The sequence below is a fragment of the Motacilla alba genome, chromosome 1, assembly GCF_015832195.1.
Source record: "Motacilla alba alba isolate MOTALB_02 chromosome 1, Motacilla_alba_V1.0_pri, whole genome shotgun sequence".
NCBI classification, from domain to species: domain Eukaryota; kingdom Metazoa; phylum Chordata; class Aves; order Passeriformes; family Motacillidae; genus Motacilla; species Motacilla alba.
In genome coordinates, this window is record NC_052016.1 from 98,288,871 (window position 1) to 98,577,228 (window position 288,358).

Consider the following 288,358-nt stretch of genomic DNA (forward strand, 5'->3'; position numbering starts at 1 on the left):
TGGGGACACAAAGTCTGTATTATATATACCTAAATAACAAAATAAAATGAGACAAGTTATTTTCCTGAAACAAATTATGCCCCTGAAGTTTTCTCGAAGAATGTATTGACATGGTGTTGCTGGAGCTATCTGTCACACTTACCCTTTGACAGAGCAGTACAGATAAAAGCATGGCTTCAAAGCAGTGGCACTAGATAGTCTAAGAGCACCTCCGAGCTCTGACCCCACAGCTCCAGGTTACAGCTAACAGGGTTTCCCTCGGTGAAAGTGTCCTGTGGAACTTCGGAGGGACAAAGGACTGTAAAGCATGGCTTGCAACATATTGATAACAAAAGACATTAATCTCTTTCCTGGGGAATTCATCCTAAAGTACTGGAACAAACTGAAAATGCATTTCTGACGAAAACCTGTGTTGGTGTGCAGGGAGAGCCCAAGTTTCTAATTTATGGCAGGACTGGGTTGGGTTTGGTGCCAGCTTCTCCCTTCCTAGCGATGAGCCCCGGAGCTATTAAAGAGATGTGCCTGGAGGTGAGGGCGCAGTCTCCCCGCCCGCTCCCGCGTCCTACCGGCCGCCCATCGGCCCGACTCCCCGTGACCGCCCCCGCCGCTCGCCACGGCCGCTCCGGGGCGGCCGGGCAGGTACACGGGGCCGGGCCGGGCGGCCGCTCCGCCGCGAGGTGTGTCCCTGAGCAGCGGCTCGGCGCTGCCTTGTGAGGATTGGGCAGGGCGGGCGAGCGGCTCCGCGGCTCCCCCGCCGGGCTCCGCCGCCGCGCTCCCGCAGTAGCAGCGTGCTCGCCGCCCGCGCCGCTCCCGCTCCGCGCCGCTCCCGCCGCGCCGCCAGCGCCCGCCCCGGCCCCGGCCGCCGCATCGTGATGCCGCATCCCGCGGCGCCCTTCGGGGCCGCCCTGCTGCTCGTCCTGCTGGCGGCGGACTCCTCGCAGAGTGAGTACCGCGGGGGGCTCGTCCCTCCCGCACACGCCGCCGAGCATCCCCCGCCGCCCCGCGTGTGTGCGAGCGCGGGCTGTGCTGCCGGGCCGGGGTGCGCTGCGGGGGATGCGCGGCTTCGCGGCTGCGGTGAGGGCGGCGGCGGGGTCAGGGGGTGCGGGTGAGGGGCCGCGCTGAGGCCGCGGCGACCCACGGGCGGCGCCCCGAGCGCGGAGAGCGCTCGGTGCCCCCCGCAGGGGCGGTCTGGTGCGCGGGGTGGGGGTCGGGGGATCCGGGGCGATCGGGCGGGCTCAGCTGTTCACCGCTGCCTGTCCTTGCTCCTGCTCCTCTCCTCCTCCTCGTCCTCGCCCTGCTGCTGGCCTCCCCCCGCCGGCCCGGCGCTCGGCTGCCCAGCCGTGCTGCTGCGCGCCCCGGAAGCTGCCCAGTTCCTGCGGCAGAGGCAGCGGCGAGCCAACCAGATCTTCGAGGAGACCAAGCAAGGACACCTGGAGAGGGAGTGCGTGGAGGAGCACTGCAGCAAGGAGGAGGCCCGGGAGGTGTTTGAGAATGACCCAGAGACGGTAAGGACACAGATCCGCTGCGGAGATTCGCGGGGTTGTCCGGCTGCGCTCCCGCCCACCCTCTATCCGCGGCTGGATGCCAGCTACCGGCACAGCTGGGAAAGGCATCTGGAGGAGGTGGACCCAGGGCCATTGGGTGAATACTGCAAGACACGCTGTGCTCAGTCTGCACAAAGGCAGTGCCAGGGATGTCCGGTCAGGAGCATCTTGCTGAGCTGGTCTGAGTGAGCAGCCCAGCCTGGCACTGGCTGTGGGGGCTGCCACTGGGGGATAGAAGGGTCCTGTACACCCATGGTCCAAATCCATGAAGCAAGACCAGTGCAACATAACGATGCAGACAGCTTCTCTGTCTGGATACCCTGCTCTTCCCTCCAGCTTCCCATCCCAGCTGTATTTAAGATCCCCTTAGTGTTGCAGCATATGTCACAACTGGGCCTTCTCAGACGAATGTCCTAACCACTCTTAAATCTGTGGGAGCCAATTCACCTTGGTCAGCATCTTGGAATCAGTAGGTTCAGGACCTGTCACTACAACAGCAGGAGGGCACATATATGGGAACATGGTTCTGCTGCACTTCCAGCACTGTGGATTCACACAGTTACAGGCTGCACACCATACGTGGAGCTGTCTTTTCCAGTCTCATGAAGGATGACTTTCACTTCAGTCTTCTCACTTTGAGCAGCATGCGGATGCTTTACTAAGCTTGGCCTACTCCTCCAGCCACTTTACACTTCCTCTCAACAATGTTTTGGATAGGCTGTTCTCATTGCAAGGACTATCTGGCATTGATTTAGCAGTGGGAAGTGGATTTTCTTGGTGTTCAAACTGAAGCTCAGTTCTGCACAGCATGTTCCTGTTAATGGTATGATACTCTAGGGAGAAGATAGGACAGAGGCGGGGAGAGGGAGAGAGAGAGAGTGAGCACGTGTGTGTGTGTGTGTGTGTGTGTGTGTGTGTGTGTGTGTTCACAGAGGCACAAACCACAGGCAAGGGAGGGATTTAGCAGAGGAGATGTTTTATGCTTCAGTAAGTTCAGTAAGGCAAGTCTTGACACGTGTGCTTCATTAGCAGCCTCACCACTTGGATAGACAGTTCAGTAGCTTGCTGTCACAAGACAGTAGTAAGTACAGCAAAAGCAAAGTGATGTGGTTTTGACCGTCTTTATTTTTGAGATTAATATGGAACACTTGCCCGGGTGGTGTTTAATGTTACACCTTTTATGTGTATGTGTAGTCACATCTGCATGTAGCAGTGTTTGCTTCTGTTCTGCAGAAACTGAGCTCCTTCAGAATGTGGATAACTGTAATGGGGTGAGAGTGGCTGGCACAACTACAGTATTTGTGTTGAGTAATATAACTTTAAACTCAATATAAATATTCATCACACAGCAGTGAGTACAGGGCAAACTATGATGAGTGTGATTTTGTATCCTTTTGGAACAAAGGTGATCTAAGGTCACTACTTTTACTAACTGGCTGCTGGCCAAGAAGGTAGCCAAAGGCGCTTCACTGACTGGTCAGTTTAAGGGTAGGATAGTGTATAAATATGTCAGGAGTTTTTAACAGTATTTGGAAATGATTTTGTAAGTTGTAAAGAATACATAGTTCTTATACTGAAATGACAATAGTGAAATCATTTTGGTTTAAAATCTTTTCACATATAATATAAATTCTTTAAGATACCATCATACTTTCGGTGTGTGTTTTGTAGGACCATGCTGGCTTTCTGTTACTGCAAGTGCTTTTGATTTTTTGGTGCATTTCCTTTGCTATTGCTGCTAGGTTTCACTCTGTTCTGAAAACCTGAAGAAAGGCTTCTACTGTCTGTGCCCCCTAACATGTCCTTCTACACCAGGACACTTAGATTTGCAGTGACATATCATCCTATCTTTTCTGAGACACAAACCTCCCAAGAGCTGTGAAGTTGCTCATTAAGTGCAGTATGTCCTACTCCTTGCATTACTTTGCTTCAATTTGAATGAGAAGCAAGCGTGCTGTAATATATCAGGGGGATTTATGGCCCTTCCTGTCCCTTTTGCACTCAGTATGTGACGTGAAAGCAGCAGCTGCTGTTCAGTAGCAGCTTTCTAATGCATGGTGGCAGAGGTTATATATGTGGGCTGTTGCTGCTCTGCACTGGAAGGCTTCACTGTTTTGTAGTGCATAGGTGACTACTCTTTCAGCAGTAACTGTGGATTTCATGGACAGAGTATTAACTCACAATGGAAGTGTATTTTAAACAGTAGGGAGTTGTGCTGTCATTTCACTGATGCTGTGTTGTACATCCAGTCCTAGGGACTGACAGAAGAAGGAAGCTAGTTGAGGCAGACCTGACTTAAGAAACCCAAAACCTGTTGTAAACAACACCAAGCTTTTTGAAGAATTACAGTAACTGCAGTCGTGCTTCAGCGAATTGCCAGGCTGCAGCTGATCCATGCCAGTAAAGTGAGCTTTTATTGACCAGGGAAATGAACAGATTGCTGCTGACAGAAGAAGATTCCTTGTAGTTTAGGAAGGAGGAAATTTCTGCATGTGCCTGCTGAACCTGGTCACATGGATTAACTATTTAGGTTGTAGCAGAAAGAAGCAGCTACAGTACTTTTTGCCCTGTGCTGAGCTATGCAGGCAAGCCATGACAAACAGAGCAGTGCAATCTTTCCTGTTGCATCTCCCAGGTTTTATGCTTTAAAGCACCAGATGAGCATCTATGTAGGCATTTGGCTGTTTACTGTCCCACAGGGGCGATGGTCTTGCAGCCTTGACAACTGGCAGTTAGTTTCAGATTAGTTGGTCAATCTTGATGCTTCTCAGTTCAGCCTCAAGAAAGGCTTGTGATGTCACACCAAAAGTGTTATCCCGCTTCCTTTTTCCCCTCTGTTAGATGCTAATGAAATGTATGAGTCTTCCTTACCAACCTTGCCATTCTTGACTATCCTGTGGTTGTGTGAGGAGAATTTCAAGGCCTAATTTTAAGACCTACGACCTAAAGATGTGATAGGAAATTGCATTAACTAATTCAATAAAACACTTCCAGAAGTTGAGGTAAGACGAAGCAAGGCTGTAACATAGCTCACATGGTACTTCCTAGGTAAAACCATATCTTTATGCAGCCAGTTGTAACATCTAGCCAAGAATTTTACAGAAAGATACCGATTTCATGGACAGACCAGTAAATGAAATGACATGTCACATATCTATACCAGAGTAGTCTTCTTCTGGGCCTTCCATTGTTTCAGTGATCAGCTTTCCATAACAACCTCTGCAGGCAGTCAGCAGAAGATGCACATTCTCTGAAACCTGAATGTGGATTTTGCCACATGTGTGATTACTTACATCAGTGCTAAGAATAGTGTATCAGGCGGGGCCCAAGAGCCATTCATGTGCAGGGCAGTGCAGCTTTTGTCTTTTATGTTACGGAAAATATAAATATCAACTCGCTCAGACTAGAGGAAGGAAGATCAATTGAAACATTTTTAGATTGCTTTTTTTTTTTTAAGAGGCAGAACAAAACTCAGTCTGTGCCACTTGTATGACTATACATGGTAAAAGCAAGTATCCTGGATTAATGAGTCTTGCAGCTTACCTTTTTCATGAAGCTGATTGTAACACCCTTAACATTACTGCAGAATTCTGGGATGGTTCCTGTTTTATAATTTCATTTATGCTAGAGGTGAGGTGCCAAACAGAAAAATTAAAAGATAATATAGGGGTAAAAAAAGAAGGATGGAAAACATCTTAATGGGAGGTATGCAAACTGTTTCTAAATGTGATCTATTCAAAATACATGCTAGGTGTGATACATGGGATGAAGTTGCAAAATATCTTGGATACAGAGATAAGAATGTTATCTTATTTAAGATGTTGGCAAGACCTTATAAAACCAGCACTGCAGAAATATTTGACCTTGGTATGCAGTCAAGGTATTACAGCTTTATTAAGTGACTGATAAACTGCTCTGGAATTTGGTTGACCTCTCTAAAAATCTGGTCATCCAAGCATGTAAAACAAAGGGCAGAAGGGAGTGTAGATCCTGATCTTCTTAGAAACGTATTTCACTGAGGAAAAAAGTGTCCTTGTGCAAGGAGTTTCTCTGTTTTGAAAGGCTCAGCATAGGGAAGATGTTTGAATGCAGCCTCTTATCCTTGGGTACCACAGTACAACATCTGTCCCTGCGCATCTTGCTTGCTGTTGTTACTGCTGAAGAATTACTGCTCTTCCTGCAGCTCACCATAGAAATTGCTGTGCTGAATGCACTGAAAAATGCTAGGCACACAGAAACGCTGATGTAGGTCAGCCTGGCCACCTGTGTTTACTGTTTATGGATTTGGCCCTCGGTGGAGCACTGTGGAAAGCCAGCTGGTTTCCATGTGCGTGCAGAATGGACATCTGATTCACAGGCAGACACTTGAAAATTCTGGATTATGAGGGACTTGCATCCAAAATATTTTTTAAATCTACGGCTTGTCAGATACACAAAACACTGGCAGAGAATCACAGCATAACTTGGAACTGAAGAGGATCTACTCCACTGTGCCACTCATGGCAAGGGCAGCAGTGACACTAGACCAAGTTTTTAGAGGTTTTTAGCAATCTTGTCTTGAAAGTTACTGATCCTAACAAAACATCCAGCAATGTCAGCATTCTTTCCGCTAGGCTGGGTTTCTTGAGAAGCTGAAAAGCAGATGAAGCAATGTATAGGGTGTGGTAACGGTCAGTTTGGTTGGTTTTCAGAATGTTGATGGCTCACAGGTTTTATTTTTTATGTGTTCCATAACATGACATGGTCTTGATAACATAGATGAGCTTCATTCATGGACTAGGGTCATCCAAGCTTCATTCTGATCTTTTAGGAGGCATGCTTGTCAGGCGATGTTTAGATGTTATTTCTAAGAATAACAAGGTAGACACAAGCTTGTAAATATTAATCAGTAAAGTATGAAGGCATGTAGAGGGAGGAGAGGAGTTACTGGGAGAGTAAAGCAGTGTAAAATTTCTTTAAGTAATTTAGTGAATGTTGTGTAGTCTAGACATGGAAAATATCATGATATCATCTTTAGATACAAACGTCATCATCCCTGTATAGAGTATTCCTTTAATAACTAGGCAAAAATCTGGTTTTATTTGCTGTGACAGTTCTTCTTGATATACTGATTTGTTTTGACATTTTTGCAGAGCATGGAGAAAGGGCTAGATTTTTTAGCTGTATAAACTTCTTTATCTCTTCTTGTTGGTGCAGAGAGAGAGAGAAAGAGTTAATTGGAAAACTCTGTGCTGATGTTTTAACCTGCTTGGATTCAGTACATGTAAGAATGGATTCCCAGGCACAGTGATACCTGCTTCATAGCTTTTGAGAAAGAAAACACAGGGACACTTAGACTTCTGTCTAGGAATGGGTTGAAGGAGAGAAAAAGGAAGTAAAAATATGAGTGCCCAGGTATATGCCACAGTGGCATCCCAGCCTGCTGGGATGTGTGTGTTCACCAGGTGCACTCCCTTCCCTTTCTTTCCTTCTCCCTTTAGTTTGATATAAAAGACAAGGGAACTTTGTACCAAAATCAGGTGGGTCTAACTGATCTGCAAGGCAAAAGGATTGGGACCGTGGACCAGGATGCACCCATCTACTTTGCAGTACAGACACAGTATTTGTTGGCAGTGGTGATGTTCAGTAGCAGGAGGGGGACAAAAATACTCCTGCCTGCCTTAGGAGGCAGGTCAGGCATTTACTGGCTAAATGCTGCTTTATCAAAAGTTTTTGAGAAGGGTGAGTGAAGTTTGCCATTGGTGGAAGCAGGCACAACTCCATCAACTCTACTGAACTCGTACCTACCTGATCTGTATCAGTTTCCACTCATGGGAGAGCAGCCCAAAAATTCAGAATAGACCTGGAAATACTGACACACCACATCACAGACACAGTGCACGCTAAATGTCCTGTGCAGCAAGAGAGAAGGAGCAAGAGAAGACAAAAGGGACTATTATGCTGAGGGGCTGTTTGAAGATAGGGTAGAAAAGGGTGCCAAGAATGACAAATTGAAGGGGGAGGTTTATACTGGTTTCAAGATGGATGATAATGGAATAAGTAGGTGAAGTTAGGGTAAGTCAGTTTTCTAGAGCAGTACAATAAGTACAATAAATACAGAGCAGTACAAACAGTACAAATTTTAATAAGTACGTGAGAAGGGAAAAAAGACAATTAAACATTAAGAAAACAGTTTTGTGGCTATGAACTCATTTCCTTTTCTTTTTTAAATTGAAAAGGAGCAGCCTACTGGGAATTAATATAATTTTTTAGTGCAGCTGCTTAAGAATCAGGTAAGACAAACATTGAATGTGTATAGACTGGCAGCTGTGATTCATGTGTGTTCCATACTCTGAGTGAGCTTAATGAATTACAAACAGTAATTTTCTACCAAGTATGATAAACAAGGATGGAAGCATGACCACTGATTTAGAAGAAACTGAGAAGGAGCAGAGCAGCAAGGTTTACTTCTCCCCTCACATTGCTTTTCAAGCTTTGGTTTCACGCTAGGGATTCAGCTGCTCTAGTAGATATAAGCAACTCCTTTGCCTGTTCTTTTCACCCTTCTTGCACAGCAATTTGGGTGACTGCATGGACCAATTAAAGTAACTTAACCTAAAGAAAAGTAGTCTGCAGAGAAAAATGGTAATTTTGATTCCCCAGTCCAGTGGGGACTGACACAGTGCAAAGGACAGCCTGAGGTTAGGATGGGAAGGCCAGGTGCTGGAAGAGAAACAGAAATGGTTGCCACAGCTCAGCCTGTCAAAGCAATGAAAGAACAGCCAACCCTTGGAGAATCTGACTGAAGTTTTTCAGCAGGTCTCCCTTCTGTATCTTGGCTTTAATCACAGTTTTGTTATGACTGCTGTTCTGTAGGCTTCCCACGCGTGGATATCTGTGGGGAAATTTACTTATTGATGGGTTTGTGTTTTCTCCCTGTTCCTTTGAGCATCAGCAGTGGGAACTAGAAGAAGAGCAAAGTCAAGAAGTAAGGAGGATATCCAGAGAGGGGAACAGGTGTTGGTGTTATCTTCACTCTACACACCTGCCAGGACAGAAGGGTCCATAAATGAAGAGATAAAAGGAGAACGGGTCATGCTTGCACTGCACAGAATCACATGTTCCTGGAAAGTAACCATATTTGGCTGATTCCTGGAACAGGGAGTTGTAGTTCAATTCAAGAAAATATTTAGGACATGAACAGAAAAGCCAAAGTTACTTAATTATGAAAATAATGGACAGGGAAGTATGAGATCAGATTCTGTCACAAGGGCCTGGTATCATCTAAGATGTCACTTCCCTATTCCTTACTTGCCTGTGCCCTCTGTCCGAATCCTTAAATGCCTTAATATGATTGAGTGCTGTCAGTGCGAGTCGCAACCTCTGCAGATTAAGCAAGATCCAAAGAAACAGTGTGATTACATTATAAGGAGGGGAAAAACTAAAGTAGATAAAATGTCACAGAGCCTATGAGAGATCATAGATATTTTAATCATGTTTGATAGGATATATTACATCCTCTGTTTTAAATATGGCTAAAATAATTACAGAGTAAATATAGATGGTGTTGGAGAGACAGCCTTTACTTATGTTACATGTTTTGTCAGATACTGTTTTCCTTAATTTGACTAAACTGTCTGAGCAAGTGCTAGTTTACCACATACAAATACTGTAACTCTTGCAAAAGTAAAGATGCAAACAAGCAACATTGAGTGAGTTGACATTTGTCATCAAATTGAGATCTTGCACATTATTGCAGCTGGAGGGAAAGTAGCCTTTCACTTCTGAAGCAGCGGAGGAAACCTCAAGGCATTTGTGATCAGATTTCTGTCAGAATAACTTAAAAGCACATGCAACCAATTGGAATCACACTACAAATTATTTTTGCTGAAGTATTTGGCACCAGTTATATCCATTTCACACTGTTTACTGTCTGGTCAAACCCTCCCTCAGGCCACCTATAGAAATCATGTCTCCGTGCCCCTGCATCTTCACAAAATGTAAAGTATCTGTGATATGCGTGAACTGTTTTTCATCTTTTCTTTCCTTTCAGTAATTTTTTTCTCCATTTTAATTATGCATTCCAATCATTGTTGGATTTTTCCTCATTGCAGAGAAACAGTTTTTGCTGAAGTGGCACCTCAGTAAGCTATTGGGAAACAGTCTTGCTGTTCAGAAGCAAGTTATGGAAAGTTATGACAATAGATGGGTTTTATTTCAGACTTGAGGATTCTGCAGAGGTACCTAGGGTCTATGGAAGATGTCATGCTGGAGGGTATAGTCTTAAATGCTTCTATTTTGGAAAGTTCAACAACTTGGTAGAAGTGGCAGTCCCAGTCTTTGTGCACCTGAATAGCTGGACAGTGACAAGTGGATACTTGACAAACGGATAAAAAAATCTAAAAGCTACCCTAAGCAGCTGTAACTTGGGTGGTAGGAGATGTGACTTGGAGGCTACTTTTGGATTGTAATGTGGCCTTCTTGCTTCTCTAATGCCCCACTTGCCAAATTGTGGAGAGAAGTTCTCTTTGCTCTTCATATGGAGAATACAGATTGCCACAAAGCACAATAGAAAGCACATTACCCTGGCTGAGTGGTGGGTCCCTCATGATGAGAAGGAAAGCTTGTGCAGGCAGCACGGCATTCATTTGAGCACAAATTCTGCACCTACTGATTCTACATATTCAAAGTTCTGAATTGCAGAACTGCTTCATGCCCTGATGTGGGAGGAAGGCCCATATCGTGCAGTGTGAGATTTGCTGTGCACCTAAAGTGTAGGGCTGAGTTTTAAAAAAAGGAGGAGAGTTCTTGAGCATTACTGAGATTTGCATTCTCAGGCTGTAACAATTGAAAACTAGCAAACACTGAGTTACAGCCAGTTAGGTTGGAAGCAGTGATTTCTTCAAGGATAATGCAAGCCCATAGTGTAGAAACAAGAACATTTATAAGTGAGGTCTGGCCATGCCATGCCCAAGACAAACATTCAGTCCTGAAGGAAAGAGGAAAAGGGAGAGTCATTATATGGAAATGAGGAAAGGGCATAATGTGGGAGTTGTTGCTACTCTCTTAGATGTAACTAGGTAACTAAGAAAGTGCTTTTTAGAAATCACTGTTGCTAACACGAATCGGTGAAATGCTCCAGTGTTAGTGGCACTGCAGTCACAGAATCACAGACTGATTGAGATTGGCAGACACCTCTGGAGACCTTTTGGTCCATCCTCTTTGTCCAAGCAGGGCCACCAAGAGCCAGATGTCCAGAAACATGAGCAGCCTTCCTATAAACTGCACCTTTTATTTGTGGCCTCTAGAGCTCAAACATGATTTTCATAAGTTTTCGTGCCTTACAGTCTTACCTGACCTGGTACTCAAGCAAAATAAACAGAAGCAGTAAGCAGGCCCTTTTTTCTGAGGTCTCCAGTGTTACCAATTGCTTTAAAGTAAAGCAACAGTGAGAACATTTTCCTGGTGTTGACAGGGTCATTGTTATGTTTTCAGAAGGGCTATTTTTATACAGTGACTCATGTTAACGCCTGTTCTGATTTGGTGATTTTCCATCTTCTCTGAAAATGCAGCAGGACTAATGCATACCCTGTGTAATTACAATAACTTCTGGATTTTACCACTGTGGGCTTTGGCTATAGAGTTGAAAACAGATGGTGACCCCAGTCCCAATGTAGGTTTCCTTTGGCAGGGAGGCTGGCATAGGTGTTTCTGCCCCTTCCACTCCACATCTGTGAATTCTTACCTTCATGTTGCTGTTCTCCTCAGTTGTTTCAATGAGAGGCATTGTGAGGGTGGCCCCAGTGAAACTGTTCTTATCATTTGGAAGGAAAAAAGCCAAATATAAAAACGAGCAACCTGGAGTTTTGGGGGGTCTTTTGATTGGGTTAGTTTTTTTGAGGACACTTTTAAAATTATGCTCTCTTAGGTATCCAGACTAAGTGTTGTAGTAGCTGTTTTATCAGGGTAATAGTAAGCTCCAGCTGCAGCTGAGAGAAGAACACCTTAGCCCCATGAACAGAATTCTTATGCCCATGCTTGGTGTCACTCTGCCTTGAAATAAAAGCATGCACGATCAGATCTTGCAACACTGTTGTGGAAGCAAATAATAGCATTTAATGCATCAGAAGACTCGCTTCTAGCATGTACATATATTTGTGTGAAATGGGTGGGAGCTGTAGAGCTTAAATCTTTCCTATTAAAGCACAGCTCTGACTCCTGGGCAGCAAGAGAAAGATCTCTGGGACTGAGATGAAATAAGCAAGCCAGGACCTGCCTGGAGAGGCTGGCCTGATGCCATGCTTTCCACCTTACTGAAAGGGTGGAGATGTGTAGATCTTAGGCACATCCCAGTCTCTCCTGTTTCTTCCTCTTTACCTGAGATCTCTGCTGAGCTGTACTTTGGGTGGCGCACGATGTGTAACTCATGGGTGAGTTACAGCTCATACTACAAGTTTGACCTGCAGTGGCAGCAGATAAAAGATGTAATTTACAAAAGGACCATTCATGTTACTAGGGCACCACAGGCTGCCAGTGTCCTGCTGCCAGGGCCTTGACTGTTGCAGCTTCTGCCATCCCAGCCATACTAGTTGATAGGTAAAAACCAGACAGAAAGTTTGGTGGGTCACAAAGAGGAGAGGTGGAAATACATGTAAGTTTTCTTGGGAACAGTCACAGAGGTTGGAATTTTTGAAGCTACATTCATGATGTTTGGTCTCTTGTGGAGGTCGGAGCTTCTGCAGCCTTTGTCTTCCTTTTGCCTGCACTGGGACATTACTACTGCACAGATGGATTAGAGAGCTTGGTGAGGTCATTGTCTGTGCAGCAGCCTGTCCAGAGGATGTTTATGTCCAACATGTATGTGTTTATAGCTTTTTATTTAAAAAGCCAATTGCTCCTGCTTTTATTTTCAGCAGTAATTAGGAAGCAGATCTAAAGGGGAAGGTCTCACCACACTTAAATGTTGACCTTTTTTGTCAAAATTTAACACTTACATAATTCTGTGGTGATTTTTTGCGACCCTAGTGGTAACAGTTAAATAACTTGCTGTGTTTTGATCCTGTGAACAGTGTGTGACTTTCTGGATGGTGAGAAGTTTATTGAGCCTGAAATGGAAAGTGGCTTGTTGAAAAATCAGCAAAATAGTAACAGAGAATCTTTGCCAACTCCTTCTTAGCAAGTCTCAAAGCATTTCTCTTGACATTTTTGTAGAATCCTGAAAATACAATTGAACACTTCTAGTAGAAAGAAGATGAGTTGCACACTTTTAACAGGGACCTAACCCTGTGTAGGATTTCCATTTTCTCTGACATCTGGGGGTCATTAAGCCTTAGTACATCACAGAAGACTGAAAAGACATTGAAGAGTTGAGTGCTCACATGAAAAATAACACGTATCTGTATCAGGTTAGGCACTGCTTGAATTTTTAACCAAGAAAACTTCTCATCAGTGTTTTTTGAAAAGTGACTGCAGTTTAAGCAGGTTCCTTTTCTCAAGGTGTAAGATCATTCATCCTTCATTCTTGATTAATATTTTCTCTGAATGTAGATACATTGTCATTGTATTTACAGAAGCCAGCTGTAAGAAAAATTGAATATGGAAAAAAAGAAAAGCTAATCATACAAGAACGAGTAATGTTAGAACCGGTGAGCATGTGTCTTTATTTTAGAATGGTAGTATCAGCAGGTTTTGTAAACCTGGAGAAGTGCTACTGATCAGCAAGTGTCCTTGTGTAACATAAGCAAATAAGAAAGACAGGGAAAGAAGAGCTAAATTTCTAGTAATAGCCTCCTGTTTAAATCACTTGGCTACAAACTTTGTGGAATGAAGCTTGTGGTGGTACAATGCCTTGAAGTTTCACTTCTCTGCTGTTCAACTAGCATTGGATCAATACACAGTCAGTTTGAGTTTGGAAGTTTACGAAAGTAAATTCTGTACCACTTTTCTAGCACTCAACTCATTCATCAGAGGTCGAGGAGAAAATGCCTGTGCCACCACTGACATGGAGCAATTAGGCTGATAGCCATGAATATGAAAGCTCCTGTTTATTGTCCTGTGAGTGCCGAAAGAGTTGATCTTGTCAGAGTCTGGATTATCCTGTTGGTGGTTAAATACATCTGCACATTCTTGTGAAGTACATGGAACAAAGGGGAAATAATGAAAGAAATGTTTGGAATATTTTACTCCCCTATCTTTTTCTCCTCAAGTGCTAATTGAAATTCAGATTGTGGTTATAGCACTTATGGACACCCATCTGAATACTTAGACTGCTTAGATTTATTTTTATTTTGACTGCATTTTTTTGACTTGTCTTTTCCAAACTAAACCTTAAAAAGAAAAAGAGTGAACAAGGACCATCATGGGTTCTGAGCTCATCACTCTGATGACACATTTGAAGAATCATTTCAAAGCTCAGCCCCAAAAGATGCCAGGCAAATCACTCTCACATCAGAATTGAAAATTAGCATTATTATAAGCTGCTATTTCTACTTCTTTGATGATGCTCTCATAATTTAAGTTGAGTATTTACATGGTGCATTTCAGTAACTGGAGCATATTTGCCAGAAGCAATTGATTCTCCTGGTAAATGACAGCAGTGCAATTGATTGCACTGGATAGTCCAGATCAAACTGAATCATGGTGTGTGCCTGTCTCTGTTGCTTGTGCATGCCTGTGTAGATCCAATCCAAACATCTGTAATAAGAGGAGAAGATGAAATAGTTTCTTCTCTTGCACATTGTATAGACCAATTTAATTTTGTAGAATGCAAGGTATTTACCATCCCAATCTCACTGAAGATAACGTTATATGGAAATTGCTCCTCTTGCATAAAAGAGAATTATACTGCACATATGCTTTCATAATTAGCTAAGTGCTTTATTTATCAAACAAACAAAAAAATTAAACACTGAGACAATGCATAAGTTTTTCCTCATTCAATGCCAAATTACCATTTTAACAGCACTTGAATTAGTGACTTATATATTATGAAAAACAGCATGAAGGTGGAAAAAATTGCTTTTTACCTGGCTATGAATTTTCATATTTTTTAAGAATGTGATATAATTGTCAGCTTCAGCCAATCTCCCATTCTTCCACGCAGCACAACTGCATTTTTCTGCTGTTTCCCTGTGTTGGTGCAAGAAGTCATGTGGCTTGCAAGGCCTCACCAGGCTGACTATTCTAACATGCAAGGTTAGATTCACATCACATCAGCACAATGATGCTGCTCTCACTGTATGGCTGCACTTTGTTGATGCAAGGTAGGCAGCAGTAATGCATGATCATGTAGCATGAGAGGAATTGCAATGCCCTTTGCAGTCTGGTTTTGGAGAAATGGATGTCAATTTTCCCCCCCTCTTACAAAGCATCATTACTCCCTTCTTTGAGCATCCAGGATGTGATGTGTGGTACAGCAATAGGTGCTGTTTGAGTTGTAGGGTGCTCCTTGCAAGAGCAAAAAGTACTTTTTCTAGTGCCTGTGGTGTTCATGCCCATGTCCTGCATCAGCGGAATGCCTTCGAGGAGGCACAGGGTGACTGAATGATCCTGTACTCTTCCCTCTAGGGTTTTTTCCCAGGTTCCAATTGCTTCCCCTACCTCATGCCATCAGCAGCAGCTTTATCTCTTGGAGGGTGTCTTCATGCTCAGTCACTGACCAGATCAGCTGTCATCAAAAAATACCTTGAGACAAACTAATGTTTCTTTGATTTTCAAATGACAAAATGCATGTTTAATACTGTGCTGCTTCTGGTTCTGAATAAAACAAAATTAGGTGTTTAGAATTGTTAAACAACTGCCATACAAGACCACTAAAGTAACAGCAGCTCTTAAATAGCATGAAAATAGAAGCAAATACAATTCAATAAATCTTCGCTTTTTTTTTCTTCCTTCTACAGGAATATTTTTACCCGAAATACTTGGGTGAGTTGCAGCTTTTATTTCCACTTTGTGGGAGTGCTGGTATGTGCCTAACAATGGAGCCTGTCACAGCTGAAGCCTCTGCTAAGGAAAGGGATGGAAATCTGATTGCAGTAAACATGCATTGCTATCTTTTAGGATAGACTTTATGTTCCTTATTGTACTTTGAGGTGTGTGTTTTTACTTATGTGTGCATTTGCAGAATTCTTTATGTGTTTTCTGCATGCTAAAATCTTGATGTTGTTTATATATCTGTGGCTTGCAGTGTTATGAAATAATTCATAGTTTTCTACCTTTTTCCCTTTTTAATGAAGCTAGCTATTAACTAATCTCCTTTTAAAAAGAAACAGGCACCTGATTGAACTACTGGCTTATTCTTTTGACTGTATCATAGTTATGACATAATACTGTTTTCTATTCATGTTAAAAATTGTGTATTTAAGATCAAAAAATGCCACAGTGGGAGAAAAAAGCATGTGCTTTTTAGATATTTTAAGAAGTTTAGATGGTCAGATTGGAGTAGCTACTACCATAGTTTTAGAATCATAGTAGCATCTGGTGAAGTGATCATCTTCTTCAAATGGCTTTTTACTGTTGTACATCAAAGCTAAAAGATTTTAATGAACTTCATAATTTCAAGGCATCTGGGAGATGATAATATTGCATAGGTTTTGCATCCACCTTCCAAATCCTTGCAGGCCAGGTATCATTTTATGTGCTTTGAATAGCTGTCCTTCACCACTGTAACAATAACAATTTCATTTTCTGTTTTTCAGCTTGTATTCAGAAATATGGGTCACCGTATACGAGAAATCCAGATTTCCTTACATGTGTTCATAGTAAGCATTTTTGGTTCTTATATTGTAATTAAATGTTTTTTCATTCTACCTGAAGGTGTGGGTCTAGCTCAGCCATCTCTATTTTTGGTAGTATTTCAATACTGGTCTTCTTATTCTCCAGGCTTAAGATTCCTCACCACTAAACAAAATCTTTCCCATTTTATAACCTAATGCCATCTTGCTGTCATGCTTTAGTGCTTTGATATTTTATGATGCAAGTTTCTTTCCCACCAGTTTCCCAAAGTTTGATTAATATGAGAGACAAGAGGGACAAGAACTAGGAGGTGCCATAAGGCTGTACACAGAGTTTGGCCCCTCATTTTCTATTCCCTTCAATGCTAGCTTTGGCTCACCACATTAAGGAACCTCAAGAAAAATTTGAAGTCAAACCAGGCTTGTGCCTGCCTTCTTTACATTAAGAGATCAGTTTCATGAATCATGTGACTATGCTTTGAATATTGCTACCTTTAAAACCTCAAATCAGTTTGGAAGCCAAACTGATAACTTCATAGAGGGTGAAGGTTTTTTTTTTTTTTTGTCCTTCTCTAACACTAGAGAAGAAAATTTAATTAATTCTTCCAATACCTTTCTAGTTGCCTTTAGTCGATTTTTTACATTTATAAACTGTATTAAAACAACCTTTTTAAAGACTGAATTCCAAGGTTAATAAGTGGTATGTGAAGAATTTCCCTCACATATTGCAGCAGTATCACTTATGGATGTTCTCATGGATGTTTACTTACGGATGGGAATTCTTAGACCTGTGGTACCTGTGTTGGCTGCAGTATGCCAGCTAGTCCAAAGTGGGATGTGAAGCTGAATGCTTACATTTACTTGTGCATGTGGCACAGCAAAGAGGCAGGAGTTTCTGCTGAAAGTGGTGATATCAACTGGGAACACTTGTTCCAAACAACTAATCAGGGTCTCAGAAATGAGAGTCTAAAGGGTAGTGATGAAAAGATCTGAAAAAATAAAAGCTGAATAATTGTTTTTAGGGATTTCTGCCCATTGCAGATGCAGTGGTTTGGAAAGAAAATGATAATATTTTCCCCCATTAAAATATTAATAGGGTTTTAAATGGCTGAGTTTTGGCTAGCCATCATTAATTCACAGGAGAAGTAACCGAGAAGGAGCCTGAAACGCGCTTGGAAGAATGACAGGCTTCGTGCTTGGCCAATTCTAGTGTGTCTCTTAATTTTTCACAGATGCTGCCAAAAGACTATGTAGCTCCATGGGTTTGTGCCTGCAAGACGCTTCTAAACTTTGTTTCTTAACAGCCTTTCCCCTCTCAAAACAAGGTAGTGGAATGTTCTTTTAACCTGGTGTACAAAGATACTGAACAACATAAGGGCTGGAGGCTGACTGACTACACAAGTTTGTATTGGAAATAAGGTAGAAATTTGAAGTATGACAGTGATTAGACAGGTTAGACAGAATATATGAGGATTCCTAATTTCATAAACTCTTGAGATTAGGTTACAACTAGGATTCCCCTCCAGATTCGGAGGATTTGATACAGTGTGTAAATAGAGATTTCCAGCATGGTTGCTTACATGAGCAATATTCCCATCAGAGTTAGCAGAGAGTTAATCTCTGGTTCTAGAGGGATTCCCCCAGCCAAACTGTGTCTGCACTGGGGAGACTTGAGTCCCTCCTCAGACTCTGTTTATTGTACTATCTCCACTGACTGCAATGAGCATTTATAATTGCTTTGCAGATAAATGCTTACTTTACACATGGATGCCTATATTTTCTCTGCGTATCTGCATCTTTTTCTAAAAGGGATCCTGCAGGTCATCTAGAAATTAAGGATTTGGTTCTGCAAGGCTTTGGAAAGTTCTGCAGGACTTTTGGGAAATGAAGCTACACATGGCCTCAATGATATTTTTGTTAGGTCATATGCGCCTGCTTTTTACTATTAAATTACTGAGTGTAATTTTATTTGCAGTCTAGCATTTTATGAAGTTTCAATATGATCCATTTTGTGGGTATTAAAAAATAAATTCACAGAACAAAGTAATGAACTGAGAGTGACAGTCAGTGGGCATAAGCAAAGTCTTGTTTCCATACAGATTTCAAAGATGGAATTGGTAGTTGTATTCTGTGTCTGCATTTACAAGCTTCACAGGTGCTATCAGACACAGCTCAAAGCACATGAAAAGGTCATGCTCATCCCTACTTTTAACAGCTTTACTAAAATCTGTCATGTTAATGAATGGAAACAAAAGCTCAGGTTTTTTTCTTTTGCAATGGTTTCAATCAGGAGCACCTTCTATGAAGCCAGGAGAATAACACAACTGTGAAGCCACCAGAAAAGTATACGAGTGTGACTTGTGTACTCAAACTCTTGTGATAAGAGGGAGCAAACAATCAGCACAGTGCTGATGTGTTAGAAATCTCTGTGTTGATATCTATGGATTATACCATGGGTTATTACCCTGGGCATTGTTAGTACCATGTGGCTCTGCAAGGCATATCAGAATCCAGTTTGAGGGGAAGAATCAGAAACTTATGGATACACCAGAGAAGTTGTGTATAACCCCATTATCTTGATTTGCTTATCAAATGACTGAAAACACTGATATATTTAGGAGGTTTGGTGGGTGCTGCTAAAAAAAAATACTTGGCTTACTATACCTAAACCATTCTGTTTAATGTAAACATTCTGATCTGTCTAGGAAAAGGAACATCCTGGACAGGCTTGCTCTATTGTGGCTCATTGCCACCTTAACCTGGCCTCTCCTTCCCCAGCTCCTCCACCTCCAGCAGTGTGTCAGCTGGGCAGTGATTTACTGGCAGGTGTTCTGGCAGGTGGATGTTAAGACAGCCCGTGTTGCTGTGTTTTGTTTTGTGTGGCCTGGCCTCTTTGGCTGTGCCTTTGCCCCAGCTCTGCACATCTGGAAGGTTTCATCTGAACATCAGGAAATGCTTTTTCATTGTGAGAGCGAACCAGAACTGGCACAGGTTGCCCAGGGAGCTTGTGGAGTCACCATCCCTGGGGTCATCAAAAGCCTTCTGGCCATGGTCCTGAGCAGCTGGCTGTATGTGGCCCTGCCTGAGCAGGGAGGTCACACAAGTGACCTTGGAGATGCCTGCCAACCTCAACCACCTGAGATTTAAGTCCGAGACTGTCAGTGCAACCAAGAGTGCTGTTCAGTGCTTTATGAGACATCAAATGGAGCTGCTACTGCCTGCACTCACAGAAGTGTTAAAATTCTTTCAAAGCAGCTCGTCATGACAGTCACTTTCAGGATCACACAGAGGAAGCTGAGAAGAGACATGTAGAAGTATAATAATCCTGACAAAAGTAGGAGTCTTAACTTTTCTCAGTTTGAGAAGTCTGATGGGGCTGCTAATCTACAAACAGTTACTCTCCTAAAAGCCTCCCTGTCATGCTACAAAGTCATGCTTAGAATATCAAGAGTCCATACTGGACCCAGCAGAACCAGTGCATGGAAACCAGTGCAGGTCTTTTCTGCTGCTGCTCACTTAGTGTGTACACCCTGGGTACTTTCAAATGCTGGGAGGAGATATGTGAAAAGAAATGCCCTTGAGCTGGTGAGCTTTGCAATCTGCAGAATGAGCTCCTGCACTGTTCCTTCTGGTTAAAGTTGTAGAAACAGTTAACACATTCGTGTTTTTGAAGACCACTGATCTAGAGCACTGGTTTTAACAGGTTACTACTACATGATCATTACTAACTCATTTTTTGTGGAAACAAGGGTGCTCTCTCATCTTTCCTTTAGCTACCTCTGTGGAGCACTGTCCCTAGGTGTTGTGCAGGTAAGTGGGTAGGTGAATTTGGACAGGTGACTACGGTTGGTTATTGGCTACATGATACTTTGAGATTTATTCCTTCAGTCATTCCCAAAGTGTGGTGACTACTCCCCTGCTTTTTTCCAATGAGGTAACTCATTGCCAAATCCTGGAACTTGGCTTAAAAATCCCCATATGAACATTGTGCCCTTTGTAAACTGGATTAATGGTTTGCTATTCCTTGGCTGTTTATATGTGGGTATTCCTTCTTTATTTTCATTCTATGTAATAGAAAAGATCTATCAAAAATTTTATTTAAAAACTTTTGCTAGCTAGAAACCTATCAGCTCTGGTAAGATCCTCAGTTTAACTACCAAAGGTGATTGAAAAGAGTACCCATCCTTTCTTGAGTACTTTAGTCGATACTGCTCTTTTTATTTTTCTCAAAAATTAGTGAAAATAGAAAAATAAGCTACTTTGAGTTGCTTCTTTCAGGATGTGTCCTTCAGATATGGGGGTGGTAGCTCACTCCCTTTCACAATTAAGCGAATTCCACTGCATGTGCTCTGTAAAATTCCTGGCACAGCTTGTTTGGCATGTAAGCACTAAGAATCAGCTTATAGTTTTGCCAGGTGCAAGTATTTTTGAGTGATTTGAGTGATTCCCCAATACTGTTTAAGCTTCCCATCTTTTAATGAGAGTGAAACACCTGGTTGCCAGTGACTTCAATGTATTGTTCTGTTTTGTTTTGTTTTTTTTTATTTCTTGTGTAAATCAGATTTGCCAAACCAGTGTTCTCCCAATCCTTGTCACAAAGAAGGGACCGTCAAATGTGAGGATCTCAAGGGGGATTTCTATTGTGAATGCAAGCGTGGCTGGCAGGGAAAGAAATGTGAAAAAGGTAATTTGATTTCATTGTTTTTTATTCTTGTACAAAGATATTTTGGGTTTTGCTGTATTCTCAAATGGTCACTGATACTGTGCTGCACAATTCAAAAGTCACAGAACTGAACCTGAATTACACATTGTTCGTGTTTTTACCCTTCTGGGAAACAGGCAGTTTTTCATATCTATATTTTTATATGACTCTAGTGGAGCTCAGGTTAGTCTTGGCAAGGTAATCCAAGAAGTTATGCTCCAACATTCTGCTCCACGCATCCGAAAGCAGCAGCAACAGAAATAAAGTAGTAGTGGCTTTTCAAGCAGAGCTGCATCAGCTGCTGCTGTGAACCCTGGTGTAACAAATCACAGACCACAGAGCCAGAGAAGCTGGCCCATCTTCCCATCTAGCATCCCTGCAGTGGGATCAATGACTTCCAGTCGGCAAGTTGAGGTTTGAGTCTGATGACACACAAATTGATAAAATTAGTCTGTTGAAGCCTCCTTGCTAGTCTGACTTTATTCCGTGTCCACTTATTTCCACATATTCCATTGGTGTATTTCCATCACCTCAAAAGAGAATTTCAGACAGAAACTGTTCACGCAAGAAGTTCCAGATGCCCACAAAGTTTTCTCTACAAGTTATCTTCCCTCCTTTTGTTTCCTGGTTTCTTTGTTTCTTTTTCTTCTGCCTGCAAGGCTTCCTGTCAGGGCCACTGCTTTGTTGTTTGCCAATAGTAAGTAATGACTAGAAATTGTATTCAGCTAGTCCAGAATTGTGGCAACCAAGACAGCAGGAGATTGAAGCCTTTCCTTCTCATGTAAATATTGTGAGGAGTTTATAGGATCACTCAAGCATCTTATTTAATAAATTCAGAAAGCAGACCAGTCAGTATCCAGTTGGCTTTGAGAGCGCAGACACTGATCAGTCTGAAGCATATTTCCTTATTTTCTTATAAAATGCCATGACATGCTGTTCTACCCATCAGCTAACTCTGGAGTCCCATAGACAAGCAGGACATAATGAGCAGGTAGGGTAGACTGAGGATGAAACTCAGGCTCTGCTGGATTTTACAGAATTTTGCTGCCAATTTCAGTGGGGCACATTTAAGATCACAAATGTTCAGCAGGTGTGAACTTGGAACTGCCTCTGTTCTCATGAGTTCTGTAATAGTAACAATATGGTGTTCCTGTTTTATTTAAAGCTTTTGTCTGAACTTACTGGCCATAGCATAATTTTAGTACTTAGTTATGATATAAAATTCATAACTAATTTGCTTCTGCAAGCAAGCTTCTTTGCCTCCACAGTGACTAAAGGTACTTCTATATATTCTCAGAGCTGTGAAGGAGATACTATTCAGTTACAGGTCAATCTCTCTCCCCACCCCTTTTTTTTTTTTTTTTTTGTAAGTTAAACAAACTTGAGCTTACACACATGAAATCTTTGAAAGAAATCTTTGTGCTTTTTGTTATCGCTGTGTTGCATCTGTAATACTGTTTCTTGTTTGGTCTTTCTCCTTCCCAATGCCTATTGCACTGTGACCCTGTAGATTATTTACAGATGTGAGCAGCTGACTGTGACACTTTCTTTTGATGTAGATATTGATGAATGCAGAACACAGAACGGCGGCTGTAACCAACTCTGCCTCAACAAGCTAGGCAGCTACCGGTGCTCATGCTACAGTGGTTATGCTCTTAAAGACAGCAAAATATGTGAAGGTAAGCTTTGCTGGACTCTCAGTTTGCTTCAGGGGGCTGCTTCATGACTTGTGTCTGTATTATGGAGAGCTGGGTCGTCCTGAGCAGTTCCGGTCTGCTCCTAGCCCAGCAGAAACTTGCTGGTAGCTCCTTTTAGATTTTCTCCACTGGGGTTCTGCTGGGTGCTCCAGCCAGCCTACATGCCTGGGCTTGTCAGTAGTTGGACCATGATGCTCTCAAGAGCATAACAGAGGCGTGATTCACAGAGGATTTGTGGCTTGGATTGTGCTAAATTGGTTTAGTTTATCAGTTCTCATATCCTGACATTGAGAGGAGAAAGCGATGGCCAGATGTGTTGTTATGATTCTTTCCAGTCCCACAGTGTTGTAGTATGTGAGCCATTTGTTTTTGCTTTGTGTGTTTCTTATTTTGTTTTTTTAGATTTGGATGTGTGCAGCAGCTAATGAATTCAGATAGATACAGATGGCTAAATTCACTGCAACTCAATATTAATAGGTGTAGAAAGGCCCTAGCAAAGTTTGGCAGCTGTTTTACATACCAGCTGAGAACAGAAAATGAGGACCTGAAGTTTCTGATTGAAACTGCCGAATGAATTTACATAACCAAAACTTAAGCAACTGAGATTTTAAAAGTGTTAAGAGACTGCATGCTGAGACAAACTCAGTAACTCAACAGGTGACTGTTAAAGTTACATTCACCTTATGAAAAAGCAGGTATATATCTCTTGGGGACAGATGTGATGACATATTTCTAAACAATTTGCATACATGATCTGAATAACTTATTAATGCTACCAGCAAAAAAAAAAAAAAAAAAAAAAAAAAAAAAAAAAAAAAAAGGCAAGATTTTGTTTCTATGTCACTTCCACTCTAAATTAAAATGATGACTGTATAGGTTACATGGTATCCTTTCTTAACCGGCGGAGCAACTTAGAAGAGCCAACTTCACTTTTGAATTGTCCTCTGGTGCCAGTCAGCGTGGACAGGTGGCTGGCGAGGGGCTCTCATATGTGTTTGTTTTCCTGTGTATGTACATTTGTTCCATACCCCAGTACCATCTCCCAGAGCACTGTGAGCACTGCTTTAGAAGCATTCTGTAGCTTCAACATGTGACCTTCCAGCTGCTGAGATTACTGTCAGGTGTGGTTATTGATAGCTCAGATTTATCATTGCATTTTGACATTTTAAATGTTTGTTCCTGTCATTGTGGGCATTCACACAAAAGTTCCCTCTTGGCTTGGTTTGTAGGCTAAGCTACATGGGGTACTCAGCCAGTTCACTCATACGTGGGAAAATCAACAAGAGTAATGAGTAATTGTAGTTTTAACACATACTAGAAAGCAAAAGTAAATATTAAACTCGTGGTGTACTGCAAATGTTTTGTCAACACTGGGATTCTGCAGGGTATTAGTTAACATGTGAGGAAAACAACCAGGTTTTTTTATGGACTTCCAGTTCCAGTTCATTGCCTGCCCTTATAGCAAAACTCCACATCTCTCTGGCAGGGCTTGTTTTCTGTGACAGATTTGGCTGCTTCAATTCTCCCTTGCCACTACAGACCAGCAGATTTAGATCTTAGCTTTGTAAATATATGAAAATATATTGTTTGCCTGTCTGAGGACACAGAGCAGAAATGTCTGAAGTGCCACTGGCTGAGTGTTCCTTCAGTGTTTTAGATAATATTCATGCTGCCACTCCTAAGTTTCTGCCTGTTGCTTTTTTAGACCTGCAGTTTCAGTCCCCCTGATTGGAGAGAGTGGGGCTTTTTGGTTTTGTGGTAGTTGTTTTGTTTTACAGTTTTTCTCCTGGTTCACTTTGCATTGCTTTTTCCAACAGTGGTTAATGGCTTAAGGTAAAAAAGACCAACTGATTTTTGAAGCCTGAAATCACTTCTTATAGCTAACTAACCCTAAAAGTAGATTCTTAAAGATACTGTTTTTTTCAGTTTTCAAAGTTATGCAGGGATCTCCTTGTCATAAGCTCACTCTATGTGAACAGTGAAGTGATTATACTCCTCTGAAGTTGTGTTGTTTAATTGCTTGTTTTGCAGACATAGATGAATGCACAGCATCAGCAGACATCTGTGGGGAAGCTCGCTGTAAAAATTTAATAAGCTCATATGAATGTCTTTGTGATGCAGGCTACAAGTACGATGACGTGAGAAAAACTTGTCAGGGTAAGCTCAAGAAATGTGTTAGCATTTATTACATACTTTAAGTCTGTAGAACCCCAGAAATTTAGTTTCAGGCTTCAGTAAAAGCTTTTTTTATTTCTTTTTTAATCTTGCTTACACACTGGAGTTCTGTTCTCTTTCCCTAGTTAGGAGTGAGTTTGCAGTTTGCGCTCACCTTTGAGTTCATCGAGCTTGCTGTCATCTTTGAGTTCAGTGAGTTTGCAGTCACCTTTGATGACTTAAATCAAGCTGTACGAGCCAAAGTACTGAGATTTCTTGAAATTTCAGTACAACAAGTGCAAGATCTGGTGAAAGCTCAGAAGCATCTGTGCATGTTGCTGTGTCTCTTCACAGGACAAGAAAATTTACAAAGCAGTAGCTCTTTCTTTTTTCAAAACCTGTCTTGTGGTATTACTCTGAACTAGGAACTTAATATGTACTGGAACCATGCATAGTTCTGTTGGCTACAGTGCTGCAAGCTTTCTCAACAGAGTAAGTTTTGGAAATACTCCAAAACCAGCATTGTTCCCTGCCTTTTGTCTAAGTTAACTCAAATCACACTCCAACCAGTCCTGTTGGGCGTTAAGTGTTAAACTCTGCCTGAAGAGATCCCTGTGGGCTCTCACAGTTTGCTTTCTTGCATTTGTTTGTGAAGAAAAAAAAAATAGCTGAAGGAAAAAAAGAAAAGAAAAGTGTGAATGAGAAACTCAGGTTTTATATGCAGTCCCTGACTGCAAGGAGCAGAAGCCAGTCACTACAGACATAGCAGAAGGGCCCTGAAGGGAGGAAGTCTTGTCTAGAAGTTAAAGCCCAGGGCTCTGCTCCAGCAGACAAGTAGTTGAGTTCTGTTTCCAGCCTTCCCACTGACTTGCTGTGTATCTTTGGGCAGCTGGAATCTGTCTGTGAAAATAGATTTCACAGAATAAGCTGAGCTGGAAGGGACCCACAAGGATCCAAGGATAGAGTCTAACTCCCAGCCCTGTATAGTACTATCACCAACAGTCATACCATGTGCCCAAGACCATTATCCAAATATTTTTTGAGCTCTGTCACGCTTGGTGCTGTGACCACTTCCCTGGGGAACCTATTCCAGTGTCCAACCCTCCCTCTGGGCAGAAAACCTTTTTCTAATTTCCAGCTTAAACCTCCTCTGACACAACTTCAGGCCTTTCCCTCAGTTCTGTCACGTTTAGACAAACTCAGTGTTTTTATCTCTCTTCTTCACTGGTCTTGTGTAGATATCGATGAATGCGAAGAAAAGCTCTGTGAACAGACCTGTGTCAACTCACCAGGGAGTTACACCTGCCATTGTGATGGCAGAGGGGGAGTGAAACTTTCCCAGGACATGAATACATGTGAGGTATGTCAGCGTTCATTGCTGTAACTGCAAACAGACCTTTACTTTACAGCACTCTCTGATTCTCTTTCTGCTGTGTGAGGAGAATAAGCACTCAGGAATGTATTTTGATTATAGAATATCATACCATGTGTGCCTTTTGCTGTTGGAAGGAGTATTAAATCCTTGCACCTGGGGAGGATGTTCAGCGGCACTCCTGTTATCAGGCTGCGCTTCAAAAGGAAACAACTGACGAGGTGAGGACAATTTAGAATGACAGTGAAATGCTCTAACTGGCTTTGATGCATGCAAGGGAGTTGTTACGATAATAATTGACCCTACATTCATCATTATTTGCTTGGATTAAGAAGTCCTGTTAGGCTAAACATTACCTAAACCAGTAATTAAGAAAGGCAGCCTTGACCACAGAGCTGTTAGGATAATTACTGAAATATAGTATTGAATTCTTTACTCTTGATGATGTTTTAAAAGCTGTACTCACATCTTAAGGCTTTCAGGAATGCATTAAAAGCTAGTATGTTTTAACAGAGCTTTAGAGCTTCTAGAATTGATGCTATCTGTATGGAAAGTACTCTGTGGTTTTTGAACTCTGCATAACTAATTTATTTCTTGGCACCTGTGCGGTCAGACTTGTGGCTGAGTTCGACTTTAGAACCTTTGATCCTGAAGGTATCCTTTTCTTTGCTGGAGGCCATCAAGACAGCACATGGATAGTGTTGGCTTTGCGCAAAGGACGGCTCGAGCTGCAGCTGAAATACAACGGGATCGGCCGCGTGACCAGCACCGGGCCACTCATCAACCACGGCATGTGGCAAACGGTGAGTCCAGACCCCTGCTGATCTCACTCCTTCTTGGCCTGTTTGGGATGTACTCATCAAGTGCAGATAGACTTTGTGTATTCCTGGGAAAATGCTTTTCCAACCTATCTCTCCATTAAATGCATGCCAGTGTGTTATACATTCCAAGGTGAGACTATTTTTCCTAATAAATTGAATTATACTTTATATCCATTGTAATATACACTGCATCTCTAATCTGCACAACCAGTGCAACCACTTGCACAAACAGTGCCTTTGGGATGCAGTAGGGCTAAGATGATTTCACATCAGTTCAAGAAGATGCCCTCTGGCTGAGAGCTGGAAGTGAGTAAGAGGGAAAGAACTCTGCATCTGTTCTTTTAAGACAGTTTCCAAGTGTGTTTGGTGTGGGGGGGGGATTGTGGTTGCTTTTGTTTATTGGTTCATTTGTTTAGTCACAGGCTCAGATTTTCTGAGGCCTTGACTAATCTTTTATGCTACAGTATAGTTTTTATAAAGTCTTCAGGCCTGTTTATATACAAAATAGACTGCTTCCCTTGTAAAGATATTGGGGTCTACTGTAGCATCAGGGAATTCCAAAAAAGGTTGGAAGAGACCTCTAAAACCATGAAGTCCAACTGTCAATTCAGCACTACTACTGTAACCCCTAAAGCATCTTTTTATTGATACCATAATCTGAGCAATCTCATGAGATTTTAAGGGTTGTAAGGGTTCATGTTCTTCTTGGCACTCTCACAGAACATCAACTGGTAATTTTGGGAGCGTTATGGTTGTTGCCATTTGTGCCAGGATCATGAAAAACATGCTGCAGTATGATCTACGCTAGATTAGCAGTTTATACATGCTTTCTCACTTCTGCTTTTTCCTCTCCTTTCATTTTTTCTTACTTAACTAGTTCTTTTAACTTTTAAATTGATGTGCCTCTTGGGGAGTGGGTGGGAAGTTCTCAGCTAACTCACATATGAGACAAATGCAGATACTGGTAACTGTGAATCATTTTCTGGTTTACATTTTTTAGTATATAAAAGCTCAAAATTATACATTAAAGAAATAAGCAAAGTGGGAAAAAATTTGTTTCTAATTAATAAATGAAGAAGTCCTTGAATAGATTCACTATCAACCACTGACATTTGGTAATGTTTCCAGCAGATGAAGTGATGTTTGGTTCAGTTCCTTTAATGACAGTGAAACAATTTTCTATTCCAAATGGAGAACTGTAGAGGTTCAGTGAAGCTGTAGATAAAATGTGTGACATGCTGTATCTTTACATATAGGAATAGCTTCAAGCCAGTTCTTGCTGAATTTTATGGTAAGAGCTGTTCTGCTAATTTGAAATATGACAATTGTAATTGCCTGCAAAGAGAGGATGGTGACAAAAGATGTGAAAAGCAGAGTGGATGCCACTGGGGTGACTTGGGAGTCACAAAAATCAGCAGTTGCCAAGCTAATTCATTTAATAGAGGAGCTAACACACTTGCTAAGTGCCTGACCTCATTATGAGATAATTACAAACTACCCCATATTAGTTTGAGGGGGAGACAGCTGAAATGTGTTTTCTTTCTTCAGGGAGAGAGGGCAGTGTGATGAAAGTGTCATGTTTAGGCAAGAATTAAATGTCTCCTGTCAGCTATCAGTGTCAGGGCTCTTATCCCCAGGTACCATCCTAACCAAGAAATTGCCTGGCTGAGTGGCTGCAGCAACGCACCCTGCACATTTTCTGAGGGCTTGTGTAAATCCCCCAGAAATCCTTCCCCAAGGCTGTTTGGGGCAGTAAAGACCAAGTTGTGGGTGCTGTGTGGGGCAGGTGTGCAGGACCTACACTGATGGGGTGGCGGCAGAGGTGCCCCTGCAGCCAGGGGTGCTGCCCTGCGTGTGGGCTGAGCAGGGCTGGGCAGCTGCCAGAGGCAGGGATAGCATGGCACGAGTGGAGGAGAGAGCATCACGCAGTGCTGCCACAGAAATGGACCTGGAGCAGGTCAATGGCATAATTCTGGTGACTGTCTCCCAAAGTGAAACAGTGCAGCGCTGATACTGCTCCAAAGCAGAAGGATTTAACCACGGATGAACAGCAGCACGAGGAAGGAGCCTTTAGTCTCTTGACTTTCTATTTTACACCGTTGAGACCTGGGATCTTGCCTGGTTTGCTGGGGGGCTGTTGATTTCTCCTTTCTCTGCTGTATTTTCTCATCTCTTGCTTTCACCCTAGAGATATTTGGCTCTCTTCTGCTTGACATCTAGTGTCACACACCTCTAAATGCCATTTCATCTATATGGCTGAGTGATACAACTGTAAATATGTTCCTACATTTTATCCCCTCCCACATTTCTCCATTTTTCTCTCTCTGGCATGGTTTTTGATTTAGGAAATCCTGTTTAAGGATTTCTTTTACTCTCTCCTATTATGAAACATGTAGCCACACATTTCATTTTGAGCATGGACATGTGTGTGTAGTTTGCAGCCTCACTTTCTGTGAAACACAACCCCAACAATCTTCAGATGTCACAGTCCAGGCTTAAATGCAGTTGTGAGCTTTAGTCTGCACTTCAGTATGCACAGAATCAAGCCCTTAGTTTTGGCTATATCTTAACCAGAGGACTTTGGGTACTGGAGAGAGCTTCATATGGGTTGTGAGAAAATAGCAATTTTACTATTTAACTTTCCATACTATTTAACTTTAATTTTCCATTTAGCAGATGGAAAAACAATGAGTATTTAAAAGCAAAAGATATGAAAAAGCACCAGCAGTGTTCTCATCTCTTGAGCAAAAGTTGCATACTTTCACTGAAATACAATGGCCTTTTCAAAACTTCAGGCCAAGATTTCTACCTAGGTATTTTCTCTGGTGTTAATCCTTCCTTAAATATTTTGAAATGAGCATTGAACCAGCATTGAAAACACAAACAAGCAAACCTCAGGAAAGACTTTTAATGTGGTTTTTTGTGTGTAATCCAGCTGGATGAAGTGGCACGTATGAAATTATGATAGTAGAGAATGCACTCGCCTTCTGTTTGTTTTGCATTTCCAAAAACAGTCATCATTTTGTCTTATTTTCAGTGTTCAGTTTAGTCCTGCTCTGAGGACAGTCTGGTTAGCAAAAATAATAACTTACCTGCACTCTTAAATGTCAGGGCTGAAAGTTAAGCAATCACAAGATTGGTATTTGGTTTTAACCCTGCTGCTGGCTGTAGGTCTGTCCCTTTTCAGTGCTGTCCACTTGCTTTTCAGCAAACAGTGGACAGGCTGGCTAAGTGCTAACAGCTATCTGGGGCATGAATCCAAAACACAAAGCTGACTGCCCTTGCTATGGCTAATCATATGGGAACACTTAGCTATGAGAACTGTCCTCCTGAATGTCCCTAAGCCATGGTGGCAGGCAGCAAGTAGCTTCTCCTTGCCACAAGAGTAGGGAATTGGAGCAAGATGCTAACTACTGAAATGATTCCTCTTTTGGTTTATATGTGATGGTGGTGCACCAGCAATTAAGCTTTGACTATAAAAACCAGGAGCTTAAACAGCCAGAGGGCATTGTAAAGTAGGCAGAATGTAATTTCCTAAACTGGAATCTGTTGGGAATTCCTACAGGGATTAACCCCTTCTCTTATGGAAGTTTTCACTGACTTTTGTTTGCTTGTATTAAAGATCAGATGCAGCTAAGAACTCAGATTTTTTTTTCATTTATATGTTATTACTTGCTATACAATCTAATTACATTTTAGAAGGCCCTGAATTCTGGTGGCCCTGTAAGTAGCAGTGTTTCTTCACAATATGGGCACTGCTGCAGCCAGCTTTTCCCAGTTCCCATTTGCTCTGTGTCTGCCCAGTGTCTGTGCCAGGAGCAGGGAGCTCTGTGCCAGCTCCCTGTGGCACTGCACAGCCCGGAGCATTGGGGCAGTGGTGACCACGACACTGGGCAGAGGTGTCTGTGTGAGTTTTTGGCTCCACAGCCTGTGTAGCTCAGCCAGCTGGGCTGAGGCTGCCACAGCCTGTGGGCTTATGTTCCCACGCACTGGATGGGCTTCACAGCCATCCAATACTCAAAAAAAGCCTGTTTGAGACTGGCTGGTGTGTCTCCATGAAATGCAGTCTGGAGATGTAGGTGCTGCTTTAAACAAGCAAGCTGCAGACAAGTTCATGCCCTGTAGGATGTGGCACAGAGCAACACACCAGGTGGAAACAGTGTTGTATCAATATAAACTACATTGTACTGGAATTCACAAGAGAAGAAAAAAGGTTCATGAGAGGAGGAAAGTCTGTGCATAATCTTTTCTACCATCAAATTCACTTAATCTTGATTACTGAAGACTGCAACCCAAAGGGAGTGCCCAGGTACAAACCTGCTCTACCCTGTCCTCCTTTGTGTTACAGCCACAGAGCAAGAGCTCAGAATGGCTGATAAGAGCAATTTTGGGACTGCTAGTCAAAATACAGAGAGAAAGATGCTTAGGACCTGGCCTGCTAGCAGGGAGAGGGAAGGACATGTCTAAACATCCTCTGATGGAAGCAGCTTTTGGGTGTCCCAGGGAACAGAGCTGTACAGATGAAGAGTGAGTAGGTGGAGTATCTGTCATAGAGTGGGAAGAAGATTATGAAATAGTGGAGGTGTGTTCCTTCTTCTTTACAGAAGGATTGGCATTGCCTTCTGCTACAGCCACAGAACACCCCACTGATAGCAGGACCCATGTCCCACGGCAGCAGCATCTTGGCTGCTGATCAGTCTGGTGCATCAGCTTTGGGCTTCATCTTCTCTCCCTCCACAGAAGCTTTTTAGTGCTTGTCTGTGCAGCCTGGTCATAATCAAAATGATGAAATTTTTTTGAAATTTCAATGGTAATAGAATCTTCCTAGAAGTAGCTTTTCAGAGACATGGAGGGAAAACTTGCAGATTTTTTTTTGAGAGAAGTGTCGTGGTATTGCCTATTACACATTTTTATTACCCTCTCAAAAATTTCATTCTATGTTGTGCTTTTTGAAGAGGTTGAGATTAAAAGACTGGGTCTGGGAGGCTTCTGCGTTATCTTACACTGATCCAACAAAAGACATCTTGTTCGTCCTTCTAGCTTTTCCTTTCACATGCAGTTGCAATAGGAAGTTTCTCATTAATAACTCATTATTGCATTTACATTTTGCATAAAGCAACCTACAAAAGTCATGTATTTAATCCCCTCACATTTTTCTGTAGCTGTTTTGAAGTAGGTGGACTGTCTTCACCATTAAGGTTAATCACAGACTGCTTTTCTTTTCCACCATGTCAAGGTGGAATGTAACTTAAAAGGTGAACAAAGAGGTTTGGGGACTGAAAATGTTTATTTATCTTGGGGATTTCACTGGGGTCTGTCCTGTACCTGCAACTGCAGATACTAAGTTCTAGTCATACTTAATAACTCAATTTGGAATTTTACTTTTTCAGATCTCTGTTGAGGAACTTGAAAGAAATTTGATTATAAAGGTCAACAGGGATGCAGTAATGAAAATAGCTGTTTCAGGAAACCTGTTTACACTAGACAAGGGAGTGTACCAGCTGAATTTGACAGTAGGAGGCATTCCTTTCAAAACAAAGGACCTTATTCTACCGGTAAATATAGCATGATAACTTCTGTTCCTTTGCATGCCTGAAGGGTTTGATTTCGTCTTCTCTTGGGGTAATGTAGGTCCTTCTTGAGAGCTGTTCAACCTTCCCTGAAACAGGTGGAATTATCACCTTCTGGATACAGCTTTCTGTCCATTGACTATAGCAGGAGCCTAAGCCAGTAGCAAAGTTGAGTCTCCAGATTTTTTGATTGGTAAGTTTGGGTGAGATGTATCCCACCTGCAGAGTTAAGGCACAGCAAAACTGGAGCACTTGACAAAATTCACAGTGGTCATGCTGGCTTGGAGAGCAGGAGTGGCCCAGGGTCAGTGGGAGGGGGTCAGTGGGCACACTGCTGTGTGAGGGTGCCACTGTGCCTACTAAGTCTGGAACCAACGTCGGGGCACTCTTTGTGTTGTGACCAAAGTTTGTTCTTCACGTGTAACAAATCACAATTTGCTACATGCGTTTGCTGTGTCAGTATAGTGAGACCCAAGGAAAAACAAAAGCTTATTTTTCTTTATTTCCTCCTAATTGAAGTGGATACAGCATATGAACAAAAGTTAATGCAGTCCTTGGGTAAGATTGGATGATTGCTGGGTTTCTGGAATAGTTGCTGCTCAGGCTGGTTTGAATGTCCACCACAAGCAGAGTTGGCACATTAAAATCCAAATTTGCCTTTCTTTATTGCTAAATGAGGTGACAAGCTTGTGGCTCTGTGACTGGGAGTGCAGCAGCTGAGCCTCACAGCTCCTGTGCCTCACAGGAAGTCATTCAGGACCACTGCTTGTCAGAAACAGTAAGCCCAGGGTGTAGTCAGAATCTAGGATTGAGCCAGAAATTCTTCAGGTTTTTATCCTGGCTCAGACACTTAATTCTCTCTCTCCTTCGCTTAATTGGGGGTAGTGGTGCTGATTTAAAGACTTTGCAAGGAGCCTTCTCTTTACACACTGACTCACATTTTAATGCTGACATTAGGTAGAGGATAGCCTAACTAGAAGCTGGAAGGAATAAAATGTGTCCAGAGTGGCGTGCCAGTCTTCTGGCGCAGGCACCCCTTGAGCCAGAACCCAAAAACTCATACCATGATCAGCACCAAGGTCTGTCTTGTGTGTCATGCAGGCTGTTTGCAATGACAAAAACGATTGGGATTTTCAGCCTTAAGTTAGCTTCCAGCATTTGCAATGCTGAATTATGGAGCTTTGGCTGCAGAGCTTTAGAAATAAGTTGTATTAATGACAGGCAACACATAGAGGAGCTTACAGAACCAATACAACCAAATCAGCACCTGCCCTAGCTAGTGCCCTTCTGGCCTATGGAGACAAGCTGAGCTCAGGGGAATTTTCTGGGGAAATACTGACCACCCACTTGCTTGGGGTTGCTGGATTGGGCTTGCTGCCTCTTTGTTTGCATGTGTGTAACACACCAAAATTATTTCTACCGCTTAGTATGATAATATAACTCAGTATGCCTTTGCACACAATTCCTCTTCACTGAACAATCATTTGAGGCATAAGATATTGCTTTATCTTCCCAGATAAACCCTCGGCTGGATGGCTGCATGCGGGCATGGAACTGGCTGAATGGGGAGGACACCTCTATCCAAGAGACCATAAAGATGAATGAAAAGATGCAGTGCTTTGCTGTAGCAGGACGAGGCTCTTTCTATCCTGGCCGAGGTTTTGCTGTATTTAATCTTACTTACAGTAAGTAGGCTGGGTTTTTTTATTTCTGACCTGTTGTCCTGCCATTAACGATACCTGGTTAATAAACAGTGTTAAAACTTAGGTGTATGCCAGACGCACCGTTGATTGATGCAAAAAAGATGAAACTTGTGGTTCTTAGTAAAGGAAGGCCTATAAACCACAGTTTGAGCCAGTGCAAATATGCCCAGCAGGGATTAGGTTCTTTCTGTGTAGCTCCAGTAATACATTTCACAGCCAGATTGGCTCCAGCTCATCCTCAGCCTTAGACGCTTTACATCTCTCTGTCAGCAGCCTAGGTGCTTCCAGCCCTTACCATTGTTTTCTGCTCAATAGGTAGACCTGCAAGCCATACTGCTGCATCTTGAGGTTATGATAGACAGAAAAATTAATATTATCTGTTGTCTTGGATTCACTTTTAATCATGGGGTGTCGTTACTTACACTTGAGACAAATGCACTAAGCATATCTCTGATAGAAGCCAATGAAATTGGCATACAGTAATAATAGGTTTCAAATCAAACTTGTCCATACTAATGTAGCACTCAGAAAGGCACTTTTTATTGCTCTAGATTATTGTGTTTACTTATCTGTGTAATCAACTGTCAGTATTTCTGAAATACACAAATGCTGACCATCTATTTTGGTATGGTGGTCAAGTTCTGCTCTGCAGGAGCCATCTGCTCAATGTTATGCAGATTTTTCTGCTGAGCTGGGGTAAATTAGGGAGTACCAGGTGTCTATTACTTAGCACATGGAATCAAAAGTTGCAAAGTAAAGACAAGGCAGCATCTAAAATGCAGGTGAAGTGAAGATTACAGCCAAGATAAGGCCTCAGCACCTGCATTTTTTTTTCAAACAATCATTCCCTTTTTTTTTGTCTTTGCAGTGGTAAGTTTATAAAGAATGGATTATTGTATTTCAAGCTAATAGTCCTGTGAAGGAAGGTTACAGGAGCAGGTTAAGATCTTTCTTTGCAGCTTGCTTTGCCTTTTAAATTATTAGGGCACTGAGGCAGTAAGACGATACCAGAAAGTTTAATTCAGGTTCAACAGGTGAAATAAAACATGCCACACTTCTGAGACATCAGTGATCAGGAAGAGTTTGAGTAGGTGATGAGTGTAGCATGCTTATACAATTTTTGAGTTTAATACATGCTTTCATAGAAATGTTTCCTGCATGTCAAATTTCAACTCAGATTTCCCAATGATCTTTGGACAGACTGGTTCAAAAACTGGTTTTTGATTTACCTGTCTTGTGGCAGTTCTTTGAATGTGTCAGATTGGCAGCCATGGGAATTTGACTAACTCTTCTTGATAAAAAGCTTTATGTTATCCTTTGGCATTCTGAAAAGCAGCAGAATGCCTAAGGTAACAAGAGGAAACTGATATAATTTTCTTGTCCAATTTTATGTTCAGGTGGTTTGGAACGATTTTTTTTTAAAATTTGAAAAATGTGACAGTCCCTCCAGATGCTCATCTGCCTATGCTCTTCTCCAGGGAGAAATTGAACAGCTTACCCATTTGATGCATTGTCCAATGACTTTCTTTTTCTGCAGTGCAACCTTCTTCTGGAAATGAAACCAAGACAAATTGGGAAATTGAATTAAATGCTGTAATTCAACCAGCAACAGATACTGGCGTGCTGTTTGCCCTAGTTACAGAAGAAGCATCTGTCCCCTTATCACTATCTCTGATTGACTATCACTCCACAAAGAGACTGAAGCAACAGGTACAAACAAATATTTTTGTAGAGAAGTTTCCTTGTTGTTTCCTGGTAACTGGAAGTCAATTTCAGAAACAGCTGTCAGGTTTGCTGCCTGTCTCATTATTTGTCCCACCTGTTTAGTCTGAAACAACAGTGCTTGCCTGAAGTTCTGCCTCTTACAGGTGTGTGTCAGATGCTAATAGGGAGCTCTTCGCAAATATGGCCTAGGTAAAAGATAGACCTGCTCTCTTGAATGCAGGTTTGTTTTTTTTTCCTGGCATAAACCAGGGATTTCCATTCTTGCTTATCAGTACCCATCCCAAAGTAGCCAAGAGACAGGCTTTAGGTGTACAAAAGATGATAGGAAAATCATGGCGGAATGTTGAAGCTACTATTTAATGGCATTCATCAAAGGGCTAAATTCTGGCATTCCACAAGGGTAAATCAGGAAGGACTTCACTAAATCCCATGAGCCAGATTTCATTTATAGTACAGCAGCTCCAGCTGGTTTGTCCCCAGTGCAATATAATGACTTCTGCAAGACTCACTAAGAACTCTCTCTGAGAAAACACGGTTTCAAGAATTAGTCCCACTGGCTCATTGGTTCTTCATCGTTGCAAATGAGCTCAGAACACAATCAGCAATAGTAATAAGCCTAATTCTGTGGAGGCTCTGCAAAATATTTATAATAAAGGGCACACTGGGCTCATCTTGGTAGCGGGTAAGTGTAGCTAGGTATTTTTCTGCTCATTGCCTGTTTTTCTTTCTTTCCCCTGCTGTTCAGTTTATCATCATGGCCTTGGAGAACACAGTTGTGAGCAGACTGGCAATAAATCTCTGTGATAAAAAGGAACACTCTGTAGATATCCTCCTCAAGAAAGATCACTTATCCCTGAGGGTAGATGGGGTAGCAGGAGAGAGTGAACTAAGCATCTCTGAGTTGGAGGACAGTCTGTCCATCCTGGAGAGCTCTTTGCAGTCAACGAAGACATACGTGGGAGGATTGCCAGGTGAGCCTCCAGTTTCCTACCATGGTCCACAGACTTCCAACTCGATTTGCCGAGCTGGGAGTCAGGAAAACTGTTTCTGTTCAAACTGTGTGAGTCCTTCTCTGTTTCTGCTTGAGCAGGCTTTGTCTGCAATGCAGAAACATAATGGATCTGGGGTTGCATTTTCCTTGAATGATTGTGTCCTTCTGAGGACAGCTGGAGGCAAAAATAGAAAGAGGAGGTTTTGCTTGTTCAACAATAAGAATGATTTAATCTGAAGGATTGCTGCAAGCTGGGTTATTACCCTAAACCTGGTAAAGTACATAGGAGCTGGGCTACAGATTCCTGCAGTGCTTCATTAATGTAATGAATCCGTGGGGGCAGTACTAGGGCCTCAAGGTGTTTTGCCTGAAACTTGGGAAGCCCAATGTGGTGATCGTCCCTGGCTGATGCTCTCTCTGAAGTGATCACAGTGTGACACAGTTAACTGACTGCCTCCCAGCAAGGGGCATGTAGGGCACACCCAAGGGGTTAACACCATTTATAGTGTCTGGCTTTTCAGCAGCAACAGGGTTTCTTCTGGGAGGTCAGTTTGCTCCTCTGTTCTGAACCTGTAAGATCACACTTTCATCTGAATCATGAATTTTGGCCAAGTTTGGGAGTTTGTTTCTTGTTCTGCCTGAACAGGTTTATCAGTCCCTTCTGCTGAGGAATGCTATTAAAGGAACACTTATGTCTCTGATGCACACGATGCCAGCAGCTAAGCAAAATCTTGCCCTTGCTTGCCCAAGCAAAGGAGAGGTACGAATGTTGGCCTCTTGTTAGGTGCTGAAGCAGCCAGGCTGGAACAGGGTGGCTGAGGTGCCACATGTACTAGGACACATAATGTGTCTGTCCCACCATGAGCAGGAGTTTACAGAGGATTTATGCTGGTGATGCAAATGGCTCCCAGACACACCTGAAAGGGGGAGGCCACATACTCTGGGACATCACTGGCAGGAATGAGGCTGTAATCCCAAACGTGGCGTTTTCTACTCTCAGATTGAATTGTCTAAGCTGGCCATTGCACAGGCAAGAGAGGTTGCCTGCTTTCTTGTAAGCTGCTCTCAGATGCACAATAGAGCTCAGAAAATCATCTCCTTCTGTCACTGTCCCAGATTCTCTGTGGTTTTCTTAGGCTACCTGTGCTGGGTGCAGCCCTGGTTTTAATTTGCCAGAGCTAAGGGTGTGATGCCATGGCTGTGGCAGCTCAGACTCAGCTGGCTGCTGTAGGTTCAGCTGCTATCCCCTCTTCGATCTGTTGTGCTTAGCAACGGGAATTTCTGCCAGCACTCTGCTTTTGCCATTGAGAGGAACTCAGCACTTGCATGAGAAACACTGTCATTTGCCAAATAAATAAACATTTCAGCGCTTCAGCTGGATTAATCACTCTGGGTTAAGTAACAATACCAAATGGTCAGATCTAAGTGAGTTTGGCTCATTCAGATTTTGAAAACATTACGTAGTTTTTAGTTTTTCCATGCTTCCATACCCTGTGGAAAAAACAGTATAGTGGTCAAACTTCACGTCTTTATTCAATTTGCCACAAAGAAAGAAAGAAAGAAAGAATTCTGGATCCAAATATGTATTAAGTCTGATCCTAAGCACAGCTAATGTTGCAGATGTGGAAGAAATACTACTTAGAGTTTCAACAGGTAAGAGGGAACATGTAGACATTAATTACATTTTCTATAGGCTTTTCAGTTCTGGTAAATGCTAAATTATGTAATTTATGTGACGCATAGGTGATTTTTCAGAAGATATGCTTTCCATCAGGTGAAGGAACATTTAAACTAGGCTTCCAAATCTTTACATGACCACATTTTGGACAGATCCATTTCTAGTCATAACAGAAAATGAAACATTTCACATAGTTTATAATACAATGAAAAAAAATTAATTTCTTTTTAATCTCATACAAATCAATATGAAAGCCCACACTGTCTTTCAGTCAGCCCCGTGGCACATGTAATAGCAATCTGCTTGACTGCTTAGATGAGTCTTCAAGTTGTTAAGTCACAACTTCAACCCCTTCTGACTCAAAATTTAGTTTACATTCATGTAAGGTATTACAACAGAGATGCTGCATTCCTTCAGCAGACTTTGCAGATAAACTTTGGTAAATGGGGAGGAATGGGAACTAGATAACATCACTAAATAAAGCAACTACCGAGCAATGGTAGCTCTCCCTCAGAAACTGAAGAGGTTTATAGTATTTCTTTGTGGTTTACAGATCTCCCACAAATGTTTCTCTCCCACTCAGTCCTAGATTCTGTCTGAGCTGTGTCTGATCACATCAGCCCTGCATATCTCCAGGCAGAACACTTTAAATTTCATATAATCTTGGGTCAACAGGACAACCTATTGTTCAAGTTGTCCTTGCTTCGATGTAAAGATAAGTGATTTATTTAGCTACCTGAATCACTGTGAAGTTAAATATTCTTTGAGAGGTTCATTATTTTCCATTGCACAACCAGTTTGATTGGGTCAGCTTTGGGTTGTAAATAAACTAAAGACCTTTGGGGAAAGGTAAAGGACAGAGCTCATGTAGATTTTCTTGTCATTATATTACTGTGTTGGGTTTTTGTTTGTTTACAGACAGTGTGTACATGATATTACAGAAGTTAGTAGTAAGACTGACTAATTTCCTCTAGTCTATTGGATTGTACTGAGTGTCTTCTTCCTTGCCATCTGTTTTCCGTCTCTGGTAAACTGATTAAAAGAACAGTGGATCTCCACAGTAAAAATTAGTGTCATTAGTCTGACCAATTCAACTGATGCATTCCAGCACCTTGCTGATGAAGGCCAGCAACCTTCCTGTGCTCATACACAGCAAAATCATTGTAAAGATGAGTCAAGCAAGTGGTAGAGGCAGCATATGGGAAGTGCTTTCCTGACATAAAGCTCTTCCCATAATCTTTTGGAAGCTATTTTGAAGAGAAAGAGCATTAGAGGGAGGTCTAACATCTCCACCAATAACAAAGCAGAGGGTTCGGAGGCGGAGGGGAAAACGTGGGGCTGTGTGAACACATTGTGCCACTGCAGTGAAGCCTTGCTGCTGTGCAGCACAAGGTTTCATCCAGTCTGGGGGCCTTGCAGAGACACAGAGCAGCTGAGGAAGGGTTCAGCCTGGGAGAAGGGCTTTTGTACACCAGAACAGATGGTGTTTTCCTCACGTCTGGGATTGTGCTCTTGCCTTCTGGTGAGGGGGCAGGGGGAGGTAGAAGCATGAAAAGAGGTGAGCTTGAATTCACTGAAGTGATAGCCATCTGAGCCTAGGCAGGGCAGGTATTTATTTAAAGGCAGCTGTCAGAGATATTTATCTCCCCTTTCCAACAGACGTTCCTGTCACCTCCACTCCAGTCACCGCATCCTACCACGGCTGCATGACCCTCAAGCTGAGCAACACGGCTCTGGACTTAGATGAGGCTCTCTACAAGCACAGTGACATCACCTCACATTCCTGTCCTCCAGTCCAGGAGGGTCAGTAGGTACCACTGCAATGCGAAAGTTTTATACTCAGAAACTTTCAGTGCTTTTCTTTTTTTAAAAGACATAAATTATTCAGATCTACCGCACTGCGTGTATAGTTTCTCTTAAACACTGAAGTTACGTAGAAGCTACTGATCCTTATGTCAGATTGATTATTGAAATACTCTTTGCTTTGAGGTTTAAAGGTTGTAATATATTTGTAAATAGTTCAGAAGACTAATATTAAGTAAGTCAGAAGTACAGAATGTACTGAAAGTCAATACTATCTTTAGACTGTAAGAGACAGTTTCATCTGTAATGTGGGAAACCTGGTAATATATGAGTGTGGACTGGAAGAAAAATAATAATTCTGTATTATTTTTTATTACCAAACACTGCTTTCTGATTTGCAAAATATGAGAGAATAAAATATTTACATACAAGTTTTTAACTTACCTGTACTGAGATTATTCTGTATTCTGATATTTGGAGACAGTGACTCAGACTGTGCATGATCTGGAGGTTATACTGGGAGAGGGTGGGGGAGAGGGGAAGGGCTGCCCTTTTTTTTTTTTTTTTTTTGAGGTATTTCATATCTTCTCAGCTGCAGAGCAAATGGTGGCTGCTATTCTTATTGCTACGGCTTCTCTTTCTGGTACCACAGAAAAAAGACTCAGTTGTGACCTTTAGAAAAGCTCTTGGTCAACAGAAAATGGAAAATTAAGTTGGGTCAGCAGGAAACATTTAGAAGAAAAGACTCAAGAAGTTAAAAGCCATACAGCTTTTGTGTCAATAGCTGTTGGAGTAAATGATGAGGTGTTGAGAACTGGGGAATATTATCTGGTGATGACATATTTTTGCTGCTGCATTTTTAGGCTGGCTCATTCACTGCAAGCCTAGTGGGAGCAGAGAGGCTTGAGCTGTGAGAGTTAGCCAGGCTGAACTGCATGAGGTGAGAATATCCGTTTATTCATGAGGGGGTTTATGCAGGAAAGGTTTTAGAGCCATAAAGTGTATTCAAATTTTCAGCTATCCTTTTGAAGTTGGAATGGGCTTTGCCTAGCCTGTTTTGAGTCACCTAAATCTTGTTTTATTTGGTCCTTGTCTTGCATCAAATTAATAAACTGGGCGATATTGGTATATGCTGCGGCGCAAAACCCAAGTATTGGGTGGCTAAGGTTACACCATCCTTCAGAGGATTAGCATGAAAAAGGTCTAATTCTACAAGGTCTTTTATAAATTTTTCTTGGTCAGTCATGTTAGGTTTTTCCTAAGCAGATAAGGAGATAACACATTAGTCTAATAATCTTCATATGCGGCAACATCTGTGACCAAACTGTGAAGATACAACTGTCCCAGAGGAAAAGAGGCAAGAAGGGGAAGACTATTCTAAGCATATTTTCTAGCAAGGATCTCTGTTTTGTTTACCAGAGAAGGGGAAGGTACTCTATTAGCCATTAGATATGGCATCATAGCTTGTTATCAAAAGTAAACTATTCTGCAGTAATGCAGCACGGCAGAAAAGAACAGAACTTCATCCAACTTTGAACCTACCTACTCATTTATACTTGGAGAAGGAGCTGCTGTCAGCTCTGACCAGACACAAGTTTGAAAGGAAATTTCCCACTAGACAGTAACCACTTACTGGCAGACTGTGCATGAATAGGAAAACCCAGGAGCAGGTCTATGCTTTTGCTTTTTTTTAAGTTGAGCAAGGGAAACCACCTTGTTCCTGAAAGTGCTTTATGTTACCGCTGACGACTCTGGGTCAATTTGTGATCCAGTATGGGGCTGTAGTTTGGGTTTGTGCTGGAAACAATGTTGATAACTCTGGGATATTTTAGCTGTTGCTGAGCTGGGCTTGCACAGTGTCAAGACCTTTTCTGTTCCTCACCCCACCAGTGAGGGGGCTGGGGGTGCACAAGGAGCTGAGAGGGGACACAGCTGAGACAGCTGATCCCAAGTGACCAGAGGCATATCCCACACCATATGGCCTCCTGGTCAGCACATAAAGCTGGGGGACAAAAGGGGAAGGGGAGGGACACTTGGAATGATGGTCTTTGTCTTCCCAAGTCACTGTTCTCCATGACGTTTCCCAGCTCTCCTGAAGATGTCTGACCACCTGCCTGCTCACGGGAAGTGGTGGATTAATTCCTTGTTCTGCTTTGCTGGTGTGTGTGGCTTTTGCTTTACCTATTAAACTCCTTCTATCTCAGCCCATGAGTTTTCTCACTTTTACCCCTCAGATTCTCTCCCCAGACCCAGCAAGGGAGAATGAGTGAGTGGCTGCCTGGGACTGGGCTGCCAGCTGGGGTTTGACCACAAAAATCTCCCATCTTTTAGACTTGGAGTAACTCCACTGAAAAAAAATTACAGATTTGGAAGACGCCTATTTTTAAACCAAGAAGGTGAAACAAGCCCTGCTTTACTTTGTTCTTTTCAATAGAAACAATCTAGCAAAATAATTTCATGTCTGCTATTTTGGTAAAATCTCTGTGGTAGTTCCAAAAAAACTACCATGTGGCATAAATGAATCACAAACGTGTCTGACTTTTGTGTTAATGTAAGTGACACTGTTTATGAGGCCAGAATTATTTTGGGTCCTGGAAATGTGAATCCTGTGGTATGTTATGGTACTCTGCAGTTCCATACTGAATGTCACATGTACAAGAGCATTCAATTCTCTAATTCAGAGCAGAAATTGCTCCTGAACTTTGCATATGTGTGCATGTATGTGTAGATATTTTGCATATACCACAATGCACCCTGACTCAAAATGTGGTTTAGAAGAGAAACTCCGAATTTCTCCGTCTGGAGAATGACAGAAGAGGTGGGAGGATATTGGGAGGCAGAGTGTAAATATGATTTTTTTTTTTAATACCTTACTGCAGTACCATACTGGAGAAAGGTTTGGAAGAAGAGGTAGCTGCAATAAGCATTCTTTCATTCCTTCTCAGTCACTTGCTTCAACCCAAGAGAAACATTGATTTCATCCTTGTTCAGTTAGTCTAGGTGTTCAACCCAAAGGGATCAAGTCTGTTCTGCACTTTGAATCCTCAAAATGGACCCAGGTGGTTCCCCTGGTAATATTCATAGCAAGCAAAAATAGTAAATGTGTAGCTTCACTTCATAATCAGAGTGACTGTGCTTTTCACAGCATGTATTTGCACAAAAACTAAGCATCTGGGATGCATTAAATTAATGTTTAAAACAAAACAAATGGTCTTTTTTCTGACTTCTGTTTTTCTCAGCCACATTCATATAACTCACCTTATCAACAATACACATAAAGCTCCTCATCACGGGCCTAAAACTTTGCATCTCAGAAAAACCTTAGTTGAACAAAAGGTGGCTTTTTTGGTCCATATAAATTAATCTCTCTTAGTGTATCAGTATTGAATCTGCTTTTTATACATAGAGGTAAAACACATGAATTAACAGATATTTTTTGCAAGTTGCAAAGTATTATGCAAAAGGATGATCACTCTTTCTTCCATTTTAAGCAGGTCTTATGGTGTCTCTTCCTTTCAAAGGAAACTGTCAAGTAAGCTGGTTTTGTTTATTTAGTTCTTTCCAATATCTTCATAATACAGAGCAGCTGCTTAAAATGTTAATGAGAAATACCTTCCATTCCCTGTTTTACTCTTTGGCATTTCAGGAAATTTCTAGAGCTTCATTGTTGTCTAGACTGTAAGATCTTTGGAGCAAGCAGCACCAACACCCTTTCTGCAGGAGCAAAATGCAGTGGAGGGATGCAGCATTTAGATGGGTTTTCATGCTGTTTGGAAGTACCTCTGTCCCAAAATATGGCAGGTGTGTGCCAAAAGGAATACCAGCTTATGTGGTAAGCATGGTGAGGAGGCAGGGTGCAGACAACAGGGACATGGATTTTTTCCTGTCAGTGGCACTGCCAAAGGTGTTGTTGCTTAGCCTTTGGAGAAAATAAATACATTAAAAAAGGAATTGGGGCCCTTCATTCCTTTCATCCTTTCATTCACTCTGTTTCAGTCATTGTGAAATACCTGCATTAGGTCTTGGATTAACTTAAAAATAAATAAGAGGCATTTAACCTAAAATGGTTTTGCTTGTGGTGCTCTTTTGACTAGAAAGGAATTAATTTGAACACTAAAGTGTAGCCTAAAATACACGTCTGGAAATGGTATTTTTAGTGCATTAACATGACGTTTTACTATGAAGACTAGACTGGCACAAAGTTCAGCTAAAACAGTCCAAATAGAATTAGCCTTTCTATCTGAAACTTGAAAAGGGAAGCTATTTGGTAGGGTACATCTTCCTCCGTTCTTTTGTTTTCCTTTCCTTCCAAATGTACACAGCCTTAGGATAGTATAAATATACACAGTGAACTTTATTGTAAAATAATTGCCACACTTTATTGGTACAACACTTTCACCAGAAGAGTTATTAAACACTACAAGCAAACAAACTCTTGCTACCCAAAATTATTGACTCTAGGAGCTCTGGGCTACCCACTCAGACAACACAGGCTAAAACCCCTCAATATTGGTTCATGAGAGCAGAACACATATCTGGAGTGTTTTCTTCATTTTTCCTCTTGAAGAAGATCTATTCTGCAGTGGACTGGGAGGGAAACATCTCATGCTTACAGTAGCCAGAAAGTTCTACTACATCTGACTGCAGGCACACTGAGTGGTGACATGCCTGCCCTCACAGCTCCAGGGCTCTGCCCTGCTCACAGGGAGATGTGGGTGAAGGCGGAGTGGCAGTAACACACTCTGTGCTGGGCTCCTTTGGCAAGTCTAGTGCCTGCACAGCACAGTTTCCAGAGGTTTCTTTAAAACAAAAGAAAAGCCTACCAGCTACTAAAATAAATTCTTTGTTCTAAGGTGCATATGGTGGAGGCTTTTCCCCAGGCAAGCAGTAAGTTGGTGTGTAGAGGGCTGGAGCATTTGGGGGAAGGCCATAGCTGGAGCTGGACTGAGATGGAGGCTGAGTTTCTTCTGATAAAGAAATGTCAGTAGATGATGTTCCTGGAAAATTGCTGGCAGGCTGTATCAGACAAGGAAAAATAACTTCTTCAGTAAAGGATTACAACCCCATTGCAGCTTTGTGTTGTTTGCCATGTGTTACATAATAAACCCCATGATTAAATTTCTCATGCATTGCAGCACAACATTAACTTTAGTTCTAAAGCACCTGCTTAAGTGTAGCAATGATGGTGTCTAGTGAAACAAGAGATTCCATCTGTGACCCAAGTCATTTTTAATAGACATTGTGCAGACAGCTAGGCAATACAGCAGAACAGGAATTTCTGCAGCAAAAGATGCTTGGCTTCCTGGGCGAGGCACAGCACCTGACTGACTGATAAGGTTATGTGTATCTGCTCCTTTCCAGGCCCCACTGTGAAATTTAAATTACCTCAGATGTAATTAATCTCAGTTATAATACTTGCATAATTATTTGCCAAATGCAGATCCCTCTTAAGAGAAAATTTTATGGGTGGGCACGTGTCTCCCTCTTTGGCAGTCAGCTATGATGGGGCTTTGCCTGAAAAAGGCATGTTAAATAAATAGAGCTTGGGAAGTAGCCCATCTTCAGGAACAAGCAGGGTTCATTAAAACAAAAGAATGCATGTAGGGAATAATATTCTGGATAAAATCCTACTACTGGTTTAAACCAAGTTTTGTCACTGATTTCAAGAGGGTGAGGATCTTACTCCTCCTTTCATATGCCAGCATGTGCCAGTCTGTGGGCTTCAACTGAAGACTTGGGCTCAGCTCCCCTCAGGTTCAGACTTTTAAGTGAACTTAAAGTACCTGGAATTTAAAAACAAGATAAAGTAATCATGGATCTTTTTTCAAGGGAAATGAAAAGTCTGGGGAAGTGATGTTCCCTGCTGCTAAAAAAAATTAATAGCCACAATCTAGAAGGCCAGGGCCAGGGATGGCCCTTGGACAATGGCATCTCAGAGCTGTCCAGGGCTGGCAGACCCCATGCCAAGGTATTTGCTTCCTCCATGGGGCTCCATGTGAGCAGGGGCTGCTGCCCTGGGTCAAACCCTCCTGGCATGGAGAATGTTGTCCTGCATTTCTACCACATGGTGACTTAGTGAGTGAGAATGGGGACATCCCAACAGGAAGGCTCATTTATGCCCTTTAACTCTCTTAGGCAGTGCAGGTACACTGATAGACCTGCTAGATACATCACCTCCAAACTTAGGTGTTGTAGTTTTGGGTTGGCTTGGGGTTTTATTTATTTTGGAGTTGTTGCTTCCCTCCCCTCTCAATCTACAGCCCCTGCTTCAATCTGTTTGCCTGGAATTGTTTCTGCAGTGAGTTCTTCTCTAGCAGGAATAACTGGCACAACCCATAAGTGTCATCACCAGCAGTCCCTGCCCAGCTAATGAGGACCATTACCTGCCCAGCTGGCTGGGCTACCAAGACTAGTTGTGGCTGAACTGTACCAGTAAGGGATATATTATTTTGTTAGCACATGTCACAGTAAACAAAAGAAATGCTGTATGTATCCTTTCAAAATGCATTCCTGCTATCACCATTCCTTTTTGCCATATGGCTGATTTCCTTTATAGACTTTGCCTCTCTGGCAAGCATTTATTCAGTGAGATACTGGATTCAGCAAAGGATCAGGAATGAATGTCATATATCTTTCACCTGAGATAATCCACTGGTGACTCTAAAGGGCAGACCAGCTCAGTCAGGGTCTTCTACTCTGTGGACAGCTAAAACTTAGTTCAGTTTCCCACATCTAAGTGTGCAGCCCTTTTGGGATGGCATGGGATATCCCAGATGTCCCTACAGATGTGACCCGGGGACAGTGGGACCTGAACCTGGACCCTCTCAGAGTAGCAGCAGGGGACAGGTGGCTCCTTGATCTCATTATCAGGCAGTCCTAGATCCCTACAGGTCAAAAGCTGAATGTGAAAGAGGGTTTGTGTTAAACCCTAAAACCCTGTGCTATATAACAATTTGTGAAGGGCAGCAGAGCAGCAGAGCTTTGTGAAATATTTTCACGAGATAAATCCAGTGGTTTCTTTTGTGCTCAGTCAGATGAATCCCAGACCCAGACTGGGATTAAGGACTACAACCATCTGAGCAGGGCTTGTGAAGGTCTGAATCCAGCAGCTTGAAGCTCTTAGATGGAACATGAAGACCTCGGGCCTCCAGCCTGATGGATTCAGCCCACAGCTCTCAAGCAATGGAAGCAGATGACAGTTAAGCTTCTGTCTGTTCCTAATCATTCCTGCTTCCATCATTCACAATTTGTACCTTTGAATAAGTTTATTTTGATTTCTTAAAATTCATATACTGATGCAGAAATTACTTCTCCAAACTGCAACATATGAGTTCATACATACAGGGAGGTGGCTTGCTTTTACTTTTTTTTTCCCAGGAACAGAGTTAAGTTTTCCTATTGTTTCTTAGTAACCATCTCAGTGGATCCCAGTGTTTCTTACTAACCTCTCCTGACTTGGGGACAGCTCGTGCTGTCTGCCTCTGAATGTTATAAAAAGGAAGGAAGATAAATGGACACACTTGTTTGAACGAGTAGAAATCTAGGGAAATAACAGTGGTTATCTTGGAGTGCAGATAAGAATTTGGGGTATTTCTATTTCTCAGTGGACACAGGACTGAACAGTCACAATGGATCCTCATGACTACTTACATGAATATTTTCAGCTCAATGTCATATGTTTCTACCCCCTTCTCTCTCTACTCTTGGCAGCACTTACCTCATCAGCAGGTGAGAGTCCAAAGGACAGCCAGAAAAATCCTGAGGTCTGACAACAGACCAGGAAACTAAGCACAGCCTAAGATATCCCACAGACAAACCTGGGAGCTGGGATCCAGCTAAGACCTACCTCTGCAGAGTTTGTAGTGAGTAGCAGCTAATGCTATTCTGATGGTGTGAGAAGGGTTTGTGTGTGTGTACTGTACCTGAAGAGGCAATGGGTAGGAGGGATAGGTAGAAATTGTTGCTGCAGAAGGGCAGAACCCAGCATAGGTCAGGATCTGCTGGGCAGGATTGTACAGGATCTGAGGAGGAGGTGCAGCATTGAAGGCAATTTGGGACAGAGGTACCTGTTGAGCACACAAGACAACAATATATCAGTACAATGTAGAGAGAGCTGGAGCAGGAGCTGCTCCTAACACAAGCAACAAGGCAATTTAACAACTTTCTATTTTCCAACACAATACCAGTAGTACAAAAAACCAGCAGACAGAATGAGAGGAGGGTGTATCCGGAATGAATTTTCTGAGTAAAAATACACAGCTATTTTAATCTTCTTCCCTTGGAAAAAGGCTGCTGGTGCTTCCCTAGCAACAGTTACAGAAGCACTGGCAGGACTCCAGATCTGAGACACCCTGAAGTGCACAGCATACAGCTTTGGCTGCCTATTCTTATTCATCCAGCACCAAACACCAAGTCCTTCACCATTTGCTGCAGACTCCTTCCAACAGCAGCTATCTGATGCCCTCCAGTCTTTTTTCTCTGCTTTCCTACACAGATTTACCTAGATCTCCCTTTCCAGACCAGTTGCTCCTCTTTCACAGCTCAATGTCACTTGGGAGTTTCACAGCTCAACGTCACTTGGGTGTTTCACAGCCACTCTCACTTTGCTGCTGGCTCTCCAGCGTCATTCTCAGTGTGCTTACCTCATTCCTACTGCAGAAAATCCCTCTCTCGTAGCTTTATTGGCATGTCTTTTAATTACAGTGCAAAATGAAGTTTGAATGAAGAAGTAGTAGCTCACATTAAACCAGCTAAAAAATCTTGGTCAGGGAGAAAGATCAAAAGCTGAATGTGAAAGAGGGTTTGTGTTAAACCCTAAAACCCTGTGCTATATAACAATTTGTGAAGGGCAGCAGAGCAGCAGAGCTTTGTGAAATATTTTCACGAGATAAATCCAGTGGTTTCTTTTATTTCCTTTGTTTTTGTTAGCAGATTCCTCCACATGAGAACATGGAATTTTCTTTTCACTGAAATAATAAAATATGGTAGTTGCCAGAGAAATGCTGAAAGCAGCCGCCAGGATTTTTTTTTTTTCCCCCCACTTCTTTCAAATTTATCAGTGGGAGATATAAACCACTGCACCCTCTGGAGACAGTGTGAGATCTCTCTTTGGGTGCTGCTGTGCAACCCCCTTTGGCTTCTTCTCTCAAGAGCCCCTCTCAGTCCTCTCACATTCCACCCTCCCGCAGAGAAATGCTCTGTAATTGCAAAGGATGAACATCTCAACAGTCCTAGAAGACAAATTTGGGGAGTCATCCACACCACACCTACTAATTCAAAGCACCTCACTATCATGCTAGCTGGTCTCAGCCCAGGGCCAGCAACAATTTGTGGTTACTGAAGCTGGTTGGATACTTTTATCAAGTATTCCAGTAATTACTCTGTGTTAAATTACCTAAAATACACGGGTGGGTTGAGACATTCTGAACTGCACCAACACCCAAGTCAAAGAGATAAGGAGGGATGAACTAGCCAGGGAGTGCTAACAGCGCCAGCTCACTCAGCTCCCTGGCCTCACACAGACCTGCCAGAGCATTTATGTCTGACCTCCAGCTTCTTTTCACATCAGACTGCACCTGTCTGATGCATGAGTTGCATGAGTGCTAAGACATTAACCCATAGCAAGTAGCTCAGTAATTAAGGGTTCATTTTGTTATCCTTTTTAGAGCAGGGTGAAAGAAGAGGAGAGAGGATAAAGCAATGCTATTTAAACTGTTCAGATTCCTGTAAGGACTGCAAGAAGGAGACTAATTAAAACAAATTTTAAAAGGCATCCCCTTCCCACCTCCCCATCCTCCCCTCAGGACTATCAGTAGTTCAGATTAATGCAGCCCGAAACTCAGGGCAGGCAGATTCCTTGGCAAGGTGTGTCAGAAAAACACCCAGAAGTCACCAAAAGAACACCGGGACAGGGAAGGGAGTTTCTAGATTAACTCCTCATCAGCAAGTGAAATTTACCATGTAATTCTTTACCTGCAACTTTTGTAAGAGATAATCGCAGTGTGTTATCATTTTGGGTACCTCGACTACATCTATTGATGTAAAACCTTGATCTGCTTTTTGGTAGAGGTTACTTTAAGGTAACTGCCTCTGTGTCCTATATCCAAGCATGCTGTAGATCTTGCAAGGAGATCAGGGGAGCATGCCAGGGTCTGCAGGGAATTTGTCACAAGAAAGAAAAGCCGAAATAACCAAAACAACACTTTTTTTCTGTCCAGGAAATATGATGGGTTTAAAGGAAAGGACACTGTTTTGCAAACTCTCCCCTTTGTAACATGATTTGGCTGTCAGCATACCCCAGAGATAAACATGATGTTTTTTGTTTGACTAATCAGCCTGGCCTTGTGTTTTCTGGAAGTCAATCCCAAAGCAATGCTGTGAGGCATTTCAGGGGGCTTTGCAGTTCTTCCTGCAAAATGCCAGTGAGCATTTATGTGAGAAGGTGACATCTTAAAGCAAAGTAAATAGCTCTCTCACATAATTTAAAGGTTTGTTTGTTTTTTTTTTTTTCTGTTTTATTTCAGTCCCATGCCCCTTTCTTTTCCTCTTCTACTTGATGTTTTCTTGGCCCCTGTCTTCCTCCAAGAGTTATTCCTTTTGTAAGGAAAGGGAACAGCCGATTAGCAAATTATTTCTGGTACTAATTCAAAAGAACTCTGAGAAAGCACAGGCAGGAGTAAGGAGCGGTCATTGCATTTTGGATTGCTGCTTTATTAAGACTTTCAACAAGCATAGCTGAGGTGACTGACACAAACTCATCTTTCCTTTGAACTATGACATCCTTGTCCTGCTCACACTCAGTGAGACATTGAACAGCTTATTCAGATGAAGTCTTTTGCTGGAGCCCTGACAGACTCACTCCAGCTAAAGCTGGGGTCAAGCTGACCATCCACTGCTGCTCTCAATTCCCTCCATGGTTTTATGCCACCCAGTCAGAGGACCTAGACCACGACCCAGGCTTTGTCTCCCAGCAAGGGAATGTGCCAGATCAGGGAGACTGCAGTTCTCCCAGGAACATTTCCTTGGCTTGATGTTCCTCACGAGCAGTGCAGTGATGGCCCTGAAAGCACAGAGCTGTATCAAAGCATCAGCCCAAATCTCATGTAAGCCTAGGTTTGAGCAAGACAGGTTAGGTGGACTCAGGCTGGCTCTCTGCATGCTTCCCACAGCTACACTCACACCCATCTGCTAGGCAGGAGAAAACATTGAGGGGCTGCAGTGCTCTCCCAAAAACTTGCTGTAGATGACAGCTGCCTTCACTCCACATGCAAGCTGCTCTTCCCCTCATTTCCCACTGTGGTTGTTTCTGTTCCCTTTCTGCTCCTCTCACAGGGAGGGAATGAATTAAGATGGGAAAACTGCTTCTACTCCTTTTGGGCAGCTGCAACTCTTCAGCGGCTGGCTGCAATGTGTTATCAATTCCTTGCAGGAGTCCCCTGCACAAAGGAGAGCTCAGCTGCACATTTCTTACACATGATAGCTCAGGGCGCTTGTTTGGCTTAAGCTGGACAAAGGAATATTTCCAGGAAATGATGCAACTCTTAACAAAGGTGAATTTCAAACAATTCGTATGGCCCTGCTCTACTTTAAATACGGTTTTAAGAACCCAACACATGATGTAGCTAGCCGGGCATGCTTCCTAAGGAACGCTGGGTGGTCAGAGCTGTCAGGCCTGATGGCCTGGCTGGGTCTTTGGCTCTGACTGGGTGCCAGTTCTGAGCAGCCCCTTCCTGCCAGTCTGCTCCCCCTCCTGTCCTGATATACAGCTCATCTCTCTTGCCTGCTCTATCTCTCAGCTATCTCTCTTGCCTGCTCTAGCTCTCTCTTTTTTTCATTTTGCCCATCTTTCTATTCAGTTTTCTCCTCTGCAAGAGTGACCATGGATCTAAGATGACCCGTGCTGCTATCACACCTCCCTTTGGTTCCTGTGCCATCTCCATGCCTCTGCCCATTTGGTTCTACTACTCTCCTGAGAGCCTGGTAAATCATGAGCCCCTGGCTTGGTCTTTAGGCATTGCTTCAGCAAACAGGGCCACTGAGTGATAATCCCAGGAACAGCAACTTCACCCTTTGACGTGTCAGTAAATCCAGTCAAATGAGGGACATTACTGGGGAATCCCTCTCACTGCACAGTCTCTTCTCAAGGCTGTGGTGCACATCAGCACAACACGGTGGTGTGGCACAGGGAGTAGTTAGAAGGGGCCATTCCTTAGTGAAACAAAAGAGGATGTTGAACTGTCCCAAGCACACAACTATTTAAATAAAAATTTAACTGGTACTTCAGAATTCATCCCCATTCTTAGGGAAAAGAACTACACAAGGCTGAGCAGTCACAGTAGGACTTGACTTTTACATGTTAGCTGCAAACTAGCATCCTCAGACTCTGTGCTAGCCCACACATTCAGTGATGAATTAGAAGGGGAAAAAATATGCCACTAAGTGAACTGTCAGCATTTGTTCACACTGTTGTGGTATTTTTCTTCCATTCATGTATTTGACCGGGCTTGACCCACTTAGCTGTGAACAGCTGGCAACAGCTTTGCCGAAAGCTATAAATCCATGAGGGAGGCTGAATTGTTGAGGAACAACGACGAAAAACATTCCCCCATTTGTTGAGACCCCAAGGCGCTCAGCTGAGCTGGAGGAGGTGAACTTTGGGTGTGTAATGGCTGAAACTCTGATCTGATAAAGCACAGGGTGAATGATGGGCTGTGAGATAGGAGGTGGATCCTGTGGAGATGGATTGTTCCAATTGTCATGCTAATTTGTGCTCTCTAGCACAAACCACTGGGTTGTGGGGGTCCCCCTCCTCCCCCGGGGAACTACCAGGGAATTCAGGACATTTGCCTGTGGCCTCAGCATCTTTATCTCTACTGATGGGACACAACTGACTCAACTGCTGCCAGGATGGGCAGCTATGCTGTCTTAGAAGGTGCCAAGGATTCCCAAAGCATCCCATAATTCACATTATTACGTCAAGCTCCCCGCCTAGTGGGAGGTACCTGAGCATTCCCACCTGAACCAGAGTGAATACAGACCCACTAGATGCTGTTCTCTGGGGATTTCTCTCCACCACATCTTCAGGATTTCCTCCACCACCAGACAGATGTGGTCAGAGACCACCACTTTGACCAAGACTGTGCAGCAACCAAGTCTTGTCTCTTGTGGGTGATGAGATCCTCACACTCCTGTCCTCTCTCTCTCTTCCTTTCTCCTTGTGTGTGCCCTTGCGTGATGTTGTTGCACTTTCATATTGCAATGCTTTAATCTTGTATTACTATAGATAATGACCACCAAAACGGCTCCATAGCTGTTTTCCTTTGCAACCAAATTGTTTTATAATAAACCTTACATTGTTTATTTAAAAGCAATGATATTTGGTGTTGTTTCACTCTAATCTGCTCCAAGGGAGCTATTAACAAGAACCTGGGTTACACTCTTGGTACCTTCTGCAGTGGCTCACATTCCAGACTGCCACAACACGCAGGAAACACATTTAAAACATCTCCTTTGTACATTTATACTTCCTTGGTCTTAATTAATTTGATAATGCCAACATGCAGAAAGCCCTCACATCACCAACATATTTTATGAAAAATCCTTTTGCCAGGACTTTTTCTCCTGAGAAGCTGAGAGGCCTCAGGAAAGAAAGAAAAACAATTATTATCTGCTGCTGTGGAATGCAACAGGTGCATCTTTGATTGGTCCATGTTAAGTGTTTCTACTTAATAACCAACCAAAGATGCAGCTGGTCTTGGACTCTCTGGGAGTCACAAGATTTTGTTATTCATTCCATTCTATTCTTGTCTAGTCTTCTGATGATTCCTTTCTCTCTATTCTTCTAGTATAGTTTTAGTTTAGCATTTTTAATATAATATATAAAATAATATAATAAATCAGCCTTCTAAAAAATGGAATCAAGATTCTTGTCTCTTCCCTTGTCCTGGCTGTCCTGCAAAGACCACACCCTCACATAAGGCAAAAGACTGTGAGCCTTACCATGTCTTTAAATGCCCCGAGAATGGCTGCGGTGATAATCCCCAGGAACAAGCCAATGATGTTGAGGACTGTGGAGGACCACAAGAGTCTGTACAGGTGGAGCACATCCTGACAGCTGCTCACACCAAGAAATTCATAGTAGCTGGAGGACTGGTCTGAACTGAAAGAGAATGCAGAGACAATGTCACTGCAGTGGGAATGGTTTCGCACACTACACAGGATCTGACTCCTTCCTGCTTGCTTTCCTCTCTGGCAAAGTACTACACCCATGCTCCCACCAAAAACTGCTCAGAAGAACTGGAGAAAGCCCTGCTGAAAAACTGGCTCTACTAAGGCCAGCATCAAATGCAATCCAACCCTAATTTGGCTGATTGGTGGTGGTTATCAGCATGGACCCTCCTTTATTTTTTGTTCAGTGTCTCTAAACAGAGACATAATCTTGGGTATATGGAGGCTGCCCGTTCCATTTAGCTACCAGATAAAGCTTGCTTAGCTTTGCTTTTTTTTTTCCCAGCTCACCTAGAAATCTGCTGGCATCTCAAAAACTGGGGAAGGCCAGCTGTTTAAGCATTAATTCAGCTACAGGAAGGGAGATATTGCCAGCTAGCTACATTTGTTTATGGTGTCTGTGGTTCCAAATTAATGCAATGCAGTATAGTATAAAGATGTCTTTACACTCGGGTTGGTACTATCCAGAAATCTTTGTTCATATTTCTACACTACATTGATTATCGTAAATCAGGCGTGTGGTGAAGTTACACCTCATTGTCTTGCCAAAAGCCAGAAATATCCTACTGCAAAATTTGAAACCACAGGTTCCTGCAGTTCTTTCCAGTACCTACCTTAATTTGAGCCCACTAATGAGCTTCTAGGGCAGCTATTTGAGTAGGAATGATTTTTTTAAATGCCAAGCCTGTTTTTCCACTGTTAGGAAATTGCCAAATTGCCATCAGATTATGGTAGAAGCCAGAAGTGGGCAGTTTGTGTTCACGCCTCTGTTCCCCCATCCCCAGTGCATGAGCCAGCATGAGCGTGTGTGGTTAGGGAAAGCTCTGCAGAGCAGTCCACAACATCTCTGGGAAGAACCAAGCCAGGCACCGTAACTCCTGGAAATATCCAATCAATGGCTTCAGGTCATGGTTCTGGCGCTGAAGAACCACTACTGTTGAGTTCATCCTGCCAAGAGCCCATCTTAACTAAATAAACCTACAGCTTCAGCTGCCATGAGGCTGAGAAAATTTGATTTACAATCCTGCCTTCATATCAGTCCATTCTAGGCTGACAACAAATCATTTTGTGGGCCTGTGCCTCCTTCTACTTCTCTAACCATCCTGTGAACTGGAATTGCCAAGTCTCCAGAGCAGGATGACTACTTATTTACCCTGGATTTGTCCATGCCAGTGCCACAAGATCTTGCTGTCCACTGTAGAATGCTGACAATAGCAGAACACACACATTTAATATATCATTGGATAATGCCACAGCAGTGAGCAGTCCCAAGTGTTTCAAACTCAATGTCTTAGAAAAATGGCACTGAGGATCTTCATCTGAAAGGGAAATATGCCTGATCTCTCCTTGTGGTTGCTTTAAGCAACAGTTTCAGTCACTTTTTTGACAGCTCTGAATACTTTCACCCCTTTGACAGCCCTGTTCTTTTCTGTGTTGAGCTGGGCTGTTTGGTTCAGTGTTAACATGCAGGCATTAGCTGCGTACCATGGAAGGAAGCATCCTCACATACTGCATTGCAAGTACAAGTATGACACTCCATCATCTGTCTGTTATAGAAAAGGTACCAAAGTTGAGCATTCTCTACCTTTCCCACTTGTTTTGTACACCTCCATCATGCCCAGATTTAACATTTCTTACATAAGCAAAAGACTCTACAAAGGATTTTATTCCATTTCATAGGCCTTCATTCACTTTGTGTCTCCCATCTGCATAAATCACTTCCCTCTAGTCCCAAATGTTCTTTTACTTCTCTAGCTGTGATATAATCTGGCTAACAGCCACTTTTGCATGCAGAAGCCTTGTGTAGAAGCTTGATTGTTCCCACCTTGTTTCCCTACACCTAAAATGTTTATGCCTGGCATTACACTAGTCAAGTCTTACAGAGGACTGGGGTTATTCAGGGCTGATAGCTTGTGAAGAGGAGGCAAAACCAAAATAAAATAGATGTAGGAAGGAAGAAGGGAAAGAAATAGACAGGGAGAAAGAAGGAAAAGTGACTGTGGCTGAACTGTAGAGGGTTGCAGAGGTTGCATGAGAGTGCATGGTAAGATGATGTACAAGAGAAGGTAGAGATAAGACAAGGTAGAATGGTTTCAAACAAAAACAGGGAAGATTTAGATACTAGGAAGAAATTCCTCACTGTAAGGGTGGTGAGACACTGGAACAGATGGCCTAGAGAAGTTGTGGATGTCCCATTAGTGGAAGTGTTCAAGGCCAGATTGGATAAGGCTCTGAGCAGCCTGGTCCAGTGGAAGGTGTCCCAGCCCATGGCAGGGGAGTTGGAACCAGATGGTTTTGAAGGTCCCTTCCAAAACAAACCATTCTGTGATTCTATGACAGTGAGATGTGCAAAGGGTGAGCCAAGCAGAAGATTCAGTAAATCCAATGGGGAAAATGCACTGCCAGACCAACAGTATATCTGAGCAGGGATGTAACTGAGTGATCAGCAAAAAGGTTATGGACATATTCAAAAAAAAGCTTAAGGACATATTCAAAGAAAAAGAAACTGTAATAATACCAACACTAATTAACAGCTCCTGACTTACTTTGTGCTGGCATCAGGACTTCAGTTGCAGAGAAACTGGATTTCTCAGTGTACAAGCTCCCTGTGTTACTTCTTCAGGACCTACCAGTTACAAGTAAGGACAACCAACCAAGAATTTCTCAGAGGCCACAGAATGCACACAGGTACTTACTTCTCACAGTTGTACAGATCACAGCAATAGCATGTGTTACTCTTCACTTTCAGCTGGCACTTGCTGTTTAAGGTATGACATGTAACCTGACAAAAAAGCAGAAACTTACTTTTATGCTCAATGTTTCAGTGTTATGTGAATCATCCTACTGTACTGACCACAAAAAAAAAAAAACCAAACCCAAAACATCTACTACAACATTGTCAAGTTCTGCAGAAAGATGCAGAGATTCCAAAATTCATGACTGGAAGCCAGAAGGCCACCCCTGAGCTCACAGGAGTCCTGAGTCTGAGGGCATTTGCACTATGGAGCCCAGAGCTCCCACGAGCAGCCTGCAGCCAGGGCTGCCAGAGTTTTCAAGCGTTCTGCTGCACGGCCTGATGCTATTCTGCTGAGACCCAGAGTGTGCAGCCAGGAGACTCAGATCTCTACAGCTGTGACAAGCTGACTGTGGGTCTGGAGAGATACACTACAGCAAACACTGACGTGGATAAGAGAACCAGTTGTTATAGTGGGGAAATGGCAAGGGAGCCAGTTTATCTGAACAGCTTCCAATAAATGGGAGCTCTCCCCTTTCAGTGAAACCCTCCTGAAGAAGGAAGTAATTATGAATAACAACAAGAATAATCTTCAAACCCACAAACATAATGATTCAGAAAAGCTCCAAGCACTCCAGCAAATAAGTACCATTCATTGCAGGCTCTTGAATTCAAAACTGAAAAGGTTTATTTATGTGAGGAGGAATTGCAGGGATGGACAGATGTTAGAACAATAAAGGCAGGCACACGTAAGCCATTATCCATCCAGACACAAAATCATTTTAATGACTCCTTAAGTATGGTAAGCATTCATCACTTCTATTTGGCACTACAGACCAATTGAAATACTTTATATATAAGGTTTTGGGTTTTTTTCTCCCTGAGAGTTTTAGCTTATTGACTTTGAAATCCTGGAGAGCTGTCAGGTTTTAAAAGCTAGCAGTCAGAAAATACATTCTTTCTATAGCTTTTATTTGATAGGAAAAAAATCTCAGTAACCACTGAGAACTATTTTGTTCACAAAATGCAACTAAAATGTATTATTGAATGGAAAACTCCTCATAATGAAAAAGTAGAAGGAGCATGCTTACGAATACATGCCTGCTTTTGACAAGTTTATCAGACAGCTCTGGCTTAGCCACAAATGTGTTACTCTATGGAATAGTGTCCACAAGAGATGTTAAACTAGATGTTTCTCACTTCCTAAGTCCTGGATCTGTGTATCCTTTTAGTATGAAAACTGTCACTGTTGATAAGTCTGTACTCCTCACACGCTTGTTCCCAGCAAAAAGGAAAGCCTTAAACACACACACTCAGCAACAGAGCAAGTTCATCTCACAACTGGTCTCCAACTTGCCACACTTGTTCTTAGCAGGATTTGATCGAGCAGTGGAAGATGAGTGACAAAACTAATGTTAGTAGGTGATTAAAATGATTCCTTGGGATTGCTTTGCTGCCCAGGACAAGGCTATACCTGTGGTTAGTCTCATAAAAATCAGCTCTTCTATCCTAAAATGGTAGGTAATAAAAGGACAGTCTCAGTCTAGGTTGCAATCTGGAAATGGAACTCACAGTTTGATACAGGCACATCCAACTTGTCACAAGGACATCTCACCCTGAGACAGGACCTTGTTTCACCACCATTGCTGTATTGTGTCTGAACTCACTGGAGTGTAACCTAAGGGCATTGTTGGCCTGGAGTCACATTCAGCTGCAGCTGGCAGCCTGAGCTGCAGTTTACTGCAGAAGAGGAGCATTTACTGTCACTGAGCGCATCAGCTTAATCAAGGCAGTGAACCATCCCACATGGCTACTTCTCAAAGCACGTGTAAAACCAATCCTGGAGCACAGTGTGCTACCTCAGCCATTTTGTGGGATGCCCTGTACTTTTGCATTCAGTGGATCTTCAGACTTTGGTTTTGACCTCCTCCAAGCAGTGACAATGGCCTGGGACCCACAGAGTTAAAATACCCTTTTCGGGTTACACACGCATGATTGGGATAGGTGAGCTTTATAAGATGGAATGGGCTGCTAAAAAGTGGTTTGTTCTGATGCATGGTTTGGGGACCACTTCTGATAGGAAATAAAAGTAGTTTTTCTCTCTCCAAGCAATAGTAAAGCCAGTCTGCCTGTTTTAATGGAGAAGACTAGAAGTATAAAACAGGGAGATCACCATGACCTTAAACATGTTTTTGGCTGCTTCTACACTACGAGACACATATTATTGGCCAAGGAAGTTACTGTAGTTGTCTATTTTTATCATTGCATTTTTAAAACATGCATAGAACCAGACAGTCCTTTTTGGGAGAACAGTGAATAAACCAAAATAAACAAATTAGTGTGGGGTGTGAGCAAGGGTGGTGGAAACAGGCCATTTGTGGGTGTTCTGCATGTCAAGATCTATTATTTCATTTCAGTGACCAGACACACAGCTTTTTCATGCCCCAGACATTTGTGATTTATTATCTCCCCAGCACCAATTGAAGATATGTTCTCCTGTCATGGTAATTGCCAGTAAATCAAATTCTTTCTGCTTTGAGCAAAGAGAACTGAAATAGGCAGACCAAATGAGCCAGAGATCACTTACAGGTGAGAGATGTCAACCAAAAGGAGACTTGCAGTCAGTAAACAATTTGCTTCCCTAGTTAAGTGTTTACCTGGCATGCAAAGCATACCGTCTGCTCACTACCTGGCACCCTTTGGAAAAGCAAAAGCTTCATAAATGCTATGAATTCTTAACTCTGAATTTGTATACACTGACTCCAAATCAGTGAACAACCAGACAAGAATATTATTAGAAACTACCTACACCTCTAAAAGATAAGGGGTTTGGTTTTTTTCCAGAATAGAGGAAGGAGCTCTGGGTGGCCCAAGTTTAGACATTCCCAGAACCACCAGAGCTGTGGAAAACTGTCTGGCCAGAAGCCTGAGGCTGGGGTCACCTGCAAGGCATTGTGGTCAGTGGGATGCCAACCACATTCTCATTACAGGAATCAGAAGCATTTCTCAGGCCATGTCTGAGCCTGAGTGTGCATGCACGCTTTAGAAGAGGAGGGAGTAAATCTTACAGGAAAGGGTGTTGTCACACTTAAGATGTTTGTCTGGGTCGACAGGAATGATGATGAAGAACTGGCTTCTTGAAAGTTATACCACTGTTTAGCTGTTCTCCATTTCACTTTTCTATTCACTCCCATCAATTTACCACAGTAATAAAATAGGAAAAGAAACTAAATCTGGACTTCTCAGGAAGATAGCCATTTGGATATGGGCACTTTCCTGACCATGTTAATGTCACTGAGATAATAAAAATGCTGCATTCAAACTACTGAGGTTCTTAACCTGTGCTGGATAAATACAGAGATTTGAATTCTTCTGGATGATACAAATGGATTAATTTAGATATTTCCTATTCCACTTGGAGTCTACAAAAGCCTTCTCAGAGGAAGATGCCAATGTCACAAACACATTCCAGACAGTTATTCTACAGCATGGATGGACTAGGAATCATTCCAATCCCAGAGTAATGTACTGGATACAAACACTGATGACTCAAAACCTTACTGACTGTAGTGATTTTAAATAATCAGAAGCTTGGACAAGCAGGGAGTCACTTGTGGGAGAAAAACAGTGGCATTTCTATCTGTCCATGACCTACACGCACAAACATGCTCTCAAACATCTCCCTTGTTCCTCCCCAGCAGAGCAGAAATGAACAGATAACAAGGTGAATTTGTTTACCTCAGTCTGGTAGGCATCATATAGGAATCCTATTCCACTTGAATAAAACTGGCATCTTTTGTTATACAGAGGTCTGGGTTCCTGTAAAGAGAAAAACAGCCAAAAAAGTGATTGGTTTGGAGGAAGTGGAAGGCACCATGTCCCCATGTGGATGCTTACAGCTTTATGGAGCTGAAGCACTGCAGTCACTTGGGTAAAAGGCTCACACCCCCTGTGTTGGCTTTCTTTCTGGAAAGGCTCTCCTCAGGGTTACATTTTCTGTCCTCCCTCCAGCACTAAGCTCTGTGAGTATCACCTATTTTTCTCTAAAAGACATCACCTCTGGCATTTAACCACTTGACGTCATTTAACCACACTCAACATCAAACAGTACTGCTCTGATAATGGTCCAGTCATTCTTTTTTCTGGTGCAGTTTCTTACCTAAGAACCAAGATTTATTTTGCAGGTTGTTTTTAAGATATGAGACTTTCTTCCTAAAGAATTTCAACAATGTCCATGGTGAGAACAAAGTAAAATAGATAATAGTTTGAGTACTCCGCTTATAACACACACTTCAAACCCCAGAAGTAAAACAAAGACTAATTAAGAAATTAGGGCATAAAGAGAAAGCAATTTACATTGTTTGGTTTTGCCTTATTTTCCATTTATGCTATTGCAAAAGATGCATTCACTACTCATATTTCATATTTTTCTTGTAACAGTTCCCACAAACTGATATAAAGGAAGAACACAATGAAATACCCTTGGCCAGATGGAAAATGCGTGCTTCTGACCTTGGCAAACAGCCAGTTTGAAGCCTGGAGGGTGCATACCCCAGTCAGTTTCAGGACTAGACCATATTTGTTTTGGGAGGATTTGACAACTTGAGTCCTCTGTGATCCAATGTCTATCCCAAAGCAGTGTTGGAATTACTTATGTTTGCAAAAAAAAAAAAAAAAAAAAAAAAAAAAAAAACCAAAGAAAAAAACCCCCACTTTTTCAACTTTCTATCACTTATCTAGTCCTGATCTGTGCCTTCAAAAGCATGAAGAGCTGGGAGGATTTGTCGATCTATTGGAAGGCTGGAGGGCTCTCCAGAGAGACCAGGATTGTTTGGATGGATGGGCAGAGTCCATAAGATGAAGTTTAATAAGTCTAAGCACCAAGTCCTGCATTTTGGCCAAAATAAACCCCTGCAATCTTATAGGTTGGGGACAGTATGGCTGGACAGTGCCCAGGCAGAAAGGGACCTGGGGGTGTTGGTGACAGCCGGCTGAACAGGAGCCAGCAGTGTGCCCTGGTGGCCAAGAAGGCCAACGGCATCCTGGCCTGGATCAGGAGTAGTGTGGCCAGCAGGATCAGGGAGGTCATCCTTCCCCTGTACTGGGCACTGGTGAGGCCACACCTTGAGTGCTGTGTCCAGTTCTGGGCCCCTCAGTTTGGGAAGGACCTTGAGACGCTTGAGCACGTCCAGAGGAGGCAATGAGGCTGGTGAGGGGCTTGGAACACAAGCACTGTGAGGAATGGCTGAGAGAGCTGGGGTTATTTAGCTTGGAGAAAAGGAGACTCAGAGGTGACCTTTTCACTCCCTACAACTTCCTGAAAGGTGGCTGTAGTCAGGTGGGGGTTGGTCTCTTTCTCCAGGCAGCACTGACAGAACCAGAGGACACATCCTTAAGCTGCACCAAGGGAAATATATTCAATATTAGGAAAAAGTTTTTTACAGAAAGAGTGATAAACTACTGGAATTGTCTGCCCAGAGGTGGTGGAGTCACGATCCCCGGATGTATTTAAAAAAAGACTGGATGTGGCATTCAGTGCTATGATTTAGTTGAGGTGTTTGGGCATGGGTTGGACTCGATGATCTTGAAGGTCCAACGTAGCGATTCTGTGATTCTGTGGAAGCATTCAAGTGTTCATTGCTCCTCAGTAAGTCAGTCAGATCAGATCCGAGACAGAAGATGCAAATCCACTGTCTGTCATCCCCTCTTTCCATGCCAACTTACAAGCAAAGGACTATTTAAGTTGTTTAGCAGAAATCTTCGCTGATTAACTTACACTGCATTTTAAAGCTTTAAAATCCATCCAGGAATAACCCAGATTTTGCATAAAGATCTGCACTACTTCAGCTGACAAGCAGAGTATTCTCTGCTTGTTGGATAATGAAGTGTGAACTGTATAAATCTGCTGATCCAAAATACATAATTAGTTAAAATGCAGAGCTAGGCAGGAATGCAGAGAGATCAATGAATAAAGCTTCTCCATCAGCTTGGTTGCCTTTCTGATTACTCCAGTGAACTTAAGCAAGTTTGGACACCAACTCTCAAGGGTCAGAGAAAGGTTAGCTTCCTGCATCCAAAAATATTTATTTATACTACACAAGTGTAAGGAAAAAAAGCTTCAGTAACTCTTCTTCTCTAGAGCAAAAGTAAATACCACACAAACAGCATGCCTAGTTCATGTCTTGAACTAGGTCAACATTCTTCCACAGTCCTGGGAAAGCATTAGCATTTAGCCATGACTTCCAGGGACAGATCTGGTTGGGAGGTCTAAGAGGATTGCAGTTCCTCTGCCAGAACAAGGAGCTGACAAGGAGAGGAGCTCTGCTGGACTTCATAGTTACAAACAAGGAAAAATTGCTCAGGGATGTGAAGGTCAAGGGCAGCCTTGCCCCTAATGTTATGGTGGGGTTCAGAATCTGGAGAGGACAGAGCAGGATTCCAACTCTGGACTAGAAGAAAGGAGACTTTGGCTTATTCAGTGATATATATGGAAGATTCCAATGGGATACAGTCCTGGAAAGCAGTGAGGCGCACAAAAGTGGGTTGATATTCAAGGTTCATCTCCTCCAAATTGAGAAACAGCTCATCCCATCTAGCAGGAAATCAAGTAAAGGCAGCATGAGGCCTGTGTGGATAAACAAGGAGTTCCAGATGTAACTCAGGCATGAAAAGGAAGTCTACAAGAAGAGCAATAAAGGGAAAATCACCAGGGAGGAAAACAGAAAAATTATATGAGCATGCACAGATGGGGTTAGGCAAGCCAAAGCTCTCCTGGAATTCAGTCCAGCAAGGGTTGCAAAGGGCAGGAAGAAGGGCTTCTATTGGGTGTATTAGTAGCAAAAGAGAAATCAGGAAAATATGTGCACATTACTGAATAAGGCAGGCAACAAAGTACAAAGACATGGTAAAGATCAAAGTATTCAGTGCCTTCTTTGCCTTGGTCTGCAGTGGAGATCAGTGTGAAAATCTGGAACAAGAAAGAATTACTCTTGCTAAAGGGGGATCAGTTTAGAGAACATTTAAGCAGACTGGAGATACATCCTGTCTTCAAGGATGACAAGAAAGACAATCAAGGCAACTACACACTGATGGAAAAGGATGGAGCAAATAATATTGGAAACTATTTCCAAACATCTCAAGGATATGAAGGCAATTTGGAGTAGTCAGCATGGATTTACAAAGGGAGAGTCATGTCTGAACCACCTATTGACCTTCTACAAGGATGTGACTGGCTTGGTGGATCAGTGGAACTTCTTGCTCACCTGCTTCTGGATCTTTATCTTCACTAATCCCTCTGGCAGTCTCTCATTCTCACAGACAAGCTGATGACATAAGGGCTAATTAACTGGAGAGTGAGGTGGACTGAAAGCTGGCAGAACTGTTGAGGTCGTAGTGCTGGGAGCAGTGATATGAAGTCCAGCTGGAGGTGACTTGATAGTTGTCTCCCCCAGGAGTCAACGCTAGGATATACAATATTGTGTAGCATCTCAATTACTGAACTGGGTGATGGGTAGAGTGCAGCCTCTGCTAGCTGGCAGATGATACAAAACTGGGATGAGTGGCTGAAACACCACAGGACAGTGTCATTATTCAGAGAGACCTAGGTTGGAGAAATGGCACACAGGAACCTCAACAACTTCAGAATAGGAAAATGTCAAATCCTGCATCTGGGGAGGAATAATCCCATGCACCAGAAAAGAGTGGGGCCTGACTGTCTGGAGAGCAGCTTTACAGAGGGTCCTGGTGGGTAGCAAATTAAACATGAGCCAGCAATGTGTCCTTGTGGCAAGAAAAGCCAGCAGTATTCATGACTGCATTACAAAGAGCACCACCAGCAGGCCCAGGAAGGTGATCCTTCCTCTTAACATGGGTGAGACACATCTGGAATACTGAGTAAAGTGCTGGGCTCCCCAGTATGATAGAGACCACAGACATGGTCTGTGAATTAACAGACTGGAATATCTGTCCTGAAAGAAGCAGAGCTGGGACTGCTCAGCCCAGACAAGAGAAGGTTCCCATGTACCTTATCAGTATGGATTAATACTTGATGGGGAAGAGAAGAAGATGGAGCTACATTTCTCTCAGCAATGCCTAGAAAAATGACAAGATGCAGTGGGCACAAACTGAAATATGGGACATCCCATTTAAACATAAGAAGAAACCTTTTTTATTCTATGGGTGATTAAACACTGTCACAGGTTTCCCAGAGTGGTTGTGGAGTCTCCATCCTTGGAGATACTCAAACTGGGCACACTTCTGAGCCACCTGTGCTAGCTAGCACTGCTCTAAGCACAGGTGGCTGGTTTAGAACTCTCCACAAGTTCTGCTCAGTCTCAGCAACTCTGATCCTGTGAAGAGGGTCCGAGTCTATGTCAGGCTATGAGCAGACTAACAAGTTCTCTCAAAGTATCATAGGTTATGAGTTTAAAAGTTATCTAACAGTATGTCACACCACATAAGCACCCCCTGGACTTTACAGGAGTGTCTCTTACCAAAGGCAAATGAGACATACTTTAAAGCTATAAAGCTATTCCTGACAGACTGGTCTTAAAATACTTCACATTGCTCACAACAGATTGTGTATGAATATAGCATATACCTACCAGTCCTTGATTCTTCTTGATTCTACTGCTCATAGCAATAGTGGCTGAGACTAGCTACTTTTAAATACTATATATGTTTGTGCATGTATATATATACATTTCATCCATTAAGAGTAACTCTAAAGTATATAGCAACAATATTCTTTTAAACTCATTTAATATCATTTGATACCAAGAACTTCCTCAACCACTATTGCTGAGACAGAACTATGCAATACCTCCCACTAATGTACAATATTAATATATAGTAAATAATGCATTCCCTTTCTCTGCTTCTTTGAGTAAGTCCCTTTAAGTGGAAATGGGCAGATAGGAAAGTTCTGTTGGCTTAAGCTCTGCTGATACACACAGAGGACAAAATACGTAGACTGCTAAGAGAGGAAGAATTCTCTACAAAAATGCAGTTGTATTCTTGGGTTTATTTGTTGATGCAAAAGGAAAAATGAACAGGTTTTATTCAATCCTTCTGAGCAGTGGAAAAGATGATTTCTACGTTTGAGTGTGTTTGTGTATACCAAGCAGGTACAGTCAGAATGCCATCAAGCTAAGTTTAGAAAATTTTCAGATGCGTCAGAAAACCCCCAAAAGCCCAGTGCACCCAGTACCTCCCTTTAATTTCAGACAAATCAGAACTTCTCAGCCTTGAACTCTGCAAGGCAAACTGTAACTTTCCCTCTTCTTGAATTTTTTATTTCAATAGTTTTCTAGTATGTGAATTGAAACCTGAGAGTGACAGATGGACAAGAGGGAAGGCTTTATGCCAAGGAAGAGAAGATTTGGTCCAAATACAGAGGGTTTTGATTTGGCCGATTGCTTTATTTGAAGAACATACAATAGAAACTCTACATTCTCTTTGATGGTGAGAGCATTGCAGTACATTTTTTGTGTAAGAAAAGTATTCTTTTAGCAGTATCTTTGGTGGATTTGATAAAATGCCTGTGGGGAGGTTGAAGGGCTCTAGGCTGAGGTATGGAAAGAAGCTTTTTCTATGCCAGTTTTTGTTTCCTTGGAGAACAGATATATTTTGGATAACATAGGGAAAATTCCATCTCCCTTATGTGTAAGCTCACTTTCAGAAAACGGAGATATACCTTAAATTGTATTGACTGAAGTGTATGTCATACTTTATAAAACGTGGGTAATAATTTATTGAAATAATTATACAGTGAGGGCTAATTTTTTCCAATTACAGTATTTATTATTTCTTAGCTTCCATAGCTGCATCAAGAGAGGTGTAGATTGATCAGTGCCAGGGAATGTTCCCAGGGCTGAAACTCAAGCATCAAGCCCATTAAATTGTTAGAACTGTGCTGGTGATGGCTTTGGCCTGGGCAAACTATCACTCTTCCAAAATATTTTCTGGGCATGGTTTGTAAATTAGTATGGGCCAAGAGCCATTCCCAGTAAGTAATTTGGACATTGCCATTTACATTCCAAGAGACTTTGAGAGTGAGGACGTGGGCTTCACCATGCCAGTTGGCCTGGGGAACAAGGAACCATCCTGGTCACATGAAAGAGATGAATATAGATAAAACTGAGGAGTCCAAAACCAGAATAATGTTTTCAATGTCTCATTAGCGTCAAGTTTTAATTCTCTGTTTTCAGTTGTTTTCATCTACAGCAAAGCTAGCAATGAATAGGAGAGGGACAGCTGCCAAGATTTTTCAAGTTTAATCCTAAAAACAAACTGAAACATCACCCTTCAGTGCCAGCTCAGCCTTGTGCCAACAGCTGGGTGTTCTGGAGATTATCATTCCCTTCAAGATCACACTCTCTGCTAACTTTCTCAAAACAGGCATGCAAATATGAGCAAATAGAAGTTATTAGTAATTAGCTTTGATGCTTCTCTGGAGGGCTAGATGGAGCACAGGTATCTGTGTCTGCCCCACACTGGCTGACAGCACATGGCACATGGGAGCATACAAATCTGAGAGCTTTCAGACCAAAGATAAAGAAGCTCCTAAAAGAAAGGGCCAACATATTAGGAGCCTAGGAAAGCAGGCAGACTGGATCACTGTCTGGGGGCCCAAGCTAAAGTTGGTTGGATCCTACCCTGTACAAATAATGAGAGGAAATGCTACAGGTCTTTTGTAATTCCTGTCTCTCTCTGACCAAGGGCTATTTCTCCATCTTTTTCAACAGCATTCCCAATGAGAAGGGTGTCTCCTGAGGAAGACTGCTAGAAAATCCTAGGGATTCACAGCGGTGATTAATGCAAAAATTGCTTTCAATCACAGACAAAAGAAAAATGTCAATTAAAAAAATTTTATGAACAGTTTCCATACTGGTTCTGGCCAGTTTGGTATTAGGAACTTCTGAGTCCAAGGCCAGTATCAGCAATAATGCAGTGAGGGGGCATGAGCTTTGAAGAACAAAACTTTTTATAGCTCAGTTTTCTCCCCAGCCTTGTGACTCCCACATAGAGCACATGACCATACCCCTCCAGAATCAGAAACAAGGGAGGGTTTTTTTGAAAAGTGTTTTGGGCTTTTATTCACTGGCAGATAAACCTTCAATTCAGTTTTCAGTTTGTAATTTCTGAATCAGAAATGGCTTTCAGAAAACTATTTATCTTGCAGTATTTCACTGTTACATGGAAAAAGAAGAAACAATACCCCCTGAAATCTCCAAGTCCATATTTCCAATTATTGAACCTACATGAACTGCCAGAAAACTAACTAAATAAAATAACAATTTTAAAACTGCTAGTTTCCTAAAGACCTGTATCTTTTCTTGTGTTGTTAAAGAATCTTTAACTACCTGGTAGTCCAACAGAATGCCTTACTCATAAGTCAGGAGATATAAAATTTTTGTATTCATATAGTTACATACAGTTTGTTTTGTAAACTCTTTACATATAGTTATTAACATAGTATTCCTCACATGCCTCATTAAAATTTATTTCTGTAACTAATACCATTATTTCCAAACCTCTCTATTTCAGACAGCAGATGGACAGAGAGGAAGAGAGGGGTCACTGCCCAGTGTGTGCCAAGAGCCTCTGGGCAGGACAGATCACGTGCTCCCACAGGAAATGTTGCCTCCTTGGACAGGCCAGTGTCCTGGGCTGCCCAACACCACCATGGGGCTCAGTGGGCTTCTCTTCCCTCCCTTCAATATTTGGGACAGCTCTCATGGGAGTGCGAGGCATCAGCTTCTGCCCTCTGCCAGGATGTGCTCCTTTCAGTCAGTGCCAGGGATTCTAAAGAGGCTGCCATTGCATCTCCACCTCTCTTATTCACAAAGAAATTCAACCCACATAATAAATTGGCTGTAAGCATTTGGCTGGCAGCTATCTGGAATGCTGCGGTTGCTGTAAAACCTCAGGTTTAAAAACCACTGTGACCCTGAAAGGAAGTCCAGGTGCTAGAAAACAAAGTTATGGACATAATGGAGAGATGATTGAAAGATAGAAATTGAAAAAAAAAACAAACAACCTTTTTTTTTTTTAAATTAAGGAAGTTGGGAAAGTACAGTTGCAGTCAGAAAATTAAATGTACTACTGGATTTGGCAGTGTTAAGTTTACATTGAACTTGATAATCTTAAAGGTCTTTTCCAACCTAAGTAATTCTACCATTCTACGATAATCCCTTCCTATTTCACCTTTTGACCATGCACTAAGACAGTTTTTTCTGGAATTATTAACATAGCCACCAAGGTCATAATCAGCTTTTGAATCCAAATGTGTTAGTTCAGTTTCACTTCATCAAGTGGGCCTGCAGGCCTTTCCATTTCTTCATTTCAGCTGTTTTCCTCCTCTGTGATAGCAGCGATTCTTGCTCTCTCGATACCATCACGTTGACTTTTGCCATGGGAAGTCCTGGGCTGTCAGGGTGTGCATAGTGCATGCTGGGTGGGATTTGGAAGGGAGAGGGCTAAAAAAAAGTGAGCCATTTCTGGATTCCCCCAGTCCTGCGCGAGTGCAGCAGCCCAGCCCCAAGGTCATGCTTCTGCCAAGGGCTGCAATGGACCTGACTGGCAAGAGTAGAATGTTTTCAATTTTTTTGCTAATTTTTTTCAAAATTTATCCAATAGTTAGGAAAGCATATTAAGAAACTTTAAGCCCTAGAACTAGGTTTTCAAGCGCTCTTTTTACCTAAGCTTGCAGACGTGGCTAGCGTGTGTTAATTCAGTTTCTACACACATTGCCCGTGCCTTAGGAGTCAAGGGCTCCCAAATGTACAGTTGATCAAATGCTTCAAAGCGAGGCAGAGTGAGGCAGAGACATGCTTCTGTCCATGCCACACTGCTACTGTAACTACAGCACTTTAGTGATCCCCTGGTGCAAATAAGACACCCCCAGTGTTGTTTAAGCACTTCAGAGGCAGACGCCAGGGTATCTAGTTACATTCATTGGGTGAGGTCACGCCATGAGAGCAATTCCACTGCAGACAGCACTTGCCTTGCATGAATTTAAGAGCTAATCTTCCAGAAATGCTGCACTCCAGCCTAGAGACCCTGCCTATTTTGTCTGCTATGCTGAAACAACCCAACTTCAGTGCTGAAAATAGGAAAAGCAGCTGGTGGGGCTTAAAACTTTACTCTCACAAACCAGATTTACTTCACATTTCCAGGGGTTCTTTTTAGAATTTCTATTTAATCTGAAAGACTGGATCCTACTGAATCCTCTTCTCTTAATATTTATAGTAGCACATATTAATTTCAGGTTTTTCAAACCAGTAAATATTCAGAATACCTGTAAACTGTTATGGCTGAAAAACACACATATATGCTTCTGTCTCACTTTATATTTCCTCACTGATTTTTTTTATTTATGCTTTGTAGCCTTTGTAGTGGTAGCCTCTTCTTTATTTTGGTGAGGTTTGTGCTCTTGTAGTACTGCTACAGTCAAATGAAAAGCCTCCAGAGGCTGGAGCTGCCCCATTGTAGGACAATGGGCACAGACAGAATACTTCCTGATTGGACTGACAGGTCTGTTCTCAGATGGACACAGATCTATAAGAAGAGGTTAAGACCTCTTCAAACAGGTGATTTTCTCTCAATGACTTTTGGCCACAGTCTCCGTGGCATGAAGGTGGGAGGAAAGGCCCGTCAGCCTTCACAGGCAGATGGAGTGCAGTGGAACAGGCAAAAGAAATGGGAGCTGACTCCCCTGCACATTCCCAAGGAGGTTCAGTGCCTGCAGCACCTTTAGCTGAGCAGGCTTAGGTGGTGGAGGAAGGAAAGATGAGTGTGCAGAGCTGCTGAGTGACACGGTGTCAGTCTGCCTGGGGGCTGCTGCTCTGGCTGCTCTGGGGATAAGGCCACCCAAGGCTCCAGTGAAGAAGCCCATTCCTGCCTTAATACAGCCAATCCAAGCCTGGCTCAGGAATAGGTCTGCTTTTCTTTAGTCAAGTCTTGCTAGCCAATGTCTCTCAGGATGAAGCTCAGATCTTCCCATAACACCTGCAATAGCTATGTTGTGTAGTTAAAAACTTAGACTTACGACTGGCTTTTACACAAGTTTCTAATGATGCAATTAGCTGGTACTATTCAAGGCTGTAATTTTAGTTATTGCTTGATGCAGTTAGGTATTTAATTGCTTATTATAGTTGATTACTTACATTGATTACATTACTTTGATTATAGGGTTTGTTATATGAACTGATTGCTCTGTGTTGATTGTAATGATGTTGTGCCATGTGAGTAATTAACGTTTCCATAAGAATGCAAGAACTGTTTATTCTGTTTCTGGTAATGTGACTCAAATACATGAAAATCTGCCCCATCTCCTTCCTATAGCCTTAACGCTACCAGAATATATAAGAAATCACTGAACCACAGAATATTCTGAGTTGGAAGGGACCCACAAGGATCATCAAGTCCCACTCTTAAGTGAATGGAATGATCCTACACAGGGATCAAACCTGCAACCTTGGCACTATGAGCGCCATGCTTTAACCAGCTGCACTAATCTCATACAAATCTCTCAGTATATTACTGCAAGAAGTATCATTTTGGAAGATATTAGCCTTTAGACATCTGAAATACTGAATATCCTGCTGACTGAAATGTACAGGGGTTTAATTTATAATGCTCTTTTGGATTTGTTTTATAGCAAAGGGAAGGAAGAGAGGCTGCACTAAATACATCTAATTGAGCAATATATAAATATATTGAATATCTACATCTACAAATAAAATGCTGGAGGCTTAATAAACATTGCAGTGTTGGTTTTAATTTTCAGGCCATGGCACAACATATCCCTGTTGTAATTTAATTAATGTAATAACAGATGCATGACATTTTTATGTTAAGTATTGAGTAGAAAACAGCCAGAAAGCAGGTGTTTATGCCCAGCACTTTGCCATGAAAGCTCCCTATCATTCCTGTAACAGGGAGACCCCCATTGCCACATGTCAGCCAGGCTGACAGGCCTCATCCAAATGGGAGGAACTGCAGGACTGGGACCCAAAATGTAAGAGGAAAAAGCCCATGAGAGAAACTTCAAGAGGAATGAAAAGACATGAGTTTTAAAAGTAAAATAGTCTAAACAATTAGTGAAATGGTTCATGAATGCCTGGACTGCTCAGGTACAAGTAGCTTTTCCCCATGTCCATTGGCTTGTCATTTTGAAGCTCACATGCATGTCAGAATATCTTAGAAATGTTGAAATACATGGCACTCAGTGCTCCAGAGGCGAAGAAGTCACTGGATATACTGATAGCTGGGAATGTGAAGAGAACTGCACTGAGCCATAAAAGAAAACTCCAGGCAGATTAGGTAAAAAAAATCTCTTCAGTATGTTACCTTCTTGGAATTCATCATAAAAGACTAAATAAATATATTACAAGTGTGAAGTTCCATAATCTAGCAGCAGTGATGCAATACATTTTAATAAGCTCTTAACAGAGCCATAAATAATCATCAATCAAAACGTTGTTGAATACCTGGGAACATACTTTCCATGGACATTATATGCAATTGAATAATCATCCACCCACAGAGAGAGAAATTCCTGCTCTATGATATGATTATTCATACTAATCGTGGTTTCTTCTTAAAGGTGAAGCAAATAAAACTTTTTGCTAGGGCATATTGCAGCATACTGAAACACCCTTAATTACACCCCTTAATTTTTACTCTAGTAGAATTTAAGGACTTCAGATCCATGTGAATAAACAGTGCTTTTTTTTTTTTTTTTTTTTTTTTTTTTTTTTTTTTTTTTTTTACCTCCACTAGTTTCTTCACTGGGCAACTAAAAACAATGTTTTTCCTTTAAAAATTATGAAAAAACCATGAAGTATTTTTGCTGCAATCTGAAGTCTGCAGGTGGTTATTTTTGCTCCCTCTATATGTCTGGGTAGAAGCTTTGATTTTTTTTAATAGAAAAGAAACATCTGTTGTTAGTCTAGAAACATTTCTGAGAATAGGAAACAATAAAGGAAATTATCTTCTGCTGGCAGCCCATCAGAGTGAGGTAGATTATGCTTTTCAGAACAGACTGCAAGCCCTTTGCCCCCAGTCATCCACCTTTCTGAGGATTAAAGTGTAATTAACTTGCTTTGTATACTTTGCATAAATTCCATCACGGCTCGTGCTTTGCAAAGTAATGAAGCAAAGATGGAAGCAGACAATAAATCTCCCCTGACCCAAGCTGCTGTTCTGCATTGCTGAACAAGCTCCGCCATCTCTGCCGCTCACCTGATTTTTGGATGTATAGAAGTCACACAGATGCAGAAGCCAATATCTATGTACAAATGCAGAAGACTATAATCTGTGGGAACTAAAATACCAATGTAATTTTAAATTTGGATCAAATCCTTCTCGCTTTCTCACATCTCATATTATTTCTTGCATTAATAATATGATTAATAATATCAGTAAAATGTGTAGAATTTGCCTATCATATTTCCTTATTTCTGGAGCTGATTTACAATATACTCAACGGAATTCATGCCTATCTAAGTACACTAGAAGCAAAGCTAAGAGAAAATAATTTAATTTTCGGAGCCAAAGAAATTGGAAATGCCAAATTTGCTACAACCCCAATGCACTAAAAATTCTGCCCAGTTGTACACTGACATTGTGGTCTCTGTGCAACAGGATCATGCAATTAAATGGTAGTGGCATTTAACCACTAGCTTTCAAATATTCAAATGCGTGGGTCATTCCCTTGACATTTTCCCACAGTACAAACTCCCAATTTAAAATAAAAGAGTAGTCTTCCTCTCTATCTATTGCATGTAACTGTAGTAAGATGGTCTTACTGCATCTTCACAGAACTCTTCCCCCAAAGCTGCCTTGCTGCAGTTTGAATGACCAAAGCAATGACATTAATGAGAAATCTCAGTTTGGGCTGTTACATCTCAAAGAGGGAAGCCAATGGACCAGTATTTATGTCAGGGGGCTAGGGAATCCTGGACCAATCCTTGGTTTTGTCAGCAGTGAAGGCATTTGTTGTACAGTGGGACAGATGGGAAAAGAACTCGAAAGCCTCTTTTCCCCTCTCATCAACAAGTGAATTCCTCTTTGGTATCCAAACACAGTATGTGTGTGCTGCTTAATGGCTTAGACATTTGACATTTCTGTTTGGTTGGCACAATACCAGCCCTTTTCCCTCAGGAGAACAAGTCACAGCAGGAAAGGAAAAAAAAAGGATTTTAAAGAATTTGCAATTTGGCTAAACCTGAAAGGAATTTCAGGGATTAAAAAAAAAAAGCAAAAAAAAAAAAAAAAAAAAAAAAAAAAAAAAAAAAAGCAAAAAAAAAAGCGCTGTATAAACTGAGAGCTTTGTCCCTGCCAGTGTGAGAGGCTCTGCAAACTCAAAGGGGAATCATAAGAGGTTCTCCAAAACAAAATGGTTGCCATTATTTTTCTTACTGCAAAATATCTGGCAACCATAATGCATACTACCAGCTCCTCTGTAATGTCAGTATATTCAGGCTGCATGCATAATACGTACCTGTCTGGAAACAGAGGAATATCAGATTGCATATTTGTGGGTAAAAAAAACCTTGCATCTGTGTTCTAGACCAGAAAACATCAGCAAGATGGCAGTTTTGCTGACAAATCCCTGGATAAATGCAATATATTCAATATATATGTACTCATATATATATATATATATATATATGAAATGTGTTCATCATATCCAGTACATGAGGAATAGCAGTTTTAGTAGAGATAGTTATTAAGTTATGTTCGTGTTAAAGATTGCATTTCCTCTGTTGGTTTGAAGACCAGCAAACCTAGATCAGAAATCTTCATAAATGGTTTTCAAGTCTTTTTAATCTATCAAATCCTAAACATTTTCCAGCAGAGAACAGGTCCTGGTGACACACAGACAGGTTTTACAAGAGGTAGAGTTTCTACCTGACTGTAAAAATAGTTCAAAGGAGCCTTCCTTGAAGACCCTTCTCTAGAATGACATCCTGAATAACAAAGCCTAAATAATTTCATCCCAAGACATATGCTTCAAGTTCATAACCTCTGGATATGCTTCATAAGATTACACAAAAAGAAGCTTGGGATTTAGATATTTCAGTGATGGAGAATTATCCATAACCTTGACAAAGCTGCTTCCATAATTCGTTATTGTCAAAACTACGTCTGCTCCATGGTTTGAATCTCTTTAGCATTGACTTCAACTCACTGCATTTTTTTGTTTTTGTGTGAGAGACTAAAAGCCCTCTGCTATCAGATAACCTTTGACTACACAGATACCTTAGAAAGGCCATAATCAATTTACCTGTCAACCTTTTCTATGTTAAATAAAACAAATCAATTTTCTGAGTACTTTTTCTAAAAGCTACCACTTCAGATTTCAGATTTTTCTTCTCCAAACTCTTTCCAAGTCAATCAGGTCTTTGGCAAAGCACCAAGAAATACCAGAGCTGGAATCAGTAATCTAGCAGTGGTCCCACAGGCTATTCCTATATTGCCGAATAAAAGCCAGAGACCAAACTCCACACAGTCCCACCATTTTGCTCACACCAACACAGCTTAGCATTACATGTCTAGTTCAGATCTGGCTTCAAAATAGCTTGTGGGGGTGGTCTGAAACTCTTCTATGATGTCAGTACCTTCTCTTCTGACTTCTGACTGTTGTGAGGCTTTTGGCTTATGTACCTCTGAACTAATTTACCTTTCACAGGACTGGGCACTCCCAAGCTGTAATGTGCTTCACAGGGAAAATATATCTGAGTAACAGGAACAAAAATGACAGTACAACAGGCTCCAAGCTTTTCAGGCCTCCAGGAAAAGTATTTTTCAAAGTATTTGCCCTTTGATTTAAAGTCAAGTCATCTGCATTTGGATGTGTGAATGGGGTTGTCTTGCAGCACAAAAGAGAACTCTTGACAGATGGGCTTAAGCTGGTGGCAAGAATCCTCCTTTGCTCCAACCCTTGAACTAAGTTCATAAAAAATAATTAATCCCATCCTGTAAACGGCTGGTGCTCTAAGAATGCAATCTGTGCTTCAGTGTCAGATGCAAGGTCTGACAATACTGTGGGATAGTTGACCATTGGCATCAAAATGTACTGGTTGCAAACTTAAGGACTCTGTATTTAGGAAGTTCACCAATGAAACGATTCTACCTTGGTGGACCATCAACATAAAAATCACTACTGAACTAATGCTAGTTTTCAGTTAAAAATGTTTAGTACTCATTCTGCTAAAAGAAATAAAAATACAATTGCAAAGCCTTTCAGAGAATCACAGAATAGTTTGGGTTGGAAGAGACCTTTAAAGCCCATCTAATAGCAATTAACATCTTCAGCCAGACCAGGCTGCTCAGAGTCCTGTCCAACCTGACCTTGAATGTTTCCAGGGAAGGGGCACCTACCACCTCTCTGTGCAATCTGTTTCAGTGTTTTACCACCCTCCTTGTAAAAAACTTCTTCCTTATATCTAACCTAAGTCGACTCTCTTTTAGTTTAAAACCTTGTCCTATCACAACAGGTCCTGCTAAAAATTTTGCCCCTATCTTTCTTATAGGCCCCTTTAGGTACTGGATGGCCCCAGTCTGGTTTCCATGGAGCCTCCTCCTCTCCAGGCTAAACAACCCCAGCTATCTCAACCTGTCTTCATAGAAATGGTGCTCCATCTCTGATCATCTTTGTGGCCTTTCTCTGGACTTGCTCCAAGGGATCCATGTCCTTTCTCTGCTGATGAGGACTCCAGAGCTGAATGCACCACTCCAGGTGGGGTTTCACCCCAGCAGAGCAGAGGGGCAGATCACCTCCCCTGACCGGCTGGACGTGCTGCTTTTGATGCTTTTTATGGTATGTACTATGCCATGCTATTCCATTAATGAGTCATACAGGATGGAAATGGAATTAAAAGTAATTAGGTGTAATTTTGTCTCATGTGGCAACATGGAGAATGCAAAATGCATTTAGTGCTGTTCTCCAGAGAATCTACCTAATTCAATTCCAGAGAAATTATTCTTTGAGTCGTGTTAGACATGGAATAGAACTATTTGCTTTTTTCTTCAACAGGAAAGCCAACAGGCTTGCTCAGAACATTTTCAAATGGCTTTTTAGAGGATCTGGCCTGCGGTGTGCAAGACTGTGGCCTGTGTTACGTGCCATGGGCACATGAAGCCATCCTGTACTAAAATGCAGCAGTGGCCAGCAAAGCTGCCGATCACTCCTGCTGCCATCCTTGCCCGAGTGTCTGTAACCTGCACGAGAGGCTCCAGAGATGGGAAGGGGATTGACATCCTCGGCCACTGCACGCGCAACCACCGCATGTGGCTGCCAGCTCCTGAGGGCACACAGGCAGCAGCACCGGCATCCTCTGGCCCAGGGAGCGGCTGGGAGCACACACAGCACTGCTGGGAGCACACAGGGCACTGCTGGGAGCACACAGGGCACTGCTGGGAGCCCAAAGGTCACCTCTGGGAGCACACAGGGCACTGCTGGGAGCACACAGGTCACTGCTGGGAGCACACAGGGCACTGCTGGGAGCACACAGGGGCACTGCTGGGAGCACACAGGGCACTGCTGGGAGCCCAAAGGTCACCTCTGGGAGCACACAGGGCACTGCTGGGAGCACACAGGTCACTGCTGGGAGCACACAGGGCACTGCTGGGAGCACACAGGGGCACTGCTGGGAGCACACAGGGCACTGCTGGGAGCACACAGGGCACTGCTGGGAGCCCAGAGGCCACTGCTGGACAGGGTTCTCTGCCGGGGAACCACTCTTAACACAGAAATCAGCAGATCTTCATCACATAGAACGTGTTTATAATGTAGCTATTTGTTCAATGGGTCGGGGCTGCTGACTTTACATTGCTCAATACAGCAGCTTTGGAGTTCTACCAAGCTCAATCTGCATGAGCATCCCCCAGATCAAAGACTCTATGTTCCCATTGCCTTGTCTCTGTGCTTCACAGAAAGTGAGTTTACATAATGCCCATCTTATCAAACAGTATTTTGAGTTAACATATGTAAAGAGAAAGCAAATATTTCAAGTTTAATTTCTTAACTCCCAAATCAGTAGGTAATTACCCAGCTGATATACTTCAGCAGTCCACAAGCTGCACTTACACCTCATGGGTAAAGATCTGAATCTAGAAGTGTTTCAGTATCCCCTAGTTCAGCTAAGTTCGTTCTCAGGTTCATTTCAGGGCTCAGCACCTGATGACATATCCTATTTTAATTAATTCCTAAAGCCATCACTACCAAGAGGAAGAAACTAGGTCAGCTGAAAATTAAATTAACTCACTGTTACACAGAAGTGGCTTTGCAGAAGAGGAGAAGAACAACTTTACACTGCTTGGTTTGGTGTGCATTTTAGATGCCACAATGGACAAGTAACTCTGCCTTCCACAGCACCCAGCTTTTCCTTCACAGAATCACAGAATAAACTCAGTTGCAAAAGGCAATTTCCTCACTTCATACCTGGATTTCTTGCTGTCGGCTCTTTTAGGTTCCACCTGGAGCACAACTGCAAAGCTAAAGATCATGTAGCAATGGTCAAGGCCTGCAGTCATGAATGGGAGGTCATAGCTACTGCAGAGAATGTGTACCTGTGTGGGACAGGGCATCTCCCTGTGTGGTGGGAGGATGTTGAATGATCTCCAACAGAAAAACTGGACTATTCTCATCTACTAAATAACAAAATGTTTCAAGCAAACACAATTGCACATGAATTCCTTTAATCACCATATTTTTCTGAAATAACATCACTGAACTTTAATTTCAACTTTGATTTATTTCACTTGATTCTGGTTTGGTTGTTTTTTTTCTTTTTAAGGTGAATTATATCTGCATTATTTCTTAAATAAGCTACTGCTATTTTAAATCAGGCTACATTTCCTTCAGTGTTTTTAATTTTATAAATGGTGTGATCCAGAGCTTTCTATAAAGCCAAGTAAGTCTTAAATAATTTAGCATCTCTTTTCTGAAATACATCCATTTCCTGGAAGAATTTTTGTCAATTTCATGCCTTCTTGGGAAGGAAATAAAACAGAGGAAACTATTTTATTATTCTAGTCACAGTTTTGTAAGAGCAGGAGAAAATGTACAACAATAATAATCTCCATTCCACTGCAGGCACCAACTAAGAAAAATAAGAAAAATACTAAGAAAAATCTGCAATTATGTGATTTGTCCTCTTCATATCCTTCCCAGCTCAAATGAAGCTAAAAACAAAATGAAAAGGGGGACACATTTCTTATTCCAAATTGATACGAAAGATGTTGCATTTGTAGTCAGTCTGAAGACTGCTTGGCTTCAGCTACCATTTCTCACAAAAAGTTCACGGCTTTAGTATAGGCGCCTGCTCTGACATTGAATTTGTCCTTTCCCTGGCTGGAGGACAGTTTATTCCAACTCTTCAGCACTTATGCCCCAAAGGCAGTGGACAAAATGGCAACAGCGCAAGCCAAGTCTGAAAAAGGCTGCTACTGCCTGTAGGGAGCAAACTGAATGTGGTGTTGCTGCTCTTTCTGAAAGAAATGAGCTGTGATGCAAAGAGGATGTGACTCTGTGGCAGTGACGCCATAGTCTGCATGGCACATGTTCTTTTGATAAGGCCCCACCATTCCTGTTAACGAAATTGGGAGCACACTTACACTATCATCCCTACAGACCTTCCCAGGTGTGTTAGTCAGAGAAACCTGATGATGATGAACACCTTTACTTCACCTGATCCTATCAGGTTCCTTATTAGACAGAGCAGAATGGATTGAAGTGAGTGTGATCATGCTGAGATGCAAATTAGTCTTCCAGCAAATGGTGCTACTTAGTATTTATTTGCCCTGTCATAGGTGAAGGAGACAGCAAGATACAGATGTGACAAACAGAACTAAGCCCAAATGTAAACAACTGGTGATGGATTTCCATGAAGCCTGTCATGATGTGACCAAAGCACGAGCACGTTACTGGGTTGTACATCTCCAGCATTCCTGGGAATGGATGACCAGCCCCTTCCAGCCTCCATCTCTCCACAGGGGATGCAGTCATACGCAGTCACTGACCTAACCAGACACAGAACTGCACCCCACAGATTGTAAGATGCCTTTTTCTTGGGTGGGTGCAATGACATTGTGCCTTGGTGTTCTCCTACTGAAAACACCTAGAAAGGCGTGAGGAGCAATGCCTGTGTCTGTGCTTGAGACTGAGGACACACTGTCCCCTGACACAGGACCTCACCTCAGAGAAGCTGTGTCTACCCTCAGCAGTGGGGGGCTGTGGCTGCACAGCTGCACTGCAGTTTCAACGTGTAAGACTGCACAAGTGCCATCTGAACACTTCCTAATGGCCACATTAAAGCAGGACAGAAATAAGTCAGGTTCCTAGGAAATTACAGAATCACAGAATCATCAGGGTTGGAAGAGACCTTCAGGATCATACAGTCCAAGCATTAACCCTAAACCACCTTTACACCATATCTCTAAGTGAACATATCCAGATGCCTCTTGAACACTTCCAGAAATGGAGACTCTGCCATCCTCCTTGGCAACTTTCTCCAGTGCTTAACTACTCTCTCAGTATCCAATCTGAACCTTCCCTGGCACAACCTAAGGCCAGTTCTTCTCAAACTTTCAAGTGAGACATAGCAGAAGAGACTGACCTTCACCTCACTGTAACCTCCTTTCAGATAAATAACCTCTGTTTCTCCAGACTAAACAACCCCAGTTGCCCCAGCCTCCCCAGGACAGGTCCAAAATTTCAGTAAGTGTCAGTGGTTTTCCAGCGCACAACCACTGAGTGTTCTGGAGCAGGGAATCTAAATAGGAATTTGCTCCGCTCCTCTTGTAAGCAGCTCCCAGGGAAAGGCTCCCTTGGCCTTTGCTAATCAGAGACAGTTAAACCAGGTGTCATCCAGACCAGCTACAGGGTAAATCCAAGAAAAAGCAGGCCTCTTTGGCATCATGCAGGGTCTGTATACCACAAAACATGACTACAATCCAGAGCATTTATCCGTTCTCACATTGCACACCTCAGCTGTTTACGACAATAGATGTCTTTCATCTTGTGCAACGCATATGAAGCTCTGAAACCCACATTTGGTTTAAAGCCCTCTTCAGTAACAGTAAAATATAAATCAGTTTATAACTTTATGCTCCAGGTGCTCTAAAGCCGAATTATTCTGAGGTATTTGCTAACAGAAATTCAATAGGGTCTCACAGATGCCAGTGGAGTTATGCTGCCCCTCAATGAACAAAAGCAGAAAGATGAGCAGGCTCATGGTATTTCATAGCAGAGAGAGGCTCACATACTATCATGCTGTATTATTTAGCATACTACATCTGACCTCTAATGTCTGTTAACATATATGACTACTTATTTCCTGATGATTTTGGAAATCAAAGCTCAATTAAAAGCTAGGGTTTAGACTGGTTTTTTTAGGTATTCTATCACAAAAGATAGAATAGCAAACAGCACATTTCTAACATATAAACTAACATATTCAAATTCCATCAGGTGATGGTGCTCATCACTGGGTGCATTCCAAATCCTTACTGTGCTCACAAAACCTTTGTACAATAGGAAACAAATGCTGGTAGTGGTTGAAACTTTTCTAAGCCGATACACCTTTCAGCATGCCTTTCATGACATCATTTTATATCACCTTTTTATTTGGAATCTACATGAAGAACTATCAAAAACCCTAGTATATTGCTAAACATAAACCAAAAGAAAATTCTTTCCTGCTAGAAATGACATAAATAATCAAAATTGAAAGATAACAAAATCACTGCACTTACTATGTGTCGTGCTGCGAAAACTCCATCAACTATTGCACAACAGAAGGCTGCTACAACACCAAAGCTGATAAACACGATGGAGGCCACCAGCTGAGAAGAGAAAAACAGATTGAGCAATCTTTTCAGTATAATTCTTTACGTAAAACAATTACACTAGTTTTTCTACTATTCTGAAATGATGTTTCCCGCTGCTGTAATTCACTTTAGATCAGTGTGTCAGGATGACAGGCATACACTAATAAAAAGGCAGAAATTCCTGATGCTGAGTTAACAGACCAGCTATTAGATGAAGCCCTGAAAGACCAACTGTACACTTGGCAAGGTGCTCCCTGGGTTTGCCAGCCAGCCCCAATACCATCAGATGAGAGAAAGATGCCAACAGTTCTTCCTCTCCCTGCTTAGAGGATTTTGTGATGTTGAGGACTCTGCACCCTGAGTTTGAAGGAGTGGTTCCTGCAGGGTATAAGGTGAACCTAACGTGCACTATCTGGCTATGCTTTTTAATGTAATATAATGTATACTAGTCATGTATCTAGCATTTCTCAGGCAAAGTCACAAGAGGAACCCTTTGAAACATTCTATATGATAGGCTGATTTTAATTTACAGCAGTATTAAGTTATAGTTAATAACAACAACAGATTAAAAAAATTCTTGAAAACTGACAGAACAGCATTCTTTTTTTTTTTTTTTTTGATAGGACACAGGGAAAGGGGTTTCAGTCAAGAATGTGGAACCTTTTTGTTATTTACTAGTTATTAAATGCTCCTTCACAGCATGTATTTCTGAAATGGCCAGGTACAGATTACCAAAATTTTATGAACTGTATACAGTTCATATATCCTTTTGCCTATATAAAATCTGCATTACCTAGATGCCATTTTCACAAATTTTTAAGGCATCACTAACTCATTTGAAAAATAGACTTTTTAGCTTGTGTTATGTTAAGAACAGTAAAATGTCAATAGTGCTTCCAGGGGATGCAGCATTGTTGATTTTCCCAAAAATATTTGTGTTGGGCAGGTAAGAAACTACAACCATATAAGCCCACAGCTTGGAGGCACAGGTCAAAGCAATATCACCCACTTGGAGGTAAGAGCTCTTGGAGAATTGGCAAAAAGTACAGCTTAAAAGCAGAAGAATCACAATGCTTTGTGATACACTCCTTTAATCTCCCCTTAGCTCATGCCTCATGCAATCAGAGATGAGCCAGCACTGCCACAGGGGTTGCTGTGGAATTGGAATCATCAGCATGGGGAGAAAAGGAGCACACAAATGTGGCTGAGGTTGATGGTACTGGCTGATCTTGGGAGCCTGTTGCATTCCCCCTGCAGCCAGCTCCCTCTTGCTGAAACTCTAGGAAAACACTGTTGGCTGCATCACCCTTCAACCTCTGCTGTCCCATGGCTCTCCAGGGTGGAAGGTCATGTCCCATGAAACTGGTTGTCTAAAGATCTTGGCATGCAATTAATCAGATTGAGAAGGCTGTGGACTCGTATCACTGCAGAGCAGTGGGCTGTGCTGCCCTGTGGCAGCTGTATTTGGTGTAGATCCTGATCTCTTTATTTGTCTTTTATTTGTTTATTTGAAAAAACAGCAGTGTTTAAAAGTTCTGATTAAGCCATTATTTTCTGATACCTCTATCTTGTTTTTCAAGTCATAGCAGTCAATCAAATAATTAGTGGGCTAAGCCAGGTGTTTCCAAACTGCCTGAGCTCATGATGAATTTACTGGAAGCTGACCTCAAGGTGGCTTTCATTTCACACATGAACAATTTATTGATGATCTACAATCCCCAAACTAACATTTTCTACTCACTGAGATAGCTTAAATCACCTAATGAGTGTGCTGGCCTTTCAGTTTCACCATATAGCCTTAGGAGACCACATAAAATGGTGCAGTAAATCACAGTATAGAAAGGAGCTACAGAATAAAGATGAGGAGCTTTGCACTCCTCAGTCATGTTGGAGATCATCTATGCTTCCAAGGAATTGTGTGCAAGTCAGAGGTTTACAGCCAGAGCCTGCTGTTCTCATCCATAACTACTAGCAACTACTTCAATGAGCAGTCCCTTTAGAATCAATATAATTTCTTGACTGAAGTAATATTTATCATGATGCCAAAGTGACATGGCAGAACAAGACACTGAGAGCTTTTTCTGACTGAAATTGCCTTATATATATTTGAATGACGAAAGAAGTGATAGTACAAGAGCACCACTAAAAAAAGCCTTTAAAATAAAATTACAGATTTATATTCTTTCTCAAATCTCTCACTGCTTATTAAGAATGTGAGAAACATAAAACCCAAGTACAAAATGAATTACTTCTGGAAATCGCCAGGACAACCAAATGAAGAGCTGTTGTAAATTGAAAAGCTAATTTTCCTGAGTAGTAGATGATTGCTGGAGCAGTGAGTTCACAAGCCTAGGACTGTCTAGAATGAGAAGAAATGCAGTTCATTTAAAGATAGAGAATGTTTGCTGAGAGGTATAAGAAATAACACTTTAAAGAAAATAAATACTGATCCATCACATCATCTTATCTCCATTTTCAACAGCATTATGCTTTGTCAGGACAACTATTCATTATTTATAGCAATATATTTGAACAAACAGTTTTTCAAGAAACAGTTTTGCTCTTGCTATTCCATTGGTATGCAGCCAGGCTTCTCTACAACTGTTGCCATCAGAACATGGTTTACTTCTGGTTCTTGTATAGAATACAATAATTTGATTATTTACAAGGGAGCCATAAAACCAGTTATTAAACACTGAAAACTGTACTGTGTGGGCCTAACAATCAAACTCAAAAGGCAGTTGTTTAACAGAGGGGTTTTAGCAAAAGGGAGAACATGGAATGAGGGACTTTTGTAGACAATATTAACTGAAGAGCTGTATCTATCTTCAGCTGCGTCACAGAACTATGAAAATGCTCTAAAAAGGAAAACTAGTGAAAGGCTGGACTGCCTTCTTTCAGAAAAGACTTGCATTTTTTCTCAGAATTCTTGGTCAACCTCCTGTCCTTCAGCAGGCATACAACACCACTGCCTGCACTGTCACCCTTCTGCACAAGTGAGACTAGTGAAGGCAACAGGGGACACACAGTGGCCAGAGATGCTGGTCACAGAGTCTTATTCAGCTGCTAGAAATGCACCTGGCACAGGGAGTTGGCAGCTGTCTCCCACAAGGATTCCCATAAGAGTTGGCCAGAGACCAGACCCAGGAGGCAGTTTGATGAGGCCAGCCCAGCTGCAGGCACACTCTCATGTGCACACTGCAATAAACACTGCACCTCAGGTCCCCAGGCACGCTCTGTGCTGAATGACACACTGATGGTGCCACATCCCTGCTGTGACACACAGAGACCTGCCAGCAGACCCGCAGAAAACCACCTTGCTCCTCAGCATAAGCACATGCTGGCTACAGGCTGGCACCTCTGGCTGTTTCCAACATCTCTGTGGAATACTTCTGGGAGCTAGCATGACTCTCAATGCTGGCACATCCCTGGTTTCCTCATGATTCTAATTTAGCCTCTACCTATCCTCAACCAAAGATAATGACAGTCATTTCTAGCACCAGATGCTGTGTGAGATGCTTCATTCTCTTGATTTAGACCAAGTAGATCTGAGATTGAAAAATGCATGGATTTTTTTGTTTTCAAAATCACCTCGGTACTGGATGCAAGTTGCATTGCATCTAACAGACTCACTTTGTTCATGCTAAATGGCTGCTTCTGCATTGCACAGCCTCCAATGTCTCCAAGCATTGTGCTGTTCATCAAGCCCCTCTGGGATTCTTTTCCAGGCAGAGAAGGAATCAGAATTACCCTGACTGATGCAAATTGATAACGACTGTCACTCAATATTTTTTGCTCTAGAAAGTTAAGTCTTTGCAAAAGGGTGTGTAAGTGTTATGTCACAGGTTTGTAAAGTCCTTTTTTATTCCCCCACAGGTTCAAGTATTTGGAAAAGAAACGCATGGGGAAGTTTGTTGCAGGCTGCCCCTAACATTACATTCCCCAAATTACAGTTTAATTCTGTGGGCCTTTTTACTGGTTTGATTTCCCCATGTCCCCAAGATCAGAATTGTAGTCTTAAATAAATCTGCTACACTTTTTCAATGGGGATGATGATGTAAGAGTAGAAGTTTACAAAAACTCATTTCACAAATCCAAAACAGAGAATGATTTTTCACCCTGGCGCAACCAGGGAGCTGGAGCAACCAATCTCAGGCAGGAGCTGCATCTGTTACCATGGTACCTCAGCGGGTCTATAGATTATTAGCCTGGAAAATTAAGATAATTAAACTCATTGCATCGCATTGTATTTTAGATGCTGCTGTCAACTAAGCACTGCGTGTCTTGTGAAATGGGCCTGTATATAAGTACTTTAATTGTGAATTAATTTTCTCTAATTTGGAATGCCCTCTCCTGTGTGGCTGCTTCTCACACAACAGACAATTCTTTTTCCTGCCCTTGGGACAAACGTTTTGCTGCTGTGATGAAAATGAAGCATAGGCAAGGCTCCTACAGTTTTCACAACTGAGCTAATTAGGAGGTTTCTCACTACACCAGGTAAAATGCTCCACAATTTATGGCCTGACAACATATTCTTTCCATAGGCTGGTTCTTAAATAATGGCATGGCTGTAATTGAGGCTCTGCTGGAGGGTTGTCACACTGCAGGAGATGGGATTACATTGTGTTCGTTATTCGTTAATGCCAACTCCAGTCATAGCTGTGCACTGGTTACAATGACAAGAATCCACAATGGTCAATGACTTTCATGACTGCCCAAACTATGTATTCTAGTTCCTAAAGGAACCCTACAAAAAAAACTGGAGAGGGACTTTTCACAAGGGCATGTAGTGAGAGGACAAGGGGGAATGGCTTCAAACTAAAAGAGGAGAAATTTAGATTAGGTATTAGGAAGAAATTCCTTACTGCGAAGGTGGTGAGGCACTGGAATAGGTTGCCTGGAAAACCTGCGGATGTCACATCCCTGGAACTGTCCAAGGCCAGGCTGGATGGGGTTTGAGCAACTTGGCTTAGCAGAAGGAATGCCTGTCCATGGCAGGGGGGTTGGAACTAGGTGATCTTCTCTTTAAGGTCCTTCCCAACCTAACCCATCCTGTGATTCTATGATTGCGTTGTTATATGTTTAGATTAAGTCTCATCCTTAGATCAAGTGACCAAGTTAGAAATCTGTGGCCTTTTCACAGTATAATCACTGTTGTATTCAGCAAGTCCAGTCACATGCTGTTCAATATTACCCGCAAAACCAAAGATCTTCAATTCAGATTTCCTTCCCTCTCTCTGCTGTTAATAGCACCTCAGGGCATAGACTTGAGCCTGTGTGATTGCTTGCTCACTGTCAATTCAAAGGGCATCTTCTTCTCCAATCCTTAGTTTGGTTCCCTGCTGTCCAGCCCTTTCTCCTACTCTCTGTCCCAAAGGGCTGAATACCTTCATCCCAGCTCCTGTGCCTACCCAAACACCCAGGAAGCCAGTGAAACTCACTCCACAGGCAGAAACTACTTACTCCCTCAAATGAGTCAAATCAGAAGACTGCAGAGAGAGATGAGCACTAGATTCAGTGCAAATGAGAAGGTGACACCATGTAGCCATGACAGAAGGGAAGGAGGCAGCAGTGCTGACAGCAACTAATAGATTGTTTCACCTGTTCTGTGTAATTTACAGTCCTAGGGATTATCAAAGTAAGAGCTAGGTTTTAGCTGTAATGAATAAATCATAAGGACTAGGGTTATTTTGTTGTTTGTGGTCAAGGAGACTTTTGTTTTACTGCCTGTGAAGAAGTCTGCTGTTTACCAGTATCATGTCAGGGATAATTAGGAAAAATAGCAACATGAAAAGGCCAGTTGGTGTAACACAGGCAGGAGAAAAGTCTCATGAGAAATTTAAGCAATCTCACATGCATAAAAAGGTCAAATTAATTAGATAAACAAAGGGGAAAGAATACAGAAACCATATGAGAGGTATAAATTATTATGCCAAAGAAGAAGAACAAGATCAAAATCCACTTTCAAAATCAAAGTGGCATTTTCGTTTGGAAAATTTATCCTTTTTTTTCCTTGCCCCACATCCTGAAGGGCAAATTGTGAAAGGCAGGATTTGCAACATCTTTTGTTACACCTTAGGTACTCACAGTTAATTTTTATCATACGTAGGCATCTGTAAAAAGTAGGCACATTGCTTTCTCTTTTTCTCTTCCAGTGGTACTGCTGCTCAACTTTTGTAGATAATTCATCATTTAGGTGACACACAATAGCAAGAGACTGCAGAAGTATCCAAGGATGGGAAATGTGCAACAGGGTGACTGAGCAGTCCTGGCTCTCCCCCAGCCCAAGCAGGTTTATGCAGCACACTCGAGTAAGAAAAGAAAGGGAGCACAGGTCCTGAGCCTGTTACTCCAGCTCCTAAAGGCACACACAGACATCTTTAGGACAGGGACTACTTCTTTACTGATCAGATGAACACACTGCTCGAGTTGCTGGGAACTTTCCTTGTGCCATTTGCTGTGGCAGTTTGTCACGGAGATGGGAAAATTGAGCATCTGAGCACACTGACACTGGCCCGGGGTTGTGCGATGGCTGTGCTGGGTTCCATGGCAGGAGGGCTCACCCAGCCAGCTTTGCTTGCTATTTCCCTTTAGGGCATGAAAGCCCATAGCTCAAAACTGTCCCTAGAAAAGAAGCATGGAAACATTTTGCCTTAACATTGTACTGTCCAAATAAAACCTTGTATGCTGGATCTGACAGTTCCCTGATCTAGGTCTCTCTGTTGTTTCCACCCTCTAGAAATTTTGTCTTGAGCATTAATCCTTAAGTTATGCCAAGGCATTTGCTTTACACTTTCTGTAATTCATCTTGTCTTTTTTTTCTTACTTGAAGAACACATGAAGATACAGCTTCTGTGAAAAACATTACATGAAAGAAAGACAAATTTTCCTATATTTTTATCTTCAAGCAATGAAAGATTGGTGGGAATTAAATCAATAGCCATTACGAAACATGAAACAAAATTACTGGGAAATGTTACCTGATTAATACATTCTTTCTTCTCTCATAATCTAATATCAGCTACAAAACCAGACTTAGAATAGCTAGGAAATTATTTCAAATTGTTTTAGCAAAGCAAATCTTTACTAGAATGACCAATCTACAGAATAAAAAACCTACATCAAGCAGTTTCTGTGCACTTAAGAATTTGAAACTGGAGTCACCATTACATTGCAATCAGAGAATGAATATGATTTACGTGTAAATGAACACATATTAAATTCAAGATAATTCATTCACTGATGAGTAAAATGCTTGTCTTGATTCAGTTAAAAATGCCACCACTGATGATGCACTATCAAGTCTCCTGGGATTTTGGTAGAATCTGAGACTTCAGTGTACTCCAACAAATATTATTAAAACAATTTTTTAAAAAATGAGACAGAACTGTACTTGCTTTACATTTTCTAAGACAAGAAACAGAAGGAAACCAAAAAAACGAATTTTTTTTTTTCCTGGTGCAGGGTTAGCTTTATTATCTTTTTATTATCTATTTATTATCTATTATCTATCTAATGCTCTTTTCAATCTTCACAACATCTAAGAACCCCAGATCACCCCGGTAACCATAACTGCAGTTCCTGATTTCCTTCTAGCAGCAGCACATCTCAGCTTTACTCAGCTCATTCAAACAGCGCTGCTGTATTTTGTCCCAAGTCTGAATTGATCCAACCCCCCTACTGGCTGACATTCTCTACTTCAAGGAGGTGCAGTGCACATGCCCTGCTCCTGTGTTTTCACTCCTTTTAGAGAGATTTTTTTAAAATAGCTGCTCTACTTTTCTTCCATCCCATTAAATTAGGTGCTGAGTGTGTGATCAGCCCCCTTTCCTCTGTTTCAGACTCCTATTGTTATGTAGGGCAGCACTGGGCAGTTCAGTCTAGTGTGCTTTTCCAGATAGTGCCACTCTCTGGCCACCCTTACACAGAAAAGAGAAAAAAAATCATCTGGATAAACAGCTGGAGAAATGCTAATGGTTTTGGAATCAGCTTTATCAAGTGGTAGTCCAGTAGGCACTTCAAACTGGTAAGAATTCCCCTTTGCAAACATCAACAAAAGCACTTAGACAAGAACAGTTAAAAATTATTACACATTTAAGGACATAAAATTCACTCTAAAAGAAAAAGCTAAACACAGCATTAAAGGAAAAGGAACAAAAGTGAAACAAATTTAGATTCACTGATCAACAGTGCTGACATTATCAGAATTCATCCCATATTTCTTTTTATGGATGCTCTTTTATTACTTAAGCTGGAACAAGGTAATTTCATCACCTAAACAGTTGTTCTGAGCGGTGTGAGAACAATAAACCAAGAATACATAGCACACCATGTATCATGAAAGTTTATGCTTCCTGGTAAAAAATGATGGAATTTACATAGATCGAGACTGTCAGAGCTGACTGTTTGAGCAGCAAGAACTGTTTTTACACCAAAGTCTCTGTTTTCACAAATTCTCCTTCCCTATGCAGTGACTGCATTGGCTTCTCAAGACACAGACACACTCTCTCCATAGAAATGCATAAATTACAAGGTTTTTTGTAGTGAAATTCTACCTGCGGGGTCTGGAAGATTGTATCTGTCCATCAGGGATGTTCAGCTATTTAATTTGAGCTAATTCTTCAACAAGAGGTTCAGAAACCACCTGTCCTTTTCACAGGGTACATCCCACCTCACCTTCTTCACCATGCACACACCAGAAATTAGATTCCTTACCTGAGACTTTCTATCCTGCGCTCCTGCTTGCTAGGAAGAGTAATTGACATCTTTATTGTTCCACAAACACATTTCATGGGTCATAAGGTTTACTTTTGTTTTCAACTGTGTGACAGAAACACTTTCATTACATAAACAACACAAGAAAACAAACTGGCAGTTAAAAAGTGCCCTATTATGCACTTAATCCCATGTGCTGTTCCCAAGCAAGATCTGAAAGGAACCACATCCCAAAAGACTGCCATTTAATAAAACAGAGAACTTAAACTGACTTTGTGGCTTGAGTTTCTGACTAAAAAGAATGGTGACAGCCTTTAAAGACTTCAGTATTGGAAATAAGCTCTGGTGGTGGAAAGACATATTTTCATTCATACAGGTATGCATCTTCTTTCTGTTTCTATTGAATTTAAGCTTTCAGAAGCAAACTTAAGTAATTCTGGTTGCCAAGGAAGCTCTCCAAATAGAAACCAAAGAATCTATTTCAAGATTTCTCCCTTTGTAACCAACATTCCATTTCTTTCTTCCAATGAGGTGAGAAACCTGGGGTGGGTAAGACCCGGGACTGGTACAACCAGGGGACCAGCACAAGGCTGTGTGGGAGGGAAGAACTACAGTGCTGGGCTGCAGGTGGAGGTACTTGGTGGCCTTTCTGCCACCTGATGGTGGAGCACAAAGATTGCTACAGACCTGACTGTGCTACCCATTACAGCTTTTCCTGCTGAAACAACCTGGCACACACATCTATGAAGAGTGCAAAAAGCATTTTGCACAATAAAGACATAATGTCAGTGGCACAGTGGCATAGACTTCATTGTCATTATTACAGGTATTTACCAGGACATGTCAGCTGTAAATACATACATGTACATGTGTGAGCATATTTTACAGATTGTGTATTACATGGTTATAATTTCATAGTACACTTCTATATTAAAATATTTACATATAAATAAATATTTGCATGTCTAGCCAATGAATCTGTGCTGGTAAAATCTGAAAGCACATACCTGTAGACATGTAATATGAAGTGCCAATCCATAAGGAACTAGATCAGGGAAGAGCTGAAACACCTCCCACACTTCCTTTGGTAATTCACACAGTGAAAGCATCTATTTTTGTCTTTGAGTCCTTGAACTTCAAAATTCTCCAACACTGTTGGGAAATTTATGCTATCTATCTTCAGGCATTTAACTCACTGACAACACTTAGATGATGGTTTCACACCACAGTGAGTTGATGTAACAGATTATTCCTGGCAAAAGGGACAAGTCTTGTTCCCTCCTTCCACAGATTCCTCTCTACCCTTACCCATGCAGCCCCAGCAGTTAACTTGTGCTATGTCTGATGCTCACTTGGCTGTGAACCTCTTTACTCACTTAACCAGTGGAGAGTATTTTTAGCCAGGGCAGGGAAGAGGAGCAGAAGGAGTCAGCAAGATAGAGGAAGGAGCAAAGGAGGGAAGAGAAAAGAGCTCTTTGTGTCAGTGAGTATTTACATTTATTAGAAATTGGAAATCCTCACGTTAAATGCACACGGTCAAAGAACTGCATAAAGAAATCCAAAGTATTTTACTTAGCCTTTATTCATGGACTATATGACACTAATATAGAAAAATGTCTCTCATAATATTATACTATTAGAAACAACTTTTCCACTTCTTTACATTTTACTTGGCCACGGAACTTTCTTCTTTTAACTTCATTTGTCTTCTTCATTTTGGAAGGTGCTTTCATACCCACCCATATATCACCTATCCTCTTCCTCTGCAGCTGAAATTACTTAGCCTTCAAAACATCTCCAGTTATTAATCTCACTTCTACTCCTGTTTTTCTGGAATATTTTCCTGCATTACAGGGAATAACACAGACTTCCTGGACCTGCCATGGATAGACCACATTCCAAATCCCTTCCAAAACGGGTTAAAAGGGGTCTCAAAGCTGATTCCTGCAAAATAAGGCAGCTAATACCCAAGACTTCACCATGCTTATGGGTCATCTATATATAGGCTGCTCTGCCCTCAGCTTGAAATTAGACAGAATTATAGTATGATATCTTCTGTAATATCCTCAATATTATAGAAGAGAAATATAACACAGAGAAATATAACACTTAACACATGATTTTTTTTCCACACTTTAGCTAACTAAAACTACAGAATCTAATGTAAACCAGCCTTCAAGGTCTCTTCCAGAACCTAAGGAGAGAACAAGATGCCTCTGAAGAGCACCTCATTACAGCCTTGAAGAGCTAGTCATGAGAGCAGGAAGATATTCTCAAAGAATAAGCTGCTTGAACTTAACAGCTAATAAGATGCTGTTATATTTTGAAAAAATGCAGATTCATAAAGAGGAGCCACTTGAGCTCATTCAAGTGTCAGTGTCAACCTACTCTGATTATCTTTATATAAATCTTGTCTCTTCCTGAAATGTTAGGTCACAAAACCACACCACAAAACCACCACAAAACTTAGCACACATTTATTCCTGAAAAGGTATTAGTAGGTCTTTTCCATTTCAGTCGTTTTAAAGGTGCTAAACAAGAGAAGGATGATTACTAATTTCTTCCATTCTTAACATTTTTACCTCGGCATTAATTGTTTTTTCTCTGAACTGTGTGAAATATGAGCATACAGAAAATCAACACTGAAAGAAAGAAGTGCTGTTAACTTAGTCAGAAACTTGAGTACAGGAGAGAAATAATACCTTGGGAATTACAGACTGCCTTTACATTTTCTACATTTCCCCTGCAACAGTAAAGGCTTCTTCCATTTATTTGCACAGAAACATCAAAGATAGTCTCAGGGAATCTGCAGAATCTCAGTGGTCTTTCTTCATTAAAACAAGCTGCTTTAATTAGCCTAATATGTGATATGAAATCAATCAGTAATTAGTATCTTTGATCAGAATCTGCACTAAAGCTAATTTCTTCAGAATGTTTGATTTGCAAACAGCAAATGAAACAGAACAAGTTTGAACAGAGCTAATTAGGTGTATATATAGCAGTATTTTTGGGGGGTGTATATATTAATAACCATCACCTTTACATAAAATGCCCAGTGGGCATTTTCTGACGGGCATAATTTACAAGATATATTGGTTTTGAAAAAAGTGAAAGAGGTTTGCCCCTTCTGAAAGCTGGCTCACATGTGTACCTGCTTCAAAAAATCCTCTATTCTGAAACAGATGTAAAGTCCAGTGTTAAGAAAATAATCAGAGATGCTATTAAAATCCTACCTCACACAATGTCAATGCAGGACAGGGATGCTTGCACTGTAAGGGAAGTCTATCAACTGAAAACAGAAGAGAAAATTATTGCTTTGTTTCTCCAACTTCAGCTATAATGTCTTTTCAACACTTCATTTGAAATCTAACTCTTGTTGACAGAGGTTGGGAAGCAAGCATATTAAGATGCCTAAACTTAGTATCCCTTGAGAAGCCTGAATAAATAGCTTTGCCTTTTCTGTCTGTGTGCAGAGCTCCATGTTTGTACCTTCCTCATATTTTCAAATTCTGCTTTGTTGGAAGCTTTGCCTCCATCTCTCTGAACAAGTCAAGGACCAGGCTGAGCACCAGATTTATATCTGGGTATATCCTAGACGTGTCAGTGAGAAAATGAAATGCTTTAGCATGAAGAATACATGAGGAAGACTCAGTCAGCAGTGGGTGACTTTGGGTGTCAGACCTGCTGCACACAACTGCTCCATCCAAATTACCAAGGTTTGTGCTTACTCACCATCTCAGGAGGGGTCACTCCTGCTCCAGTGACCCCTCCCCATCCTCCCTGTTTCCTTTTTTCTCCTGTACCTCTTCCCATGCCCTTCCTGCCTGCTCTCTGCCACAGCTTTGCTGCTGATTGCTGCAGCTGCCACAGCCCTACTGAGGGCTCTTGCAGGCAGCACTGTGATACTGCAAACATTCAAACCCTGGCAGCTATGATGCTGCCCTTGAACCTCCCCATGGCTCTCGTAGGCACCACCGCTTCAGGGTGCTCATTTTCAGCCTTGCAAACAGTATGGCAGGGTGAGGCTGGCCCTGGAGAGATGTGTGAGTGGAAGCTGTGAGCCATTGCTCAGTTTATGCATTGGCTTAGCTAAAACTGCATGCATGGTGTCACATCGACACTGCACATTTAGGGAGCGACTCATTTCTGAGTGCAAGTTCGTGCCACCTCCTCAGAAAACATGTATTTCCTGAGGAGAAACCTCTTACAGCACTCCTGCAGCATTACTCACTGCTCTCAGTGAGTAATTCTGAGCTCAATTCTGCTGCCGGGAGCCCCCTGCACACCCAGCCTTCCCCACTCCTGTATGTAATTTCAGCATCTCACTTCCTAACTGGAAATACTTTCTACTGTAACGTAAGGAGATGGCAAGCAAGCAAACAAGCAAGAACACTTTATGTCTTACAATCAAACCCATTTGATTTGGGCAGTATTGTGTTTTTCACCCATCTGGCTGGGCAAAGTGTGCCTTTAGAATGAAACAACATCCAGCTATGCACTGCCCTTCAGCACATAACCTGCTGTGCACAGTGCAAGAGAGGCAAAAAGGAACAGTGACACATTATGCTTGAAATGCCTTCCGTTTGCCAGTTAGAAATATCCCAAATCAGTGCAAATCTTTAGTCAAAGGGAAATTTTGTTCTGCTGGTGCCAAGCTTTGCGTATCAGAGCCAAGCACAAATGGTAAGAGCTGAAGTGAAATCATGCTAGTCAATGAGGCAGAGCCTGCTTCTTCAAGCAGCAGTCCCTTTGAATTAAGGGTTATACCTTTGTCAGCACATTGAACTCCCACTGCAGGCTCTGGGATGCCAAGAAGGAGGTCAAAGAAGTGCAGCATTATTAATGTCATGTTTCAAGAACAAGCCATTGTCCACTCTACCTAACTGTGCTTTTCTTCTTTTTCAAACTCCATACTCATCAGTTACTGAGTGCTGGGATTTTGCTGTATTGGTTCTGCTAATCATTATATATTTTATGTTGCATTTAGCATTTCATCAACCATGAAAGAACCTGGACTTAAAATGCACGGGTCTCACCAAAATAGAACTTCAAGACAAAAAGAGAAATAGATTTAAGTAGAATGGTCAACTTGAAATAGACTTTTTTCCCTAGTGCAACTGAATTTCTGTTCATTTTCTATTTAAATAACAAATAAAAAATGAAATACTGAGTCATTACAGGGGCCAGATAACTGTCAGAGCTACACTGGGTTAAATTCAAATTACACCACAGTAACTGCTCAAAGGTAGTCTATCGGGTTTCTGTGCCTGTGATGACTCCCAAGATGTTAGAAAGTCCTTTTTCTCCCAGCCCCAATCCCAAGAAGAAGCCTAGATTCGTTGGTTCTGCTCCTCAAGGTTGTTTATTTTTTCTTATCTATTACATTCTTCGACTGACCTGCTGAGATCCATCCAGCAGGTTGAGCTGAGGCACAGGGACCGCCCTTGGGATGGTGTTAGTTTTTTATACAAAAAACTACGTGTACTTTATTTACAATAATTTTCCAGTACCTATCACCTATGTTAGACAGTCTGTCTCTACTCTAAATCAACCCAAAACTGTCACCATCACAGCAGAAGATGGAGGACAAGAAGAAGGAGAAGGAGGACAGGACACAGGACCCAGATTCCTCCATCTTGCCTCTTGAACCTCCATTCTAGAACCCCAAAATTCTACTTTTTCATCCTATGACAAATTAACTATCACTCTACTCAAACTCTTGTGGCATGTAAATCTTCACACAAAGATAGTAATTTTTTCCATGGGCTAAAATCAAAGGCACTGGGGTCTTTGACTCCGTGCCAAGGTCTCTGAGCCCCTCCCCAGGGTCTTGAGTCATCCAGGACAGCCAGAGGAATGTCCTGGGTTCTCACAGTAGTCTAGTTAAAATAGAATGAACTGAGTAAGCAATTTCTTTTCCTTTCCACTCCCTTTTGTTCTGCTGCAATGCATATAGTTTTTAAGTACAGGAATATAACATTTATTCTACATTTCTGTGCTTACTTTCAATCTTTACAATCTTACCGATGGTCGCAAATTTGTTAAAGCTGCCCTAAATCCTTCCAGTCAAATATACTCAGTTATGTCCCAGGGAATAACTATTGTATTTCACTGTAAACCCTTTCAATCTCATTTCCACAACTTCTAAAACCATCAGCTCAGCCTCAGCAAAGACAGTGTTAAAAGACCCACTGTGGATGGTTCTCAAGGCAAGATGCATAATTAAACTTTCTAGTTATTCTCTTAGTCTGTTCCCCAGAAACCCAATCTTCCAACAGCCCAAACATCTGTAAATGTTATAAGCAGAAAGCACTTTTCCTTGTTCCATGCTGGGAAATGCAAGCAGGCACTAATCCCAAGCATACTGGACACTTATGTCTCCATGGTCCTTGTGTAAATGACACAACCTGTCAAGGAATACATACTTTAACTGCTGCTTACCCACCTTATGGCTTTTCAGACATTTTACTTTTGCTAAGGGCAGACGCATGGAAAACCACGAGGCAGATTAGAAGAAAAGTGAAAAATCAAACAATCCTAAAATGTTATGCCTGTTAGTAAGGCAGTATGAATGCTGTGGAAGATAAAGCTATTTTCATCTGCCCAGCACTGAGCCTGCAACTTGGAACCTGCTGCTCATCCTGGTCTCTGATGCAGAAATCAGGAGCAATAGTTCTTAATTAAGCTGTTTTGTTAGTAGCAAAATCAATGACACCTGACCCACTGCAGATTTTTGTCTCACAGGTCATGTACCATTTGCATTCTCTACTTTTAAATAGTGGTGAGCTGACATTGCAGCCTTTACCACTGTGGGGGAACTAAGTTGTAATTCTCTCCTCTACCCACCAGAGAATTTTCAGGAAACTTGATGGAATTTCACACCTTTGAAGTCTCTACCTCCCTCCTGAATTTGCCTGAAACTGGTCAACCTATTCAAAAAATGGAATAGGGAACAGAAAAAGACAGAGACAAATATCCCAGTTTTATAAATCTTATTTCTTTGTGAAACCCAGCTAGAAACAGTAGTTAAAAGCAAGGGAATTCTTGCAAATACACTACTGACACTTACAGGTAATGCAAAAAAAAGAGTGATACTATGAAGGAGTGATATTATGACTACTTGTAAGTAAAGTAGTTACTTATTAGAAAAATGCAAGCTAAATCCATCAGCTCCTCCTCTTAGCTTAACATCACTCTTGATTTATACAAGGGAAAGCTCTGCATTATGAAATTAATCATATTTCATGATGCTTGGCTATAACCAGTCTACTGTGAAGTGCCCATTTGACATGCTGTTATTCAACCAAGATTGTTACTTTTTGGAAAGAGAGGAAGGAAATTGTTAAGAATTTCTACAAATTCCTTCCTCCTTCTTACACCTTCCTTTATCCAGATGCCCCAAAGATGTTCCATGACTTCCTCACATAAATAAAAGCAAATTATTTGAGAAGCCAAGTTAAATCTACAAACAAATCTCTCAGTATCTCAGATCCTGTCTGACATAGCCAAGCAATCTTAACAGCAAGACCTCTGGATTTTTGTCTTCTATTTAACAAATATAGTTTCAGGAAAGTGTTGCTGACAAACTTCTTGCTCAGGATGAGATCATCTGATAGGGTGGAGCTGATCATGTAGCTTGTTGCTGCTCAAACTGCTGTTTTGCTCTCTTCCCATACTTTTCCCAGTTACATGGTCCTGGCCAAGCTCTGGCACTTAAATGATTCTGCCCTCGGTCAATTCAACTCACTAAACCAGCAGGAAAGAAAATTCAGTAAAACAAAGTAAGCTGCTTTTGTTTTGCCTTGTACAAAGGAACTTACTGGCCCATTCATGCTTCTCTAAAGCTTCTCAGAAGTGGTGAAACAAATGACTAACATTTTGAGGCAGATGAAGCAGTTTTAAGTCAACTGGAAATCTCTGCTTTTTTATTTTTATTATTTTATCTCTGCTTTTTTATTTAATACATTCTGATACAAAAAAAATTAAATTAAATTAAAATGTAATTAAACATTAAAATAATGTTACTTACTATTTGTCTTCTGTTTTCTACCAGGTAGATGCCAACAATCCCTAGGAAAGATCCAAAGCCAAGCTAAGGCAAAGAACAAAACCAACAAAAATGCATGAGATCAACTTATCTGGACAACATACCAACACACACAGAGATATCTGAGCTAATGCACCACACAGATGAGCTAAATGGGGTGGATCAAGGGAAAAGGTGAAAGTTACTGTTGGACATAAATCATATAATGTAATGGGAAATGGCCAGGACTGCAGCTCTTGCATAGTTCAGTGCAAAATTTGTCATGCAGTAAACAGAAGTCTAAATAGACACGCATCTATAACCTGACTACTGTTACCATTGTCATGTGTAGTTTTACACACTGTAAAGCAAAAAACTAAGTAAAGTAGGAGGAAAAAAAACACTTAAAATTAGTCCACACATCATAATTTTTGAAAATTCCAAAGCTTTAGACAATTGCAGACAGTTTTGCTCAAAAAATTGATGTGTTCCCTAAAGTTCAAACCCTTAGAGTTACACCTGTTTGATTTAAATGATTAGACACTATCACACAACCCAGAAAAAAATCCCTGCTAAAATGCTAAAAGGACCAGTACAGTCAGCTGCACCAACAACAACCACAGGAGAGAGAGGGGAGGAAGGGACACTGAAGTAAGCTGGCCTAATGTTCCAGTGTTGCTTCAACACCGGGATGGTGGGAAAAGCCTCCTCCTTACAATGGGCCCATGAAGGTTTGGAGCAGTAGAAACTCCTTGGATTCCCAGTTCCAGCCCCTCCTTGTAATGAGGCCCCTGAACCGAGCTCAGAGCCTCTCCTCCAAGCACAAATTAAGTTTATAAGGACTACATGTCCCAGCCAAGGGCTTAAGCAGTGCCCGTAAATTCCTTGCTGTTCCGCACAGCTGCTCCCAGCAGAAAGCAAATCCCCTGCAAGCACTTTACCCGCTCAGTATCACAAGAGGAATCCGTCACTCGCTCTCAAGAAAGCGACTGTAGGGAAAGGAGATTTGCTCCTGAGTGCTTTGGGAAATTTATGTGAAAGGGAGGCACAAGGACTAAAAGCAGAGACTTTGAAAGAGCGGGCAAGTGCACCCATGCTGACAGCTAAATAGTAGAGATACTTGGAACGGTGAGCAAGGACACTCTGTTCAGGGGACAGCAACTTTGCAAATTAGGATAACTACATCAAAATGACATCTGCTTCCAAGCCCCATTTTTCATTCCAACAGGAACAATCCATAAAGCCTCATTTACGGCTGATGCAGGGAACACAAAATGAGTAATATCCATGTGAACAAAAAGAATGACCAAACACAGAACAATAACAATTAAATCAGAAGGAGCAGAATCATAGAGATCATTATGAATGCCACAGCATTACTGAGATTGTTTTATGGTCATATGAGCTATTTTTTTGTCTTTTTAGACAACAGGCTATTTGGGAGCTCTGGGAATCCAGGTCAGTATGGTGCTGGGGACCCTGAAAAAGTATAGAAACAGCAAACAAAAATATTACAGTAAGTAGTCACCGGCAAGTGACATTAAATATTTAAGTATAAACAATATTTATAAAGCAAATGAGGCTGAAGCAGTTCTGACTGTGTCTTTGCAGACCATTCCAGAAATGCAGTCCAAGCAGATGCTCAAGCACTAATCTACTAAATGCAGGCACCTTCCAAAGAGTAACATTATATTAACTCATCTCACACAGAAATATTTTATGTTCAATTACTTTGGATGCATAAGTATGGTAACACCTAGCACTATAAAGATGTATTTAGAAAAAATATTTTTTTCAAAACAAATTACAAGTGACCACATATGCAGGGAAATTAAGGCACTTAACTCTTGTTGAAGCCAGTGGGAACTTGGCAAAAGCCAAAATGTATTATGGATCTAACCCTGAAGATCTGTTCTGTAAATACTTCTAGAAACAAGTAAATCTCTGCCAGTGGATAGTGTTACTCATCTTCGGAGGTGTCTTCAAGGCAGGGTTAATTCTGCATGGTTTTTAAGACCAAAATTGCTTACCTAAGGTCAGTAGAGGTTTCACCTCATCTACCAGCTGTGAAATTAATATTTTACTACAGAAGTCTATGAGAACTAGACCTTATTTTAAATTTAAATTAACATTGGCTGTCCTCATATTCTTGCTTTTCTCTGAGCCCAGCAGTGAAATATGTAGTGACAAATTGGTTTAGGTATCTGAGAGTCTGGGATCAGGGCTATGCTGGTTTTCTAAGCTCCCTCTACTGTCAGCAGAGAAGAGAAGCACCTTTTGAGGGGTACTCAGGTCATTCTGAAGGAGGTGATGGTGAGAGGGGATTCTGCCCCCCTGCTCTGCTGGGATCCCACCTGGAGTGCTGCCTTCAGTGGGGCTCCCAGCATAGCAAGGACATGAACATGCAGGAGTGAGGATAGAGCAGGGCCACAAAGATGATCAGAGGGCTGGAGCACCTCTCCTAGGAGGGCAGGATGGGAGAGTTTGGGTTGTTCAGCCTGGAGAAGAGAAGGCTCTGAGGAGACCCAATTACTGCCTTCCAATTCCTAGAGGTGCCTTACAAGAAAACATGAAGACATAGGACAAGAGGTAATGCCTTCAAACTGAAAGAAGGTGGCTTTAGATTAGATATTAGCAAGAAATTCCTTACTGTGAAGGTGGTGGGACTGGTATAGGTTACCCACAGAAGTCATGAGTGCCCCATCCCTGGGTACAAGGCCAGGTTGCATGGGGCTTCAAGAACCTGGTCTAGTGGAAGATGTCCCTGTCCATGGCAGAGGAGTTGAGATAACCTTTAAAGTCTCTGCCATCCCAAACCATTCTAGGATTCTGCGACAGTCGGTCTGCCAATGCTGTACTGGAGTCAGTCACTTCTGGCAGTGAGGCAGAAACACAACAATGCTGTCACACACCTCTGACCAGGCTTTTGGCAAGATACCATGTAAGATTTGCATAGCACTTTTAATTCTTCCTAAATGTTTGTGATATTTACTATCTTGATGACATTTACATTGGCAATGACAAAGGAAACTTATTAATAAAAGGTTTTGTTTTCAAAGTATTCTAATAAATTCTTGCTTTTCTATCTGTTTATTAATGAAAACAAGATTTTCAAAAATATTTGAGCAGATGATGTTTTTCAGATGAGTGAGCAGACATTGCATTATTCCTACAAGAAACTAAATGCTGAAATAACTGGTTTTGTACACATGGGTTTATTACTTATTATACCTATTAAAAACAGTAGTTTAAAAATGAAACTTCTTTCTAGGGATGAATGCAGGTAATGTGGTCTTACAAAAGATTTTATGTCAAGTTTTGGAAGAAGAGACCTTTATCAGTATTAATCTAGGTTAATGAAAGAGAAAATCATTCTGTTAAGGTCTTATTCCTGGAACTGCTTTTTGCTCTATTTTTAAAACATCACTCCTTATAGATCATTATCCTAAAATTATCTTTCTGAAAGTCCTGCTCTCAACATAACACTAAGATGTAAGAGGAATTGTTTAGGAGGAACAGTCCTAACTCACAAATTATTAATGGTGTATGCACAGCATTAGAAGATCCATATCCCTCTTCCCTGGGCATTTCATTCCATAGAGAGCAAGAAATTACGGTACCTTACAACATACTTTGGCAGTAGTGGAGCCACACACCTAAGTAGTGTCTAACTGTAAACATGTGAATTTCTTTCTTCACCTTGCAGCCTCTACCTCCCCTTGGTTGACTCAGCCCTTCTCTGTTTGCTGCCCACACTCCTCGTATTTAAAACTCATCCCAGGTATTTTATTTATTTTTTTTTTTACTCCAGGTGTTTACACACTTTGGGATATAAGTGATCCCTTCTCCTGAGATGAGAAAGGGCCTGGGGATTGAACCAGCAAAGGGCTGCTGGCAGGGTTACTCCTCCTCAGAAGCCACAGAGGCACCACAGGGCAAAGCAGGCAGAGCTTGAACCTTGTGCCTACTGCAGGAAGGCTTTTAAGCAGTCTGTTCCCAAGGCAAAAACAAGACTAAGGATTTTGGAAACAGGATCTTGTATGAGAGGACTGGCAGCAAGCCTGCAAGAAAGGATGTTAGGGATTAGCCTCCACCTGTCCTTTTGCAGGGCTTTTCCTGCCATGAACACAGCAGAATTGCTGGCACACAGACACAAGAGGGGAGTGGCTCTTCCTTCCATCAAAGCAGTAAACTTCCAAAAGGTTGTTCAAATCTATCCCGTGCCTACTGTCCAGTCACACAGACACTCATCTCTAATGGAGACCAGTGGGAGTCTAGCACACGTTTCCACACAGTTCCCTGAGCCAGCACAGTGCAGTGCAGCCTTGACCTCCTTCCACCCCCTAAAAGCCTCCCCTTTGGGGCACTTCAGAAAATTAGTTTACCCCCCTGCCTTACAACACACTAGAACTACATCAAAACAAAGCAGCATCTCTCTCCTGTGAAATGACACAGGACTAATGGTTTTTTTCTTTTTTTTTTTTTTTCCAATCTATCAGAGCTTCCCATTTACAGCTGATAACAACTTATTTGGATGTACCTAATATTCTAAAATGGGTTTTTTACTTACAACAATGCCTGGGTAGTAGCCTCCCACAGTAACATTTTCTGTTCGTGTGGTAGCTGCCAGACCGATGGTGAGTATGAAAACAGACACCACCAGCAGTGCGACTGTGAACCAAAGGGAAGTCTTCTTCCTTTTTGCAAACTGTCCTGTAGGGAGTGAGGGGGGGGAAAGGCAAAAGAAAAAGAGTTTTTCATTGCAATCATGGCAGAACAAATACAAAATTATGAAAGACTTTTTGTTAATCTTTTTTTTAGATAATCCTGTGTTGTTCTCCCACTAAGGAAAATTGCTTCCAGACAACAGAAGGAATTAAAACCTGCAGAGTTAGCTAACATATAGCTTAATGCACACGCATTGGGTATAGGCATGAGATGAGTTTTTATTAGGCTGAACTGTAAGTCAGTGACAATGATAATTATGCCTTTGTTTGCAGTAACATTTTTAATTGTTGTTCACATTGGTGAGATCCTGAAGACCTTAAATTCTTACCTGTGTGAAGTGCCAATTTGACTCTATCTGGTCTGAACATAAAAATGAATATTTTAAACAAGATTAGCAGGCAGTCTGCATGCTATCAGGAAAATGAATGTGCTCTTCATGTTTACTGGGGTAAGAAATCTGTATCCTTGAAGCAAAGCTGTAATAGAGTTTATCAGGTAATGATACATGAGACTTTTCCAGCAGAGGCTGCTCAGTGAAACCCTCTCAGTCTCACTGGGATTTGGGTCCAGATATCCCAAAGTGAAAACCAGCACACCCACCTCCAGCTTGCAGCCTGCTCCAAGGCACTTAACCTGGTCATCCCGTGGCAGATCTGAGCTGTAGCCAGAGGTTGCTCACACCAGGGCCTCAGCCCATAGCACAGACTTATGTAAGACTAAAAAAAGCCAATAATACATGACTCTGACTAACAAAAGACACCCAAGTGAATCAAACTGTGATCCCCGTTTTTGGTCTTCTCACTTTGGAGTGTGCAGGATCACCCTGTAGCACTGGGCCATGTGATGCCAGGGTACCATGCACTGCACCTGGGCAGGATGGAGCTCCTGAGAAAGCACAGCCTGGCCACAGCAGGGCCAGTCTCTCTCCCTCTGTGGCCTCAGGAAGCCGCCTGACTGCCCAGCCTCGGGAGAAGGAGTTGTTGCAATACGACACGAAATGACGACACGGACACTGCTGCTCTCTAGGTGAACAAAAAAGAGGGACCTTTATTTTCTGACTCCAACATTTATAGTTTTCCAAAAGTGACAGTGGATTGGAGGGTGACAGTGCCACCTCTTCAATGACACTGGACAGACCAAGAGTCCATCAATTCTCTCTTCCTCCATGAAAGAATGCAAAACATAAGTTATTTACAGAATTGTTGTGAGAATGTTTGTTACAAGAATGCAAACATCAGAAGGTTTAGCAAAGTCTTAAAAAATCAGGGTGATAAGAAGGCAGAGACTGTGATGTTGCACTGAAGCCTGGTGGCAGTAGCCCTCAGCAGGCAGCAGGAGGTGAGAGGGGAAGGCAGGCTTTTGTGGGTCGGGCTCTGGGGGCACTGCTGGAGGCAAAAGCAGGGGAAATGTAGGAAAGACAAAATGAAAGCAGAAGCCATTTGCAATGAGTCACTTGAGTTTTGTGGCCATTTTAAAGTCACGTAACTCAGTTAAACGTTTATAGTTCAAAAGCCAGACTAGATTTGTGATGTTTGCAAACCAAGTCAAATAATTTCAATCAGTAAAAAAATGAATTTATAATAACAAGCTGTGTTTGCTGACATTTCTCCAGTAGAACAACCAGCCAAAATTATTCCAGTCTTTTAATATGAAATACAAGCAACTTTCCTAAAGACAAATACCATCAATTGAGCTTACAAATGTCTCTTTCACCTGCATGTACAAAGTCTCCTGCTAAAGATAAAGAATTAATTCCTAATACTCGCCCAACACCTCTCCTCCAGCCTGTGTCTCTGCTATCTTCCTCTGGCAATGCCCTGTTAATCCATGGAGGGCCACTGGGCACATGGAAGCAGAGAGGTTCATTGTTAGCAACCAGTTTTTCACCAAGTGTGTGGAGTTGCAGACAGTTCTTTCAGAGAAGCCAGTTCACATGGCCAAGAGGGAAAACTAAATTTCAGACATGCAGCTCCCCAAATCAGCCTTCGTTCTTACAAATTACAATGATTCATTCAATATATCTTCCAGATTATAAATAATATCTGATGCCCTTGCCATACCTTACCATCTTTGAAAAGTCATGGAGATTAAAGAATCCCCAAAACTGAAGAAAGGCAAACGCTCCATCCATTTTTAAAAGGGCCAAAATGAAGATTCAGGGAATTGTAAACCAACCAATCTCACCTTGGCTTCTGGGATGCTGGGACCAAAAAGGTGGAGTTAGTCTTCTTGTTAGACATTTCTGGGCACAGAAGGAAAAGGTGATTGGCAACAGTCAGGATGGATTTACCAGAGCCAAGTCATGTCTGACCAGCCCAGGTACTGGTTATGGCAAAAAGACTGGACTTGAGGAGCACTGGATGACTTTTGCCTTAATTCTAGCAAGGTTTTAAACATGATGCCGAATTCTGAGCCAAGGAAGGAACAATGCATTGCAATGATGCAGGTAAGGGACTGCCTGGCTGCAAAGCAGCTCTGCTGGAAAGGACCTGGGGAGATTCATAGATGATGAGCTGATCATGAACCACTGGTGTGCCCTAGCAACAGAATCCTGGGCTGCACTAACAGGACCATCATTAGTGGATCAGAGGAGCAACTGCACCCATCTATTCAGCACTTTTAGACGACACAATATTGCACTCAGTTTTGGGCCCTCAGTATAGGGAAATACATAAATTAACGGCAATGAATTCAACAGAGGACTGCAAAGAAGGTCAGGGGCTGGCTCTCTCTGTATGAGAAGAGGCTGAGGGAACGGGGCTTGCTCAGCCTGAAGATGAGATGACTTTTGGCAGGGCTAGTTGCAGTCTTCCAGTTCCTTTGAGCTGTTGTCAAGAGAACAGACTCAGGCTTTTCATAATGGTGCACAGCAGGAGGAAAAAAGACAGCAGACAAACTGAAACACAAAAAAGTGTTTCAGACTGGGTGTAAAGAGGGGAAAAAAATCAACATTAGGAGAGTCAAACATTGGAACAGGTTGCCCAAATAACTTGTGCCCTCTTCAGTTTTGGAGGTTTTCAAGATTCAAGTAGACAAAGAACTAAGCAACCTGGCCTGACTTCATAGTTAACCCCGCTTTGAGCAGGAGGTTGGAATTGCAACCAAGATACCTTCCTATCTGAGTTCTTCTGTGGTTTTATGATAGTCAAGACAGCTAGACTAAAAGTGGGTTGGGTATGTAGGCTCATTTCCACTGATAAGAAGCTGCAGCTGCAATGTAGACATACTCTAAAGGGGCATTGGAACACAAACCTTCCCAAAGCCAGTGGGGCACATGCTCCTCAGCCAAGACTTCTTGAAACCACTGAAAAGTGCCAGGGGAGCCAAGCCTCCACAAATTCCTCAGAGTAGCGCCTGTACTGGCAAAGGTTGATAAGATTGGATGGAGATAAACTATGGATCCAACCCACCCTCCTGAGATTTGATTATGACTAATGAAAGGCATGAGTTTGATTGCTCTGAGTTGCTGTAAAATGTCTTAGGAGAAGCATGGTCTTATATGTAATCAGAATAAATCTGATGTGGATTTAGTGAGACAAAATAGAAAAAGATGTCATTATTTGTAGGGACATTTTTTAGCATGAACTACATTTTGACATTGAAATTTACACATGCCAGAAAAAATTTATGAATGCAATACTCTCCAACCCTCATATTTATTGATCTTTTACCACCTGCATCTCAAAATAGAGGCAAATATCCAATTGTGTCTCACCTTTTTCATAGTCTAGGAAACTCTGATAAATAACCAGGTCATTAGCTACAAACTCCATTCTTAGGAGAGATGGCTTACATGCAGGAGCACAGAAAGGCCCTTTTCTGGAGAAGAGGCTGGCACGTGCAAGGACTTATTCTCAAAGACTTCCACATGCTCAGAGAAGATGGATAGAAATCAGCCTAAATTGGTTTTTATCATGGCTGTTTGGTTTTCCTTAGCCATAACAATAAAAATCTTTGTTCTATTAAAGTATGTATAATTACATGCGTATAAGCCACCAGCATACTGGAAGGCCTATGTAACATTTGCAAAGCAGCTTAATATCTTCTGAAGTTACTGCTGCAAAGGGTTCCCACAATTAAAAGGCTTCCTTTTGCAATTTCAGTCATGTTGAGTCCCAAGATTTTTCAAGCCTTTGTTTACTGCTGTTTGCAGCAGTTGCCATGCAGTTTATTTGGGTCTGTTTTTCATGTACCTGCCAGCCAAAACCCCATGCCAGACTCAGAAGCCCTGTCTCCAGCTCAGGCAGTGTGCCTGGTCCAGCCTTCTTCCCTGACACTCTGTGGCAAGGATAGGACTGAAGGCTGGCCTTACACAAGAATAGCATTTAAATTAAGAGCAGAGGAAACATTGCAGTCAATATTTGTAGCCTGAATTTTCTTCCAACACCAATGTTCCTGGAGTGCAGGAAACAGTTAATGGAGGCCATTCGCTCTCCAATTTTTTAGTGCTGAAGTAACTCTCAAAATAATTTTGACATTTATTACCTTCAACTTCTTTAGCAATGATTTGGTATGAATATTATTAAGCTCCTAGTCTGGACCTTAATGCAATTTATCTATAACTTTAAATTCTTATATTTAGCATACCAAAAACCAAGCCTGTAGGAAGAAACCTACCCTTCTTAGCATTAGCTTGAGGCTGGGGTCAATAGAGGGTGTGAATATGTTATTAACATCTATTGGCAATATTCTTCAGCACTTTTGGTCAGTGAAGTATTGACTGAGCCTTGGGCACTGAGTTTTTTGCAGTATAAACTGCAGCAATAGGCACTACAGATAAATTAGAGAGGTAACAGAGCTTCCACATGACAGGCTTGTGCTTTGCCTGGCACAGACCTAAGCTGTGCACAAAAAGGAATAGTCACAGAAACACTCTCTACTTTGCTCACTAAACATCTGTCAGGAAAAGTATCTGCTTGAGCCCTGCTTCCACAGTGGAAGGCGAGAAACTGCCACCAGAACAAGGCAGGGAAACACCAGACTGCTGCCTCCTTGGGACAGAGAAAAGCCTGTAAGGAGGGAAATTGAGATCACCCTCCAGAGAGCAAAAAGAAAAAGTGCTTGCTGAAGACCACGCTCTGCTGCACTCAGAAAAGACTTCTGTCTGTTCATCAGCTGCAGAAAACAAAAGTGTATTACAATGCTCTGTTTGCAATGGGTGGTGATTAAAGTAAATTTATAGGAAGACTATGGAAAAATAAATGGTTTTGTCAGGAGGGCATGTATGAGATTGCAAAGTGGTGGGTCTAATGATGAATAGTAGGGTCTGGATTTGAACAAAGCAAAGAGTGAGTTTAAAAGGGGAATTAATTAATTAATTAATGGTGAAACATATCTGTGGCACAGAACATGTCCAGGGGCTGAGGGAAAGAAAGAACACAATGAAAGAGCATCTCTCCACCTTGGAAAACCTCCATACAATTTGCAACTGAACTGAAAAAAGTCTACATTTAGACCAAAGAAACTGAACTTTTCTAACTTCACTACTACTTTTAAAATCTATCTTCAGACATCAGAAAGTTAACAAGTGTGGTATAATTTTTGGTGAGGAAAAATGTCGCTGTAGGATGTAGCAGTTAGCTGGGATTATAATCACATTTGCTGAATATTAGCACTACATAATTCCATTCCTTCTTCTTTGATCTAGTTATGGTGATCAAAATGGAAACACTTCTTTCGAGTAATGCCCCAGCATGATGTTTATTAGCATCTTACTGTGAGAAAAAGAAGGAAACTTTTGTAACAGGAAAAAATAGTGCATTTTTATTATGCAATGGATACCACTAAAAACTGTGACATGTTTCAGAGAGTGGCATTAAGCACACAGAAAAGATAATTTAAGTGGAATTTCACCATAGACAAAAAGATTATTCAAGTGGAAATTCACCATAGACAAACCTTAGTACCAAATGTATCCACTGTTTTGCTGCTATTGAGAAAATTTTTAGGAGATTTTTGGAGCTAGATTATAAATTTTTAATTGCTGCAACGCTCACTTCAGTGCCATATCTCTCTCAACTACAGTTTTGTGCATTTTAAAAACTGTTTCATGCCAGTGAAATTGAATTAATCCTACATTGCCTCCCAAAATTAAATGTGACAGATTGAGATGCTTAAAAGAGATGCTCACACCTGCTGTTGGTGATTACTTTCCCTTTTCTGATTAAATGCTTGACTTGTCCAGAGTGCTGAACTAATTAAACCAGATGCAACAGCATTCATTTCAAGCCACTAGACAGCAGCTTTTATCAGGCCCATCTCTTACCTTTTTTATTAATTTGTTGAGTAAGCTTCTACAAGTGTATTATATATTCAAGACCATGGGAAACAGTTTACAATTCTACTAGAAAATATCCATACTGAACAAAATGAAAAAGCAATCCCACAAGCCCTGATATACTGTGTAGTATAACTATAGTAAGTGATACCATGCAGTATCACTATGACCTCATTGTTTTGGCAGCAATTGTTTCACCAATAAATAATTTAATGAGCAGCTAATCACTAGTTTAAAGCTGGCATACAGATTCTTCTTTTTCCCATGACTACCTGAAAATGTTTTTAAGTTACAGCACATCTTCCACGGCCACATTTTCAACACCAACATAATTTTTCTTTCAAGTTTAAGACAAAAATTAGGATCTGGTACATTTTTCACTCAGCTGTTAAGATCCTTGCGTGCATAGCAAAGTCTCTGCTTATCCTTCCAAACGTTACACAGAGAAATTGCCAGCAGTAAGTTCTGTATATTCTAAACTTTGACAAATTCCGCTGGAATAAGGAAACACTAGACCTTTCTTTTGCCAGGTGTTTGTATTTCAGGACGTACGCTGTAAACACAAACCATACAATTAGGAGAACCAGGAGAACGGGAACGAACCCAACACCTGTCCCCAGCCCGCCCCGCACCTGCGGGCACCTCCGCCTGCTCCAGCGCAGCCTCCGGCCAGCACGATGGCTCCTACATTAATCTCCTGTCCGCGTCCCGTACCAAGCTATTCCTCCGAATGTTAAACCTCCAGCAGAGGGATTCGCCCAGCGCAGCTGACAGCTTTGAAGAAGAGCCGGTATTTTTAAACACCTCGGTAAGAGAGGGGATGAGCGGCAGCGCGCACCGCGCCGGCGATCTCTGGCTGAGCCCCCCTGCGCTGCCGCTCTGCGGGGCACAGCCCGGGCACAGCGCCCTCCCGTCCCGTCCCGTCCCGTCCCGTCCCGTCCCGTCCCACGGGAAGCGCCGGGGCAGCATCGCCGAGCCCGGGGCAGCCCCGCCGCCGGCTGCCGCTCCGCCCCGCCGCATCCCGGGGCTCCCGCAGCGGCGGGGCAGGTGCCGGGCTCACCTGTGGGGTCCAGCAGGGCCAGCGGGCTCGACACGGCGGGGGCGGGCGGCGGAGCCATCACCTCCCGGGGCGCCTCGCCCCGCTCCGCTCCGCGGCCGGCGCTGCCCGGGGAGCGGCGGGTCCGCCCCGGGGCGCGGCGGGGCCGGGGCGGGGCGAGCGGCGCTGCTCCCGCCGCGGGGGGACCCGGCCGCCCAGCCCGCCCCGGCCCCGCTCGCCGCAGCTCCCGGGGCCGGCCCGCGGGGGAAGCACGGACCGGGTCTTTTCTTGCGCAGCCGTCAGCTGCTTCATTCATTACATGTCCTGCCCGTGTCTCAGCCTTGGCGTCACTTCTGGATTTTTTCTTGGCCGGTTTGACGCCTGGTGGAGATCAGAACTGTCCCAAACTTTCCTTTCAGCTTTCTGCTTCACTTAAAAATATATATTTATATATAAAAATCAGAAATAAAATGCAACAGCAATCAGAAATACTAAGTAAATCACTAAAGCTAGCATCTCAGAGACATAGGTTAAGTCAGGCGTAGGCTAAGACAGGAACTGTCAATAGTCAAGAGATGCTGCAGGGCTGGTCTTTTTCTTACATGGTGTCTATCAATTTCTCAACCTCATTGTCTTGGTTTTTACTCCTTCTGCAGATTCTGAGTCTCGTCCTGCTTCTTCCCAGAAGCTGCCAGCTGTTGGTGCTACTTACTGCTGGGTTGTGTGACTTCTGCCTGCAACAGAGTCTAGCAACAACTGAGAAGAAATAGCCAAAGGCACTGTGCTGTTTTGATGTCCGCTGTTCCTTTTGCCTGACTTCCCTAAAGCAGAGAACGTTTTGTTGTTTTTTTTGGTTTGGGTTGGTTTTTTTTGGGTTTTTTTTGGGTTTGTTTTTGTTTTTGTTTTTGGGGTTTTTTTTGTTTTTTTTTTTTTGTGGAAAGAGTTTTTGATAGGCTGCCAAGTGCTTTGCTTATGTTGTGTCCTCCCACTTGCAAAAAGCACAACTCTACTTAACATTCTTGTTTTTCTTCTGTTCCAACTTCTAAATGTATATGTATATATGTATTTAAGTTCTTCAGTCTTTGGCAGATTTCCCCAGGAAATGGTTAGATGGAAAGAGACAGCTTTCTCAGGTACTACCCCTGTAGTGTATAAAGATAAGTAAGCCAGGAGCTACGGCCAAACACAAATCCACTTTTTTCTCTTTGCATCCTCTAGCCTGAAGAGGTAGAAGAAACGAGAAAAAATAGGATAGAGGTAGTATTTGTACTATTAATTACTAGTTTTTAATAGAAATTAATGAAGTAATAGATTGAGAACACAGAGATGGTGATGGTACAAGTAACAAATTTGTTTGAAAGTGGTAGTGGATGAGAGTGATACAAATGCCCCAAAATCTGGTAAAGACTCTCGGGTTTGGGGATGGCTATGAATAGAAGTTTTCACCAACAGTAAATAACAGCAAGGTCGGGGAAGATTTCAATTCCCTAGACAGATGCGAAACAAAGACCATACACAGCATTTATTATCAGCTCTGATGGGCAATAAATCTTTTATTTACCAGCAGTCACTGTTCAGACTCAACAGCCTAAAGGGAAGCTGTTCTATAATTATTTTCAGTAAAATCTAAGGATATTATAAATCCTTTGAAAAATAATTTGATAATAAAAAATAATCTCTGATTAATGAGATTTGCACTAAACATCTAACATTATTTACTGAAAATTTCTTGAAAACCAAGAATAGATCTACAAAAATATCCTACAGTCTTGGATTTCAGAGGGAAAACATTAAGAAGCTATGAAAAATTATTGAAAAGGCTGCATGGGCCTAGCATTTGAGCGTGGAAGAATCATGGACTTACTTTAAATCCAAAATGGAATATCCTGTATAGCACTTACATCCCACAAAAGAGGTTGGAATAGATCAAGAATAATTGTGGAGCTAGTGGATAAGTAACTACCTGAAAGTGAAAGGACCTACAGGAAATAGGAGAAGTACAGTTTGCTGGGTTGGAAACTGCAGGATCAGAGAAAAAAAAATGGATGAAAATCTAGCTGAACCAGATGTTGCAAAGAAAAGGATAACAGATAGCAAAGAATTCTTCAACTACATAAATAGAAATTATTCAAAGAAGCAAGATATGTGGTGGCTAAATGCCAGAGATGAGATGAAGGCTGTTCCAAATATTGAATAAATACATTGCCTCAGTTTTCAATGAAAATAAAAAATTAGGGTGAGAGTATTTACAGAGAGCATAAAGTAAGCAAGATCATGTAAAAGATTATATTAGCATAAGTTAGGCTGTTTCTTGTGACAGGTCCCAGAAAATCGCAACCCAAATGTTGAAAAAATTGGTATCTGTCTTGAAAAGTCCTGAGCAACACTTTTGATAAATCAGTGAAGTTGGGGTTGAAGCACTGTTATTGGAGACTGCTGGAGAACAGAAAACCTGTCTTCTAAAAAGGCAGAGGGAGGGAGAGGACTCCATAGCCTGTTATTTTGACTGAGAAAATTCTTGGAGGTAAGTGAAAAATGGGTTCAGCTACATGATGGTTCATCGAAGCTAGATCATGTCAGACTACCAAGATGTAAGGTGATTCCTCAGGCAAAAGCATTGCAGTGAAGCAAATCTGTCTGGATGTCTACACATTAATGGGGTCCTTTAGAGGAAAAGTCTTAACGTGGAGAGGACAGCTGCAAGTATGGGTCACCACCAGGTACAGGGTATGTGTGTTTGTGGCATATTTGTCAAGATAATGTTTGCATTCTCACCCAAAAAGCGCCTCATCAGCACGAAGGCTGAAGGCCTCCATCATGTCCCTGATTTCTTCTCCTGCTTTACTGTGGCACACTGCAGGTTTGAAGGATTTTTGTCTTTTTTCCTACAGGTCATCACTATGGTAGTGCGTTCTTTGGAAATTAGGTTGGCCACTTGTGAGATCTTGATCCTGTGTGTTCCTGAAGTATTTTCTTCTTTATTTTGAACATGATCAATCTGTTTGATCTTTCTTTTCAGGTCATGTTCTCCAGGCTAACAGACATTTCCTTTGCTTCCCTCCAGCCTCTGTGTCATCACACTCATCTTTCTTTAAGGGAGATGCAAAAGGACTGGGCAATATTGACAGAATCACAGGTTGGAAGGGACCACAGTGGATCACCTGGTCCAATCTCCCTGCTCAAGCAGGATCATTCTAAAACACATTGCACAGGTTTGCATCCAAACACTTCTTGAATATCTCCAGTGTTCGCGACTCCACAACCAAAACAATAATTTTTCAAAACAATTTTGAATTATAACTCTAACTGTGTAATTCCTCTAAAATACTCAATAGTTTCTCCCAACTTTATATTCTCTGCAAATTTGATGTACTTTATATCCAAGGCCATCAGTGACCATACTGAACAATACCAGCATGTCAGCATTTTCTGTCTTCCAGGACCATGACTCTCCAGGTACTTACTTCATCTTCTCTGTGCTACTGTAATTTACACTGTTTTTCTGTAAAGAATCTGGTGCAGGCTCAGAAATCAGTCACAGAGACTACCAGTGTGAAGCAGCTTAAATGGCCCCAATGCACCTAACTCTTCACCACAGTACTTGGACTTCTACTGTATTCCTCAAAAAGTCTGGGAACTGTCTCCTCCTCTCATTGTTTAAATGCCCAGCAGAAAGGTAAGCCAGTCATTGCTGAGGCAAAATTCAGGATGTTTAATAAGCTGGCTTGCCCAGTCACACAGGGTCATGACAGCAAGGCAAGTAGATTTCCTTGGTTCATATAAATAGTATTTATTGGCATGGTTAGTGGTACAGTCCCTTGAGAAGTACATTGCATTAGTTTAGCTGAGCAGTGTAAGGGAATCATGCAGGAAGTGAAAGGAGCAGCAGAAGTAGCCCTGAGGTTGAGATAAATGGTCACAGAATATTTGAGCAAAATATGGCTATTAAAAAGCAATTTCTGGGCAATTTTCTTCAAAAATTCTGCTTCCTGGTGCCTGTCAGTATCCAGGGTGTGTTTTATTAGCACAAGATTTAAAAGACTATGCCTGACTTCTTTAAAAGGGACTTGAAAAGGTAAAGCTATTTACAGCATTGTTCAGAGACATCAGAAATAAGTGAATGACACATTCGTTTGTGGCATATGTTTGTCAAAAGCAGGTTCAAATTCTTTAATTGCCTTCAACATCCTTTTCACCTACTAATTTTTGCAGTCAGTTTTTGAATTCTATGAACTTTTAGCATCCACAGCATGTTGTGACAAGGAGCTCCATGTGTGCTGTGTGAAGAGATGAGATTCCCCAATGGGAACAAGAAGCAAACTGAAAAGAGCAAGATAAAAGTCAAGTTAAATGTCAGGTATATTTGAAGTCATAGGAGAATATACCTGAGGACAGGTACACGGCCCTTACAAAAACACCCCAACAAAACAACAAGGAAACAATTGCTACGTGATACCAAAAGACATTGTGTTATTTATATGTTAATAAAGCTAGATAATGAAAAGTGTGGATAATGTACTGGAGACCATTCTTGTGCTGTAGCTCATAACCATATCAAGACAACAAATCTCTGAAAACTGAAGTAAAGGAAAGGTTTTCAGAGAATTACCTGTTTTTAAAATATTGTCATACCGATAGAGCCTAAGTTTATATAAGCTGCATATGTACCTCTGCAACATGATTAATAAAGGTGTGTGTGAAAGGTACCAACAACAGCCCATCAGAAGCATGAATGAAGAAAAAAAACAAAAAAAACCCTTGGTTGGTATTGTGAATAGTTACATTAATTTTTATATGGGTAGAAGTGTCTACAGAGGTATTTATACTAGTCCAGACAAGAACAAATCATCAATTTTTGGAATGCATGAAGGAACTCCTCTGGAAAATGCCTCTTAAATTTCAAAACTATGTCATTACCAAAAGAATAAATCAATCTGGAATGCAGATGTAGTAATGAAATTTTTATAACAGGCATAATTTCAATTACACTTCTAGATAGTTAACATAAAGTTTGATTAATTTTTTTTCCTAGCTCAAAGCATCTTAAAAATTCCTTTGATAGCACAGTGAATTATACTATCCCTTCAAATTAAGTTTTTTGAAGCCCAGAAGTAAGTGAGACACCTAGTACATTTTCTCATGTCAGCTGGTGCCTTATTTAGTCAGGTGCCCTCCATCCATGTCTGCTGTAGTGACACCAAGTCAAGGACAATGTGTAGCACAGTCGCAGTGAGGGAAACGAGCTCCTCGCGCCTCACTTGTTCCACCCAAGCAAGGTTGTTTCCACCATATATTCTGAGCAGCTTTGCTTGGTTGAGTTTTAAGTCTCACTTACAAAGCTCTCCTTTCCCTTGACAGGCAGTTTTACAAGTTTAATGGAAAATGAGGAGAGTCGAGAGCCAAGTTCCACACTGACACCCCCTCAAGAGCTGTAATGTACCACAACATTTGTCAAACTGATCTCCTAATTGTTTTACTGATGTACTCCTTTAACTTCAAGAACTCACCGTACTCTTCATAAACTCTGGACAATGAACTATGGAATGAGAGCCATATTCTGACATGCACTGCAGTTTCCTCTGAATCAAAAATGTCTTGCAAAGTCTGTAGAATGTGGTAGGGTGGCTCAGATGGGAAGAAGAGAGAAGAGGCAGAGGGTGAGCAGCGGCAAGTGGGTCAGCCTTGGAAGCTTGTTCTAGAAGAAAATCTACCAGCCATGGAGAGGTATCCCAGTAATGTTGAGTCTGTCTCTTTCTCCCTCTCAGAGGCTCCTTAGGAGCCACTTACCTATTTAGAGGGGAATAATATGGCAGGCTCTTTCTGCAGTCCAATGTTTCAGCATTTTCATAGCACTCACATCCATTGAAAGGATCACAGCTGCAGCATTTCTTTCATGTATGAGAAGCAGCTTGCCAATTCTTAAAATTGTGCTTGTGTTTAGGAATTAATAAAGATATGAAGGTGGAACAAAAGAGAGACCATGAAACCTGACTTGGGGGCTGGGCCCTCCTGAAGGACATTGTGTGATGCTGAGGGGATGAGGATTCCTGGTCATTTGACAGAATAAGGCAGTGAATGAGATGAATCACTAGAATTTAACTGGAGACAGTAGAGGACATGCAAACAGCAGGTGGATTCTCAGTGTCAGATCCAAGGCTGTTCAGCTAGAACAGTGACTTGCAGTGGCCACTGCTTTAGCTCAGCTGCACCTTCAGCCCTGTAAGAGTCACCTCTACAGCATCCCACTTGTGACTGTTCCTATGCTGGCTCAAAACCACCTGAGGAACTTGGCTTTTACATTTTAAAGGGAGGATGATCCTCCATTCCCTGTTGATACTTCTATGGGAAAGAAGATCTTCCATTAAAAGTTAAAATGTCAGCACTCTGTCTTCCCAATGCCCAGCTTGGTTCATTATGGCAGCACAAAGGAAGGGCTATAGCCTGGTTTATTTCTTCTGCTTGATTTGAAAGTACCAGAATTAATGGTGCATATGGTGACATGGGCTGCTTGTGGAGATAAAGAGGAGATGTAGGGTTGAAATTAAAAAAGGTGACAGGTTTTAAAAGGCATTCTCTACCGTCAGGGCTAAGACACTTTCAGCAGTAGTTCAGAGTCTTACATGGACTTTGTTTTGTAAAATGCTATGTTGTCAATAAAGAAAAAAGAGTTAGAAGTAGCTGATGGAAAATGACTTGCTGCCAAGGAGATTTAACTGGCCAGGAGATGGACTATGGCTTGCTGCCATGGATGTTCTGACATACAAGAAGACGACAAAAGATGTAGAGCCATTGCAGCCCCAAGTGTTTCACAAAGGAGAAAAGCATAGCAGAAAACTTTATTTGGAAATTTTTAATAGTGTTCTCCTTCCCTGGCCCTTCCCCACTGAGGCCCTCTTATTCAGAGTGGTTAAGTGGAACATGTTATGTGTCTTCATCTATTTCCTTTTGATCTCATTGTCCAAAGTATTCTGTGAAATTATCACATCTTGGTGCTAATAATAGAAATAAACTTAGTCCAGGAATCACTTATAACTTTATGTTTCTTCTGCCCCTAATTTTTTTTATTTCCTTTGGGTGTCAGTCACAGACACTTCCCCTGACTACAGAGCTGTCATTTAAGCAGCAGAGTCCCTGTGCCTTGTGTGGTTAGACCACAAAAACGGTATTTTGAACTGGACAGGACAGCACACACAAGAAACCAAGAGAAGTCTCTCTAAACTGGGAAGATCTAAGCCATCAATAGATGTTGAGACTGGATTAAAATGACCAAGAGGTCATTGAGGTCAATTGCAAGGCTTGCATCTTCAGTAATAAGACTCCTTTCCTGTCTGTACACCCCCAGAGATGGAACCCTCAAGTCACCAGATGTATTTTGTACAGAGGTGAAGAGGGTGCTCCTGAAGGAGCAGGACAAAATCAAAGCTCTTCAGTCTTGCTTGGCCTCTGTGGAGAACAGAGGTTCTGCTGCCCTGGAATAAAGCTCTGCACAGGAGAGTGGGAGGGTCAGCTCGGAATATGACAAAATGCCGTGGTGTAGGAGGAGTTAGGGACTCTCCGCATGCCGCCACTGAAGAGAGCCCCGTGTTAGCAGGCTGTGCTGTTCCTCCTCAGCAAACAAACTACAGCACTGGGTAGCAAAACGAGAGAGAGAAAAACGAGAGCAGGAAATCAGTCTCCCTAACATGTTTTTTCAGTGTCAATGAAAAAAAAGTCACTATTATATGGGTGGGGGAAAAGTAGAGTGTGAGGTGAAACTGTGTAGGATAAATGTGCAAATAGAGCCCAGATTCATGCTTGATTTCATAGATGTCTAAAGGAAAAAATAGATTGTATTTGGACATGAGGTGACTGTTTGTAGAAAGCAGATTCCATGATAAATGAGACATTTCTTTTGTATCACAGATCATGGATGATGGTTTATATATGATATCACATTAACTTTGTCCAGTCACACGACTGTTCCTTCAAACATGTGGGGACTTAAGGAGGTAAGTAGCCATGATAGGTTCGCCTCCAGGGTCCCTTACAGGTCCTTCCTAGGTTTTGATCAAGACACCATTCCCAGGCTGATTCCCTTAGCATCTGCTTGGTTCCAGCATAAATGCAACAGCAACAGATGATTCACAGATTTCTGGCCCTTTTTCCTGAGGATCTACTAGACCATGATTGTTTATCTGTGAATTGACATTTTGTGTATGTTGATAAGGAAAATAAAGCTGCAATAAACCTAATTTTTAATAAGTAATCTTCAAACATTTTTTTTTCCTAGTGGATTTGTTGTGCAAATATTGCAAGGAACTTTTAGAAAAAGATGCTGGACACTTTCAGAAGAATACAACACTGTATATTTATTTATGCTAACATTCACATATCTTTCCCTTTCCAAGAGCCACATGGATATTATCCAGTTTTCATAAAAAACTGCTATACTATGACAGCAGTATGTCTTTATTATTATGTTTTGCTGTATCTTCCCATCTTCTATGAAACTCTGAGTTGATAAAACAGAGAATATCTCTTATCACACAGTTCTGCAACATCTTGATTTCCTATATATATTTTTCAGGTCACATTTGAAAGTGTTATTTTAAAAATTCTTTTTGTTATCAATGAAGCCATTGAAATAGATACTGAAAACTCTTGATACAGCAACCTAGTCGACATCTGCTTAATGTCCTGCCCCACAATTCATCCCTTTGACTTCCATGGACACCCCCCCACCAACTCTACTGTACTGTGAGGAACGCAGATCCCTCAAACTAAGTGGCAAATTCTTCTTAACTTCAAGTGGCCAGTGGGCTTCAGAGGGTCTGTAAAGTGTATAAATGCCCCTTGAACACAACTCAGTGCAGAATTAGGTCCTCTAATCTTACAAGCTTTTTATTTTCACTACCTATACCGAAAGGACTGTCTAAAGTGAAGTAATAAAATTTTATTAGCATGACTGGGCAAATTCCTGAGCTACTGATCTGTGGCAAAGGCCTGGAGGCATCCAGGCAGGTCATCCAGAACATGAACCATCTCCCAGCAGTATCTAAAGGGTATGGTATAAATAGCAGATGGTGGTAGGAAAAGGCAGTTCTTTGCAAAGATACTTAAACTATGCTAAGGGCAGTTTTCACTGCCTTGCTACCAAGGTATGAGAACACAAAAGAGTCTGGAAGCTAACCAGTAAGTTTCTGACTTCCCCAACAACTATTTGTAACTGCTGTTCCATGAGCAGTAGTACCTTGGTGTTAGGAGCTGTGCCATCTGTCTGAAGACCAGCTATAAAGGTGGGAATCTCCATTTCCATTTGCACAGAGCCTTCAGTCCTGGCTTTGTAGCATGTGATTCCAAGGAAAGGACACTGTATTGCCTTGCTGCCTGAGTCACTGGCAGAGAGGGGGAAGGCTGTGAGGACAGGCAGAAAAGCATTGTGGAGATGGAGTCAGTGAAAAATCTGTCTTTGGAGAAGTAACATTTGCTGAGAGCTCAAGATAATGGGAGAGCTTTGCTTGTTCAGCCTCTATGGCAGCAGCAGTTTGGAGGTGTCAGGAGTTTACAGTGTCCACACTAAACCATGAGGATACTGATGAGTGGGACAAGGTGCAGATGAGGCTTCAAAAATGCCTAGTGAATGAAATGTAATTTCACACAGCTAAAACTGTCACATTGCTGTAAATCCCTTATATAGGCATATCTATTTCTATTTAAGTATGTGTACAGGCATGCTCACACGTCCCATTAAAATGTGCTGTTGGATTCCTAAAAACATGAGCCATACCATAACTCCTTAGCTGGCCTCACAGCAAATGCAATTTCTCTTAACTGTAAAACTTTGAATTTACTTTGATTTTTTTCTTGATTAATTGATCCTAATTTCTACACGTATATTTGGTACCATAATTAATCCTAAGAATACAATTTAATATGAGAAATAAGCTGATGGCTCCCAAACCCAAGGTTTCAGCCTGCATTGCACAAACATACCTGCTCCTTCCCCTGCACCTCTGCACCTTGCCCAGGGAAATAAAAATCTGAAAACTCAAATAACATTTGGACATACCCCATACATTATTCTTTGCTCATCAATCTACATGTTTATTCAGAGAAAAGTCATTTCTTGAGCACCTGTGCAAACCAAAACCTCACCCACACACAAGTTGTGAACATGTAACAGAAGATGCACATTGAGCAGTTAAGAAGAACAACCCAGGCGATCTTGAGACTGGAACCTTGCAGTAATCCTGAATTAGAATCACAGAACCATTTAGGTTGGAAAAGACCACTAAGATCATTGAGTTCAACTGAATTGCCTCAATCTTTACAAAAAAAAGAGCTCTGATTTTGGGTAAGGGTGCAGTTTTGTGGTTCTCGGCATCTGTTGGGCTGCAGAAGATAGATAGGAGACTAAACCTAGTTTAAAATAGCTGCTTTCCATATTTGAATAGCCAGATCTCATACATGCCTTCATTTTAAATAATACTTACACAAAGGTCCAAATTAGTTAGTAGATGTGATCACGGCTGTCTATATATACCAGCTAATTTCAAGTTCAACAGGTTTTATTGCTTTGTCCTTTCTTAAAATTTTCAAAAGAGCCTTCATTTCACCATTAAATTTAGATTTAGGTTCTTTTAGTAAAAGGCATTTTTCTCTCAGCACAACTCCTTCAGTAATAACCAAGTTTACTGATTCATTTGGCTCTTGTCCCTGGAGGGCTTCCTGATCATAGGTTGAAGATGCACATTTCCAATGTCACTTTTTAGTGAGTCAATTTATGTCCTAAACCAAGTCTGCTTTTCTTTTTCATTTCCTTTGCATCCAAATTCCTGCTAAGCGTGATGGCATGTGTCAGGGAGGTGGCATAAGTTCCAAGGGCTCTCTATTCTTACAGTACACTTAGGATAATTCGAGATTTTGATTCTGGCCCTCTCTCTATACTAGACCTTTTACACATGATGTCAGAATTTGGCACACTTCAGATTAGCAAAATGAAATGAGGTAAGCCTAAAGCTTTGGAAACCAGAACTACACACAGGTCAGAACAAAACCAGGGAGGTATTGATGGTGTTCAGGGTTCAGACTGAACACAGGTCTCCTGAGTGCACTCAGAGACATCTAAGCTGGAACATCAACAGAAGTCACTCATAAACTGTGGTATTAATGTGAAAGTTATTTAATATCAGTGCATGGGAAAACTTCTATGCAAGCTGAAGGTAATTATTTCCTCAAATCTTATACTTACCTTCTTATGAGCAGATATCGGAGAGCAACAGGACAATGGTTTGTACTCACCATTAACAGCAGGCACGCGTTGATTCAGATCCTCAGTAACCCTTGGCTGTGGTGAGATACAGAAATACAGGAACCTCTCTCTCCTGGATGCCTTCGGAACATGTCTCTGGCACAAGCACCTCTGGGCAGAAACTCAGCCCCGTTTTCATTCATTTGTAGTACAAGAGAGGAGCAATATTAGCGTATGTCCAGAGGAAGGTGACCACGAGTGGTGAAAGGCCTTGAGTGCCAGACTCAGGAGGAGTGGCTGAGGTCACTTGGTTTGTTCAGCTGGGAGAACACAAGGCTGAGGGGTGACTTCATCACAGTCCAAAACTTCCTCAAGGGATCAGCAGAGGAGGAGGTGCTGATCTCCTCTTTCTGCTGCTCAGCTATAGGACACGAGGAAACGGAATGAAACTGTCAGGCAAGTTCAGATTAGGAAAAGTTTCTTCACTGAGAGGGTGGTCAGGCCCTGGAACAGGCTCCCCAGTAGTCAGAGCAGCAAGCCTGCCAAAGGTCAAGCAACATCTGTTCTCGGTCATATGGCTTGGGTTTAGGTAATCCTGCAAGGAGCAGGGAGCTGCAGTTGGTGATCCTTATGGATCCCTTCCCACTTGAGATGTTTCTGTGTTATGTCTGAAACAGTGACTACAAAATCCAACCTGCAAAGACAAATTCCTTCTGTTCCTTTGGCCATTTTAAGTTGGTCTTGAGTACTCAGTATGAAATGCCATAGTCTTTTAGGGTGAGGAGAATCGCTTAAGGATTGGAACTGAAACTACATTGGTGGGTATAAACCACTCTACGTGGTCTACCTTGGTGTGCTCAACATTTGAAATGCCATGGGGGAAGGCCTAACTCCATATGCTCTGCACAAAAGTCCCTGGACTGCCTCTCTGTCAGAGGTCTGAATTAAATTTGGGCAGAATTTGAAGGATCTTCAGCTCATGGGGAAACATCCAGTTTACTGTTGTTTGAACTAGAATTTAAATTTTGTGTGTGTATCAGATTCCTGACTTGTGTCATGTATGTATTTGTTATCTAAGATAACAAGGCCTTTCCAGCTCACTGGGAAAAAAAAAAAAAACCTTTAATTTGAAAAATTACATTAAAGAAATATGAACTATAGGAATAAAACAAGAGATGAGACCAAGGTTCCAGCCATAATGCAAACAGCTTTTGGATGAAGTCAAATAAAAATATAAAACATTCGGATTTATTTATGTAGTTCTTTCTGAACATAAACATTCCATACCTTTAATTACAACAGAATCCTTATAAATCTAGAGGACTTCCATACATTTTAACAAAACTGTCTTCATCGGTCTAGAAGATTATGACTACCTGTTGGCAGAAAAGCTTATTCTAACCCAGCCTTCAGAGATTTTAATTATGACCAAATTCTGTATGTGCATGCATTTGGGTGTTCAGGTCTGCTTTGGACATCTGTGTCTTCCTTTTTATTGCCCTTTCAACTATAGTGGACGTAAATAAAAACATAAAGCATTTAACATGAAAAATTTTCCTTCCTAGTATATTTTGTTACATTTTTTACTTCTTACTTAGACTTTCAGTTTTTAACTAGAAGCTGCTTGTTGATTTATAAGACAATTTTCTTATTCTATTAGAAATGTTCTACTACACAGCATCCTGCATTTCCCCTACCAAGCAAGGATGCCAGGTTTTAATCTAAATATTACCCCTTCATTTATTTATATATGACAGCTCTTTGTGGAAATTTCTGTTCACATAGAATTATTCTGCTGCTTATTTGCTGTACATGCAGCACCCAACATGTACTGATTTCTCATGTGAGGATAAAAGGACCAAGTCTGCTTTAGAAAGCCTAAACCCAAGGAGAAACACAAACAGAAAGAAAGGAAATGGGACACGAAAATCTTAACTTGTTGCTGCTTACTCAAAAGGTTTCAATTTTGATTTTTTCATCTGGAAATGTGGCTGAAGCTGTCAGGCTGCCTGTGAGTGCTTCCTGGGAGGTGTTTCACTAAAAAGTTTTGAACCCTGGCCAAAGAGGGATGCCTGGACTTCAGCACATAACACAAGTGGCTGAACACCCTCTGAGGTGTTTAGGGTGTTCATGTGTGAGGGCAGGCACAGACATGAGGGACCAAGTGTCATATGGGACAAGAGGCCAGGACAAGACCTTAGCAGGGAAGGAGAATGCTAGAGGAATGATTTAGGAAGAGGCAGGTGGAAGACAGGTAATAGATGCCCTGCAGTTTTAACTCCTCAAATAGCAACTGTTCTTTCAGCAAGACAAATTGACCCCAAACTTACAGTGACTTTGCAAGTAAAAGATAACTTTTTAATTAATTGCACAGTGAATGAGAGAGAAATAAGCGCTTCTTTCTATAATGATGATGTGTATTTGGTAGTGCTCTCCTGCTGTCTAAATAAAGGGAAGGCAGAGTGTTGTGGTGCTCTGGCAGTGCTACTGGAATTGGATTATCTCCCTTCCTTCACTTAGTATCACAGAACAGTCAGTCTTAATTGTACCTTCTATCTGATTATTAACTGATTCTGATCATGCTCCATCTCTTCCCTTATCTGCTTTCATCTTCTGCATTGCTTCTCTGTAATTGCGACTGACCTGCCTCAAGGCCCCAAATTTTTTCCTGTTAAGTGCAACAGATTGTTTGGGGGATTTTGGTGGCTCCACTCATCACAGTGCTGCTCGCCTCTTTCCTGAAACTGACTTTGTTGCTATCCAGCGCTGGCCGAGAGCAGAAGCAGTTCCTACAGGCATTGGTGAGAGTGGATGAGGTTTCTGAACTGGCACGACCTTCATGTGGTGGCAGTCTTCAGATGGCTGGGCAGGCCCAACAGCAGAGTCACTGTGAGCTACAGGATGGGAATCATTGCCCTGCCTGTCCTCAAAAAGGCAAATACAAAAATGTAGTGGTGGCTGCCAGCCCACAGATGTTATTTGAAGCAATGATTTTAAATCATAGTCCAGAGGCTCTGGCACAGTGTAAGCAGTGCATGCCACAGGTTATGAAATGCATTCTTAAGAAATGCTTCATATATGCAGTTATTGTCTTCTAAAAACCCTCACATCAACCCTCCATGCAGCCAGACAGGAATCACCTTAACGTCATTGAAGTAAATACTTTTCTCTTTTAAAATCCTAGGAGACAGACGGCTCTTCTTGCCAGGAAAATCATTAGGCCATCACTTGGAGTCTGGAGTAGAGTAAAGGAAGAAATGAAAGAGATAATAAATCACTCTCTTCATATTACAGATCATGAAAGGGAAAAAACTGGCAAGCATCTGCCATGTAAGAAACTGGTTTGGAAGTTGGGAAACAAGCGAGAAAGACTGGAGCAAGACTTCTCCAGAGGAGCAAAAATACCTCAGATCTCTAAGTACTGCAAGTATGCTACACAAATAGATAGCAAACACTCAGTGGAAATAAAATTAATATTGCTTACTAGATCACTAAATACCCTGTGGCAGCCAGCTTTAAGTTGCAGTGCTGAGTACAGCAATGCCAGAAATTTCAGACAGAGAAACTGAATCCCAAGTCTGTATTGCTGCTATCAATTACTTTGCTTTCATTTATAAATAATGCTGGCTTGCTTAGGTTGCCAGTTAGGAGCTCTGAGACTATCTGGGATGATATCTCATTTCCTTAGAAAACCTTAGTTTAATACATTATGTGCTCTAAAGGGCATCACTGAAGAAAGAGGCTCTAAGGCCTCAAAGCAAGAATCAGCTGCGTGGAAAAAATTAGTCTTCATCCTGTGTCAGAAGAAACCTGAGATCTTCTGCCCTTTTTTCCTGGGTGAAGACAGAGATACCTACCTCCCAGAGATACCTACCTCACAGAATGCCTGTCACCAAGCAGCTGAGCTCACCTGCAGAAATGCTCTGGTCTTTTGGACCCTGGTTCCAGGCTCACACTGACTGAACTGAGAAAGCAAGCCCATGCATTCTAAGAGGTCTGACATCCCCCTGAGAGGAGCCCTCGGGGTAGGACTGTATGGTACCTCAGCCTCTACACAGGCACACCCACACATTGCAGGGGTCGAGGGCTGGTGAGCTTGGGTTAGGTGAGGTAAATAAAGTACAGGGATTTGCATGTGCAGCTACAAATGAAACTCCTCCATGCAGCTGATCTGCCTGTTGAAACCTGGGAGAGATTTAGCCCCTTTGAAATTGAGTTCCCACTAAGTGATATGCCTGTGATGTCAAAATTATTGACATCAGAGGCACCAAAGACATGTTTTTTTAAAGTCTCTATGTTATCAATAATTGTTAGGCCCTTTTCTTTTGCAGGTTATTAGCTGGTATTCTGATAAATATCTGTTAATACAACATCTGAAGGTCTAGCCTCATGTGATAACCCTGTCTTCAATGCAGGGATGTTCTTCCACTCCTTTAAGTGGAAGTTGCCTGGGAAGTCTCTGATTTTAACCAATGAATGCATGGAGGATTCTTAAATTAGGTTATTTTTCTCCTTTTGGCTCTCTCCATGGGATTTTTATCCTTGATTCTCCTGAAGCTGGAACTTATGCAGTTGTGCTGCCGATCAATCCCCTGTAATAGCACTTGAACCCAGTGGCCAAACGTAATCAGACCTTGCAGAGAGCTGGCAATCTCAAGGAGAACATATCTGGGGGGAAAAGCAACCGGACAATAAAGGGAGAAGGAGCAAATGCATTCACTGCAGAAGGGTTTCAAGGAGAGGTCAATCACACTGGGAAGCACCAGAGATGTTTTACAGGGAGAGAAACATGGGAAACAGCCACTGCTGACTCTGCTCATCATGGAGCAGCTTGTCCGAGGAGTGTTAGCTTCAAAATCCCAGATGGACCATTCACACACACAACATCAAGTCTGCACGTAGATGAACTTCCTGTCCAGCCTTCCAATCAGTTCACAAACAGATGGGTGTCCTGGAGTAGTTCAGTCCAGCTCAGTTTTCTTTTATCTACAAAATCAGTTTTGATCTTCTGTGAACAACTTTAAGAGACAGTGTTCAGAAGGCAACCCTGGCGCTGATCCCTACAAGAATCAATTGCTGAGATCTTACAACCAAGCACTTCCAGAAAAGAGAGAGCTAGTAAAAAGTAAGTCAGTTTCCTTCCTCTCTTGTTGTGGATTGTGTTTCCCAGTTTATCCCACTATACAGATGAGGATGGTTTTTCTTCTCTACACAGTCTATATAGCATATGTTGAGGAAAAGTGGCGGCATAATGGGTGTTTTCCTGAATAGAAAGCAAATATGCCGATTTGTGACGTAATATTTCATCAATGTCCTGAAAAAGTAGTAACTGATCTAGAGAAATTATGGTGGTATAGGAAGGAAGAGGTGAAGTTTCCCATCAGAACTCAGAAAAGTGACACACAGCCGCTGGTGATACCTCCCAGGCATGTCAGTGCAGCTTGCAGGGGGCCCTTCTCCCAGCAGGAGAGAAGGCTTTACACTCCCTTATAATGAAAGGACATCTGATAACCCAGATTGCTCTGCTAGGCAATGTATCATTTATTTATTGGGATTTAATGGGATTGAATATCTGTCTGCCCCTCCTGGACGCATCCTGCTTTCTGCTCTGTACATGACCAATAGGCACCAGTAATAATGCAGCGAACAGACACATTGATTTTAGGGGCAGATGTTTCTAAAGCTGGGTACTCTGTGCTTCTGCCCACATCCAGAAAGCTACAGCAGAACTGGAAAAGATGTGAAGATGCTCCTGATGCACCAGTGCATCATCAGTGAGGATAATCAAAGGTACTGAAAAGACTCTAACCCAGAAACCAATAAATCAAGGAGGGCTCTTCTGTTTGAAGAGAAGAGGAGAGGGGATGGCTTGAAGGAGATCAATAAGCAGCACAGGGCAGCAAGTGATCCTGTCAGGCAGAAGCTTCAAAGGATAGAAAAATACCTATACACACAATATGCAGATCATTTGTGGGCCGCCTGGGCAGAGACCTTTTGTTTGTAGGCTCCAAGGTCACCTGGACTCAGAAAGACATAGACCAGTTGAAAAGAGGGTCATCCCCACTGGATCAGATGACGAAAGTGTCCATCAGGCTGCTTATCCCTTGGAGTAATTTGGGTCCACACTGTATGCCCAGACATGCTGCCTCTCACCCCCAGCCCAGCCTGCGAAGGCTGCTTGAGCATAGGGATTGAGCAACCAGCTCCAGGGCTTCCAACCCCATGGCACATAGTGGGGCTTGATGATGCCAGAGGATCCCCTCTGTTTCTTACTGGAAGAGTGGTCTCAGGATGCAGAGCAGTTCCCTGTCTGGGGGGTGTTAGATCAAGAATCCCCGCAAGGCTCAGCCGCTTGAGCTGGGGAAAATTCCACTGTGCTGTTATGAGATTTCCTGCAAACCATTGGTACAAAAAAACCCTGAAGGTAATTTGTATGCAAAGTATGAGTGATGGGGAGAATGTCCCTTCATCCCAGCCTCCAAGCACCACTCCTGGCACCCAAAGGACATATGATCATGTTCAGCTCATTTGGCACCCCATATGGGCTCTGGTGACACCTTATATGCCCTGCTCAGGTTGCTCCTCCAATAGTCAGATTGGCATTATTTACTGATTGTGTTGGTTTGGTTTGGCAACAGAAAAGTCTGTTCAAGAGCAACCCTGAGATCCAAAAGGGAGGGATGCTGAGAGGCTGTGCTTTCAGTTCTGTCCCTGAAAAGCTCTTCCTTTCCCTCTCCATATGGCTTCACACTGCTGTTGGAGGCTAGAGAAAGCCACCCTGGTTGCCCCTGTTCCTTACTAAACAGCACACTCCAAGAAACTCTACCCAGTCTTTGACAGTGAGCTCATAGCTTACAGTTTCAGAAGCTATCTACAACTGAATGGAAAAACTGTGGATACAGTTCCCAAGGAGGGCATAAGCACAAAATATGTTGATACTCAGTACTTCACACCTAGCTCCAGAGAAATTCAATTTCCCTAGCTTTAAGACAGTGAAGTCCCCTAAGTAGCAGTAAAAGCAGCTTCACGGCAAAAAGGACTGTACAATTTTTAATAAGTATGTAGATTTTTTTTTCTTTTAATCATGTCCTTTCTACGAGGTGACCAATAATTAAGGATCAAACACCCCAATACCAAAAAGCTGGTTTTCTTCTCCCTGCTCTGTGCTGAAGTCACCTGTACAGGCAGGTCCTCATCTCCAGAAGCAGGTCTGATTTGGCTGGTGGGTCCTCCCACAGCAGCTATTACTCCCATTTGAAAAAAATTACCCAACAGGTTTCTCCATCTGTTGTTCTTCACCCTGAACCTTCTCACTAATGCTATTGGTCTGGAAGCACAATACCAGGCAACAGATGTGACAGCAGGTTACAGCCTGCTATCTCATCCATTCTCACTGCCTTGGAAGAAGGTATACTCCATCTATCTATATCTATATCTATATCTATATCTATATCTATATCTATATCTATATCTATATCATCTATATCTATATGTATATATACTATATACATATATATATACTATATACAGCTATATTCACCAAGTTACCCCTTAATCCTTCAGATCAGTGCAATTGCAACCTTAAAGCACACAGCTTGAAAGACAGCTTCTAGCAGCTGCCACACATGCTCAGCTTTTAGTCTCGATTGTGCAGGTATGAGGGGGATCAATGCTGTTCAGAATACTGAGCGAGAGTGAATATTGATTGTCCTGTCTGTCTGGCTGACATCGATTTATAAATGTATTTGCAGAAATGTTTAGGAAGGTCCAGACACATGTGCATGCATTCCTTGTGGACATAAATAGAGAAATGATGTCAATCTAAATCCATAATCCCCCTCCCATACCTCCAGCAATATAGAATCCAAACAGCTAGACTTTTGGCATTTCAATGGAATGACACCCCACAGAATCAGCAGTGGGTGTGTATGTATCCACACGGCTACCCTGCTTCTGTCCAGAATAACCAGGGGCTGCAGCAGCTCTGAATGAGTGTTGGTATCTGTAAGTGAGTCCTGCAGTGCACTGTTGGGGATATAAATAGATATTCAACTAGGAACATTCTGGATACTTTCAAAAATTATTTTAGATTACATTCTAAGTAAGACAAGGTTTCAGTGAGCCCCATTTTTCACGCACTTAGACAAGAAACACTTTCCATCATAAGCATAGCTAGCATTTTCTCACTTGCTGAGCGCAGGCACATCCTCTGTGCAGGGCTTTTGGGTGGCAGCTTATGGGGAACACTGCCCACTGAGCACAGGTGATGCACTTTGCCCTGTGGCCTGGGTTCTGACTGCCCCTGGAACAGTTAATATGACTGAGATGGAAATTCCCAAAACCAGCAACCAACCACAACGTGTGATGTGAAGATGCTTGCTGGGTCCAGGAACAAGGCCAGTTGACCTTGTCAGAAGCACCCCCCTGGCAGCAGCACAAGAAACAGCTGGAGGCAGGCAAACACCAGTGGGATATGCGGTGGGAGAGAACACTGGATGAGCAGCAGGATCTCTGAGCAGCTGTAAAAGCAGCAGGGAGAGGCAAGGAAGTGTAAGATGAAATGCAGGAGACAAACAGCAAAAGAAAGAGAAGTGAAGAGAAAGCATGAGCAACTTCATCAGATAGCACAACTGCATGCTTTGCTATCCTCCAGGTGCACTGAAAGCTTTCCTTCCTCTTTCAAAACTCAACAGCTTCATCCAGGTCTCTGTGCCAGCTCTGGGTCCCTGAGGATATGTGTGAAAACAGAAATAAAAATAACCCACATTTCCCCAGTTTTTTGGCCACATAGGTGTAAGGTGATCACTGTAATCAGGGTGCCTCTTGCTGCAAGGGGGCCCTGGGAAGTGTCCCTGTGGCTCTGCACTGCCATGTGAGGAAATGCTGCAGCCCCCAGCACTGCCACTACGGCTCCAGTCAGGGCTGCAGGCCAGGTTGGTGCTCCAAAGGTCAGGGGAACATTCTCTCCATCTACTCAGCAATGGCCAGATACTGCCTCCCCCAGTCCAGCAGCAGAAACACCTCTGTGGAAATAATCCAAGGTTAGGGAAAAGTGGCAATTATGTGCACTGGGGTAAACGGGGTCACTGGCACATTAGAGGGTTTGGAAACAGTCTCAGGTGCAGTAGTTCTGGGAGACTGGAAGGGAGCAGCAAAATACTGTGGAGCTTCAGACCCCAGCCATCCTTTGCAGGAGTAACTGAGAGCCTTTGCACCCACCCAGCTGCATCCCATGCACAGCCTTGGACCCCAGCAGGCAAGCACAGTGCTATGTGTCCCCAAGAGTACCATAGCCTCAGGTCAGGTCCTGTGACCTCCTCCTGAAAGTCTCCATATCATGTCACCCATCCTCAAAGCCACCTGCTAATGATTCATATATTGATAACTGCATTTTTCAATATTGGCATTTACAGTGACTTTGCTGAGTCAAGTAAAAGCAGCTGTTTACAGGGGCACAGAAATCAAAGGTCACCAGTGAGATCTTCTGCCCTGTACCCTTCCACTGAAGAGGGTGCTGCTGTCCTGGGGCCAGGGGAAGGAATAGCCTGGCTCTGTTGGCCTGGTGCACTAAATGATGCTATTTTTGTCACAGCTGAAGAAGTGAGCTTGGAATTGAACTTCAGAACACTGTGAAAATCTGGCCAGGGAGAAAAGTAAAAATACTTGATAAAATCTGTTTCTGGACGTGGGTGTTTTAGGGCTGGAAAAAGCCTTTCTAGAATTATCAAACATGACCATGTCCGAAATAAGTTTTTGATGAGTCTCATGAATTCCTGCTGTGTCTGTGTCATCCTCCCCATCCCCTGTAAACCTGCCATGTCTCTGTGTGCCTCTGGTTGATTGCAGTTTGTATAAACTATTTAAAAAGATAAATTAGGCTCCTTTGTAAAAGATGCCAATGAACAATTCTGTGATCTCTCTTTCTGAGAACTGTCACTATGCAGATGTCTCTCAGTTCACTGAATGCCTTCAGCAAGAAGAGTCCTACCCAGCAGGAGTGGAGGATGAGTGGTGGAGGGAGTGGGATTTACTGAACTTTGTGTCATGAGTCTCAAACAGGGTCTTTGAAGTCATTGGGGGAGATTGAAGGCTGAATCAGTTGTTTTCTCTCTTCAGCTGAGGGTTTCAGTTTGCTTTCTGGCAACGCTGTACGTGTCAGATGAGAAGCAGGTTCACTGTTTTGTGAGGTGGTTGTTGAGCTTTGCCACGCACCCTACCAAATCCACCAATCTTAATACTTATTTCTAGGAAGTAATAAATCTAGCTACACATTCACAGCAACTTATAAATGCAACAAACACATCTTTGAGCCAGTATTGTAGCTGAGGAACAGAACAAGTTCTTTATAACAACTGGAATATATTTTGACACCCTGGCATTCACAAGTCTCTCCACAATTTCTGCTTATAGCAGTAGTAAATTCTAAATAGTGGTGTTTCATGAGGGTGCCTTGGGTTCATAAGCATCATCATCATTATGGATGCTGATCCCAGGCATTCAGATCAATATAAAGATGCACTGATACTGAAATTCTAATGCATAACCATATTCTGAAATGTTCCAATCCCAGCAGGATGACAGCTAAACATAAAAGGGCTGTAAATGCTCCTAGCCTGTTTTAGTGAAACACTCAGTTTTATAGTAATTTTTCTATAATTTCTAAAATTTCTATATAATTTTTCTAATTTCTGGCCTTCCTTTGAAATGTTAATTCAGACAACATTTGAATTAACAGTATCTCCATTAAAACTGTTCATTCATCTCTCTGAAGACCTGTTTTTTAAAGTCCTGTAGCTAAGTAGCCAAAAGTAGAACTACTTCATCTTTAACCATGTACCTTTTTAATGCCAGGTTGCTACAGATTAGATTTTCTCAGAAGGCAGGGTAGCTTAGGCTGGTGGTTTAATGGCTGTACAAGCAGGTACAACACAGAGATAAATGGATACCAAAATCTGCTTGTTCTCAGCCCTTGTCCTCAAATTTCTCTCACTTCCTTTTCTCTTGAGGATCTTAGCACTTACAGTCACTCTATCAGGAAAAGTCTCCATCATCTTTTCCCACTTATCAACATTTACTGAAACCAGAGAAATACTTCTGCCCCTAGATGAAGACTGAATGCATTATTTTTGCTGTTCCCTGAATAATTTAGTCACCATTTAAAAATGGCCCTTAGCATCAAAAATGCCCCTGTTCTGGAGAAGTGCAAAGTGAGACTGGCCATGGTCTCTAGAGCTGTGCAGCGATGTCACCACGGACGACCCTGGGGGCTGATCCCCCTGCCCTCCATCCTCATGGGCCGCCCCCAAGGCACGCTGTGGTGGCAGCATCCCACTGCTGCTGCTTGTAGGGGTGCAGGACAGCACCACACAGCCCCACTGTCACCCCTGCTGTCGTGAGAGGCAGTGAGAGTTGAGTCTCTGGAGAAAAAAAAAGAGTTTGGGGTCCTTTATAGCATAGTACCATTCCATATGCTTTTTGATAGCTCGGAATACTTTATTCAGCCAAGTATCTTTTTATGCAGTGACAGGAGCCACATCAATAAAAACAGCATTGGTTTGTTGTAACGAAGCCAGGAGGGCAGCTGAGCAGCTCCAGAGGGACAAGGACTGTAAAAGGATGTGTGCATGCTAAAGTGAGCTCATTAATAGCTGAACAGCCACTGTGATTGTACTGAAAGATAATTCTACACTTTCTAGCCCTTGCTTCCTGATATCAGCCTGGAAAAAACAAAAGAATATATATATGCATTAAAAAAATCTGTTAAATATTTATATACTTGATAACTTGATTGTTATCTGTAGTGGAAATAAGGCCCATGGGAATTTATCTCTTAACAAATATGGTATTAATCAGACTGACATCAATGGAAGAATCAGCCATGCATATTTGAGGAAAATTTTCAATGAAGAGGGGCATCTGTAAAAGCAGATTTTCCCAGTGGCATTTTAACGCCCACAGCCTGAGACAATGCTTTCTGCTGGTATTGATTTCTCACCTGGCTGGAGCTGACCTTTCCCTGCACAGTCTGATGCAGAGTTAAGGTGCAAACCAACACAGCCAAAGGCTTTGCAAACCTGCTCTGTGCAGGCAAACCCTGACGGCTCCAGGCTTCCTTGCCTTAGTTGGGCTCCCCGTGGTGTTGGGCAGGGCAGGAGCTTTCCGTCCCTGCTGGGAACCAGGTTCTGAATATGTGGCCAAAAAACCAGTTATCTTCTCACCAGGATCTGGCAAGGCTCTGCCATGGTCAGGGAGTGTCCACTTTGGCTGACACCAGGTTACATCCTCTAAATAAAACTTAATAGGGCTGTGAAAAAAAAAAAAAAAAAATCCATATGTAATTTTGAGTGGCTCATGCTGAGACATGATGCTACCAAGCTGACAAAGCTGTATTCTTTTCTTTAGGCCAGATCCCAAAGTAAACTTAAGCCAGCAGGCACATTGCCATGGATTTTAGAGGATTTGACATGGTGAGGATGCATCTTGAGCACCATTCAATTTTGGACACCTTTTTACCCTCAAGCCACAGACAAGCTGGGAGGAGTTCAAAAGAAAATGTCAGTAACAGAGTTTAAGGTAACTGGCTTAGGAAGTAAGACTGAAGAGTTATTAAATTATTAATAGCTTGGTTAAGCAGAATCTCAACAGTCTTTGAAGTAGGGAGGCATAAAGGAAGGAGCAAAAGAGGGGAGGGGAGCCATATCTCACAAGGTGACAGTGCCACAACAGCCATGGTGAGGTCAGACTGGGAGAAGCCCAGGTGTGAAGGCTGAGCCACTTGAGGGATGTCTCTGGATGGCCCTGCCTCTGGCTGTCCCTGCCACCCACAACACCTCACCACCTTAGGACCCCAAGAAGCAGTGGACAGGGGAATGCAAAATCAAGGAAAAAACACAGAGGCTGAAAATGTGTGTATGGTTTTTTTTATTCTTTCCTGTAACAGCTGGATTTGGAGTAATAATGATTAGACTCTCAAAATTTCATATGTGTTATCAATAAATTCTTGGCCTTACTTGATGAGCATCCCTTTTGTCCACAAACAAGATTCTGAGTGTACTAAGAGCTAAGGTGCAGCTTTGCAGATTCAGCAGGGCATGTGGCTTATTTTCTTGCAACACCACCTGAAACTCTATGGCCTGTGATAGCCTGGGCAAACAGAGACACCCCTTCAGTGGAAGGTGATGAGGTGAAACTGCTGGAGATGTTTCTTGGGATGTTTAATGTTCCCAAGGACCTGTTATTTGCCATCATCTAAAATACACCACAAGCAGTAGTAAGTTGCCCCAAAACAGAAGGCTTTGGCACTAAACCATGTCTGAAAGAAACACCACTGGGCTTTGCTAGGTTTAGCAGATTTTCACAGCAGAAATTTCCTTTGGATTCCCAGGAGGCACAGGGTGAGCAGAGGGATTTGGCTAAGCTCGTGGTGGGGTCTGCAGCCCCTGAGCAAGAGCAAGCCCCAAACAAGAGCAGGACAGAAAAGCAGAGACCAGGCAAGCCCTGAAGAGAGGCTGCTTTGTCTTTTCCACTGCCTGATCATGCTGCGCTGTCATAAACCCAGCACAGCATTATTGCCAATACCCCTCCTTGCTCTTATTGCTTTCTCTGAGGCTGAAAACAGTGGGTGCATCAGTTCAGTTCAGCTCCAAGATGTTTTCCCTGTTTTGCTTCCCTGAATTGCTCAGGCTGCAGATCAGATGTCTTTATTTCAGACACAAAATAACTGTGCTCCCTAGCTTGAAAAAATGCCAGTGTGTTTTCTTCTGTCAAACTGCAAAATACAGGAGAAAGGCAAATGAGAGGGTTTACTAGTGAAACACAATGCAGCAAAGGAAAAAACATAACACAGACAAAAAAAATCACACCTCAAACTCTGAAACTAGATAGAAAGCTGGATGCAAAGAATGGGCCTTCACTGTGCCACGCTGTCTGAGAGACTGGGATTCTCTTACATGCTAATTTTTTTATTTCAGAAAACTTTCAGAAGAAATTTTTGCCCGTTCCATGAGAAAGGCAGAGAAAGCCCAACATGTCCTGTCACCCTCTGACTTTTTAATACAGAAGACAGACCTGGGCCAAAGGTAAAGGCATAAAACTCATTTCCATCATGGAAGGAAGATGAACTTCCAATGCCAGCCTAGTGTACAACCCCCAGGTACATGAGGGAGGGAGCCCACGGATCCTCCCCCACAGCTTGCTATACCGGGATGGATTATCTTCCTGCACAGCCTCCACAAGAGGGAGGAATCTATAAGTGCCTTATCATGAGTAAACAAAGTTAATGTTTTGTTAACATTGACACTGAGTTCCCAGTCAGCGCTGGGTGAACTTAGAGCAGTTCAAGCTGGTGTGGCATATAAGGAGCCTGGGCTAAAGCCAGGCCTGGAGTGCCAGGGAGTGTTGGCACACAGGTCTGCTCAGGACAACATCTCCAAGGGATAACATCTCAGCCTGAATCTAAACTTTTAGGCACAGTGCTGCAAAAGTGGCCTACAAGCCATTACTTATGTTGCTAATTGTGTAAACCACAGAGAGAGGAAGGGGTTTCACCTCCCTGTCTGTACATACCATTCAGCTACCTCTGGTCACAGCAGAGTGACCCTGGCAAACACATTCTCCAGTGGTTTCTTTTGGAGCCTCTTGGTCTCCCTGAGCCCAGGCTTTGTCTTGCTGGTGCCTTGGTTAGCAAGAGAGAAAAAGGTCAATGGATCCAGCCTAGCCCTGCCCACCACCATGCCTGGGCTGTGCAGGAGGGGAAGCCAGACCAAGTCTCACCTCCAGCCTTGTGCCACTCCAGGCTCCTGAGCAACCTTCCCTCTCCCTGTGTGACCTTCCCTCTCCGCTGTCCTTCCCTTTGGTGGCCAGCCCAAGGTCAGTGGTGCAGGCATTAAAAACCAGCCAAGGAAAGCAAACATTAGTCCCTCTTTGAGCAGTTTGGGATACATTAAACACAATAAAAGGCTCTGGGGCAAGGGATTGACACTGCAATGGGACCAGGGCTGGCTGCAATGGCCACAAGGCCAGGGCAGTGTGGCAGAGATGGACACTGATGGACAGCCCTGCAGGGGCGGGTGAGGAAAGGGGGCACTGGTTGAATCCTAATGGACTGTAAAGCAAGAATGAACTTAGACCCGCCCACCTGTGGGGCCATGAAGTGTTGCCCACTGGTCAGTAACAAGACCCCTGACAAATTACTGCAGTGTCAAGGAGCCCTTCAACAGAGCCCATGGAATAGCAATTGCTCCACCCTACCTGGATAAACCGCTTCAGGCAGGCAGTGTTCATTTTCACTCATGCACAAACTTTCCAGGAGAATCCCGGATTTGTCACAGCTGCAGATGGATGCTGCCCGTGGCTCAGCCATGCCAAGCATCTGGCAATTCACCCAGTTCCAAGTCAGCTTGTTTGTAAGGTGGTGGAAAATCCCCAGGTTCCCAATGGGAAACTTCTACACTCAGAACTCTTGTGCTTACGAAGATTCTGCTCTTGATGGCCCTTTTCTCTTCATGGTGTCTGTTGCTGCAAAACAGAGGAGGGACAGGGGACAAGTCCATGGAGGACTTGGGACATGGCTTGGGAGCAGGCTGTCCATATACACAGCATGCAGCACACAGCCCAGTGTCCCCTCTGAGCCACTTATTCTGCCACCTGGATCTCACTGAAGACATAATTAATATTTTTGCATGCATTTCCAGGTCTGTGTCTTGGAAGAGGGGAGGACAGCCCGTCAGGGGTTTTTGTGATATGAAACAAGGGAGACCTATTGCATGCTCAGGGACAAGGGGTAATGGCCTTAAGCTGAAGGAGAGCAGGCGCAGATCAGATGCTAGGAAGAAATTATTTGCTGAGAAGGTGGTGAGACAATGAAACTGATTGCCCAGAGAAGCTGTGGGTGCCCCATCCCTGGAAGTGTTCAAGGCCAGGTTGGACTGATCTCTGAGTGAGCTGGTCTAGTGGAAACTGTCCATGGCAGGGGGGTTGGAACTAGGTAATCTTTTTGGTCCCTTCCCACACAAACCATGCTGTGATTCTGTGACTCTGGCTTGACTGAGTTGGGCTGTGTCCCAGTGTCAGTACTGGCCCCTCAGGGATGCCACTCCATACTGGTTGCAGCTGGATGCCCACATGCTGAGTGCTGCTGTGGTCCCAGATGTCGTGCAGTCGCCATCTATCCCCCCGCCCTTCCCAAGCCAAAGCACAGCTCCCCACCTGGCTGCTGTGTCACCAGCTCTGCTGATGTCAGACTGGATGATGTGGCATTGAAAAGCCTCCATGTTTGCCGACCAGTCCACTTGTCTCACAGACTGGTGGATGTGGTGCACCCTTAGTAAATCCCAAAAACCTTCTTGTCTTCCATCTGCTTGCAAAGAGCTCCCAAAAGGAGTTGCATATTTAACAATGACTTATTTTCTAACCATCCACCCTGCAATACCCTATGTCCCAACAAACACCTACACATTGGAGCAGGAGAACTGTATCTACTACTTGCAAGTTACTCGGAAAAAAAGAAAAAAAAGAAAATCCAGAGAGAAACAAGTTCTCCATTGCTTTATCTGTTCTGATAACAGCTATCACACAGAGTCTATCGCAAACCCTACGGGCTCTTGGCAAAATGCGCAACTCTGCTGACCTGCTAAGGCACTCGAGAGAAAGGAGAAGGGCATTTGATAGGAACAAACTTTCCCTTGCCAGCGCTATCAACACCCTTTATAAAGGTTGATAGTGGTGAGCAGGGGCTTTCATTGGCACAGGAAGCAATCTCGGTCACCTTCAGTGGAAAAGAAGGTATAAAACCCAAAGTCTTTTTCTTGGTTGACTGTCTGGGCACTGGTTGAATTTCTTAGTTTTCACGAAGGACCCATTTTTGGGAACTTTTCTGAGAAAATGGCAACTTTAAATGAGAAGAAGACCTGCAGTGAACGTATGGCAGATTTCCGTCGTTTTGTCTGGAATCCAGAAACAAAGCTCTTCATGGGAAGGTCCTTAATTAACTGGGGTAGGTTTTCACGTGCAAGATTCTTCTCTTCCTTCTGGTATGCTTAAAAACTGTGGTGGGGGGATGTCATCCTAATGAGAGGGGCGCAATGTAAATGTTTTGAAGCCAGCAGTTCTCATATGTGCTTCTAAGCCACTTTTTGGGCAGCTCTATGAGCTGGATCAAGTAGATCAAAACATTGATCCATGTAGTTCCTGCAAATGTATGACTTCAAAGTGGTTTTGAACCAAATACGTCAAAAGGAGAAAAATTAACACATTAACAGGAAACTTACTAGTAGCTAGGGGTGATGGTTACAGAGTGGTTTTGACATTGTTAATGAAAAGGGGGTTCAGGTACATGGAGAAATTTGCTTAATCGCTGAGTTTGTCCAATTGTTTGGAAACAAGTTTTGGTTTTCTGAAATTCCTTTCCGAATTATTGTCTGCTCAGTAGATCTTGTTTCTTATCACTCTGTGCTAGCATGTATTTCATACCAACACATATTTTATACTAGCAAATATTTCAGCTGAGCCTCCCTTCCCACAGCCAAATTGGTGTCTACAATGCTGATCTGTATTGCGATCTACATTCTGGGAAGGGAAGCTTTTCCTTTCCATTGTAAGGAAAATCCATACTCTTCCCACGGACTGTAGGAGTAGCTGCAATTTTCCAGGTGATTTTTTCCTGCCTGTGCATGTAGTTTAGTGGCTACTCCTGAATCCAGAATTTTACAAATGATGCAACTGGCATGTGAGCCTTTCCAGCTGGTAGAGAAGAAGGTGCTACAAGGCACCTACAATTACAAGGAGAGGTTTCTAATGGCACCCCTCCAAAACAACCACTGGCTGCTTGTACAGCACCAGCCATATGTAAGACATTTTATGCACAGACAGACAGAAACACAACATTAATCTTATATTATCTCACAGCAGAATAAAGTAGCAAAATGGCACATTTTGCTGTTGGTGATTTCAGCTGTATAAGGCAGTGAAATAGTATGGGTCTAAAACCAACATGCCTGAAGTATTGTCATCTCTCATCCAAACAACACAAGGAGCAACTTGGGTTTGTCAAAGAAACAGCTCATCATCTGTGACGCTTAGTCCATGTAAAAAGTAGATAAATTATCTTAATGTGAAATTACTTCAAGATGCCACATAACCTTTAAATAATCTGAGCTCAGCACCAACTCCTTCAAAAATTCTTGTAGAACTACACAAATCTTTTCTGTAAGAATATTTTTGGAGTGTAGAGAAAATGCTCCAAAGCACCTGTCCCTTTACAGGGAGAATATCCCTGGGGACAAAGGTGGAAAGGAGACAGCAGCTGCTGCCAGGATCATCCTGGCTGCAGAGAGAGCACTGCACGGCCTTGCCCAAAATTTGAAATTCTGCCCTTATTCTTTTCTGCAGTGTGGATCAGCCTCTACTACCTGGCTTTCTACGTGGTGATGTCGGGGCTTTTCGCACTCTCCATTTATTGTTTAATGAGGACCATTAATCCATACGAGCCGGATTACCAAGACCAGCTGAAATCCCCAGGTACTGCCAGGGTCCCACGGCAGCTGTGTAGGGCTGGGCTGAGCTGAGAGGCACTGGCAGAGCCCAGGGCTGAGGGGACACCAACGTGGAATACATCAGGTCAATTCTGCCCAAACAATCCCTGCAAAGTTTAACCTCTGCCTGAAAACACTTTCAGGCTTTAAACGAAAATCTTTGCATATTGATACACGAATATACATATATAGCCAAATATTTAGGAATATATAATATGAAAAATGAATATATATATATATATATAAATGTTTTCATATTTTCATTTATTTCATCTTGCTATTGGGATGATCAGTGCCTGCCTGTAGCAGGTCACCTTCTGTCCCCATGGGCAGGGGTCAGTCCCTGGGGAAGTCCTAGGTTCTACTCCAAACCCAAGCACCACAGCGGGCTTTGGGCTGCCCAGCAAGATGTAGAGGCAATGGGGTGAGCAGACTGGGGTGGGTATTTCCACACTTGCCAGCACCATGGAAAGACCCTGGGAGAGCAGGAATACCTTGCCAGCAGGATGTGCTGTGCTATTAGCCAAGAAAGTAAAAAAAAACCCGAAGATGTGGGATTAGGAATTCAGATTTCTGGGACACGAAAAAAGATAGGGGAGATGATCGGAGACCATCAGTGCACACTTCTAAAACTTCACACCCCAATACCTTGTTTCCACAATGTGAGGGGGAAAAATAGCCCTAAAAATTACTCTGTCAGATGCTTTTGTATTTTGAAGTTTCCACTCCCAACATTTAGCAAGTTTGGTGTTTGCTGGGAAAATAATTCCTGTGACATATTATGTGTGGGGTTTTTTTTCAAAAGCTGTTTTTCATGCTGCTGTATGATCTGTTTCTTTAACCCAACATGACTGTTATTGCTAACAAGTCCTGGGGAAATCCGGTGCAATTGCTGGAATGATTTTACTAGCTGTTCTTGTAACAGTATGGATATATGTAAAAAGAAAAAAATTCAGCAGCAGCACAGGCTTTAGGGTTTTGGTTGAACAACTCATGGCTGAGGTGGTTTCTGAACATGGTTAAATCCTCCCCAAAAAGGCTGGATGATCTTATACACTTAGAATGAGTCTTGATGCAGCATGATTGCTACTGTCAATTAAAATAAACAAATCTGTGCCTGGCACCTCTCCTCTGCTTTGTCTTCCCCTTTCTTCCTCCTGAAGGTGTAACCTTACGACCCGATGTCTATGGGGATAGAGGACTACAAATTTATTACAACGTATCGGACAACAAAACCTGGGAAGGTTTAGTGACAACTCTTCACACTTTTCTGACAGGTAAAAATGAAGTTTCTTGCGTAACACTGAAGAAAGGTGCTGCCTTATTTCCAATACTCGGTCTGAGGACCTTAAGTCAGTGCTTCCACTTTACATTTGCCCCTCTCAAATCACAGATTTTGAGTGGAAAGTGCATCTTCTCAAAGGGATGAGCAAATCACCTCATGAATCTATAAATCAAATGTATGTACACATCTATTAAAATCCAGGCTCTGCTTTAGGGCTTTTACTTCCTTTAATCCTAAACAGCCTTAGTAAAATAGACCAATAGGAAGTGTGAAGGAAGAGGGAGGACAAAAGGTCTTCAAAAATTAGTCTCATCTAAATTAATCTAACTAATTTGTCTATGACTACGAACATCAAAGTACCACAATATATCTCATAAAGCATGGTGTCTTCAGGGAATACAAAGCAGGTTATGTGCTACACTTGCCTGTTCATGTCGTAGCATGTTTTTATTCCTATTGAGCCTTAATATTGTAATTATTCATGTTTCTCACACACATATTGAGAAAAATTATATTTGAAATTGGCTTTATACAGCGCTATCAACACAAGCTGCCAGACTTAATTCGATCTCTTTTATTTTCCTTTGCTTGGATATTAAAAAAAAAACAACAAAACAAAACCAAAAACCACAACAAAACTGAACCAAACCCCTAAACAGTTTAAACTTTCCTTGTTCCATCTAATCCCAACTTCACTTGAAGCACCATCTCCCATGATAGAATCTCCAGCCTGATGTTGTGATGTATAATTTGCATATGAAAAGCTTCAGAGGAGATTTTTTTTCTTTCTTCCTTCACACATCTAGCATATACACCAGCTGCTCAGCATCTGAACATCAACTGCACCAATAATACCTACTTCATTCAGGACACCTTTGATGGCCCAAATAAAACAAAACTGTCCTGCAAATTCACCTCAGACATGCTTCAAAACTGCTCTGGCATCACAGATCCAACTTTTGGATATCCGGAAGGAAAACCCTGTTTTATTATAAAAATGAACAGGGTAAGTACAAGGTCACGGTGCTGAGCAGAAAAAATTCAGAGTAGCTTGAGTCTCAGCTGGGGAGCTGCTGTGTCTCTGCTGCCATGGGGTCTAAACTCTGTTTTCTACTGGGCACCAAAAATCACACGCTGTTCCCTGACAGACCACTAGAGTTACCAGGGAAATCCTCAGACTTTTCCACCATTCCTACGAAAGTAACATAGGGCAGTGGTCTCTGAACTGACTCTCTACAGCTTAGATTAACTTTAGTTTAGTTTAGTTTGTGCCTCTGCAGGGCTCTCATCCCTCAAACTAGCACCAGAAGAGTTTCCTCCTGCATTACCTCAGCCCTGCGCCTGCAGCCGAGGCACCAGGATGTGACAGTAACTGATGTGGTTTCAGACAGGTGGCATCTCTTATTTCTCCAGGCAGCAAAGAAAATCTTTAGAAGAACCTATAAAACCAAAATTCAAACCTGGTGGATATTTTTCTCAGGGAAAACCACCAACACGTTTTTTGGAGAGGAATAAAGGGAATTTCCAATGCTTTAATTTTTTTTTTCAGGATGTAGACAAAGGCATAAATACTTTGTATTTCTTTTTGGGTAAAATTCTGAGCCTTCTGATTCAGCTCCAGTAGAAACTGAAGAGTTCAAGTTCCCCTCCAGTTTCTGATAGACAAAATCACTCTATTTTTTGCTTGGCTTGCACCTTAGGCATTTCCAAAAATCTGGGCAAGCCCTAACCGAGAGGGGAGCTGCATCTCTGACTCTGGCTGGTGAAACAAGCATTTTCCAGAAACACCTTCTTTAGCAAGACTGGGAGTCATCCCCAGCAGTGAAAAGATGTGCATAGTGACCAGGGGGCTTCACCTCCTTTCACTTTTCCCTCTACAGGATGCAACCCCACTAGTTTTGGGGCATCAAACCAACCCAAGGGTTTTCCTGCCAAAACGAAGGTTTTCTAAGACAGATAACATCAAAAGCATGGATATTCAGCTTTTCCTTTACTGACACACAATTAACTGCTTTAAGAGACCCCTGGCTGCCTGGGCATCAGCAGGGGCAGGTGGTGTGGGTGGGTAAATGAGCTGGACCCAGCCTATCAGCAGTGCTCATCCCAGGTAATGCCGAGTCCTGCTGCCTAAATATCCAGCCACAAGTTTCTCACCTACATAAATCAGATTATTTGTTGGAGAGAGTCTTACACAGGAACATATCAAACATCAATTGAAGCTCAGCTCTCAAATAACTGATTGCCCAGTTTTATCTCAAAACAATTTCCAAGATGACCGAATATGTTTTCTTTTTCAGATTATCAAGTTTTACCCTGGCAATGGCACCGCACCAAGGGTGAACTGCACATATGTGGTAAGGGTATGAGGGCTGGGTCTCACACATTTCAAGCACTGCAGCTTTCAGAGCAAGCACGTGCAGGGGTGACCAGAAAAAACCCTTGCAGCTCTGCAAATCAGATCCCAAATACTTGGAATATTCTCAATTCTGTGCTGGTTCTTGCACCAGCTGACATGCTAAGGAAAAAAACCTCCAAGTTCGCTTGATTTTAAATCACCTGAAAATTTACATTTTCGGGCTGCAGAGAACATTTGCTGTTTGCTTTCAGCTCCCCGTAGCGACGGTCACACCTCAGCACAGCTCCCTCAGGCTCTCAGCAGCTCCAACTCACTGAATTCCCCACTGCTATCAGAGGACACTCGCCTGCTTGTCTTGGCAATAGTAACAGTGGGAGATTCCCACTTTTATTTGAAAAATAAGACTGGTGCTAACAGCCTGCTGAATTTGAGCTTTCACACACGCTTGGCAGCCCCGAAACACTTGCCTGGGGCTGGCCGATGATTTCCTCACCACAGAGCTTCTTCCTCTCTCCTTTCACACACAGGGTGAGGAGTCTCGCCCGCTGGACGCGGACTACTACCCTGTGAATGGCACCTTCAACCTGCACTACTTCCCCTACTACGGGAAAAAGGCTCAGGTGGGTGCTTCTGTCCTTAGCTTTTCTTCCTCTTTTCTTTCTCTCATACGTGGGTGAAACATACGGAGCATCTTTGCAATCCTCTAAGAACTGGAGAGGCTATTTTCAAACTGGTAGTGTAAAATTTAAGTATTTGCTTTTTAATTTTTTTTTTTTTTTAATTTCTCCTCCTAGCCCAGCTACAGCAATCCCTTGGTAGCTGTGAAATTTCTCAACATTACAAGGAATGTAGAACATAGAATAGTGTGCAAAATCATTGGAGCTGGAATTACCTTCAATGTTCATGATCCATATGAAGGCAAAGTGGAATTTAAATTGAAAATAGAAGACTGAGCAGCAACAGAGACACTTCTGAAAAATGTGTGAACAGTAAACTTAACTATTATCACACTCATGGTTATTTATTTTCTCACTATGGTTCCCATATAAGTTACAGTGCAAGGAGACATTTTATACTGCAAGATGGCCTATAGAGCTAAAAATCAAGATCCTCCTTCTCAGTGTGTAAAAATGAAGATTATCTCAATGTACATAGCTTAAAATTTCATGGCTACAGGATGCTGCTGCCTTCATGCAAATAATGGTACAAAGTAAGTTTCCCCCAAAGGGTGCAGCTGTGCCTTCAAAGAATATAAATACAGACTCAAACAATCATTTTCAATCACTTTTCAAACCATAATAAATAACTGATGTATGATACTAAATCTTGGTTATTGAGAAATTAGATAGCTTGAAAAGGAAATCAATACTTGGAAATACTGGCAAGTAATTAAATTTTCAATCTCTCATGTATAGGATGTATAAAAATGTATTAAAATTAACTTTTGTGTTGGCTTTTTTCACTTGTCAGCTGAGACAGATTTTTTTAAGTAGACAAATCAATGACTGCAAAAGAAGTGAACTTGAAATCTGTCCTCTAGCTCACAGATTTCACTGTACCACTTGCCTCTATATATATACCCTAATAAAAATGACTGGTAAGACTGTAACATCCAGTTACATCCAGGAAACCGTTCATTTAACTAGAGGCTGTAATTTGTGAGGTTTTTGTTTGTTTGGTGTTTTGTTGTTGTCATGGTTTTGTTTCATCCAGTCGAATAGCTCTATGTTATAATGATAAGTTTTGGGTTACTTGGAGTCATCTGGAAGATGCTGAAATAACACTAAATCTTTAAGTGAATCTAAACTTTGAGAAGTCTGACTGTATCACATACAATACAAAGAGACAGGATTGTTTTGTCTGTATAGTAGGTTTATGTTACCTGAAGTCCAGGATGCTCCAGCCAGAAAATAAACACTGCACACAAAAACAAAACAAAACAAAACAACCAAAACCTTCAAGAGCAGAAATCATTTTACACCTTCACTGCCTGGAACATTTCAGAAAGCAACAAGATGTAACAGATCACCTCTTGTACCACAGCAACGTTCAGCCAGCCAGTTTGTAGACAGAATCCAGTTGGAGGGGAATATTTCATCTCCAAAGCCACAAATAATATTTGAGCCTTTCTTAAGAAAAATTCTGCATTTCGAAAACAGTAAGAAAATGCTTCCTCATATAAAAACTTTCTTCCCCTGGCCTTTCCTGTTTCAATTTTTACAGAGCAGCTTTGCCTGTCTTCTGAGTGACAATGAAAATCAATTTTATATCCTTTTTGGAACACAGGTTCCCCGTACGCATCTTTCCAAAATGACACAGAAAACAATAAAATACTTTTGATAACAAAATAGTAACTCACGTTCAAGATTGGTTAAATGTTGTCTACAAACCGAACATTTAAATATTTCCAAGAAAACCAAGAACTCTTCCCTTGATGCTCTAACAAGGGCAGACTCTCTGCTTGACTGTTTTTACTATCTACGGTTTGCACTGAGCTGGGCAATGCAGTGGCACAAGGTCACAGTCCAGTCAGCCCCACAACCACAGCACAGGCATATGCTGAACAAATTCCCTATGGATTGTGTACCTGCAAAGCTACAGCTTCAGAACAGCCTAGACCAGCATCACAGAAAGTCCTGTGACGGGATAAATAGAGAAAGGGAAATGTCCCTGTGTTGACCAAATGATGATGCGTTCTGACATCAAAAAAAGATCCACCAAATCTTGTTCTCTAAGTACAAAGGTTGCCATCCTGAAGTTAAATGTTTCTTGAACTTTCAGCCATCTGAGGTTATTCCCTTTCTTTAATGAAATTGGAAATAACAACAACAAACAGCAAGGTTTGTGGCTAGTGTAGCTGAAGTAGAAAAGTGTAGTTAAAAGTGTGCCTGGCCAAACCCCAAATGCAAGCACACTTGAATAGCAGAATGCTCATCATGCAAATACTCTGTAATACTAATTACTGCAGGCACAGCCCCACACTATGTACAAGCATGTCATCCAGTGAGCACAGCTGCACTGCGGAGGCATAAAAATGACAGAAGTTACAAGATACCAACCAAAACAAGCACATGGGAAGGAAAACAGGCAGGGCATCCTGCCCAAGGCACAATAAGCATGACTGGCAAAAGCTAAACAAGCTAAAAAGCAGCTGAATCCAGGGGAAGGAGGCCAAGAAGCAGGAAACACCAGCAATGAGAGGGAAGAAATTAAGAGAGACATTTCCTCTCTCTAAGAGCCCTCCAGCCTCATCACCTCCACCCAGAGACTGAGAGGACCTCGGCCACCAGTGCCAGCTGTTCAGCAGCAGCTGCAAGTTACAGTGCAGTCACAATTAATTTAGTGTTAGAGACTGACAAGTGTTACAGACTAACAGTTGTATACACAATATACAGTTGTATATGCAATAATTATTGCTGTGCAGGAGCTAACATAAGCACAAAGTGTGTTAAGGAATTAATTTAAGAGATTTGTTCTCAAATTTGAAACCAGACACTTTTCTCAGACTTTTGAGCACTTTCACTGCAAGAGTCCAATTCCCTGAGAGATACACATGCATTCAAAAACATATACAAATATATACATATGTATATCTAGGTATATGCAGATATAATCATATACACAGATTACACATAAATCCAGCTGCAACAGTAGCAGTATTTGATTAGACCAACCCATATAAACAGGGGAAAAAACCTCATCACACTACACAGGAAACTGAGGCAGCAGATTTAAGAATGAACTGCAAGCAAATGCAAATTCCTGAGCTTAGTTAGATGCAGATCAACCAGGATGAGGATGGGTGGTTAGTCCATGTCTCTGGAGCAGGAGAGGGGCCAGGAAGGCAGTATCAGAGACCACACAGTGGCTCTCAGTGCCAATTTTTTTCCCACCAGCTGTGCAACAGCAAGGTTAGCCAGGAGAAAAGGCATGGGGAAGGCAAAATAGGCCATGAAACTAATACATTAGCACCATGAATTTTTATATCCAATAAATTAGTTTCCAGACTTATCTGCTAAAGGTGTTAAATAAAACTCTTGAAGATCAGCGCAAACAGAAACACAGAACACAGCAGTTGCTTTGAGATGCACTTTCCACACCTCCTTCTTATCAATATTCATGGCAGGAGTAAATTACTGAAGTGTAAAATCCTGATGTCTGTTATTAAAATAATGAGTGGAGAAAAACATTGAATACAAGCACCTTGATGCCTAAAGGACTTTGTGCTATGGCTATGAGACTACAGCAAGTTCAAAGCCTCCTCTACCTTTCAGAACTAGGTATTAATAATTGAGTCTTTGCTTAATGGTCTCATATGATGTCATTGCTACCGCACTTGGGAATTCCTCCCAACATTTCACAGAGCTGTTTTTAATCTCTTACCTGTAATAAAAGTCAAGCAGAAATTGATTCTGCAACAAATAAGGCTGTCTAACCACATGCTACTTTCAGTAATTGGATGTAAAGTAACAGCTACATCAATAATGCTTGCAGAAAGTATTTTCTGCTGTACACCTAAGCTCCCTTCACAAGCTTCATTTCTTTCAGGCACATAAGCTCAAGCTCCAACAAGATTATTTTGTTTAAAGTAAAATAGATATGTGCATGAAAGAAAAGGTGCCCTTTTATTCAATTTGATTGGAAAGACTCTTCTCACTGGGGACAAAGACTTTTCACTTTTCTTCCAATTTTTTTTACCAGAGTGGTAACAATGGATGCACCGAACTTCTCATTATTTTAAGAGCATAAATTGGGCTGAAAATTCCTTTTTTAGGATCCTGCTACATCTCTGAGAAAGAACTGAATTCTGCAGAAACACCTGGCATAACATTCATTAATGTGTATATTTATGCATAGTTCTACTACTACCAGTGTGTGAATGTCATCATTCCAATAAAAATATGTTCCAGCAGTTTGTTACTATCATCCACTAGGTAGCTCATTTTAATTACTCAGATTTCAAGTTCTAGTTCTTAAATATCCCCCAGATATTTATGAGTCTGTTGAAATGGTATCTTTTGCGTGACCTGACACAAATCCACTAATTTCTGCATTTTCCCCCTTTTTATTAAACAAGCCAAATTAAGACTTCCTTAAATCTCATAGTAATAGATCTTGACCTTAGGAATCAAATAACTGGGGGAAGGGCTTTTTTACAGAGTATTTCCTGATTTTTCCAACATCCTTTTGAAATGATGATGCTAACAAGCGTGCAGCTGCTCACTGCTGGTCTCACTGAATGCATCTGGATGTGACACCATTTTCCAATCCATTATTAGTTTTACCTACACATCCAAATTCAGATTAGCTAGTTCCTTACAAAACAGTGTAGGACATATGCGGAGTTATAATCTACCTTGACACTCTGGATCATTTTCAGGATCCTACATTTCCAGCATAGTCTTTCCTCCTGGACGTGTACCTTGAATTCCTTCTTCACAAGATGTGGAGTTTAACCACAACATTTTTGGACATGACCTGCTTGCCAAACAATTCACATTAATCTCTCCTCTTCATTGTTTACTTCTTTTCTAACCAAAAATACTTCAGAGTATTTTAAAATTTTCTTCTAGGTTATTGAAGAAATTGTTAAACAGGAGTAGGATCTTACTTGCTGCGCCTGTTCAGTCAGTAATAACGCCACAAAAATAATTCAGCAGTAAACAGTTCATAACCCCTTGACATACAATCTGGAGATATTGTAAAACATATTTAAAATCAGAATGCAATGAAATTAAAAGGTTTAAATATGCTGAAGCATAGCCATTGTTTCCTTAATCAGCTAAACATTTGCAGTCTCCTCCCATATTCATTTGATATGACCTACTCCATACTGTGTCATTAACAAATAATCTTCCATGCTTGTAATTTTCTTCTAGCTATTTCTTTCAAGAGTTTTTCTAATATAAGATTCAGAGCTGATCTCAAGCTGTCTAGACGACACACATTTGGACAGGACTTCCTCACATATTTGACACTTTTTACTTTTTCACACTTCAAAAACTGGCACTCTAGCATTATTTTAGTTTGTAAGAACTATTCCAAGGTTCATTAAAAATCAGCATCAGAAGTTGAGCAACTTTAATTACTGGAGCTTAAAACTTTTAAGAGTATGCGCTTAATGTTCTATTTTTAATAAATTCTCTCAAGTTTACATGAATAAAGAGCAGGAATCTGCCTGAAGTCTGCAACCTTGCTATCTTTTTAACATGCTACAATGAAGATGCACTGACTAGGTAGGGCTGATGAAACTGCACAATTTATAGCAATGTGCCCTGATGTGCACACAGCAACCTGATAAAAGGAAATCAAAATTTTTAGCCTATGTTTGAATTTCCACATGCCGAAAACATCCAACAATTTAACAAAAGGTCATATCAGAACAAAGAAAAGCACTTGTGATGGTATTACAGGGGTGACTTTCAATTAACACCAGCCTCTCTTCTTTATTCTCTTCCACATCCTAACATTCTGCCTTTACCACAGCTAAGCTGTGCATCAAAAATCATCATGATTTTCTCCAATTGTTGTTTTACAAAGTGCTGACATTCACTGAATGTGAGGACAGCAGGTCCCAACTGAGTGAGAGGCAGATGGTGCCAGGTGAGAACCATCATCACGCCAAACAGGACCAGTGTAAACAAATGCTTGAAGTCAGAAACACCCATGCGTTGCTGCTCATTGCCCTTCCTCATTCTGCTCTCAGCATCAGTCTTAGAAACCTCATCCTGAAGACAGTCGTCACTTCTACCTGCACATTTAACCACCTTTTCCATCAGTTTGGTACCTTTTGACAGCTTCTGAACATGTGCTGAGCTTCCATTCATTTTCTGATGAGTCTGGCAAGCCAGATGACCTACTTGCTAGTCTGTTCCCAACACTGGCATTTTCTAACATGTTTTTTCTTTTCTTTCTCTCTCTTATGGGATCCATAAGGTAATTCAAGTCGGCAGGCATCGCAGGTTGTCCCCTTGTCCAATCTCTGCTCAAAGCATGCTCAGCCAAGAGGCCAGACTCTACATTGCTTAGGGCTTTTCTCCTGTCTGGTCTTGAAAATCCTCAGGATTGAGTCAGCACAACCTCTCTGGGCAGCCTGTTCCACAGCTTGACCATCCCAAGTTTTCCTCATGTTCAGCAGGAAACTCTCCCATTTCTGCTCGTGTGTGCTGTCTCTCCATCCTGTCCTCACACACCCCTGTGCACTGGCTCCAGCTTTGCAAAGACCTTCCTGCAGCACTGCAATTAGGCAGACCTAAAGGCTGCCATTAGGTCTCCCGAGGCTGCCTCTTCTCCAGGCTGAACAAGCTGCTCTCCCTCAGTCTCTCCTCACACAGCAGCTGCCCCAGCCCACTGAGCGTTTTGGTAACACACCAGAATCCATGAAAGCTCAAGGGAGAACCAAAGGTCAGGAAGAACCCCGGAAAAACCTTAAATGCTAAATTTATAAAATAACGACAGGAAAAGGCTGCTCTCAATGTGCTGGCTCATCTTTGCTTTTCCTGGTAAATGAATGACAATTAAGGCTTCAACAATAAAGTGTGTGTGACAGTAGCCTCATCCTTCTGGAAGTAGACAGGGCTGAGAAGTGGTGACAAGTTGTTAACCCAATGTAGTTGTAAAGACAAACGGCCTACTACACTTCTCACAAGCAGACAAGAGAAAGGAAATCCCTACAGTAAACAATTATCTATCTGGGAAAAACTGAATATGCTGTCCTTTGTACTGGTGATCATTCCAGTAGTGTTACGTCATATTGGTTGGTTTTGGTTTTTTGGGTTTTTCTAAACTTTTGGCCTTTCTATATTAAAACAGCATCCAATTTTCAGATTTCTCATTAACATTAATAGTTTACAACCTATATATTCACTGATTAAGGAATGAGGTGATTTCTGCCAGTACATCCTTTCAATAAAGATTAATCCTCTCATTCAAATAAATAAAGGGGCATCTCTCAAGGGTCAGTACCCTATCAGCTACATTTATTTTTTTTTTCTGCAACATTTGCCACCTTTCACTGAAGGAGGGTTCAAGTAAAAAACCAAACCCTATCAGTTTCTGAAGTCGTAACTGCTTTTCTTTGGTTAAGACAAATTCCTACGGGAAAAGCAAAACAGATCATTTGTGAAACAGTTCAAGAAATCCTTAACTTGTTACATGTGTCAAAATGCACAATCTTTCATAGCTCAGGAACACTTCAGAAAGCACAAAAGATGCACACTGCTCCCAGGACTTATCTGCAGGGCCATTTCAGAGGCATAAATACACACTTTGCAACTCTTCCTCTCTTCCTCTTCCTCACATCACAACAAAGTGCTGGCTAAGTAAAGGAATTAAAAGCATATTCCTTTCCTGCCATATTTTACCCCAAACTGAGCCATTATAACAATTCTCATTCCCATTACCATCATTTAATCTTTCTTAAACTGAATTTCAGTTTTTATCTCCTTACAGTACTTTCTCCCACAGATTTCCTCAACAATTTCCTCTCACAATTTCCTGTTATGTTCTGTTCCTGCTCTTAATCTTCATTTTCCATCTGTACATGTGCAACCCCTTTTTTCAGAGATTAGAACCATACAGTTTAAACTTACCTTTAACTTTCCAGTTCCTTTCATGCTACGCCTGACAATTATTAAATGCTTATACCCTCTACCTTTCTGTTTCTAAAATAAGTTTCTACTACTACTCATTTTTGTAGTCCCTGACTAGTCTTCTCTTGTGTTCTCATTCTTTCCAACTTACACCTTTTTCTCTTATTATATTCCTGTGCAAAGACCCTGCTATAATCTGTTCTTTCTTTACTGCTTCCATCCACTTAATTCTTCACATTTCCTTTCCTCTTCTCAATTGGGCCCCTCACCATTGGTCTCTTGTCTTTCTTTTTTTCTCCTCTTTCACCTGAACATTGTAACCAAGTCACTGCTCAAAATCAAGCAGCTACTTAAAGATTCTACAGACTTTCTCTCATTATTGATTGCTGCCTTTACTAGAAAACTCTCCCAAAACAAAGGTTATACAGAAACATAGAATTGTTTCAAAGAAAATTTTTAAGATCATCAAGTTCAACCAGAAATAGAATAAAAAATAATTTCCCCAAAAGCACTCCAATGTTTAAATTATCAAATTCCATTCAGATTCATCACCAAGCAAAAGAAAAGAAAGAAAAGTAACATCTTAAAAATGTATGTTTTGTCACATTTTCACTCCCAGCGAAACCTTACCCTATCTGAGGACTATTCCATCAATAAGAACCAAAAGAAAACTGTCAGATTCTTTCAGCCTTCTTTCCCTAACATCCCTCTACTCACTCTTTGCAGGCAAATCTTGGATCATACACTAGAGAATGCAAGGGAAAACTGGAATAATTGAAGTTCCTCTAAAAACTGAACTGCCTTTCAACATCAAAGACAATTTGAATCAACTGTATCATCCACAACAAGAATCCTGTGTTTAGCATTAGCACTGCAGAGAATTGCCTCTTCACTGAGAAGCAAAACATCCAAATAGCCTCCTCTCCCCCAGATTTTCCCCCAGTCCTACAAAGTAATTTGTTTCATTCACTCATGTTACAAGGTGTGATACAATCTGAAAACCTTCTGTGTGTATCAGCTGTTCTATGCTAATCACACGTATCCCCACACATTTGTCTATGCATAATCCCTTCAAGAAAAAAAAAAAAGATGTAACACAGTTCACATTTACCACAGGGTTTAAGCGCATCCAGGAGCCCCTACCACAGTCAGCACAGTTATTAATACTTTGCAGGGACTCTCTGGACTTTGTGGAAGTATCAAATCCTGACTGTGACAGTAGCCTGCAGTGACTGAGCCAGCTCAGTTCACTCTTGCAGCTGAGAGCAGAGGATGTGATCTGACAAAGCTGTTTAAAAAAGAAGTATATGAAAAGTACATTAAAACCTCTTTGGAGGACATAGGAATACATGACACAAAGTTAGGACTGAGGAATATGGGATGAAAAGTTAGGACATTAGGCATGGAATTTTAAACAGAAGCGAGATAGGAGTACTAAGATCGACCTGTCATGCTGAGGAGCAACATGGAAGAAATAAGCAGGTGTGAAAGAAGAGAATATACCAGGTAAGTTATTGCCTTTTGCATCATGAGTTATCAAGAGCTCTAAGGGCAAATTATTAAATCAAAGCAAAAACTCTGGGCCCTCTGTAGCATAGATGCAGCATCCCAAGACAGCTAATTCTAGGTCTTGTGACGAGAAGTGAAGGGTTCTAAAATAATCCTAGAATTAGAAAAACCACAGAGCTTGTTAAAAATGCCCATGCGCGTTTTATTAATAAAAACTAACAGTGCCAAGGTTAAACAAGTCAAACAATTATAGTCTCTTTATATTTCATAAAATATTACAGAAAAGTTTATTTGTGTTTCAATAAAAAGACTACTGTCTTAGAATAGGCAGCTGACAGTATTTGTGCAGTTAATTGTTTGTGAATAAATTTAAAAAGACTACCACCTGCCCTGAAATTCCTTTTATAAAAATGAACTATTAAAAATGATTGACAAATTTTGAGTTAAAAAACTTAAAACATTCTCTATATTTAATTTCAACTTTATAATAGATTACAGGAAGATGCTTATGAAACAAATACAAACATTTGTTTCAGTACATGTCTTTATATGATAGACTTATAAGTATGTAAACAACTATATAATAAAAAGTTTCCAAAGACTGCCTGTAAGAAATCAGGCAAATTTTACCATAAGCAATAAATCATTCCAAACCTTCAAGACATTTTTATATAGCTGCACCAACTGGCAGTAAACATTTGCCAAAAACTTTGTAATTCATATGTCCCAACATACAGTGAAAAGTATATAAACTTGATGGAATCATAATGTTAGATATAATTTAAGGGAAAATAAGTTCACAACATTTCTGGAATTTAACATGTAAAAAAGTAGGACGTATCTTTCTTGTTTGGTTCTTTGGACACTGCATGATTAACAAAAAACACTACTACATTAGCTCACTATCCCTCAAGAAGTGGCATAATCAAAATACACTCCAAATAAATTGCCATTCAGTGTATTCATTTTCCACAGAAGGACAGTATTTTATTTCTCAATGATGTGTCTACATTTTCTTTAGCAAACTTTGAAAGAACATTTGGGGCAAAATTCTTCTTCCTTCAAGTAAAAAAGAAATCCCAAACAAAAAACAACCAACAAACCAAAAACCCCTAAAACAAGAGTAAATAAAGGCTCTGCATTAACACACTGGTATCAAAAACACACATCCACACCACATTTAAAAATATCCTACATAAAACAATCCTTGTTTGCTTATCAGAGGTGCAATTTCTAAACTCAGAACTGCTTACCAATATTCTCCTTGGGGGATGGGGCAAAGTAATTTGAGACACTTCTCCCTAGAACAATTTATTCCTGAAGCCTGCTGAATTTTAACAAAAAAATAGTCTACAAGCAAAGGGCATCAGTCGTCATCATCATTTTCATTAAAGTCATCGTCATCATCATCGTCATCCCCAACATAAGAAACTGGTGTTTCAACTCTGGAGCCACTATACTGAGATCCATTGGAACTTGTAGCCAACATTCCATCTCCACCATTGGAAAAGTCACTGAAAAAAAAAAAAAAAAAGCCAGTTGGCATTGCTTCATGATTTCTCCCATATCTGTGGGGTTTCACCCCCGGATTGGGGTGACCCTGAAAGATGGAAAAGTCTCTCCTCCAACCCGTGCCTTCGAAGAAAGACTCAGTAGTCCTCTGTTGTCTGGTCTCAAGGTAGTTTATTGTTGGTTATCTAAAAGATTCTTCTCCTGAACTGCTGTGGCCCGTTCAGCAGCTCAGACAAAGGCACGCTGCCCTCCCAGGGGGCTGGTGCCATCTTTTATATCACACATTACGTGTTACATGTTTATACCTTTTCCCCAATGCCTACTATCTATATTGAATGGTGACTTTCTACTCTAGACCAATCTGTGAGTGCCAACATCACCAAAGACATGGAGGCTAGGAAGGAGAAAGAAAGAGGACAGGGCACACCCAAATCCCTCCATCTTAGAACTCCTGACCCCCATGTACAAAACTTGGACCCCTGCGTACAAGGCTTAAAACCCCCCTGTACAGCACTCAGAAATCCTACCCTTCACTTCGTGACTACTTCTACTATAATATCTAAACTTTTGTGACTTCTTGTTCTTCCTGCAAAGTTGGTAAACTGTTCCATGGGTCAGATTCAAAGCCACAGGGGTCTCTGGCTGCATGCCAGGGTCTCAGATGCTTTTGACCTGGGTCTGGAACATCCGAGAATGTCTGCAGGACATTCTGAGTTCCGACAATATCTAGTCCATTCCTTTAATGAATCTGCCACTGCCACTTTATAAACTGTCTTTAGTGTATGTCCAAGCCATCTCCAAAAAGATAAAACAGTCTCAAGTAATTTTGAAGATTAAACTTTCTCACAGACACTTTATAAATATGTTTTTCAGGTTTCTTCTAAAGCACATTTAGTGTTAAGGCTACAAAGCTAAGCTCTTCAGTATTTTTGTGCAGCACTGAGCACTTGCAAGTGAATCATGTCTTTCAGAGTCACTAATCTTGATTCAAAGACTGGAAAACTGAGGAATTATTAGCTTTTCCTTAACTCCTTGATTCAACATAGCAAACTGTCATGTGCTGTTGTTTTTTAATTTGAAACTGTTTTCTTCTCATTGTGCAGTATTTTGTTTTAACAGAGCCAGAAAATTCCAGCCTCCATTATTAATTACTACTTTGCCAATCTATTTAATGGTTGACTTTCTAAATGGTTTGGTAAACCATTAAACTTGGCCACAAATTCATGACAAAATGTTTGGGTTTTTTGTAAATTCACAAAAATATCTACTGTGTAAGTATCAAAAGTACAAAAGTATCTCCCTTGAAAGACATTCATCATTTAAAAAGTACTTTCAAAAGTATTCAAAAGTAGTAATTTTTTTAATGCTGATCCAGCTAATGCAGAAATTCCATCAGGCACACTTGCTGCTGTATGGAGCCAGTTTAATGGTCTATCATCACACAGAATGAAACTGCCAGGGTACACCCTACAAGCTCACAAGAAAAACTTATCCAGTGAGACCCTTTCAAGCACTCCTGTTCTGCACACTTATTCAGCAGCAAGATACTAAGATATCTGTCTAGCTATAGTGAGATGACCTACAACAGGTCTGCCACAATTATCTGCAAAAACAGTTTCAAAAGCAAAGAAAACAAAACAAAGAGATTATTCCTGTGCTTTTGTAAACTTTGAATGTACAAACCCCAAATCCATTGTCCTCTCTTTTTGATAAAAACAACCGGATTTCATAACCCGAGTATCCTAGTAAAGCAAAGAAACTGGGATGAAGGTGTTGGTAGCAGCATCTTCAGACTTCTGCAAACTTTCTTTAGACCTTGTTAAATAAATGTACAGCCTTTACTTGCCTTGGCAGCACAACTTCTCTTGCCACGAATGTTCATTGCTATTGCCATGAATATTCATATATATACTATATTTAAATATAATTTGTCACTGCCCTTTTCCAAACTCCTAAGAAATGGAAATGGTAGAAGTTCTTGTATTCTCACCAAGATAATGAACCCCAGTCAGCCTCTGGTTCTCTATCGGTCTCTGGCTAACAGTGGCCTATTCAATTTTCAAAGCCTTAAAAACACATGGTGCTCTTTTTCACTACCCTATGCTCATTACCACGGAAGGAAACTTAGTGAAAACAGAGATTTTAAGTACTGTTGAGCATCTCTTGGCAGAATTCTCACTCAAGCTTCAGTTCCCTTGCACAAAACATGCAGAACTTAATTCAAGCGTTTGTTACGAATGTCAAGCGTTTCAATGATCATAGAATCAATTAGGCCAGAAAAGACCTCAGAGATCACAGAATCCAACTGCTGAATATTTAACTAATTTTACAACCTTGTGGAACTCATAGAAGGACATATTTTTGATTAATAAGAAACCAGTGAGTAACAAAGTTGAATACTAGTTATGGTTTATCAGCTACCAGCTTCTGTGATCGCTGTTTAAAACCCAAAGATCGAAATCTTTTTTAAAGTTAGACACTAATGAAAAAATGATCAAGGAGTAATCTTTCCAATACTTATCATTAGAGAAGTAGATGTTTTCTTGTCACAAACTCTAAACTAGAAAAAACCCCACAAACAAACAAACAACACATTCAAGAATAACACCACTATAGCACCTTTCCACTACACAGGAAAGGATTTCCTTAATGACACTGCTAAGAACCACCATAGAAGTGATGTCTGAGAATAAACTTAAAACACATATCCACAGCACATTTAATCAAAACAGAACTTGTTTCATGAAGCATTTAATATCCAAGCTTCTTTGATGACCACAGATTTTAAAAGCTGACTGAAAATTTCATCTCACCTGGCTGAAAATCTTGTGCCGTTTGACGCAGAACCTGATGAAGATGTGACATATACACTGCTGATTGATCCCTGAGCCATTTCTGTAAAACAAACAACATGCTTTTCAGGAATCCTTCCAAACACACCCATCTAATTCAGTGGAAATGCTTCATCCTTTAAAGTCCAGAAAAGAAGTCTTGCAGCCCAAAGAACCAAACATAGTTACATACTATATCCAAAACAGCCTAATTTTTAAAAAGGCTAGTGCAAGCAACAATAAAATTTCAAAATACATTTTAAAAACCCATTTGTTTTGAAGTGAGCCAGACAGATGATTTCAGTATTCATCATATGCTTGCACTTACTACCTTTTGCCTTTGCAAGTGAATCAAGCATAAATACTGTTCTCTTAAAAGAATACACACTGCAAAGATCTACTTGTGTGGCTTGATGCAAAATGTTTTGCAAAGAGCAACAGTCCACTTTTTATCAATCACTACGGTATTTGCTCCCTAAGATACACTAAGAAGCAGACAAATTTGAAAACTTGACAGAAATCTTTACCAAAAATCAGTGGAAATTATCTGATATAAGGTATTTTCATGTGTTTTCTTAGAGTCCTATATTTAGGAGGGAAAAAACCAACTCTTTTCGGAGTAACTAACCTGTCACATATGGTTCCAGAGCTTTAGGAACCAAACTCCTTGCAATTTTTAGGTCCTCTGCTGAACAGCTTCCAGATTCTAGCCCACAAGCCATTCCCATTCGTTTTAGTACTTCTATATCATCATGAATTTCAAAAGTATTGTCAAAATTAAATAGATATTCAAACCTGGAGAGGAAAAAATGTCTCAATTAACTTCAATAATTTTAACTACCTTTCAATTTTCAGGAATTGCAGCATTTCAAAAGCTTTACACATAGTTCTAAGTGTGTTAGTGACACATCACATTAGGCAATCGAATGTTTCAAGATTTATGTACTTGCTTGTGACTGCTTACATTCAGTTTTTATTTAGCTGATGAAAAATACAGCTTTTTGAACCAAAAGTGGAGAACAGCAGCCCTGAAAGCGAAATCCATTTTCAATTCCACTGGCTGCATTCCATGGTGTTAAAGACAAAGGAAAACACTGCTTGGTTAAGTATGACATAAAATGTCAAGAGAGATGCCTAGTATCTCTAGATAGCAAGTCTGAAATAAGTTATCAAGTGTGAATCAATTAGTCTATCTATTAAAAGAGTATATAAAACAGCTGACTGAAGTGCATGTTCTCAATATACAAAAGGCACAAGTAAAGTAAGCTTGTATTTAACCTTTAACAAATCTACATGAACATTTGTATGAACTCAGAACTCTACCAAAGGCCAAATGGAAAACTCTTGTTAGCTTACTTGTCATTTGAAATACTGCAGTCGATCACTGTCTTCTTGCTGGTGTTCACAATGATAAAAGGCAAATGGATGACAGAATTGGAAGGGGGAGGTCGGTTTGCCTGCTGCTCTGCGTGACGGTTTCGCTGGACGAGGTTCTTAAAGGCAATTTGCTAGAAAAAGCAACAGCAATATCAAAGTATGAATGAAGCTCTTAGGATCATGTTAACAAAGCTCCTAAGGATTCCAGCAATGGTTGCAGCAAGGAAATGCAGAAAAGGACAGAGTGTTTACCGTATTCCTGCATGTTAAGATGCAAGAAGAGTCACAAATCACAGTATTAAAAAAGCCAATGCAGTAAAACTTTACTGAGGGGAAAAAAAAAGCATATTCTACTAATTATATCAGCACAGCTCCTTGGACAGATCCCTGGCGGAATGGAGAGAGAACAATGATTGGAAAAATAAATTTTCCCATAGCATCCCATCTCCTCTCCATTTACACTTCCTTACTAACTGCTGCACTCCAAATAATGTTAATACTGAAATTAATTATATGCAAAAAAAAGTTTATGTTTGGGATTTGAATATCTGGCATTAGTTTTCTGATGCCCATTAGTTTTCACGAGCCCATTTAAGACTAGTGACTTTAACATCTTACCAAAATTGCTTTTTACAATGGAATGTTCCTATTTTAAAAACTAGCAATTTGAATAATCAAAAACCATAGAAACTCGAGTTATAAATCATACAGTAAGCTACTGAACAAAGAAAAATATTTTTTCTGGTCACAAAATCAAATTAAATAAACAAGAATTAAGACCAAAATCCAAAGCCAACACAGAGACTGATAAAAATCAGGCAGCTGTCCTGCAGCTGTCTGTACTTTCATTCTGCATGCCTGAGGTTCTCATTCCTACTATGTAGGCAACACAGCTACCCAGGAATACACTTCTGTGGACCAGCAGCACAGGGACCTGGGAAATAGACTATTGCTTCCCCAAGTGTAGCAAGGGAAATCTAGGAAGGAGTTCAGCCACTGTTTCACAGTGGTCCAGCTACTTCCACACTAGTGGCAGCAAGTCTCCAGCGAGGCACAACACAGAGCACTATGGCAGACAACTTCTACAGTCACATCATTTTATCTATGGATGCTAACACAGAAGAAAATTCTAGATGCCTGTATCTAGTTCAGTTCCTGAACTGAATTGGAAAATTTCGAGGGTATGGTATGAAATACTTCTCCTGTCAACATAAACCCTTTTTACACCCTTTGAAACTCCAAATAAATTCATCGTAACTGATGGAAGGTTGATGGCATCCCCAATAGGAATGGCCCAGCATGGTCCCAGCTAAACTACAATGTTAAATAAAGCTGCATACACCTTCTCCTGAAATTCACCTCTAGTATTCCTAGAAGTTCCCATCCCTCAGACTGGGATAAAACAAGAAGAATACAGATATAAGTTACCTTGCCCTATAGACAAGAGTACCTTGACTGTACCTGTAGAATGAGTTCTTGTAGCTGTGATTGTTTTTGCTTTATTCTTTCAATTCTTCTCTGTTTCTCCACCTTAAGACAGACAAAAAGGACTGGTCAGTTTGTTGGTTTTAAGTAGCACTTTATGGCAACATTTTTTCCCTTTAAAATAATTTCAATACCAGAGCACTGGAGGTAGGCAATATAGCAATCAATCATTAAAGTTCTACATGTAATTTAGAGATGTAACTATCAAGACACATCAGTACTACCTATGGAAACGAACAAAAAGCAGAATTAGAACCCCGGGGAATAAAATACAACAACCTGTGAAGAAGATAAAAACATCTCTGCAAACAGAAGTTATGCCTCAAAGGGTTATTGGAATTCTCTCCAAGAGGCAAAGATAAACAAGAATAATCTATTTGACATAGAGTTTATTGATATTGGAGGTATTGGAGAAGATCCAACAAAGATGGTTCAAGACATAAAGCTGCTATGGACCCCAAGGATAAGACCTCACAGTATTTAATATGTACTAAATAATAAGAAAATAGGTAAGAGACAAAAAGGTAGGAAATACACAGCTTTCTTAGTGGAAGAAGCTCCCCAGCAGATTCTCATGGGGATTAAACTGACAGACTGTTACTCTAATGACAGACAATCAGACTGAGGTGACAAGGTGACAGAATCTGCTGGCATAGTAAAAAGAGAGTTACCTGGCATAGTAAAAAGAGAGTTTGTCATAAAGCAAACTCAAAGTATCTTACAGCATTTTGTGATTACATCACCTAAATTATTTCTGGTAAATACAGTGTGGTATGTGTGAGAAAACAATCTAATACATGGATTCTTTAGAAATAAAATGTTATTCAGTAGAGATCTAAAATTGCAGTATCTGCAAAATCCATCCGCTCACTATACTGTGACAGCCAAAAATTTGAATTATTAGGCAAGAAACAGTACCAAACAGGAATTATCACTACATTACTCTATGAAGCAGAATGTTTACATCTTGAATTCTGTAGGTCTGATGGCTCTATTTCAAAGACAAGCATACAAAAGAGCAATCAGGATCATCAGTGATACCAAACAGACTCTATGCAAGAGAATAATGAATAAATTAGGACTATACTGAAAGAAGAATGAAATAATGGGGGAGAACATGAGAGATCCCTATAAAACAATGAACAGGACAGAGAAATGAATAAGGAATCACTTCAGCAGATATCAACATATCAAGATGTTCAAAACCAAACAAAGGTACTTCATAAGAAGCTTCACATGCACCTGAAACTCACTGCCACAAAATTAATTTAAAAAATTAAATGGAAAATCAGTTATCAGTATCAAACAAAAATTAGGATTATCCCTTTGTAGATAAGGCTCCCAAACACTTTTGTTCTCCTTTCCCCCTAACTCAGGCACCTTCACACTGATTTTTTTTGTCCTGCTGAAGGAGTTTAGACTTACTAAGAATAAATACAATGTCTCATTCCATTCAGATGAAGTGAATTTACTTCAGTAAACCTCAGTAACTTTATTATTCTGCAAATCTCAGGATAGTAAAAAATCCTGTCAGAGCTTACGAATCTCTAATTGCTCCCCATGACATGCAACAAGAAAGTGTGACATACTTAAGAGAATTGTCACAAAAAGGTAAGACCTGCAACAATGGAGATGCCTATATGTACTGACCTACATGCAACATCTATCACCACAGAGCTACTTTCTGGTTGGCATCTTCCAAAAAAAAACGGATCTTCCCAACTCCTGAGTACCACTGTTGCAATGTTGGAAATACACATTAATTTTTTACTACCTTCCACTCAGAACTTCTTCACATGTACTTTAAAAAGCTGTATTTTTGACACAGAAGAATTAAACAAAAACATATTTGAACAATCTGGAAGTTGAAGAGTGTGTACTCAGTATTTGAAAAATAAAATAAAAAGATTCCAAAGAGGACTGTGTTGCTACCTCAGAAGATTATAGGCACACATTGTGTCAGAACTTAGTAAAGCTGTAAACATTTACTCAAACACAAAGCCACTGCGAAGTTCCAAATGCATATACCTCCAAATTCTGACATTCCTGAGCCGAGTTAGTAGGTAGACCAATCCATTTGATTTCCTTTTTCTCCTTAGAGATAATGTTCATGGCCATAAGGACATTTAAGGCATCATAGACACGTCGTCTAATATTCTTCTGGTCATAAGCCTGCTGTAGACATAGTGCATTAATCAAAAATATACCTGTGTCAAAAATATTTGAAAATAAACATATTACAGCAAATGGGTACACTCAGTTAATATCTGAACTGTTTCATTTAGCAGTAGGAAAAACAGAAAAATCTCAAGAGAAATTTCTCTTCCCCCATTCAGTTCACATGTAATTGACTTCCCATATACTTACTGATTCATTTGGTGAAATGTGATTATCAGTGGTAGTGAATTCTGCAACCAACTCGTCTGCCACCTCATTGTATGAGGTGGTTCCTTTTCTTTGTACCTTCTCACAAACCTTCATAGAGAAATGACGTAAACCCTTGCCATTCTTCTCGCCTTTTTTGTTCCGCTTCCTAAATATACGTATAATATATATTTTAAGAAGATTTAAACTTTGGAATATTTGATGTCTCTTTTTCAAATACAGGCACACTGCTGTCAAAAACCCAAGCCTTCCCTTTTCTTCCATTTCTTACCAACCCCTTACCAACCTTCTCTCCTACATTTTTTCCCCTACATTCAACAATATTTTTAAACAATTCTAGTATCTTGATGCTGAAACACAATATAAAAATTTATTCTTTTGCCAACTTTTCTAGCTTCAGTAGAATCACAAAATCATAGAATAGTTTGGGTTGGAAGCAATCTTTAAAGGTCATCTAGTCCAACCCCCCTGCACTGAGCCAGGGTATCTTCAATCAGTGAGGCTGCTCAAAGCTCTATCCAACCTGGCCTGAATTCTTTCCAGTAGCAGACAATAAATTAACAACAGGGATATTACTTGGAAAAGTCAATAAAGAAAACCTTCTAAACCTCAAGACAAGAAGAGATAAGGGGATAAATGCTAAAACATGAAAACTGAATCAGAGGAGAGAACTTTTTTGTCCTTTTTAAAAATTTTTATTTTTAAGTAGCACATAGATTGAGCATTTTCTATGCAATGTGATATTGATACTGACTGAACAGACAAAGTCTGGTATTGGTTGAACTCACTAAACATTATACTATTACTGTAACACAGATTTGAAGTTATGCAGTAGATGAAATTGCTATTAGAACTTCAAAGTTACAAGATACAAGCAGTATAACAAAGTTTTCTGCTTTGTAAAGTTTTTAAATAAAAATTTCCTTGTAACCAGAGGAAAAATACAAACATCAACAAAATTAGTTTCAGCAAGGGGAAGTCTCAATTCTTACATCTCATTTCACTGTATAATTCCAAAGCAGAAATCTATTTATTCGTAACAGGCCACCGATAATAAATGTAGTCTTAAACCAACTACATTTAACAAGATGCCTTTAAAAACAAGCTTGCATGAAAAAAACACACCAAAAGAATGCATTCCTTGTATTTAATACTTTTTCTCAAAAAGGACTACATTCTTATTTCAAATGACACTCTGGGATATCCTTGTTCAATCAGAAATACACCGTATTTTTCTGAAAATACAGCAGCATAAGAGAAATCATAGAATCAAGTCAGACAAATTCCTGTGTCCTTTTAGGAGCTAAATTCTCGAAACGTTAGTAATGTCAGAATATCTACCAGAGCTTACAGAAAATATTCTGCATTCTTTTACAAGAAATGAAGAAGTACTCATGGTGTGACTACTCACTATTTTAGTGCAACAGACTTCAGTGGTGAAGCTCTCTTGATGAAAAGGAAAAGACTTTGGCACACTGCTAGCCTGAGGAGTACATACACTACCACAACACTTTAAACCAAAGTTCCAGCACTTTACTAATCCTTTCTAGCTTTCATTTTGCTCACCCAGCAGACCAAGGTGAAGAATCTCCAGTCTGGTTCTGTGATGCAAAATGTGTGTTAGGTGTATGTGGACTTCCTACCAGGATGGTATTTTGAGCTGAAGGTCTCTGAGGTGTACCGATAACCTACAGTGAAGATAAAATCATTTGGAAAACGGTGAGAATTCCCAGAAGTTTTTAAGTGACACAACTGAAATTATGCAAACACTAGTACTTCACATACTTCACTTAGATGCATCTAATTTATATACACTCGCATAAAAAACTTCTGACTACAGTTAATATAGTTAGAGCACACCCTAAGATACAAGCATTTGTATTTTAACCTCCTTAAATCAGGTTTTCATGCTTGGTGGATTTCTTAACACTGTTCAGCACTAACTTAGACAAGATCAAGTACACACACTCTCTCCCTCCAAGGAAAATGGGGGGAAAAAGAAGGGAAAAAACCCCCTACCCTACCAAATGATGTATAAGGATGCTGCAGTAAATTACAGTTAAAATATGATTGTAAGAAAATCTGAAAATCAGTAAAACCAGGGAGAAAATGCAGAGCTTTTGCAAGAATCCTCCCTCCTGGTGTCAGCCTCCACCACTAGAGTCAAAACTACTACATTAGAGGTGAGAAAGAATAAGGGTGAACTTCCCTCGTCACTGCAGTAAGTGACACCAAATTAGGCAAATCCACTGCACTGCAAACACGTTAAGAGCACACACTTGGCTAAGCACAGTCTTCCAGCCTCCATGCGAACTGTCCTGAAGATGTGGTAATCTGACTATAAGTAACAATACATATATTAGCACATAGAACCATGCCCTCTGAAACTAGCTAAACAAAAGACCCTCTTTTGCAGGTGATGGTTTTTTATCTCTGAAAAAAAATTATACCATATAGGTTACTCTTCTGTAGAAAGACGTGCCTACTTTTCTGGGGTACATTTACCTCCCAGTGCAAACAGCTGGTTGTATCCGTGACATCAGATAAATGAAAAAAAAAAATCAAACAAACCTAAACCAATAACCACCCACAAGCTTGCCATACTTTCCTCCTGCTACATTCTGTCTGAGCAGCAAAACTTAGTTTTTCTTCCTTGGGCAATCTTCAACAGTTAAGTCTCAACAAGAGTACAATAAAAAAAAACTGAAAATGAAACATTTCATGTGTGAAAGTTACATGGACGGTGCCAAAGGTAGTCTAGTGACTGCAGGATGTCTGGGATTTCAGCTGTCTGGAAAGACAAACAGCTGTATTTTTTCCCAAAGATTCTCTTTATATTATGCCACCTCTCTGAGTAGTTAAGGTATAAATTTGTTACATCCACTTCCGACAGCTAGAATATCTTTGGTACTCCTTTCCAGGAGCATTGTACCATACTTGAAATGTTTCTGTCTCTTATGAAAAGCCAAATAATCTCCTCTACTGCTTTTGATAAACAAAACTTATGATTGTAGGAAATGACATGAGGGTGGGGAATGCTGGCACACGACCCATGTGAACCTGCTCACTTTATCCCTGTGAAAAAAAATACTATCAGTTCTAATACCAACTGGTCTGGCTCACCAAACGTCTCCAAAGAGTGTGAAAACCATCCGTGTGCTCTTCAAGTAAACAGATTATATGGGGACCTGAAGAAAGCTGTAAGCTGGTTTCTATTCCCTATATGAACTGGCAGAAGACTGCAAGAGATGATTTAACACCTTGCTTGCAGAGAGTCCCGCTCTCCAATTCCCTGCCTTACTAATTCCATGAGCAGCCCCAACACTGTACCTCTAGAATTTGGATCAGTCTGCAGTAAGATGACAGCCAAACCAGAACAGGGGCAGGGGTTGAGGAGGAGAGGAATTACAGCTGGAGAAAAAACAAACTGGCAGCAGCAAACCCTGAACTTCTACTGCACTCAGGACAGTCCTGAAATACTCAACTCTACAAAAGAAGAAATGAAGTGTGCACAAATTCACAGGTTCATTTCTAGAGTGGGACAGAGAAGTCTGATTAACACCTACTCTACATTCAAAATCTGCTCTACTGCTTTCCTGTCAAGAAGAAACCCAAACATAAAACACTCTAGTTCAGATGTCTATATGTTACAGTTGCTTTCCAGAAGATTGAGACCAATTCTACTCAGATCACCGAATTCTAATTTTGATTAGTGAAAGAATTACTATAACCTACGTATTATCTATTGCATTGTAAGATACCTTAGAACATCTAATTTCATATATCTCACACAAAGCTCAAAATAAGCATTTCAGCAAAAGAATATTTAAATTAAGAACTAAAATACAGTTATGCTTTCAATTTTATTCTACCTAGCTCAAATCTCTGTAAAACGTGTTTATGGACTTCATTTACATTTCCCTATGCCAGATTTCAGAGCAGAACCTGAAAGAGACACTGATTTTAAATGGCAACACTAACAAAATATAAAGCCACCTGAACAGTGAGGTAACTTCATGTTGATTTGAGAGTCACCTTTGAACTTCTTTACACAATACATATTTTTTTTAACCTACGTCTATTAAAATTAGAAACAAACTTAGATTATCTGCCCATGACCAGTGATACAGACTACCAGGCTACTTCAGATTGCTGCATGTGTAAACAACAGGACGAGCAATAAAAACAAGCAACAAACAAACAAAATTCACACACAAAAACCCCAAAACAAACAAAAAACCCCAACAACCCAAAAAACCCCACACCCCACCAAAAAAGAAACAAACAAAAAAACCCCCACGAAGTCTCCTTACCACTTGTTGTGCAATGTTGACATTAGACTGTCCAAATGTTTTTGGCAGGAGCTGTTTTCCAATCGTATTTACTGTAGAAGGATGAACAGCCAATAGAGAAACAACCCCTAAAACAAAGTAGAGAGCTTCAGGTCAGCACATTGTATTATTTTAGCAAATAGTCTCATCTAGACTACCAATGCATATTAATGGAAACTAGCCCTGAAACACGTAGTCTCAATATAAATGTAGCACTTACACATTTGAAGCAAGAAAAGAAATTAAAATTCACAGTATGTTCTCCTAAACTTTCTTCTATGAAACCTTACAGGTCACTATTTTAATATGTGTATGTTTTAATTCCTTTTATTCAAATTTTTCTCTTAAAGCAGAGTAATAGAGGCGACCAGCATTTAACAAAAAGCATAATCCTCTCTTCTTCTACCCTTACGCTTTGTGGCTATTGAAAACATTTTCAGTACCACCTGACAAACACGCACAATGCCATGGCACATGGCATATCCTTCTGAGACATGCTGATCTACAGGAGATAAAATTTGGCTATAACAGGCCTTTCCAAGAGAATATTCCCAACTTTCCTCCAAGTGTCCCCTCCCAGCTGAAGGCAAGGAATTAAAGAACAAAAAAACCCAAGAATCCATTATTTCAGCAAAATACATGCAACTCAGCACACTGACCCTGCAGGAAAGGCTGTTCTCTCTCTCCCTGTTCACAGCCTATACACAATCAGCACTGGTAGGTAAAGCATGTCTTAAGCCATGTAAAAGATAAATCAACTACAAAAATAACAGCCCAGGTATCTGCTAGCAGTTTGATGTTCCATTATATAGTTTAGAGGAAAGAATCCCAAACCCACCTATTCAAAACAAACAGAAAACTCCACGACCAACAACAAAACAGAGCAAAGAGAAAAAGAAGCAACAAAGACTGACTACAGTAAGAAAATTACCAACAAACCAGTCTTAAAATACTGGAGACTTTTTTTTTGCCTAATCAATTGTCAAGTGGTTGTTAGGTTTGGTGGTTTTTTCTCTGAGAAGACTTTTAAAGAGGCCAATGGGCTCAGAAGGACTTTGGACATTGTCCAACACAAAAGCAATCAATAAGCATTTTTACAAGGGTTGTATCAGGAGGGCCGTAACTGGTCCTTGATGCCTATCATCCCTCTTTACACATTCAGGAAGTCTACAGGAAATCTGAGGACAATTCAAATCTTCTTTAAGCCCTTGCTTTCCAGAAGGCTTGTATTTCCCAGCTGCTATTACTACACCATATCAGAGTGACAGCTTCACTTAAGGATTTACTCTCAGTGATCAATCTATTCCCAAACAGGATGCAGCAGCATGTCCTTCTTCCATTACTAACCAGCTTCCCAGTGCTCTTTCAGAAAGTCAGCAGCTACCCAGTTTGTAATGAAGTCTGTTATACCTTCCTGCCCCTCCAAGTACACTCATCACTATCATGACCGGAATTGTGTTTGTTCTTCCTCTCTGTGGAATACAATAAATCAATATACACTACCCTGGCTAGTAGTGCTTGTGTAGCTTCTTCTCAGCTTCCTGGAGGTTTTTTTAAACTACTCCTCACTGCTTAAAAAAAATCAGTGCAATCTGAAGACTGTATTTCCAGTATAAAAGACTGCTTTCCAAGGTTAAGACACCTCATCTATTTGATCATCTTAGAATCACAGAATATTCTGAGTTGGAAGGGACACACAAGAATCATCAATTCCAACTCCTGAGTGAATGGCCTATACAGGAATCAAACTCCAAACTCTGGTATTATGAGCACCATGCTTTAACCAACCCTCCCTTACCTCTGACGGTCATTGCTGCCCATGCTTTCTAGTTCTCCTGCCCTTTCTTTTGCAGATGACAGGCATCCATACAGTATTCATGACCAAGGAATGCAGTATGTTATTTATAGCTCTTACTATTTTATTCCCTGTTCCTTTTTAAGTAATTCTCAAATTTCCCCACCAAACACTGATACCACATTTTCATTAATATAACCTATGACTTCAAGATCCTTCTTCAGTGCTAATAGCTCACTTGGGATACCCATCATACCAAGTTCAGTTTTCACCAATTATTAACCCACAGGAGGACCATCCCATTCTATCACACCTTAGCTTAACAGGCTGATTAAGGACCTTGATAATCAATTTTTTTTATTATTTTTTAAGAAATCCAAGGACATTGCTCTGATTAGATAATCCTTATCCACATGGTTATTGACTCTTTCAAAGCATGACTTTGAAAAGAAGTAACTGCAGATCCTGCCTTTTTGCCTCCCTCTAGAAAAGCCCTGTTGAAGGCCCCTATCACATCTGTCCACTATGTATTGCTTCTCTGTTATGTGCTCAACTGGGCAGAAGTCAGACAGAAGTCTGATTTACTCATCTGCCATTATCTGAGCTCTTCACAAATTGGTGCAGACTATGCTGCTCTCCTTTCCTTCTCCTATATCCATCACACACATACTGAGTTACAAGGATAGAAGTACCATTGCTAGCTCCTTGTAGAATTCAAAGGTAGACAGTTTTCTACAATGAGTGCTACCTGCTCACATGAGTTTTTTCTTATGACAACTTCCAAATACTACTTCAGTAGGACAACTTCATAAAGAACAATACTCCCACAAGACCCTCTAATCTTCAGATTCACTCAAGAGACTTAATTATTCTGGTATGTTTAAAAATAAAATAGTTCTTTATGTTATCATGTTGTTCATTACAAAAATTTTACACAGTCAACGAAGACAAAAATGTTGTGCCAGTGAAACTCAACACAAGAGCAGAGGTGGGGTCAATGGTTAGGAAGCAGATGCTCAGAAAGCATCAGGGGGCTTGGGCAGACAATAAGCTGTGTGTGACCCAGAGGTGCTCCTCTATGCTAACAAAGACTCAAACACATCCTGGGCTGCATTTGGAAGCATACAACAAGTAAGTGATTATTCCTTTTCTTTCAGCACTCCTTCCATTGTCCCTGGATGACTCAGTTCAGTTTTGAGGCCCAAGGTGCAAGAGAGGCACTAGCAAACAGGAGAGAGTGCAGCAGGAAGACACCAGTGTGCCTCAGGTACTGAAGTGTATCCTGCACAAGGAGAAGCTCAGGGGGCTTGGTGCATTCAGCCTCTGGAAAAGAAGGTTAAGGTGGAGCAAGGGGTGTTGCTATATGCAGAAATCGCTGCCTTCAACTAATAAAGGGAAGTACAGAGATGACAGAGGACACAGCAAAAGGAAAAGAGGGAATAGTCACAAGTTGCTGCATGGCAAATTCCAGCCAGGGAAATTGCCAAAGGCAGTGCTCAACAATAGGCTGCATAGGAGACTCCTAGGAGATAAACAGCAAAATTCAAGAACAGAAGACTCTGTGCACCAAAGCTGATCCTCCTTTGAAGATGAGGTTTATTGGATGGCTTCCAGCCTCCTGTTATTAATAATTTCATTTTCTGAACAGAATAGCTGTCTTGCAACTATAACATCCATGTGAAGGAAAGAGCACACATTATGTTTCTTTAAATTTTTTAATTACGTTAACATTTCCTGTAGTGTTGTGCCAGAGTTAATTCATGCAACTGAACTAACCTGGCTCTGAACAGAAACTACAAGGTTCATCTTTCTGTACAGCACAAACTGACTGGCAAGGAAACCTAAATGTAAGTGAAAGAATAGTAACACAAGCATCATCGTTCAAAGCAAAGTCAAAGTCAACTTACAAAAGCTATCATGAGTATAACTGCTCAATTACACAGAAAACAAAACTTTTAAGAGGGTATTTTCAATGTCTCTGTCCAAGTGCATTCTATTTTCTCATTCGCCTTGCATGCAAACATTTCACTCATATTCATCTGCATTTTCAAAGGTTCAAGATATGTGGGAAGTTTTTGTTTATTAAATACAAGCAGAAGTAATTTTATGAGATTTGCAAGTGACTGACAGCTCAGTTTCTCAAACAAATCTTACTAATAATTTCTTAATTACTGTTCCTCAGCAATCACTGCAATCCCAATAATCCTGTATTTTGTAGACTACATACACTGTATATAACAGCATGTAAAAACTAAAACCACAAGTCTGTGAACAGTTTTACTGGCATCAACTCTTCTTCCTTTTAAAAACAAATTATTAATACTGCTAGTACTGACACATCTTTTTTTTCCCCTTAAAGACTTTGAGAAACACAGGAAAATGTCATTTAGAGCAGAAAAAACAATTTATACAGAAGGATATAACTACTACTACTACTACTTACATTCTGAGTGTCACAAATGTTTGGAAAACTACTTTTAGTAACTTATAAGCAGTTATTAAACCTAAAGGGAAGTAGAACTTCATCAGTATGATCTTCCAGAATACCTCCAAATACAAGATAATGATGCAGGTGGAATCCAGGAGTAATGGCATAAAAATTTGCAGATCAAAAGAAGCAGCATTCTAACAAAATCTGTTATTATCTGTCTACAAACAAGTAAGTGCTCTCTTTGGTTACTGGTTATCTGGACCTTCACTTGCATATAAAAACAAACCAGAGTTTTACCAAAAAGAAGGAATCCCTTGCAGAATTTTGACAGTTTAAAGGACAGATGATGCAGTTAATTAAGAACATTTAAAAAATCTTAAGATGACACAGAAAAAAGACACAGTATCAAAGAAACGAGTGCCCTCTGCAGACAGTGAGGCAGATCTCCTGAAAAGCTGACTGCTCTAGTTCCTGAAACAGTAGTGACTTTGAATTTGGTGTTCGGGATAGAGAGGATGGGCTGAAGCACTCCTTGCCTCAGGAGCAGAAATCTCATTCACTCTAGATACTCTACCATTTTCTGAAGTAAATGTTTTCTTTACTTGAGAAAAAGAGAGCAGTCAACAGAAAAGCAACTCAGTTCCCTCGTAATGCAGTCTCTGACAAACTAAGTTCTGTCATAAAATAGAGGTGACAATTATATCCTGGGAGCAGATTCCTCACGTCACTCCTGTGACATTGCAGTTGTTAACATCCCTGTCAGGAACATCACAGATATTTCATGTTATTTTATTACTTAGTTGTATGCTAATTTTCAGAAAGCACAGAATTCTTTTTAAGGGTGTCTGCATGACAACACACAGATGACTGTCCCCAGTCGTGTGCCAAGTCAAGTAAAAGCACCTCTGCTTACTGACAAGCCACACCATTGTGTTACGACAAACATACAGCAATTCTGAGCTTTTGTACAGTCATCCATGTCTCTCAGTGTGTAGTACTCACTCACAACTCAGATTTCTATGTGATTCTTACCATCTTTATATATGATTAGTAATAGTTCAGCTATTACAAACCAGTTTTTCCAAGTCTGTGTTGAAATACACTGAGGTTTACTTTTAGACTTTCTGAAATTCCATTTCTACTTCCAAAAATAGTTTTATTTCCTTAGCTTGACCTTAGACAGTATTAATTGGATTTACCTCAGCTGCAGTAATATAGATTTTCTAACCAATTTCAAGCATCTGTTTGCTGAAGCATAATTCATGGGGTCCTGAAATTGATCTCTCATTCTATTCCAGAGAAACAATTCTAGTCACCGTTAAAAATAAAGGAGTATGAATTTTCAAGTAAAAGTAACAGTAACATGTTTCTTGCCATATAAATAAAAAGAACAAAACAATCTTACAGTTAGGCAGTGTTGAAAGACGAGTCTAAACACACCTTAAAATGTTACATGTTTGACTTTGATTTTTTTCAAATCTGAAATGTAAATATAATTAGCCTATAAAATGTGAAACCTTTTTAAAAGTGTAAGCAGTGAAAGGAGCTAGAGACATGCCTTACAAGCATTTTCTGGTTACATACCAATAATGCCACCTACTGGCATAAGAGAAGATCCAACTTTTCTGAGTAACTTTTAAACTAAGAGCTTTAATTTCAATACAATATTAATACCACTGGTTACCTTTTACCTCACACTCATCTGAAGCAAATAATTTCTTTCATCCAAATTTCTCCACAAGTGAGGGGCATGATTAGACTTGAATAGTGTTCTATTTAATACTAAATATCAACACTCATCTGAATATGGCAAGGACCAGAACGTAACAGTATTCTTCAAAATGTAACCTCCAGAAACAGCAAAATTTCTTAGTTTCTAAATTTCATTTCCAAATAACTAATAGAATACACAAACTCACAAGGAAGTTTTATTAGTTTAGCCTCTATTAAAAATTCTTACTATGTTTCCAAACCATATGTATTTGCTAACTCTCAAAATTAATTAGCCACTTGGAAACCACCTTCCTGGTTACCAAGTAAAACAAACCTTCCTCAGTAATACTGTTTCTTCAGGGCTATATGGAGTGTTACACTCCAGTAATATAAATACACAGGGGTATCAGAAAACTTGGGCAAATTTACAGGCAACTTCTTCTGGAGTTTGCAGAAGCATTGGAGGAAACATAAGCTGCCATCTCATTTCTACCACAAATAGGTTGATACCTCTTACTTCACACTAGAGACGGTTTTGAAGGAATAAATTTTTAGAGCATTTTCTAGAAAGGTATTTTATGTGCATGACTAATTTATTCAAAATTGCATGCACTACTCATTAAAAACAAACCTTTGTGGGGTTGTTTGGGTTTTTGGGGCTTCTTGTGTTTTTGTTTAGGGGTTTTTTTACATACCATTTTCTCCTCTTAAAACACATAAGGTCTGTCTCTGCTTTAAAACACAAATCCTAATCTGGAGTTCGTGGCTGAGACCAGTCTTTCTGAGATACTGGAAGTGTGTCCCCAGTTGCTAAAGTAAAAAGGTTGTCTACACTGGTAGCCTGTTTCTGTCAGCAGACATTAATGAACAGTCAGGGAATGAGTGCATGGATAAGACTTGCATGCAGAGATTATTCTGTAATATACCCTCTCTATCTGATTCCAAATCTTTAGGACTTTTTGAGCAAGAGGTTGTTCAGCATAACTGTTCAGCAAGATGGTGATGTCTCCTCTTTATTATTCATCCAAGAAACAACAGCAACATAATCCTACCACCAAAACTCAAGTCTGAGAAGAATTTATCCAGCTACCATACTTCTGCCAATGCAGAGTAAAAATTTACAGAAGCTCATACACAGCCCATTTTGAAAGCATTGCAACAAATCTGTTTAGGCTGTGAGAATTTTTGCATCATAACTGGTTTTGGCCAGAAGAGCAATCTTTGCTTATCTTTCATACTTGAGTCATACACCTACCACTTAGTCACATACCTTATAGACTGCTGATGACGATGTTATAGAACCGTTTCAGTAACAATATTCTTCTCTTTCTCTTTAACCCTGTTTTTGCAAGCATGTCCTTATGACCCAGCACACAAATAATTTTTTGTCCTCTACCATCCCCCTAAAACCATTATTCCTCTGACAGCGGAACTCCTCCTCCTTTCACATCTGGCTAGCAACAAGTAGAAACTGAAGCAAGTAATAGATTTCTTGTCGGATTTTCTTCTCAATTCACTGAGTTTCAAAGTTGGACTTTTGCAAAACTATGATGGAATGCACCCTCTGGTATTACTAATCCAATGACTTTTGAGTGCTGTAGGAGCATAAGAAGAATGAACTTCAAAAAGTAGCCAGGCTCCTGCATTCTCCCTCAAGAGCCTTCCCCATTACTGTTGTCAAGGGCAGCAGATTGGGCTGAACAAACCACTCATCTGACACAGTAGGGAGATTCGACCCCACAACCAATAACAATCATGCAATGTACTCTCAATCTCTTCTTGTGATTGACTTGCTACTTCCAGAAAAGAAATACAAAGAAAAATACAAAATTTCTCTCTTTAAAGGAAATACAAATCCAAAGGGGAAGATGAAGGAAAAAAAAACAAAACAAAAAACCCAATCAAACAAACAAAAACACCAAAAAAACCTTTTAATGATGACCACTAGATAAGAACATAAAGATTTTTTCCCTAACCACCTTCAACTCATCCTAAAAATTACACCAGATACACTTCCCTTACCCTATGGAAAGCTTACTCCTTGATTGTTCTAGACTCAATAGTCTCCACCACGAAATTAAGAGAAATTTTGCACAGATTTTAAGAAATAGCAGAGGACAGTACTTGGTTGATACAATGGCATGCAATGCACACAGCAACTTTTAGAGAGAGCGTAGTACTTTTGTGTGTAGTTGTCAAAGTCAACATTTAAAGATTGCACAACACCCCCTAAAATTATAAAAAGCGGCAAAGGAAAAAAAGTACTATTTTAGTGAATAATTTCTGATATATTCTGAGTACTTTAGTGACAAATATTTGCAAGTTTAAGTTCTGATTAAGACTACAGAGCCTGCACATGAAACACAGACAAGCTAGAGACAAAATCCACAAACTGATGGAGCTAAGAGAAATAGTCTTTTCTTCTCAATATTAAGAATTAATTACTGTCTATTAACTTCACAGAACTCTCCTAAAAGCAATGAGTTGCAGAAATGGGCTGAGGATAGCTCAGTTTGCTGTGTTATACACTGAGAGTAGAGAGTTTGACTCTCAAACTGGACAGAGCTGTAATAAACTATTTAATAACTTGAATTTATTTACAAAATTCTATAAGCAATAAAATGCCCTCCAATTTGATCAGTTCAACTTAAAGAGCTATGTAATAATGGAAGAGTCCTATTTCCAGTTCTTGCTGTCTAGACTGCACTGTTTTGACGAGATCTCCACTGACTGTAACAGGGTCTAGACGCCTATGTGGGTGTAAAGTGTACCCTCTTAAAGTATCTGCCCCGAAAAAAAATCACTTTTACTGCCCACAGGGTTAGGACATATGGTACAGCTGTTAAGGATCATGTACGTACTTGCACATTTCTCTAGCTCAGGGGAGTGTGACTGTGTTTACAGTACACGTCTTTACTCAACCCTTAATGCCCTTTCCACCAAATGCAGAACAAGACAGATTAGTGGGATACCCCCCTTCTGTAAAGCAATGAGTATTTCAGACAAGGAAATGTCCAAGACAGAGTCTAGTGAGATGCCAATAAAATACTTGGCTGTGCTTAGTGGTGGTGACAGAAGCTAAATGGTTTCCTGGAATGGTATACAAAATACTAGAGCAGTAATACTAAAGGAGTTCACCTGAACTGGACTACAGGTTTATCTGGGAGTACTGGAGTATTCAAACAATGCTTAAAGACAGTAGATTAGTCAACAGTAAGGTTTACAGACAGTAAGCAGATGACTGGGCTAATATAAATTTCACCTTACTTCATACAGCCTATCAAAGGACACCATCTGTCACACACAAGAATAAAGCACACTGCCATTATATATAACAAAAGAAAATGGCCATTTCACCAAAATATATTGTGAAGTGAACCAAACATGATGTTGCATAGAAAAATTACTGATCTCTCCACACAAAAATGACTGACACTTTACTTGAGAGTCACACATACTGTTTTAGTCACTTGTATCCAAGAAAGCTGATGAAAGCAATCAAACAGGCTCAAGGATACAATAAGGAAAACACAGGGGACAAAGAGAACATCTGATGAGCAATCTAGGAAACAGTGGCTACTTGTCTGTCAAACTACTAAAGACTGCTGAGATACTCAGTTGTTATTTACAAGGAGTAGGTAAACACGCTGAAGAAAATTATTAACCTGATAAAGAATTGTCACCAGCAGAATGCATAAACTGACAAAAATATACTTTACTGGAACTAGAGAAGAGGTCTACAGTCTCGCTATGGAAACAGCTCTCCTGTAAGAAGACATGAAATGCAGTCTTCAAATGTAGCATAATCAGTTTACAGAAGAGGTTACATGACACAGCTTTCCAGAACTGCAGGTGGCTGGAACTCAGTGTGGCTTCTGGTTTTCCCCCAACTATGCTAACTGGGAAAGTGCACCTCCCAACTCCCCAAATGCTTAGGTACTCTCAGTTTTTTAGCTCACGTATCAAATTCAAGTTCAAATTTATATCTTCTGTTTTATTGAACTGCTCAATGACATTACATTATCATATATGCACAGGCATTATCTGCAAGACCAAAACAGTTCTGTTCACAATATATTTTGAGATAAGCTTGCAGGAGAGTGGAGGCACTATCATAAAAACTGTCATAACTCATTTTACCCCCTTGCATTTTTTTTTCCATTTGCTAAAACACAGTGCCCCAAAGATGCTTCAGAACATCCTGGTTTTTATACTGCAACACAAGCTACACTAAGGAGATCACATGTAGGACAAACCACCGCCGCACTGCACCTGTAGTTTTAGGACAATTATAAACCACACCAAATCTACAGTTTGCTTACTGATCCTGTAACTTCAGAAAAACTTTACAAAAACTATGCTAAGAAAGCAGTTTAAATGCAGTAAAATGCATAACAACTAAAAATCAAGAAATGGAGAGTCTTACTAAGAATTGTGTTCTTACCTTTTCCAGGACTTAGGTTTTGGTCTATAAACACCTTAAGTTCTCCATTGGCTTCAATTAGTCCAGCCTGTTAAAGAAAGCAACTTTTATTAATTTTACAAACATTGTTAGCCTTCTATTGGTAAAGATGAAAGGTATCTTACCAGTAACCTCTACTGCTACCACTCCTATATTGTCACAAACCTGCCACTATGAACTGTTTGGGGTTTAGTACTTGTCAGTACTTGTCAAATTTTAAGGTCTTGATTTTATAAATGCCATATTCTTTAAGAGCAAGCAGAAAATAAGTTTACACCTACTTTGCTATTTTTGTCCTAAGCTCTTACAGTGTGTATGCACTGTTTTAACAGACAACTGCAACTACGCCTTTCTCTCTGTAGATACTACTCACCTAATACACAAGGTAAAAACATTACAGCAAAAACAGCACAGGCAGTGGAGAGTGCCCAGGCCACTTTAATCAGGAAAAAAAGATCATTAATAAGAAATATATTGAGCCTTTCAATTATTATTTTTTTAAAGATCAGAATACAAACCTCTAAAATGAAAAAAGGCTATAGGGTGACATAAGGTTTACAAAATCATCATCCTCCGTTGAGAAACTTCACAGCAGTGATTAATTTCAAAATACTACTAACTGAACAGAGAACAGGATGCAGTAATTTCTTTGTACCTGCAGACAGAACAGTTCTGAAAAAAAATTTAATGAACACAGGACACACCGTTTCCATTTAAAAACAACAGCAAGAAAGTCAATACCTGTACTTAACCACAGCGTAGCATATGTTGTTCCAGAGGCTGAAAAGTCCTGGGCTGCATTTTGCGCACTGCGGGTACACGCAGGCTTACTGACACCCCTGAGCAAGAACCCAGTGCTCTGCTGTCAGTCAAAGCAGCAAAACCTTCTCCATTACAAGTCTACCTGAAGAGCCCTACTTGAGATCTGCCAGAAGTTTGGGAAAACAAGGAAGCCACTAGGTGATGCTGTGGAGCCACCACTATCCAGGTATATCAGACCAAGGATTTCTTACCAAAGACATGGAACTTTAAGAAGCAGGAAACTTTCTCTCCTCAGTGAATGGGGAGAGAAGATGATGGAGCATAGGAGACAAGCTGGAATAAAGGCATAAAGAGCAGTGGCCTGTAATGGCATGGCAGCAGTGAGGACCTGGACGCACAGAGAAACCGTAAGTGGGCAGACAGTAGAAGTGACGGATAGAATGAAAAGTCTGTGGCAGTTCTGTCCTCCATTCCCCCCTCCTAAAAAGTAACACAATAGCATAGTTTTAGAGAGGCTGCAACAACTTTTCAGTTGTTTCAGAACACTGCCAGTCCTCCTTGCCCACATCAGGGATTATTAAGACCCACTCGAACAAAGGACAGTTTTACCACCCTGTTCCCAGGCGCCAGACCTCTTTATAAGCCTCACTCTTTATCACACTTAACCACATAATTCAGAAAGGCAACAGATTACACCAGACAACTCCAAAGTAAAACGTATCTCATCAATATGAGACCACTATAGTGTACAAAGATGTTATTAGGGCTGCAATACGGCAGCATGCCATTCCAGAACACTGGAACTCATGGGAAAACATGACGGAAAATTTTTGGCTAAGTGTTACCTTACACTCCCATTCTATCTAAATTTCAAAACAGAGTGTTAAACCACACAGGAAGTGCAGTCTCATTGTCATCATTTCTTTCAATGCAGTACTTAAGTTTGTATTCCACAGCAGAAAGAGGCTCATACTCAGGACACCTGCAAATTCTTTTTTCCAAGAGAACAAATAATGATTATAAATGAGACTGGAAAAGCATTTAATATATTTACCAGAAAACCACCAAGAAAATGGCTATTTTAATCTGTAATGTATTTCTTTTAAGCATATGAATTTAACAATTTTGAATTATTAAATCCATTCATTGGTTTAATATGCAAAGGCAAACCTGCACCAAGTGCATGTCAGTTACAGTGATATTCCAAAACCAAATATTTAGGCTGTGATATTCAGCATATTCAAGTATTAATGCAAATCACTATTTCAGTAATTAGAAAATTAGGCAATTCAGTAATCAACTATGTATTGGTCCCTTCCGTTTTCTGTTTTTTAAAATTTTGAATGCCTCCAGTAGACTATTTTCAATTCATTTTAAGTAAATAATCAACATCGTAGTATCAAATAATCTCATAAGCCTCAACTCTTCTTCTGCATAATTAAAACATACAGTGAAAAATATTACCCAAAACAGTATGCAACTCCAAAAAACATAATTTAATCTAGCATTACAAAGGTTCAGGTTAATGATACATGCCCTATAACGTGCTTTTGTGAGACTGAAAGTCCAAAAGTCACTGAAAAACTAGAGAACATTTGGAAAAAAAACAGAATAATCAATAAAAGAAAACAATTTGGGAAAATTCAGAAAAAAGCAATCACTGAGTAACAAGCAGGATCTCCTCAGGGACCACAATACTAATGACCAATACAGAAGTTACAGTGCCACCAGTGTCTTAGTAAAGGTTCACTTCTAGCAGTTAAAATGGCACATGTTCAACTCACTTGTAAGCATATACCCAGAAAGACCCCAGAAAGCTATTTGGAAAGAAAACCATGAATCTCACAGCAAAACAGAACCCCCAACTGCTATTATTCACACTGAAAACTCAATTCTACTGAAAATTCTGTCACTCCAGCCCCAGTAAGCTCTTCACAATTCTGAATACACTTTTAATTCTAAGGTAGCAAAACTTATCTCTGGTTGAAGGGACAAGTTTTGGTCAAAGAAAACTGAAAATCAAAACTTCCATCCCATACAGAATTCTGGTGTCTCTTTTCTGAAGTGGAAACACTAGACGAAACATCTCTCAGTATGCATTTTGAGGACATTCTCCCTGTTTTTAAACACAGGTTATTTTGGAGGAAGCACCAGGATTACTCCTCTGGGACCTATGTAGCATAGCACCCAAAAGAAAAAAAAATAGAGGAAAACATGACTATAGCTCCCATTTCGTATATTATAGTTGCAGATTCCCAATGAACCAAAAAAATAAAAAACCCGAAACACCACCAAAACCAACAATCCCCCCCTCAAAAAAAAACCCACTCAGGAAAAAGTATTGGATTTTCCCCATTGGTAGGTAACTGTCTGTCAGGAAGGGTTTAGACATCAAGGAAATTCTATTTTCTGATGAGAAAATACACTTAGTTTTTAGGCCTTATCAAGCTACTTGTAACAAGGTATTTGGATTTTTACTATTTTCCTATGTATTCTTTTTGTATTCCACAGTTTCTTCTTATCTTCTCATGATTCTCAATCTCAAGATGTGTTACATCCTTTGATGGTGATCCTGGGGCTGCTTGAAATAATAATGCTCTTTACATCTGATTTTGAAAGCTTATTAAGTGTGTTCAACTTCACAATTCAGCAAAGTTTTCCTCTTTGAAGACACATGTTGGCTATGCCTACTTCTCTACAGCTACAAAAAGAAACCCCTGAAATCCTAAACAGGCAGCAGATACAGATACAGCCTTCATCCTTCACACACTACAACAAAGCCAAGAATGATTTTCAAAAGTCGCTTTTGACATCCAACACAGCATCTAAGCTGTAATAACTCAGCATCTTCCCACAGAGCACCAGAAAGGAGGGTAAAGCCCACTGGACACATCAGCAGATCTGGTCATTTCAACTGCCGAAGCTGCGGTGGAGTGGAGATCCCAATCAGCACCGAGGTTTGGTCTCAGCTCATTGTTCAGAGCTCCTAAAGAAATTAACTGAAGGGCTAAACATATAAAAAAATCAACTAAAGTTAGCTTTAGCCTCCTATGAGATCATCGGCAGTCCTAAGGACTGGGAAGTCTATTTCTGTTTTGTTTACAGGTGAAAACTGAAAAGCACTCACAAGTGCCCTCAGCCAAAAAATCAGTAAACTGGGAAGTTTGTTGGGACTGAAGTTAAACTGAAACAAAGTTTTCTGAAGATGCAGAGAATTTCAGTTATTAAAAATCCCTAAAGATTATGAGAAAATAATTTAGTATCTTACTAACAAGCTACTATTTGCAGTCTCTGAAGTTATGCACTAGAAAATCAACATCCTTACAACAAAAATACAATTTCTTCCACAGCTTTCTAGCCTTGCAGTTAAATTTGTTAATAAAAACTGGCATCAAATTATCCACTGAACCTTTAAACTAAACAGGAAACTATGGTGAATTTGGACTAAAGGACAAAGAACCTATAAAAGCAAGAGGTTTATCTGACAAAAACAAGACTGAACGAGTACATGTGCTATGTATATCAGATTAAACCCGAGAGGCACATTGCCCCACACTAGTTCAAATAAGTATGGGGAAGAGAAGGGTGCTTTTGTGCCACAGAAATATCTCTTCTACCTTGCTTCCAAGTAATGAGCCTGTTTTAAGAACACTACCTGAAAAAGTGCTGAAAGAAGAGCAAGAAGGGTAGGCATACATGGAAACAGAGTTACCTGCTACAAGGCTGATTCTCGGAACAGAAATTTTCAGTTCTTAATAGCAGATTAAAGCCCATAGAGCATGAAGCAGAGGACTGGGTTTCACAAAGAGATACAGGTGCCAAAGATACGAGAATGGTTAAAGAATGGGAGTCAGAATGGGAGAGTCTGAAAAAGAGACAATTTTGGGACTGGCTGGAAAAGACACAGAAAATGAGCTAGAAAATCAGATGGAAGATGGCAGAATTAGGAGTTGAGGTAGAGAAACTGTGAGTCACTGAAAAAGGCAGTACAGGCAATACTACTGATGAGAACCTAAGAGAGGTTTAATGGAACAATGAGATCAAATCCTGTGAGAAGAAGGGAAGGACACGGGAATTGGGAAAACAAACACAATCTAAACTACAACTGAAAGGGGAAATGAGCTGGAACTCGGACAGAGAAGTTCAAAATAAATTAGGAAAGAAGTAGCAACGACAGAATCAGAAAATGGAGGAATTGGGAAAGAAAAGCATTTCCACCCAGAGCCTGTCAGGGCATTTGGTGCTGTTGGGTTGATGGTTGGACTTCTTTGTCTTGGAGGTCTTTCCTAACCATAACAATCCCACAATTCCATGACCAGGACGATGTCTCTGCTGCCTACAGGCATTGCAAAGCCAACTAGCAAACAACCACCCATCTTGTGCAAAACTGCAACTAACTCCATCCATGATGATCCCCCAGTCATTCTTAAGGCAACATGTCCAAAGGCTCCATGCCATGCCATTTTACTATGAGCCACTTTATTGACAATGCAGGGTTCCTTTTTTTGTTTGCCTTATTTCAATAGCAGGAAGCAACAGAAAACAAGCAAAGTTACAAAGTGGAACTGGAATAAAGCTTCTAATAAGAAATAAACAACCTTATTTTAAGACTGCTTAAACAACCTTTATTCTTCTTTCATCTCTATCCATATGCAAATGTCATTTATAACAAGATGATAATGAACTACTTTCCCCATTGGTTTCTCATCTCATGCAGGGACCAGAGCAAACATGCTCTGGGAATGAATTATTAAGCAACTGCAAAAGATTATTATGAGATATCCATTTAATTTTTTTTTCAAAAATTAAGGGCAATCAAGATATTAAGTAGAAGAATATGGCAGAAAAGGGCAAAAAGTTCTTAAATTTAAAACATTTGGATTTCATTTTTTAAATGAAGCAAGTGAGAGCTATTCTTCACTGTATAAATTACATAAAAACTTTTGAAGTTGGGCTACAGGAGCCTGATTGTTCAAAATTCTCATATGTGCTGTTTTACTGTGTTTTAGTAGCCTTTTTTTTGGAACAGAGATAATCATATCACATCCTCAGATCATGGCAGTATCTTCAAGATTAATGTGTCTGCCAACCACTCAGCAATGAGCTACACCATAGAAATGAGCTTTCCAAAGAGTATTTTTTAATTTTTAGCAACTTAACTAACAAGGCATAGCCAAAGCACTAAAACAAATGTCTGGATAACACAGAACTGTGAAGGCAAAAAGCTAAATCCAGGTGAGACGTTCAGTCAAGCGATGTCGATACAGGCTCTGCTGATACTGTGGGTAAGCTGGACACTGAGCAATACACAAAATGACACCCAAGGTCTCCTTTATTGCAGAATATGTCAAGACCATTAGCTTCTTAGCTTTTCTTTCTGACAAGAGCAACACGTCCAGAATGCAGCAAAAATTAAATTAGGAACTCACTTTGAAGACAAATGTTGGTCCTGTGTAAGCAGCCAACAGATCAAAAACACCTCAAGAGTGAAAAGTCACTCCATGGTGTTGCTTCTAACAGTTATTCAATTGCTCAAGTGATACAACCCTTGCAAAATTGAAAGCTGATGTCCCCAACACTAACCGTGAAGCTGTAAAAATGAAGCAGAATTGAATACGGGACTCCTAGCAGAGAATATGACATCAAAGCACCGTTTTTCCACCTTTACCACATAAATTAACCAGAAAATTAAATCATCATTAGTATCCTCCTGGACTAAATAACCACATGTGGAGGTACCAGCAGCAGCCACTTCCACAACTACGTCCTGCAACCATTCTAGGTTTGACCATAAGAGAGTGTTGTTTCCCCAGCCAAACCAAGACTTTAGAGCAGCTTCTTCATCAGCACCTGAACCACAGCTGAAATCAACAAATAACATTACACAGGACCCTGCCAGAACCATTTGCCTCACCAATCTCCTTATCAGTGTATTACAAGGCTAGAGCGTGGGCCACAGTGCAACTTTCAACCAAGCCTGTGTAACCAATAATGCAATACTGGAACCCTTAGCAAACGTAATGTAACACAAGACAAGCAGCCAGAAGCATTTTTGGGGAGCATGGACCACTGTCCATCCTTAAAATCAAGTTGTCTGCTACCTGAGAACTGTTTCAATATAGACAACATTTAGCAAATATTGATGCATTCTTCTTCCCACTCCTAATGAGCCATAGTAAATCCCCATTAATAGATAATCACGCAATCAAATGCAAATAAAACAACTGATCCCCAGCATAACTTAACTTCTAAATCTGCATTTTTGTTGAGCCTGTTGCCATCACAGAGTAGTTATTCAGTAAACTACTGCAACATACCTATATAAAGCCACTACCATTAACTGGCACATACAATTAATAAAGTTTAACACTTACAGGCTCCAAGAAAATGCTTCATTTAGACAAATAAATTGGCAAGGTGACAGGCAACTTCTGAGCTGCTATTTCCTGATTTTATGATACAAACCAACATGGGAAAGAACAGCTCTGACTGCATGCCTGGAATGTATAAAAGAGAGCTTAAAGATCACTTTCCTTTTGCTTTCTTTGAGAAGGCAAATTAAAAAAATTAGCAACGTTCAAAATCTCAAACAGAGATGCCTTTTCAGATGACCTAATTTCGTAATATTATTTGATCACTAGTTTGCAAATTTCTGGACATGTTAGAACTCACTAAAGGCAAACAGAAGTAGATCAAGCTACTGAACTAAAATGATATCAAAGAAGGTGCATGACCGCTTGAGATTCCTCAAAGACTTCTCTAGTCTGCCTCAACAAAATTTCCAGTACATAACCCAAAAATAAACATAAAAGGAGAAATGCATGCTAGTATTTTAAGAAAAGTCTGAAAGATGCTTTTAAGACTACTCAATACTTTCTAGGGATTGAAAATGCATCACGTAAAAAAGGTCCAAAATAAAGTGGTTTTCCTACTTCCATTGGGTTCTTGTTTTCAACCCATCCCAAACATAACTTTTTTAGACTTGCTCAAGATTGATGTAGAAACATGACATGGAAGCTATTAAAAAGTACAGTTTCTGTGGTGTTCTGGCAAAAAAAATTAATACAAAAGCACAGATTTTGACTTTCCACAAAAACAGCAGCCTTATTAACCTATCCAGTAAAATCATGTGAAGAAACCAGTTTGCTGTGGGTTTTCTTAAATATTCTTAGAGCAAAATATTTAGTAATACTGTGAAATAAATTCACTGGATTAAGCTACATACCTGAATGTCTTCTGAATTGTTAACTAAAATAAACCACCAGCACTAATTCCCACATCTGTACATCTCTCTTAAACAGTAATGTTAGATCAGGTGATGAACTTTCTGCACTTTTTATGGTGTGTCCTCGTATTTCCACATGTTCACAGGGCTTCCTTTGCAAAACTGGATATATGTGCCATATCTACTACTCAGTAAGTAGAAAGTACCATAAAAAACTAAAGAGACAGTAATTTTTATGCAAACTAGAGATCAAGAGAAAAATCCCTCATAAAATAATTCAAGCAGAAGATGACAGCAGAACATAATATTTTAGAATAAATTTAAAAATCTAATTTTAGAACAAGCAGTTCCAAAGCCAACACCACTGTCAGTTACCTATGAAACAGTAACTCAAGAACAATTCTCAAAAAAGGTGTTTTTAGTCTGTAAGAAATTCTGAAGGCTAACAGTGGTATGTTGCCTTCAAAAGTTTTTCAAAGTTTTTTCCCAACTTCAAGTTGTCTGCGCACAATTTATTTTTTACATGGCTTGAAGCAGTCCATCCACTAATGGTGAACAACAGAAACAATCAAAAACAACACAACTAGATAAGAATATTTCATTTACATGACTCATCTATTCTGATAAGTGTCATTTTGGAAATCAGAAGGAACTGTAATCCTTCCTTTTGTCTACTCATTTCTCTTCAATATTCACGATAACACCAGGCATTAGACTATCCTCAGTAACAGATGCAGTTCCTGCAAGTGGTTGTATTAGGAGTAGAGAAATTCAGCAGAAAATAAACTCCGCTGTTCCTGTTTTTTGTTCTCCTATGTAACACTGAGTCTTGGAAAAAAGATCCACAAGCTTCTCTTTCTTTATGGCTCCTTGAGAGGCCTCAACAGTTCAGCAGTGTCAGAAGTAACTGAGGGGAGAAACATGGTCACCACAAGTTGGATCTTGAGCCACACTGCAGAAGCTGGTTCTTCAATGGTGGAAGGTATATTAACCAATGCTACTAAAAAAGGTATTTATAATCTTAATTTACAGATAGTTCTCAGCATGTAACTGAACATAAAAGTGGCCAGCAAGCAGTGGAAGCTGGAAAAAAAAATTAATGTATCAAATTTGCTTTCTTGCTACAGTTATTCCTTCTACTTCATTTAATGCAGCATCCTGGATGGGTGACCATTGCAGACAGGGAACTGCTTTCCCTCCACACTATTACTCCCATGAATCCAGTAAGGAGAACAAGTAAACTGAGGACCTTGGCTGTACATTTGGCTCCTTCAGCTCCTGCCTAGAAGGTGCCACATTTGTAAGTAGTGGAAGAGTTCACAGGAGACAAGGCAAACTCAGAGCGACACTGATGAACCAGAAAGAGATGTTCTGGCTAAGATGAAGTCTCTGGAGACTGCCCATATGCAATGACTGAGAAATAGTGCAAATGTAGCTGTAAAACTGTACCAGAAACTACTGACCTCAACTTGTCATCTAGACTCTGAAAAGCAATGCAATGATCCCACTCTCAAGGTATCCAATGCCTTGAGATATGGCAATTGCTGTTCTCCTGTCCACACCTATTTTTTCATTGTTTTTTTTTTTTTAATTGCACAGTCTTTCTAGGAACTAAGTAAACAGTAAAGTCTTTCTAGGAACTAAGATGTCCTGAATTGAATGTGATATACCACATCTGCCTGATTCTGTTAAATTGCTTCTTAGCTTCACTGGTGCTCATAAACTCAAAAATGGTTGCGCTTATTGCTATTACCAGATCACACTGGAAAATGAGTGCTTCTTTTTTTTGCCCTTTATTTTTACTGCACTTCAGATCCCCTACTCAAAACAAAAATTGATGATACCCATGGATACTTTAACCTTCACAAGCTAGTATTTCTTTTTACATTACTATTTTCCAAGTTATCCAGCTATAACATTGTGATTATGCACTTAAACTCCACCTGCAGGCTCTTAATTAAGGTGCTGTGTATGAATGAATCCTTTTCCCCCCACCTCATAGCTTCCTGACTACTGCTGAGGAAATCAAAGTATTTTGCATAAAACCCCAAAATATAAATGAAAAAAAAAATTAAAATCAGTGCTTTGCTGCTTATTTTCTCTTGATTGTATGCTCTGAAAAGCATTAGAGAGATACATTTTGAAGTAATACTTCACAGAATTTAGACTTGGACCATATTCTTCATAAAAACTATTTTATTAGCTTACCTGATCACTATTTTTGCAATTCTTTAGTACTTTAGAAAAACATTTCACTGGGTTTGCCAGTACTCTCCATCATATTCCCCAATTTGTTCAATTATCAAGTAAAATCTCAGTCTGCAAACTCTTACAAGTATTTGACTTTTCTAGCAGGTCTTATCAAATTATAGTTTTTAAAAAGAGGCATCAGAAGAACTGGACGGGAACAATAAAAGGAAAAGTGTTTGCTTGCAGCAGGCAGGAAGAAGCATAAAGTAGGAGCACTGTCTCCACACCTTCCCCTTCTGCATTCCCTGCTCCACGGTCACCAGGGCACACTGGCCCAGCAGCACAGGACACCAGCGGGATGCACACCTCGCCTACACTCCCGGGCTGGAGCACTCGGAACGTTCCTGGCTATGGAAATGCCACCTGAAGCCCAGTCCTAGGGTTGTAGCAGCACAGCCCTTCCCACTATTTAGCCATCTCAGTTCTGATGAGAAAAAGGGAAGGAAGGGGCAGGAGCAATCATCAACTATGCCATCTTCTTCACCACTACATCTCACAGACAGTTAGAGCACTTGATGGGTAACATGGCAGAACCACAAGCCGTTAATCACAGCAATATTTTCACATCAGAATGTTTAAATTTACAGCAACACAAGTTTTCAGAGACTCAGCGCCCAGAAATTTAGTGATACTGCCTGTATCATGCTTAATTCCATTACTCTGCTTGAAAAAAAATCTTGGACTTTGAACAAAAATATGGAAATAAATCTCTTCCCTTCTGAAAAATAAAATAATTAACATCTCTATGTTATAGCATTAAACTACAATTCATAGGGCCCAGATTCAGACCTAGAAATTTTAAAACTTCCCAACACTCACTACACATTTTAGGTGTCATGTAATGGTGGGTACAGTCTGCAAAAAGGTAAGCAGTTCATATTTCTTCCCTGAGGCAGGTTTCAAGTATATGTAGATGTTTTTAAGAACAGGTTAGACAATATTCAGTTAAGATTTCATACCCTTTCTAGCTACTCTGCTCCAGTGCTCAAGTACACTTAAAATTTTACCTAAAACCTGACCTAGATTTTCATTTTTCCAAATTCAGTTTATTACTTCTTTATTAAACATATTGAAAGCAATTTCTTTTCAGATCTGTAGCACCTTCTCCCATTTCTTAAGTTTACTATGATGTCAGTTATTCCTTCCTTTCTTCCTTAACTACTCTCTTTCCTAGAATCAACTAGATCTTTCAAAAATAAAGGTTTGCTCTTAAATGTCTCATTCTCGTCCCGTAGCAGGACATTCATCTGTATTTCCAGGTGCTAGCAACTCCTCACTTAGTTGATCTCTCTCCCAAAAGCTAGTATTAAACAAATGCACTTTGGTATCTCAATTACTTTGAACTGTTTCAATTTCATCTCCTAGTCTAACACTCCACTTTCGTTTTCTTCCCGCTTATATGGCCTATCATTCCCTGAACTCTGCTATCTGTAAGGCACTTGGCCACCCTTATCTCTTCCAGGCAAGCTTTGAGTGACTACGTATGTCTGGTTGCTTCTCCACACATTAAGGTGTTTTTCAGCTGAACTACTAAAATTCCCTACAAGATTGTTTTTTAGACCAATCACTCTTTCATGGAAATCCCCGCTATTTGAAGGCTGCAATATTCCACATTAAGCTGCAACCTGCTGTTTACCCAGTGAGTTGTATCACTTTTCTTTAGCTTGCATGCTGTTGTTTTTTAGGGGTTTTGGGTTTTTTTGAAGGGCCTAATGGTCTAATTTGAATAGTATATCGTCTTATTTTCAATAAGAAAACATGAAAGCCCGATTATATTAGGTATGAACAATGACTGACATCTTAAAGGCAGAATAAACAGAATTTTTTAATGAGTACTGGAAGGGGTGAAGAGCAAACGTGCTCCATGAGGCAGGTCACAGAATCGAAGCCGCAAACCTTAACGACGGCAGTAATGGAAATCTATGGTGAAAGTTCCCAAAGCCAGTTTTTACAGACACTAGCGAGCATCTTTTGGTAGACAGAGATAAACAATGAACACATATGGAGAATGAACCATCTTCCCTCAAAGGTCTGATGCCTTCTTGAACTCAAGAAAGGCAACGTCAGTCGACAATGGGGTAGTCAACCACAGCCCTGCCATCTGAACAACACGTGCTGGGTTTTTTTCAATCCAATCCAAACCCAAGCTGTTTTAGTGTTCAATATGAATGCACATAATGACAACGACCCAAGTGCTGTTATTAGCATAGGGAATTCTCAAGATTAATCACTCTGAAAAAATGGCAGCAGATCTGAAGCTGGTTTACGCTGTCTACAGGAAAACAGCCTAGGCTTGATGCACAGTACAGATAAAGTTCCACATATTCATTAATGCCAGCTATTATAAAGCATGACCCCATTTGCTTTTCTTAATAAAAACATTCTATGCTTCCACGTTTTATGCGCTACAAATATACTTACATCTTTTGCCATGTTACCAAAGACTAAAAACCAGTCGTCTTAAAATCTTGATGGCTGCAGGACACAGGGACAATGCTATTTTCTGGAAAGCAGAAAGCAAAGACAGCACCAGCTATAAAAAATGAAAGGAGGGAAAGTTTTTACAATTGAAATTATTGAGTACTACCAAGTACAATTTAGGTTTCTTTTTGAAAAAAACCCACGTTCTTAAAAAGGGAAAAGTTTCCCATCACCACCTTTTCTCCCTTGAGCCCCACGCTCACGTGTGGGGGGCACTCCTTTCCCGACGGCGGGGATGAGCCGTGCCCTGGCAGGGAGAGCCCTTCCCCCAGCCCGTGCCCGATCCCACGCGAGGCCGGTCCCTGTCCAGCTGCGCCCCTTCCAACAGCGAGCGCCGGGCGCGGGCAGCGATCACGGCCTCCTCCTCCTCCTCCCCACCCCCATTTCCAGCAGCAGGCACAAGTAGGCCCCAGGGGCAGCTCCCCCCGGGGCCTTCCAGCCCCGCTTTTCTCCTCCTCCTCGCAGGCGGACGGGCCGCGGCCGCACCGGGCGGCACAGACCGGCGGCCGCCCCTGCGCCCCGGGCACCCCGCGCCCGCCCGCGCCCCCCGACCGGGGCCTCACCGCCCGGGCAGAGCCCTGAGCCCCGCGCCGCCTCCCCCCGGCAGCGAGGGGCCGCGCTAATCGCCTCGGCGGCGGCGGGGGCGCGGGCAAGGGGGGACGCGCCCGGCGGCACCGCCGGCGGCCGCGGGAGGAAGGGGCGGCGGGCGGAGCGCGGGTCCGCGCCGTCCCCATCCCCATCGTGCCCGACCCGCCGCCGCCGTCCCACGCAACCCCCTGTGCTCCCATCCTCGGGCGCGGGCTGCCCGCACCTGAGCGGCCGAAGGCAGAGAGAGCCGGCTCCATCCCCCGCCGCCGCCCCGAGACAGGGACCCGGAGCGCGGAGCGGGAGCACCCCCCGCCCGCCGCCGCCGCGCTGCTGCCGCCGCTTCTGCTGCTGCCGCTGCGGAGGCGCCCGACTGCACATGTGCGGCGGCTGCGCGGGCCTGGCGGGAGGGGGCAGGGGCGGGGGGAGGCGGCGGGACACCGACTTCGGCAGCCCGGGAACAGGGGAGGGAAGCGAGGAGGGAGGAGAGGGCACCGGCAGGGACCGCCTTCCCCCCCCCCCCCCCCCCCCCCCCCCCCGCGCTCCGGGGGAGGGGGTGCAGGGATAGAGGCGGCGGGGCAAGAGGGTCTCCCCCGGCGGGCTGTCACTTCCCAGCGCGCCTCTTTGCCCGCCGGCCGCCAGCCCGCCGGGCTCCCGGCCGGCCGCCCCCCGCACGCCGCAGCCCCGCACACCTGCCCTGCGCCGCTGCCGCCGAGGGGCTGCCGGCGGGAATGGGGGCGATGCGGGGAAACGAGGGGGGGACGAGCGAGCGCAGCGATCGCCCCCCCACCCTCCCACGGACCCTGCGCGCGCGACCCCGCCACTCTTCCCCCGTCTCTTCTTTTTTTTTCTTTTTTAAAAATAAAATAAAATAAAAAAAAAATTGAAACTTACACTTTTGTGCGTCCCCCTGACGCTGCGCGCTGACGTCACGGGCGCGGCGCGCCTCGCACGGGCACACGCGGAGCGGCCAAGCCAACCCGCCCGCCCGCCGCTCCAAGGCGCGGAGGGAGCCGGCGACGGAGCATGCGCGGGATTTTCGCGCCTTCTTCCGACTCCCCGCCCGCCCGCGGCGCCGAGCGGTGCCCGCGGGCGCGGCCGCGCTGCCGGCGCGGAGCGGGACCCGGCGGGGCAGGGCCGTGCGGTTTCGTTGCCACAACATCCTGCTGCCGGCGCTTCCTCATCGCGTTTTGTCCGGCCGTTACTCGAGCGAAGTTTCGCTTGCAGCGATCGTTGCTAAAATTAGGGATTTTGTGGTAATCCAAGCGAAAGTTTTCCCTCGGGCGGTTGCAGCTCTTAACCTTGCGCCCAAAACTAAAGCACCTCGGGGCGCTGCAGCCTCTGCGTGCGATGACGACCGCAGGAACAGAGCATGTTAGCGAGGGTTCTGTGATGTAATTGCATCACTGTCCTGTAAATTTTGGGAAAAAAAACCCAAAACCTGCAGCGTTGCTGGGAGGCTACAAAGGCAGAGCCGTTAGGGTGGAAATTGCAGGACAGCAGGGAAAGCTCAAGCGTCGTGTTGCTCATAGGGGTGGATGCAAGGCTGTTCATGGGGAGGAAGCTATACACAGTTCTGCAGGCAAGAGCAAGCCTGCACGGTACAAGGTTGCTCATAACGCAACGAAGAGGGGAGACGGAAGTAAAAGGCTCGTGCTTTCGCTAAATTCATGCTGCTTCCTGGGAAAGAAGGCTAGCTGGGAATAGAACACGCGACCTCAGAGCCGCTACATTGCAGCAGCAACAAATCCAGCAGAGAGAATGCTGGAGAATATGCATTTCACGACTCGACGAGATTCGCGTTCACTTTTACACCTTACTTTGTTTTGTTCTCTTGTGTTTTTGGTGTTTTGGTTTTTTTTTTTAACGTTGAACTGTTGTGGTTTACAATAGTAATGACACACTACGTTAATTTTCCTGACAAATAGCAATCTTTGGAGTTTTTTATTAACAACGCCTCCCACCCTCTCTTCCCCCCCCCCTCCACCCCGTGCTGCTCTAGGGTTATCACCCCATTTCTTCATTCCTCTTGATTAAGCTTGACGGCAGTGGCCATCGAAGAAAGAAGGTGATAATCAAATTGTGTTTGTGACATTATAGCTTTCCAGAAAGCAGTACAAATTTTCACACACAAAACCCGTAAGCCAGCTGCAGGAAAAAAATTGCTTCCTGAAAGACATCTCCAGTTGATAGTGCCGCTCTCCACCCTCCAGGTCATATACTGTGCCTAAGGGTTCAAACCGTCTGTGTATCTCACGTCCCTTCCCACCCACCTCCCGCTCTTTTGTTTTATATTAATTCTTGCAGGAAAAACACTTGCGAGTCAACAGAACAAGCACAAACAAGGAGCGTCCTAGTTTGCTAGAATTTATTTTGATACATACTAGTACTGCCCAAACACGCCCAACTCTTGGGTAGTGTTTTTTTTTTCTTTAGCCCAGGGTTGTTCACGACTAATTTTAAGTGTTTGTACCAGTGAAAAAACTTTCAACACTTCTCTAATCTCTGAGCACACCTTTTGCAGGTATTTTGGAGTTTTAGTGTGATAGTAGTGCTGGCAGGCTATTCCACTTTACAGTTTTCTGGGGAGTGCCTCTCCTTTTTAAGGGTGCACGAAAAGCAGAACAGATCATAACTTTAAACAGCATCAGTGCGGCAGGACTGCAGGACGGACGCGAGGAAATTGTCTCAAGAGGTCATCGAGTCTATAGGCAGAAAGCTTCAAAAGATGCCAGAGGAAATGCACGGGAACAGGGAGCCATGCAATCTGAACACTGTGATCTGTGCAAACTCATGACTCAATTAAAGACCTTGTCAGCTTCTGGCTCGTCAGGAGGCACCATCTCCCAATTCTCAAATTTCCACTCTATTTTAGGAAATAAAAAATACAGCTTGGTACCATAACTGAAAATTTTACGACTCTCTGATCTAGGTTTTTCCCACAAGGCAGGATCAGTTATCCCTAAGTCACTCTTGTCACAACGTTGTCCAGTTTGTTGTCTCCGGCCAGCAGAAGGTTTTCCTAGTCCCACTGTCTTCAAAGTGTCACTAAATCCAACTCGGCAGTGGTAATCACTCAGCAGAGGCAGTGGGAGAACCCAAGCAGCAAATCTCCTGGGCTACTGAGCCAAGTTAGAGTTAGGCGTGCCTTTCTCTTCTGCCTTTAGGGGTTGAGTGGGCTATACACCTCGGAGCTCTAAAGACATCGCACTGTTCTTCCTTCTCCCTGCAGTAGTTGCCTTGGCTCCCTCGTTGTCAGATCATCAACACAGGATGTCTGATACTTTGCTGCTCCTTACAAGCTATTGCATTTCCCACAAAATAGCAACGCTGTTAGTGTGGCTTGCCTCTTGTCATTCAGGGATCCCGTTTCCTCCACCTTTGGCATTGCCCACATGCTGGAACACTGCCAGGACTGGTTGCTGAGCAGAACTATGGATTCCTTCCCTAGACAAACCCCAGGAGTGCTTTTGTGGTTAGATTGTTCCTGGGTTCGTTCCAACAGGCAAGACCACACTAGACTTCTCACCCTCTCTGTCAAGCATCATCATACAGCAATATTCTGTCATACAAGGCACCCCCACATCTTTCTGCCTGCAAAGCTGAGGATGTCCAATCGTAAAACAAATGAAGTACAACCACAAAACAAATGAAGTACATCCTCACAAGTGTGAGGATGCTCTTCCTCATATTTGAGAATGATAGGAAGTATAAATTCTTAGAGCTTTTAAAAGGCTATGTAGTGCCGTGGACTTAGTCCACCATCTCATTCTTGAGCCATCCTAGACCTACATCAATCACAGTTTCAGGAAACCACCTCACAGTTCCCACAAATACCTTCCTACTGACAAACTGAAGCCACCTGCTCTGTATGGGATAAGCCACAAGTAGGGTGGTTGTGGGTCCATCCATAACAATCTGACCCCAGGGCCAGGGAAATGGCTCACAAAGCACAGCCCACACTACCAGCTTTTAAACTACTTTGGTTCCTTTATCTTCACAGAATTATCAAGGATAGCAATTAAGGGGTAACACATAAGAACTCAAATTTTCAGAAAGCCATGCCAAATGAGCACAGCTAAATCCACCTACAAAATAAATAACCCCCCCCCCCAAACCCCTGAATCTCAACCCCAAAATAGGTTAGCTGAATGAGTTGCAAGTCAAGCATAGAGCAAACCTCCCTTTTCACTCCCTTAAGTTCAGCTTGACCATAGGAATATCCTCTCCTCACTTAATGAGGCTTCTGCTCTGTATCAGCTTTTCTGTATTAAAATGATACTCATCATTAGTTAATGAATGAGATAGAACCACTGTCCAACAAGCTGGAACAAGAATTTCCAGAAAAAGACCTTTGTTTTTCAAGAAACCTTTAACAAATCAGTAGATTTTCCTTGCAGGGCTTCTGGAACTCTGCTCTCTGCTTTATCTGCATGACACAGAAAGAGAATATTCCACAGTACAAGCATAAGGTTTCTGAAAAGCTGCAATTATATCTAAGTGGGCTGGTTATGCAATATTCTCCCCATTTTTCATACAGGAATGAGTGATCATTCAGGAATAAGGTCTGTTGTTTCTGTCCTAAGATTATATCATGAGACTTCTCCATTTGGACATGGAATTATGAATGGAGCATTATGCATTTGCATTTCACTAAACATTTACAGTATCTCACTATACCTGCAGATTTCTATGAGGCAATCTCAAACGTCTGATTACAAACAAACTTACCATATGTCTGTTAAAAGTACTAATTTGCACTTATATCTAATATTGAACCAGGCAATCCAAATCTATGTCAACAAAGAGGCACAGAACACTGGTACTCACACAAGCCTATTTCTCTTCCCCCAGTTTTCCTAATACCTAGCCAAGTTGTCCTGGTTTTGGGCAGGACAGAGCTTTTTTCACAGCAGGCATGAGGAGGTGGAGCCTGGAGTGATGTGAGCATGTGTGCCTTGTTTTTCTCTACTGTCCCACCTCACTGCCAGAGGCAGAGAAAAGGGGCTCCCTCTCTTACTTTCAGGAAGAAACTGGTGGGGAACTGTTTTTGTCTGGGGGTCCTCTTTGTACAATTTTATTATTAATATTGTTGCTGTTACTGTGTGTTTTCTTATTTCTGTTTCCCATAAATGGTGCTTATCTCAACCCACAATCTTTGCCTTTTGTGCTTCCAGCTGGGGGGAGAAGGGAAACAACTGACAGCATGGTGTTGGTGAGAGCACTAAATTGGGGAATACCATTCCTAAACCATGACAAAGTTTATTTGGGAGGGGACTGAGAGAGATGAGGCAACCAGTAAGTTATCTAGATGATTGCTTTCCTTTTTTGAACATGGTACCAAATGAGCTTTTCACCCAAATCTTTTTAAAGATATTCAGGAAAATATTTTCTTTCTTTTAAGAGACAAAAGCCATTAGTATTTCCTAGTCTCTTTCCTGACTTTTAAAGAGTTTTCTAGAGAACTACAACTACCCACAGCAATTTATTTAGATAAAAGTTTTACTCATCACAGGTGCAATACACCATATAATTGCTTCAAGGGCTAAGTAAGTGACATAATGGAAACCATACAGAGGTCTCTACCATGACCTGTCATACCTTTTTACCCTTGAAACAGGTGGCAAACTACATGTGAAATAAGCATCTTTCAAAGCCAAAATGAAGCATTTAGGAGAGATGTTTGCATTTCATGCAGAAACAATGAGCTAGGTGAGTGGACAGAGTGGATAGGACAATTAAGAAACAAATTATTTCAGTGAGGTACCTGGAAAAGAGTAAAAGGCCTGAGCTAGTAGACTGTTAAATGGAACCATAAAACCCGAACTGCTCCTCTATTTTGAATAAAAATATAGCAAAAAATCAGTTTTGAGTTTCTTTTCTGTTATAGATTAATCTTATTTTAAAATATTTTATTTATAGAGCAGCTTTTTGTCTGTTTTGTGACAACTTTTGAAACCATTTGAGGGGAGGTGGATCTGCCATACATTCCGCCAATCTTTATGAAGCATTACTGCCTAGAGGCAAAGCCCCGAATCCAGTGAGCAAGAACTCAAATATGATGATCTCTACCCAGCACATACACGCTCCAGAGTAATCCAAGTTTCATTTGGACAAGCCCAGCAGATGTCAGAGAAAACACAGAAGAAACTGAGGCTGCTCCAGGGGAAGGAGGTATAGAGCACAAAGATCCATCCAAAGCTTTGTGTTGTTACTTGGAGGACAATTTTCATTTTAATTGACAATTTAAACTTTGTAACATGCATTTTTCTAACCATTTTTTGGGTATCAATGTTATTTCAGATGACACTGCAATACTGACCTGAAGTGTTAATGTGTCTTAAATAGTATTGGTTTTATCAGATGAACCTCAAGATGATTCTTAAATGCTTTGTCACAGAGTAGACTATAGCCTATGAGTAAGCTTTCTCTATGACACTTAAATAATGGGCTTTTACAAGACCTATCTCACTACATACAACATTTTAAAGAAAAACCACATTTAAGATCACATTCAAAACACTGTTTTCTAAAATATCATGGTATTTTAAAAAGACGAACAATTTATTCAATGTAAACGTAACTTAAAAGGTCATGGGGTTGCAAATACACATCCAGTCTGCCATTTCCAGTTTTCTGCAAGTTAATTTACTTAAAATAATTTCAAATCTAGAGTAGTGTCAACTAAGATCCAACCTCCAAGGTTACAGAAGTACTATTTTTCACATCTAATTGAAATTACACTTCCCAGTTTTACTACATTTATTTTTTATTTAAAAGAAAACACCCCTGTAAACCATTACTGTAGCAGCAGTTAGCAACAAGAAGGGGTAACAACTGTCAGTCTGCAAACATAAATTAGGCCCTTTCTTACTGTCAATTTTTAGTCAAATATATAAATAAATACAAGAGCTAACACAAAATATACCACTATAACAAAATACATTATATGCTGCAATTTGAAATAAAATATCATGCAGTACTGGCTGCATGAACTGGAATATGTAATTAACTGCTTGGAACTGATTGCTAAACAGTTAAACCTTTTCTTTGTGCAGAGGATCACTCTTTTATTCGCCATTAGAAATTTGGTTTGTAGTTAATTTTATACTGCTATATTAAAATCATAAATGTGAAAATTACTTAAGTCATTTAGTGAAAGAAGATACCATAGGCACCATAATATATATATATCTATATATATCTTTTTTTCCTTTTTGAACAAAATCTGGTGATGAACCAGCATTAACAGGATGAAAATTAAAAGGCACATTCAGGCAAAAAAAAAACCAAACCATAGTTTGCATGACTATATTTAAAAAATAATAATTTATGCTCTGAATAACAGATTGGATCAGAAACAAATGTTCTAGTAGATTCCAATCAGTCAAAGTAAATTTTGTAGAAGGCGTGCAATTCATATGACCCAATTATTTTTTAGTATTGAATTTTGTTTAAAGGTCAGTATAAGGCTTATAACCAAGTGCTTATTAAGAGGACTGACTACTCAACAGGTCTTGTTTTCTGAGTGCATAGAAATACGATGAGCAATGAAGATGCTTTCCTTGCAAGAGGATATATCCTTCAATTTGTGCAAATCTTGATCAAGTACTTGAGCGTCTTTCAGGTCTCGGAACACATTTCATAATTGCAGCTCTCCACAGGGCAGGGGCAAGTAAAAGGCTTAGAGTAGTCACACTCAGAATAAGAAGATACACCTGCAAAAGGCAAATAAAAGCCATTACTTCTCTTGGTTACATGGTAGTACAAAGAAGTATCTAGACGTTTGAGGAGATTAGGCTCTTCCAGACCATGTTTTCAAGAAACTTCACCTGTCTTCCTAAGCAACTTTGCATATTGCTACAAAAGCAAACAATACATGCTCAAATCATCTAATTACCTGTTTACCTAGTGTAAAGATACAGTTGCAAAAGCATCACTTTGAGCTTATAGAAGAACAATTGTTTTTATGTGAAGTGATCAATTTTGAAAATTCAGTATTTGTTAAAGTCAAAGGCCAATTATCCCTTTATTTAAAAACCAAAACAAAAATCTCCAAACAAACATACCAAACCAAACCAAAAATACCTCCAATCAATCAAGCAAATAAAAAACCTCACCACCACAACTCTAAACTATTCTGATTTAACAAAATAATGGCAAAGTTCACTGCCAGTTCACTTATCAACAGAAAAAAGCAAACATAAATCCCTTTAAGTCATACTGTATAGCTTCTGAAAAAAAAAAAAGATCCTAACTACATAGTTTGAATAAGTCTTAGAAACAGTGGCAGGAAGTAGTTTTGAGGTCTCAAGCAAGAGAATGAGTTTAGGAAATTTCAGAGGTATACAAACCCATACATTAGGTAATCATGTCAGAGCAGAAAAAAATGAAAGCCTTAAAGCCTCCAAGCTCAGTGGGTGGGCCCCTAAACTGGTTCTGTGATCACATACAGATATCTTGGAACTCTATGCATACATGCAATATTTGTAACTCTTAATTATATGAAGGAATGAACATGAAAGCGAATCACCTTTACCTACAAGTGAACAGTACCGTGTAAGTTTTTCACACGTGCTTTATTTGGAATTGGTTCCAACACTATGCAGTCCACTTGATCAATGAAAATGAAAACCTTGAAGCACCAGGAGAGCATTTTTTGTGAGTAGAAGCACAGAGGACAAAGCAGCTAGTACTAGGAAGTGAGGTCAGTTCCCATATCTCTATAGCCATAATTTACCTAATTTCATAAATCAGATTTTATCTTAAAAAAAAAAAAAAAAAAAAGTAACATTCTCACAGGTTCAGTACAAAACTAAGTTTAGGGCTTCTTTCCCAGGGGACTTTTTTCATGACTACCAAAAACATTGGTTTTTTTTTTCTGTGAAGGATTTAAAATGAACAAGCTTTACAGGTTAAAGTGATCACAAGTGTATTGCTTGTTTAAATGTTAAGGCAATTTTCACAATATCTGCTCTCCAGTTCTTATTTACTGGTATTTCCTTCTTCAAATCCTATATTCTCTCTGTATTGTACACTCCTATACCTCTTTCAATAGCTGTATCAAGACTTTAAAAGCAAAGGCTTCTCAGTCTTTATGACGTGGGTGCTATCTGCAACTCACTGTTCACATAATTAAGTTGTAAGTGAAAGAAGTTAAGGTAAAGCATTTACAACTAAGTTATTTAAAATACTAATGTACAATATGAAACAAGTGAGAACCAGCACTAAGAACCCTGTCAGGGACATACCAGTATCCTTTTGTATGGGTTGATTCTACTTTTTTAACAGTTGAGAGGTGCCACAAAATTGGAGTGTATTGGTATTTCAAATACTAGGATTTTGCATTACAGTGTAAGTTATTCAGGTGCAAAAAATGAAGTTAATAACCACAGAACAGCTTACCTCCCGAGATATGATCCCTGCTCTGCGTGCTCTGCTTCCCAGAACAAAAGAGAATTCACTGACTTGTGCCAGTCCTGCTGAGACAATCCATTTGATATATTGGCTGGTCTTTGGAAGAATCAAAGAAAGGACAAGCACTGCCAAGACAAACTTTATAAACAAGTTTTTTGAGTTATTGGGGGTTTGTTTGTTAAAGAAAGAAGTGCAATAAATAAAATAGTACTATCTCTGTAAGATACATAGCATCAAATAGAGTAATTTTGAAAATAACATAAAATAATGGACTTCCAAGTGTGTCTTCTGTATTAATGTCAAAAGAGACAAATGTACATGGCACAGTAAAAAGCAGCATCTTCTTTACTATAATAAAACACCTGATAACTGTCACAAGTCCCAAGCTGGAGAAAGAGATGCTTTGCCATGTGCAATTTACTTTTAACATTAAATAATTGTCTTTTTAAATACCTGAAGAATACTGTATCAAACTGTATTCTAATTAGTAAGATTCCTCCAAATACATATTTACAGTAATGTTCTCTGTTATATCAAATGTTCAGTTCTTGCATAAATTGTCTTTAGGGCATGCAGCACAAAGATTACTTAGATTAATGAAGATTAAAATACTTTAAAATAAGTTTAAGAAAATACCTTCATTATGACGACAGACAATGTAAGGAATAGCAAGACTGTGAGTTCATATATTACAAAAGTGGGAAATACATGAAGTCCTGGAAGGAAAGAAAAAAATATTGCACAGTTTGAGGCCAATATCTTACTATGGTAATTTTCTGGGTTAATAATATATTTAATTGCAATTATAATAATAATATATTTCTGGGTTAATAATATATTTAATTATATTTAATTGTATTCTCAAAACAAATCAAACAAAAAGCCTTAACTCACCTACCAACCACTTGATCACTAAAGCCCTAAGTATCTACTTGATCACAAAAGCATTTCCTGTGATATCCAGCCCTTTTTTTACTTTAAAGGAGGTTTGCACAGGCAATATTTCCAAATGAATACAGTTGCATATGACTGATGCACAAGCACTTTAATTTCTAAAGCTTTCTGTCTTCCACACCAGTCAACAACACAAAATCTGAACTGAAACACACATCTAATGAAAGCCATAAAAACCCTGCAAGAAAATAATTCCATTGTTATGCACAGTCATTCTAATATTTTGCTGGTGATTTAACTTTTTTTTTATGGTATGGTAATGGACTATCACAGTGGGAGGAACATGATACTCAGTGTGTGCACAGACTATAGCTACAACAGAAATCCAAAGTGTTTTCGTTCTATGACCTTGACTTCCAAACTCTGAAGGTCACCTGAACTTGAAAAGTCACTTAGACTGGAATCAGGTAAGGCCATAAACCCTTGAGCACGGTCTAACAATTAAGGAATTATAGAAAAACCTATTGCTATGATGTTGATGGGGTTTCTTTTGTTGGAGTGGATTGTCTTTGGGTTTTTTGCAATATTTGGTCATTTTAACTTGGTAATTATACAAAGAAAGGTAACAAGAACCACGAAGAACTCAGAAACATAAAACTAAATCCTGCAAATATTAAACATAAGAAAAAGAACTATTTGTTGGAGAAGTCCTAGAGTCAACGAGGAATAATCTTACAACTAAGTCCATTTTTATCCCCTCAAGTATGCAGAACTTCTGCAGGAAAACGTAACTGCGTATCTTTGGAAGCTCATTCCTTTTTCATGAAAGCTTCTAAAAAGTGAAATCAAAATAATGACGATGTTCCTGACATATTCATAATAGTTGGCATGTCTCCAACCCAGTTATTTCTGATGAAGGACAAGAATTTAGCTTTCTAAAGCGTAAGGCATGTAAATCAATGCTCTGAGTAACTTTTTATTTTAATGTGGGACAAGGTTCTACTAATTTTCCCTCCCTGTAGTGCTGCAGATCCAGATGAGCTGCAGAGAACCAAGAGTTGTCATCTCTTCCAGACTTACAGTAACTTCACAGGGTTTTGTCTGTATGCACATTCAATTTCCAATGGGAACCTTCTTCAATTACATCAGAGATCTTTACACAAGTGCCACCCAGTCAGCACGCACACACCCTGTTTTATTTCTTAATTTCCTTCCAATGACTGAAGCGCAAATGCAAAAGACTATCAAAGTAAGAGGAGAGACAACAGAATAAGAGAGGAAAACCACACCAAAAAAAGAAATCCACATATATGCACAGATGCATGTGGAAGAAGCAAGTAGCTTCACTGCAAAATCACGTGCACAGTGCTCCTTCACCTTTAGGCCGACCTCAGAAAATACATGAAAAGCAATTAGAGAAATACAGCCCATAGCAATGGCATGTTTGATAAGAGGGACAATTCTGCCAGATCTAGAACTGAAGGTTTCCAAGAGAGGCTATAAATAAAGCCTAGTGCTCTCATCACTAGTATGTGTTCAGTTCTGGAGCACACAGGCAGTCTGAAGTCCATTTGAACAGCTGCCCAGTGTGGAGATTATTGCCATATTCCAAAGAGCTGAAGCACAAACTACAGCAGATTTCTATACCAATTCTTTGGGGAACAGTGTCTGCAAGGTGAAAACAAGCCTAAACTGTCACATACGCTATTCTGAGCAGACAAATCAACATGTCAGAAACCAGCCATTTTTTTGAAGGAAATAAATCCCATCATAAGGTATTTTTATGGTCAGTAGAGACCTTTGCCCCATTCCTAGATGAAAACCCAGGATAAGGCCAGAAGTGCTATCAGACTCCTAAACAAGCACATGGCGCCTTCCTGACAACACAAACACCATCAGAAGGATTAATTTCATAGGCAGAAGCTGCATGAATACGGCCAGTTATTGCAATGGTTTTGATCAGACTTTGACTAAGCTCAGCAGTAATTCTGAAATCATACTCTAACATGGAAGAAACACTTAAAATAACTCAAAAACTTCAGCAGTGTCATCAGCACATCATATTGGCCAGCAGTCAACAGCTAGGATAACACTTAGGTACACTTTTACAGAATTGGCCACAAGCTACCAGACCTTCAGCTCCAAGCAGTGTTCACAAAGAGCTGGAACAGAGGCCTTGGGGTGTATCACTGCCAAGCCAAAAAGCACAGTTCACTCACAGAAGCTGGTATGTATTCTGTGGACAATTACAGGCAAGACTTTGCACAATCTTTTAAAAAGTACTTTTTTCTTAACAAGTAAACTCCCTCTTTCCTCAATTACGCAGATTCTACGAATCTGATGGATAGCTCCTAAACGGCATGTGAAGATCCAGACGTCTTGACCACATCCTGGTAAGATCCAACACCAAAAAAGCAATCTTGGAGATCCTTGATGGCAAACAAGAGTACAAAAATCAGAACTCTGAGGGTCAAAATGGAGCCAGTAGAATTAATTCTGACATATCCTCAAGACAGGACATCACTCAGAAAAATCAGGTTAGCTATGCATTGAGATGCTGTGTCTACTAAGAGTCCTAAGATCGTAGTCTGCAAATGCAGTCAATACTACAGCCCTGGCTAGATCATTAAGCAGCAGAGGGGAAGGCCAATCTTCTTAATCATTCTCCAAAGGGGAAAGTATTCTTGACTCTACTGTCAGTTCTGAGAGCATGAAACCTCCAAGTTTCATTGTGCTCCATGCAGAAAAACAAAGCAGTAGAGCTGGATGGATAAGGAGAAGGCGATGCATGCCACCTAACAAATTCCAGTTGGGATCTTCCTTTGATTTTCTCAGATTCAATGGAAGTGGTAAAGAGGCTCACTGGACAATCCTTGTGTGCATGTTTGCTCTGGACAGTGGTGGTGCAGGCAGTGTCAGCATCACCCATCTTCTGAAGAAAAAGACTGAGCTGTTAAAGGGTTTTCAGCTCTTGCATTCAAGGTCCAACAGTGACCACAGGAGTTACCTGGAAGGGAAACGTGGAAGCTGGCAGGTGGGTACATCTGTACAGCACATTGAGAACACACAACTTGTCAGTCAGTGGAAGTAATCTGTTACCTCACCAGTGGCAGAGAGGGTCTTGATGCCCAGTTTCAAACTCTATACTCCACATGTAGACTAAAAAAGAAATGGAGCTTTTTTAAAACAGTCAAACAGTCTATGAGAGATGCCTTCCATCTTTCCAAAAAGTAATCAGAACAAAATCAAATTATTTATGGGTAAAGATCTGTGCACTACGTACAAAAACAGAAATGAGAAGGAAAGTGCCCAAAATGTGGCTCTAAGGAATTGGTCACGATGTTCTCTCAAAACTACCAGTAAGGACAGAGACTAACAGAAACTCTCCAACCTCAGCAGGTGGCACAGAGTGCCAGGAACCTTGAAGAACACCCAGAGGCCTAAATGAATGTACAGATAGAGAGTAACTCAAAGTGCAGCTGTTAATGCCTAACTGCAAAGGTGCATTAGTCCCACAAATGCACCCAAGCGCAAATTTGAAAGCAGCCCTATTGCACAGGTCAAGCTAAGGGCAGGTCCACTGCTACAGATATTACATGAACAAGTAATATTCAGCTCAGCTTTAAGGCACCAGAAGGATTTCTGTAGTAAGAACAGAAAAGCAGGCATTTAAGACAAGCAAAACAGAAATGAACTTTTCCAAATGACATACTTACAGTCACTTTTCAATTAAGATAATTTTTTCCATTTGTGCCTTTATTCTAAAGGGACCAGAAATGATACTACTGCAGTGGTGTTCCTCAGGAGCTCAAGTGTTTCTGCCCTCTATATCGTGCTTGCTGCATATAGTAACAAACAAACTCCTCTTTAGGCAGGGGGGAAGAATCTTTCCCTGTGGCTTTTACATAATTTCACACAGTAAAGCTATATATATTTATATATACATATAATTTGCATGTGTACATATGTAAGTAGAGAGCAAGCAAGAAGTCTTTAAAAAGAAATCTAGTGAGAAGAAAAATTAAGGAATACTTTTTGCTCTACTCAGGTTTTCTTTGCAACATCACTCCTTTTAAACCTACCTCCTTGCCACAGAATTTCCTGTTAAGCACAAAATTTAAAACTAACTGAAAGTAAAATGGGGAGCAGTGGCTAATTTTTATTTGGGGAGGAAGGGGATTTTGTTTGAGGGTGGCAGGTTTTTAGGGTTTTGGGTCTTCTTTTTTGTCAGTTTTGGAGGGGTTTATGTTGTTGTTTGGTTGGTTTTTTTTAAACAAGCAAGCCTTATCACATTTTGTCAGATGCCTATAGCATAGTTCTTCTCATTTTTTTTAGCTAATTTTCTTCTGAGGCAGGAATAGTACCCATTTTCTGCAAAATCACACCAATTTGTTACACAATTTTCTTTCCTCACCTTCTTGCAATTATAATGGCAAAATTTGTCAAGAGATTTTTTAAAAATTCTGTAGCAGAATGACTAAAATAATTTCCTTAGAGTACAATATAGGCTGTATGGAGTGCTGCTAGCATGCCAACTGAGGTCTTGCTATTTTGTTTTACTCTAGTAAAGTCCTATCTCTAGTCTTAATTTATGCAGCCACAAGAGTGTAGGACAGTATTTTTGTTCAGTCCCTTGTAAAATTAACTTTGAGTTTATAATCACTTGTCATGCTTTGTATTCCTGATAACACTATCCGTTCCATCACCATCTTTACTGAAACACATAAACAACTTACATCTGTAAGCATTTAGCAATTGCTCATGCAAACTTGTCAGATTTACGGGCCCACGTTTCATCAGAGCTCATCACTTTCCTTCCATTATTAAAAAATAAGACATTAAAATAAACATATTTATTACTAAGTAATCTGACTCATCACCAGAAGCTATTATCATGGGCTGGATTAAAAAAAATGAAAATAAAATTAAGACTGGCAAGCATAGCTATTTCATTTTTGTTTTGACAGCCACCAGTTTTAGTTAGTGTTATGAAACAATGACTATCAAACAGGTATATAAGGAAAAACATTAAAATTATGCTGCTGATGGGGCTTTACTGTTATCTGAATAAATATGTGGACATAAAAAAAAAAAATTAAAAACTTAAAATAACAGCAGAAGAAAAACTAAGGGTGGTGTTGAAAAAATCCAAGCCCAAATCCTAGGACTTTCTGGGTAAGCATGGGTTGAAGGAAGTTGGATTGGTGCACCAGGCCACATCCAAACCCCCTCTTAGACACTGCAATGTCTCCAGCATAGGGACCTGCACCTCCTGTACAATCCACAGGGAGAGGCAGATGCTTTCACAGGGCCAGTCTCCTCACCCACTGTAGCCGAGCACCTCAGTAAAGTGTTCCAGTTTCCTTCAGACAAAGCGTACTGGGGCATGCACAGCCAGCTAGAGAATGCAGCAGTTCAGAAGGAGGTTACTGATTTACTGTAAGTATTCTGAGTTAACTCCTTTTGGATATCAATCATAATGAGTTACTCCCTCTTATATCTCCATGCTGCATTTCAGTAGGCATTCAAGTCGTGTCTGAGATACATCTTCTTGCAATTATTTTTTCCCTGCATTGAGAACACGCAGATCACATCCTCCAACTAAATTTCTAAAGAAACAAGCTACACAAAATTATATTATGAAATTCTGCTTCTATAGAAAATCAAGTCACAAAAATCTGAAATCTACTCTATCAATTGACTCAAATAGTACTACAATTTTAGTATAAATTACATTTACAGCTGCTGGAAAAACAAAAGAACATTCAAAAAACCGCAACAAATCAACAGCCAAACCAAGGCCCTTTTATCTTAATATATTTAGTTACATGTTTTAAATAGGGCAATTTCAGAATTAACATTGAAAAACTGACACTAAACCAAGACTTGAAAGTACAACATCAAAATGGCTTCTGAAACTGAATGTTACATTTAGAAGTAGTAGCAAAGGCAAACCAGTGCTGTGGTCAATTAACAGTATTGTAACAAAATAAAATCCATTTCCTCCCCTCACATTACAGACACCATTTTTTTCCCCTCACTCACATTGTAAGCAATGATTTTATATATTATAAATATTGTATATATTTTATATAACATAGATTTAACATTATTTAATATTACATATAAATATCAAATATTTTAAAGTAAGATTTCTTGGAAGTTACCTATAGATGCAAAGAAAATGATGGCAAGAAAGTCACGTATTGGTTCAATACAGCACATAATCTCCTCAGTAACCATGTGACCCTGAGAAGAGATCAGAGCTCCAGCTAAGAAGCATCCCAGCTCCATTGAAACATCCAACAGCTCTGTGATCTGTTAAGGAATAACAGAGAATCTACTTCTGAGTGACTTTATATATCATTTCACAGTGAAACTATAAAACTTTAACTTATACCAAATGCAGGAAATTACTATGTCTTTATGCAAGTTCAACAACAAACAGAAATCAGTGTGTGTATTTCAATGTTCTGCAGTATTGTATTTATACTGAAGACTCACAAATCTAGTTTCTCTCTTTAGGTTACCTCCTTCCCCACAAAACAAAAATAAATTTCTTAATCTACATTGCAATGCTTTGTGTGACCCTTATGGACAGCATCTGATTTCAGGAGTCAGAGAGAGACTATGACAGCTTTGGAGTCAGGATTACATAACAGATTGAGGCTGTGAAATAAAGCAGTAAGAACAAGGTATTTTCCAGCTGTCAAACAAGAAGGAAAAAAATGAAAATCTAAACTTATATTTGGGAGAATAGTCTCAATCTAGCAGAAATCCCTGAGCAGAAATTATGTTTTGTTATTGTAAATTTGATTCAAATGTGCCTGTGTGCTTTACTGAATAGAGATTCATTTAAATGTGTAAAGTAAACTGCTGAAATGAAGCACAATGACTACTTGAAAGAATTCAGACTGCTTCTTTCTTTTTAAATTTTTTGCAGTAATATTATGCAGTACTAGAAGAAGAGAAGAAACATGTAAAGAGACTGAACAAAACACAAAGCAACTGCTTAAGGCAATGCTTAGGACACTAAAAAAAAGCAAACTGCACCTCTAATGTATGGTATGGTATAAAGTATATTTTAAAATAATAACTTCAAAATCACGCAGCTGCAGATGGTCATCTTGCTGAGAAAGGACAATGTTATTAATATTAATAGAACATTTAAAACCAATGACTCATTTTTATTCTAATTTAGATTAAACAAGAATACACTATAGTACATTTATGGACACCATTCATCGTATCTTGAATGGTGTCCACTCCTCAAATGGAGGAGTGCAAAAGACACAATAAATAAGTCTCCTCACTATGCATAAGATGGCACCTAAAAATAAGCCCAAGACCTTTGTGTACTGAAGTAATAATGTCTGAATGCTCATCACATAAGTATTTGTGATAACACTCTAATTTATTCCAAGATATTTGAGGTGATATTTATCAACTAATATAATTAGTTGCTGATCATGCAAAGCAAACAAGGTAATGTAATTCTCACTTTAAAACGAAAGGAATTTCAGTGTTTTTCAGAACAATTTGAAATTGTAAAAGAGAAGAAGGCAATATATACATGAAAGACTTTAAAATAACCAAGAGATGAATAAAATTAAGGAAACAGTTATGAACAGGAAACATTTACATTTTCCTCAATCATACATTAGTTGTTTTAAAAGTCACAGCCTCTTTTGGATGATTAAGATCCAATACAGCCTATACAAATAAAGTTGGAATTATTTTTACTACACAGCTATGAACTTCCCATATTAAGTGCTATCAACAGCAACAGAGGTATACACCAAAACTTTTATAGCTAGTGTTTTAAACATTCCCTTGGACAGGATTAGGTTACCAAAAAGGAAGACATGCAGCATATCTTGTACCAGAATTGCATGATACTGCACTGTTGTGAGAATCAGTCTTCAAGTAAGGAGCAATTTGAGTGTGAAAGAAACATGTTTATTCAGAAAGCATCAGACATAACTGGAGCAAACTGCATGTCTAACTGGGAATTTGTTCCCACAGCATAAAAACTGAATTACATTCCTTCAGTTTATGGCAAGTCAATTATAAGCTCGAGGGCCTGGTAAAAAAATAAGCAAGTTTTACTGTTTCTTGTCTAGTCTCTGGGTACTGCCCAACTTCAGCTCTACAAAATCCACAGGACACTCTACATACAGAAAAGTGTAAAGTATATCAGAGAGCAAGAAAAGAACCAAAAATTACATCATCTTCTTAACACTCTCTCCTCTCCTCCAATTTGAGATTTACAGAATCAACTAGGTTGGAAAAGACCTTTAAGATCATCAAGTCCAACCTTTTATATGTAGCTTTGTACAGAAATTCCTTTTACAATTCTCATCTTGGTCGCCAGTTGTGCCATAGTATGTCCTACAAGTGGACACATTTCCTCAGCTAAACTGTAGCATCAGGATTTATTATATATAATGTATGGGCACATGTGCACACACATACCGGAGAGGACTTGTTTTTCTGGCAGGAAGGCATTCACAGCAGAGTTTTTTACATAAGCAAAACCTGGAGAGTATTGAGCATTTAGTATTCCTTCTCTGCTTGCATCCCTTCTAATGTTCAGCCTTTACTAAACAGGGCTTTAGCCATTACTAATCCCTGGGCTTTGCACTGTCCTCTTCTCAACTCTTATGTTACAGAAAGCTTTTTCAGTCAAAATTACATGAAAAACTTTGTCAATTAATGTGTTTTTCTCAGCACAATTAAGTTTTCAGTTGTATTCAGGAGTCCCATTTTACTCCAATTCAGAAAGGATTGGTTTGCTTTCACTAGAATAATGGATTTTTATGCTGAAATGTTCCACCACATCAATAAATAAAGAAATAAACATTACTGCTGTAACATATTCTGGGTGAATCTCAACCGTCTGTTCAGCAGTTGGTTTGCTTATATTCTCCAATGATGTCTATCTTATGACTACTCTTTAATCATCACAGAAGCTTAATGAATATGGTAAGCCAGTAAAATTAAATAAAACTTTGGTGGAAATAAAGGTATTAGAATGTCAGGCTTTAGTAACTTAGATCTGCTCAAGGGTAAAGAGGTGAATTTTAAGATTGCATTTCAAGAAAGTGAAGCTGTAATGGAAATTGAAACAATTTTAAGTGAACCTTGTAAAAACTCTATCTCAACTGTGTTTTATGAAATAATTAACTAAAATTTGAGATTACAGTTCTTCTTTAATCTTCTTTTAATTGATAGAAAAGAGTTCATAAGCAGTTTATAAGCCATTGAGAAGTATTTCAGGCAAAGGGTGAACGATATTCCAATACTAGTAATGATATCCATAAGACACTGCAGAAAAACTTCATACATTTTCATATGTAAAGTACTGCAATAACATCTCCATTTTCTTTTTGGTATATAAAGCAAACTGAAAATTTGCCTCCACTTGCTGCCAACATCCCAGGTCAACCATCAGGCAGTGAAACTAGAAGTCACTTTTCCCCCACAGTCCTATAAACATGGAAATGTAACTGTTGTCCTTGTCAGGTCAGGTTTTATAGTTTTCCAGTCCCCTTATAACATTCCACAATTTCAGTTTTAAAAAAACAATAAAACTGACTACTGTTGTTCCACAGGTTTCCAATACAGCACTTCATTATCAGGACAGTGTTTAAAACAATTTTCCTTGTAATGTTTCTGTACATATGGAACATGAAAAAGCTACACTACACCACTGAATGCTTAGGCTGACATATTCTTCAGCTCATCCTGGTAAATACCTTAACTTACAACTGCCAGTTTGGCCATTGATCCTGAATGGTCATGTTTAAAACCCTAAGTCAGATTTGTTCCTTGTGTTGCAATTCAGGAGAACAGTTCATCAATTCAAACAAACAAACAAACAATCAAACCACTATCTGCATAACAAAGCTTGAAAAGGAGTTGCTGAAAGAACAATAATGATCTACTGAACCTTCCTTACTGAAGACAAGGTACATGATTCAAAGATGCACAACTTGGTCTCAGTGTCATCTATACTACTACAGGATTGGCACTTGACACAATCCCCACCTCCCAACCCTGATCTGCCTAACTAGCTGAAGGATAAAAGAAAGGGAGGGTAAGTTCAATTATTTCTGAGAATACTGGGAACAGAAAGGGTATATTAAGCTCCAAATGTTATTAAAATATGTACAGGTATAACAAGTTGCAGTGTTATCTAAGTGACTCAAGCTCAGAAATGCTCAAAAGTCACAACCATACTCAAAGCTCCTCAACTGACATGATAATCCTTATATGAAAATTGCTTACTCATACTGCAGTACAGGAACCTCTTCTGTTTCACCTCCCCTCTTTCCTCCCATACAGAATTTGCCCTTATCAGCAGGGAAATGGCAATTCTTGTTTAATTAATCATCTGAGATTTTTTCAAACACAGAAACCAAGCAAAAAAAATCAACTTTATATATAATGAGCATTACATGTTCTGGTGTTATACATTAATCCAAATACTGAATAAGCTTAGCTGGACCCCAGAAACCCAGCCAACACTGAAGAATGTAATAAGTAACTATATGCATGGGGCAGGCACACCATATCATTCCTACTCTCTTCTTCATGTATTGGAAAGAATGTGTCCTGCAAAGTAACACAGAATGCTAAACAGTGAGTTAAATATTTTTATTTAAAAACACATCTCAAATTTTCTGAATAGATCATCCTCGGTTAAGGATGCTAAAATAGGCAGTCTTTTATTGCTCCTCTACATATTCAAAAGCTTTTTTAGAATTACACCAGTACAGAAAATTCTGTATTTGCAGATTAATTACACAAGCTCCTTCAATATTTAGGCTTGTCTTTCCAAGGAGAAAGATCTTTGCAGAATCCAGTAGAGTTTGTTTTCCTCCCTGGCACCCAAAAACTTTAATTTAACCTTTCCAAAGATATGCAACACTTTTAACTTATCTTCTGTTTGTATTCCTGACAAAGTACAGCATCTATACCAATTAATATTGGTTTTCCAGAAGATTTGTTTGTTCACCTATTCAACTCAACAAGCAAACATTTTTTCACTTTTTTTTTTACCTATAACTTGTACCATTACTATAATTAATTTATAAATGTCAGTGAATATCAAGCATCTCAACTGGTTCACTGAAGTTACCTGCAGTATCCTTTGTAGAATTCCCTTTGTTAAATTATTCATCAACTTTAAAAGGAAAGAATTTTGAAAATGCTGAAGAAGCCTTCTGGGTTTGCAGTATAAATCCAACAAACTCAAACATATTCCCCCCCAACCACGTTTGTGTATGCACATGTATTGTGTAAAGTCCCATAGACAAACTCCTTGTGTATTTGAAATGCAATTTGGATACAAGAAGCCCAATTCTATGAAGGCCATGGTTTTAATTAAAGTAAAATTGCTTCGAGATACCATAGTATTTTACACAACTTCAGTGGTTTCTTTGCTCTTTTTTATTAAAGTTGTTCTACAAGTGTAATGTTTGCTTGTTAGAAAGTAAAAGGTGAAACTAGTTTTGTTTCTTCTCTTATTAGAGGACACATTTGAAATATGAATAGCTGTTTAGAGCAATGGAATTTTTAACTTATACAGTAGAAGTCACTAACAAAAGCAATGGTCTCACTAACTTCTTTTTAACCTTCTTCCTGAAGAAGGTAAGGTTTTCCTGTTGGACTGTAGTAACTAAGCTAACACCCCTAGAAAACAGGCACAGGAACTATTTGGCTTAATTATTCTCAGGGGATGTAACAATCTGCACATTCAGGATAATGGAGGGTCAAACCCACAACATTATCAAGCAACTGTCACATTCTTCTCTCCAGCAGTATAGTTTTTCAGAAGGCTGAAAACATGAGATAGAAACAAAAAAGGAGCATTCAGGGGAAAAATTAACTACACCCAAGAGGGTTAATCAAAATCTATAAACCTTAAGGCATTTCTCTACTTCCCTAACTTCATCCCAAAACGTGTCTCTCACACAAAAAGAAAATTATTTTACAGCAACAACCATGTTGAGAATTTGCTATTAAGAAGAAATTTGTGAGCAAACATCACAAATGTCATTATCAGTATCTCAAAACCCATCCTGAATTATTTTCAAATGTACAAAGTAGCCCACAATTAAAACTCAGATCATGATTCCTAAACTGGCTGTATTAAAAGCTGACAGCAGAATTTCAGCTGATTCACATTCAAACTGTATCTCTTCTTACTCATCTGTGCTCATCTGCACAATGCAAGAATCAGCTGCACATTTGGGGGTTGTTTTAAAACAATTTAAAACCAAATAATTACAGAGGCACATGTATATGCAATAACACTAAGCATGATGGTTTTTGTGATACTGATGAAGTAAACTACCACATGTATAAAAATGTTTTATCAATTCAAAAGATTACCATTAACATAAGGAAGGTGAATGCAGTTATTCCTAGAATGAGGATTTCTTTATTCCCTTTGCTTTCTGTGTGCAACTTGCGGTAATACGGTCCTATGAGATAAGTCTTTATAACAAGACATAGGAGAAAAACAGCAGCCAGAGAAAACAGAATTTGGCCAATCAGTATCAGTATTCTCAGAATTTCCTTGAAAATGCTGAAAGAGAAACAAACAAAAAGTTTCTTTCAAGTGCTGTCATACTTCCCAACCAGTTCCCCATAAATGAAAATACCCAATTCCATAAATGCTCAAATCAGGAAGGTATTTAGATACATTAGTAAACAAGATTAAGACTAAATCTGCAGCACGCCCAGAAACCTCTTTTACAGTCTAGAATTTACTTCCATGTTGACTCAGAAAGATTTTCATTGACTAATCTCCAAGGTAAGCCATTAGACACAATAATACTGTTGCTTAGTCTTTGACAAAAACGTGCCCTGCAGGAATAAAGTAAGTGAAGAAATTAATTTGTTTTTTTACAGTAACAAACTTTTCACTCAAAATTTTAACTACCCCACAGGATTAAAGCAGCTATAGCAAATAGATTATTTTCATAACTTATCTTCATAACTACTGTTATGAAAATAACATAAGTTATTTTCACATCTACTTTCATATGACTACTACACGTTTCTACTTCATGACAAGTAGGAACAGTAAAATAAATCTCACTAAACAGAGAACCTATTTTCCATGGAACTGACATTAACTGTAGTGCTTTCCCATTCATATTGGCAATCTACATACTAATTGCAAGGGGTAGAGGGAAGATCCATACAATGATTTTTTTTACCTGGAATATGTGCTCACTCCTGCTTGAATAAGTGTAGGCATGACAGCTATAAATAAACCAAGCTGCACATCCTGCATCACCAACATGCCAAGCAGTACGCTGCTGTAGTCAATATCCCCTGCACACCAGCAAAGTGGTCATGGAAACAGTCATCAGAAACTATGAATACTTGCAAACACTCAAATCTAGAAAAGGCTTAATCAAAAGGAAGCCCAATATAGCTCTTAATGGGCTGAAGGTCATTCAAAACAGTTCATGGAGTTTTTTTCCCCATTAGTAGGTAAATTAAAATGTATCTATAAAGACATATTAAAATACAAACAAAATATTAATATGAAATTTCTGTTACACAATAAAAACTTAGACCTTGCTTAGCAGTTAAGCACTAGTTACACACTGAGTGAAATTCCTCTACTGAGAGTATACAGGCTTTATTCTCAAGACACACATTCAAGCCAGCATGTGCAAAATATACACCTTGAATTCTGGCATTAGAATGAATATTCTAGAGGGTGAGGAGTACTTTACCACAATTTGTATGAGGGAGATTTAAGTGGAAGAAAGCACAATGTCAAACTTTCAAAAGGAAACATTTAGAAGTATTTGAGAAGCTAGAAATATGGCCCTTGAAGGTCCTTATTTGAAAAGCTGTTAGCTATGAAAAACCATCAGAACTGGTTTCTGTTTCCTGAAGAAGGAATTTTTTAAATTAACCTTTTTGCCCCGATGACAGGTAGCAGTGGGGTAATCTGGTAACCTCTTAAAAAGTTCAAGGATTCCAGACACTCAGTAAAGTCAGTTCTCAATGGAGAGTACTGCAGTGGTGGTACTACACTGTCTTTGCCCAAAGAGGACTGGCTATGTACAAATCAAGTACACTTCCTAGCAAGAATACACACAACACTGGGCAGTGTTAAATAAGGATGATTGTTTGTAAACCAGGCTTAAGAGTGGGTTTTGTTTTGTTTTTTTAACTAGCTTCTCTTGTAATATTACAAAGTCAACTTCTTTCAAATTTTATTAGATACTACAGTAGCCCATATTTAAAGCCATATTTACCTTCTTTATCTCCTCGAACACTACCTGCAAGAAATCTGGACACCAGTGGTGTGCTTGACAAAGACAAACAAGTGGAAATGAAGACACTCTGTGTTGGTCTAATTTGGAGCAAGTGCCCCCACAGTAAACCAAAGGCAATCATCAGAACTGTCATGTAGCAGGGTCCTTGCAAAGATATTTTCCATACCTTGGGAAGAAAACAAGTTCTTATGACACTTTTCTCACTGCTAAGTTACAATGTTTTTCATTTCAAATAAGCAGTTTAAGATGTGTGATTTGGGGCTGTAGTACTGGGGCACAGAATAATGGACTGTCACACTTTATCACCTACTCCCAACTTACAACACGGAGTAGATATTCTACCCCAAAAGACTGCCTGCCAGAAACCAGGTGAAATTCCCAAACCTCACAGACAAATTATGGGCCAAATGGTCCAGAAAGGCTTGAAATACATTAAAATTATCAAATCAAAGACCAGTTATTTGATGTGATTCTAAGATGAAGAAAAAATGGGTATGGCAAAGGCAGTCACCAATACCAGTAACCCACCCCAAACTAGTGCAGAAGCAAATCTGAAGCAGCAATACCTACTACAGTTTAGGAACCCTTGAATTACTGATTTTTATCTTGGACTTTAGATGGACTAGAAATACCAGATTAAGCTAAATGGTCATAAATTAAAGCTTTTCTAATATCATAAACTCACAACCATCAGTTTAGGAACAGATCACACAGTGCAATTCTTTACATATATAAAGTCTTCCCATATTTGTAGCCATATTTTCCACTATGAAAATTCTAGCTGGTTTATAACTTTTTTTTTTTTTAAATTAAGACCAAAAGAAACATGTAGTTTTTGCTGAATTCACATGGCCACATAATTTAATATTCCAGATTGTGTCAACATACTTGCTTAATTAGTTTATTAGCCATTAGAGTATGTATTATCAATTCAGTATGGAGTACTTAAACTTTCAGATTTTTTTATAACAGGAATGGTAAACATCACTGACACTCCATAACAGCAACTGCACATTACAGCATGTTAAAATAAAGCAGAGATGGACTGTCAAACTGTGAGAGATTTTCTAGTAATCAAACTGTTTTACTAAAATAGTGAGCAAATGTAGGTTTTTTTGAGGCACTGAATAAATAATGCATTCTGTTCTTTCCAAAGTGCAGAAGCAAATGTCATATTTGTTCTTCTCAAAAATGTACAAAGCTACACCAGTGTATTGTAGGGAGTGCGTAAAAATCTAAAATAGAACCGAAATCTGCAGTTGCAGTAATTAGCAATTAAATCCCTTTACACAGAGCTACTATAAAAAAATACCTTTCTTAATCTTTCAGGAGAAAATTCCAGACCAACTAGAAAGAGAGTGAAGAATACACCAAACTCTCCTAACGTCTCCACCTGTACAATAGACTTAGGAAAAAAAGGAAAAAAAATCAGTGCACAGATCTCGACTTATAATACAAAATTAGAAGTACACTACAAAACAAATTGATTCTCATTAAATTTCCACAGGCAGTTCACTTGCTGTTCATATGACATCAGAAGTTCCCAGAGCACCTTTGGAGTGCAATTATTTTTCCCATCACCTGGCTGATACTAGGCAGTAATTTGGTGGGAGAGTGCTGGTCACCCAATGTGCACACATGCATTGATCTTGTTAAGTGTTGAGGAATACTTCTGATCCAGGTAGCTTGGCTGGCAAGCTGCAGACTGAGATGGAGACTGAACTCTCAGTAGGAGCCTGCAACAAGTGTCAGTGAACTACCAACCTTTGGGATAACCAAGGGCACAAAGGTGAAGAAGGCAGAGAGCCTTGTGAATGGTCAGACTGGAAAGTTTCCTCAATAGTAAGCTTACCTGCTGACTGAAAAAAAAATAGGCCATGTTTTATGCATGTACTATTAAATCTCCAAGGCTTGCATTCCACAAGCTACTTCTTGCTAGGTATTTTACTGGTCTATTGGTATAATCTTTCTGCTAGACTGTGGCTGCTGTGGCTCTCCATCCTGCAGGCTCCACATATCCATCTCAGACCAGCACAATTACCAGCCTTTGTGCTACAGAGAGAAGGATCCAACAGCAAGAAAAGTGGCGGTCTTCCTCATCACAACAGAAAAATGGGGATATTTTTGGCTGGCAACTGGTGTACCCTCAGAGTTCTCAGGCCAGTTCTGTTCAATAGATACATACATGTATCAATGACCAGAATGAAGGAGGTGAACACACCACTCACAAGTTTGCTGTTGATAACAGACTGGGAGGTGCTGTTCACTCTTTTGAGATCCAAGATACTTTGCAGAGGGATGTAAATACACTGGAGCATTAGGCAATGATTAATGGGAGGAAATTATTTAACAATTCAAAATGCTGGATTCTGATCCCTCTGGAATGGGGTAATGCCAAGCACAAGTATGGATTAGGAGAGGAGTGGCTGAAGAGCAGCCTTGTAGAGAGGGATCTGGGGGTGCTGGTGGACAGCAGGCTCAGTGTGAGTCAGCAGAGAGCAAACCCCATCCTGGGGTGCATCAAACAGAGCATCACCAGTCACCCAAAATTATCCTGCCGTATTCCGTGGCCTCTCCTGGAGCACTACAGCTTCCTGAGGAGGCGAAGTGGACAGGGAGGTGCTGAGCTTTTCTCACTGGGATGCACTGACAGGATGAGTGGAAATGGTTCAAAGCCACCCCAGGAGAGGCTCAGACGGGACACTAGGAAGCATTTCTTTTCTGTGAGGATGGTGATACCCTGGAACAAGCTTCCCAAACAGCTGATTGATGCCCCAAGCTTGTCAGTGTTTAAGAGGCATTTGGACAACATCCTTAACAGTATGCATTAACTTTTGGTGAGCCCTGGAGTGTTCAGGCAATTGATTGGAATAGTTATTTCTATTCTAAAATCCTAGTGTTTCTTTTCTATGTATTTATAGACCAGAGTAGAAGAAAACAAGGTTTATCAACAATTACAGAAGTGGGGATGGAAACCATCTTTTCTGCCAGATTAGAATCTGCCTGCCTTCTCAGACATTCAACTTTTTTAGGAAATGGAGAAGAGACCAAACACAAGAGACTCAGTCAACAAGAGCATTATCCAGGTGAATAATGTTTAATCACAGCTTCACAAGAAAAAGGCAAGTCACTTAAACTGTCTGTAAGAAACTTCTTTCATATCTGTTCTGACCACATCATCTTCTTCAATGTAAGTGTACTGAAAATTTGTTGTTGGGTCTCTTTCTCATGCCAAGCTTACAATCTTGTTTCTCAGTCTAAGTGATCAAACTTTCCAGACATTCTCAACCCAGGAATTACACACAAGACAGAGGCTGAGATTATTTTATCTCTTCCAATACAAGATCAACAAAAACTGACAATTTCTACTAATCCCTATTTTTGAGCTCAACAACCATTTTCAACAGAAGCCCATGTAGGGCTGAGCAGATGTTGCAAAGACAGTAAGTTCCAAGTGGTTTCATGGATATCAATGCAACAGACACATGCAACTTAAGCAGACATTACTGTGCAGCCCTAGCATGTGCTCTGTTTTGCCTGCTGGCAAAACAATCTGTTAATGCACACCCGAGCACTGAATCAAAACATGGGCAGCCAACCACAGCTCACAGCTTCACTGGAGACACTAAACAGGGCACACGTGATGGAGCTAAAAAGGTTCAAAAGACCTCAGGAATGCGGGCAGGGTACTGGGAAAGGAATAGGGGGACCAGGGTGGATGAAAGCACTACAGAGGTGCAAAATAACTCTCTACAAAGCCAAGCTATGTTCCTTAGGGAACTATTTGCTTTAAATGCTTCCTCCACTGTCAACACTGACTTTTTGCAAGTTTCTGTATATTTTATGTAATTTAAATAATTTGGCTCCCAATTATGATGCTTTATGATTAAAATCAAAAAGAAAGAAAAAAACCCAAAACGTCTGACATAAAACTTCCACAACACACAACCTTCAGTTTTCACTTTCAACAACTGTCATAATTTTATAGGAGAAAAAAAGATTGAAAACAAAATTATTCAAAGACATAAAATTTGAAGCTCTCCTCTTGTAAAGATTCAGATTTGGGGATATCTTTTTTTTTAATACATTTGAGGCTGGCAATATCCTTTTAAAACTACTTCTAAGATTCCAATGAATTTAATCAGTCAAGAACTAACTTGCACACTTACCTTGATACTATTTAGTCCTGAGGGTCCTAAGAGTACTCCACAGATGATATATCCAAACATGGTTGGCAATCCTATCGTTGTGCACAGCCAGCCACACGGCAAAGACAACATTCCTATTGTCACAATATCCTAAATATAGAAGATTTACAAAGGCATTAATATAAAGGACACATAAATTTGGGATGAAATTGAAGACTACTATCTTTCAGAAGACAAATAGCGCTGTAAAATTAACTGTAGACTACTTTGTTTGAAAAGAAAACAAAACTTCTGTAAATGAACCTCAGTGCTGTTGCAGGTGAAAGCACTGCAGTTTTTCAGATGAAGCAGATGAGGTACTGACCTTAAGTAACTTTAATAAAAATCCCAATCTAGTTACTCTATATAAAGCACAAATACAATCAAACCTCTACCATGTCTATATATTTTTCAGTATCCCTTTTTTCATCACAAGGCACAACCAGATAAATTCTCTCTACTGACAACATGCAAGTGGCTTATTAAGCACAGCAGTGGCTTTAACACTTTGTAGTCTGAGAGAAGGGACAGTGCCCCAAAGGTGCAACAAGAGAAGCCAAATGAAAACAGAGAGTGGCATCACGATCAGTCTTGTGAAGACAAACCTAAGAGTAGGGAGACATGGCTGAGTCTCCATAGATGGGGGAGTCATGAATGCTGGGATAACTTCAGACAGACAAATGCTGAAACTATACTCACTCAACCAAGTAGTACTGACATGCAAACTTGTGGGACAAAATCCAAAAGTGAATGACAAGAATGTCTCTAAAATTATTACCTTTATGAAATGATGATCAGCACGAGGAATGGTTGAGTCTCTGGGTTTAGTAAGGATATACTGATTGTTCTGAGAATCAATAAGCATACTAAGCCCTAAGTCATCTTCTACTTCTCTTTTTGAAGCATTTCTTTTGGAGTTGGCTTCATCTTCTTCCACCCTTAAAACAGCTTCAAAGTTTACACCTCTTACCTTTTTAAAAAATAAAACAAATAATCAAACAAACAAAAAAAGGGGAGTCAATAAAGCATATCATAATAATGGAAGGACTATTAGCTGTGAAGTTTCTACAGAACTTGTTGACACCAACTAAAAATACTGCAGGTTTCTTCTCTAAAAATCTTTCAATCTCTTTATCAAAACTTGATGTCTTTAAAAGTAACATTTTCTTACCTTGAACAAAACCAATTGGAGATCACAAAGTGATATTCAGTTCACAAAAATCTGAACTAAAGGCTGCATTCCAAGTTAAGAAAAGGTGACTATCCTGTAAATTTGAAGGAGATATTATAAGAACTGTTTCTACCTAGTTATTTTCGAGATTTTATTTCTCAGAACAGCAATTCTTGAACACAGGTTGTAGTGCAGATTTTTTTTTTCATTTTTACCTTCTACACTTCACTATTTGGCTGTATTCTAATGGAAGCTTGTGTCTTTACCAGAATATTGATTACTGTATTAAAGCTTCTCTATTATAAAATTCCACTGTCTTAGTTTAAAAAAAAAATGATCCTCGCAATGATGGAGAAGCACACAGACCTCGGGGTTGCTATTCATGATTCTTTTCAGGGATGGATAAGCAGAAGAGGAGGGAGATGCCGGGAGAACAAGGCGGCGCCGGCGTCCTGCCAGTTCCAGGCGCCGCCGGAGAACGCCGGCTCCGGCGGGGCCGTTGTACCCCGGCGGGACAGCAGAGGGCGCTGCCGCCGGCCCGGCTCCCACGGGGCACCACCGCTCGCGAAATAAAAGAGCTGCTTCTACTTTCTCTCGGTTCGAGCTCAACTACAAAAAAAAACCCAAACAAAACCACACACGGCTTGGCTCTCTGCCACAGAGAAACTGGTTTTGCCTCCTCAGCAGAACTCAAGAGCTGTGCTCACCTTGGGAGTCAACCTGGAAGTCAACAAAAACCTCCCAAGAGCAGAAGCCAAATAAACTGTAATCCGTGTTTATGCAAATAGGGCCAATTTAGAGAGTCTATTTGAGGATGGAAAAATGGGACACTAGAATAAACTGATGCATTCCTGGCTCTAGAGACATGTAGCCTTACCTGAAGGATACTGTCCCATCATGCAACATAAAAACAAGGATCAGTGCAGATAGGCCAAGATACAAAACGGAGAGGAAGTCAGACGTGGAAGAAGGTAACATCACAAACACACTTCAGGTCTTTCCTTTGAAAAATATATCTTTTTCCAGACTGTGAAAACCAACTGTAAGGATTCTTGCTCTCTCGTAACTTTCTCAAGAAAATTAAAAAGTGGAGACAGTGCTGAACATGGTAACTCCATATCCTGCCGAGTCCAGCCATCACAGTCCCCCCCACCACAGAGATGCCGTATCTATCACGGGCTGTATCACTCAGATGTGCTACACTTGGGCCTGTCAAAGTGCAGCTCCAAGGAGGACTTTCAAATCAAAACCACAGAAATCACTAGCAAAATGGAGCAATTACTCCTATTTGCTCACTCTTTAACAATCACTAAAATCCTAACAACTATATAACACAAGAGAAACACACAGGGCAAACGTCAACTATAAATAAATGCACTCCAATGAAATGACTGGGTCTAAAGTATCACTTACAGATTTGTTGTCATCAAAGGCATGCTCTTCTATTTCCTCTTCCAATCTATCAGCTGCCTTTCTGACATCTTCCAGAATTTCATCAAGCATCGACAGGCTTTTGTTTTGGTGCTGCATGTTCTTAAGGGCTTCAACCTGGTGTTTCTCTGCTGCTAGGAGTTCAACATATTCCATTTCTTCCTGTTGAATTTTACAACACACAGATAAAGTGTTGGCAGGCCTTTGAGCAGAAAAAGTATTTGACATAAATATGTGCTTCTTTTCACAGAAAACATTTTATCAGTGGAATTGCAATAGCAATATAGATGTCATGAAGATATTTAAAGATTGCTAATTCTTGTGCCAATTTTCACTGGGTAAGTGCACAAGAAAACAAACCAACCAAACCATAGCCTTTTCTATTACACTAAACAGCAGACCTGCCCCAAGGTTATGATCCAGAAAAATCAAGAAAGGATTTACTTTGAGAAACTCTAGGAAACATTTCAGAGCCAAATAAAGTTCAGAACTTTGTACTTTTGAAGGGAAGCATAATACCTTGAAAGCACAGCTATACTATCTACAACAAACAAACAAATTAGATGTAAAGCACAATGAATCTTAACTTTATAAGCCCTTTTATAAACATAGGAAGAGGTCTGTTTATGGTTTTAAAAAATTACACTAACTGTGGAAACAGGAAGAAAAAAAGAGCTGGGGTAGAGATGAGCAGCCAATCACTCTAGCCAAACTTCCTGTTCATGTTTCCCAAAAAGCACTTTTCCTATCAGAATTAAAACATGTGACTTTTCCCCCTATTTCAGTTTGGGCCTCTTATCAACTTGCAGTGACAACTTCTGAAATTACTAGGTTTCTGAAGTAAAAAGAGAAAATATGCTGATATGGTTTGATATGGTGTGAAAATATTTCAGTAATTTCCCTGATAATGTTATGATGTTTCAGGTTCCAAAAGATAACTAAAAAGCTTAATTTGCTAACAACCGGGTCTAACACCTTTTACATAGTTACCATGACAGTAACCAAACAGAATACTTTGTGTATTGACAGAGAACAACCTGAGGGTTTTGGGGGAAAAAGATTCTTTCTTTTACATGCCTCTATTCTTTTAAAGACTGTTGAAAGAACAGCTATAAGGAGACACACACAAGAGCAGTGCTCCTTCCTTTCAGATTCAGGATGCTGAGAATACCCAGATGAGAGAGACCCTTGTTCTGCCAATATTATTTTAAAAAAAGGAAGAAAACAGGCCAAAAAAATTGCAAGCAATTTATAGGTCTGACTCAATTCCCAGAAAACACAAGCTGCTGTCCCCAGATGCCCTGCCCCTGCCATGCCCAGTTAGAAATCAGAGAACATAGATCTCCCATAGGTTGTGTGTTTTATTTGCCTACCCTCCATAGATATCTTCAACCTGAGCTTATTAAACGGTCCTAAACACCCATGCTTAAATAACTGGAGTGTCTCCTCCTCTACACATTTGCAGATGAACATTTTTCCCCTTAGAACCTGCAAGAACATGCACATAATTCAGTCAAGTCCTTGATGCCAAGAGAAGAATATGTTCAGTACAACCAGTAGCTGAACCCTTTTAAAATCCTGACAGTCGGATGAATGCCTCTGATTGTGAGGAAACCGCAGTATTGGTGTCTGCTGGTGTTTAGAACTATCATAGTTACACCCTTATGGTGAAAGTTACCCAGGTCCCAAAATAACTGGAGCTGGGAAGAATGTAACTATTAATGTGTTTGGCCCAATGTCAACAACTGGTTCTTATGCAACACATAAGTAAGAGACACAGTCATTCTCATACAGCCTCAAGGAAAAACATTTCCTATCTGTTGCTCTCTGCTAGCAGACATAGCTCAAAAGATGTAAGAAACAGCTCCTATATGAGCTGCAGATTCTCTGGTAATTCAGCAACAACTCAGAACACAAGGTGAAATTGATACTGGTTAGATTCTTTCCCCTCAAAAATGGAAGAGGTTTTGGGTGCAAGGAGCCCATCTCAATCCTTTCTGTCAGCCAAGACAAACAGGCTGAACAGAGCTAAAGGCAAACTACATAAAAAATAATGTCTAATCTCAAAGAAGTTAACTTTCCCTGAATAGCAAGGTAGAAAAGCTTTGATAAAATAAGAGTTTAGCTGCAAGTTTCTTCAATTAATGAAGATTCAGGTTTTTGTAGTCTATTAAAGTAGCACCTGTTTCCACCAAGAGACAAATGGGATAGCACTAGACTGGGACAACCACAGGCAATGGTGTCCATAAAAAGCACAAGTTAATTCAAACAACCTGCTACATGCTCAGCAGAAATGCATCACAGTACAAACACTGTTCTGCAACTCAGGCTGGGATTGGAAACACTTGATCACGAGGATAACAAGAAACTCTTAAGCAAAGTAATACAGATAAGGATTGTGTACTTAATAGGAACGCCTGAAAACACATGAGCAAAATGAAGATTAAGACTTTGGGGCAATGCTGATTCAGAATGCAGAGTTGCTGTTGCTCTCTACTATGTTTTCAGAGAAAAAAGCACATGCAGAAGAGGTTGCATTTTTGCAATACTTGCAAGTCATTTTTTTCCACCCGTGTCTGATTAGAAGGCATCCAAGAAATTAGAAGCTAATTAAAAAGTAGGTAAGATTTTGTTGCTTTTTCCTGAACTTCCAAACAGGATCCTGGAGTAAAAGAAGGCAGAAACCATCTTCAGTGCTTCTTTCTTACTTTCCCCTGCCCCACACTGTGAATGATCCCACTACATCTTTTCACAGCAGCAGAATCAGCAAGAAATGCATCAGACATACATACATACCCCAGCACTAATGACTTCCAAGCATTTCTACTCAACAGAAATAAAGGGAAGAGTCCAGCACCCTCTATAGTTATTTGTATTTTCCATTTACTCACTGCTTAAAAACAGATGTTCTATGAGTATACCAACAAAATAATCCTTACAGTAAAATGAAACTGGGACAAAGTTTGACCTAATATGTGTCTTATGAACTAAGAACAAGTACAAAACAAATTTATCCCATGCAATTTTCATGTATTTGGCATGCATTTTTCCATATCTTTTGCTTCCCTTCATACAACAATTACAAGGTTAGGACCACTAATACTCTGTTTAAATAACCACATGCATGGCATAAGAAGGAAGGTGCAAAAGACTGCTCACTCAAGTAAATATTTTGAAAATACAAAAAAAGCCTGCACAATCCACTTCAGCAAAAGTAAACTTTGACAGGGCACACCTCTAAAACACATAATTGCACACAAAGGCCTCCTTCTAGAAGAAGCACCATTCTCAAGTTCAAGGATAAATTACTTCATTATTTTACAGTAACATTACAAAGAATTAGGTAAATGGGAAAGAAGGTTCTGGAATGCCTCACTGCTGCTATTTTACAAACTCTGAGAAAGAAAAAAGGTGGAGAACCAAGAAAAGCTCATGACAATTTCTATGACATTTCTATGCAGCAGAGGCTGCCACTTCATAAAGTATCACTATACAAGTCATATAAAGCAGTTCATTGGAATACATATAGATTCAAATCATTCCCTATTCAAATTTGTTCTAATTCACTCTTCATTTCCACTGCAGAGATTCTCTCCAGTCTGCCAAGTTTACATCCTAATTTCTACTTCCACCAGCCTATCTTGGCATGATTCACTGGACACCTTTACTGTACATAATTTCTTTCCAACTTCACCTGTCAAGGTCTGCACATTTCTCAGCACAAATGCCCTTCAGAGACTCTCACAACTCAAATGCTAAATGCCAATTACATTTTCATTCCTTCTCTTGCTCCCTTGTGCAAGGGCAGCCTCTTCTTTTGGAAGACAGAAAACAAAGAAAATTCTTAATATATTCCTCCAGTGGTTGAGGAGTAGAGAAAGGAAAAGAGCAATTTAAATACCAAATACATTAAATTGCATTTTCTCTCAATGGGAGACTTTTAGTACACAGTCTGAGCACTACCAAGTCCAGAAGACAGTGGCAGATTGTGCTCAACCTAATGGGACATGGAAACTCAAACTTTCCATGAAGTATCTGTGTTCAACTGCTACTCGACTGTGTTTCTTCTTGGCAAAGTTATTTCAGCTGACTCTTTCTTGGAAGCACTGCATTTCAAACCTGCACTTCTTAGGCTAGGAGTGCAAGATTGAGTTCAAAAATCTAGTCACCTCCTGTTTTGCACATCCATTTTACTCATATCTATACAAACATGGAAATGAAAGGCAGCAAGTCATTCTGTTTTAACTGTGGACTTTGATTGAGCAACTCTTATTTAAAATGGAAAAAAACCTTAGTATTTCACCATTTGATGGCACTATTTCCACTCAGCTAATGCCACTGGCTTGGCTAGTGCAACTGTGCTATGTGCATGGATTTACTCTTCTTATTCCTCCCCCTTCAACATTATATTTGCCATAGGTCTTATGATTATGTTTAGCTTTGAGATAAGAACTATTGACTGCTAATAAGTTTTAAGCTCTACACCAGAATTACTTGTAAATTTACTAATGAAAACAAATACGTCATTAAACAGTAAACATTGCAAGTTTTATGTAGATATCTTCTTTTATTAAAACAGACTGAAACTGTGCCATAAAAAAGTTAAAATCACGAGTTGAATATGAACACTCTAGTAACAAACATGGGGAAACCAACCTTAATTGCAGCTTCTCTCAAGGCCTCCAGTCTTTGTCTACTGCTTTCTTTCATATTTACAACATCTTTGTAGTCACCCTGTAGAGCTCTCTGGAGGCCATGGATTGCCTGAAAGACTGAGTTTTCACTTTCATTTAGCTCCTTTTGGAAAATTTCAAAGGTGTGCACCTGAAAAAGTTTCTCTTCATCAGACAGAGAAGCATCCTTCTCAACTGCTCTTATGGCATTTTTTAGTTTGTTGAGAACAACATTCTTTTGGCGAAGAAGACCAGACAGTTTTCTGCAGCTCTCCAACACCCACTGCTTCCTCTGAGTGATAACAGCCCCTTTCCCACGGTGCAGCTTTATTGCATGCTTCACTACATCTTCACGTTCCGCGGGGTTTGCTAAGGGGCCACAAGGCAGCGAAACCAACGTCCACAGGGAAATAAATCCAGTCGCCTTCATCCTTCACTTTTTATTCCTCTTGGGAGAAACTGATAATCCACAGCTGCTCAAAGCTTTCTGCTACATGGTTTCTGCATCTCCAGAATGCACAGCAGGCTGCAAGATAGTACCCATCAGTTATCAAACATGGTAATGTTGGGTCATCAGATCAAACAAACGTAGAAAATAAATCCCAGGCTGCCCCTGCACCACAAGCTTTAACAGAACACATATAGTCTTCTTCACTCAACCTTTATGAAAACAAAGAAACAATCCAAGGTTACTGATAGATTTTTATTTTTCCCTTGACTATTTCCTAGATAACATCTTGTTTTAAAAGCAGTGACTGGAAAGCTTAGTCACTTCACATGGTACTCATCTGCACTTCTTACGTGAAAGAAAAGCTTTTGGAAATATCAGGCCATGATGTCATAGGCTGCATTTCAACCCAGCACTAGAAGTCATTACTCTTAGCTGTCAGTAAATCTCCTATCTCTTCTAAAATCTATCCTTAAAAATTGTATCATAATCATTTGTTATTTATAAAGTCTCAGAAGCATTAACAAATTCAACTATACACATTCAACGTAACATAAAAATAAAAAAACCTAGCTGTATCAAATTACATTATAAATCATAATTGTGGAAGAAAGAACAGCAAAACTTCCTGGACTTCTGAGTGCTACTAGTTCGGATCAAAAACCTCCTTCACCTGAAAGGCTGTGGGGCCTTGAGGTACTTTACTTCAAAACCTATTAGGGATCTTCAAGATTTTAAAGTAAAATACAAAAACACTAAAACAATTAATTCCTAAGTTCATTTCCCAACAACTACTCAAAGATCTATACTTAAACTGCTGTATTTAATTTTAACACCAAGCAGGATAGAATTTAAAAACTAATTTCCTTCCCTCAGAACCTAGAAGGAACTACTGACATTATTGCACAAAATAACAGTTATATTTTTTTTAAAAAATCCAAACAAACATAAAAACCCCCAAAAAACCCTCACAGCACAAAGTTACGCATACCAATATATAAAATTCTGTACTTCTAAAAACACACATCACGCACAACATGCTAACAGACCATCAATACAGCAGGTATGACCCTAAAAATTTAGTTAGCCTTGATCATTGGGCCAGCAGCCTTAATCAGGAACCAAGCACGGACACAGTCACCTGAAAGCAGTCTGCTCAAGAGAGAATCTTGTTTTCCTACAAGGCAGTAGCAGTCACAGTTCCAGATATCCAAGCCAACCATCATCAATACATGGAATGAGCTCTGAGCAACCAGGTCTAGCAGAAGATGTCCCTGCCCATGGCAGAGGGGTTGGAGCCATTGGTCTTAATGGTCCCTTCCAACCCAGGCCATTCTGAGTTTCCATGGGAAGGGAACATGGCAAGCATAGTCATGCACTACCTTCATTTTTTAAATGCCTCCCATCTCTGTTTCAGAGAGAAATGAGAAAATCTCTCTGTGGGTTGGTTTATTTCTTCTTTCAATGCGTGAAATGCAAGCCAAAGTATTTAGCTACTAATAGCTTACTGTGGGCTAGGGTTTAATACCACAAAGAGCTAAAACATTTAAAATTAAGAGTTGAAAGTGCAATCAAAGTAGCAAAAGCATATCACATCAGTATAATGTCAACAAAATAATAAAGCACAAACATTTTGTAACTTCGATAAAGCTGAGGGGCTTACTACTTTTAAGGAATCAGGAAAATAGCAATCCCCACCACCTGGCAAAGTTCTAGAGTGAAATTTAAGGAAATATTTCTTCATACATACAAACTAATGCTCTTCCTGTTTAGTAGGCTTGGGACAGAGATTTTGCTAAATATATATTACAAACTATTTCTGCAAGAAAGAAGGAGAAGAAAACACCCAGTGTATATCCAAGGTGAGTAAAAGACTCTACTGCATGTCTTATGTGGTACATCAAACCACAGAACTAAGTAACTAAATTTTGAGCAGAGATTTACACCAGCAAAGTTCGCTCCCTGTTGCGCTGTGCAAACTTAGCACTGTGGTTCACACATAGGACAGTTTTGTTTCTGTGCTTTTTACGTGGCTAGCAAAAACTGTTTAGAGGAGTGACACCTGGGGCAGTGCTCAAAAGCTCGTAAGGGAATAAAGATCTCACCAAAATAAATGATGGGATGCTGAGCACAAAAAAAAAAAAAAAAAAAAAAAAAAAAAAGGAAACCAAACCAAGGCAAAAAACTAACACTCCTCTCCATTCACCGCCAGTAGGTATCAAATCGGAGGGAGAGTCCTTATTTAAACAGCGTTTGCTTCCTGCTGGATTGCAGCTCATCTTCCCCCTATTTCCTTCCTGAACACGACACCGTAGCACCAGAATTCATCAAGCCGGTAATACCGGACCCTGCCTCCAGACCGCTCTTGCGGGAACGTCTGTGGGTTCGCCTCCGGCCGCCCCTTTCCCAAAGCCAGCTCCCCCCGGGGAGCCGCAGGCCAGCCGAGGCCGTGCCCGCCGGGCACCTCCGCCCCGGTGCGCTCGCACCTGAGCGCCGCGGCAGCTCCCGGCGCCGCTCCCTGCGGCAGGCCGGGCAGACGGCGGGGCAAAGGGGAGAACAGAAGGAGGTAAGTGGAGCGCGGGGGGCGGCCGGCCCGGCTCTCTCTCCCTCATGGCGGCGGAGGGACGGGGGAAAAGAGGCGGCCGCCCCGCCCGGCGCTTCGGCAGCGACGCTCACCTGAGGGACGGAGGAAGGCCCGCAGCGGCGGGGCGGGAAGGGCGGGATCGCAGGGCGGCGAGCACGGGTGTCAGTGGGCGGCGGCCGCGGGCGGAGGGCACCGAGGAGCCCCGTCCTTGCGGCCGCCCCTCGCCCCGCGCCGGTGCTCGAGCGCCGGGGCTGCGCCTCGGAGCGCAGCTGGGCGGGACCCGCGCTCCGAGCGCCGCCTCGCGGCGGGAAACGTCACCGCGGCTTCTCGCCGCACGCCGGGAGTTGTAGTCGGAGCCGCGGCCCCGCAGCTGCCCCAGCGCCGCGGCCGCCGCCGCTCCCCCCGGCAGCGCCGCGGGCTCCGCACCGCGACCCCGCGCTCCGCCTCTGCGGCCCGTGCCCGGAGCGCTCCCCGGCGGGAGGCGGCGCGGGCGGGCCGGTGCGCGCCTGCGCGGGAGGCGGCGCCGGGCGGTGAAGTTGGTGGGAGCGCCGGTGATAAAATGGTAGGTTGTGCGAGCCCAGGGGGGAGGGGAGGTGGCGAAACCGTGGAGGGGGAGCTTCGAAGGAGCCCCAGGCGCCCTCCGGGCTGGCGAGCCGAGCGCCCCCGCGCCTCCCGCCACGCTGAGTCCCATTGCCGTGCCTGGGGAGGCGCCGGGAGGGGGGGACGAGCGGCGCGGGGACACGGGGACGCGCACCCCCCGTGCGGAGTCGCTCTCCCGCCGCCTCCTCCGCCGAGCCAGGAGCGGGGAAGGTCACCGGGGGCGGCGGGGGAAGGGAGGGGGCCGGGCCCCGCCGCGGGTATTTCGAGCGCAGGCAGCCGGCGCAGCGCGTACCTTTCCCTTTTTTGGGATTGGGGCTGGCGGGGCAGGTCACCGGAGCTGCGAGTCCCTCGGTCCCACCAACCCCTTCCCCGCCGCGGGACGCGGCAGGTGCAGCCGGAGGCGGTGGGAAAGGTGCGGTACAAATCCCCTTGCTGGGTCGGGGTGGCGGGGTCGGCCGGGGCTGTTTTGGGAAGGAAGGGCTCTCCTGGTGCCTCTGCAGCAGCTTCAGCGCTTCCCTGGGGTGTGCGGTACAGTGTCATTAGCGCTGGGAGAGGGCTCCAGAAGCGCGGCTGAGCTGTGCCTGGGTGCGAGGTGCGCATCCTGCTCGGGTGCCGTCAGCGAGGGGTCGTGCTGGGGACGGGAGCTCCGGAGCCGCCGCGGCCCCGGGAGGGTGCGCGGGTGCCGCTCCCGCCGCAGGGCTCCGGCCGCGATCAGCGGTACGAGCCGTGCTACGTGGCAGGGTGGTGGGCTGGAGAGCCGCGTGTGTTTCTTATCGCTTCAAATAATTGAGTGTCTCATTTCTCTAGAAATGAAGTTGGAAAATACCCGTAAATGCCTGTCGTTAGCTAGGCTTGAAAGAGGACGCGGGGTTTGCTTTGGCGCTGTTGGCAGAGCCCTCTGTTTTGAAGTGGTTATCGCTAAGTTTGTTGCCCAGAAGAAGTTTATGTAACTGAGGAAGATCTAGGTGCAGAGACTCCCTTAGCTAGACCTTCATGAAAATTTGGAGGCAGGATGGAGCTTGCAGCCAAAGGATTGTTAGTTATTTACTTACTGAAGTATGTAGTAGTTTTATTTTGCACGTTTTTCCTCCCACTGTATACATTTTTTGTGTCAAAAGAAACCTGGCATGTTTCTTCTCATATTAGATTGAAAAATCCTGTAGGAAAGACCAAAATCCTTATCTTGTTTACATGATGTGTTTCTTGTCTCAGGACCATCTATAGTCAAGACGTCCATATGGGTACAAGAGATAAAAAGTAAGCTGAAAGATGGTCCCATGTTTACTCCTCCCTGGATCCGAATTCAGTTCTCTTTTAAGAGACACATAAATTTTCCATTATACCTGACTATTTAACCTCTAGTGGGGAATTTATACAAACTTCTCAGCTTAACTGTTGGCCCAGAACATGTGTAAAGTATGGTTTAACAAAATTGGCAAGTACAGAATATAATAAAAAACAGAGTTTGACTTAAACTGTCTCCTTCTGCTTCCAACTTAATGGAAAGACTAATGTTGAAATATGTTACTAGCACATTTTCTCCCTGTAAAATGCCCATTCCCATCTCTTGGGTGTTCCAGAAGTTTAGGGATATTGTCTCCGTGTGGTTGCTTTAATTGAAAGAAGCATCATACTAATTCCTGTAGAACACTGCAACAGGCTTTTTTGTTGTTTTTTGTGTTAATAGTATAAACATATTTTTCAAAGTTTAAGTAAAGTTTTAGATCACATTTAAAGCAATTTTATAGTTTCATTGTAACATTCAGCAGTCTTTGATATGTCAAATTCATTTATTTTTGCCTTATGTCTTCTGTTGGCAGTGTTTCGTAACATAATTATATGAGAAATGCTTCTGCCTTTTTCAGCTGATGACTGATTAAACTTTGCATTGTTAATTGTTGCTAAGAAAATATTAGGAAAACTTCTGGGTATTTTTTTCTCCATGTATGGACTATACAGAATTTGAGAATCTGTAAGTTGCACTGTTTAATTTCTCTTTTTTATAACCACTAGGCATATCTTTCAGAAGATAACCATATTGTAATATGACGAAACTTGTGTTTACTGCTGTTACAGAACAGAAAAAACGTCAGCATATGTGAGCAATAAAGCAGAAATACAAGTTTGTTACTGACAGAATATGTGCTGCTAAAAATGTATATATAGATGCTGTCATTTCAATTTTCAGAAGAAAGTGCTGTCTATTTAACTGCAGAAGAACAAGGCTTTGTCTTCCTGTAATTCTGAAGTGAAAGTTGTCATCAACAAGAAAACTAAAACCTTTAAAAGATAGGCATTAGTAGTAGAATGCTGAAACAAACTTCTGGATTAGCTTCATTGGCTTTCCTGCTTCTTTTGCATCCCAAAGCATAAACTTAAATCGTCCCAGAAGGACAAGGTGCGCCAGTTTATGGCATTTACCCAGGCTGGTGAAAGGACTGCTATATACTGCTTAACACAGAATGAATGGAAACTAGAAGTGGCAACAGACAACTACTTCCAGAATCCAGACTTGTACTACAAAGAATCCATGAAAAATTCAGTAGACAAGAAGAAATTAGAACAATTATATAATCGATACAAAGGTAAGGTTTCATTTTCTGGTGAGTTTTTGGTTGGTCAGCTTGGGGGTTTTGTTGTTGTTGTGGATTTTGTTTTGTTTTTTTTTCTAAATTATATTGTGTGAGACATTTTTCTGCTTTGCCCTCTACCATTTTTGAGGAGTTTTAAGTAAAGCTTGCTAGCTTTTGCTTCTCACTTTGTGTTTATAGTAATAAGATAAGAGTAAAAAAGGTTTTAAAATGCTCTTAATGACCTGTACACAACTTCTATGGAGATTTCTGTAGACTTTAAAAGTAGGAAATAACTTCCAGTGAGGAAAAAGTGCCACCTGTCAAATATTGTAGCAAAGTGTATTATGCAACATACATTATGTTTTTGCCAGTAGCTGCTCTTAAATGTGTATGATGGTCTTTCCATGGCAAAATAATACATATTGTTCTTATGCTAATATTTAGGGGAATTAATTCTTTTCAGAGACAGTAATATTTCTATACATTAAAATAAAAAATGTTTCAGATAATGTTACAGCTAGTAGTGTGACAAAACAGATAAGAAAACTCAAACTAGATACTACAGCCTTATATAATATCTTCATGCTGGTACATTACAGCAAAAGTGATGTGCCTTTTCAGAGATGTTTGGGGGGAAAACCACTGGAAAGTGGATTAAAGGCAGAGTTGTTTCTTTTCCAAGTTTCATTTAATGTCATTATTAAAAAGAACAACAACAAAAAAATAGGCATTTAAATATAAGAAAGTATGTGATCCAGGTGACAGTGCTTGCTGTCATCTGACATCAGTGTGCATTGTTCGTGTTGGAGCACTGCAGGCTGGAATCATTGCTAGCTCCTGTTGAAATCCATACATCTCATGTTTGAAAACATGAACTCTTAACCACTACTCAACTGTGATTTTATGTACTTTTCTAATTGAAATCTATGGCATGCTTTATGTACACGTCATCTTTTTTTATGTTACTGTTTCCGCTATTTTTGTTCTTTACATAATCCGCTCTATTTTAAGTGTAGGGATTCTTTAATACTTCATTATTGTGTGGTAATGAATTATGTAGGGACAAAGAGGCAGCAATGCTATAGCATTTCTTTGTGAAAACAAAAGCCCAGAGACTACACTCAGAGAACCATGTTTTGGTTTATAGATACCTATGTGTATGTTTACATATATATATGTGTGTATATATAGCATATACATATATCTGAATCTTTTGTTTGCTCCTTGAATGTCAGTCTTGGAGATTGCTGGGTCAAAAATATATATTCAAATTCATAAATGCTGTTAAGACTATCTAACATGGAAGAAGATTGTCATGAATGTTATTTATAAATTTCTAGCAGTGGCAAACTGTACCATCTGACTTTGGTGAAAGCAAGTCTAGCCAGGTTATGTCAGTGTTTTAGTTAGCAGCACACCTTTGCATTTCTGGCACTTAAAAACTGAAGGTGTAAACATTAAAATCTTTCACAAGATTTGACAGAAGACTATAAAAGTTTTAGTTAAGCACACCTTACCTTGAGTCATATCAGGCTTAAACCTGAGTCACTGGCCCCTGAACAGTAAGGGATTCCTTTGTTCTACAAAGCCTATAGAATAGTGCACTATGCTTGAAATCTGAAATGTCTTTTTCTGTGCTGTTTTTTCTTCATTTTCCTACCTCTTTATTGAGCAACTCTGTCAAAACAAGCACTGCATTTTTTGTTACTAGTTGCCTGGATGATGTGAAATATGATAGGGATGAAAAGTCCTTGTTGAAATCCACCAGAATTTTTCCACTGATTTCAAGACAGTGTACATCTTGCCTTCAATTCTTCAATTACTCTCCAAATACACAAGAAATATGTTTTACATGTTTTAGAAGTAGTTGAATAGATACATTTGCTTGTTATTTGGGGTCAAAGGTCCCTGAATTATACCATGGGTGTAATTCTTGGTTTAATAGATGTGAGTCTGTTTGCCGAATTAACTTCTTCTCTGGAATTTACTATTTCTTTCACTGTAGTATTGGCTGGAAAAGAAAAAGAGATCTTAGCTTAAGAATTAGAATAAAATTCAAAAGGGTTTATCCAGGCTTGATTTTTTTTTTTTAAATCAACTTCTTGGATCTGGATTTAAAAATGACATGGTTGAAAATAGTAGCAGTTTAAGAAGTTAGTATTAAATCTACTCAAGAGATGCTTTTTTTACATAGCCCAATTTAGGATATTGAAATGTCTTCCTCTCAAAAGTTGGGAAAGACAGTTTTGTGGTTTGTAAAGTCTCAAGCTTTGAAAACTAGAGGTTTGGGTTTATTTTCTTTTGTTTTCAATCGTTTTTTTCTTCTCCATTTATCTAAGTTTGCATGCAGGGGGTGTTTGTTTGGGGGCTTTTTCGAGAGAGAATTTTGGTGCAGAATTATTATAAGGCATCTACCAACATTCAGAAAGGTACTAGTGAGGAAATACTATGTTTACTTGTACTAAATTATATTAATTAGCTTAACACTCTGTTATGTTAAGGCATTGTTTGAACAATGCTTTGATGATTTCCATGACTTTTAATTAAACCCCCAAAATGTTTAAATGTGGTCTTTAAGTAGATGTAGTCGATACCCATATGTCACTATCAGGAAAAAAAAAATCTAGGGTCTAATGTGACAGGTATGTTTTTGTTGGACTTGATTTTGGGTTGGTTTGGGTTTTTTTTTAAGGTTAATGCACACTGACCAATATAAACATGTTGTACATTTTGATGTGTTTATCACTCTTACTGTTTCAAAATGTAGGCAGCATCTCCTGAGTTAACTCAAATCTTTTATAGGGAATTGTGGAGGGAAAACAAAATTATTTAGTTGATGTCAGCAGGTAAGTTCAGGAAAAGTTGCAAACCAATTTCTCTGTAAGTTTACAGAATAAGTATTCTGTTTACTGATTCTCTTTAAAAAATATCTAGACTTCAAGTGAAAACACTTGTGAAGGTTATGAAAAAATTAATACCTGTATTATGCAGCACATCAGAGGTGTCAAATGATTATTTGTTAATATGTTTTATAAATAATTATAATTCTCCTGTTTGTATTTTGAACTGCAGACCCACAAGATGAAAATAAAATTGGCATTGATGGGATTCAGCAATTCTGTGATGATTTAAGCCTGGACCCAGCCAGTATCAGTGTTCTGGTTGTGGCATGGAAATTCAGGGCAGCCACACAGTGTGAATTCAGTAAAAAGGAATTTATTGATGGCATGACAGAGTTGGGGTAAGTATCCATTTCTGCACAGTTTATCATGTAAGGCCCAAACTATGTTTCTGTTCAAAACATTTTCACTTAAATTGTGTGAAGCTTTAAGAAGCTGTTGAGGCTAGTGCCAAGCTTAACAGGTGCAAGATGCATGTAGTGTCTTGTCTTCCTTGAATTGGTGCTTTACTGCAAAGCCTTAATGATCATTGCAGGGGGGAAACAAAACAATTTCTACCTGTACAGCAAGGGAGTTAGATGGAGTCACATATCTGTTTATGTAGTTCATAGTAAGCATCTGCATATTTGTGATAAGGACTTGAGTTGGACCTCCTGCTGTTAAAAACTGAAAAGGTAAAAAATGTAAGTGTTGAAGTAGAAAAGAAATAGAAAAACGGAAAAGAGCCTTCAATTCTTTCCCTTTATCTTGCCACCAGCAAATGCACCCATCTTTCTTTTTGTCCGTTTTACCACCTATACTTTCTTCTCTTTCATACTAGATACTTCCTTTGTGCAAAATATCTATGAGGAATTGAAGTGAAAATGAGGATATTGGTAGTAGAAAAGATTGGTCCAACTGTGATGTAACTGATAAAAAAATCCTTCCTGGCTTATGGAGCTGTTCTGGATAATAAGCTTTGAACATTGCCTCTGCTTACCAATAAAGCATATATCATTGTAAAGTAATATTTTGTGTATAACTTTTCCTTGGAAGAGGAGCATCATTTCTCATGTTTAGAGATGTCAAATTACTCTTTTCAACAGACTGCATTAAATGGGTGGATAAGTACAGTTTTTTACTTGTTCCTCTTTTTATTGTAGAGAAACAATTTCATTTGATCTTAGAATGGCACCTTAATCAATACATTTCTAAGACAGACCAACTTTTAGTAAATGTGGTGGTTGTTTCTTGAGCAGAGATTGTAGCAGTCTGATGTTACTGACCTCATCAGTTATTGATTTCTTTTTAAGCTTTCCCTTTTAGGAAATTGTGATGACATAACTTCTGATACTATCTGAAGTTCATTGCTTTATTTTGTCCCACTGGGTAGCTTTGGGTAGAAATTACAAGAATAATTATGATTTTTCTAACTATGGATAGAAATTAAGTGCTCATGCTATTATATTAAAGGTTGCCAGCATTTTTTTTTCTTAAAAGTGATTAAAAAGCTTTTGCTATACCACCTGTTCTTGGAACAACAGCTGTTCTGAGGAGCATAATATGTCTGTGCCTGCTTGCCACAGCACTTACTGAGAAGTTGGAATGATTTTGTTACGTACTTGGAGGCACAGTGTCTGTGGTTTTTAGCAATGAAGACAAGTGAGCAGTCAAATGGGAAGACATTCCCTGAGGCTTAGATCGCACAGCATCTGTAGGATGCATATGAGAAGGTATATTTATTGTCTAGACCAAGTCCCTAGAAGAAGCTCCCAAACTGAGCTTCTCAGTTGAAGACTGTTGGCAGAATTCTTTCTTTTCTCTGCCAGGTACTGCTGGAGACCACAAAGGCATTTATTTTTATCTGTACCGTGCAAGACAGTTAAAACTGCATTTGTGGTTTATGGATGTTGTTATAGTTACCCATCCTTTAATAGAATTTTTCATTAATCTTTAGAATTAATACAAACATTTAACTATGGGGAACTTTCAAATACACAGTGTTAGTTGTGATACTGCTTATTTTGAAACTCATTTGCTTCACTTTGATTTTCTAGGTACAATTCAAGGTATTGGTAATGTCCTTGTAAACCTTGAATATTCATTTGATGCCTCATTGTGGCAGAAACACTTTCCCTTTTAAAAGTGTGACTTCTCAGCTCAGGTGTTTTCACTGAAAACGCTTTGGTGGTGTTATTCAGGGATGTGTTTCTGTTAGAATTTCAGTGACTTGATTTTGTCTTAGCTTACCTGTGCCAGGCTTTTGAATAGTTTGCCAGACTTCAGGCTATCATTCAAGGCTTATTTTGTTTCTCAGTTTTATGCTCAGTTGTTCTGTGATGGGGAGAGAATGACTGCAAATAATACTTCATTTAGTTGGAAAGTCCTCAAATGTTAAGATGAACTGTAAAAAAGTGTGAAGCTCTTTATTCAGGAGAGCAGAGAATAAGCAATGTCTATCTAGATTAAAGCAAAACCACACACTTGTGTTATAACATCTGTCTCAGGGGAAGGAATAACAGAGTTCAGTGAGGGTTGGGTGTTCTTTAAGAACAGAATAGCATCTGTTCAGAAATTCATCAAGAGATAGAAGTTAAACCACTGAATCCTGTTTGCATTGTGTACCTGATGGATGCCTGTATACAATGTTCCCCTTAAAATTCTTTAGTAAAGGCATGAGCATTTATGTTTTTCAGAATACTATCTTTGTGGATAGCATCTTTTATCTTAACCACTGTTTTGTTTTGCTCTTAAACTAAACCATAAGAAGGTGGGGGGAAGTAGGAAGAAATTTTAAATATATGCAAATAATGTAATCTCTTTTGAACAGGTGTGACACCACAGAAAAGCTAAAAGCTTTATTGCCAAGGCTGGAACAAGAGCTAAAGGATCCAGCAAAGTTCAAAGATTTTTATCAGTTTACTTTTAATTTTGCTAAAAATCCTGGACAAAAAGGTCTAGGTAAGTAGAAAAAAAGGAGAAAATGTCTGCAGTCAATGAAGTCTTCCAAAAGTTTCCAGTACTACAATGTTCTCATTGGCAATTGTATAGTGAACCCTTTATTGATTTCTTTCACTGACTTCCCTTTCTCATCTTCTTTCATTTAATCTCTTAATAATGTCCCCTTGGTACAGATAATTTAATGGGGTTCTCTGCCAGTATTGACATTCTCTCACCTCTTGTCAAATGAAGCTCCTGCAGCTGAACTTTGAGACCTGTCAAATTTTATTTTTTTTAAATACTGAGCTAGTGAGCTCTGTGTGTTATGGACGTCTTGTTTCAGTAGTTCTTATCAGCTCAGGAAGAGGGAGAAAATTGGGCAAAAGTTACTGTTCTCCTTAAAATATTTGGTTTTAGCTCAGTTCTTATGTAAAGTTTAGAATGAGGGTATTATGGACTTGGTTTAAAACTAGTGAGTGAAAATAGACATAGTTTATATAGCATTAAATTATTATTCTTCATAAAGTTTGAGCTTTATCCCAATCCATTTCTTGTATTGCTGGAGTAAAACTGATAAATTATATTTTTTTTTCTTCAAATCAAAAGTATCTAGTTTGCGAATAGATGAAAAAAACAGTAAGATCAAGTCCACTCTTTTCAAATTTATGTCCCCTTTCAGAAGATCCTGTGTAGGAAGGAATTAATGTTTTGTATGTAGAATAGCATTGTACTGTCATCCCTGTTCTTTGTGCTGTGTGTGAGAGAAAGAGGTTTGTTGGTTTTTTTAGGGTTTTGGGTTTTTTTCTTTTTTTAGCACAGCCACTTTAAATCTGTGTCTAAGTTACTTGGAAAGTTGATAAATTGTTTTCTCAAGAACTATTAGGAGAGCAAAATATCAATTTAGACCTCAACCATGTGTGTCTGTTCCACATTCTTTACTTTGAGTAATCTCTCTTGTCTTTCTTGGTGTCTTCTTTTTTTTACTATTATTATTTTTATAAGCTATGGACAACTTTTAGCCAGTTTCTATTTTTCTTCATTTCTATTCAGCAGTTCTATTTCTCATTTCATCTGTCACTCTCTCATGGCTCACGTGGCCCTTTTGCTGACACGAAAATGAAGAAGTCTTGTAGTGACTCCGTGAGGTTGGTTAGGATTCTGTCCCTTAGCTAGTCTTTATTAACAAAGCTTAGTACTTTCAAATTGCAGGAAAGGTAAGTCAGTTACAGCTGAAGTAGGAATTTATGGGATACCTAAAGAAGTATTACAGATAGCTTCCTGTTTTAATTGGGTCATTCCAACATGACACTCATGAACTTACATTTCAAAAGCTTTTCACCTAAGCCTGTATGAATAGTGGATGAGGAGAAGCAGCACAATCCAGATTTGGAACTGAATGTACTGTGTATTTGACCTGAGGAGGAAACTAACTTGTTTTCCCGTACTTCTTTTTATTAAGTATTGGGGGTCCTTTCATTTATAAGTCTGTCTTTGTTGTGTAAGAAAGATGTTTTATGGCCAGAAAGTTCCAAAGTTCCTTCTTGCACTAAGAGTTGATCTATTAGCCAGGAGAAAGTAAGAAGTGCAAAAACTGAAGTAAAACTTAAACTGTGGAATGAGTTGATGGGTACTGTTGCTGATTTCAGTTTTCAGGAATTTTAGGAATTCCAATAATATGTAGAGTCTCTTAATTCCTACTACTTAGCTCTTACATGGCAATATATTGGTGGCATCTTTCATCAGACTCTTTCTGGTTTTACTAAGATGATTCTAGATAGTAAAGAAATATAAGCAGATGCTACTTTTCTTACTTCAGTGGAGGTGCACCACATTTCTTGGATCACCATTGGTTGAGTAGAGAGAGACTATTGAGCAAACATATGGACTAATGTGACATTTTTGAGTGATTGAGGCCAGTGATAGCTTACCCAAATAAAAATTATCACTGTATAGGTTTGGAGTTGGAATCTTTACAGGGATTATCCATCATAGTGGAGCAAAGAGGTGAAGGAAAAAAGTAAATTTGTGGATAGGTGTTTGTAATAGCCGCAGAAGGAAGCTGTATGTTGTAACCAAGGAAGAAAATCCCATCGGTTATTTTACTGGGGTGCTTGCTTCAGATACATTTAATACAGGTTTAGGTTGGCTGTTTTGTTTTTTTTTTTAAATTTCACATCTTCTTCTCTGTATAGATTTACATATTTTCTTCTGGAATGAGAAACTGTCCATCTCTGCTCCCTGTCTCCGGGGTTGTGTGGTATTTGTGCCCAATGACACTGTGCCCTATTGTCAAGGAGGTGTGGGAACTTATATCAGCCACGAACAGAGTCTGTTTCTGTCCTACTCAGTTTGGAGCCTTTACTTTGATTAAGTCCAGATAGATAGTAACAAACCTAATTACTCATTCTGTTTAACTGAGCTGGTAGAAATCTGTGCCTAGCTCTGTCTAGGTCATCTTACAGTGATGACCTGTCTTTCTTCCCCATGTGCACATTAGATGACAGTCAGTCAGTATAGGTTGCTGCTTAGCCCCTGCCCAAGCTGCTTGTCTTAAAGTCTTTCTGGTGAATTGTAACTTGGAGGAGACTGAGAGGTCTGTAAGTTTATGTCAGGTAAAGGATAAATGTGAATGGTTTGAATTAATGAAGTGGAAATAATCTAGGAATTCTTTCCTAAATTTCAGTTGCAGAGTATTTTAATGTGATTTTTCTAGGGTTTGAAGAATTCAGTACTTTTTCTTATTAGGCTGGGAGCTTAAGTCACCACATCTGGTAGTTGTACTCATTGGTTTAGGGGACTGATCTGTAGGCTAAAAGAATATTGTTTGATTCTTGGATGTACCCATGACCTATAAATGTGCCTATTTGAAAACTAACAAGTTTGACATAGTGACAGTGACAAATAAGAAATTCATATTCTTAGCAGACTGTTAATACAAACTTTTTGATAAAAGAAGACATAATTAAACTCTTTCTGTTGGGTCCTTCAGGCTAAGTGCTAGGGCATTTTTTTTAGAAGAAGTAACTCTTGAGACTAGAGCTTACCAAAAACTTGTCTGTGATAGGCAGACTGACTCACACTATTATTTTTAATGGTTTTTTTCTTGTTTGTTATCTTAGCATATTGAAACCATAAGAAATGAGTGAAATATCTTTCAAATGTTGAAGCAGCAATGCTTTGGTTATGAGTCATGTTCACTGCTCCATCATTTCAGATTACTTTTTTCTAAATCTGTATCTGCTGTTTTAAGAAGTGATGTGCAACAATTATTACTTTATGTATTGTCCCCCTCCTCTGAAAAACACCACGAAATAGTGATTTATGGGTTCCTTTTTAATATGCCTGGTGGTATTTAAATTTAAAAGGTAGAGAAGTACTTACATAGTGTATTCCCTTATGTTAGGCATGGTCAACATCTACCAAAACCAATTCTAACACATGCTTTTCTAACCAAATGCTCTGTGGTATGCTACAATGTATACTAAATTGCCTTTTCAGTTTCAATAGGTATTAATAAGATTTGAGGTTTGATTTGTACTGGTCCTCTGGCTGAACAAGTTTGAGAGTCTTTGCCTTGAAAAAATATAATCTTAAATTTTTGATGGCAGGTTTCATACATCTTTGTCCATGTTTGTTTAAACCTATTGTTAGATTTTTTTTTCTTTTTCTAGCATATAAGTTAAATCTGTTCCTGAATTTTCCAGTTTAATACTTTAACCAGCCAAAGTAAATATGCAGAATACATTTTGTTAGAGTGAGTAACGACTTCTTACATAGTTGGTGATTATGCATGTGTCTTCATTTAGTCTCTGGACTGAGTAAAACCAACTACCCTGATCAATTTTATCTCCTAGCTCTCTGATACTGGAATTTTGTCTTCCAACTCTCATTTCCTTTGCAATCAAAATGACCTAATTTTCTCTTGTCATGTAGTACCCAAACAAGCCAGATAACCATCCGTGTGTCTTAAGTATTTTGCTTCTTGTTTTGCATCCTTTTGAGTTTGCTTAAGTTTGATACTGTCTGCTTTTGCAGTCTGCTTTACTGTTGGGTTTCTGCAGCACTGCAGTGTACCCAGTTGAGTCTGATCTTTCTGATCCGATATTTCTGCGGTTGATCACTCCCATTAGCACTATGACTTTGCACTTCTCTTTAACGAAATCTTTCTTACTTACTTCCACATGATTTTCCAATTTGTCCAAATAATTTTGAATCCTAATCCTGTCTTCTGTCATGTTAGACTTTTTTCAGGTTTTGTCTAAGTTGCAAATTTAACAGAAGTTTTCTTTGTTGTATCATCTGAGTTACTTAAGTGTTGGGCAGTGTCAGATGCAGGACTGACCCTCTTGGATGAGTTACTTTCTCCCAGTTTGGCAGGGAATGCCTGAGGTTCTTCCAGAAATTCTTTGACCCCTGTGAAGTTCAAACATGGTAGGAAGCAGTTTGAGATTGCTTCAGTGTACTGAGGTGAATTTCACTGCATCTGGCTTCACTTTGGGCAGCAGAATTTCTAAAAGGGTTTTATTTTTTCTGAAATAACTGTCAGTTTGCATTGGATATTTTTTGCTTGGAGCATAGCTTGGAAAAAGAAATCTTCGAGTGTCCCAGACTTACTTTGTCCTGCTGGTAATAACTCCAGAATCTCTTATCACACCAGCTGCCATTTGTAAGATGGGGCATGGGAAGGCACAGAAGCCCTTCTTAGAAGTTTTTTGGTGATAGAAGAATTTTGATGATACCTAACACAGCTGTCTTCATAATTCAGAGGGGATTTTGCTCCAGGAAAGTGGTCTTGGAGAGTAGGAGTGTGTGTGTGTAGTTCTGTGTTTTATCTATTTTTGGACTAGTCTTCTGTCTTCTCTTGCTTTTTAATTTCTTCTTTTCTACTTCCCCTCAAAACCAATGCAAGAAATCAAGAAATTCTGCCATTATGTAATTAGATGGGAAGAAATCCTCTCCAATAAACTAAGTTACATCTGTTCTGTCATGCCCTAAAATAGACACAGAATTCAGTACACTGATACTCATTCCTAGAAATAGGACTGCCTTTTATAGGAGTCTCTTTTCCACAGTTCATGTGGTGACAGCAGGGAATTTTTATTTCTCCTTGTATCTGCAGGACTTCCGTTGCTGAGGTCTCATCCAACTCAGAGGTTTGCATTTACTTTTGTTAGCTCAGTATTACCAGGTGGAATGCTCCAGCCTGGCCACGTGCTGTTTAAAGAAGTGACAGTAGCAGCAGTGCCCCAGGGTGATATCTTGTGTAAGGAGTGAGATGGAGGAGGCAAAAGCTCAGTGCACAGGATCTGCCATGATGATCTTGAAGCAGAAAATGATGTTCTGATGAATGTTACTAAGCAGCCAACTGTAGAGTGTCTTTCAAATACATCTGAATAGATTTGATCATTATCAAAGAAGACAATGGGTGCTTATAACTGTTAAAACTGTGACTCTATAAGTGGTGGACAGAATTAAGGAAAAAAACCAGCCAAGTTTCAGCACAGCAGTGCCATCTCAATGGCTGCATGTTGAGCCTGGAGTACATGATATCTAAATATATTAAACTTGATTTGCATTTTGTCTTTATATTCTGAAGGTGCAGTTTATCAAGTTATCAGGTTTGCCAGGAGACTTTAAAAAGAATTATTATGGATAACTGTGATTCTGTCTCTAGTCTGTTTTCTCATGTTCTTACTTCTTACTACTGTATACAGTACAATAAATCTTAAATTTTTGCACAATGAAGATTCAGAGAGGTTTATCTTGCATTCTGGCTCCCAAGTTTCAGCTTTTCTACTGCAGTCTGACTGAAATTTCGTATCCTAGCTTTTGTTGGTAAGTGTAATGAAGGATAGGATTGTAGGTCTTTTTTTTTTTTGAACCCGATGCTTGCTTTGATTCTCTTACTGGGTCTCCCTTTGAGCCCCAAAAAGATGTGCTCAGGAGTTTGTTACAGTTTGTTTCAGCCCCAGGGAGGAGCTTAACGCATTCTTTCATGGTCTTCACCTTCCAACATGGAAACAAAAAGCCGATTGGGTCCTTCATCACTTCTTTGTGATCCCTTCATCTGCTTGCTGGCTCAAAAGGTTGTGCTTCCTTCTCTCTGCCAGTTTCCTGGGATCAAGCAAGAGATGAAAGATGAGGAGGGCATTCAGACTTGAATCAAATATTACCTCAAGACCAGAAGAATGACTATCTTTGCATCCGGTATGTGGACTTCAAGGAGGTTTCCTCTCCTATAAGCAGATGAGTATAATGTACTCTTTTTAATTGAAGCAACATCAGCTTGGCTTTTATCATAGCAGTATCTCAAGATTCTTTGAAGAGATCTTTAGACATTAGGGAAGGATATTTTTTCGTTCTGTTTTGTTTTCTTTTTTTATTCCTGCCCTCTCCCCAAGCTAGTTATCAAGATGTCCTCCCCTTTCAATGAAGAATTAGATTGATAGGCAATTTGTAGGAGTGAGTGCATGAAATAAGTTAAATGATGTCTATAAATGAATTTTATATTTATTTTGTAAGAGGTCTGTAAATGCTGTATTTTAGGTGTTCCAGTGACCTTGGTGTGTGTGTATGGTTCTTGCTTTATTTTTGTTCGCATTTTCCATGTTGAAAATGCCAGCAGTTTAAGGGAAACTTAGCATAGAAGAGGTGCTTTGATCAGTAAAAGTGTGGCATAACTGCCAGTTCTACTAATGAATGCCTTGTTCATTCTTTTACTCGTGTTTGAGCCTTGTTTAGGAAATGCACATCCAGTCAACTTTAAGTCATCTGTTGTCGTTTATCTGAATGGTACATGGAGAGATTTGCAGGGACAAAAGGATTTTTGAACTGGCTACAGTCAGGTTCATTAGGCTGTGCTCGAACTGGTGTTCTGACAGTCATCTCCTAAGTCTAACTTGCATTCCAAACCAGTTCATCTGTTCTTGTGCTTAAGGTGATAAACAGATAGACATGAAAGGTTCTACATGGAATCAGGCTGCTTCAGCGTGGCAGATGCTGAGACAGAGCCAGTGAGCACAGCCAGACCCTGCTGGGCTCCTGCAGTGCTCCTCTGAAATCCATGTGCTGTGCTTTACCATTCCTCCTGTCCATTACAGGCACTTAAGCCTGCCACTGCATTATCTGTCCCCTAACACCGGGCACTGGGAAGCTCTTTGCTGATGTCTTTGCAGGGATGAGTGGATCCAGCTCAGCTAGATCCTGAGTTTAGCCATGATCTGTACTTGTGTCGCCCCCCTCAACTTGTTCTTTCCCCTTCTGCCTGTCTTCTGTGGGGGAGCTTCCAGTTGCAACTACAGCCTATTTTGCCCTAAGCTTTTGGCAATTAAATTAAGTGGTTTTAGGTTTAATCCTCATGATGTATTCTTGTTATTTTGCTGATTAGGAAAGAAGAAACTAATTCTTGTGTCTGTGTTCTTAGCAATTTGGAGGCCAAAGAAGACTCTTAAAAATCATTCAGAAATGAAGAAACAAGGAATTTTTTAACTCACTGAATCTTGCAAGTATTCCCTTGATGCTTATTGGTCAGGCAGGTATAATAGTCCTGTTGTTGAGACAGATTGACACCAGCTTCCATTGTTCTTACCTGTGCCTCAGTTTCAACACAGTATTGAAAAGTTATATTAGTAATTGAGGTGAATTAGTGATAATATTCTGTCCATTTCAAACATGAGTGCATGAACAGGTCTTGTTGATAGGGCAGACTGAGAGCTAGAAATCTCTGTTTGGCAGAGGATGACAAGTGAGTGCTGCAGTCCCAGAGGGTGGTTTTGGCACAGCAGGTGCAAATCAGCTGCGTTTCATGTTCCTTTAGAAATCCTGCTCTCCAGCCAATTCCTTGCTATCTGTTGATTTCTCTTTTTGTTTTCACACTTCCTTGATTTCTAGTGTGCAGTGACTTCATTGCCCTGGTCCAAAATCATAGCATGAGGAACTTAATTTGATTCTTATTTTTTTCATGCAGCAATCTAATTTTTTTTTTCTTTCTTGACAAGATTTGGTCATATCTTAAAAGTAGACACAGGCTGTATTTCTCCTTCTGCATTAATTGTGCTGTTTGTTATCACTGTTCTGCTCAATCAGGATAGAAGAGGCTAAGGTTTTTTTAAAAGCCAGTTTAGAATGAGGTTTTAATGTTTGAGAATAGATCATGCTGCATGCAAAATACTATTTCTGATTGAGAAAAGCTGATTGTTTAAGGGTCTGCATGACATACAACTCTCACTAGATCTTGATACTAAAAATATTTTTGGGTTGAAAGGAAAGCTCGAACCATATAATGTGCAGTATATGATGTGGTATTTTTATGATGTTCTTCAACCTTTTAGCAATTTCATGCTTTGGATATGAAAATGGATGTTAGCAATGAAGTCTCTTTTAAACTGATCTTTGTCTAGGTGTTTTCAGAGATCCATGCATCTGTCTTCTTCTGTTTATTAAGATTACATTATTGGTCTTTAATGTGGGTAGCAGATATTTTGGTATAAAAAACCCAGCATATTATATAGTTGTAGTTTGATTCTTATTGTAATGATGCCTTTGTATCTATATAGCATTGAAAGAGGTATTCCTAAGACTGCCTGAGGAATTTTTGCCTTGCAAAAGCATCTTCCTGTGGGGATGCAGAACCCTAATGGCATAAGGGCTTTTCTCTTTTTTCAGTATCTATCAGTGCAGCACTAATTGTAGCAGATCCACAGGAGTACTGTTTATTGATACTACTGTCAGCATGCTAATGTAGACTTTGAACTCTCTAACTAGGTCTTCCCTTTAAAGCAGAAAAATCCTCTTTTTCTGTTCTCAAATGCCAGATTTTTCAACCTAGGTAGGGAATTGTCTTCAAACAGAAGTGTAGGCATAACCCTTGAGATTGTGGCACACCTGAAGGCCTGGTTTGCTCATGTACTTTTAGGCTGCATAAACTGGCTCCACTACCAAAAGTGATCATCCCATCTAGTCCTTGTGTTCAAATAACATTTGTGTTAGTTGATGGCTTTGTGGGAATACAGTGAACCAGATGAGAAAGATGGACTTTTTTTTTCCCCCTTTAACAAATTTTACTGAGATAAGAACTTTCCTCCATGTGCCTTCTGGGAAGAGCAGCTCCAGTGTGGACCTGTTTGATCCACTACAGAGCAGCATCCTCAGTGGGATATGCATTTTTCATATGTTACAGCAAATAACTTCTGTGTCTCTGTGCAGGAGAATTCATTGGCAGGCACGTGTACACAGTGTCCCTCGAGTGTCAACTTAAGACAGTATTTCACATGCATTGTGTTAAACACAATTTTGTAATAAAGTTCACCTTAACATAATACTGACTTTGACGAAAACCAAGGAAGTATTCTCTCTTCTTTCCCTTTTACCTCTTCTTTTGTGGTACCTTTAATCATGTTTGTTTCCCTACCTGTACTTTCTTCCTTTTTCCAAGGAATATTTCCATCAGAAGTATAAACTTTTCAACTATTAAGGTGTTACTTCTTCAAAGTGCATTTTGCTTAAAGTTGTCACCTGATAGATTTGCAAGGTTTGCTTGGAGAGCTTGAGTCTTCATAAAGAAGCCTGAGTACATGGGGTCAAAGCCAGTTACTTCACAGTGGAGTTTAGAAACTATTACGTTTCTCCTTTTTCAGTCTTTTTGCATTTAATTTGGGATTACAGATAAGAATAATTAATCTGCATATCTAAGCAGCAAGTAATGTTATTAATTACTCTCTTCCTCATATTTTTTTGTGAAAAATCAGTGTGGTGGCATAGACAGGAAGAGCTGAAGGAAATTTATTAGAGCATAATCCAAGTTCTGTACTGAAGAGCACTGATTGCAGTAGGACAAACACTGGCAGCACTGTCCCTGTGTAGATAGGTAGAGGCATATTGTATTTCTCTGCATCTTAACTGCTGCACTTCATTCAGGGCCCAGCCCTGTCTGAAACAGGGACTCTAGGGGCATGGCTGTGTTAAAATCTGGAACATGTCTTACAGATGTGAAGCTTGATTCCAGGTGACAGTGTCCTTTGGTTTGTAGTGTGATATTTACAATTTTAAAAGCCATTCTTCTTGTAGGTGCAAGTCGAGCTTCTGTTTTATGTGCTGTCACAGTACTTTCTCTTAAGCTTCATCTTCTGTTTACACTTTGTTTATACTGAAAGCACAAGCTGAAATATTTCTGTGGTTTCAGAAAGGCTGTGCCTTATTTTATGGTTGCCCAGTAGTTATCATGTACTTAGTGCAAGCGCCAAAGCCATTAGGTATTGTGAGCTGCTGAGGATGAAAACAGGCCTTCAAGGAAACATCCTTTCTACCCTTAAGCTGCATCTAATGTTGCTTCTCCCTTTCTGCTGGAATACTTGGCAGTGCTGCATCTTCCTTAACCCTGCTCTCAGATCACTGGTCATGATGCAGAATAAGGCTGATTCCTTGGACTTGTATTTTCAGTACTGGGTGTAGGTGTTTGTCTATTGAATGATGCCAGAGTTATTGCTGTAAGGGATAATACCACAGATAAATCACTTTTTTCATCCCCTCATGTCCTTACATTCCCTTCAAAGTCAAGTGAGTACAAAATATGATAAATTAGGAGGCGTTGACTTCTGTGGATTTAAATGTTTGTTTCTATCAGTATTTGCTATGTTTGTGCATGTGTGTATGTATTTTTCTTTTTTGATTTGCAGAGAGATTTATTATTAAGTGTTCTATTTCTGTAGATTGAAAGTAGCTTTAATCTGGCACTGGTGAATGGTGACAAAAATATTTTAGCTTTATTGACTTTTATGTTCAATACAAAATCCATACTGTTACTGTTTGTCTTCTACCTTCTGAGTCAGGGCAAATTGAAAACAATTCCTTATAGGTTTTTTTAGTGATTTTTGAAAGAGTGTTATTTATTTGTATTACAATATACTAGATGTAGCATTAATAGTTTAACCAGAAGGGTTGTTTATTGCTTATAATGTTCTGCAATATTTGTGTTGCTTTATCTCTTGCAGATCTTGAAATGGCGATTGCATATTGGAATTTAGTCTTGTCAGGAAGGTTTAAATTTTTAGATCTCTGGAATAAGTTTTTGTTGGTAAGTATGTAATTTATTCCTGACTGCCTATCTTACTCCACAGTAGTCTGGCCTTTGGCTGTATGCTTCCAATAACAAAAATATGAGATATCTCTATACTTCCTTCAAACATTTTCCTTTTTTAAAACTGATATAAAATACTCTCAAATCAAGCCAAATTAATGGCTTTATGGCTTTCTAATTTAGAAGAATGCCAAAAGATGCAGCAAAGTGATAGAGTGTTCTGCTTGCTTAATCCTGTATCCTCCTACTTAGGAAAGTTGCTGCATGAAAGGAAGCCATGATTGTAGATGGAACTGGTGCTGCTGATTCTCAGTGATAAAATACCACAGCTGTGATTATTGACAACCATGTGTTTTACCATGCTCTGCCTTTTGTAGTACTAATGCATGAACTCAGTCTGTTTAAATCTGTTAAAATCAGTCATACCAGAATTTAACATCAAGTGACTTTCCATTTTCCACAAAATTTTTTGCCTGAGTAATTACGTTGATTAATTTTTTAGCTAATAGTGAACTGATCTTGACAGTTTCCTTATTACTAGTGCAGTTCTGTGGGCAGTGAAGTAGATATGCTCTGTAGGAACATGGCTTGTTCTAATAGATGATTTTGTGGAATATGCATGACCAGTAGTCACAGGAGGAAAACATAAAGCTTAAAAAAAAATTTAAAAATTCTTGTAAAAGACCCGATCTAGTCATCCATGTTTCTACATTTGCATGTCTATATAATTACAAAAAATGAAGTTACATAATATATAATTTCTTTTGATTTTCTTCTTCGTTTTATCTTTTTATCTGTAGTTTAGAGAAATAAAAAGTCTTTCTGAATTTCTGTCACCCATTTCTTAATAGGGAAGGTATACACTTTCTGAAATATTTTTCTGTAGTTTTTTTTCTAATTTTTTTGGCATTATATTTATTTGAATCACTGACTAATGTGCAGTTTCATCAAGAGGGCTTCTGAAACATGCCATGTTTTAACTGCCTCAGTACACTGTAAGACATCCAAATTCAGATACAGATGCAACTGAAGAAAAATCTGCATTTACGACCTGGTATTAAAGTGTGTTACTTTAGAAGAAATATTTAACCTGAACGTTTAGTTGAGAAGAAATATTTAAATTAAAATAGTTCAACCTAAAAAAGAAGCAAGCAGGAAGTCTTTCAGATGGATTTCTTTCTGTTATTGATTTTTTTTAAGATAAAGGTGAAGAAATGTTTGAAATAGGTGTATTTCTGTATGTGTCAATATAAAATACTGCTATGGAATTTGAAAGTAGTTTGGACTGAACAGTACTATTATTCTTCTGTACAGGAACATCATAAAAGATCAATTCCAAAAGATACTTGGAATCTTTTGTTAGATTTTGGAAATATGATTGCAGATGATATGTCCAACTATGATGAAGAAGGTAAGCAGTACCTGAATATCTTCAAAAATTGGTACAGCAGAATTAAAATACTGCTATAAATGAACACGAGGAGATTGAGAACATGAACAAGAGACCTCATGTCCTAATTTGTTTACCCTTAAAGTTTCAGCTGCCAATACAATGTCATACTTACTGCCAAAATAGTAGTGATAAGAAGGTTAACTGGTTTGCTGTAATTTGAAAACAGGGGTAAAGATACAGTCACACAGTGATAAAGCTCATTATTTGAATGGGTTATGCTGCAGACCTCTGAGTGAAAGAATGTTTTGCACAAAATTTTTGCTACCCTAAATGTGGTTTACTCTGTTAGTAATTCTGTTTTGGAATGTGTGCAGAAATAAGTCCTAAGATATGAATGGCTATAATAAGAATGCTGTGGTTTTGCTGTCAGCTAATGTTTATCGTTGTAGTGTGGAGTTCTTTGTTTTAAATACATTTTGGTTGTCTTAACTATTGCTTGAAAGAAGAGATTTAAATGTGGAATTTATTAGTTAGGTGAGTTTTTTTCAAGTATTTTATCATGGTGTGCCTGTTACAGCTAGACAAGGCCAGAAATGTCAAAATGAGTTTCTAATCCTTTGTAGACTACACCAGTTTACTGCTGGTAATGGTTGGCTAATTTCTCAATTGCTTGATTTCTCTGTAGGAGCATGGCCTGTTCTAATAGATGATTTTGTGGAATATGCACGACCAGTAGTCACAGGAGGAAAACACAAAACTTCCTAACCCCAGATTTGTTGATCTGGACTAAATGAACTGCAGCGGGTAATGAAGATTTGTTAGCTGATAACGGCACGTTGGTGCTGGTTTCAGTGGTCATGATGACATTCTGCAGACAAAACTGCAATTCCTCCTTTCTGCCTAAAGAAAATGATGACAGATGTGTGGACACTTCAAGAACAAACTCAGAAGATCCAAGCTGTTTGTAGGCTATTGGCTTCAATTATTGTACTGGTTGTATCATATAGGATGTAGATTTTGCATGATTTTATACTTTGGAGAAGTTTAACTAGAGGCCATTTTATTAAAGTTTTGACAGCACAGCATGCCATTCAGTTCATAATCCAAAGTGAACACCAGCAATTACATAAATAAAAAAATGTATTATATTGTACTTATATTAAAAGCAGTATTTGTGGTATATAAATTAAATCCATAAATAAAAGTTATGCAGTATGTTGTATTTTTATAAAAGTTAGTTCTGTGAATCTGTCTTAATACAGAATTGTAAAAAAACCCCAAACAAATGAACGTATGTTTTTTTTTTTGTTCTTATTGCCAAGATGTTAAATTTGTATTTTCACATCCTAGATGTATACAGTGATTATGTCCAGCCTTTTGCTCTCTCCCGATGAATTTGACTTCCTCATTTTTCTTCTTGAAGTGCTTGGACATGTAACAATAGCATTGCTGAGGACAGGCTGCTGCTCTATGCTGTGTTGCAACTCCAGCTTTTTTTTAGTAACCATTTTAGCGCAGACATTAAACAACCAAAGATGCTTTTGTAATTCATGTTTAATTTTCATAATTCAGTTAGTCTCTAGTTATGTGTTTTATTTATTTTTAATAATGAACTGGTGGAATATGGATTTTATTTGTGGCTTGAAACATATCATAAATTCTAGCTAAATGCAGCATAGTTGTAAATTAATTTCCTAGCACTTCTCACACAAAATAGATGTGAGTAAGCCCAAAGACTTAACTACTTGGCTTCCATGGTGGAGAAATAGTTAGGGGTAAGGAGCTTTTATATTAATGATTACAAGTGTTCATGCCTGTGAATGTGTTGTGCATTCAATTATATTTAAGGGGATTAAAAAGCAAATTAATGCAGTTTCAGTGCTCTAAAGGCTGGTGAAATTGGACCAGTTTTCACCAAATCTGAATTTGTTCAGTCATTTGTTTCTCCCCTTTTGCCAGCCACTGGCACGTGTTGTGAAGTGCACAGTGGTGTCAGTCTTCTGTTTCTTATCAGTGTCTTCTGATGTCTAAGCACAAAAAGGTTTTACCAGAAACTATTCAGCATGTCTTCACACAGGGCTCTTGCAAATGCTACCTCATCAAAATGAGTTTGTCATAGCCACTGTAAAAGTCTGTTAAACTGAAGAGTTGCTAGAGAGTATGTACAGCTATGATCAATATATTTTCTGTATTTAAGGCTGAATAGATACAAGACTTTTGGAGAAAATAGTGCATTAAGTTATATAAATTATATCTGTTTGGATCGTTGAAGTGTTGCATGACAGCAGACTCTTTTTTTGTAGTTGCCAGGGCATAAAAGCTTAAAATATTCTCTTAAACTCTAAAATTTAGAGTTTCATACAAGCATTATGTCAACACAACCTGCAAGGACCAGTGTACGTGCTGCATACAGAGCCTGCCTTCGTTCTTCCACTTGGTAGAATTTCAGTTGTGCACGGCATGTAAAAAGCAAGACGAGGGAAAATTGGAACGAATTAGTGATTCTTCTCTTAGTAAGAGCCTAGCAAGAAAGTTACAAATGCCGTGTGAGTGATTTGTTACAAATGTTTGTCTTTTTTTGTGAGTGTCAGCCCTGGCCAAACAGCCGCCAGGTGTCAGCGTCTGAGCCCGCTACTGCCTGGCACTCCTGTGCAGAGTTACCCACTGAGCTTCTGCCAAATCGCTGCTCTCTAACTGCATCTTTTTAGAAGGGCAGCTGTGTAACTCCAAGTATTCCACAGAAGTCAGCAGAGAGCTAGATGTAGTTATACTCTTTTTATTGCTTTTGATTTATCTACGCCTCCTCCCCAAAACAAGCCATTTCTATATCTGGCCCACAGGCTTTGCAGAATGTGTAATGTCTTACAGCATCAAGTGCATTTATCTAGCCAGAAGCATTGGAATGCTTGTTACTCACACAGTTCCATTTAAAATATATAGATAAAATATAACTGACCAGAAGTAGCTTAATCTGTTGGTATGTGATGTAACTGAAGTTTCATAGCACTAGAGCTTGTGAAACATTTGCTCATGATGAGAGGTCCATCAAATCGTTCTGATGAACCTTCTACCTTTTAGAATAAATAGAGCATAAAAAATGCATGTGGGTTGAGGGTTTTTTTCCTTGTTAATCAGAGCAAGAAGGAAGGGATGCTTAGCCCAGGATTCAGTGAGTGTGTGTGTATATACACCCACACATACACATTCACTCTTAAATCTCATTCCATTCCTGAGGGATCCTTCATGGGTGACAGTGAAAGACTGGGCAAAATACTTCAAAGATAGTAGTTGATCCTTCTGAGCCAGCTTTTGAGGTTTGCTACGTTTTTCCTTTTTATTTTCTTCTTCCTCGTCCTCTACCCATTTTAAACCACATGTGATTTTTATATTCCTGTATGAAGTAACACCTTTACACTTGAACAGTCATAAAAAATGCAAATAAACTGCTTTCACCCTCCTTACATATTTTAATCATTTGCTGCTGTCCACAGTTTTACTTTCCAGGGTACTCTGACTTCCATTTTAAGTAAGCTGATACAGTGGTAACACCTAGGCTGCTCAATTTATAATCCTAAATGGTACAGATGTCTTCAAGTTGTTCAGTGCATACAGTATTACTTCACAGATATGCTGTATGTATTTTTATACTTGGTGCCAAGTTGTTTGGTTTGAAACTGAGCCATAGGATTTGTACTTGCCAATTCTAAATTTAAACGTAATTTATCATGTGTGTCATGCCAAGGAGAGCAAACCTGCAGGCATCTTCTCATTCAATGCACCTGGAAGATTTGCTGCTGAGTAAGCTGTACATGTGTGTATATATTTTGGCACTGGAAAAAGGAATAAATGGACTGTCAAAGGATTGAAGTCAGTCATGTGAGATGTCTGTATGGTTCTTGTCAGTTTTCTGCTTTGGAAGTCTTGGTCCAGTGGGAGTTTTTTGTTGGGTTTTTTTTTGGTTATTGTTGTTTTCTGGTTCTTTTATTAGGTTCTCGTGTTACTACTCCACCAGCCAGAAGAGGGTAAGGATGTAACTCATTCATTTTTCAATGGCCTTAATAAATGTTTGGTTTGGTCATCTGTGTCACCGTTAAGCTTTTAAGAGGCTTGACATGTTTAGCTGCAGTACTGTATTCACTGCATGTTTCTGCTGGTCGCCAGACTCCCCACAACTTGTGTCATTCACTTGTGCTGGCAATGGGAGCTGTAATTGCAGGAAAGTGTTGCTCAGTCCTGGCTCTGAGCTCTGTTGGAGAAGCAGCATACTCAGAAATCTGTGCCAAGACCTTCAGAGTTATGCATTCACCTATCGTTAATTCTCTTCTGAATCAGTTCAAGTCAAAATAAGTAAGTTGTCCTCTGTCTTCACCCAGCTGCCATCCTTCTCCAGGGCTTTCACCAACCACGGGCTGCTTTGGTGTTGCACAAGTCTTGTTTTCCATGTCCTGTGACAGTGAAGCTGCAGATGTTGATACTTGAACCATGGCAAGCCTGTTTTCTTTACAGCGTCAGCACCAGTAACTTCCCTCATCTGATACCAGCCAGGATCTCACTCACCAAAAGGCACAGCCCTTCTGAAAAAGTGTCATGTTTTTACAGCCATAAACCAGTTCAGCAAAATATGTTTTCTGAACTTTTCATTATCTGCAGTGTGCCAGGTAGAACTCAGTGACGCACCTCTAAAATTAACTTTTTGGTTCTAAGCTGTTGACAGAGGGATCTGCAACCGCAGCTGCCTCTACAACCACATGCAGAAAATACTTTATTTCAGACAAGTGGGTGCAATGTTCACCTCTTAATGAGAAGTGCTGGGGAATTTCAGGGGCATTCATATTTTGATTGAGTATTGAGATACTTCCTCTTGTTGGTGCACATACTTGACCAATTCCCATGGGGTTTTTTTGTGCCTCCTTTTCTCAGCTGTTAACTACTCTATTGTTTGGCAAACCCTATAGGTTTCATGTCATGACCTCAGCTTTCTGTCAAGACAGTCAGGAAGAACTCCATCCTGTGGTGTTCAAGGATTCTTTTTCTTTCAAGGCAGTGGTGTAAAGCTGTATGGAAATAATTCATCTCCATTGTTAAAGAATTTAGTAAAACCAGTATATTTTTTTTCCCTGGATCTCAATAACTGTGTTTTAAAGGAATGATCTTGATGCTCAAGTAAAATCCTTCACTTCAAGAGCTGTAAAAATGCAGCTCTGACAGAAGTCTGGCACCTACCTGGTATCAGCCTCACTTCTCCTGGATATGGCTCTGCATCCTTTGGATGGGTGACCTTGGAATCAAGAACATTTCTCTACCAAGTGTCTTTGAATGGCAAAGGATCACTCACTCATGGTGGAAGAATTTGGTTGCAGTCCTCTTTTAACTTAAAAAGGGTTTCTGTGGACACAGCATCAGTCCAGCTCTGTTTGCCAGTTCCTTGATTCGGAGCAGAGCTCAGTGCCTGTAGCATGCACAGGCTGTGTCCTGGGCCTGGAGCCCATCCATGCACTTCCCTCTGCTGGAGAAGGCAGAGGAGCTACGTTTGCCAAAGGCTGCTTTCATGTTCTCACCTCCGGTTCCAAATGCAGTTGAACTGAAACAACAGTGTGTTGCCACCAACACGGACAAGCCTTTTCTCTGTCCTGCCTTTCCACTCCTTTTTTTATGGATTCTCCCCATCTGAAAGCTGTCATGTGTACACTAATGAAAAGACACCAAAGATGCATTTTAATATGATTTACCAAATAGTTTTGCCAGCTCTGCTCAGGTCTTTTTTTTTTTTTCCTATTGTGAATAGTTACCCATCTTCATGGAATTACTGTATTTTATCTCTGTTTAAGACTTGTAGGTGTATTTTACAAACAATTGTCTCCTTTGTAGGGAGTAGGGGTAGTTTAGTGTGTCTAGCCTACCTCTGCTCAGAAAGCTCACAGTAGCTGGAAGTACCACATGAAAAGGAGATCATGTGTAATTAAAAAAATACATAAAAATGTCTTTGCTGCATGTTCTGTTTTACAGAGTTGAAAAATAGAAAATCTCTGAAATTTTCTCTGGGTTTTTATTGTAGCCTTATACCTAATTTGGGCTGTCTTCTGAGCAGCTGAGTGTGTCGTGTTGCAACAGAATGAAGTCTATGGGAGGCAAAAGGGCAGTGCAACTGCCAGCCACATTCGGAAGAAAAAGATAAATGGAAAACTAAGAATAGCTTTGCCCATTTTCAGGGAGGAACCTTCCATCTGATGAGGCCCTTCCTAGCTCACTACAGTGTCTCAGCAGGTGATTCCTCCTGTCCTTGCTTTGCAAGTTCAAATGCCCACGTGCCTCCAAACCGTGATGCTATGCAGGAATAGAGAACAGGTGTGTGCCCCAGAGGGGTGGAGGGACCTGTAACAGAGATGTCAACGTCAGTGCTCCTGCCTGGTGTGTTCTGTATGCTGTCCTGGCCTTGGTTTTCCATTTTTAGTGTTTGTTTTCAGACACGTGGAACGTGAGGCAACCTGCAGTGCAGGGGTGACTCTAAGATTACCTCTGTGTTGCGTAAATGTTCTGGTTGTGGGACATGAGGCTTGTTCCCCCTGCCCCACACAGCGCTGGCATCCACCACTTGTGGCAAGCCAGCCCTGGAGCAGGCTGGCTGTGCCCCACTTGTCCCTGCATATCCTCTGGTCCCTAAGGCATAATTGTCCTCTTTTTCTCCCTTCTTTTTTGTTTGTTTTTTTGGCTTTTTCAGTGTGGCACTGTTACTTTCTAGCAATGGAAACACACTCTCAGTGTCCTTTACAGCACTTCTGTTAACCAATCCCAACCTTTAAAACAAGAGTGCTCTAACAGAAGCTACTTGCACCATTTGGGCACTTTCTTTCTTCTAATGTAGAGCAGGCATGGCAATGCTTCTCTGTGTCCTGAAAATCCATTAAGTTCAGAGATATTTCTACACAGGTCAATAATTCAGACTGTGATTAACTTATTGCTTATTAACTTGTTGCTTTGGGTACTAGGATGATGCATCCCTTACATTGCTGGCCTTTCCCATCTGAATAGCAACCAGTATTGCCCTCTAAAAAAGATCAAAGAAAACAAAGACCTTTCCCCTGGTATCAGTTATCAAAATTACAGTCAAGTCAATCAGTGCTTTCTGTTTACTTCTCTATGCTTATATTTACCTTTCTATTTCTGTCTGTAATGCAGTAGTAATTTGTGAATCTTTAGGATTTTATTAGACTCACAGGATGCCATTTCAATATATCTTTCAAAATAGTTTCCTTCCAGAGTCGAAGCGTGGACTGACCTCAGCTTTAGGAAAAAATCACTCTTTGCCAAGCTTTAGGAAAAAATCACTCTTTGCCAGGGAGTAAGAGGCATGGAATTGAAGATGGTGTTTTGCTCAGTGTTTATCCAGGGATGCAGTGAATTAGCAGAACATTCTTGTACTAGGTGGAACAGAACAAGAAAGCTGTTAACAAAATATCTCCATAGGGTGTAATTAGAAATGGGAGAGGTTATCTGCATTTCACTAGATTTCTTACTGCTTAATCCTTCCTTCTAGAGTGTGCAGAGCCTGGAAGACTGCTTTTATAATAGCCTTTACTTCTGACTGGTCCCTGAGAGGGAGGCTGACTTCAGCATATCAGAAATGGGCAGAAGAAAAAATATTAATTTACAAGTTGTTGAATAAATAAGCACCCCTGTGGAGGCATCTGTTTTTCTGGGTGTAGAGTTACTTTGGCTGGGTAGGGCTAAGGATCTCCTGGCTTGCTTTAAGCTGGGTTGCAGAAACAGGGCTTTTGCAGGTCTGCTCTCACAGTTTCATTGAACAAAGCCCCTGCAAAATCCCAGGGTTATGAAATATTTCCTCTCTGTCGGGTCCCAGACAAGAGATGGCATCTGCAGAGCCAGAAAAGGAAGTCCTTGCCTTATAGAGAGAGCTCTTGGTGTGACACAATGGCTGATATAAAGTGTCGGGGGAGCTGAGTTGAAAGCAAAGGAACAAAGGAGGATCAAGATTCGGTGGCTGTCTCGGAAAAAAGGAAAGTGGAAAGTGTCTTGGGCATGGATAAATTTAAGGCTGCACTTGTTCTGGCTGGGGTAGGGGATGCTCTTGGTTATCGCAATTTCTCCCGCGAAAACAATGCCTTAGGCGCAAAAATCCAGCAGGAGCTGAAGGAAATCGGAGGGCTTGAGAACCTGGTGCTCTCTCCTGACAAGTGGCCAGTAAGTGACAACACGCTCATGCACATGGCTACAGCTGAGGCTGTCATCACAGGTAGGTACGGCGGGAATAGCGACCGCGGTCTGCAGAGGAACAGAGCTGTGAAGCTGCTGCATTTCTTAGAATAAGCCTGATTGCTGGGGAAATCATGAGAAAGCGTGTCCGAAATGCTGCTTCTGTGAATGATAATGTGCATTAGTTTGGCTGCTCCATGAGCACAATCCTGTGACCGTCTCACAAACTGGGGGCTCTTGATTTCTGGAGTGTGGAGGGACTCTTCCTGTATTTTACCTAGAGGTATACAGTTGGTAAAAGACTAAAATATCACATGTCCAGCATAACAAAAATAATTGCCAAGTAGATTATCTGTATGCTGGAGTACATCAGGGAATAATACAGCCACTAGAGAGTCTTCTGTAACAGATAAGAATTCTTCTGAGTGCCTTTTTCACATGTTTGTGTCCAGGCTGGAGTAGAGTTACCTTAGTACCTCTGTCAGACTAAAAGAACTAGTGCTGTCTCCTCTTTGCTGCCCCTCAAACAAAGGGTTGCATCTGCAAAAACCTATTTGTTTTATAAGGAGAGCTCCATGTCTTTAGTCCAAAAAGTGTCCTAACACACTGTATTTATAATGAAATCTGTCAGAATAGTGGAAGTTATTAAGTTGTCTTCTAAAATCACAATGGTTTGAGAGAGAACATTTGTTTTTTCTTAAGGTGGGGGTAGTCTTTTGTAAGATGAGAAGCATTTGTATCGACACCTTACCCATCAGACTAGAGCTTTCTGAGACTGGCGAGATCATAGAAAGTACACCAGAAGACAGTGGCCTCTCAACAGTACTTTGCCTCTTCAGAATGATTCCATTTTTCTTAAATCTCTGTAAAAGCATTCCTGATTTTTCTCAAAACTCATACAACTGGATAACTACTGGTAGCAGAAGCTCCCAATGCCGCAGAGTATCCTTCACATCAATGAGGTTTCCTCTGTGCTAGTGTTTCACTCCTTTATCTGCCTGCTTCCAATCTGCTCTAAATTTAGTAGGTAGAGATCAGTTGAAGAGTGTGTAGGACACTTCATACTTGGCTGTTAGCTAACCAATGGTTTAAGGGGTAGCTAATACACTAAAGATAAGGGCAAGTTGTCAGCCTATCAAGAAAAAAGATGACAAGCATATTTCTGAATATAGGCTATGATTAAATACATATCATATGTTTCTTGCTTATTGAACCCTCTAAAATCATAACTTCTGGGTAATCAAGTTAGACCAACAGTAAAACAATAATTCTTTTCTTAAGTACAGCAGCCTGTAAATTGTTCTCAAGTAAAAAGTTTAAACTACTTTTTCCATTGACTGTGTTTATACTCCACTCTCATTTCTTTGACCTGATCCGACAAGCATTTTAAAAAGATGCTTTCATGGGCTGGAGAGGAAACAGCAAGATGGAGTAGGGAATTTTAGAAAAAAAATCTTCATTTCACAGCAATGCTGGTGAGTGGGATAAAATGAGTCCTTCTCCTGCTTCCCACAAGGGAAACAAGAACCTCTCCTGCCCGCAGCAGCATCTTCTCCTGACATGAGGAATGCAAAAATGCCCCATGGCTTGCTCATGGCCCAGCCTAGGTGCCAAATCACCCTCGTCAACAGTGAAGCTGAAGAAGGTGAATGTCTGTGAGGCTGAAGGCATCTGCCACCAGCCCTGGTCACCTGCCCCTACTGCTGTGGAAACAGATTCAGAAAGAAAAGAAAAAAAAGAAAAAAATAAAAAGGAGGGGAAATAAGCAATAAAAATATCTCTGTCGTTCCCTGCCCTGCTCCCTGCACAGCCTGTTTGCCTGGCTGGCTGCCTGCTGGCCACAGCATCCCCGGACACTCACCTGCGGGCAGCTGCGGGATGTTTGTAGGCTGGGACAAACATGCCCGCGGCTCAAAGCCATGGAGTCCTGCTGTCACTGTCGGGGCACTGCCCTCGGGGGAGCTCCCAGCCTGAGGCTGAGGCAGCAGCCAAGGGGCAGGCTCGTGTTAAAGACAAAGGCAGTTCTCACCTGCGGAAGGGATTTTGGCCAGCGCTTTGGCAGCTGCACGGAGAGCATCCCAGGAGGGGCATGGCCACAAGCGACCGGGGCTGTGGGCCCTGCTGCAGACTGAGCTGCTGCTCCCCAAATCCACCGTGTGCCCTGGCTGAAAGGTTGATCTGACAATGAAGGATAGACACAACATCTGCTCCCAGGAGCAGTCTGTCCTATAAGGGAGAACAAGGACAGCACCATCAAACGCAGGGAACCTACCTCTGTAACAACAAAAGCGCCGTGGTTTTCCTCTCTTGCTTACACACAGGTTAAAAAAAAATAAGAGTTCATTTCCAAAGAAAGAACCTGTCCTATCGATGGCTGAGACAGCAATCTGACGCCAGGCATGGGAACCATGGTGGGCTTGAACAGCCTGGAGGTGCTGGACCACAGGGACTCTGTGCCTGGGGACAAGGTTTCTAATGCAGGAGCTGCCAGGCAATAAACCCCGCTCCTGGCTCCCATCTGGACAAACTGTGACACCTGACTCCTAAATCTGGAAAGAGCTGGCAGCTTGAAAGTGTCTTGCTTCTTCAGGATTATATATGGGATGGCCAGTGTAACTGGTAGAGTATTATCTGATGTGAAAGCAGAGGAATCTTTGTTCTACCCTTCATCTTCTTTTCTGCATGCCTCCATAACTGGTACTTCGGGATGTCTCTTGCTTCTTCTTTTCTCTCCAAACTTTCTTATTAGTTAAATTGTGGATTTCCAGAATTCACCTGCTCTGACAAAATGAAGATATTTTTAGAAGAACTTCCCCTGCTGTGTCATTCAACCTGTGCAACTAACCAAGTATTAAATGGGGTTTCTCTAAGTATGCAGAAAATATATGAGTGGATAAATCCTCTGGCCTCTGTTCCCCCTGATTACACAGCTGTAATAGATGCCAGGGGAAGGTTTTTCTTGACAGGAGTCAAGGGCAGGATTCTTCAAGACCAACCACAGACAACATCAGCCAAGAGAAGCAGCAATACTGAAGAAACAGTCTATGTTTAACAGAGGGAAGGTTCCTTCTTAGGCAAGACTGTAGCACTTTGTAAAAATAATCTATAAACAGATGTTGTTAGTGAACTTACTACAGAGAGAAATTTATGTGCTGGAAACTACCTTCAGGCAGTAGGGATTTACTACTCTTACTGATTTTTATAGTTGTTTTTTTTTTTAAACCTCACTATTCATGATATTATAAGATATTTGGAGCCCTGCATGAAAGACCTACAAATTTTACACAAAATACATATAACATACAGATTTTAAAAAGGAAGTTGCAATTTGGTTTTTTTTTTTTTTTATCTAGTCATACATATCTTTTAAAGTGATTCTGTAATAAAAAAGACTTTCATTTTTAAATTGGATTTGCATCTGTGAAGGCAGAGGCTGAGCCAGGCACAGTTGGCTTTACCCAGATGCTGTGGCAGCCACGCTGTCACCTGACAGTCGATCATCTCTGTAATGACCTCACACCACAGAGCTTAAATAAAGGCCCTCAGCAGTTACTGTTGATTAACAGAATGCTTCATCATGCCAGTGAAGGAATTAAATGGGGAAAGGAAAGGAGGAAAAGATGAGAACTGAGAGTCAGGACCATTCTCCCTCCAGCCTGCTGTCGGGTTGTGTAAAAATGTGACAGTGGCACCAGAAACATGACTCAGTATGTTGGAAGTGGAAACAGGAATATTTCTCAAATGCACAGTGAGCTTGCTTGCATGTAATCTGTGTTTTTTTGCTCTTCTGCCTTCACACAACAACCTTCTCTTCCCTGCTCTGAGCAGATTACTGGTGTTTGGAAGACCTGTACCGGGAGCTGGTGAAGCGCTACGTGGATGCTGTGGACAAGCTGTCAGGCAGGCGGCCGGACCCTGCCACCATCGAAGGCTGCAGGGAGTTAAAACCAGACAACCACCTTCTGGCCTGGCACACGCCCTTCAATGAAAAGGGTATGGCACCACTTTCCTTGTAGAGGGCCTGCCTGGAATAATGCATGCTCTCTGTGTTTGTGGCTATATGGAAATAGCTTCCTTTTCCCCCCTGACATCAAAGGCCACCACCCCTGAAACATTTCCATGCTCGCCTGAGGATGACAAGAGATCTGCCAAGAATTCCTTCTGTAGGTCACTGTGTCCTCTTGTAAGCAAACCCCTCCCTCTTTAACATCTATTTAAAGAGACTTTGTCCTTGGCTCTGTGCCTCAGGGTCCAGATCTTTGTCCTTGAGTTTAATGGTTATTTTAAGAAATATTGTCTGCCATTTTTCCTTTAAACATTTGTACACTTGGATCTTTTCAGTGACACCAGATCTGAAACAAAATGCCAAGCCTGTAAATTGCTCTAAGCACCAACACATTGACTGGAGAGAAAGCAGAGACTTTTCTCCATTTGGATGCCCTGCTAAAAACTATGATTGTTTTGTTGATGATCCCTAATATTCCTACCCTGGTTTACCTATGCCTGAACCCCTCTTTCTTTCCCTTTATGATTATTTACTTCTACAATGAATAAAATTTCCACTTCAAGTTAAATACCTTGCATGCAGCTACGTGCACACACATATACACACAGTGCAATTCATCTTGAAAGCCTGTGGAGACACCCCATTATCAGCGACGGGGAACCCAGACAGCCAAAAACGGTGTCAGCTCACACCCATGGTGGCTGTGTCGGTGTGACACTCAGCCACTGCAGAACACACTGCCTCAACAGAGCTGCCTATTGATGCAACACCATGGCAAAGACCCGGTGGCACAATGCCATGGCTATTTCTGGGTCTCTGCAGCCAGTTTTCTCTGACAAAAAAAGCATCTCTCACTTGTCCCCTGCTCCTCACAACAGCTGCTGGGAGTGAAAAGGGTGTATTCTTCCCACCCTGCTATCAGCCAGCCAGATCTGAGAAAGCACCCCTTTGGCAGGTGTCATGTGTTTTGTGACTGACAGTGGATAAAATTTGGGGAAAATAATTGTGGGAGCTGCTGCTAGCCCCAAGTAGCTCTTAACATTGTTTGACAAGCAGTTGAGTATGGCTGTTGCCTGGTCCACTGCAGTGTTGGAGCTACCACTCTACTTTCAGCTCTCCTCCTCCCCAGCTTTCCATGATGGACTATCTGCTTTGGGGATACTCTTGGCTAGAAGAATCTAAAATTTATTCCTGCCTTGAGATCTGGCAGCTAAAAGCCATCTTCTCCATCTGGTCTGAAAAATGAGCATCCAGAACATTTCAGGAAGCCTTTTTTTCACCCTGAGAGCAGAAGAACCTGAAGTGGAGATATTCTGTCTTCCATGGGACCCAACACTGCTATGGACATAATTAACTTTTAATTGAATTTGCACAAAATTCTTCTTGAGGCAAAAACATGCCGCAGGCATTGAATGCCTGGGATTGAATGCCTAGCAGTCAGACTGTATTTTGGATGGGCTGGAACCAAAAGGCTGATTTGCTGTGGGCATTCTATCTTATCTTGCTTCCAGCAATAATTCATGTGCCAACATTCATGGACTTATCTTAGGTAATTTTGCATTGCTTATGGATGCTTCTCTGCTCAAATTCTTGTGGGTTTAGTCAGCACACTGAATCCCTAAGTCAAATTGCCCTATGCATCTCTGCCACCTCATGTCATGCTCGTTGCCACACTCATTGCAGAGATACCTGGGTTATGTTAAAGGCTGATGAGATTCCTGTGACCGCCAGAAAACCTGCCCAAGATTGTCTAACACCTTCCATTTTAAGAGCTTGTTTACAATTTACAACAGTGATAAGCACAAGGCTAAAATTCTCCCCATTAAGTGTTTGCCTCTATTTGTCTGTAAGTATTTGTTTAAAGTTTTCGTGCAGGTGAGTCTGCTGTTTCTGAGACATGGTAAAAATGTTTTGACTCATTGCCAAAACTTCTAATTGTTCAGAAGAGAATCATTGATGTTGTAGAACTGGAACCAAAATTTAAATAAGGTAGTACCTCCTGAGCCAGATATTTGCTTTTGGAGTGACTGCAAGAGGCCAGCCAAATGGTGAGTCAAATAGCTGGGCTCTACCTGTATGATGGATTTCAGACTGAGACTGCTGCATCCAAGCAGGTCTTTATTTGCAGCTGTGGAAGCAACTTCTGGGCCTCCTAGAAGCATTTGAGAACTTTTTGCAGAGGGTATTGGCAGAGGAGCATGAGGGAAAAGTGTGAGGAAAAATGAGGAAAGTAAGGGGAAAGTTGAAGAGAAGATTAAGCTGCAGATGCACAGGAGATAAAGGTGCTGGGCTCTTAGTTTTCATGCAGAATGATCTGTAGTCACAAAAGGCACATCCTCTTCAGGGCTTAGCATCCATTACCCTTTGTTTTTCTACAGGTGTAGAGTGAAGAAAATCACACTGAGGTATGACATACTAAAAAAGAATAATCTAGTGCATGAATGAAAAGGAAAATAACTGGGAAACATGGATAGGTACAGCAAAAATCCACTGTCTCCTCCTGGACAGCAACTAGGGACTTCTAATGAAACTTGGAGGTCATGAGCTCAAAGCAAAAAAAAAAAAAAGGACTTCATACAACACCTACCTAAGCTGTATAAGCATTTTCCAATTTGCAGATGGTACAGTTCGTGTGAGTTCAAAAATGAGCTGGGCAAATTCATCCAGGGAAAAGCCTTCAAGGGTTTTTTAGCAGAAAGATGAATAGCCAGCTACCTCCTGGATCAGGGAGACAAATTGTCAGCAGCTTAGCCAGTACAAAGGGATAATGTCATTGTACTTCTCTTTTACTCCTTCTTGAGTATCCTCTTCATTGTCAGACATGATGAGTTGGCTTGACCTTTGGTCTGAAAATGGAGGACAGTCTTTACATTGCCACATGTGTCACCCCTGTTGCTTGGACTAGTCTTGCTGTCCCTTGTGTCCTTAGTTCAAATGGTGAGATGTGAGACATAGGAGTTAGCTCCCTGAAGCTCTGTCTGGATTTAATGTTACTACATGTGATGGAATTTTTTGTTACCAAGTTTACTTGTCTAATTCTGCAGAAGGATTTAATGGAACTTCCCAGACTGTAGGAACACAATGAAGTGGGAAAGACAAGCTCCTCCAGACCAGCAGTCAGATTATTGTAGTACATCTTCCACTTCAGATAAACAGAGATGTTATTTAATTAGCAGCTTTGTGTAGTGCAAGAGCCTTCCCTCTTGGATAACCAGCATGGACTGTGTCCTCTGGAGAAACCAGGCTTGCACAGTGAAGACTTGCATCTGCTACTCTATGGCAGCAGATGATTTAATGAAGAGTTAGGTCTTGTAAGCAGGAGATATTTCTCTCAGTTGAGAGGTGCCCTGGAAGACTGGATTTCCTTCCTGACTCTTCCTTGTGGTTTCTACGTGGTCTGTGGGCTAGGCAGACAGTTTTATCTGCTCCGGGATAGCTGCTCTAGGGGAGAGGAAGAACTCTTTTCCTAAGAGGCAAATTCTGATATTGCACCTGGAAATGCCAGAAGGTGGTTTATGTTGGTTTGGCTCAGGCTTCAGTTTGGTTTGAAGTAGATCTCACTGCCACTCCCACTACTCCACTTGGATCACACTCCTAATCTTAGGACATTGGAGCTGGAGCCACTTGGCATGAGACTTGATGGCAAGAGGTGTTCCAAAAGAGCCCCTGGTGCTTTGCTGTCACAGCAGACAAAGCCCAGTGGAGCAGCTGAGGGCCCTTCTCCAGATAAGTGACTGAAAGCTGTGACCCTGGCTCCTTGGCATCTGCTGCTTCAATTCACTCTGGCCCCCAAGTTCCTCCCACTGTGCCATCATACACACTAATGGACATACTGCCTTTCTCCATGCTGCCTGCCTGGGAAAGACAAGGGGATTAGGCTCCTAGTGCAGGTTCACATAAGCTAAAATTAGGTGCCATAAATATGCCCCTTATCTTCCAGGAACCTGGAAGAGAAATGCTGATTGTTCTCAGCTATTCCCAAGGTCACTGGGAAGTGTGATTGAGCAAAGACAGCGCTGAAAAATGCCAAGTACCTTGAAAAATAGAAGGCTATCCATCTCGGGGTGGTTGCATGCAATTAGTTAATGCTTTTTTGGGAATTGGCTCACCAGCTGCAAAGAGGAGATAATCGCCTCACTGGTGCCTGGTGAAGATAAGCTCATTAAAACTTCTCTGGGATCCTAAAATTACTGCGATAAGTACTGCAGAGAAACTCATTAGTAAGTTTAACTCCATTCAATGAAGTGTTTAAAAACTGAACACCTGGGATCACACATTCAGTGCTAAGGAGTAAAAGAAATTCTGAATTAGCTCTTCAATAAACAAATTCTGTGCTACTCGGGCTAGGAGGTTCCCAAGACTAAGCTTGGTAAATGTAGGCTGTAGCACAACAAGCACTAATTTCAGGTCACATGGGAAACTTCAGTTCTGACATTGCCTAACTTTGTAGGATTTGGCTCAGTAGCCTTTAGTTTCCTTTGGACACATTATTTTTGGATGTAGCAGAAACTGGTGAGGCTCTCCAAGATGAAATGTGCATTAAAATTGAAAGGTGAACTGTGAAGCTCATATGAAGTGTTTTAGCTGTGTGCTTACAACTATAAAATAAGGGTGTGTGGAAATGTATCTGTTTCTCAAAGTTCTGTTTCTGGTATGGGTACCCAGAGCAAGCAAAACAGCAATGTCAGCCAAAAATGAGTGAAGATGGGATGAGAGTTTGAATCAAACAAATCCTGTGAACAAGGGAGCACACGGCTTTCTGAGCCCACTATGGTCTTCACAGCACTTGATTATATTGGAATATACCTGTAAAACCAGAATGACTGTGTAGGAGCAAAATTCCTCGCAAGAAACTTTCAAAACTTGTAACTCATTTTGCATGGTAATTTCCATTCCCTGAGGAGTTCCCTTCCCACACATGAGCTGAATCAATGAAGTGTGCTTGTCTCACATTTTATCAACATATTTGTGTGAGATCAGCCTCCTTTTAAATGCATGGTGTTATCCTTTTGCTTTAGGTTCTGGATTTGGAGCCTCCACAAAAGCCATGTGTTTAGGGATGCGATACTGGAAGCCAGAAAGGCTGGAGTCACTTATTGAAGTGAGCATTGAGTGTGGCCGAATGACTCACAACCATCCCACAGGTAATGCCTGCACTCTGACATCCCCTAGGGCAGCTTTGCTCTTCTGCAGGGACTAAAGTGGCTCCTGTGAACTCCCCTGGTTAACCCACTGCTGCTTTGCAGGCTTCAAGGCCTCAGCTTGAACTTTGCTTGGTTGATACATACATGTGTATATTACTTATGTAGGCTTATATATTTGCTTGTATATTATGCCAACAGCAGAGTTGTTTTCTCTCCTAAAATCCCAATATGTAAACATAACCTGCCTTGTCCAACACATATTCATGTTAGTTGCCCTGATCAAATTTTAGGATCCACGTGTATCTAGATGACTCACTGTTACCATGCAAATTTATGGTTCAGGTGGTAACAACATTTTTCTCTTGATTTTGTCATATCCAATCACTATAGGTAAAGGTAGTAAGCCAAAAAAACCCAACTCCACATATTTTAGGATACCATCTGAAACATTTTCTAAACAAAACCTAAACAAGCAGATTTAATGCTGTTTTTAATATTCAGGTCTGTCATTTGGATAATTTTATGCTGTGTAAACATGTATTCATTCTGTCTGTTTCAAAAAGCAATAAATAAAACCATAATGGATGGTGACATGTTCAACACACTCAGTTCTACGAAGCAGTCAGAAAAGTCATTAGGATGCCATAAAGTTAGGGGAAAACATTCAAAACAAAGCAGAAAATTAGGCTGGTATGTAAAGTCCATGGTGCATTAGCAGCCAGAAGATTGCTTGTGGACTGTGTCCATCGTGTCAGAAAGGGCTTGTGAGACCCAGAAAGGGTTTGTGAGACCCAGAAAATGGCAGCAAGGAGAATCCAGGTTGTCAGACACCTTCCATACAATGAGAAATTACATCCAGGAAGAGTTTTCAGCTGGGAAAAGAAACAAGTAGCACAGCAGGAAGGCAGGAAGGAGAGGGGTGGAAGGGCCACATGCACTCACTACCATCCTGAAATGTGTCAGGGAAATGCCAGTTATGATCCTCATAACTCAGATTCAGAAAACCCAATCAGTGTGTCAGTTGGGACTGAAACATGAAGACAAAGGAAATACTTGCCCATGTTATGCACAGTGAAGCCTCAGACCTTGCTGTTACAGGCAGCTGCAAAGTCCACAGGTATGCCTGGGGTCAAAGGAGACCAGGCAAAGGTGCTGTCTTGTCAAAATCTAACAAGCTGTGTAATTAGAATGGCCCCTAAAACTAGCCTCGTTGCTCTGGGGAATGGAGAAGCCAAACCACTTCACTCTGGGGTTCCCTCTGTCTTACAGAGGCAGACTCCTTCGCTGGGTGTGCCTTCTCCCCCAGAGAGGAGCAGCAGGCTGTGTGAGGGCTGCCGTGAGCAGGGGCAGCAGGGCGACAGCAACAGTGGGTGGGCAGCCTGGGAGTGAGCAGGAGGAGACTGCCAGCCCCTGGAAACCTTCAGGGCACACCCCAGCCTCTGCCACGCTCTGAGTGAGCTGTCCCACTGCCCCCTGCTAGCCCTTTGATTCACACTCTAAACCCTCTGCTGCCACCTTCACAGTAAATGTGGCCCTCAAGGATCTTTGTGGCATCTGGGTTAGATGCTGTCTATCTGAGTGAGATCCTTTGGGCTGGGTCTACACGGGCTGTTATTCTTTATGAAAACAGCTGTGGGACTCAAGCTGGATGTGCCTTGGGCCTGACCCAGTGTTGCAAGTCTTGTGGCAGAGGGAAGTAGTAATCACCTCATTTGGGCTTGTCACCTCCTAAGATAATTTTGTTTTACTTTCAGCAAAGCACACAAAATTCATGATTACCTCTATGCATGAGTGAACACTTTTGGACCCATGCATCAAGAGAAGCACCTGCCTCAATACTTTGCTCAGCTAGGATTTATTTAGATGACTGACTGGTTTTCTTAAGCTTCTTTTGCACACTGCACCAGGTTGGTTTTTTGCCCTTGCCAGAATGCCAAGAGCACAAGCAAATAGAAGAAATGAGCCGACTGTTTCTGGTGTCATGGAAGTGCTGAGTGCCCATCAACAGTTATAACATTTGTAATATTTAAAATGTTGACATATTTGTAACCAAAGTAGAAGACCAGCATGTCTTTCTTGGACAATTTCTTCTTTCTTCTGAGGGGACGTGGGTTTGTTGTCTTAGAGTCAAATGAGCCAGAAATAGTGTCAGATCTAGCAACCACCACTCTTGAGCTGGATGATGCTGTAAACAAGCTGATATAGCCTGTAATTGAATCACTTTGTACAAGTCAATTATTTCATGTGACTTCAATTAGAAGATTTTCAGTATCCCATTGGTAGATGATGTTTATTTTTGACCCCTACCTCAATTTCTATCACATTACACCACTGAGAACAGAAGCTCCCTTCCATGTAAGATAAGTCGCAAACCAACGAGCAGCACTCATTAGCCAATAATCTCAACATGCCACAAGTCAGGCAGAGATGGGTTGTGTACATTTGTTAATCTACCTGACAGCCACAAGACATACCGCTGGTGATTTTAAGAGGAAAAACAAGGACAAAAAGGATGGTACCAGCACAGATGCACACTGGTAATCCTCGTTATTTGTGAATTCCAGGTTTTCTAGGGTCCCTTTGCACAGCTCTCTTTGTGGCATATGCAATACAAGGGAAACCCCTTGCGCAGTGGGGAAGAGAGATGATGAAGGTTGTGCCCATGGCAGAAGAATACTGTAAGAAGACCATTCGTCACATGGCAGGTACTGAGTCTGGATCAAATGTTTATTTTCTTAAAGCTATCTTTAGCTGAAAGGCATTGAAGAAATGTCACTCCCTAGTCTTTACATCTTGCTGCTTTCCCCTGTCTCCTCTCTCCAGAGGTTGTCTTCCCACTTTCTCTGCTTGGAGAAGTAAGCTCTTCACAGGTGGTGGCACCTTCTTCTACCACCAGTCAGTTGCCTGGTGTATTGGTGGCAAAAATACAAAGCAAAATAGCAATGACCATGCCCTACTGCACAGTTTTATTTTTAGGGAATCTTCAGAGATTGCTGGGCAGGGGGGAGGAAGGAAATTATATTTAGCAGGTCATTAGGCAAACTGACTGCTGAGATTAATTATTCAGCTGCCTTCCATCAGTTAGTGCAGTTCAACATCTTCCTTAAGGAAAACCACTGACACTCCTCATCCTGCCAGGAAAATTTCACCTGCAGGTGCCTTCTGACCAAGAGTTAGCTTTTGACCACAATTCAGATTTGACTTGTTGCTTTTCTGAACAAATATTTAAGATAAAACCTGTCGTATGCTTGTTTTAAACAACTGTCACCCAACTACTGAACTCGATACTGCACTTTATTATTGCTATGCATGTGGTCTTTGGGGCAAAGGTTCTTTAGTCCCCCCTTGCCAGGGAGCAATGTTTGTCATGGCGAGACCTGCCACGGACAGACGAGTATCACTACATTGAAACATCAAGGTTAGAGATTAAGGGACAGCTGTTGAGAAAGATTGAATTCTATAGATATCTTTACTCAAGAGCACTCAGAAATTAAAATTTTCCCCTGAAGAAAAGCTGCTGCTTCAAAATCTGAAAGGAGCCCCAGGAAGGCTTTCTGAAAGACCCTGCGTTTTCATCTGTGCCTCATTGCACACCAGGATTTTTTTAGCAGAGACCCATGAGGAGCAGGTGCAGGATTAATGTGATTGAGCTTCTCTCTGAGTGGCTTTGCAGCAGGTCCCTGTCACTCCACTCGAGCAAGACCCCTCGTGTGGAGGTATGTGTGCTGGGCTCCTGAGGCATGCCCTCCAGCCAGTGCCCGTATTGTTGAGCTTCGTCCTATTTTGGTAACGGGAAAAGTGTCCTGCATTAAAGTTAAGCTCCTTGGCTGCTGAGATGTGCTGCAAAGAAATCCTGCCAAACAGAGTCCTCCAGTTTTAGAAAATCCTATTTTAGCTATATTATGCCCATGGATAACAAACAGAGAGTTTGTTACCCATGTCACAGAGAGTTCGACTCTACACCCCTCTCTGATATCCAGTTGCAATTATTGGCCAAATGGTTCCATGGACCTGAATGTGACCATCACCTCAGCTGGGCTCAAGGGATGGTGCAGAGCCTTGCTAGGGTTAGTGGCATGGGATTCTGACCATGCTACAGGTCCACCCAACAAAAATCTCCTTCACCTGCTTGATCCCTCTATTTCTGAAACTGTGGAACAAGCACCTTGCTTGTTAAGGTGCTACATAGAAAATATTTAGTTTTGAGGCATTTATGGTTTATTGTCATGGGGGAATTAGGGGAAAAACCCTCACAAACAAACAAACAAACAAAAAGCCAACAAAAAAGAAAGAGACGGATCAGGTCATCCACATTTCCAAAAACTGTCATAACAAGCTGTTGTAGTGGGTGTCGATGGTTTACATTTGCTTTGCTTACATTTGTGTTCCTCTAGATGCCATATATACATCTGGATGCTCTCCTTGGCCTGATGGCTGTAAATGCCCTTTCACTCTGTTTTTGTAAACACCTCCCTTTTTTAGGGTTCTGGTGAACGGTTTCTTTGGAATGAGGCCAAGCTGGTTCATAGACTCAGAAAAAGGGCAGCTGGGCATTTCCAGGTGTCTCGGGCACGTGGTTGAATGCTCATCAGTGGCTGGGGCTGGGGCACTGGCAGCTGACAACCTTGTGAAAGTATCAGGTCCTACGAGGCAGCTTGGATTTTTACAAAAAAGCCCCCTAAAGATCTTAATTGCCAAACAGAGTCACCACTGTGGCATTTTAGGAAAAGAAGGAAAATCAGATTACATCTTTCAGGTGAATGGTTTGGTTGTGCTTTGTGCGTGCTTCTCAGCCACTTGCAGCACACACCACTGAACAGCCAAGCAGGAGAGAGACAGGGAAAAAGTGGGAATGTTAAATTTTATTTTGCACCCATAGTCCCATCCCAAATTGCTAGTTTGCCTTGGCACACTTAGCCATGCAGGCCACCTCACTGTTCTCTAACTCCTGACCCACCTCAGCTTGCCAGGCAGGGCTTCCCTCAGTTCTCAGTTCTGCAGGCAGGTGCATGTGTATGTGCTTCACAGTCCAGTGTGGCTGACCTAGATGCCTTTTTAAGCCTCTATAAAAAGGGTGAACCACAGCATTGGCTTGAAAATAAACTAAATTTAATAAGTTTATTTACATGGGGAACATTGAGCATGATTAGAGATCACTTCCCAAAGTGACAGAAAAAAAGGAGACAGAAACATTGTTATTAAAAAAGGCTTATTTCTATGGGCATAGGTAGTAGATGTGTGTGTTATTTATCCCTTTGCTACATTTGATATGTATTACAATATATGCAAACGAGAATTTTGGACTTTCCTATCTGTTTTTTCCTGAATGATCACACAATAAATGCAACAAAAATAGAACAGAGATACTGGAGAATTTATGCAATTAAAAATTGATAACTGAGGTAGGTGGCAAATTGTATTAAGAATGTGGAAGCATTTTTAGATATTCTTTAATCACAAAAAGGAATAAAAACTGACAAAGAATTGATTATTTTCTTTTTGTTGACTCTTTTCCTTGGAGTGCTCTTCAGTAAATTCTTGTAAAATTTCATCTTGATATATATTAAATTACATTAAAATATCACAAAATTCTGAAAGTATTTTCTTCATTGCATCCTCTGTTTTCATTTAGAAGTCTCACTCCACACATACTTAGTATCTATGCATTACTGTAAAATACCTGGGGTTTCATGTCAGTCAGAACTGTCACTATCCTAAAATATGTTAAAGTAGAACTGAAAATGTTCTTGAAATTAAACACTACATCATTAATTTCTTTTGCCTTCAGAATATCAAGAGCACTGGTTTTACTTTGAAGCCAAGTGGCAGTTTTATTTGGAGGAAAGAGAAATCAATGAGGAAAATCAGAATCAACCTGTCTTTCCAGCAAACTATGATGCAGAGGAGAGAGAAAAGGTAACTGCAACTTCCAAAAGTTCTTGGGATGGCTCTGAACCAACAGAGGTATTTTCAAAGAGACACACCACTATTTTTCAACTGATGAGAGTGCCAGAGTAGTCAGGATTTTTATTTTTTTAAATTTATTTTATTTTATTTTAAGATAGAAAGAAATAACTCTCATCCTTGACTCCAGTACATGTTAGCTTAAAAAAAACCAGTTACCACCAGTCCTGGGTTTGCTGCACTGGGAGAAGACAGTGCAGAGAGGCAGGCTTAATGGTCTGGTACCCAGAGCAGGGACAAAATATGGGCCATGGCTGACTGAGGGTGGAAAAGGCAAATGTCCTGCTGGGGCTCTCATTAAAGCCTAACGGAGCTGTGGCCGGAGTCTGACAAAAATACCCCCAGGTATTAGAGGCTGGATTTGGTCATGTTTAGTGGAGGGTGTCCGAATTCATGCCAGGGGATTGGAACTCAGTGGTCTTTAAAGGTCTCTTCCAATCCAAACCAGTCAATGATTTTTTGGTTCTTTGAGCAGAAGACAGACATCCCAAGTGATTGATTCGCTGCCAACCTGGGCTGTGCCAAGTTAGTTTTAAGTGTCTTGAGAGATGGTGTTTCACCACATTCCATGAGATACTATTTTATAATGTACATGATCTTTTCTTTGCTGGTTATATCCTCTTAACTCGAGAGAAATAATGTGTCTCCTTCCCTGCTGTTTACAGCTATCTGATCTGGGCTGGCACCCCTCAAAGCTCTCCACTTAGCAGCTAAGCAATAAATATGTGGTTCTTGACACTTTTTGCCATAAATCAATCCCTTTTTTCCAGATTATGTAAGTATAGTTCTATGCTTACAAGTCACTTTGTGTATTTTAGGTGATTATCTGTGCAGTGAAAGATGCCTATGGAAGTCCAATTGACTGTGGATAATAAGAAATTGCTCACTGTAAATATAAACAATATTCCCTTCCAGGTTTATACTAATCCAGTGCCATGAATTTGCTACTAGTTTTATATTCCTTCCAGTACTACTGCAGTCTCTGCAAAGCTTTAGGAGAGATTAAAGCAAACAGTAATTTCCCATGATCATTTGAAGAGAGAACTGTATGAATTTCTAATGCAGAAGCAAAATTTACCTTCATTACCCTAGCCCAACTATTTTGGCCTACTGAGCTATGTATTTTGACAAGAAAGGAAAAATGAACAAGAAAGGAAAAATGGTGATTGACCCTCAAACTCCCCCACCAGGCAGAGATCATAGCCTGGCACAAGTCAAGACTCTTCTTTAGTGTGCTAACAGCCATGGAAAGAATAGATGAGGAGAAGGTAACCATTCTGCCTGCCTTTTTCCCAGGAGTGCCCTCCCTTTGCCTTCCCTCCGGACTAGCTGTCCCCTTGTGTTTGGGAATACAGCCAGTTGCCTTTCCACATGCAGTTAATAGAGCACCAGTATTTGGCACAACTCTTGCCCACAGATGTTCCTGCTTGGCCAGGTGCACCTTTCTGCCAGCTGTATGTGAAAGTGAAGCCCTCAAATGTGGCTTCGATTGATCCAAGCATGTTTCAAAGGCAATTTCCCTCCCAAAAAGAAATCACAGCCTGAAATGCTTAACAGCAAAGGCCACATTCTCTATAAGCTGGTATATATAATTTTTCAGTGATATGCCTTTGGAAGATGTTAGATACCCAGTGAATGGACAGACATTGCTCAACACGTGGGATCAGCCTTGGTTCTGCAAACAAAATACTCACCTGACTCACTTTCCCATGATGGACACAATGTGCTACAAAACAAGGCAGGAACAAGACCAAAGTCATCCAGGACAATTAGACTATAAGGACCTTGTTTCCTTAAGATGGAGTTGCTTAAACCAGCAGGGAGAAAGAATTCAGAAAGGAGGGAGGAAAAAAACAATGGAAAAGGAGTGCTAGCCAACAGGGGGTTGCCAACAGGCTAGCTTCTGAAGGGTGGGGAAGTCAGAGGCAGCTGTAATTACTGGTGGCAGGGGTTGACAGCGAGGAGGGGACATGTGAATTACCTCCTGCGCTTGGCAGCAGCTCAGTGCTTTCAGCAGGAGAGTGCATGCTAACACCCCATCCAAGTCCTGGGTCCTTGCTGGCCCACCCAAGGGAAGCTGGGCTGGTGCCACAGCACAGCACAGGGCTGCACAAGGGCGCTGGAGCTGAAAGGAGAATGAAGCAGTTTGGGAAGCGCTGCCTTGGGGCAGCTAAGTCCTGCCAGGTTCAGTCCCAGGACAGCTATCTGCAATGTAAAGCTGTTTCAGCAAGGCAAGATGACATTGGACATGTGCAGAGAATCAGGGATGAGGAGAAATAACTGGGGTGACACTTGAGCAGCCTGGCTGCACACCCAGAATAGCCCCCCTGCCATTGGGAGCATTGAAAGTCTGTCATAAAGGCATAGATAATATCTCTAAATTGTCAAAAAAAAAAAAAAAAAGAAAGAAAGAAACATGGAGTGAAGCTGCAGTCCAACTGTGCCATGTTTGATGTATGCGTAGATAAACCACACCAAGTATGAAATAGCTCAGGTGAAAGTGAATAGGGAGAAATGCCACCCCTTCATACATGATGCAGCAGCCAAGAGCCAGCCAACCAGCAACATCCAACTTGCCATAATGTAAGATAAACTTCAGGAAATAAAGCTACCCATTTCTCAATAGGACGATATTTTCTAAGTATACATTTATTCGTATTGAGATAATTTGGGGATTTGGGGCTGGAAGTATCTGCTCTAGAGAAAACCCAGTTTTCCTTTGCAAATCTCCAAACTGGGTTTGGAGTTCTTTCTTCTGCCTTCTTCTCCTGGGGAAGAACTGTTTTCTACATTTGCAAATTATTTTCCCTTTTGTCCAACAACTGCTTTTAGAAGAGGAGAGAAAAGGCTTGGCAAGAAAAAGACAAAGAAAGGGGCTTGAATTACATAATCTGAAACTAAGGCCCTAAAGAAATTATTGGATCAGAACATTTTCACCCCCCATGAAAATCTGGCTAATTGAAATGCGTGCAAACGTGTGACAAGAGGAGTTGAGAATATTCCCAGAGGCAGTAATGACAAAGTATGTCCTTACCAACCGTAATTTTTTATATGATAAGGAATTTCTAGGATGAAAACTTGAAATCTGTCTTGATCTTCTTTTTGGCATTTCTGGCTTGCTTAAACCAGCCTCATGGCCTGGTGCAATAAGCTGGAGTGCAGGTTTCTACCGGCACCTCAGGCATCACCTGGGGATGCAGGACTGCTGGAGCCACCGCTGTGGCTAGTCCCACGCCGCACCAGAGGAGCCACAGCACGGCCTCTGCTGCCCTTTCCCAGCCCAACGAGCTATTCCCACTCAGCAGGGGCTGGTGGCCGTGCCCCACACCTGCAGCTCCTGTGCCCTGCCCTGACAGAGCTGTCTCTCCCACAGACGTACCGGCGCTGGAGCTCCGAAGGCCGGGGGGGACGACGAGGCCACGACGCCCCCATGATCGCGTACGACGCCCTGATGGGCTGCGGTGGGGACTGGACTGAGCTCTGCAACCGCTCCATGTTCCACGGAGGTGAGGGTCCCCTGTGCCTCCCACCCCTGCTCCCTCGCCAGGGCCAGCATAGAGCCCTCCTGGCTGTCAACTCCCTCTGTTGGCCAATCTGCCATGTTGTCTGTAACATTCTCACCTCTGGTTTTAGCCTCTAAACCCCATTCTTCTGGCAGCAGCTGCCACACAAGCCATTCACAGCGCTTTTCAAATGCTGCTCCATCTACATCTCATGGTTCTGCCAGACGTACATGAGGAGTAAGTCCAGTACAGCTTTCTAAAAGGTTGGCAGATCCTGACAGAACATGAGCACCTTTGGCAAAACAACCTTTTAGCTGCGTGTAATGAAACCAAGTTAGGGAGAAAAATAATACAGCACCCAAACAAGTGCCAGTCAAATAAAATCCAGCACTTGGAGGCACACAATTAAGTACTTCTACAGCTTTGTGAGAGGGAACTTTATCATTAGCAGACTCATCTTGCTGGGGTTTTGGGAAGGCCAGCATAGCTGGGGGGTAGGACCCCAGCGCTGAATCATCCGCTCCTTCCCTCGGTGGTGTGAGCCCTTTGCAGAGGCTCTGGGTGTCTCACCTGCCCCAACACAGTGGTGAGAGCTCACAGTCCCCCACTGCAGACCCTGGCAGGCACGAGCCCACAGGCACTGCACGCACAGAGCACCAACGCTCCTCAGCAAGGCTGGGTGTTTTAGAGCCTGCACTGTGCTGTGCCGTGCTGTGCAGAGGGAAGAGACACTCCAGTCCAGAACCTTTGTTGTGTAGTAGACACCCCTGGAACTATTATTCCCTCCTTTGTCCTTAGCAATGGCTAGCTGCCTGCAAGAGCTGCTGTGCTGGGGTAGATTTTCCCAAAACCAAGTGAGCCCCCAGCCCAGGAGTGCACACCACAGTGGCATCTCCATGTGCTTGCCTTGGTATCACTCTCTTGCTTTAGGCATCCTTAGCCTTTAGGACCGACCCAACACGCCCCCACTGCAGTCCATATGCAGGAATACGTGTGGAACGCTCCCTCCATCAGTGTGGAATGCTCCCTCCATCAGTGTGGAATGCTCCCTCCTCCACGCAGGGCAGTTTTTGGCCGTGTGCGAAGGTGACACTAAGAGACCACTGCAATTGTGTTTAAACCTGCAGGGGAGAGCGCGGCGACGGGCTCCATCGCCGGCTGCCTGTTCGGCCTGGTTTACGGCCTGAGCAAGGTGCCCAAGGGCTTGTACCAGGACCTGGAACAAAGGGAGAGGCTCGAGTTCTTGGGCGAGAATCTTTACCGACTATCCATGGAGGAAAAGTAAAGCAGTTTCTGCCATTTTCTCTTTCTCTAAAAATTCTATCAAACCCTGTAGATATCTGACTGGCATTCATAGTGAAGGAAGTAACCCTGAGTTAGTCTGAAGAGCTCTATGTACATTGCGTGCAAGTGAAGATAGCTGAGTTATTAGACTGATTAGATTCATTAGACTGATTAGATATACGTGATATTTGTGGGTTTTTTACAAATGAAGGGATTTCTAAATATAAGGAGTGCTGCTTAAAAGTCAAATGGCAAAAGATAAATAAAACATGTTTTGACTGATTTCAGTCTAACTTGCTATAATACCACTTCCTAAACAGCTGTTTCCAGTAATTACACATATGAATTAATTTTCAGAACTAATGCTTTCTTGCAAAACTAATGGTAGTACCCACTCACGGGGATATTCTCTGTATATTTGACAATCCTTTCACCACTGTGTCCCTCCTTGTTCTCAAATCTAATGTGTCTGTGACACTTGTAAACCTAATGTCTCATGGATTAGCTTTTAATGAATCACTGATCCCTGTATCAGCACTGTGGTGTAAGGTATTGTTACATTAGAAGCTTCCAGAAAAGGAAAAGCCAACACTAAAAATACCTCCAAGGAACAAGCAAAGCATCAGTGTGTCTAAAATTTCTGATCAATGTGTCTAAAATTTCTGAATTATGTTTTTATTCTTCTTCAGTCTTCAGAACAAAAGTTTTTCTAAAATATAACTGGCTGAAATATTTGTAAATAAATTAATCTTGCACTATTTTCTAAGTATCAGTCTTTATTTTTAGATTGAACAGATTATATGTTGCTGTATCAGTATCAGAATTTTTGGCTGAGGTCTTCAAGCAGTTGTAATAGGTCAACAGTTAGGCTGTGATACATTTCACAAGTCTGAGCACCATGAAAACCCCAAGAAGAAAAAAGTCACAACTGCTTTACCTTTTTTTGATTTTTTTCCCTCCTTCATTTTATTATCTTTTGCTCTTTTTTGCCTTTCCTTGCCTGGCTTCATCTCACCTTTCCTCTCCAAGTTATTTTTCAACATTTCTTTTTTTTCTTTTTTCTTTTTTCTTTTTTCTTTTTTCTTTTTTTCTTTTTTCTTTTTTCTTTTTTTTCTTCCTTTTTAATTTTTAAATTTTTTTGTCCTTTTTTATTCCTTTTCTCTTTTCCTTTCCCCCCCCCTTCTCATTTTCCCTTCTTCTTTTATTTTCTCATTTTTCAAGAAAACCAGAAAACTACGCTTGGGTTAGAAGTTGCATACCACAAACAAAGCAAACAGTAGGCTTGATAAAGGAGATCCTAATGCCCCCAAAGAGCAGCACAGGCACAAATCTGGAATCCTCAATGAAATAACACAGAAGTGAGCTCAAAATTTGTTCCCACATTTAACCTCTTGTTTTACTTTAGAAGTTCAGAAAGTGAGGTCTACATAATACTTTCTAATTTCCACCATGTGTGATTGCCTACGTGGTGTTGGTTTCTCCTGTCTTTCTCCAGCTGCTGAACTGTGTTTTAAAAAGATAGCTAAAAATACATGAGTACTTTCCTACGCCTTTTTCCGTGTAAGCCCTTGCTGGAATCATCACTGGGATGTTTTGTGGCAGACACAGGAGCAGGTGATGCCTGTCAGTAGGAATAGCGGCCTGCATGACAATGTCCGTATGGGAAGGTTTTCCGTACTCCGCGTTACCTCTCGCTCTGTTGTTGTAGCATGTTTTCTCTCGGCAGCTTCGCAAGGTGCTTTCTCGTTTGCTTTGGAGATGTGTTAAACCAAAGGCAGCAATTGTGTCAGTAGCTTTTGGTGCCAGAGAATACCAAGACTTTCTGAAAACATTGCTTCTAGTTTAGGATGCCTCTAGCACTCCTGTAATAAATTCAGCAATAGAGAAGAGAGAAGAACATATTCTGCATAAGGTAGGACTTTTTCTAGTACTTTGGCTTTTCTTCTTCCTTTAGGAAAAAAATAATCACTGACAAACATTAAGGGGATTAATAACTTTTCCCACTTTACCTTCTATCCAACCTGGGCAAGACCAAGTTTTGTTTCAGAGATCAGTAAGAGAATCTCATTGAAAAAAAAGGACTGAACCTATAAAGCACCATTTCTGCAGCTGTTGGCGTGAGCAGTGCCTTGGTCATCATTTCACTGAACACACTCAAAAGGCCTACGCATCGTTTTGAGTGGGCACAGCTGCTCCTGGTTGTCTTCCTTATCTAGGGGCAGGTTGTTGGACCAAACGCCACACAGAGACAGGTAGGAATGTCCAGGGATGAGGGAGGCCATGAGATGCAGCACTTTGCACACTCCAGCTCATGGCCATTTCCCCAGACCCTATCAACAGTAAGGCTGACCAATCTCATTGATCTCCGACAGCTTTTGCAGGACAGTGTTTTTCAATTTGTTTCTTGTTTTTTGATGAGGCCTCCATAGTGCTGTTTCCTTCTGCCCATGCCACTGTCCCTGCAACAGCCAGTCCTTTGGGCTGCCAGAGTGCCTAAAATGGTGATCAGATATTTAACATGAAATTCAGGATCAGGAGACAGGGCCTTCTCTTTTCCATGCCAGAGACACTAAACCAGAAAATCCTAAAACTGTTTGCTTTTAGCAAATGCCATGGGATGCCACCACGCCCTGCTACTCAGCAGCATCTGGACCCCTAACTGAATGGAAAGGCTGGAGGGCACCGGTGCAGGAGGCAGCGGGCAGGTCTGGGAGAAAGTGCCAGCTCAGCTCTCCTCTGCCCATGACACAGGAGTATCCACTGCAGAGGTTTCTCTGGGACAGGCCGGCCAGCGGGATAGGGTTGCACTGCTGCCCATTAGCATATTAGGCTGTTACCACTCTGATGCTGCCTGTGATAAGTGTCCCCAAAGAACCTATAAATAAGTAACTAAGCAGCCTGTCTTATGTGTCTTAATTATTTGTGGGGCAAGAGGACAGGAAAATTTTGAAGGTGGTCTTGCCTCCTCTACAGGTCCAACTAGTCTGTCCTCCAGACACTGAAAACCATGAAGCAGCATAAACCAGCTTCCATAACCAGCAGCACATTGAGGCATATCCCAGTCATTAAAAAGAGTGGAAACCAACGTCTCCAGGGGAAGAGAGGGGTGAGGGAGATAAAGCACGTTAGGCCATTTTGCAGGATCCGTGACGAGCCCAAGTATCTGCCGTATCATATGGCATAGCTCACAGTGCTGGGAAGTGAATTCTGCTGGCATGGGGTTCCCCTGCGCATGGGGACTACCTGTCTGGATACTCCCAATGGAATTAGAATTGACTGTAGTTGATATAGAGTCATATCAACTACAGTTGATAGATGACATAGTTTCATTGATAGATGACATAGCTTAAGAACAGCAGGATGCAACTTGGGAAAAGACAGTAAGGAAAAATTAGGGATGATGACTTAGCCTGTTGAGAATGGCGGTCATGCTCCCAAACATGAGAAGTCTCTTACTTAGGCCTCCTTCCTTGAGGGGAAACCATGGTGTTTCCCAAACACTAGGATAAGGCAGACTCACCATTTTCTGTGGTGGTCTCAGAATTCAGTGTCATTGTACCACTGCCCTGGCACAAAATGCATTTTAGATTTACATGGTCACGATGGTCATTTGCAGGTGACGTCTCCTTGGAAGAACTGCAGATGCCCTAAATAGGTGCCATAGCTGTTTGTTCATTTTCTGCTGCTGGCTGGTGAATATGGATCAAACACTCAACCCATGCAACAGGTCTTGGTACTTAAGGCAATGCAGTATTCCCACAAATGCTACATTTCAGATGATATCCCATAATAACACTCTAACATGGGAAAGGAAATCCCTGAATAGAGCTCACTCATAGTTTATTTTAACGAAGCTGTTTGAATTTCATAGCTCATATGTGATTACTTACTGTGAATATTCCTAGCAGAGAGGGTCTGATCTCCTTTCTTTCACAATCAATAGTAGTTTGGCTATGCTGAAAGCAAGACTAGTCTGTATTTTGCTCTGGCCATTTATAGCAATCAAAGCAGTCCAGAAGGGAGGGGTAAGCAGGGCATCTGGTTCCACTGCTGTTCTGAGAGATCAGAGATGATCCTGAAGCACATTGGTTGACGGCCCCACATGTTTTTCTGAATACACCAGACACTAGTTAGGGAGGAGAGGGATGGCAGTTAGAATATCAACAGACTTGCAAGGAGAGGGAATGAACCTGGATATTTTTAGCCAATTATATTCTGAATTTTGGTTCTTTCTTTATTCTAAAAATTCCAGTAGTTGGGATGAATGGGCTTCTTGGTGTAACATAGAAGCTTTGCCTCTTTGGTTGTGGTCAATTTGGTAAGGGAAAGGGTGGATGACACCACCTGTGCTATGCTGAAACGTGCTTATTCCCTATCAAAACCTATGAGGTATTGTTTGTCACATTAGACATGGGTCAGTTGTCAGGCTTTTTTCTTTTATTGGCCTTTAAAAATACCTACAAAGTCATTATAAATAGATCTTCTTCCATTCAAGATGGCAAATGCAACTGAGGGATGTAATTTTCAATATGTGCACTTGAAATGCAGCCAAGTGGAATCTAAATATCACAACCCAACTGGACAAGGACCAGCCCTTCACTTTGCAAACAGCCTCCATAATATTGCAGTGGGGGGCCGGGTCCAGTTTCCTTCAGAGACCATGGTGTGCCAGTTGCTGGGGCACAGCTGGGCCTTCCCCAGCTTTCCGAGCTTGACACTCCCTAAAGGATAACTCTCTTTGCAGCCTTTCTTCATTTTCTACATGTGGACTTAATTTAAAGAATTTTTTTTTCCACTTCTGGTCATAAAAATTAATCCCCTGTGGGCATGCAGGCTGCATTCTGTGCACGAAGATATTTCACTGCACGGTGAAGTAACCTTCCAGATTTTCATGGTGTTGGAAAGCTGACACCTCTTGATTTTTCCCTCCTAGACCTATCTATTGTTATTGACTTCAAGCTCCAGCTTTTGTGCTGAGTTCAGTATTTTATTTAGTAACTGATCCACAGCAATTAAAGCATTGCCTAAATCCTCAGCTGTCCAAGGGCCTGATTCTTCAAACAAGCAAAGGTCCAACATACCGACCTTCTTCCTCCAGATTAAAAGAGGTTGTAGTGAAGGGACATTGCCAGGGTTGTTGTTGTGGTGATAGCCTTCACAAAGCAGATTTAAGAGCATAGTCCTGTTGTGGGATTTGAATGCTATCAAAAAGCAAATAACAGCAACCCTGTTATGGTATTTTTCTGGAGATGTATCTACTGACTTCTAACCTACACCAGTAGCAGAAACCGTCAGTGGCACATTTGGGCCCCTCAGCCTTGATATTTTGTTTTAATGATTATAAACCAGAGACAGAACCATGGTTTTATGCTAACTGCAATTTCATCATATTTATCTTTACCTACACTTTACCTAGCAGGAAAGGAAAATACCTTCAGTGTTGCCCTCACTTTAGGACATGGTAATTATAAATGAGGGATTAGTGGCACAGAGGAGATGCAGTGACCCTGACTAGCATTGCTTGCTTCCCTAAGTGCTTCCACTGCCCACAAAACACAGAAGAAAGAGCTGACAGTGCTGTGTGGGACGATGTGAAGCCCTGACACTCCTGCTACACCATGCCTCATGAAGCTTGTTGAGCACTTTGCATGCTTTTTAACAGGCCACTAACATCAACTCCCTAGAGAAGTTCTAAATGTAAGTGGGTTTTTTTTCCATTTCATGCGTAGCAGCATGCCATTAAAGCAAAGTAAGAAGGTAGTGACAATGCTGACAACTTGAAAAGACATTTATGTTTTTTCTTGCACAGCACCAAAAGCGCACACTTCTGTGGAGATAATAAGATGCTTATAGACCCTCTGGTGTTGAAGAAGAAGCTCAATAGGATGGCAACAGAGCAAGGAGCCTTTGCTGTTCTCAGCAGCCTGCTGCAATACGTCACCGAGCTTGCAGCCGGCGATCCGCAAATCAGCAACAAGAGGACGAAATGGGCAGAAGGTAAAGAAAACCAGGTGAGGTCTAACCAGCCATGTCCAGATCCAGTCAGGGTTCAGTATCCAACCAGATTTCAGCTCTTGCGGTCCAGGTTTCTAAACAGCAATCGCGAGCCGTACACCAAGAAGAGAAGAGAAGTCGGCAAACTGGTCATTAAAGAGAAGATGTGGGTGAGCAGGGCTGGTAACAAGCTGGACAGAAGTAGAGACAGGAAGGGAGATGGAAAAGCAGTGGACGAGGATGCAGACACAGCACCCAGCGAGAGGGCAAGGTGGACTAGTGTGACTGGAAAAAACACAGTCAAGGATATCCTGAAGAAATTTTTAGCTGCTGAAGAAAAAGAAGCCAAGGAGAAGTCTCCCAGCTGGAAAAAGAAGGGAGCAAACAGCAGTTTGCCAAAAATAGTCAACAAGAATTCAGTCTTGTCCAAATTGAAGGAGAAGTTTGAACAAAGCACTTTCTGCTCAGCTGCAGAGGTGAAAGCATCGCTCTTGCGCAAAGGTGAGAGAAAGACTAAAAACTTCCCCAGCAGAAAAGCTATTCATAAACCTGAGGTCAGAGTGCTGCGCATGGCAGCAATGACAGCAACAGGTATAAAGAGTCCAGAGTCCCAAAATTTAGTGTGCTCCATGGCTCCAGTGCCTAGATTCAGCATGGCTACCAAAATTAACCATCCATGGAGCTGGTCGAAAAATAATGCCACAAAGCAGCCTTTTGGTCATGGCACACTACTGAAGGAAAAGGAGGGATCCAACAGAGACCACAGAGAGAACAAAACCCTGGTAAATGCAGCACAGGTCAGGGAGGACAAAGAAGAGTTACTGGAGGCACCAGAAGCCATGTCAGATGCAAAGGACTGTGCTGAGGGTAAAATAGATTCCACAAAACAGGGACCCAACTTTCATCCTCTTCTAAATAACTCTTCAACTACTCATAAAAACAAAGCTCTTGCAGACTGCATCCCCCCCTTACCTGAATGTGGTCTAGAGTGTGACAGGACTAACATGCCAGCTGGGCCTGACACATCTTCACTATTGGGAATTACCAATGCTCTGCAACATGTTAAGGAAGACAGACCACCTTCTGACTCACCTGACTCTAGCGCAGCTGAAGGATCCCATGAACAAAGTCCTCAGGATACTAAACAAGGAGAGATTCCTGAAATATCTCTGTATGTATATGGTTCAGATGAAGATGACATAGAGCTCACAGAGCCAGAAAAAGATCCTTTCTTTGCAGGCCAAGAATGTGTACCAGAGCAGAAAGCACTGGAAAACATACTGCCACTTTACTCTCCAAAATTTTCAGCATCTTGTGAAGGTGAGCCTTCAATGGATGATCAACAGCTAACGGTCCTAATATCAGCTTCTGGCACAAAGCCACCAATAGAGGCACTGGATTTAAGAGGCAAATATTCTAAGGAAGCCAAAAAAGAAGCAGCATTTCACAGTGAAGACATCATGTCTTCTACTTCAAGCAAAAATGATAGTGATG

At 40.9% G+C, this 288,358-nt stretch overlaps 7 protein-coding genes across 37 annotated transcripts in view; 4 read left to right on the forward strand and 3 right to left on the reverse strand.

Annotated features, from left to right (window-relative positions):
• The first annotated feature begins 222 nt into the window (after window positions 1–222).
• GAS6 (growth arrest specific 6) lies at window positions 223–40,910 on the forward strand. Its single transcript, XM_038144041.1, has 15 exons — window positions 223–942; window positions 1,339–1,505; window positions 15,422–15,446; window positions 16,220–16,282; window positions 20,817–20,939; window positions 22,517–22,636; window positions 24,686–24,811; window positions 26,047–26,168; window positions 26,283–26,401; window positions 26,794–26,983; window positions 32,392–32,556; window positions 34,088–34,256; window positions 35,812–35,984; window positions 36,745–36,970; window positions 40,328–40,910. The coding sequence occupies exons 1-15, from the start codon at window positions 873–875 to the stop codon at window positions 40,477–40,479; spliced, it is 2,010 nt and encodes a 669-aa protein (XP_037999969.1). The 5' UTR covers window positions 223–872; the 3' UTR covers window positions 40,480–40,910.
• A 3,921-nt stretch (window positions 40,911–44,831) lies between these two features.
• TMEM255B (transmembrane protein 255B) lies at window positions 44,832–111,214 on the reverse strand. Of its 2 annotated transcripts, XM_038156645.1 has the most exons (9): window positions 111,081–111,214; window positions 103,586–103,728; window positions 99,019–99,081; window positions 82,200–82,289; window positions 61,170–61,250; window positions 57,394–57,479; window positions 54,470–54,629; window positions 48,394–48,537; window positions 44,832–45,487 (listed from the first exon to the last, which is right to left on the reverse strand). In XM_038156645.1, the coding sequence occupies exons 1-9, from the start codon at window positions 111,136–111,138 to the stop codon at window positions 45,320–45,322; spliced, it is 993 nt and encodes a 330-aa protein (XP_038012573.1). In that variant the 5' UTR covers window positions 111,139–111,214; the 3' UTR covers window positions 44,832–45,319. The 2 variants fall into 2 exon arrangements, with proteins under 2 accessions (XP_038012573.1, XP_038012583.1); XM_038156655.1 differs by lacking the exon at window positions 99,019–99,081.
• Window positions 111,215–138,981: 27,767 nt separating this feature from the next.
• ATP4B (ATPase H+/K+ transporting subunit beta) lies at window positions 138,982–145,443 on the forward strand. The gene is given in 7 exon segments (XM_038143814.1): window positions 138,982–139,279; window positions 140,674–140,802; window positions 141,980–142,093; window positions 142,908–143,107; window positions 144,399–144,455; window positions 144,985–145,077; window positions 145,252–145,443. Coding segments are annotated over 7 exon segments (897 nt in total). The 5' UTR covers window positions 138,982–139,167.
• A 9,292-nt stretch (window positions 145,444–154,735) lies between these two features.
• Window positions 154,736–193,200, reverse strand: TFDP1 (transcription factor Dp-1). 7 transcript variants are annotated; one of them, XM_038137292.1, is made up of 12 exons: window positions 193,077–193,200; window positions 191,538–191,649; window positions 178,862–178,928; window positions 168,461–168,567; window positions 165,714–165,835; window positions 164,130–164,295; window positions 163,791–163,937; window positions 161,739–161,807; window positions 160,257–160,408; window positions 159,529–159,695; window positions 158,883–158,964; window positions 154,736–156,071 (listed from the first exon to the last, which is right to left on the reverse strand). In XM_038137292.1, exons 2-12 carry the CDS (start codon window positions 191,547–191,549, stop codon window positions 155,924–155,926), a joined length of 1,239 nt encoding a protein of 412 aa, XP_037993220.1. In that variant the 5' UTR covers window positions 191,550–191,649; window positions 193,077–193,200; the 3' UTR covers window positions 154,736–155,923. The 7 variants fall into 7 exon arrangements, with proteins under 7 accessions (XP_037993220.1, XP_037993248.1, XP_037993266.1 ...); XM_038137320.1 differs by having other exon boundaries at window positions 191,538–191,619; window positions 193,077–193,176; XM_038137338.1 differs by lacking the exon at window positions 193,077–193,200 and adding an exon at window positions 192,409–192,635 and having other exon boundaries at window positions 163,791–163,934.
• A 5,184-nt stretch (window positions 193,201–198,384) lies between these two features.
• On the reverse strand, window positions 198,385–231,530 carry TMCO3 (transmembrane and coiled-coil domains 3). 11 transcript variants are annotated; one of them, XR_005259582.1, is made up of 13 exons: window positions 231,392–231,530; window positions 228,251–228,793; window positions 223,577–223,756; window positions 221,771–221,962; window positions 220,975–221,103; window positions 218,118–218,210; window positions 216,785–216,971; window positions 215,726–215,843; window positions 214,893–215,088; window positions 208,661–208,833; window positions 202,236–202,315; window positions 201,588–201,737; window positions 198,385–199,900 (listed from the first exon to the last, which is right to left on the reverse strand). XR_005259582.1 is itself a non-coding variant. In XM_038159832.1 (13 exons), the coding sequence occupies exons 2-13, from the start codon at window positions 228,695–228,697 to the stop codon at window positions 199,787–199,789; spliced, it is 2,037 nt and encodes a 678-aa protein (XP_038015760.1). In that variant the 5' UTR covers window positions 228,698–228,793; window positions 231,392–231,530; the 3' UTR covers window positions 199,480–199,786. The 11 variants fall into 11 exon arrangements, 4 of the variants coding, with proteins under 4 accessions (XP_038015760.1, XP_038015784.1, XP_038015769.1 ...); XM_038159832.1 differs by having other exon boundaries at window positions 199,480–199,900; window positions 208,661–208,811; XR_005259575.1 differs by lacking the exons at window positions 198,385–199,900; window positions 201,588–201,737 and adding an exon at window positions 204,627–205,652 and having other exon boundaries at window positions 208,661–208,811.
• A 192-nt stretch (window positions 231,531–231,722) lies between these two features.
• Window positions 231,723–256,620, forward strand: DCUN1D2 (defective in cullin neddylation 1 domain containing 2). Of its 9 annotated transcripts, XM_038159945.1 has the most exons (8): window positions 232,234–232,311; window positions 233,112–233,156; window positions 234,268–234,484; window positions 237,545–237,713; window positions 240,182–240,312; window positions 251,280–251,362; window positions 252,680–252,776; window positions 253,444–256,620. In XM_038159945.1, exons 3-8 carry the CDS (start codon window positions 234,310–234,312, stop codon window positions 253,521–253,523), a joined length of 735 nt encoding a protein of 244 aa, XP_038015873.1. In that variant the 5' UTR covers window positions 232,234–232,311; window positions 233,112–233,156; window positions 234,268–234,309; the 3' UTR covers window positions 253,524–256,620. The 9 variants fall into 9 exon arrangements, with proteins under 9 accessions (XP_038015863.1, XP_038015825.1, XP_038015844.1 ...); XM_038159935.1 differs by lacking the exons at window positions 232,234–232,311; window positions 233,112–233,156 and adding an exon at window positions 231,723–231,861 and having other exon boundaries at window positions 234,088–234,484; XM_038159897.1 differs by lacking the exons at window positions 232,234–232,311; window positions 233,112–233,156 and adding an exon at window positions 231,729–231,861.
• Window positions 256,621–260,503: 3,883 nt separating this feature from the next.
• Window positions 260,504–288,358, forward strand: part of ADPRHL1 (ADP-ribosylhydrolase like 1) — a 36,885-nt gene continuing 9,030 nt past the window's right edge. The window contains exons 1-8 of one of the 6 annotated variants that reach the window (XM_038159781.1): window positions 260,504–261,009; window positions 264,798–264,962; window positions 269,994–270,119; window positions 272,684–272,824; window positions 275,908–276,035; window positions 279,457–279,589; window positions 280,714–280,867; window positions 286,680–288,358. The exon at window positions 286,680–288,358 is cut by the window's right edge and continues 9,030 nt beyond it. In XM_038159781.1, coding sequence (XP_038015709.1) covers window positions 260,796–261,009; window positions 264,798–264,962; window positions 269,994–270,119; window positions 272,684–272,824; window positions 275,908–276,035; window positions 279,457–279,589; window positions 280,714–280,867; window positions 286,680–288,358 — 2,740 coding nt within the window. In that variant the 5' untranslated portion in view covers window positions 260,504–260,795. Of the gene's footprint in view, window positions 261,010–264,539; window positions 264,677–264,797; window positions 264,963–269,993; window positions 270,120–272,683; window positions 272,825–275,907; window positions 276,036–279,456; window positions 279,590–280,713; window positions 281,629–282,596; window positions 284,604–286,679 lie in introns of those variants that run through there. The other 5 variants (XM_038159806.1, XM_038159789.1, XM_038159817.1 and 2 more) reach the window with 5 other exon arrangements.

Bases quoted from the DNA above. Each gene is read 5' to 3' on its own strand.
- GAS6 (XM_038144041.1), top strand. From the start codon at position 873: ATGCCGCATCCCGCGGCGCCCTTCGGGGCCGCCCTGCTGCTCGTCCTG. The intron at 22,637-24,685 runs GTAAGCTTTGCT...CTTGTTTTGCAG, and splicing joins AGACAGCAAAATATGTGAAG to ACATAGATGAATGCACAGCA. The intron at 34,257-35,811 runs GTAAGTAGGCTG...CTTTTTCTGCAG, and splicing joins TGTATTTAATCTTACTTACA to TGCAACCTTCTTCTGGAAAT.
- TMEM255B (XM_038156645.1), bottom strand. From the start codon at position 111,138: ATGGCTCCGCCGCCCGCCCCCGCCGTGTCGAGCCCGCTGGCCCTGCTG. The intron at 103,729-111,080 runs GTGAGCCCGGCA...CACTCCCTACAG, and splicing joins GGCCCTGCTGGACCCCACAG to GACAGTTTGCAAAAAGGAAG. The intron at 82,290-99,018 runs GTAAGTAACATT...TTCTCTTCTCAG, and splicing joins TAGAAAACAGAAGACAAATA to CTGGTGGCCTCCATCGTGTT.
- TFDP1 (XM_038137292.1), bottom strand. The intron at 164,296-165,713 runs GTGAGCAAAATG...ACGTATATTTAG, and splicing joins TCTTCACCTTGGTCTGCTGG to GAAGCGGAACAAAAAAGGCG. The intron at 158,965-159,528 runs GTTAGTTACTCC...TTTGTTTTACAG, and splicing joins TCTGGAACCATATGTGACAG to AAATGGCTCAGGGATCAATC.
- TMCO3 (XM_038159832.1), bottom strand. From the start codon at position 228,697: ATGAAGGCGACTGGATTTATTTCCCTGTGGACGTTGGTTTCGCTGCCT. The intron at 221,963-223,576 runs GTAAGTGATACT...TTTTTTAAAAAG, and splicing joins CCTTTGATGACAACAAATCT to GTAAGAGGTGTAAACTTTGA. The intron at 202,316-208,660 runs GTAACTTCCAAG...CTTTCCTTCCAG, and splicing joins CATTTTCTTTGCATCTATAG to GACTTCATGTATTTCCCACT.
- DCUN1D2 (XM_038159971.1), top strand. From the start codon at position 232,893: ATGAAAATTTGGAGGCAGGATGGAGCTTGCAGCCAAAGGATTGTTAGT. The intron at 240,313-251,279 runs GTAAGTAGAAAA...TATCTCTTGCAG, and splicing joins TCCTGGACAAAAAGGTCTAG to ATCTTGAAATGGCGATTGCA. The intron at 251,363-252,679 runs GTAAGTATGTAA...TCTTCTGTACAG, and splicing joins TCTGGAATAAGTTTTTGTTG to GAACATCATAAAAGATCAAT.